At 38.3% G+C, this 219311-nt stretch overlaps 18 protein-coding genes and 3 non-coding genes across 27 annotated transcripts; 9 read left to right on the top strand and 12 right to left on the bottom strand.

The window, feature by feature from the left end:
- The first annotated feature begins 3292 nt into the window (after positions 1–3292).
- LOC144633495 (uncharacterized) lies at positions 3293–17695 on the top strand. Its single transcript, XM_078492349.1, has 7 exons — positions 3293–3442; positions 7398–8038; positions 9905–10033; positions 11730–11879; positions 13455–13525; positions 17187–17254; positions 17609–17695. The coding sequence occupies exons 1-7, from the start codon at positions 3293–3295 to the stop codon at positions 17693–17695; spliced, it is 1296 nt and encodes a 431-aa protein (XP_078348475.1).
- LOC144633697 (eukaryotic translation initiation factor 2-alpha kinase 3-like) lies at positions 17642–39852 on the top strand. The gene is made up of 8 exons (XM_078492558.1): positions 17642–17684; positions 18144–18286; positions 27286–27342; positions 28094–28196; positions 33391–33446; positions 35307–35408; positions 35485–35547; positions 37745–39852. Exons 2-8 carry the CDS (start codon positions 18197–18199, stop codon positions 37871–37873), a joined length of 600 nt encoding a protein of 199 aa, XP_078348684.1. The 5' UTR covers positions 17642–17684; positions 18144–18196; the 3' UTR covers positions 37874–39852.
- Positions 39853–43399: 3547 nt separating this feature from the next.
- On the bottom strand, positions 43400–44344 carry LOC144633698 (uncharacterized). The gene is made up of 2 exons (XM_078492559.1): positions 44114–44344; positions 43400–43935 (listed from the first exon to the last, which is right to left on the bottom strand). Exons 1-2 carry the CDS (start codon positions 44249–44251, stop codon positions 43501–43503), a joined length of 573 nt encoding a protein of 190 aa, XP_078348685.1. The 5' UTR covers positions 44252–44344; the 3' UTR covers positions 43400–43500.
- A 2703-nt stretch (positions 44345–47047) lies between these two features.
- Positions 47048–48118, bottom strand: LOC144633493 (uncharacterized). The gene has a single exon (XM_078492348.1). The coding sequence runs from the start codon at positions 48116–48118 to the stop codon at positions 47048–47050; it is 1071 nt and encodes a 356-aa protein (XP_078348474.1).
- A 2359-nt stretch (positions 48119–50477) lies between these two features.
- LOC144633492 (uncharacterized) lies at positions 50478–52332 on the bottom strand. The gene is made up of 3 exons (XM_078492347.1): positions 52134–52332; positions 50673–51529; positions 50478–50598 (listed from the first exon to the last, which is right to left on the bottom strand). Exons 1-3 carry the CDS (start codon positions 52308–52310, stop codon positions 50478–50480), a joined length of 1155 nt encoding a protein of 384 aa, XP_078348473.1. The 5' UTR covers positions 52311–52332.
- Positions 52333–59822: 7490 nt separating this feature from the next.
- Positions 59823–74000, bottom strand: LOC144633491 (uncharacterized). The gene is made up of 7 exons (XM_078492346.1): positions 73766–74000; positions 72697–72873; positions 72192–72368; positions 71582–71863; positions 61754–62002; positions 61251–61427; positions 59823–60356 (listed from the first exon to the last, which is right to left on the bottom strand). The coding sequence occupies exons 1-7, from the start codon at positions 73949–73951 to the stop codon at positions 59943–59945; spliced, it is 1662 nt and encodes a 553-aa protein (XP_078348472.1). The 5' UTR covers positions 73952–74000; the 3' UTR covers positions 59823–59942.
- Positions 74001–79193: 5193 nt separating this feature from the next.
- On the top strand, positions 79194–82978 carry LOC144631977 (uncharacterized). 2 transcript variants are annotated; one of them, XM_078490567.1, is made up of 7 exons: positions 79195–79412; positions 79703–79840; positions 80155–80298; positions 80592–80729; positions 81010–81198; positions 81519–81671; positions 82640–82978. In XM_078490567.1, the coding sequence occupies exons 1-7, from the start codon at positions 79242–79244 to the stop codon at positions 82853–82855; spliced, it is 1149 nt and encodes a 382-aa protein (XP_078346693.1). In that variant the 5' UTR covers positions 79195–79241; the 3' UTR covers positions 82856–82978. The 2 variants fall into 2 exon arrangements, with proteins under 2 accessions (XP_078346694.1, XP_078346693.1); XM_078490568.1 differs by lacking the exon at positions 80592–80729 and having other exon boundaries at positions 79194–79412.
- A 1877-nt stretch (positions 82979–84855) lies between these two features.
- Positions 84856–90559, top strand: LOC144633673 (uncharacterized). Its single transcript, XM_078492524.1, has 8 exons — positions 84856–85064; positions 85988–86229; positions 86479–86794; positions 87089–87151; positions 87772–87869; positions 88513–88710; positions 89297–89699; positions 90237–90559. Exons 1-8 carry the CDS (start codon positions 85016–85018, stop codon positions 90380–90382), a joined length of 1515 nt encoding a protein of 504 aa, XP_078348650.1. The 5' UTR covers positions 84856–85015; the 3' UTR covers positions 90383–90559.
- LOC144633688 (methyltransferase-like protein 22) lies at positions 88412–112229 on the bottom strand. 2 transcript variants are annotated; one of them, XM_078492547.1, is made up of 12 exons: positions 112151–112229; positions 110927–111076; positions 110072–110112; positions 109555–109607; positions 109348–109439; positions 108806–108874; positions 98145–98201; positions 96456–96530; positions 94544–94643; positions 91292–91451; positions 90892–90989; positions 88412–89897 (listed from the first exon to the last, which is right to left on the bottom strand). In XM_078492547.1, the coding sequence occupies exons 1-11, from the start codon at positions 112227–112229 to the stop codon at positions 90963–90965; spliced, it is 903 nt and encodes a 300-aa protein (XP_078348673.1). In that variant the 3' UTR covers positions 88412–89897; positions 90892–90962. The 2 variants fall into 2 exon arrangements, with proteins under 2 accessions (XP_078348673.1, XP_078348674.1); XM_078492548.1 differs by lacking the exons at positions 88412–89897; positions 98145–98201.
- On the top strand, positions 110957–123147 carry LOC144633678 (WD repeat-containing protein 13-like). Its single transcript, XM_078492534.1, has 15 exons — positions 110957–112412; positions 112531–112586; positions 114409–114500; positions 115246–115288; positions 115825–115994; positions 116619–116701; positions 117039–117179; positions 117746–117912; positions 118757–118816; positions 119071–119154; positions 119948–120006; positions 120165–120284; positions 120691–120809; positions 121812–121960; positions 122722–123147. The coding sequence occupies exons 1-15, from the start codon at positions 112337–112339 to the stop codon at positions 122770–122772; spliced, it is 1470 nt and encodes a 489-aa protein (XP_078348660.1). The 5' UTR covers positions 110957–112336; the 3' UTR covers positions 122773–123147.
- A 4450-nt stretch (positions 123148–127597) lies between these two features.
- Positions 127598–146937, top strand: LOC144633676 (acid-sensing ion channel 2-like). 3 transcript variants are annotated; one of them, XR_013567084.1, is made up of 8 exons: positions 127598–128713; positions 129427–129574; positions 130176–130235; positions 130862–131012; positions 131591–131682; positions 132494–133344; positions 134370–134417; positions 134701–136490. XR_013567084.1 is itself a non-coding variant. In XM_078492529.1 (7 exons), exons 2-7 carry the CDS (start codon positions 136489–136491, stop codon positions 146275–146277), a joined length of 1449 nt encoding a protein of 482 aa, XP_078348655.1. In that variant the 5' UTR covers positions 132664–133344; positions 134370–136488; the 3' UTR covers positions 146278–146937. The 3 variants fall into 3 exon arrangements, 1 of the variants encoding a protein (XP_078348655.1); XR_013567083.1 differs by having other exon boundaries at positions 134370–136490; XM_078492529.1 differs by lacking the exons at positions 127598–128713; positions 129427–129574; positions 130176–130235; positions 130862–131012; positions 131591–131682 and adding exons at positions 142899–143046; positions 143145–143204; positions 143785–143935; positions 145453–145544; positions 146129–146937 and having other exon boundaries at positions 132664–133344; positions 134370–137337.
- Positions 146938–149037: 2100 nt separating this feature from the next.
- Positions 149038–157496, bottom strand: LOC144633672 (acid-sensing ion channel 1A-like). 2 transcript variants are annotated; one of them, XM_078492521.1, is made up of 7 exons: positions 157379–157496; positions 155438–156394; positions 155029–155176; positions 152598–152657; positions 151915–152065; positions 150826–150917; positions 149038–150321 (listed from the first exon to the last, which is right to left on the bottom strand). In XM_078492521.1, the coding sequence occupies exons 2-7, from the start codon at positions 156359–156361 to the stop codon at positions 150179–150181; spliced, it is 1518 nt and encodes a 505-aa protein (XP_078348647.1). In that variant the 5' UTR covers positions 156362–156394; positions 157379–157496; the 3' UTR covers positions 149038–150178. The 2 variants fall into 2 exon arrangements, with proteins under 2 accessions (XP_078348647.1, XP_078348649.1); XM_078492523.1 differs by lacking the exons at positions 149038–150321; positions 150826–150917; positions 151915–152065 and having other exon boundaries at positions 152408–152657.
- Positions 157497–158891: 1395 nt separating this feature from the next.
- Positions 158892–166043, bottom strand: LOC144632380 (acid-sensing ion channel 1-like). 2 transcript variants are annotated; one of them, XM_078491010.1, is made up of 7 exons: positions 165895–166043; positions 164140–165094; positions 163614–163761; positions 163237–163296; positions 161265–161415; positions 160229–160320; positions 158892–159622 (listed from the first exon to the last, which is right to left on the bottom strand). In XM_078491010.1, the coding sequence occupies exons 2-7, from the start codon at positions 165061–165063 to the stop codon at positions 159480–159482; spliced, it is 1518 nt and encodes a 505-aa protein (XP_078347136.1). In that variant the 5' UTR covers positions 165064–165094; positions 165895–166043; the 3' UTR covers positions 158892–159479. The 2 variants fall into 2 exon arrangements, with proteins under 2 accessions (XP_078347136.1, XP_078347135.1); XM_078491009.1 differs by lacking the exon at positions 165895–166043 and having other exon boundaries at positions 164140–165719.
- A 3793-nt stretch (positions 166044–169836) lies between these two features.
- On the bottom strand, positions 169837–177849 carry LOC144633490 (acid-sensing ion channel 1A-like). Its single transcript, XM_078492345.1, has 6 exons — positions 176923–177849; positions 176024–176171; positions 174210–174269; positions 172947–173097; positions 172447–172538; positions 169837–171554 (listed from the first exon to the last, which is right to left on the bottom strand). The coding sequence occupies exons 1-6, from the start codon at positions 177847–177849 to the stop codon at positions 171415–171417; spliced, it is 1518 nt and encodes a 505-aa protein (XP_078348471.1). The 3' UTR covers positions 169837–171414.
- Positions 177850–187325: 9476 nt separating this feature from the next.
- LOC144633062 (uncharacterized) lies at positions 187326–192445 on the top strand. Its single transcript, XM_078491835.1, has 5 exons — positions 187326–187510; positions 190706–191056; positions 191132–191281; positions 191864–191992; positions 192189–192445. Exons 1-5 carry the CDS (start codon positions 187417–187419, stop codon positions 192440–192442), a joined length of 978 nt encoding a protein of 325 aa, XP_078347961.1. The 5' UTR covers positions 187326–187416; the 3' UTR covers positions 192443–192445.
- Positions 192446–192717: 272 nt separating this feature from the next.
- LOC144633061 (contactin-associated protein 1-like) lies at positions 192718–193754 on the top strand. The gene has a single exon (XM_078491834.1). It carries the CDS (start codon positions 192718–192720, stop codon positions 193324–193326), a length of 609 nt encoding a protein of 202 aa, XP_078347960.1. The 3' UTR covers positions 193327–193754.
- A 1818-nt stretch (positions 193755–195572) lies between these two features.
- Positions 195573–207343, bottom strand: LOC144633669 (acid-sensing ion channel 2-like). Its single transcript, XM_078492518.1, has 7 exons — positions 207193–207343; positions 204330–205277; positions 201908–202061; positions 201039–201098; positions 200096–200246; positions 199402–199493; positions 195573–196684 (listed from the first exon to the last, which is right to left on the bottom strand). The coding sequence occupies exons 2-7, from the start codon at positions 205248–205250 to the stop codon at positions 196536–196538; spliced, it is 1527 nt and encodes a 508-aa protein (XP_078348644.1). The 5' UTR covers positions 205251–205277; positions 207193–207343; the 3' UTR covers positions 195573–196535.
- Positions 197222–197295, bottom strand: Trnar-ucu (transfer RNA arginine (anticodon UCU)). The gene has a single exon. It is a non-coding gene; the product is annotated as a tRNA-Arg (tRNA).
- On the bottom strand, positions 197526–197599 carry Trnar-ucu (transfer RNA arginine (anticodon UCU)). Its single transcript has one exon. It is a non-coding gene; the product is annotated as a tRNA-Arg (tRNA).
- On the top strand, positions 198521–198594 carry Trnar-ucu (transfer RNA arginine (anticodon UCU)). Its single transcript has one exon. It is a non-coding gene; the product is annotated as a tRNA-Arg (tRNA).
- A 1103-nt stretch (positions 207344–208446) lies between the features above and the next one.
- Positions 208447–214525, bottom strand: LOC144633671 (acid-sensing ion channel 1A-like). The gene is made up of 7 exons (XM_078492520.1): positions 214398–214525; positions 212664–213620; positions 211814–211961; positions 211461–211520; positions 210877–211027; positions 210100–210191; positions 208447–209683 (listed from the first exon to the last, which is right to left on the bottom strand). The coding sequence occupies exons 2-7, from the start codon at positions 213585–213587 to the stop codon at positions 209538–209540; spliced, it is 1521 nt and encodes a 506-aa protein (XP_078348646.1). The 5' UTR covers positions 213588–213620; positions 214398–214525; the 3' UTR covers positions 208447–209537.
- Positions 214526–219311: the final 4786 nt, after the last annotated feature.

Here is a 219311-nt window from a genome sequence, read left to right as displayed (position 1 = left end):
TGTACTTATAATGACCTGCACACTTGTAACCAGCTAATCATTCAGGATTATTGCCTTGAAAAGTTCTCTGATATTATTAAAAATTGCAACCCACGAATTTACTCTATATTGTGAAAGATACGAGAAGTAAATTTCAATGACTTGTTAGGTTATGCACCAATTGTTACTCAATTACTGGCTTACAAGATAATTACGTTTGATGAAAGTGATCCACAAAAAATTGGTACTTGTGACTCACAAATAAATGGCTCTCATTAACTAAAATGAGATGCATGATTGCTAACACAAGAACGAACAGACGAACCGGTGAAGATCGATCGCAACGATCATATAAACTGAACAATGGCTTAGGATATTCATGATACTTACCTTTAGATGATTTGTAGCAAATTTACCGACAAGAACTAGAAGAAAAATTTGTCCGGGAATAGGAATAGGCAATGGAACTCACAATATCGAGAGTCAACGGGATTTGATCGATCTTAACGCGCCACTGATTTGTAGTTTCGCGCGATACAATAATCTCACTCGACCACCCCTCCCCTAGTACACTATTTCTTTTGGGTTTTATAAAATAATTAAGATACTACGCGCGTTCTCATTGGTCGATAGGTGTGTTTAGATGAGAGTATGTAAACACGGTTGTGACGTCACGGTTTCTGTGTTTCCCGGCACAATTTAAAAACATAAAACTGCCAAAAAGACTTGTAAAGTAATGTCAAGTATAAATATTAAAGAAATGGAAAACAATACCAAATTTTGATATGTGTTCCGGCTTTCTCTGCCTACGTTAGCCCGAGGAAAAAAAGCAAAAGAAAGAAGAACCACAGCGCTTTGCCTGCTTCGATGATCGTGAGCGCTAGACGAGCTCAAGCGAACGACAACATATGCAACAAAATACGCAGTAAACATTTTTCAAATACATATTTGCATTTAAGTACTACAATAAAATTCCCTATAAGACATTCTTTAGTAGAGAAAAATTATAGGTCAAAGCAAACGAAGCTATATGCCACAAATTAATCTTAAATTCAAACTTTGCGCGGCCGATCGGTTGCCGTCTTTTTGCCGTCAAATCTGCTTAAAATGCGATTAAAATGACGGTTAAAATGTATTTTCTCTGAGTCTTTCTCAGCGTAAAAATTCTACTGTTACATTGGCAATAATAGTCGTGAACTTCTTTCATTCAAAATGGGCTTGGGGAAGAGGAAAGAATGGAGATATTTGTCAGAAAACCCAAAGCAGAATTTGTTGTCAATTTGAGGTTTATTCTACGCTTGAAAAACATTACAAAGACGGAGGAAACGACAGTAGAAGAAACCGGACTCGTTTAGATCGCTATCTTAACAATTTACCGTACAGTATGTTGCCCTATTACCGGACACTTTTTGCACTTACCGTAATATCTTACTTCAAAACAGCACATACGAGCTGAAACTTACCCACAATGTAGCTTTCACTGCTGGTAAGTAGGTCGTGGAGTGTTATCTTCTAAATCTCTTTGGCTTCTTTGTAATCATGGAAAGAGTTGGTCAAATTCGGTGCCCTAATTCCGGACGAGTTTCCCTAATTCCGGACGATCGTTACGAGGAAAATACTCCCTTTCTCTCGGAAATATTATTCCCGATCATGGCAAAATATAAGTCATTTGGGCTGAATAAAGGATTATTTTTTTGAAAAATTGTCTTTCAGGCTAAATTTAAAGCATTTTTCTTTCAATTTTAGGGAGGAAATCATCAGGCCATTGACATAAACAATGTTCAGTGAATGTTTCGGCCACTTGAAACGAAGTTCGCCAAGGAAGATTAATCAATACGTACCAAAACAGGTATTGAAGCTTAAATACAGCACAGACAGTTACAAAAATGCTTATTTTTCAAAACCTACATTCCATAAAATTGTTTTCAAATAGGTAAACAAGTTTGCTGTAGGTATGTGTCCGGAATTAGGCACACCTCATCAAAAATTCAACTTAATTCTTAGGTGACGGTGCTCGGAAATTAAGAGCGAAAACCGGAAATTTATTATATGCTGATAAACCTAGTCCTTTTACCTTTACTTTAATATATAAATAAATATAATATATCGCGCACTTTGCGAGAGCAGAGCGCTTTATTGAAACGATGTAGTTTGACGCGCTGTAAAAATCGGATTTACGAAGAAAAATTTTTTTACCTACCTCCACGAAAACTTGAATTTTCCCCTCTAAACGGAGCGCAGCTCGGCCGAAAAAAAGAGCAAACGAAAGCAGACTAATCGCTAAGTCTTCTGAACTTTTTGTTTAACTTAATTTTACTTTTACGACGATATACGAAATTTGAAAGTCGAAGTGTCCGGAAATAGGGGTGTCTACATACTGTACAATAAGTGCATACCATTGCTACCGGCCTCGCTAGATCCGCTGCTTGTGTTATGATTCCTAATTATCCTGCAAAACTTCACAAGGCATGGCGAGACTTTTCAACCGTGTTATCGGGCTGCCAAATCATTCAGGCAAGTTCACTTCACTTTCAAGAGCGATCAAGCACAGTGACATTCATTTCCAGCTTAAATAAACCCCTCATCTCGAAGTTCTTTCCTTACAGAGCCGTATTTTTTAGCATTTCTTTTAGTTTTTGTCAAACTTTCCGTATTTTTCTGCAAGATTTACATGGAATCGCTTTCGTCGACACGGCGCTACTCAACCTCGTTCCCAGGGTCTCTCTCTCACCGCCCCCAAGAGGGGGGCGGTGAGAGAGAGACCCTGGGAACGAGGTTGGGCGCTACTTGCCACAAATTTTAGTGAACTCTTATAACACAAATTTTGATTGGTTCATGTGTTGTCAAATGCGCGTTTTGAGAAAATCTATTTCAATCAAGATGTAAATAAACCAAAATCCCCTTCATTTGTCGAATTATTTTTGAAAAAATATTTTATAAAAGCAATAGAGGACTTTTTTCCGTGTTTACATAGCCTCATCTAAACACTCGGGTGGTTGGGAGAATTCTCGAAAGTTATGCAAACCCGAGACGCAGTCGAGGGTTTGCATAACTGTCTCGAATTCTCCCAACCCCCCTCGTGTTTAGATGAGGCTATGTAAACACGGAAAAAGTGCATTAATTTACTGGTTACAACGTCATAACTATTCCAGTAGTTACTGGGTTACAACGTGAGGAACGGGTGACCAAAAGGATCGCGGCCCTTGAGCAACCTGTCTCATCTGTCTCGTCTAGAAGTTTCAGTCGGTCTGTTTGGACGTGTGCGTTCACTGCGTTGTGCTGTCAGTTCTTTTAGCTGAAGGTTACTTTCACGATGGAAGAAAAGCCTGATCGAGAGACCACTGCAAGGAAGGAGCTCGAACAATGCGAACTCCTTATAAAGAAGAATATGTCGATTGGCCAAAGAGAGCACGTGCACGCGAACATTCAAGTCGACTGGCACATCATAAACTGCTACGACAAGGTACATTTGTTTTAGTGGGGTGGGAAGTATCGCCTTATTACAAGTCTCGTTTGCAGTGTACTGCATGCGTGTACATCGATCAGATATTTAACAAATTGACGTCAGGTTTTTTGTCCTCAAACAAAACCTTGTGACGAAGGAAAAGCCGGAAAACCGACTTTCTTTTAATTAAAACGATCCCGTAATCACGGCAATTGTAGATTTCCAATCACTATAATCACTCTTACATGTAACTACAGATCCTGTATTTTGTGGCAAGCGATTTGGAAAAAATTCCGCACAGCCCCATACATTAATTATGTATGCAACTATTTCATACCATCACAATACACAAACAGCAATCATGAAAAGAACGAATCAGTCACAAAATTGCATGCATAATTAATGTATGGGGCTGTGCGGAAATCTTGCCAGCGATTTGAGTGTTCTGTGAAATATTATTATTTTGGGGAGCACCAATCTCGGTAAGATTTCCGCACAGCCCCATACATTAATTATCTATGCAACCATTTCATACTAACACTTTACACAAACAGCAATCATGAAAAGAATGAGTCAGTCAGAAAATTGTATGCTTTATAAATGTTAGCCTGCGTCGCAGCCAGACGTGTCACAAAACCTTGGTATATTCCATCTGCAAAACACAGCCAAAAAGCTTGTTCTGATATCCCACAGGTTTGCAAGGATCTGTGTATTCATTTCTGATTGGCTAGTTTCACATTACTGTCATTACTCTCTAATGCGCTTTTGTTTTGCGGTCACGGTGACAGTCTTTCTTTGTTTTTCCTGTACAAACAGAATGTTGGCGCGAGATTTCCGAAAATAATTTGCAAAGAGCATTCAGAGTATCTTGCGTAACAGACAATTTCTCTCCAAGCGCACGAAGCAAGCGAAGGAAACTGCTAGCGAAGGAGTGCTAGGAAGACTGCTGGGAAGACTTCAGTCAAAGCTGTAAAAGAAGCGGTTGAAATTAATCATCTTCGAAATAAACAGGAAGGTCACTGCGGGAATTGTTTGGAGGTCACAATGCATTCTTGAATTGCCAACAGGCTGCGGCAAATCTTTGATTTTCCACTACCTGCGATTGGTAATTACAATTATCCTGGAAAATAAAATCTGTCTACATTAGAAAAAAGCTGTCCATCTCAGATTCTTGATTTAGGCCAGTACGTCAAACTGTTTTCATCCCTTCCGTTTTGCAATAAACTTATTTTTAGCTTAGTAAGTGTTGCATGACCAGTTTTGATTTTGATTTTGTCCAATGACAAAGCGTGTTTGAAACTAGACTGTCTAGTTTGAAACTAGCCAATCAGAAATGAATACACAGATCCTTGCAAACCTGCGGGATATCAGAACAAGCTTTTTGGCTGACCTGTGTTTCACAGACGGACCATACCAGGGTTTAGTTCGTCTGCAACGCAGGCGATTTAAGTGTACGAAGCTGTGCCAAAGAATCCTTCACAGAGCCTGCATTCCCCATGCCAGCGGTTGGGAAACTCAACCGCTTTGGGCTAATCCAAAACCAGAACCAGGAAATCCTGGCTCAGGTTTGATTGTGCACAGGCGCCAGAGATTGTGGTGAAACAAACTAGTTTTTAACAGCCAATCAGATTTGGTTGCTTTTGTGGCAGGCTTTCAGATTAGCCCATAGGTCCCGATCCTGGTGCAGACCAGAAGGATCATGGCTTCTGGGGATGAGATTGGGGGGCACCTTTATCATTGCGCATTCGTAACTAGTGCCAGTCCTAAACGGCACGTTAGAATCTCAAATCCCTAAAACTAAAGGTAAAGTTCTGATATTTTTTACAAATTGGAGATAACATAGCCTTCTTTATAATCTGATGTATGCCATTACCATTTACAAACACCAAAAAGAAAAAAAGAAATGCAAATTAAGACAGTCTTGAAATACAAGTGTTTATTTTTAACTAGTCTTTTTTAACAGTGCTTGACCTTAGCGGGAGTCGGCTAGCCCAGGGCAGGGTTGTTCAGAACCACTAGTCACTGGGTAACTAAGTCACATTAGAAGATAATTTGCAAACAAATTAAGATAAATAAAGAAATTTTATTGCCAAATTAGAGAAAGAAAAATAAGAAGGATTTTAGAAAAAAAAACATACCGAACTAGTCACGGGTATAGTCGCCAGGCAAATTCTCATTTCAGTTTTAACTTGGTGATGAAAACAATCACCAAATAAATTAATTTTCTTTTTCTCTTTCTTGTGTTGGATTGAAAGTTTATAAGGCAAAATAGCTTAATTCAGAGAGCTTTAATCCATTTGTGAAGTCAGAAGATTGTTGTGTCTTTGATCGTGTTCAGTGTGTGCTGTTTATTATGTGCCTGCATTAATTAATACAGACAGCAGTTTCCTCTTATACTTCATGTACAGTACATGTAGTGTCAATAAAAAGGCTTCCCGTTACTTAAGCTTCATTTAGTATGCACAAAAAGAAATGAAATAAATGCAAATCAGAGGAAAATAGGTACCCGTTTCATGCAGCATACTGTAAAAGTGATTTTCCTTTGCTGAAACGTGGAAAAACAAAGTTAAAGAATCTCAGAAAAATTTGCCCTGAATATAATGCATACTTTTCCATTTCTTTCCTATCAGTATCTCTGCAGTGCAGAAGAGGATAGACTTGTTTTTTTGAGAAAGTTTCAACAAAAATATTTGAATAAATTCAACATACATGTACATTGTACACTGTACATGTCATGCAAGAAGCACCACACCAATTAGCATTAAGATAATTCAGGCCTTCGTTTCGATTTGCCTGCAACTCAAGCTCTGCTAATGGCAGTGTGATTGAAAGCTCCAGTCCAGGCTTGGCTACCAATTGATGCCTGTTGGCTAGTAAATTTATTTATTATATAAACATCAGTGAAATACCGGGAAATCTTTCGCACGAAAAAATCATATCTTCACATGTGAAAATAACATGTTATTTTCACATGTGAAGATATCGATTTCGGAACATTTTCTGGCAAGTTTGCCCAATTTCAATGCTTAATGAGCCAAAGAAAATCGTTATTAAGTCGAAATATCCTCGGATCTTCCTCGGCAATCTTCGGCAATCTTCGGATATCTTCGGAAATTTTCGGAAAAGTTCGGAAAATGTTCGGAAACATTCGTACGACCTTCGGACAACATTTTGAAAATCTTCGGAAATCTTCGGAAAATGGTCGGAAATCTTCGGAAAATCGTCAAAAACATCGTAATTAGTAGGTTTATATAATAAACAGAATATTACATGGTTGCTTGGAGATATGAAATTTATCTTCTCGTGTTCAAATCAATATCCCACTCGTTCGCTGCGCTCACTCGTGAGATATCGATTTGAACACTCGAAGATAAATTTCATATCTCCGCGCAACCATGTAATATCCTCTATAACCTCACTAGCCCAATCCCTGTTTAATAATTTGAATTTCATAAAAACAATATACTTGTCACATTAAGCAATGGTCGTTCTTTATCTATTGACGCTGATTTTAATTTTCAAATCAACATGTATATGTTGTTTGAGTTTTAGGTTTTTTTTCTGTTCTTGTCATGTGGCTTGTCAAATATAGCTGCGATTTGAAACTCGATCTTGAAGGACTTTTCAGTGGAACAAACCCTTGCTGAAAAAAGTTTATCTCTATGAGGTCTGGTTTCCAAAATACGACAGTCAGAAACCTTCCTTGGCAACAAATTGGTAGTCAAGAGTCACCCCCCTTAATCCATGGTACACAAAAAGAAGGGGACTTGTACATTTACCCATAATTCTACAGTAAGTGCACAAAAAATCTCAAATGCTTACAGAAATGCAGATAAACGTTTTACTTTTAGGTACTGTGTTTTTGTCCAACTCCACTCATGAGTTCAAAAATTAATATTTAAATTTAGAAATATAACTGTTGATGTTAGATTTGTTTGTTAATGCTGCTAAGGTTTTTTTATTCTACATGTAGATAGACGAAGCTGTGAAGAATGAGTTTCAAAGTAAACAGTTCCTGCACTTGATGGTATTAGAAAAAGGGTGCTCTGGAAGCAAGTCTAATGACAGAAGGTTTTGGGACAAAATCTTCACCCAGAACATAGAAGAGCTGAAGACACTAGGCATAAAATCAGAAAACATTGAATGGGCTGATTTGCTGTGCAAAAAAATTTGGGAACATTTCCAAATAAAACTTTTTGCTAGTCATTTTCCATTGTATGGATACATGTACAGCAAAAGTGAAGAATCGTCTGAAGTTTTTCAGTGGCAGGTAGTTGCTGGTGCAGTAGGCTGGTACCAGGATGGGCAAGGAATGGAAAGATATGTCATTGTGGAAAAGATTAAGGTTCTGGATAGCCCTGAATTCTGGGCTGAGCACCCAGATGCATATGGAAAGTGCTTACATCAGTGCTTGGTTCATGCAAGGCTCCTACAACTCCACCTGAAGCTTGAATACCTACCACACATCCTGATTATACCCATCTCAGGAAAAACTGGACAAGACATCTACCCTGGGCTTTTCTTTGATTATCCTGAGAAGTGCAAAGAGGTAATAGAAAGTTTTGAGTGGACTGCCGGACTTCCAAAGTCTCCATCCAACTCTTTTTTCTCAAGGTTAGTGATAATAGAGTATGTACATTGTACACATACTCTTTTTTGAATTTTAATACTTTATTTCTCACAACACATAACATTTAATTACTTACATTAACACTACTTACAGGTATGAACTGTCACATGCCAAAACAAACATTGACCATTGGTTGTGTATCTTAATTTTATTAAGGGAACTTAAATTTTGAAATAAAAAAGGGGGTTTCCATATTATTTTGTTTAGGAGCAGGAGGACCTTGTACATTGTACTGTATATACAGTGTACTGTACCTCATAATTCCTTAAAATTAATCATCAACTTCCAGTAATGTTTATATTTGAGCCATTCACTTAATGGTTTATGAATTCAATGCAAAAAATAGGGAGAAAGCAAAGCATGAAATACATGTTCAGTAGGTGTACTGTATGCATTACATTAATTTCAGGAAACAATTTACGTGTATATAAAAAAACATTTACATATACATGTATTTTAATGTATGATTCATGATAAAGATTGTATGCATTTTGAATCGAGAGTGATTCAATGTATTCCAAGCAAATTTTTTTTACATATACATGCAAAAATGCAAAAAAATTACATATACATGTATTTTAATGTATGATTCATGATAAAGACTGTATGCATTTTGAATTAAGAGTGATTCAATGTATTCCAAGCACCCAGCATTCGTGAGGCCATAGTAATCTTTTTAAAAGTACTGTCCAGATGAGTTTATTGACAAATTACTCGTGAAATGTTATCTTGAAAATATTTATTAATTAGAACCAATACAGAAAGAGACTACATGTATGTACATAGCTCCTTCTCAAAACCTCCAAAATATTAAAACTGGAAACTTTAACCTCGGAAAATATTTATTTAATACCGACTAGTAGCACAACCTGATAATATTCCAATTATAGACTGACTTAATTGCATTGTATATTTCAAAAGACTTACTATGTTCTAAAATGAATCAACGAGACAGTAAAGACAATGTAATACATGTATAACAGGCGTGGATCCAGACCGGTTTCCACCGTTTTAAGGAAATCAGTCAAATTTTTTATTACACATACATATTTTTAGTGTTTATTATGTTAAAGAAAATTTCCAAAACTAAATGTCCAAAAAACAACTAATTTGTTATCATCCTGTCCGAAAATACCCGGGAATGACACTTTTATATTTTTTTGTCGGGGGAGCATGTTCCCGGACCTGTGGAGGCTAACTTTTTCGGCGCTTCTGTTATCGGGAAGCAGTCATCGTTTTTCCTGGATCCGTGCCTGTATAATGTACGTGTAGTGTAAGTAAACTGTAAGTATTTTAGCACAATCAGTAAAGAGATATTGTAACGTATTGAAAGCTACAATGTATGTTCTGAATAAATTTAAAAATAATCTAAAAAAATCACTCAAAATAAGAAAAAAAAAACTGATAGGTCACCATTCTTTTTTACGAGAAAAAGGGATCTCTCACAGGCAAAGCTGTATAGAAGAAAGCTGCCATTTTGTTTATGTATGCGTACTTTGTATAAAATTTCTGTGCAGTTGGGATGCACATTGTAATACTAAGGCCTGGTTCACACAAGTGACGTAACGACATAAAGAAAAGATCAGTTCTTTCCTTATGTCGTTATGCTTAAAATATGTCATTATGTTTCAACTATGTTGTTATGTTGTGTTGTTTACACTGGTGACATAAAACATCAACATGAGGTGTTTCTTGCATTTGCGTGACCTTGCCGTTATGTCGCTCGACATAAGACTTACATGTAGTGTGAACCAGGCCTAAGGAATCGCCTTATAATTTAGGATGTAAACTTACTGTAGAAGACTTACACGTACATGTAAGTTGTTATTTTGATCCTTTCTATGTAGCAGATTTTTAACGGAGTTTCAACACGATTTGCTCCTGGGTAAAGGAGGCTTTGGTGTAGTGGTTCAAGTAAGGCACAGAGTGGATGACTGTACTTATGCCATCAAAAGGATTGGACCCTTTCAAAAAAACTGGTAAGTCTTAAAGAGTTAGCATTGTTGATACGACTTTGGAAAACAGAATCCTTGAGGCCTTGAGTTCTAGAATGGAAATTAACTGGCTTTGTCAAAGGTGTGACCATTCAGTAGATCTGCACAATGTTTTCTTTTTATACCCATAGAGCACTCATTATGTTGTTTTATTTCACTTGGAACTTGCCATGCTTGCAGCTTTACTTCTTTGTATTGCTTTTGGTGGAATTCAAAGAATGCAATAAGTCCATTATTTGATCCCCATTTTTTCAAACCGTTGACAACTCAAAACTCCAACAAACTCATTAAACTCAGGTTGACAGGCTGCAGGCAACAACGTCCACTTCAAATTTTGGCTACATGTAAATTGAACATTGTAAAACAACTCCAAATTTCACATGCAGGTTTGTTAATGTGTGCTAAACATTGTGAGTCCTGTATAATTCATTTCGCTGGTCTTTTAAAAGCAGTATTAATTTTAAGTCTTGTTTTTTATTTCGCTGGTCTTTTAAGCATTTATCTGACGGCATCTTTTTACTTTTAGGAATTTTCTTCCACAAAAATAAACAAAAGAAACATTTTGTTTCTCAGAACAATGAAACCAGCAAAGGTTTTAGGATTAGGGTTGTTGTTTTGAGTTTAGGTTTACATGTAAGGTTAGGGTTTTTGGTTAGGGTTAGGGGTTAGGATTAAAACAATAACTCTAACCCCAAGCATGCAGATACCGGTAGCCTTGAGTGCAGTTTTCTTGTGGGAAGCTGTTGTAAGTTGTTTGGGGCAACACAATATCTTAATAAGTTTGCCCAATAAGTAGCCAATACCAGGGCTGTCATAAGGTTTTCAAGCAGCCGTCACATTAAAGTTTTCACCCGTAGCATTTTGCTCTGTATGCAAGTGTAACATAATACCAAACGACATTTTCATCCAATAACCCATAAGATTGAGTCAACTCAGCCGTAACAGGTGTTACGGGTTACGGCCCTTAATGACAGCCCTGATTACTGTCCAATACTCTTCTTCTGTGACAGGTGCACTGTTGATCCGATTTAACGGTGAAGGTCACCCTAGAAAGCAGCATTTATTTTTTCTTGCCACCATTAAAAATCACATATAAAAATTAGATACATATCACTAAAATTTCAAGCATAGACCAGCGAAATAAAAGGTAATGTTAGGCACCTGCATGTATACAAATCTGCATGCGAGATTTGCATGCGAGATTCTGACAATGTTCAATTTAGCCAGAATTCAAAGTGGACATTGTTGTCCACGGCTTTTCAATTAGTTTGAGTTTGTAGGAGTTTTGAGTTGTCAACGGTTTGAGAAATTGGGGATCAAATACATGTAACAGCTTTTGAGTGCCAAGGGAATCCGAGGGAAACAACGTTTGGTTTGAGTAATCAGGAAACAAGTGTTCGAGTGCTTCTATTGATATGAATTATTTTACCTACAGTACTACTGTTAGTAGTTTAATTGTTTTCTTCAGTAGTGCTTATACCAACTTGTCATTGAACCAGCCTTTTTTTAAAGTGGATTAATTGTTTTAACAGTTTTATTTTCTTTCTGTTATATTGTTTGAAGTATGTTTAAGACAAAGATTGCAAAATTATGAGATAAGAATTAGAAGAATAAGAATTCATACTTAGTGCAGTGTAGCTTTGATGTGGTAATAATTAAAAGTATTAATTTTTCCCTTTAGTGATAAGGGCTTAGAAGATTTCATGAGTCGTGAAGTAAAGGCATTAGCCAAGCTTGAACATCCCAGTATAGTACGGTATTTCACATCATGGATTGAAACTCCACCTGTTGGGTGGAAGTATGAAACTGATGTTCCAATTTTGCAAAATGGGTAGGAATAAAATAATTTCTTTTTATATTTTGATTACAATTTATTCTATTTCTAGCTCTGAGTCAATAACACATTCTTTAAGATCCCTGCCTGGGCAGATACATATATTTGGAATGGATAGTGCAAATGAAACTTACAATGGCCGTCTTGTACCTGAGTGTTATAGTAAACCTTTGCTTGGGCCAGCTTTACCTGTTGTAACCTTGCCTCACCGTAATCATGTGCCCCTGGAAAATTGACCACATATACCCTAAAAGCTTTACATGTATTGGGTGATCTTTGCTGACATCATTGTTAACATTTTGCTTCATTAGCATACGATTTTGCGCAGAGAAGGCATCCTGCTATATCCAAAATAACTCCCGAGAAGTTTAAAGAGCTTATGAAACTTAATAATCGGCGAAATTTTCAGCTCTTTACTTGTAATATTGAAGGAGATAATAGCTATCAAAAAGTTTCTGGGTGGCAAAAGCGTTAATGTGCCCATACATGCTATGTAAAATGTTGAGTTTTCAAACCCACATCAAAGAAAAAGTATTTAATACATCAGGCTCAAGTTTATAGTGAAAGTAAATCGTGTGATGCTCTTTCAATATCCATAACTGATATTTTGTAGCTTGATCAGAAGCTGAAGGGCTTATGGCTTATCAGTGACGCAAATATTGTAAACAAAGATTCCCCTATTAAGCCCCCCCCCCCTGCTCTTTTAAGCCCCATTTTCTAATAATTAGTCCCCTTATCTGGAAGTTCGGATTTTTAATAAGCCCCCCCCCCCCCCCCTCCTCATCTCTATTAAGCCTCTCTTCTTTCCTGGTTGGTTTATCATGGCAAGGAAACAAGGCAACCTTGCACTTTAAAAGTTATTGATTAAGTTTTACTTAATTATTACTGCTGCTATTTTGTGAAAATGTGTTATTAAGCAGCAGTTTAAAACAGTTAAAAGACCTTCTTTTTCTTAAATGTGTAGCCTAACTGACACATGTTTAAAATAAGGCCCCAGGGGCGTACAGTGTAATAGGGCTTTTAGGGTTCATGTTTAAAGTGATGTTTTTAATCCTTGCGATGCTTGACCTTTGACGAATAAAGTCTATTTTCTGCTTTTAACTAAACACACGTTTTCTCAATGTAAAATACATAACAATCAATCCCATAATGATTTTACACAAGAGTGGAGTGTCTGGTCATTATAGACAGTCTTACATTAGAAAGAAAAAAATTGTGTAAAAATATAAAAGACAACAAAACATACATATGGTTTACCAGTATTCCTCTGTGTTAGAAGTATTCCATTTTGTTAGAAGCTTTATGCATGCAGATAGTAATGTTTTGTCAAACGGGGCAGTCAAATTGAAGAAGTAAGCTGTTGCAAACAGGAACGTTACAACAATAATACAAACATACAGTACATGTAAGAGAGAGAGATAAGAGATTGTAAGTTTGTAACATGACTGACTTTCATGTTGGTACTGAGTTGGTTATAAAAGGGATTGTACAGGGTAGTTGGCATGTAGCTTTAAGACAGTTTTTAAAGTTTTATAAATTTGTCGTTTGTATTTATTTGTATTTTTTTTAAAGGACGTCAAGCTTTGAATCATCAACTGATTCGAGGAAGATAATGAATGTACCGCTTGGTGGTGAAAAAAGTGGTGAGAAATAACTTTAGTAAGGACTTAATTAACAAAGAATTTTGTTTGTAAGGTAAATGCAGTGCAAACAGGTAATTATAGTAAGAACGGAAAATTTATGTACATGTACATGACTTGTATAGTTGTGTTATTATAGTCAAGCAAAAGCAGATAAATGTCTGCTTGTTTTGAAGACAGGGATGGTTGAATTTTGTTCTTTTGAGCCTTCATTAACTTTGCATCAGACTGCTGGCTGATACATAATGCTGTCGGTGGAATTATTTCTTTTTGATTGATTGATTTTGTTTGTTTTTCTCATTTGTTGCTGTTGTTCATGGTAATACATGCATAATACAAAATATATACATAATAAAATAGTAAAAAAAATTCTTAGTCTGAAATAGAAATAAAAATAAAAAACCGAGAGCTCTGCTTAATTAAGGCTTGGCTAAATCTATTTAAAACGTTATTTAATCTACAACTGTTAAAAATCTTGACAATTTTCTCTACTGCTATTATGTGCATTCTGAAAGATTTAAACACAATTTGATTCTTTTTTGTTTTATTTAGTCACTCTTAAGAAAGAAGGTGTTAACATACTCAGTCATAAAATTGCCGTGTTGGGGTTCAGGGCTTGACATGTGCCTTATATCATATTTTTGTTCTGACATTGATGATTGAAATCACTTACAATTATACGTACCTGGCACTTGCTTATCTCACGGAAATAACAACAATATCTTGGTATAAACACTGCAATGTCGTTCAGTGCAGCATTTGGTAAAGAAATATAAACAACAACAAAGAATTCTCATTTAGTCTGGAATTTTTTTCCTTTGTTTATTCCCCTCGATATTATGCAATTTTTGTACGTAGACTACAAACATGACTATGTGCAAATGCATGAATCAGATTTAGCATACATCAAACAATAAAACACTGTTTTCTATCTTTTGTACTCTAATAAACATAACTTTTTAACTAGTCAGAGAATTAATAAAGTATAAAATACAATCTGTAAGTAATTTTGGAATGCCTCTAGCTTTCAAAGTTTAAGTTTAGGGACGTTAAATTTCCTTTTTTGAGGGGTTCAAATTGTCTGTGGATGCTGAGGAATCGTTTTGTTATAAATTTTGGACTTACTTTCGGAAAATTAATGCACTGTTAGATGTTCAAGCAACCTGATAGTAAGGGCTGCTTTCAAAGCTTTCAGTGAACCTAGCTTTACCTTCTGAGAAGTACTAAGCCTATTCCTTTTTTCCATTTCTCGTTTGATATTAAATATAATACACCACCTAGCTGGCGTTTTCAAATTTATCCACTTTAGTGAGCGTTTTTGAAAAGTACCGTTTTGGTGACCGAAAACGCTGTTTACCCGGGCCAGTGTGGACAGGGTCTAAAACTCTCTTCGCGCTTACTTTTTATTTTGCATATTAATATACGTTCATCTCGCACGTGCGCAAAGAAATGTCACACCTTCTGATTAGTTGTTCGTTTGTAAACTTATAAAGAATAACTCATGAACCCTACTTTGGTATAACTTTAGTTAGTCTGTATTGTTTTAGATCACCGAGGCATAAATTTCTAAGTAGTAGATAAAATATGAGCAGGAGATCTGTATGGGCGTTTACAATGGCGAGCCGATAAACGCCCATACAGATCTCCCGCTCATATTTTATCTACTACTTGTGAAATGAAAACAAAAAATTGAATGCAAAGTATTGTTATGTGAATCAGTACAGATCTGTATCAAAAGTTAATGAATACTAATTAGCTGAGCAGGAGTTTGTATCAAAAGTTAATTCTATTGTTTGATTTGTATTGGGGTTTACAGTTGTGTACATGTGATCTGAATATGGTACTGGGATTGGTTTGCACCCGCATGAATATTTAATGAATTTTACAACTACAGTTAGAGTGAACAGAGAAGCGGTCACATTACTGAAATAGCTAACTAAAGTTTTCCCGTCTTAACTGTAGATAGTAGCCTAGATGTGACCACAGCTTATATTTCTACTTATTTTCGCCTTCCAAAGTTAGACCAAAAAACTCTTTATCGATTTTCCACATGATACCTTTGATTCTTGTTTTTGACTGAAATATATTCTTGGTTTTCACGTGACGTCATCAAAATTCAAAAACCCAAAATCGCAAGACCCCTGAGTTTTTCTCCTTCATTGCCTAATAGACGTCCTTAATATATATCTTGTTGAGGGTTTTTAGCTCGATAGTATTCGCCATCTTTAAGAAAGAGCATTTTGAATTTCGGAGTTTCATGCCACACGAGATCAAAGATGGCCCCCAGAAGGCTGTCACGTTTTGTTAAGAAAAATGCCTTATCCTGCAATTTGTAACAATCTGAACAGTTGAGGTTTAGCGAGAAGTGTTTATGTGAATGTTAACTTGTTCATGAGGGTGATCCGACCGCTTTTTGTAGCAGTATTTAATGCCAGATGCTTTCATTGATTTCCGGCCGCCATGTTGGAGCCCAACTGCTTGGGCTCCAACATGGCGGTTCCATACTGTGCTCTCTTAATTTGCGAGAAACAATTTGACGGATAACTCGAGTACGGAATAACGAACAGACCTGAAACTTGAACAAGTAGTTTATATAATAGTTTTCTACAACATGTATTATTCTTGATTTTTTTGACTCAATAGTTTTGGATTTATTTTTTCGCGGCGTGACAGTGAAAACCACCTATTGTTAAGGGGTGGACCATTATATTTTTTGGAGGGGGGGGGGGATGAAAAATATTGAAAAAAATTGTTTGCAGGGCCTGGAAAGACAAAATAAATTGTTTGCAAAAACGATATGTATAACAAAAAATAGTAAGAAATTCGAAAAAAATTGTTTGCAGAGGTGCATAAACTAAAGAAAAGTTTGCAGAGGAATTAAGTCCGGTGGCTTAGCTCGAAATTTTAGTTGAATTGTGCACTTTTTGATACAAGCATGAAACTTGGCACAGTGGAAGTGGTCACCAACAGAAGTTTTTTCAGATATAGTGCCAAGTCCGTAAAACACAGACAAATACTATTATGTCAGGTAATGATACAAAGTCGCACGTACAAAATTTAGAATGAAATGCTGTAATTTAGACTGTTCACAGCCCTATTTTTTCCTATTTTTCTTCTGTTAGCGAACGGTTCACCGATCGCGAGAGACCTGGACGCTATCGCAAAACGAAAGACGCAAGGGAGCAGAGGGTGGGGAAAGAAAAATCATTTCCCATGCAATAATTTCCTAGTAAATTATTGGTATCAAACAGATGGTAAAAAAATAACAATTGTAAGCTTAATTTAAAGCATTCATATCTGTATTTATGAATAAAAATCTACAATAAAAGGTTTATAAAAGTACTAGAAGAAGTACTTCGTGGGGGAGGCGCGTCATGGCTGAAACTTTCATTACTGTTTACTAGCTGAAAATACGAAATTGGCGTTGGCACTATATCAAGAATTGATTAGTATGCGAATGCTTGTAATCCCGCAAAGTTTGGTGCTTGTATTAAAAATCACACAATTAGGGAGCTAAGCCGCCGGACTATGTTATGTTGCATCTGAAGAAACAATAGTGTTAATCAGCCATGTTCTAATCAAAAGGGATCAGCCAACTAGCCTGAAAATGGTATCTTTCCATAGAATAGAATATAACGTGCTAATTTTTACCCCATTTGTGCAGGTGACATTTTGGACGACAGTGCATTTAGCTCCAGTATCTCCTTTGCTTCTGACGTTACAGGAAGTAAGGTTGGTGGGAAAGTGTTGACTTTTTATTAAATGATATCCTGGCCGGGGATTAAGTGGTCCTAATTGTCATCGAGTTGGCAGGACTGAACTGTAATGACAAGGCAGTGATATTATCAAGTTCATGAAATTATTGCAAGTTTGAGCATACATTCACTTTATTGTTTTTCACTGAATGCTTAGATTTACGTAATTTTTGAGTACGAACTAGGTCTGTGAGTTGCCTTCTTGTTTAAGTCTTAGCAGTAATCTTTATGCACGCTTCAAGAACCTGTCTTAACAAATAACTGGCCAGTAGTTTTAACAGCATGGGAACTGACAAAGTATAAATTTTAATGTTGTGTCCTTTGTTACTAGGATTCTGGTGTTAGCACACCTGAGAAATTGGAGGAATTGGGTTTTACAAGTTCTTCACATTACTCATTACCTTCAGGTACGTTATGACAACTCGTTCAACTTGGCAAATCACACAACGCTACGGCTATATTTCATTTTGAACGGCTTCGAGGCAAAGTTATTTAGAACAATAAAGATGACAATGTATTGGTAAATTATTTGTGAGAAGCTTTCAACCCCCCCCCCCCTCCCCCACTCGAACTAAAGTTATTAAAGTAAGATTTTGCAATCATAAGTCCTGATTTATTATAAGCTGCCACGTACTAAGAGAAATTAAAGAAGGTTAGATTTGCAGTATTTAACGGCTTCTGATGAACGGACAAATTTGTGTACACTGCATGTAAGTACAAGATTGCAGGTTTCAGTGTATTGACCAAACATTTCTGTCGAACCATTTAAAATCGTTATAATGGTGTTCCATGTCATAATCAAATCTGCGAACAATCTGCTATATCTTAAATTACTTTTTAAAGAGCATTTTTCTTTTTTGTTTCAGGAGACAAACACGCAGTTGGACTCAGTTCAGCCCCTCTGTACCTGTTTATTCAGATGCAGGTGTGCCGGAAAGAGACCTTAAAACACTGGCTTAGAGCTCATCAAGAAAGGGATCATGTATGCTGCCTAACAATGTTTGAACAGGTTACTTAATATACCTTTTTTTCTTGTAGTGAAACCAAAGTTACTCTACTAGTTACCTTTGGTGAAAATAAACCCGTACAATATCATTGAAGACAATTGGCCTTTGTTTGATTGTGATCAACTACTTAAAGTGCACCTAACCCCCGAAACAATACTTTCAAAATTGATTGTACATGAGTTAGAGAGTTGAATGGTTAAATATTTCTTCATCTCAATGTTGCGTTTTTAAAGTGCTACTACGATCAAATTTTCGATTTCCATTTTTTTACATTTTCGTGTACAAGAAGACTTTATTACTTACCTTGCCAATTTTCAATCCATTACGAACATCAGAAGTCGTTTTATTTTAATGTTTCCGATAATTTACGGCCGCCATTAATCAACCTTGTTCCAAGGCTTGGTTGCGAATAGGGAGAAAATGACGTCAAAGGCTCCAAATACCTCACGGGTTGAAATTATAATAACAATATGTAGTGAAAATCACGCGAAAAGCAACAAAAACTTTGGGCTTATTTTTCGTGCAATGTTCTATGCTGATTGTTATTATAATTTCAACCCGTGAGGTATTTAGAGTCTTTGACGTCATTTTCTCCCTATTCGCAACCAAGCCTTGGAACAAGGTTTTTTAATGGCGGCCGTAAATTATCGGAAATAAACGTTAAAATAAAACGACTTCTGATGTTCGTAATGGATTGAAAATTGGCAAAGTAAGTAAGAAAGTCAAATTGTACACGAAAATGTAAAAAAATGGAAATCCAAAATTTGATCGTAGTGGCACTTTAAGTTATGAAGGTTTATTTTTCCAATATGTTAATGAGTATGACGTCTACCCCTGAGGCTTTTAAGCATACTTGTTTTGCTTATATCATTATTTACTCGCCATTACCAGACACCAAATTTACAATAAAAATTGTGGAAATTGCGAGTATTATGATAATGCTTTTTAAATACTTCTTGTGTGAACCAGTCAAAATCTGTATATTGAATGAAGATTGGGTAGACGTCATACTCATTAACATATTAGAAAAATAAACCTTCATAACTTAAAAACGCAACATTGAGATGAAGAAATATTTAACCATTCAACTCTCTAACTCATGTACAATCAATTTTGAAAGTATTGTTTCGGGGGTTAGGTGCACTTTAATAATTAAATTTTCATATTAGTGCTAGTTAGACCAAGTGGAGTAACTAAAACCAGGGCGGGAGCCTTCTCGCCCTCTGCTAAAACCTATGACTAGACGTGCTGCCGTTAACATTTCATATATTAGCTTATTTTAACACTTGTAGTACGGGCTCTCCGGTAAAGCTCAGAAGGGTTATACTGTATATAGATATTTTCTGGTGAAAAGATAAACAAAAGTTGCATATGAATTATACTGGTAAGAAACAAAATGATGACTACGACGGAGAACATCTTGCAAACTTGAAATATAAATACAATGTACAGTTGACTTCCGATAACTCGAACCCTCGCTAACTCGAAGCTCGCGCTAATTCGAACCAAAATCGATTTCCCCTGGATTTCTGTCATACATTTACTGTACTTTTACCCTCGGTTACTCGAACCGCCCACTAACTCGAAGCAATTTTCATTTCTCTTCAGGTCATTTTCAATATAACTTTACTCTCGATAACTCGAACCATGTCTGTCATTACGTGACAAGTCAAAACAAACAGTGTATTGTAGTCCACAACATTGAATTTATTTTGAAGCGGCCATGTAATCTTTGTCCTTTTTCAGTGCAGAATGCACTTTTGTGTTGGTTTGGGGGGCTGTCCGTCGCAAAAGCGCTATGGTGTAAACTTAAAAAGTCGATTTATTAATAATATCAATTAATATTACTTAATTTGTTATTTCTGTGAAGGAGATAGGGGGTGGGGAGCACCTGACCGAAGACCCTATATATGTAAAACGTGGAGTATTTTGCGTTTATTTCATGTGGAGATCACAAAGGTGTATATTTGTTTCCAAAAACGCTATGCTTTCCTTGTGGTACTATTCTTTCTAGAACAAAGTACTTTGCATGCGTTTTATACTGGAACTCTCACGAACACCGCGTGTTTGCGGTAGGATTCCTGTAGACTCCGTGGCGCTAAGTTAAAACTGAAAACTAACTAAATTAGACTTCAAGACTTTCAAAGCGCTTTCGTACTTTAATATGCAAAAACTTGTACCAAATATTCAAGTTATGCTGCGCTGTGAAAACCTTTCGGAAAGAGATGTTTTCAGATTTGATCCGTCCATTACTTTTCGAGAAACGACTTTTGTGATAGTTTAATTGAAACATCCTTCATCGTACAGGAAAATATTAAAAGTGACAGGCCAAACACGACTCCCGCCGGTCGCTAAAAGTTAGCCTTCAGTCTGCTAATGGAGGATTTCACTCGCTCTCTGGAGCCGTTACAGAATTTGATATTTATGCCATTGTGTCTGCTAGCTAGCTCTCTGGCATATTTGGTTAGATTTATCGGCTCTTGTTTGTTGAAAGATTCTTAATTGCCTTCAAAAGAATGTTGTAGTCTGTAATGTTTATCAGATCAGTGGGTCTCTAACCGTCATCTTGTTTGAAGTGGCGGTTAACTTGCAGAATAACGTTTCGTTATTCCACGGTTGCGAGGGTCTAAGATCCAAGTATTTTTATGGCTACTACAGTCTCTAGGCATTGAGAGCGATGGTTTCTTTGAGTTAATGTTTAGCTCCCCTTAGTTTGAGTGGTTGTGATTTGAGTTCTTGTATGGGACTAAACTTTACCTCCATTATTTTTAACTGTCTTGTTGCGTTACTTGCATCCAACAAATAAATTCTATGGCAGATTGATTACTGCATTTGAAGTTTCTAGGATGCTGCAACGATGTCCCCTGGCAAATGTTTTATCTTAAGCAAGACTCGAGTTTCGGTCCTTCAGTGGACCTCATCAGTTGCTCCTATGTTAAAGTCTCATCGAATGATTTGGAATCATTCTATTTGCCGTTTTTGTACTTGACTGCAGGATCGAAAATTCTGCTTTCTAATTGGCTCGTTTAACTGGACCAATTGTGTTAATGTTGTTCGATCCGTGCTTAAGTTGTGTTTGTTGAGAAGGCGATTTATCGCGTTTTAGACCGTTAAAGGTCAGTTCTGATGCTAAATGGTGGTTCTTTCTTAGCCGTGCGTAAGTGGTGTCCCACATTATGAAGAAGGGCTTCATTTCGAATTTATTGCACAGCATGCGTTAGTCTTTAGCATAGATTTTTTCTTGCGATCAAAGATAATCTCGTGCAACGCAGCGGAACGGGGCTCTGTCAAAAAAAAGGTCACAAGTGAAAATATTAAAAGTGACAGGCCAAACACGACTCCCGCCGGTCGCTAAAAGTTAGCCTTCAGTCTGCTAATGGAGGATTTCACTCGCTCTCTGGAGCCGTTACAGAATTTGATATTTATGCCATTGTGTCTGCTAGCTAGCTCTCTGGCATATTTGGTTAGATTTATCGGCTCTTGTTTGTTGAAAGATTCTTAATTGCCTTCAAAAGAATGTTGTAGTCTGTAATGTTTATCAGATCAGTGGGTCTCTAACCGTCATCTTGTTTGAAGTGGCGGTTAACTTGCAGAATAACGTTTCGTTATTCCACGGTTGCGAGGGTCTAAGATCCAAGTATTTTTATGGCTACTACAGTCTCTAGGCATTGAGAGCGATGGTTTCTTTGAGTTAATGTTTAGCTCCCCTTAGTTTGAGTGGTTGTGATTTGAGTTCTTGTATGGGACTAAACTTTACCTCCATTATTTTTAACTGTCTTGTTGCGTTACTTGCATCCAACAAATAAATTCTATGGCAGATTGATTACTGCATTTGAAGTTTCTAGGATGCTGCAACGATGTCTCCTGGCAAATGTTTTATCTTAAGCAAGACTCGAGTTTCGGTCCTTCAGTGGACCTCATCAGTTGCTCCTATGTTAAAGTCTCATCGAATGATTTGGAATCATTCTATTTGCCGTTTTTGTACTTGACTGCAGGATCGAAAATTCTGCTTTCTAATTGGCTCGTTTAACTGGACCAATTGTGTTAATGTTGTTCGATCCGTGCTTAAGTTGTGTTTGTTGAGAAGGCGATTTATCGCATTTTAGACCGTTAAAGGTCAGTTTTGATGCTAAATGGTGGTTCTTTCTTAGCCGTGCGTAAGTGGTGTCCCACATTATGAAGAAGGGCTTCATCCAGAGAGCGAGTGAAATCCTCCATTAGCAGACTGAAGGCTAACTTTTAGCGACCGGCGGGAGTCGTGTTTGGCCTGTCACTTTTAATATTTTCACTTGTGACCTTTTTTTGACAGAGCCCCGTTCCGCTGCGTTGCACGAGATTATCTTTGATCGCAAGAAAAAATCTATGCTAAAGACTAACGCATGCTGTGCAATAAATTCGAAATGAAGCCCTTCTTCATAATGTGGGACACCACTTACGCACGGCTAAGAAAGAACCACCATTTAGCATCAGAACTGACCTTTAACGGTCTAAAATGCGATAAATCGCCTTCTCAACAAACACAACTTAAGCACGGATCGAACAACATTAACACAATTGGTCCAGTTAAACGAGCCAATTAGAAAGCAGAATTTTCGATCCTGCAGTCAAGTACAAAAACGGCAAATAGAATGATTCCAAATCATTCGATGAGACTTTAACATAGGAGCAACTGATGAGGTCCACTGAAGGACCGAAACTCGAGTCTTGCTTAAGATAAAACATTTGCCAGGGGACATCGTTGCAGCATCCTAGAAACTTCAAATGCAGTAATCAATCTGCCATAGAATTTATTTGTTGGATGCAAGTAACGCAACAAGACAGTTAAAAATAATGGAGGTAAAGTTTAGTCCCATACAAGAACTCAAATCACAACCACTCAAACTAAGGGGAGCTAAACATTAACTCAAAGAAACCATCGCTCTCAATGCCTAGAGACTGTAGTAGCCATAAAAATACTTGGATCTTAGACCCTCGCAACCGTGGAATAACGAAACGTTATTCTGCAAGTTAACCGCCACTTCAAACAAGATGACGGTTAGAGACCCACTGATCTGATAAACATTACAGACTACAACATTCTTTTGAAGGCAATTAAGAATCTTTCAACAAACAAGAGCCGATAAATCTAACCAAATATGCCAGAGAGCTAGCTAGCAGACACAATGGCATAAATATCAAATTCTGTAACGGCTCCAGAGAGCGAGTGAAATCCTCCATTAGCAGACTGAAGGCTAACTTTTAGCGACCGGCGGGAGTCGTGTTTGGCCTGTCACTTTTAATATTTTCATTTTAACTCGACACGTCTACGGGTCTATATTTTAATTCTTAACTAGAGCTACGCTTCTATAACTCTACGTTTACATTCTATTATTCCTTTAGCCTGCGTAGCAGGCGTCGAAAGGGGAGGGATGGGGAGTTTTACGCCTGCCACGCAGGCTATTATTCCTTGTGTAATACAAATGAAAATTAATTTTGCCCGTTCTCAAACCTTGTGTTCATTGCCAAATAACTTCGTTTTATCGTCAATATAAAATTAAGTGCTGCAAAAGCGTGCAGTTTAGAATGAAAACATAGACTTGTAGAAGTGTACAATTAAGAATGAAAACGTAGACCAGCAGAAGCGTACAGTTTAGAATAAGAACGTAGTCTCGTGGAAGCGTACAGTTTAGAATAAAAACGACTTGAACCGGAGATTGAAGCGTACCGTTTACAATAAAAAAGTAGACTCGTAGAAGCATATACTTAAGATTAAAAACGTAGAGCCTTAGAAGCGTACAATTAAAAAGTAAAACGTAGGACCGTAGAGGCCGGCGTACAGTTTAGAATGAGAACGTAGAGCTGTATAACGTTGTATAATAATAAGCGTACCGTTTAGAAAACGTATAGCCGTAGAAGCGTATAGTTTAAAATAAACACGCAGGTTTGTGAAAGTGTCTTTTACGCTGTGTACTTTATACTCTACGCTTCTACAGCTCTATGCTTTCAAGAGTCGTAGAAGCGTAGAGTTTAGAATGAACACTGACGTACAGAAGTAGGCTTGTAGAAGCGTACTATACGCTATGTACTTAACTCTACCCTTCTACGGCTCTACGTTTTTAGTTCATTCTAAACTCTACGGTTCTACGGCTCTACGTTTTCATTCTAAACTCTACGGTTCTACGGCTCTACGTTTTCATTCTAAACTCTACGCTTCTACAGCTCTACATTTTCATTTTAAAATCTACGCTTCTACGGCTCTACGTTTCATTTTTAACTCTTATTTTAAACTCGCATGATTTCCAGAGCTACCCACTTATGGATTAGGAATCATGTAATGTGTAGAAACGTACAGCTCTACAGAAATTTCTACGCCTATTTGGACCTCATAAAACGGGCGCCACTTGGCTTCCAAATGCTAAAGAGCTGTCCTTCGCTTCTGAAGACCTCAGTGTCCTTTTTTTGGTAGTAGAGTGTTCTTTCGTTTTTTTTTTCCATTTTGAACTCAAAACGGGAAAGACAATTGAAATATCACCTTGAAAAGTGCAAGATGCCATCATACTTTCCTTCAAGGTTTCATAAAAGCAAGCAGCTGATTGGATAACATGTACAGTATGGGGCCCAGTTCTCGGCCGGGTCCAGTTCTCGGCCACTTTGTGTTCAACGCGTTTTTTCACGCCTCAGTTGAATTAAAACAAAAAGTTATTTACATCCAGCGTCAGAATGATTCTTGTGCTCTAAGTATCTTCAGTTTGATCCTTCAACTCGCTATAGAAAGCTCACACGTCGAGTTTACGCGAAGGTAGGTTAATTTGTTTTCCGGAAATCTTGTTTGTTTACGGCTCCTTAAAATTCTTGGATGCAGTTAAATTCGTATTTTATCCGAAAGCCCCAACCAAAAAGAGCTAATTTTTTGCATGTGAAACGTACAATAATTCAGCTTTCTGCTAAGTTAACTTTTCGTTGATTCTTTGTATTTTTTTGGTCTTAGTTTACTTCGGAATCTTTCCGTGCGACTTTTGCGTATTTGCCAGTTCTCGGCCACCCTGTTCGCTATCACAGCTTAGCGCTTTGGCTTTTAATATAATTTCATCTACTGCAGCCAGAATAAAAGAAAGAAATGTTTTCAAAATAAAGTTCAATTAAATCTCTAAGTTTTGAGCTGACTCTTGCCTTACTCTTTCAAGACCTTTCCACTGCAAAGTAAACCATCTAAATGCATTGGTCACACAACACAATTCTGCGGTTTTGCAAGAACCTGCAAATAGGCAAGCAACTAGGCGCGTTAAAAACCTTCCTTTCTAAAGTAAAACAAAGCCTCATAAAAATAATTTGGGATCGATATAACATAAATAAGTTTACAGAGTGATTTTATGACTGTGAAAATTAATTGAGCCTTTTTATATGGAAATTACGCATAAGCTTTTTGGTGGCCGATAACTGGGCCCGTGTGGCCGAGAACTGGGCCCACAAAAGGAGATTTTATTTTTATTATTGTTCGGTATAATTAATTATTAACCGGTCGATAGCTTAACACCAAAAAGCTGAATAATTTAGAAAGCTCTGGGAGAAAGAAATACTAGTTTACGTTTGAGGAAAGAAATACTAGTTTACGTCTAAAGTGGCCGAGAACTGGGCCCCATACTGTAGCTCCTAGTAGAAAACGGCCAATGATTGGCTGCTTTTTGCCCCCGCAGGGTTTTGGCCCAGAGGCCAAAACCCGAGGAGGCACCCTAGGAGTCCCCGAGTGTATACATACAAGGACAAAGAATATTTGTTGAAAAAGTAAGAAATGTGTTTGTAATGGGCGAAGCGTTCTCGATTTGACAAAACTAGGCGCGCACGGTCGTCTCGGGTAATATTTTAGCAAGCGCGCACGGTGGTGTCGGGTACTTGCAACCACGAGGTCGCGTTTCGTCACCTTCGAGCTTCGCCATCTTCTAGCAGCATTTCGTTTTCCGGTTTCGGTTTACGTGTGTTCACAGATTTGTTCGAGCGGTTTCTCTGCTTTAAGTGATATTTGAAGCAGTTGTTAGTAATACGTCGAAAGATTTCGAGCAATTGGTTTCGTGTTCTTGGCTACGTGTGTTCCAAGAGCTGGTTCGAGCGTCAACGTTTGCTTTCGGGGTTTGTATCGTATATTGTATCGTTTGTTACTCGCGGAATTTTTAGGCTTCTCGGCCTGGAAATTATTGTTAGTATTAAAGTTAATTTTGAATGTTATAAGCCAGGAAATAAGCTTGCGTGTTGTCACCACGAATAATGTGTTATGTGTATTTCCGCTAGGTTAATATTTCCGCGCGCTAGGTAATATATTCGACTTGAACTTGTGAATTAATATTTTTAGGATGCAACGGTGTCACACAACAAGAAATTCCGCAGCAAACAATGTCATGACGTACATTGCACAGTAAAAAAGAAGTCTAATTATGCAGTCCATCGGCATCAATAATTAAAAGCGACAAAAGACTCCACTAATCTTAGATTATTGCTGTAAAACAAATTATAAAAAGGCGGGGGCAGCTTTAAAGTGAGAACTATTACTAGTTAAATAAGTTCCCTAATATCCGTATGTGCTGCCTATGCGAATGCTCCGGCAGCAATAAGTGAACCACTAGTTACAAATAAACTTCATTGTTTCGAAAGCTGAAAGAAAATGGGCAAGCCAACGGCTAGCAACAGAAACATCATTCAAAATCCTTTATGCAACATGTAGAAGACCTCTTAACTTTTACAAATCAGTTATGCTATTAATTGGAATGGAACTGTTTGTATATGAAGAAAACAAAACATTTTTGTACTAACTTAACTTAAATAAAATAAAATATATTGCTATATTTAGAGAGGAAGCCACATCAGCTCTAACTGGTTTTAACTTTGTGTACTTATACCTACATTGTAAAAGTGTCTCAGGATTAATTTCAATCATTTTTATTTATATTTGTACATAACCTATTCGACCTAATTTGTTACGAAAGGTGTCTAAAACGATATTTAACTTGATTGAATATCTGTTCCTGAACAGATCCTTGAGGCGGTTGATTATATTCATAGCAAAGGGCTGATGCATAGAGATCTAAAGGTTTGTAATCTTTGTATATTTATTATATTTTGAATAAATAATGTATGTTCCTGAGCCATAGAAATCTAGAAATCCAGTGTTTCTCCAGACATGCAATATGCTCAACCTTTCAAATATGCAAAAAATGAGATGTAAAATTTGAAAGTACGCATGGTGGTACATAAATCCTTAGATACCAGACTTGCCTACCGTCATTATGTGTAGGATTGTAAATATATTGTGTCATTTATCCTTCAAACTACTTTAAGGAAATATACCATGAGGGCTGCATGGCAAATTCAGTAGCAAACCGTCGTCATGTGACGCCGAAACATGAACTTATTGGGTATTAAACGTGGCATGATTGGTCGTCAAACATTTGAAGTTTGGCAGAACTTTAACGCGAACTTAAGCACTCAAAATGTTCACCACAAACAAGTGCGGGCGAATTGTTAAACCTGGAGTGCCACTTTCTCGAAAGGTGTATGCATTTGACACAGATCAGGTTCAATTTCTTTGAAAAAGTCTCCTATATCCAATCTTTCCGTCATTTCGAAACCGGCATGTGTTGAATTTTTTTTGGGAAAGTTACCGTTACGGTCTGCCAAACTTCAAAAATTTGCAAACCGATCATGCCACGTTTAATACCCAATTAGATCATGCTTCGGTGTCACATGGTCACGCTTAGATGCAAGCGACGGTATTTGTGTATTCATTATTATAAAGTATTGATTTTTTGACTAACCCCTATTTTTACTCTTTTGTGAGACAGCCATCCAATATTTTCTTTTCTTCGGATGGATCTGTGAAGGTTGGCGATTTTGGATTGGTTACAGCTTACACATCAGAAAATGACATAAACCTACTCATAAAAGGTATGTCACTCATCATACTTCAAGTGTTATTAGCTAGAACAAAACAAACTTAGAAGTACGAAAGATAGTGATTCATGATCACCATATACAATCCGACTTAAAAAGGAAATATTACAAGCACGTATTTAAACACAGGAACCCAGGCTCGCGATATCACCACTCTGTCATGTTAGCCGCAAAATTATTAAGATTTGTATATGAAACTGTATAGCTACATTTAATAGACTAGTCAAGGAACATCGTATAGACAATATATGGTGTGAAATTTCGACTGAATATTTAATGTTTTCTATCATTTTGGTTCAATATCAATATAAGCAATAAAGTTCCGTACAAATCCTTTATAATTTTGCCGCTGACACGACCGGGTAAGCCTGGGCGCCCTGCAATTTGATATACAGTCGACTCCCGATAACTCGAACCTCGCGCAAACTCGAACCAAAATCGATTTCCCCTGGATTTCCGTTATAGATTTACTGTAATTTTACCCTCGGTAACTCGAACCCTCGATAAATCAAATCTCCTGCTAAGTCGAACCAACTGTCGTTTCCCTTCAGGTCATTTTCCAGGCGGTGTGCGCACTGGGATCGCTATGCATCATGGTCGAAATTAAAATTCTGGTCATTTGTGTCAAGTTGTGGATAAGTGCACATCTTGTGACAGGCGACGAAGGCGAGCTGTATTCGTTAAATACGCTGCGAAAATCAGCGAATTTGCTATGTTTTCTTTAAAAGAACGTTAACGAACAAACAAGTTCGAGTTTGGTTGCGAAAACAGTCTTCGCTTCTTGATACATACCGTTTGTTTATACGTACATTCGCATGTTGGTTCATGTGAGCGAAGGATAAATTATCTGCCCTGCCGGTGCATCGATAGCGGTCGATAGTCTACCATCTACTGCAAGACGACTCAATACCTGGGCCCAATATCACTTTCTTCGATCATTCACGATCAGTCAGCACTTTTTTGACTCTCCTTAAAGTCAGTGATCCCAAAACAATCGTGAGCAAACTCAAGGTAAGATGGCCTGTTCGAATGTTTTGACTTCTCTGTCCGTTCAGTCACTTCAGTGCCACCTTGAGTGTTGAAATCGATTTGATCATTTCGAGCTTTCAACTGTAGAAATATTGCGTTAAAAAGGCTTGATTTAATAGCTGCCTTGTGTTATATAAGCTACCGAGTCTGCATGATAAGAATTGTACTGATGTATTCTTGTGTTTATGTTTATACAAACTGATCAAAAGTTGGTACAAAATGTTATGAACAAGATCCTTTATAATTTAAGCTTTTCCAGGCTTTTTGCTGCTTGTTGCAGTTCTTTTTTGTTATTTACGGTTGAGGTTTGACTTCCTCCTGCATATACATTTTTTAAAAATTATTGAGCAACATTTCCCATTGGCTTGTTCTTTTTAAACTAGAACACTTCAGTAATACTTGTAACAGGTGGTTTAGAAAGTTTTAAATCAAATAAAAGAAAAACTGCATTTTACTGTATGTTTATTTGTCATTGCCAGTTTTTTGGTACAATTCTTATGAAAAGTAGTTTAACTGTTTTGTTATAGCCATGAAACAGCAAATGGCATTTGTGCTTATACAGCCTGATGGAGTCACCAGGAGAGTTTGGGAGAATTTCATTATATTAGGCTATCAAAACATGTCCCAAAAAGCCTACAAGTCATTCCCATGTTTACATACCTCCTGAAACAGGTTCGCACATAAATGAGCATGCAATTGCTTGCTTGAATTGTAAAACAGTGAATAGCATACTCATGAACCTTTCAGCTTAAGATCAGTCTACATTAGCAGGTGTAATAAATAGCAACCAGATCAGAAATTATGATGCAAGTCTTCTTTCATGCCTCCTAACTCTCCTTCCCTCTCCCATTTAATGAATTAAAAAATGGTGTCAGCACCTGGATCTTGGAATGTAGTGATCTAAGGCAAAGTTTTGCAAGTCATTTCTCTCATCTGAATGTATTCTCTCATCATTGACATATTAGCACTGATCTCAATGACTGCACTTGCTCTGATGCCAGTTATTTATAGCAATAGCTGTTTTCCCTGCCCTTGGTTCACCTGGTGACCATTTTAGCACTCAGTATACATTCTGCCTACCAAAATAAGCAAATCCCTGAGTATCTCTGTTGTCATCTAAGGATCTTTATCATGTCGTCACCTTTAAATTTCACAAATTGGTGTATTTTTCTTTTTTAACAATTACCTGTCTTCAATGGGCACATTTTATACAAGTAAACAACGAACACAAGTCAAGCATACAGACTTTCATTCAATTTATTCAATCTTTATTTTAGACAACTGGAAGCTAAGAAAATGATCTGGGAATTTGTGTTCAACATCAAAATACCCTTGAATGAACTTCCCCACAGAGTTTGATTCAGCTTTTAAACACATCTTTGACTTATAATAACGATAAATCGTTCCCTTTGACTAAAATAAACTCAGATAACTTCATTAAATTGCCAGTTTCACAAGAAGCCAATACATTATTTTTTATTTAGTTTGGGCCATGCACCGATGTAAAACATTTTAAGCACCGCTGGTAATCTAAACAATGTTGGAGGAAATGGTTCGTCGCTATCTCCTGATTAAACGAGTCACACCATGCGATCACTTCTTGTATCTGTCACCTCTTCGAAGCCATATTTGCCACCAAAACATGTCTGTATTAATTCGGAAAATCTACAATACAACGAGGGGAGCGTTTGGGAGCGTTTATACCTTGGCTTAGAACAAGCATTGTAGAAACAGTTTATATCAATTTCTTCGTTCAATGTGCAATGTACGAAAAATTATAGCTCAAGACAAGACGGATTCAAATTACATGCTCATACGGGACGAATTTTCGTTGTCCGCGTTTTTGCTGAAAATAATATACATTGCTTATTTTGTTGACAGAAATACAATCTTAGTGAGTATAAGTTTTTGTAACTGTAGAAAAGGAGCTCAGAAAAGAAATAATTCTATCGATAAACGAAGGTTGTAACTTACTAAATTTTCCCAGCTTCGCCGCCATCTTGAAAATTTTACATCCACAATGCATAGCGATCCCAGTGCGCACACCGCCTGGTCATTTTCTATATAATTTTACCCTCGATAACTCCAACTATATATGTCAATGCATGACAAGTCAAAACAAATAGCGTGCTGTAGTCCAAAACAATGAAATAATTATGAAATAAATACGTACTACTACACGAGTTAGAGCGTCCCTCAAAACACGAACTGTGCCCCGCCATTGACGTGCTACAGACGTTCATTTCGTTTGTGGAGGCCCGGGTGTGGAGGTTAATACCGATTCTTTCAAATCCAACCTTAGAAAACTTTAAAGGATTATCGCCAGGGCTAATTGCCAACGAGACAGCCGATCCAAGAGGCGAGGCTGTCGAGGCGGCAGAATCATAGAGCCGTGTGCGTATGAGTGTATAGGCAGAGAAAGACTTAAGTTCTGCGTAAGGGACTTTTTTTTACCATATTTGGGTTGTATTGTTTTTCCCTAGAGAGCAAATGACCAAAATGGCGTCCACGCGGCTCGCTGTTAAAATCAGTTTCAATGTGGTCATTCATCCCTTTAGGGAATTATTAAACGAAAGAGAATACCCTACAGAATATTCGACAGCCGAAAAAATGAACATCAAGGTCTTCAAAGCGACCGATGATTTATTCCAAATCAAATACCGTTTATATTTTATTTGGCACGCATTTTCGCTACGCGTAGGAATAACATCAATACAAAGCGACGCTCACTAAACTTACTGCATGTCATACACACAAGAAAGTCAAAAGTTTTTTGCTTCTAACGGCAAATGTAATGTTAACTTGAATAAAAATTTTGTCTCCAAATAATCCTTGACCGTTCCAAGTTTTGTTTTCTGTTCAATATTTTCAAGTTTTGTGTAACTAAACATGACACTTCGCATGCGAGGCTGAAATCTGACCCGTGCATTACTGTCTCTGACAACTGAAAATTATTTTAAAAAAGCATCTTAGCAGTTTTGATTTTGGGATTTGATTTATAAGAATTTCTTGAAATGCAACTATCTCTTTTGTGGACGGAAACATTTTAACCATCGCGTGTTGTATTCAAAAAAAAAAACAGTGATTAAACCTTATTTATTGCCTACATTTTGACATTTTAACGTTGAAAAGCATTTAAAGATTTGTCAAGAGTTATCGATCTGTCAAACCCGTAGCCTGCGTAGCAGACATCTGTGTACGTTTTTTAGTGTGTTTAAAAGAGTGCGCGATCGCGAGAATACGCGCGTTGGAAACTACGGCGCCTGCTACGCAGGCTATCAAGCCTGTGTCATTTATGAACACCAGAGAAATAGCACTTTTTTCGCATATTACCTAAAATACAATTTACCATATTTTGGTCATTTCAAATATAGTTCTATCAAAAACCATTCAATATCTGTTCTTATGAACAAACATGAGTATTTCGCTCGTTGGCACTTACCGATAGGTACAACTAGTTAACTGACTATTTCTCTGTAGCAGTAGCCTATAGCATTAGCGTTGTTCTCTTTGAAACCTGCAAAGTTCGCAGCTATTAAGTTTGCTTTGTTTTACGTTACGTTTTTATGTATACCTGACAGTGATTTAGAAATATGTTGTTCCTTTCCCTTTCGGCTTATCTATACTCTAATTAAATTTGTTTATTTAAAATGTACACTGGTCTACACTGTTCTATGAATAGAAAATCAGTAAACACCCTTTTTCCTCATTTCCGGTAATTTGTTTTCAACTCCCGATAACTCGAACCATTTTCAATTTCCCTTGAAGGTTCGAGTTATCGGGAGTCAACTGTAGTCATTTTCATGAACTAGTTCTCACTTATAGTTCTCAACCTATAGTGCTGGTTCGGTATTAAGTTTCCTAGTTTCCTGACTTTTGGGAGAAGGAAACGTGTTACCATTTTTATTACTTTCGTAAGGTAAGTTTGCAAATCTATCGTTAATCTTGTACCCAGATCTTCTCAAACCTCGGAGAAAACAAAGTGAGTAAACATCTGGGTACGAGATTAATCAGGCTTTTTTAGATTGTGTCATTTCGGTATTGTGTTTGATAAGTACATATTAGATAACATTAAGTTAGAGATCAATAGTATTCACAAAACTGTAACCAATATGTGATATTGTTCTGTTCTGTTATTCTGGGAACAATGTTCTTGTAGATGATAAAACCCATACTCATCACGTTGGAACAGAATTATACATGAGTCCAGAACAGGTAATTGTATCGTATGTAATTTTTTTTAATCGTAATAACTAAAAAAATTGAAACATGTCCTTTGATCATTTGGACATAATTATTAAAGCTTGGCATCTGTAATAACATGCAGAAATCAAGCATATATATTAAATTGTACATCAGTATGCCTTATCTTGTCAAAGAATGCTTTCCTGAGACAGCGGGAGAGTATAGTTCATGCACTGCTTAAAAAGTCAATTTTAACGTTGTGTCACTCTTTTAGTGTAATCCAAACAAATGGTAGGCACATTCTTGTTTCACAATTATTATAGCCTATTGTGCTGAGTCTTATTACGGTTTCCCGTGAAGCCCATTTAGCCATTTTGTAAACTGCAAAGTGTAAAAAGTACAATGCCTTTTAAAGAGCTTCATCACGATTTATTAAATCTGTTTTTGTGATGTCCAAACTTTCTTTCAAATTAAGGAAACCACAAAACCATATTTTACTTAGATAGGAAAGTAACAAAGAGTTAACAATGAACCAGGATCGGACAAAGGATAAACCATTTAGGATGTTTCCAAGCGGATGCGTCATGCGCTTACCATCGGACGTCAAATGAAAAGGCGACTAAGGGCCGATTATTTAAACGAAGCCTAAGTTAGACGTTGTTTGAGGCTAAATCGAGGTTTAGACGATGACTCCATAAACCATGGCTAACCGGAGTCTAAATCAAATTATTTGAACGCCAATGAGCCGGAGTTCAGGAAGACTACGTTTAGACGACGACTAACAAGTGAAACTATTGTTTTGACATCATGCATGCGTGGTACTCCCAAAGGAACACTATTGTCTTGCTGTTGTTTTCTTTTTATAAAAGGGCTGCATATACAATGTAGTATAAAGCTGTGCGGAAATATTTTCAAGAAATTGTACTTGTGTTTTTAAACGAAATGAAAAAATGGAATTAAAAATATCTTCAAACCAGCATGGAGGTCCAGGAAACGCATAAAATACAAATCAAGAAACAAGTTGACTGCAACGTGCTAGTATCAGTGAAAATAAACGGTTAAACGACGTTTAAACCTACTCAGGAGCAGGTCTAACTTGTTATTGTTTGTAAGTCAACGGTTAAAGTTCGTCTAAACGCGGCTTATGATAAACGTTGTTTAAATAATTGGAATCGCAGGCTAAATACCGATTTAGATCACGACCTTCTTAGCCGCAGTCTAAACTTCGTTTAAATAATCGGCCCTAAGAGTTTTAATATAGCAAAGTTAAACCCCTAGGATAACCCCTCCTATGTTCGTACAAAATTTTAGGATTCATCGAGGCCTGGATGAAGTTTGTCGCATGGGCCACTTTTTTGTTCTTGGTCACATTTTGACGTCATCTTTACGTCTATAACTAAACAGACAATCCATTTGTTAAAAACTGTCAAGGCAGCAGAAGCCACACGGTTATAATAGTCCAGTTTCGAGTTAACCAAGACCACTAAAAAGAAGATGCATCTGTCCAGAGTTAGTCTCAATCTAAAGTAAAATATTCACAAGTATCAGCGAGAACATGAGCAAGTATCAGCGAGAACATGAACTATTTACAACTCTGTTTATTGTTTTATTTTATGCTTCAGTACTTTCCTGCTGGTATTTGTAAATATATATTTTTTCAGATTGCGACCAACCCTGTACAGATGCGACTTTTTCTTTTTATACAGCTGTCTTAGTAAACTTCAAATTGGCCTATTGACTAAGCCCCAGTCGTCATCTTCTCCCGCAGCGTACAGTTTTCCCATAAAAGACAAATGAGCACAAGTGACTGTCCACATCGTGGTACCACTTTAAGTGTTGTGTTTATGTAACTATATAATTTAATTATTTCCTTTGTTAAAAAAATTCCAGGTGGAGGGAAAAGCATACTCGTACAAAGTGGACATCTTTGCACTTGGACTCATATTCTTTGAACTGTTCTATTCGTTTGGTACAGAAATGGAGAGGATGAAGGTAGGAAAAGAAATAAGTTCAGGGATATTGGTTTCCTGTACTGATCATTATGGCGGTTTTTTTGTTTCCCTTCAAGGTCATCAGTGATGTCAAAGGGTGTGTGCTTCCAAGTGACTTTGAAACAAAGATGCCATTACAGGTTCCTTTTCCTTTTTTGTGTTTGCTTGTTTGTATGTATTTTAAGGTGGCCCAAACCTATTTATTTACGTGATGGTTGCATTTTTGAATCGCGCTTTTTGGCAGGAAGGATTTCACCGATTTCTTCGAATTTTTTTGCGTCCTGAATGAACAATGTTCGAATTTACAGAATATGGCATTCGTTTTTCAGTCAGAATAAAATCTTTTGAGATTTGAACATTGTTCAAAACCTAGTTTTTACCAAAAATGTCCATAATTTTAAAACCTGACGACAGTTTCCTCCCAAACTTTAGCATATATGCCTCAGCTCTCTAGTTTTGTATCAGGAAGTTTCATGACAATCCTGACCATGCAACTCGCTGCGCAAAATGCTTAAAAATTTTATCTAAAAATGCTTTGCCAATACATTATGTCAACTGACGAACAAACAGCGGGACAGTGCAGCCTGACTATCTGTCATCTGCAAGGATTATGATCCCCAAAACCTTATCAAAAAGAAAGCGAGGAATCAGAAACCTACAGCAAACACAAGCAGCGCAACAAGAAGCACAATTTTATGACCCATACAAGGTAAAATAAAATATTTTACATTTATCTTACCTATCACGTATTCGTTCGTTTATTTTCGGAAAAAATCTCAGCATGGCAAAAAAGAACATCTACGAAAATCCCTTACCAGTTTTCATCACAGTGATAAAGCCGCCAAGTTCAGTACCTCCAACTATCCGCTTTTCGACTGCATCGAGAAGCCTTGTGCTCAGTAATATATTCAAGATAGCTGACTTTGTTTTCGAATTCCTCACGGGCAGTTAGCCACTTGGGTATAGCGAGTGTTCAAATATGAAAATTGGTTTTCTTATTAAAATGATGTTTTAATGTTTCCCAAGACTTGTTATCCCCAAGTGGCAAACTGGCCGTAAGGAATGCGAATACAAAGTCAGTTATCTTGCATATATTATCAGGCACAGGGTTTTCATTGCAGTCGAAAAGCGGATGGTGGGAAGTACTCAACTTGGCGGTTTTATTTCTCCTCAGAATGGGAATCTACTGTGACAAGAACTGGTAAGGGTGTTTCTTAAATGTTCATTTTTGCTATCCTAAGATTTGTTTCGAAAATAAGTGAACGAATACGTGATTGGTGAGATAAATATAAAATATTTAATTTTACCTTGCACAAGTCATAAAATTGTCCTTCTTGTTGCGCTGTCAGAATTTGCTGTAGGTTTCTGATTACTCACTTTCTTTTTGATAAGGTTTTGGGTAGCATAATACCTTCAGATGACCGATAGTTTGGCTACACTGTTCCGCTATTTGTGCGTCAGTTGACATGAATGCATAAGCGAAGCATTTTTAAATACAATTTGACAAGCATTTTGTGCAGCGAACTGCATGGTCAGGATTGTCATGAAATTTCCTGATTCAAAACTAGAGAGCTCTGAGGCTTATTTGCTAAAGTTTGGGAGAAATCTGTCGTCGGGTTTTAAAATTATGGACATTTTTGGTAAAAACTACATTTTGAAAATGTGTTCAAATCTCAAAAGACTTTATTTCGACTGAAAAACGAATGCCATATTCTGTAAATTCGAACATTTTTCATTCAGGACGCAAAAATTCGAAGAAATCGGCGAAATCTTTCCTGCCAAAAAGCGCGATTCAAAAATGCAAACATCACGTAAATAAATAGGATCGAGCCACCTTAATTTCTTATATGATTTTTTTCTCATTTTTCGTATTTGAATTATAAATGCCTTCCAGCGTAATTCAAACCGTCGTCATTAAATTGACATGAACATAAACTTTTATAACTGCCAGCAGCAGCAGCTTGAAGTTTACGTAAGATACAAATTTGCAAGAGACTAAACTTCACATGCTATTGTAACTTATATTCAAGTCACACTCACAAGTGGCCAGGCTCACAGAAGCCCTTGGATTTCTTGTAAATAAAAAAAGAAGAGAATCTTTTACCGTTTTATGTTACAAGCTTCTTCCTGCTCTGTGTACACAGCACCCTACACAATTATTTGGAATACGCTTTGATTTCTCTATTAAAATTGCTTTTAGACGCAAGTAGTTTTAAACCTATTCCGTAGTTTTAAACCTATTCCGTGCAAAATAGCGTATAGAAAAAAAAAATTGTATCACCTAAAAACAAGACGCTACGCAATTTTTATTAATTTTATCAAATAATTCATCTACAGACAAAACTTGTACAATGGCTTTTGTCCGCCAATCCTGAGAAAAGACCAAATGCAAACGAAGTGACAAACAGTGACATTCTGCGAGAAGTCCGTCAAGAGGTTCAACGACATGATGCAGGAAAAGAATAAGCTTCAAAACCTTCACAAAAGATGAAGGTGTACATGTAGAAAAATAGAATGCATTAGAACAGGAAAGTCGATGTGCAGTAAAATGGTTCTCAAGAAGTTTTACCATAGATTGGTGGTTTGACGTTTTTAAAAACGGCTACCCAGTCGTCTAGTTTAGTCAAAAGAAGCCATTGAAGAGATATATGTTAGGTATCTTTTGAGTCAGGGTTGGCATCTAAATGCTTGGCTTAAGTGAAACGGTGAGACTGAATGGTTATAAAAGGTCAAAATCTCTTTTTTGTTTCAAATTTTTAATACCTTACACTTCAGTAAAAGCGTAAATAATGTTTCTGTTCCGCCAATATGCGTTGTTTCGTTCAGGGATATTTGATGAGCCGAATGGTTGGTACGGAATAGCGTCGAGGTTCTCCTACTCATTATTTTTTTTGCAAGAATATCTGGCGTTAATAATGAAAAAATGTTTTTCTATTTTGGCTTATAATTATTCCGTCGTGTGAGGCTCACTTAAACGTTGTTGACAGACATTTTGCAGGACTGGAAACGATCTTTAACTTCCTTGATGTAGTTTCATTTATATCTAAAATGATGTAGACTCAAAGACTTTAGGTTGGTTTTCGGCAAATTAATTATTGGCAGTAATAGCTAGTTACTATAAAATTCAACAATTTGCACCATTTATCGTACACAATAAATATACAGTCGATGCTCTCGTAAGCGGACACCCTCGGGACGCGAGAAAAGTGTCGAAGCGCGAAGTGCGAGTTTTTATTTTTCGGGTCGCGTGGGGACGAGCGCGAAGCACATGGCTGAAGATGTCTGCGGTTCGTCTCACAGTACAACAGTGTGACAAACTCAACACCAAAATTATGGGTGTGTCATCTGACACTTCTTTATAAACGGTACGCAATTGAAATTCATCACACGCAGCTACGTAAAGACGCTTTTCTCAAAAACTGTGCACGCTACATTTTTTATTTTTCCCTCGCGCTCCGCGCTCGTGGGGTCGCGCTTCGCGTGACCTCGCAATAACCCCGCAAAAAATAAACCGCCTGTTCTGCAGGCTAGAAGATCAATAGAGCCTGCTCGCAGGCTATTTAAAAGCAGGTTACATTGATAGATGTTAAAGATAATGCAAAAATTAATGGGATAAAATAGTTGTAAAAATTGAAGTAAAGTAAGGAAATACTCATAAAATTGTTATTAGAATATAGTCGAAAACCAAATTTTGCAGCCTATTTGTTATTCTTTTGTGTTCATGCAAATTGCTCTCCAAGCCTGGCCAGCATGTACAAAGAACAAAAAGAACTTGAACCTGCAGCGAGGCTTGAAGGGCAATGTACATGAACACAAAACAATAACAAATGGACTGCAAAAGGTCTATTAGTATCCCTCAATTAATCCTCATGTGACATTTTTCTGCATTGTAAATTTCAATACTTTTTTCTGTTTTGTAGACTTTATTGAATACCTTATATATATACAAGTCTTGTATTTTTAGCATTACCGTAATGATTCGATTTAGCGCCCGGGGCGCTTATTTACTTTTGGCACCTTAAGGGAGGGCGCTTATTCGAGACAGGGCGCTTGCTTAATGTTTTGCACGTGAACAACCAAATATTCAATACAAAACTTTAATGACCTTTAATATATATTAAAATAACAAACAATAACATAAACTGTAACAGTAACAAATTGTTGAAAGTTCAGTTACTTTTGCAAGAATTGTCCATTTTAGCAGTTAATAATACATGTACGGTACGGTGAATGTTCATAAGTTTATCTTTTCGAAGTCGACGACTTCAGTAGGGACAGTTAGCCACCGCGATAGGAGCGCTTTAAGAAAAGGGGCGCGTATAAGAATGGAGGCGCTTATTAGAATGGGGGCGCTTATTGGAAGGAAGGCGCTAAATCAATTCATTAAGGTAAGCCATTTGTTATTGTTATCTTCTTAAAAGCTGCATTAAATTTCCATCATTAGACCCTCTTGGTTGTGTTTTTATTGTTCCCCCGGCAGTGAAACCGTACAAACGGAAACTAGCCGTCAATTTACACCGAATAACACTGGATTCAGTGTGCGTTCTGATTGGCTAAAAAGCTTCCATTTATCAGAAGACCGTGTTATAAGCTTAGTTTTCACTAGCGACGCAAGTACAAGCGCAAGCACAAGCCCAAGTATAAGTAGATTGTGCCAAGTGAAAACGAACGTCGATATTAGCACAAGCATAAGAACACGAATTTGGCGGCAGAAATTTCTCAGGCGTCGAGTGTTGTTGTCTCTTCTACTCTTGTGGCAATGAAAGCGACTTCAAAAAAAGGAAAACGAAACATTTCGGGTATCTTTCAAGAAGGAACAAGTAATCCCCATTTCTTTCGCTACTTGAGACCACGTTTGTTCCTTTTTGTTTTTGTCTTTAAACTCCCTACAATCTTCCGAACATCCTTTGAAAACTTTAATCAAATTAAATCAACCGTGGCCTTTGCCATTGTTCAAATGCTCAGACGCGGGGGAATCTGAAACGAGAGCTTTAATTGGCTAGACACGGACATAAGCAGTAACATTTCCTGTGCTTATGCGGGGTTTCGTTTTCACAACAACACCGTTATTGATCCTTGCGCATACAAAGAAGCCAAAGCCAGATCATAATTGTACATAATTATACTGTTATAAAATTAAACACTGATTAGAGATGAAGCAAACACTTGCGTGCGGCCTGTATTTAACGTTTCTAAATTTATCTGGTGTTCTCAAATTCCCGTCGAGTTTTTGAGAGTTTGATAATATAATTTTTTCTTTCATGAGGGGAAAGTCAAGACTCCTTTCTCGCGAACCACCGCAAGCCCCTAACGCTTCACAAACTGTTAACATTGGAATTGGAAGCAGGTTTTCTTAAAACCGCGCAGTGTCTACAGTCTATACCCTGCACAGAAATCGGCTGTGAAATATATATAACCGTGTGAAAACAAAGGGGGGAGGGGGGTGGAACCCGAGGTTTTTTTCGTAGTATTGAATATTCCAATTTTTGTTTTGAGTTTATTTTGGGAATTAAAACAAAAATTGCAAGATCAACAAGAATATGTCAAGGCACGGGATACACGTCATCGCACCAGGGAAATTACCTGCTGAATTACGCAGTCAGATATGCTCTATTTTTACTTGCAAAAGCTCGTCGGACTAGGCTAAACGGAGAAATACAACGCGATGGACTTAATCTACTCTTCATTTTGGCGTGAAATGGACTTCTTTTTAATGCCATTCATGAACTGGTTTGGGTTTATTTTATTGAACATTCGGAACAAAATAAATATTTGCTTGCGTAAGCAGGAATTTTCAAGAAAGAGATGACGCGGTGAAGGAAATTCATGTCACGCACACTCCGTGACTCACGCAAGCACGAATGAATGCTTTTCTAAAGATTTTTGAGTTATTTTTTCAAAATAGCTCTTAGTCCCCAGGATGTCCCGTGAATCAGTCAGTGGGTCGATCAGTGGGTGAAGTATGTTTGTTTGTCACACCAATCAGATTTCAGGTACTATCAGAACCAATCAAATTGCAGTTTATAAAGGCGAAGTTATCTGACGAAATTATGTGTCGCAGCGTGTCGCAGTTCGTTTTCGATGAAAGATTAATTGGCAAGCCGTGAATTATCATGGATTTGAAACGTATTCGTAGTTTGCGAATCAAATTGTGAGCTTCGATACAAAGTTCCCAACTTCGGCCCGAATTTATTAAATCCTTCTGTAAGTTATGTTATCAAAAAGGGCTTTGCTACGCTAAACTGTTGGAAACAAATGACAGTTTCATCCGGTTTACAAACGCAGAAGACTTGAAATTGAAGACAGTGAAGATTATGCCTCACAGAAATCGTTAAATATGTGTTTTCATACAAAAAAGTTAAAATTTGACCAAATTTCTACATGCAGGATATTTATTTATCGGCAAATCACTTGCGTGATCGCTGATGCGAAACGTTGTCTTGCACTTCAAGCTACTTTCCTTGACAAGTTCTAAAATCTTCGAGTTCAGAAATCGCCATGACTTTCGAGCAACATGTCTTGTTTCTCCTCAACTACCTTGGAAAGTTCAGTCGGGCCGAAGTCGGGAAATTTGTATCGATGTTTGCAATTTGATTCGCAAACTCGCACCGTAATTGGCAACTTCATAACAAAGTTTCCAATTTCCCAACAAACTTCGCAAAGCGGGCGGCCAAAGTAAACTGAAATCAACTGTAAAACATTTTCGTTCAAACATTTAATGAATCGGTACAAGTAACTTTACTGTTAAAAGCAACTACGACCGATAGCAAAAACAGAATAAGAGCGTGCCATTTCGTGACAACTTGACAACTCAATTAGTTCTTGTTTGTTGAATAGAATTTACGTTGTGAATGAACGAAAATCTTTGTTGGACAGTTTTGACAGGGAACAAATACTCCAGGTGTACTGCGCTTTAAAGAACTTTTCCGAAGAGAGTAGTTTTTTTATTTGATTCGTTTATTACTTCGTTTATTTTAGTACTTTTCGTTCAATGTCTATATGGAGACGTGGCTTTTTCGAGAAAAACAAGGGTATCGTGTTACGTTCGTTTTAAAGAAAACAAAGGTATCATGTTACAAAAGTGAGAAAAACAACGGTATCATGTTACAATGTTTGGCAAAGAGCCAAAAGTATTCCGTAACAAACAAAATTAACCTGTTACAGTTGCTACAAAGCTAGCAACAAAATAACCGCTTTAAACAGAATAAGAACGTGCCATTTTGTGACATTTTGACAATTGAATTAGTTTTGTTTTTTAATTAAATGATAGAAATTTCCGTATTAAATAAAACAGTTCTGATGTATCAAAATGCATGTAAAAATTATTTTGTTTGCAAGCAAACTTTGTGCAAAAAAGTGACTCGGTGGTGCGCCATACACAAATAGCTCAACCCATGGCATAAACCATCCCAACAGGGCAATCACCCAGTTTCACCCCAAGCCACCCCATAAATTGAAAAAATAACTCCTGCACGCTTAGCGTGCCTATGTTTTACTGTGCGGCGCCGTGCCTTTCTTGCCAAAGAACTGAAAGAGGTGGTCAAACATAAACCGCACGGTCACAAACTGCTTGAAGTTTCTTGTTAAGTTTGACCTCAATCAAGGTGAAAACTGAAGCACCAACAATCAACAAAGCAGAATACTAAGTAAGACAATAAATGAATAGTTTACCCACACTAAGTGGTATAAATGTGCAGTCTAAATATATTCTCTGTTTGCTTTGTATGTCTTTGTATCGGCGTCAAAGCATAACGATGTTCTTTCGAAAGAGTTTGTTAGTGTGCCAACCTTAGCACCTTCGTGCACGCGCTACTTTAGTGCTTAGCTATATTGTGTCAATATCAAGCTTAATGCCTATTATGAGCTTTGGGTCTTGAGTAAAATTCTGCCTAGGATTCCTTGTATTACCTTAAAAAGGAATACAAGTAGTGAAACACAAGTTCAAATGATTTTTCAATGCTTTATTTTCCAATTAATCCAATCTTCTGCCTGTAACATTATACTTTTATCTACTTTTGATTAACCCATCGGTTTTGAGATCTCATCTGTTTGTTCGTACGTCCGGGCTGAAACTTAAGCTAATTAGACGGTTCTTATGATAGGCGGACGCTGGGTCTTTTCGATGGGAGGAAGCTAGGTCTTACCGATGGTCGGAAGCTGGGTCTTTCTGATGGACGGAGGCTGGGCCTTTTCGATGGACGGAGGCTGGGTCTTTTCGATGGACGGAGGCTGGGTTTCCCTGATGGATGGACGCTGGATCTTCGTGATAGAAGGAAGCTTAGTCTTCCTGCAGGACGGAAGCTGGGTATTTCCGAAGGACGGAAGCTGGGTCTTTCCGAAGGAGGATAGCTGGGTATTTCCGAAGGAGGGAAGCTGGGTATTTCCGAAGGACGGAAGCTGGGTCTCTCCGAAGGAGGATAGCTGGGTATTTCCGAAGGAGGGAAGCTTGGTATTCCCGAAGGAGGGAAGCTGGTACTTTCCGACGGATGGAGGCTGGGTCTAAAGCTGGGTCTGTCGCTGGGTTTTTCCTGTATGAAAACAGAGCATTGAATTGAACTGGCTTTATTCAAAAAATGTCAATTACGAAAAGATCACCGTTCACCGATTTCTATAATTATGTGCTGAATCAGAGGGTTTAGTTGTTAAGATGATGACGACAACAACACTGAAGATGTTAGAGTAAAGGCAATATTAAACACATCCTACCGAAACTGGCGGAAAGCTTGGAGGCTGAAATGGGCCACTTCCCTCGTCAGCTAACTCGCCCGGGACTTCGTCAGTACATGGCAACTCGTCTTGGGCGACTGAAGCTCCGAGAAACAGGAAAAGTAGTATAGGATTCATCTTGAGTACAGTTCTTTGCTAATCCTTTTGGCAATTTGACCAACACGGTTCCTTTTACGGGCTTTTGAGAGCCTTTAAGATTGAATTGCATCAGTAAACTGATCATGACAGTGCAGCTTTTTGTCGTGGGTAGGTATCGTGGGAGGTGGGTTGTGGGTGTGGGTAAAAACCGTGGGTCGTGGAAAAACTTTGTCTGTCGCCAAATTGTAATTGTAGAACAACTTTGGAAGGATCATTCAAAGATTTTCCGCTATTTCTCCACAATCGCAGAAAGAGGCGAGAAGAGGTTTTGCTCTGTATCTGTAATCTGAACCCAACTTGCATCTGCTAGGTACAAAACATTAATAAACAACAACAACAAGGAAGAGTTCCCAGATGTGCAAGTATGCGATTTTCATCCTCTTATTGTCGTCAGATCCCCCCAATTTGTCACAAAGGAACAGTTTATTCATCATCAACTGTTACTAAAATCAGTTAGCATTTTCGGAGTTTCTCCTATCTTGAGGAGGACTGTAAGAATGTCAAAGATGATTAATATAGTAATATTTAGAAGGACTTGCTGATGTTGGATTCGTGTTTTAGGAATAAGAAGAACTCTTGGTCAAATAATGAAATAACAGTTGGCCCATACACATGTGTGGGTTGAGCGACTCCAAAATTATTCTATACGCGCCTAATCTCGTTGACAAATAAAAGCAGAGCTTTGTTTGGAGACCTAAATAAGCAGTTAAATATAAAGATATCTTATCTTTACAAAACGGATTGTATTCTATGCAAACCCAGGTACAATATCTCAAGTGTGGGCGCAACGGTTTGTATTTTATACACACCTGTTTCAATAGTAAGATATCAGTTTACATGACCCTGTGTACAAGCGCCCACGCCCTTTGGGGAAAGTGGATAGATGAACACAGTCATTTTGTCTACTTGGCGAGAATAAAATTTGTAAGGTTGAACATAAAAACAAGAATTATCAAGGTTTATGTTGTCTACCGAAGGCGAAGGCTGTGGCTTTTGTTGCGGATGAAAGAAATACGAAATACTTTTATTATAGTGTCAAGGTATTTAGCTTTTAAAAAAACTAATTGGGGACACTATTTACATAAAAATATATCTAAGCTACATGAAGTTAAAAATATCTACACTTAAATTCTAAAAAAAAACCGTACAACATAGATGAATAGATAAATCAATGAATAAAAAAAATGAGACTAGAATATAAAATTTTAAAATAAAAGTAGGTGTAAGATAAAAATTGCAGTTAAGAATCAAAAATTAAAAATTTAACATTTAATAATTTATAGCGGCCTAGCTGCATATGTCACATTTACACTTAGTTTGTATAAGACGTGTGAGGTCTTTTCTCCCAATACTGTTTTTAAAACTCGTGACATTTGGTTTTTCTCTGTCACTGTAATCTACTAGTTTGTTCCATAGATAAGGCCCGAAATATCGTAGAGAATGTTTCCATAATGTACCGTGCGAAAACGTGGGATATTAAAATCGGCGTTCCTCAGATTATATCGTTTCGGGGCTGTATTAAATATTTCTGTTACATAAGTGGGCACAAGTCCGTGTTTTACTTTACACATGAGGATGGCGATGTTTTCTAGCCGTTGTTGGTACAAACTTGGTAGACTTGCCCTTTTTAGTAGCTCACTGTAGGTAGATTAACATGAGAAAACTGAATACAATATATCTTTTCCTGTCCTTTAAAATACTATTTCATTATCTTGGGCTAAATTTCATCAACAACGTTTTGAAGCTTTTTTTGTGATGGATTTCGGAATATTCTCTATATAGCCCATTTACACAAGTGGTATTTGGTAAAATTCGACTTTTCGCGCTCCATCCCAAACCGCGCGATTTCACTGCGATTTAGTCGTGATTTCAGCCTGATAGCTTGATCTCCGGAGGTTTCAAACAACATCAAAAACAACACCACACCCTTGTTTATAAGACGTTTGCATATGCCTTGTTACAAAGCCCCTGTTCATTTTATCACGTTTCATAGAATTTCTAGCGATATCGCGCACAAATCGCTCTGAAATAACTGCAGCTGGTTGTAACGCGAGCGCAACAGAAATTGCAGTGGAAATCAGTACAAAAACTGCGCTAAAATCGCCCCTGTAAAGCTTTTGGTAAGCCATTTGGGCATTTTCACAAGTGGTACTGTTAAGGTTCCGTATCAGGAAATATTAATAATGGTCTATAAAATGCAAAATAGGAACGAGGTCAATCTTTCCAATATCGACCAAGCAAGCTAGTTCAATATTGCTTTTTAGTTCTGAATCTTCTTTATCTCTTAGTGGAGCGAGAAAGCCATGGCGACGCATACAGGAAGGAAAAAATAATAAAAAACACGTGGAATAAATCTGATTGGTTCTTGTAAGACATGTGAATTTTTAATCGTATCAAATTTGGGTAAACAAAAGTTGACCTGTTTCGAAAGTCTTACATGGGTGGTGAGTTGAATTTGAAAATAAGTTTGTCAAGATATTCCGTCTCGTAAGAGCGAGTTCAAGTGTCTTCGAAACTTCCTTGGAAGTCTTCTGGAAAATAAGTCTAAATAAGTCTTACTTAAAAACCCAGTACCCGATGACAGTTTCAGGACATAAAGGACGAAGGATAACCCGAAAAAGTTCATTGTGTCCAACAATTCAGACAACAAATAAGGATCTTGATAAATAGATTGTTATATTTCGGTATAAGCTATACCATCATCAGACTAATAAAATTAACATACAAGCTAGATTTTAAATACTGTGAGTGAGGAGACGGAAACAATAAGTTTACTCAGGAGAATAGATAGAGTTCTCTGCTGGATTTTAGTCCATTGTTCAGGGAAGGTGCTGAGCGTTTGATATAATAAGCCTCTTTGTATAGAAGAAGATTCCAGTTGTGATCACAGTCTAATACCGCTGTATTATCACGGACAACATGGGTGAAATATTCTTTGTCATTACTGATAGAAGGTGGAGCAATTTCATTGTTTAAATTATCCGGTAGATTACACAAATCACGAATGAAAAGTAAATGGTTACACGTTCGTAGGTGTTTGTAAATTGCGCTCTCTTTGTCAGAGATTGCGTGTTCATGTGTTCGGACGAAAAGAGTTCTGTCCGTTTTGCCGACGTACGTATACGCTGATTGGCAGCCAGGGCATTTAAATTTGTAAACAACATGTGATTTATTCAGAAGTGGATCTCGATCTTTATTGTTCGTATAGAAACATAGTTTCGTTGTTTTCTCGCGTACTTTTATCTCGATGTTAGAGTTTGTAAGACATCTGCGAAGCTTTCTTTTGAAGGATCTTAAGAGTTGGGATGTTTTGTCTCCGATGTACGGGACAGAAAGCCAGATGGTTATGGAGTCTTCCTTGTCTTTGTTCGCTGCTGAACGGATCTTATTCAGGACATCGTAAGAGAACCGTCGAATTAGCGCGTTTGCAATGCGCGAGGGGAAATTGTTCCAAGATACGATCGTTTTGAGCCGTGTTAGTTCAGATTTAAGCATATTAGGTGAACAGATACTGTGGATGCGGTTGACTAGGGCTTTAATCCAAGAACTTTTCTGGCGCCATGGAACGAAACTATCAAAGTTCGTGTATTGGCCTGTAAAGGTGTCCTTACGGTAGATTCCGATGCCGTTGGTTAAAATTTTGATATCCAGAAAGTGCGGAGTGGTATTTTCAAAGAGATCATAAGTAAAGCGGATGTTCTTGTCAAACTTGTGGAAAAGTTCTAGAATGATGTCGATTGTGTCAGGTTTTATCAAGAGTAGTGTGTCGTCAACGTATCTACAATAGAAGGTGATAAGTCCTCGATCAGGGGTGGTCAAAGACTCGCGGATTTTTCGTGTTACCATCATCGCCGAAAATTTGACGTCACATCCGGTCAAAAATGGGCAAAAATGTCGAGCACGTCGATTGGCAAATAATGATGGTGTACTTTTGTGTCATTGGCGGAAACACTCCTGCACAGGGCCAACTTGCTACCGTCACACCCTGAACTGAGGACCAATGAACAAGATCGAGTCCTGCATGATCTGAGAGCAAATGGGTACCCTGACGTCCTGTTTTAAGAAATGCATCCGGGACAGAACAAAGGAGAGGCCAACGCAAGAAAGACCATTAGGACTTGCAGTCCTGCCGTACGTAAGGGGTGCATCGGATCGAGTGGGCCGTGTACTCAAGAAAGTCTGCGTTCGGACGGTATTCAAGCCGGTAAGAACATTAGGCCACGTATTCAGAAAGCCGAAGGATAGACCAGCGGCTAACCGAATGGCAGGAATTGTTTACAAAGTGAAGTGCCACGACTGCTCTTTTACATACATCGGGGAAAGCAAGCGCTCGTGGTCCTCGCGCGGAGCTGAACATGATCCAGGCCGCGCGAGCAATAGCGAATCAGCAATAAACAGCATGCGGAGTCAACGGAACATGACATCCATCCGAAGGACGCCCAGATCCTCGAGCGTGGTGTAATCAATTACGGCAAGAGGCTTTTCTTGGAGTCGTGGCACTCCACTTTGGACAGCAATGCTATCAACGAACGCAAAGCTTTTCCTCGCGCTTATGTGCCGTTAATTCAAAATTAAAATGTCGCACTAACGCACAGATTGGTAGCGCGAGCACCAACAAACTTTCACTAACTCTGTTGAAGGTGAACAGATGTCACCGAAAATTTAGAAAAGAAAAACAGATCGGCTTAAAATATCTTCTTTAAAAGATATAATACATATAAGCGGAAAATAGGGAGGATAAATTTAAAAAACGGGATTTTAGCTGAGGACCCACCTGGTGTTTCAGTTGGAAAGGAGTTCCCAAACGTTATTTTACAAACTAATAAAAAGTACGGACAACACATGAATCAATACCCAGTGCAACACTTAGAAAATATTGGACCAGCAATGGATCAATCTGATTGGTTGTTTTTATTTATTGTGACCCTCTGACTATCTTAGTCGTGCAATAGTTATCGTTTTATCAGGGTTTTAGTTTAAAATGGTCGCTAACGAAACGTTGTTGCTTAGATAAAGTTCTTGCTAAAAAGATTTGGATGGAAATAGTGCTGGTACTTTGAAAAAGCCGGAACGTCTTACATTAGGTGGTTAATTATACAGGACAAGTTCAAACGTTTTTACGTAGTAACCAGTGATACAGCTTTACGCATTCGAGGAGAGTGAAGGTTGAACTTAAAAGGGAAGGGGGAGCTTATAACAACGGGAAGGGGGCGTATAGAAGAAATAAAACGGCGCACATCTAAAAAAACAGTTAAGATACTTTTTCAATGCTTTATTTCCCGGGCAATCCTCTTTAACATTTTACATTTCATTTGTTTTGACATATCGTTCATCAGAGATCAAACTTTATTGTTTTAACGTTCCTCAAGAACGAGTTGGTCTCCATGATGGACGCCAATTGGTCTTCCACGATCTGGATCATTCCGATAAAAGAAACTTGGGTCTACCAGAAGGAAGATAACTGGGTCTTCTCGACGGACGGTGACTAGGTCTTCCTGACGGACGGTGGTTGGGGCTTCCCGACGGACGGTGGTTGTGTCTTCCCGACGGACGGTGGCTGGGCTTCCACAGTCTAGATTCTTCCGAAAGGAGGAACTTGGGTCTTCCAGAAGGAAGGAAACTGGGTCTTCCTGACGGACGGTGGCTGGGCTTCCACAGTCTGGATTCTTCTGAAAGAAGGAACTTGGGTCTTCCAGAAGGACGGTGGTTAGGTCTTGCCGACGGACGGTGGCTGGGCTTCCACAGTCTGGATTCTTCTAAAAGAAGGAACTTGGGTCTTCCAGAAGGAAGGAAACTGGGTCTTCCTGACGGACGGTGGTTGGGTCTTCCCGATGGACGGTGGCTGGGCTTCCACAGTCTGGATTCTTCTAAAAGAAGGAACTTGGGTCTTCCAGAAGGACGGTGGTTGGGTCTTCCCGACGGATGGTGGCTGGGCTTCCACAGTCTAGATTCTTCTGAAAGAAGGAACTTGGGTCTTCCAGAAGGACGGTGGTTAGGTCTTCCCGACGGACGGTGGCTGGGCTTCCACAGTCTAGATTCTTCCGAAAGAAGGAACTTGGGTCTTCCAGAAGGACGGTGGCTGGGTCTTCCCGACGGACGGTGGCTGGGCTTCCTCAGTCTAGATTCTTCCGAAAGAAGGAACTTGGGTCTTCCAGAAGGACGGTGGTTAGGTCTTGCCGACGGACGGTGGCTGGGCTTCCACAGTCTAGATTCTTCCGAAAGAAGGAACTTGGGTCTTCCAGAAGGAAGGAAACTGGGTCTTCCTGACGGACGGTGGTTGGGTCTTCCCGATGGACGATGGCTGGTCTTCCACAGTCTGGATTCTTCTAAAAGAAGGAACTTGGGTCTTCCAGAAGGACAGTGGTTGGGTCTTCCCGACGGACGGTGGCTGGGCTTCCACAGTCTAGGATCTTCTGAAAGAAGGAACTTGGGTCTTCCAGAAGGACGGTGGCTGGGTCTTCCCGACGGACGGTGGCTGGGCTTCCACAGTCTAGATTCTTCCGAAAGAAGGAACTTGGGTATTCCAAAAGGACGGTGGCTGGGTCTTCCCGACGGACGGTGGCTGGGCTTCCACAGTCTAGATTCTTCCGAAAGAAGGAACTTGGGTCTTCCAGAAGGACGGTGGTTAGGTCTTCCCGACGGACGGTGGCTGGGCTTCCACAGTCTAGATTCTTCCGAAAGAAGGAACTTGGGTCTTCCAGAAGGACGGTGGTTAGGTCTTCCCGACGGACGGTGGCTGGGCTTCCTCAGTCTAGATTCTTCCGAAAGAAGGAACTTGGGTCTTCCAGAAGGACGGTGGTTAGGTCTTCCCGACGGACGGGGGCTGGGCTTCCACAGTCTAGATTCTTCCGAAAGAAGGAACTTGGGTCTTCCAGAAGGACGGTGGCTGGGTCTTCCCGACGGACGGTGGCTGGGCTTCCACAGTCTAGATTCTTCTGAAAGAAGGAACTTGGGTCTTCCAAAAGGACGGTGGCTGGGCTTCCACAGTCTAGATTCTTCCGAAAGAAGGAACTTGGGTCTTCCAGAAGGACGGTGGCTGGGTCTTCCCGACGGACGGTGGCTGGGCTTCCACAGTCTAGATTCTTCCGAAAGAAGGAACTTGGGTCTTCCAGAAGGACGGTGGTTAGGTCTTCCAGACGGACGGTGGCTGGGCCTAAACAGCCTGGATTCTTCCGAAAGAAGGAACTTGGGTTTTCCAGAAGGAAGGTCGCTGGGTCTTCCTGATGGACGCCAGTGGGGCTTAAAGTTGGGTCTTTCCTGTGCGAAATTAAAATAAAAGAGTTTGAATTAATCGTGTTAGAACGCTGGCTCTGAGGGTTCAGCTAGCAACGACAAAAAGAGGGAGACTTTGTTTCTTTTGAAGGTCAAACTAAGTTTATTTCATATAAGTCTTCCAAAGCGACAACTAATTCTACAACTCTAGCGAATTTTAACATCAAGCGAACTTTTTTCTAGTAATCATTTTAAGAACCGCCGTAACAAGGAAACCAGAAAATACATGAGGAAATAAGTATCGACTGAAACTGTTCATGTTGAAAATCACATAATGAAAGTAGCCGAGCTTAAAAACCCCCAACGTTGTCTATGGAATTAACTAGCTGTCCAGGACATAGATCAAAATCAGAATTTCTGGTTTTGATCTACAGTAAGACTAACTTTTAAAACAATATCAGACATCCGCAAATTTAAGTCATAAAAGAAAAGTTTAACTGCCTAAACGTTACTTAGTTTAAAACTAATTTAATCATTGTTAATAAAAAAAAACAGTTATTCGATTAGTATGAGTGCGTAATCAGAGGGTAGCTCTTACGATGACAACAATTAGTAGGGGTTAAGGTAAAGGCAATAAAACAGTTCTTACTGAAAAAGGCGGAAGGCTTGGACGCTTCAATGGGTCATTTTTTTCAACAGCTAACTCGCCCAGGATTTCTTCATGACTCTCTTCATTTAAGAATTCCACGAAGTCTGGATGGTCAAACGGCAAATCGGCCAAGGCGACTGAAAATCCCAGAAACAGGAACAGTAGTAGAGAATTCATCTTAAGAACAGTGCTTTGCTGATTCGCAAGGCAATGTGGCCAACATACTGTAGTTCATGCTCGCTTTTTATAAGTCTACGAGACTTATTTGCATCAAAATATTTAAAAGGCGAGAACAAAAAACTCTTTGTTTTAACGCTGTCTATCTGTTACGCCGTACTTAGAAGATAAACATTTTGCTCTGTCTACAAGGTTGCCTACTGCGCGCCCATTGTTATCTTTTTAAATTGGTGAGTTCCGCTCAAAACGTTTTTATTGGTTTTCATTAAGGTTAGCAATTTTTGAAAGCATTTTCAGTTTCTCCTCAGTCTTTTAAGTAAGACCACAAGGATATCAAAGATGATTAAAATAACTATAATTTAATAGGATGGGGTGATATCGGTTTTCTTGCTTCACGTACAAGGAAAACTCTTGGTCAGACAACAAAAGAACCGCTTTCCCACGCTTATGTAATCACTCCAAATTTACTTTGCACGCACTTTGTCTCAACGACAAAAGGAGAAAAACTTGTTTTAAGTCCTGGGTAAATAAGTTCTAAAATAAAGGTACCTTTACAAAACGATATGTTTGTCTGTGCAAACCCAGGCTCAAGTATTTAGCGTGGGAGCAAAAATGTGCTTTGTGCAGTGTTTGCACTTTATAAACGCCTGCAATTTCAACAGCATAAGTTAATACTGTTGAACAGGTAACCCTGTGTGAGCGCCCACTCTGTGGGTATAGATGTACACAGTTGAAATTTTGTCTCCTTAGTGAAAATGTATTATTATTATTATTATTATTATTATTATTATTGGACGAAGAGAATTATCAAGGCCGAGGTTTGTGTTTTCTGCCGAAAACTACGAATGCAGAAGCACTAAAATATAGGTATCTTCACAGAACGATTTGTTTGTCGGTGCAAACCCAGGCTCAAGTATTTAGTGTTCGAGAACAATTGTGCTCTGTGCAGTGTTTGCACTTTATAAACCCCTGTTTAAACAGTATAAATTAATAACATGCAGTGTGTGAGCGCCCACTCTGTGGGTATAGATGTACACAGTCCACTTAATTTGAACTTTTGTCTCCATAGTAAAAGTTTAATATTATTGGATGAAGTTGAGCATGATAACGAGAATTATCAAGGCCGAGGTTTGAGTTATCTGACGAAAACTACGAATGCAAAGTCCTGGGCAAATCTGCACTAAAATAAAGATATTAACGATTTCAGTGTAGGTCTGTGCAAACCCAGGCTCGAGTATTTAGTGCGGAAGCAAAAATATGCTCTGTGTTTGCACTTTATAAACAACGGTATAAATTAACAACAGGCGGTACCCTGTGTAAGCGCCCTCCCGTTTAGGTAAAAAAATCAAGGGAAGCGGGCATAGATGTACACAGTCTACTTCATTTAACATTTTATCTCCTTGGTGAAAATTAGCAAATATTGCATGAGGTTGAGCGTAATAACGATAATTATCAAAGTCAGCTGGCTTGAGTTTGTGTTTTCTGCCGAAAACTACGAATGCTGAGGCGAAAAACATTAATTGTGGCCTTGATAATCTGGCTCATCATGCATGCAAAAAAAATAATCCAATTATTGTTTTATTGTACACTTTAAACTACGTCCCCATCAGGGAGTCTGGTCGCTTTTCTTTGTCCCACGCTCGCCGTGACAACAGAAATTACATATTTCGTATTTTATTTACCGAAATTAAAATTTCTATCTTTTGTTCTCTATCTTTATACAGGACGCTATAGATATTGCCGATCCTAGCAGTATGCAGGAAGCGTGTCACATATGACTAGAATAAATGATAGTCTACTTACTCGCGACGAGTCTCCCTGTAGCTCAGATTTTTTTGTCCCACGATTTCGACAACAGAAAATTACACCTTTCCCTTAAAAATACTAAGTTCATTATATTTGGGCTTTTAAGAATTTCAGCGTTTGTATTTTTTTTAATATTATGTTTAGTATAAGCAATGTACCCAGACTGAAAGCTACGTACTGAACCTCTTGATGAGATTTTACTCTCGAGATGGCAGCTTTATACACGACATTTGTCGTGAGGTATTTCTTGAGAAAAAAATCAATCTTGTTCAACTGTGAATAATTTTCCTAACAAAACATATTTTGTTTTAATTTTGGAAAAAAATTAAAAAAAAAACCTTCATTTAGGCACGAATTGGTTTAAAGCTAGAAGCTTCAGGGCCGTAACCAGATCTTTTCCACAGACGAGGCAAGATCTTGCTAGTGGGTTCTGGGGCATGCCTTTCAGAAAACTTCGGAATCAAGAAGCCATGAATCTCACTTCAGAGAGGTATTTCTTGAGAAAAAAATCAATCTTGTTCAACTGTGGATAATTTTCCTAACAAAACATATTTTGTTTTTAATTTTGGGTAAAAATTAAGACGAGGCAAGTGCTTGTCTTGCCTCTTGCTACTTACGGCCCTAAGCTTGTGGAGCCGTGTATTCCCGAACATGAGTTTTTTAAACTGAGTTAATCCGGGCAAAACTTCTTCCACAGAACAAAAAATTAACTGCCTTGTTAAGATTCCTGATTGCTTTTCCAAAGTGCTTTAAACGTTACTGGTAAAACTGTCAAAATTTTCTCACGACTTACAACATTAGGATTTGTTTTGCCTTTAATTTGTAGCCAAATTCAGGTAAATTCAAGCCCCGATTTTTTTAAATCCTTTACTAATGCTCTGTCTATAATAATGCCAACATGCTCCAAACGCGAATTAAATATGCCTCAAATCAAACGCGAAACTTAAACTCCAAGCAGCACTCATTACAAATTACAGTTGAACCCCGGTAACTCGAACTCTGAAGGGAAACGAAAAACAGTTCGAGTTAGTGGGGTTTTCGAGTTAGCGGAGTTTTCGAGTTAGCGGAGTTTTCGAGTTAGCGGAGTTTTTGAGTTAACTGACAGAGTAAAAATGACTGAAAAGTGGGTCCAAGGGAAATGGGAGTTAGTTCGAGTTAGCGGGGTTGTTCGAGTTATCCGAGTTCGAGTTATCGGGGTTCTACTGTATTCATTAACTATAAAAATCATTATCTTTTTCTAAAAGTAGAGTTTGCCAAGAGTGGTTATTAAAAAGAAAGATTAAATAGGCGTAGGAGGCTAAGAAGAACTGGGATTTGCGCACAGCTTGTGATGAAATGGTTGTCGCCAAGGGATGAAGTTCGAAAGCTGATATTTATTTAAAATTAAAATTAATTGGTAATGTCCGGCTTCTTAATTATATCTCGCAGAATCGAATAAATGTAGGGTTTCGGTTATTTCTGAAAATCTAAAATTGGATTTTAAAATTCCAAAATAGAAGGAACCTTCGCTCCGAAATGGTAATGTTATTGGTTCTTATACCAAAGCTCAATGCGCTTCACAATTAAAATTATGGGATGAGACCGGACATCAGCATATCTGGCGCCTTTGGCAGCCGTTATCCATCCATGTGACGAATCTCACCCCACCACCCAACCCATAGATACATGTGAATAGAACAGACCACAACACCGGGAACATCGTGCCCTACTCCTTACGATTAGTGTGGGTTCTTTAACGCCCCCTGCTGACCATGACACTGAAGATGCAAGAGACGGGGCCTACGGTTTATCGTCTTTATCCAAGAAGACTAAAACGTCTAACCATTTGCAGATGTCATTACAAGGGCAGCACGTTCACCTCAGTTAAATAACAAAAAAAATCCGAAAATGCACGGTTATTTAGACGCCTTTGAAAGCGACAACTCAAGACACCAGAGGAAGACAAGTTTACTGTCGAATTTTATAAAACCTTCTTTGCAAGCTTCAATTCGGTAGATAAATTTTCCATCTCACCACGGCAAGGAGCTGTTTCTCCAGATCTTACACAATAGGAAGACGGTTGATCGCTATTATTGCAAGATAAGAGAACAATGACCTTACCGTAACGTTGATTGTAAAATAGACATTTTAGAAAATTAAACTAAATTGAGTCAATTTTCATACGATAAAGGTTTGTTTTGTTTTGTGCTGATCTGGAGTCTGTTAAAGAAGCCTGTAAAAAAGTCGATGAATTTGGAAGGCTGGCAAAATTCACTTTAACGAAGTTAGTAAAGTGTGGCTGGGAAAATGGAAAAAAAAATGAAATGGATGCACAGGCCTTTTCGAATATCGGGGTCTCGTATATGATTAAAAAGAAAACAGTGAATTCAATTTTCATCTTGAAAACAAATTAAAGAGAAGTACACTTTCACGAAAATGCCTCGACATAAACAACATTATGTCTAGACATAATGTTTGGCTTTATGATGGGCTACTTATTTACAAATAGTAGAGAAAACTGTCATTTAGGTATTTAAAACGACCTTTCAAACTATCTTGAACATATCCAACGAATGGGTCCATTCATTTTAAGGGGCTTATTCGCTTCTGTAGGTAAGTGGTACCCTTTACTTATCAGAATAATACGAAACAACCTTTTCTGTCGAACTGGTATATGAAAGGGTAAGGGCTTATATTAGTCTTTGTGAGAGTTTCTCCGTATATTTTTTTTGAGTAGTCAACGAAGAGGGTTGTAAGGTTCTTGCCTGACGAATATATATATTTTATTATACATTGTAGTCACTAGCTGTCTTCTCATTGGCTAAGAGCCTACAGCTAATTCTGGGAATCCGTGGAACCCCGCGCAACCTACAGATTAGTGAATAATCTGCTAGCATGATTATTCACTAATCTGTAGGTTGTGCGCGCAATGCATGATTTCCAAGAGCAATGTGTCAGGCATATGGCGGCGAATTGAAGGAAATTCATAATTCGTCGATTAATTCACTTCTTCAACCGAGAAATAGTTTGACCAAAGTTCAAAAATTGTTGAACAATAAAGTCTAGGAAAACAGAAAATGACTAACAAAAATCGGGAAGAAACTATTCCACGATTTAGATGGACGACCAGCCGGAATAAACACAAGTTTTAAAACAGGTTTAAATCGTTTGTCATTACTTCCTTTTCCTGAAAAACAATGTATAATAAAACAATAATTAGATTCGGTTTATGTGATATTCAGAATAATCAAGGTCTCTGTAAGTGTTATCAGTCTCAGCCTTCGGCTTCGGCTGGTAACACTTACCTCGACCTTGATTATTCCGGATATCATAAAAACCCCATCCAATAATTGTTTTAAATCATAACAAAGTCAATAACAACATAAATGGTGACAAAAAATGCCTTGATGTCGCAAAACTACACCCGAACCAATTAGGGATTGTACAATAATTATCAAGGAGGAGGGGGGAGTGAGAAACCAGAGGGGGGCATAAAGAAAAATCAAAGCAAGGATAGGAGGAGGCTCAAAGTAAAATAAGTCATTCAAGAGGAGGGGGAGGGGGCTTAGCACTTTATTCCGGACAAGTGTTTACAGTTGTCACTGAAAGGCTTGATGTAATAACCTTGTTACTGATTTACTGATATAGAATATACATGGCGCAAGCTTGTTATTGATAAAGCCCTAAAATCTGATGACAGGACCATAGAATGATTAATAAAGACTAAACTTTAATGTCAGAAATACACCGATAGACCAATCAGTGAACAAACAACAGCCAGACAGACAGAGAAACCGCAGGTGGTGTGAATAAAAAAACTGCTGGAAATATAAACTTGATGTAACACAAAGTTCTAAAAACTGGCACTCTTGAGAGAATTTAAAAAAAGCTCTCTTATCGATCCTTGAGTTGTAAAAATCCCAAAAAAGCTCTGCAGCTTCTCCCTAAAAACAATTTGACTGCAGCAGATCGCGCAGACAAGCTTTGTCCGTTTTTGATATAAACACAGATAAATTTTCTTCTTCAATGGAGTCCAGTCGTAATACACCAGAAATCTATATGGGTCATATTCATTTTCATGAGGTGTCCCTGTCAGGAACCTGAAAATGACGCAGGCCCTTGTTCTCTCCCTATCCGCAGTTTCGACTCTTCTCTTTTGTCCTTTTTTTCTCTGCTCCTTCTTCTTTCTGGCATGGAAAGACTGCTTCGAGGTTATGTTTGTTCCAGATGTGGATGTCCAACGAGTAAACATGTAGTATTGCTGTTTATCTGTGACTGGAACAAACAATACCTCGTAGCAATAACAGGTGGGCGTATTAAAAAAATGCTGGGTATTTGTATGTAATTGAAATGTGTGTGAAGGGGGGAGGAGTCATACAATATTTCTGATTGATCAGAGGGGGGCAATAACTAAATTTCCTCTATTAGAGGGAGTTTAGTTACTTATATTTTCCTACTTGAAGCCCATTTCCAATTCCCCCCCTCTGATAATTATATAATTATTGCACAGTCCCTTAAAACAAGCCGCCGACAAAAGAAAACCTACACCTATCTTTCAGGAAGAAAGTTTTCTGTCGAGCTTGATCTGAACGGTTGTACTTGAAGTCTTATTCGCTTTTTTCACGATCCCATAATACATCTTGTTTACCCCCCAAAATTTTTACATAAGCATTGTTTTCAATTTCTCCTGGGACGATTGTACGTCATTGTAAATCCCAAGAGAAATTGAAAACAATGCTTATGCAAAAATTTTGGGGGTAAACAAGATGTATTATGGGAACGGTGAAAACTGCGAATAGGCCATTTCCGAGTTACCCTTTGCCTCTGTTTCAAAACGAGTCTACGTGCGAAACAATTCAAATGAAAATGAGTTTGATTTGCATGAAAGTGGACCTGTAGGTGAAACTTATTTTCATATGAATGGTTTCGCACTTAGACACGTTTTGAAACAGAGGCAAAGGACAACTCGGAAATGGCCTATTCCAACAATTCATTATTATGTAATGTATATGAAATAATTCATATATGAACTGCGGATGTATATGAAAGTGGTAAATGATCGTCGCAGTGAGTTTCCAATTTAAGCAATTGGAATAAAGACTTCAACGGGATTCGAACCCGTGACCTCGACCGCGATACCGGTGCGATGCTCTACCAACTGAGCTATTGAAGCCACACATTGGGAGCGAGGTCAATTATGAGTTCATGTTTTCCCGCGAGAGGAGTGAAATGATGTAATGTATATGAAATAATTCATATATGAACTGCGGATGTATATGAAAGTGGTAAATGATCGTCGCAGTGAGTTTCCAATTTAAGCAATTGGAATAAAGAAGCCTGAAAAAATTCAGGGCTTCAACGGGATTCGAACCCGTGACCTCCGCGATACCGGTGCGATGCTCTACCAACTGAGCTATTGAAGCCACACATTGGGAGCGAGGTCAATTATGAGTTCATATTTTCCCGCGAGAGGAGTGACATGATGTAATGTATATGAAATAATTCATATATGAACTGCGGATGTATATAAAAGTAGTAAATGATCGTCGCAGTGAGTTTTCAATTTAAGCAACTGCGACGATCATTTATCACTTTTTTCAGGCTTCTTTATTCCAATTGCTTAAATTGGAAACTCACTGCGACGATCATTTACCACTTTCAATTCATTATTACTTTGGATGTATTGTAAGTAATCTTTGCAACACATTAAACACACAAGACCAGGAATACTTTTTCAATGCTTTATTACCCGATTTATCTAATCCTCTTTAACAACTACATGTTATCTTGTTTAATTATCCGGTCATCAGAAATGACATGTTTCAAAAATCCTCGCTGTAACTTTGCTTACTCGGCTGGGCGAGTTGGTCTTCCCGATGGTCTGGTAAATGGCCTTCGTGATGGTCTGGTAAATGGTCTTCCCGATGGTCTGGTAAATGGTCTTCCCGATGGTCTGGTAAATGGCCTTCCCGATGGCCTGGTAAATGGTCTTCCCGATGGTCTGGTAAATGGTCTTCCTGAGGGTCTGGTAAATGGTCTTCCTGAGGGTCTGGTAAATGGTCTTCCCGATGGCCTGGTAAATGGTCTTCGTGATGGTCTGGTAAATGGCATTCCTGAGGGTCTGGTAAATGGTCTTCCCGATGGCCTGGTAAATGGTCTTCCCGATGGCCTAGTAAAAGGTCTTCGTGATGGCCTGGTAAATGGTCGACGAGATGGACGGTTGTCTTTTATGCACTGGCGGAATTTTTCTACACACTGTTTCTGTGGAGTAAGACAAGGTACAAAATGATTATTTTAATTGATTTCACGAGTTGAGTATCCACCTTAAACCCAACATGCGTTTATTTGGTAAGGAATTAACACGGACTATAACCAAAAACAGAAAGGAATTTCCAATCTGCGCCTTTTTAACACCAATGAAGTGCCCGTCCTATTGTACGGGGCAGAGGCGTGAAAAACAACCACCGTAGACAAGAACAAACTGGATGTCTTTCACAGGAAATGTATGAAAAAGATACTCAAAGTATTCTGGCTAAACCAAATATCAAACGAGGAACTGTCTCATCAGACGAACACAGCCATTATCTGTAAAGATAAAGATACGAAGATGGAGGTGGATCGGGCACATCCTACGGAGAGGTGGCAATAACATCGCCAGAACTGCACTGGACTGGATACCAGAAGTCAAAAGAAGACGAGGCAGACCGCGAGTGACCAGGAGGAAAAGCGTGGAAAGAGAGCGGGAAGAGATGGGATGGAATTCGTGGGCGGGCGTAACAGTAGCTGCGAAAAAAACGAGAGGGGTGGAGAGCTCTATATTGAATGGCCTCAAACGTCACCCCGGGCGTGGAAAGGTTTATTAAAGGTTAAAGGTTAAAGTAAGTAAGTTAGTATAACGGAGAGAATAATAATAAAAAAAAAACAGCGAAATTTTTCAAGAGGTGGTTCCTTTGCGGCAAGGAGCCCAAAAGTGCAACCATTTTTAATGTGGATAAATTAAAAGTGGATTAAAATCCACATATTTAGTTACTAGCATCCAAACCTTCCTAGTTTGATTACGCTGTTAACATTAATATTAACATTACAGCAACAGGGGAGGAATTGGAAAAAAGGAGATAATGGAAAAGGGGATAATATGAAGCAAACTGAGCTTACCACGAAAGCCGGGGGAGTACGACTTGGACGGTGACGGCGTGGGTCATTTTTCTCGTCAGCTAAGTCACTCATGAAGTCTTCGACTGGGCGAGTTGGTCTTCCCGATGGTCTGGTAAATGGTCGACCAGATGGACGATGCTCTTCCGTGCACTGGCGGAATTTCACCACACACTCTTTCTATGAAGGAAAACAAAGTACATAATGATTGTCTTCATCGTTTTCACAAGGTGAGTGTCCATCTACTTAAAATTGCCTGATTACTGCATTGAGTTAATTTCGTGAGGAATTACACGGATTATAAGACATAGCGACATTTTCAACTTTCAGCGACATTTTCTAAGAGATAGTTCTTTTAACAGAAAATTAACAATCGACAAACTTAATTGCCAGCATCCAAATCTTCCTTGTTTGATTACGCTGATAATGAAAGGGTTTCTTAAAAATTACAGCAACAGGGGAGGAATTGGTAAACTAGGAGATCATATGAAGCCAAGTGAGCTTACCACGAAAGCCGGGGGAGTACCACTTGGACGGAGACGGTGGCGAGGGTCATTTTCCTCGTCAGCTAACTCGCCTAGGATTTCTTCTTGACCTTCTTCATGTAAGAACTCCACAAAGTCTGGATGCTCAAATGGCAACTCCGCCAAGGCGACTGAAGCTCCGAGAAACAGGAACAGTAGTAGAGAGTTCATCCTGAGAACAGTGCTTTGCTGATTTGCAAGGCAATTTGATCGACACAGATCATGCCCGGTCTTTTATAAGCCTGAAAGACAGGTGATTGCATCTAAATTGACAAAAGCGGGAATATTAAAAGCCTTTGTCCAAACTTAACCCTGTTTGTTTTTCTACACCGCGCGAACTTAGAAGGTAAACAGTTTCCACAGCTGATATTCACCGCTTTACGTTATTTAGTTACTGCACAGGCACTTTTTATTATTGATAAACTTTGGTCAACTCTTTTGATTTTTTTGTAGTATTGAAGTTGAAAATTAATATTAAAAGAAGGAGCAAAAGCACTAAAAATGAAAAAAAAAAAATGATTTTTCCTTATTAGATTTCGGTCACTTTGGTTACGCTTTTTAGAAACACGAGCTAGATCACACACATACATAGCCAAACTTTTACTCTGTTATGAAATTAAAGCAGCCGAAACTTTTTTTAATGCCCTTTTTGTCGCAGCGACTACACATCAAACTTGTTTTTTTTTAGTATCAGGCGAATAAAGAGCAGTTTTATTTTAAGAAACCGCCCCACAAAGCAAAGGTATTTTTACAAAATGGTATTTTTGTGCAGAAGCAAACCAAGACGCAGGTTATGTGAACAGCCCAACAGTAACCTGTGCACTGCACTTTTTGTCCCTGAGTCCAATTAAGATAAACAGTTTTCTCAGCTGATATCAACAGCAAAAGGTAGTTTTATTAATTATTGCACGAAGACATGCTGTTTTCTTAATCGGTGAACTTCGGTTGCCTAATATTTTAAAATAATATCTTTGTGGTATTGTAAAAAATGATAACATGTTCACGACAGGTTTTTTGTCTTAGGAAGGACTTAAGGATAAGGAAGATGATTAAAAAGGTGTTATCTGACCTTAGTCGAGCTTAATCACGTTAGTTGTGCGTGTTAGATATGAAGTGCTACAAGTACAAAAACGTGGGCAATGCAAACTTTCAATGAACAGTTTACTCGGTTATGTAAACCAAAACACAGGTAATGTGAACAGCCCCCTACCTGAGTCCACAAAAGTACGAAAAACTTGTTTAAAGTCATGAGCAAATAACGTTTTCTTTCCAAAAAGAACTAAAAAGGTCATGATCAGATCATGATCAGGAACAGAAGTAAAGAGTTCATCTTGAGAACAGTGCTTTGCTGATTCGCAAGGCAATGTGATCGACACAGAACATGACAGGCCTTTTTAAAGGGCCTGAAAGACCGGTGATTGCATCTAAATTGACAAAAGCGGGGATATCAGAAAAGCCTTTGTCCAAACTTAACCCTGTTTGTTGTTTTTCTACGCCGTGCGAAGGAGGTAAACAGTTTTCTCAGCTGATATTCACTGCTAAACGTTATTTAGTTTCTGCACTCGCACGTTTTGTTAATTGATAAACTTTGGTCAACTCTCCTGATTTTCTTGTAGTATTTGAAAATTAATAGTATTGCAAGGGTGCAAGAGAAAAAAAAGATGATAAAAATATTTTTAATAATAAGATTTCGGTCACTTTGCTTACGCCTTTTAGAAACATCGAGCTAGATCACACACATACATAGTCAAACTTTTACTCGGTTATGAAAGCAGCCGAAATTTATTTAATGCGCTTTTTGTCGCAGTGACTACACGTCAAACTTGTTTTTTTTAGAATCAGGCGAATAAAGAGCAGTTTTATTTAAGAAACCGTCCCACAAAGCAAAGGTATTTTTACAAAATGGTATTTTTTGTGCAGAAGCAAACCAAGACGCAGGTTATGTGAACAGCCCAACAGTAACCTGTGCACTGCACTTTTTGTCCCTGAGTCCAATTAAGATAAACAGTTTTCTCAGCTGATATCAACAGCAAAAGGTAGTTTTATTAATTATTGCACGAAGACATGCTGTTTTCTTAATCGGTGAACTTCGGTTGCCTAATATTTTAAAATAATATCTTTGTGGTATTGTAAAAAATGATAACATGTTCACGACAGGTTTTTTGTCTTAGGAAGGACTTAAGGATAAGGAAGATGATTAAAAAGGTGTTATCTGACCTTAGTCGAGCTTAATCACGTTAGTTGTGCGTGTTAGATATGAAGTGCTACAAGTACAAAAACGTGGGCAATGCAAACTTTCAATGAACAGTTTACTCGGTTATGTAAACCAAAACACAGGTAATGTGAACAGCCCCCTACCTGAGTCCACAAAAGTACGAAAAACTTGTTTAAAGTCATGAGCAAATAACGTTTTCTTTCCAAAAAGAACTAAAAAGGTCATGATCAGATCATGATCAGGAACAGAAGTAAAGAGTTCATCTTGAGAACAGTGTTTTGCTGATTCGCAAGGCAATGTGATCGACACAGAACATGACAGGCCTTTTTAAAGGGCCTGAAAGACCGGTGATTGCATCTAAATTGACAAAAGCGGGGATATCCAAAAAGCCTTTGTCCAAAATTAACCCTGTTTGTTGTTTTTCTACGCCGTGCGAAGGAGGTAAACAGTTTTCTCAGCTGATATTCACTGCTAAACGTTATTTAGTTTTTGCACTCGCACGTTTTGTTAATTGATAAACTTTGGTCAACTCTCCTGATTTTCTTGTAGTATTGGAAAATTAATAGTATTGCGAGGGTGCAAGAGAAAAAAAAGACGATAAAAAATATTTTTAATAATAAGATTTCGGTCACTTTGGTTACGCCTTTTAGAAACATCGAGCTAGATCACACACATACATAGTCAAACTTTTACTCGGTTATGAAAGCAGCCGAAATTTATTTAATGCGCTTTTTGTCGCAGTGACTACACAGCAAACTTGTTTTTTTTAGTATCAGGCGAATAAAGAGCAGTTTTATTTTAAGAAACCGCCCCACAAAGCAAAGGTATTTTTACAAAATGGTATTTTTTGTGCAGAAGCAAACCAAGACGCAGGTTATGTGAACAGCCCAACGGTAACCTGTGCACTGCACTTTTTGTCCCTGAGTCCAATTAAGATAAACAGTTTTCTCAGCTGATATCAACAGCAAAAGGTAGTTTTATTAATTATTGCACGAAGACATGCTGTTTTCTTAATCGGTGAACTTCGGTTGCCTAATATTTTAAAATAATATCTTTGTGGTATTGTAAAAAATGATAACATGTTCAGGTTTCTTGTCTTAGGAAGGACGTAAGGATAAGGAAGATGATTAAAAAGGTGTTATCTGACCTTAGTCGAGCTTAATCACGTTAGTTACGCGTTTTAGATATGAAGAGCTACAAGTACAAACACTGGGCAAACTTTCAATGAACAGTTTACTCGGCTATGTAAACCAAAACACAGGTAATGTGAAGAGTCCCCTGCCTGAGTCCACTAAACTACGAAAAACTTGTTTAAAGTCGTGAGCAAATAGGGTTTAGTTTCAAAAAGAACTAAAAAGGTCACGATCTTTGCAAAACAGTATTTGTGTTTGTACGGGGGCAAACCTAGGCGCTGGTTTACTCAGTTGTGTAAATATCCTCAAATTTATTTTTCTTTGAAGTCAGTAGCCTAGCTGTATTTTTTTCACGCTCGTGCACGTTTTTCGCTCTCCTCCAACTACCGAGAGCCTAGAACAGGCTATAAAGTCAGTGAAAAAATAGCATTTTAATTATTTAGGCCTTATTAATTGTTTAAAACGCTATAAGAAAAAAATATTTCCTTAATAATAACGGCCTGTTTTTGTTTCAGCAAGGAGGCAAACAAATTTCCTTCAATTCAAGCAAATATAAAAAGTAACAAGTGTATTTTGCTCATGCGGACACAAAGACCTCGTTGTAGTAAATGTTTGCAATTTGAAAAGCAAAAAAAAATCCACCTGCAATTGCATCAAAAAACCGTGAAAACTTTACGTAGTCTTATGTCAATAAAAGAGGATCAGACTTCATTCTATATTTTAGTAAAATAAGAAAAAGAACCACGAACGGCCATTTTGTAGAATAACTTAAATTCGAGCATTTTCCAAGGCGCAATGGCGTGGGAATTCTAAGTCTACTCTTGCTTGTGGCTAAACCTGCTATGAGAATGACAGACTACAAAACAGTCATATTTTTTTGAATGCACTCAGTTTTCGAACGAGAGGTCTGGGGCCAATTTCAAAACTGAGAGTAAGACTAGGGAGCTCAACGATCGGTGCTTCGCACCTTCAGAAAGCGATTGTTTAACGATTTTACAATAAACCCCGACTGTTTTGCAGTCTATGAGAAAGAAGTCTCAGACTTCGTCTTTAATAATCGAGCTGAGCTTTCTTCTAGATGTAGGCGTAGAAAGCAAAATCGTTTGCATATTTCTCCCACGTTACTTCACTTTCGAGAGCACTGGGAGCGAATATCATTGAACAGTTACATGCAGTTAAAATTGTTACAATCTGTAAAAAGTTTTCAAGATGTGTTGATTCACTGAAGCACCATTCATAAATATTTCATAACCCAAGATGGATTATTCTGGTTCATATCTTTCATGTTGAGTTACTATACAATTTCATGTTGGGTTACTTATAAACAAACAGTGCAGTTGTGATGTGCTTTCCCTAACGGATATAAAACGAGTAGAAACTCTAAAGAACTACAATTTTCAAAATATTAAGGTGGCTGTGAACCCCTCTGATAGAAATTTTTAACTTTACTAAGCGTTGTATCATGACATGGTGATAATAATTCAGCAATTAAAAATGGGGGTTATCGAGCTCATTTTCGAGTTATTAGCACTGAAAGCAAAATGTATGGTGTTTTTGACAGGTTATACCGTTACTCTGATAACCACTCATGCCATGCCAAGAAGATGATCACAACTTGTTGACCAATGATCGCCGGGCATTTGTTTCATACCACTACTGTAATAGCAATTAGTAAAGAGACAGTAGCACTGAACCATCAAAGTATAAGGACTGAAAAATGCTGAAAACTGTTATCAGCCAATCAGCGAATGGAAAACAATGGGAGAACCAATCAGATTCGTTGATTTCAAATAGAACACTGCCACGTTTCTACAAATACGCTATATAAGTGGTGATAAAAATGCTTTGGTGAATAAGGCCTTGTTGGAGAACATTGCACAAGCCCAAACTCATACCGTATTCCAGGTTGGAGGTCAATGCATTGGCACTTTCGAAACTCGCTGGAAAAATGTGCGCGTTTAGCAACCGAAACATAAACGTTGTTCGTTTGATTTTTAAACAGGAAAAGTTAACAAATACGTGCAAAACCGGTCTATCTATTTGTTTTGAAGGCCTGTTGCTATGCAGTACTCAAACCCTAACGAGTATGGTATCCAAGAAAATAGAAAGGCGCTTCTGTTTAAGGTATGCAGGAATAATTTATTGGTGTTTTTTCTACCAATGTGTACAATTTTAAATTTGAATTTTCTCTGTTGTTCTCATCTTTTAACTTACCTTAGGTATGAATTGTAACAAAAACCTTGAAAATCAGACAAAAAAGGAACTTTTGTTTAGCTGGAAGAACAAAAGCGATCTGAATGAGTCATGAACCAGTTTTAATCAAATAAAGTTTTACCAGAGCAAGTGCTAAATCCGTAAAAAAAGGTTATAACAACTGTAATTTCATGAATGAATCGAAGGATACGAATGTTATGGGAACGTAAAGTATTCTCGCTCTTTTAAACGAAATTAAACAAAATGATTTTAACTCACATTAAATTCATCTTAACGAAAATATTTCATAAGATCGTGTCGTTGAAAGCAGCCATAAAAATTAAATAGAAAAAGGAAAAAATTGGCCTTGCAAACATGCTTTTTTTTTTGTCTTGGCATTATTTCCGTACAAAACTACGCATTGTTCGTCGCCGCTTTTTTAAATTTGTCGCGAATTTGCTGACAACAAGCGCAAAGTAAGCTACACTGCTAAAAAACGCTCAAAGACGACAACGTTGAAAAAAAAGTTGAAAAAAGTTGTTATGTGAGGATAAAAAAATCAAAACGGGTGGCAAGAAAATGGATTTGCCCTTTTATTGCTGATTTCTCAACTGCTAACTGCTTCTCCCAAATTAAAGCAACGTGAGATTAAACAACGAATCACTGTGAGAAATGACGAAGCAGTGTTTCGGTAACAAAGTTATAGCGCATTTAATACGGTCGGCCCCTTTTATCGAATAACCCTTAACCCTTAATGAAGCTATTGCCAACTTGGTGTCAAAGCCAAACAGCGAAAGTTCGAATCAACCCTCTAAAATTCATCTTGCCGCAAGCTTACTAATGAAAAGCTGGATATAATACATGATACAATTGCTTAATTTGCTCAAACGCTTTGACTTAAAATTCATCAATGAAAATATTTTTTTTTATCTGTTAGAGAAATTCAACTCAATCGTAACTCGCCTTTACCTTTAAGATTTTCGACCGAAAAAGCTAAGTTCTTGTGTTACCCTTGGTAGATATGATGTCAACGGTTCTGGATAACAATCTCAGTGCCTCGCTTGTGAGACAAACTTATTTATACACAAATTTAATTTATGGTAATCATCAAAATATGGTTATAATAGTTGTTTGGTTACTTTCGGCTTGCTACAAGAATGTTATTGAAAAACGTGTATACATCACGACAAAAGAGGTGCAATCTCCTTTCCGGTCACAGTGCCGCTACAATGTCGTAAAACAAAAGGGCTAATAAACAGTACAACCACAAACACGTGCGGTACACATCTTTGTACGTGACGTTGTCGTCTTTGAGCGTTTTTTAGCAGTGTGCTACTATGCGCTTGTTGCAAGAATGCAAGTGAAAAGATACAATAAAGCAACACGAAAAAGTACAAAAAGTACAAATCTTTCAATAATGTTCAAAGTCGCTATAACGCCGTTAAACAAAATCATGAAGAGTATAAAGGCCTTACTTGTTACATTCTTTGTACATTTCTTTGTTATCTTCTGTGTGGTTTTTGAATGTTGCGTAGCTACTTTGGACTTGTTACAAGAATGATAGTAAAACAATATAAAGCACTGAAAAAAGAGGTGCAAACTCCTTTCAGTGGTATTCAATGTCTCTATAATGCCGCTGAACAATAGTTTTAATGAACAGTACAGTGGCTGTTCATGTGCGTAACACAAATTTCTTTGCCCTATTCAATACAGTTTTGATGGTTGTCTAGCAAGTTTAAGCATGTAAAAGAAATTTTAACAGCAGCCTTTAAAGAAACATAAAAGAGGTGAAATTTCCTTCTATTTGCGATTTTTACATTATTATTATGGTTTTTCTCGTGCGTAACACATAATTCGTTGCCCTATTCAATACGGTTTTGATGGTTGTCTAGCAAGTTTAAGCATGTAAAAGAATGTTAAAAGCAGCCTTTAAAGAAACACAAAAGACAAAGGAGGTGTAATTTTTTCCCACTGTCGCTATAATGGTCTTAGCAAATTTACGTGCAAAACCGGGTTTGCGCTTTTTACATCATTACCACTTGTCTGGGGTGGAGGGGGTAGGGGTGCGGGGGGGGGGGGGGTAGATCTATACCATGCTGGGTAAGAATTACGCCTTGAAATCTCGTTTTATAACCAAATTAAATGACTACCCATTTTACGGCCAGGACGGCCCAAGGTGCTAGTGCAGGAAATCCCATAATTTTAGCTTCCAAACTGAAATTATTAAAAGTAATACGTAATTTTTAACTGTCTGCAAAGACTGTTTGCAAGCTTCAAAGGCAATATTAATTATTTTCTATTGATATCGGCGATGTATAAATAATTTTACCATGAAACGTATGTGAGTCTGATGTACGTTTGATCATAACGGTAATAAAACGAAGCCAGGCACATTTTTTAATGCGGCAAAATACGTTAGTGCTTGTATAAATCTTCATTGTTATTGCGTATAATCAGTTCTGTTTTGAGAACGAGGATTTCTTTTAATTTCTTATTTTTTTCGATCTTATGTTCATTATATTCCCTCATTTTTCATTGTCTCTCCTTTTTTTTTTCTTCGGTGTTCTCAACTTTTGCGTCCACTCCGCTTTTTCTTCTACACGGACTCGACACAAAGGATGTCGGGCAATGACCGGGTACCAGGTTAGAAACATCCTCGCTCGGTTGTGCTTTGCCCCTGATGACTCACAACCATTAGGAGCCTTGGTGTCGATGCATCCTTCTACTGTTTGGCCGGCCGGCGATCTCCCTCTCCTCCCTTCCTATATACATTTCCTTTCTCTGAATTGCAGTACACCTTATTTCCTTGACCAGTTATGTGCACTTTCTTTCGTAAAATTACACCATTCTATCCCACTCCTATAAAAAGAAATAACATTTATTTAGTTTATATTATTTCTAATATACATAAGGTATGTTCATCTAGACACTACTAATGTGTAATGAACGCTTACAACTATTTCACCTTTTAAACGGAGACATCTTTTATTCCATCAGAACCTGGCCCCCACATTTTCAACAGCTATTCTGGAAAAAACCTACAGGAGACAGGGACACATTTTGCCTTATGCTCTTCTTTATTTGTAACGGCTGCCCACTAGAAGCAGTCAAAACGTGGATTTTGACTTCGCAGCATTGGGCACCAAAAGAGCCAGGCAGATTGATTTTGTGTTACAGAACCTTGCTATCAGACACGTGGTTATACTATGACATCTACCACAATGAATGGCTTTACCTGAACGGAAACAAAAGAGACTTAAATGAAAAATAAACATAAAATGCTTAATATATCTATACACTACCGTCCTTTAAAATGCAATATATCATAGTTACATTAAAATTTAATCACAGCATTATTTAAGCATGCTTATCCATTATTACAAGAAAGAACAGGAACTAACAAATCTTACATCCCAACAGAGTGGAAACCTTAATTCAACCTTAACCCCCCGCACCTCAGTTTTAACTCAGTTTGTCTGATACATCCTACTCTACTAATTTTCTGTTATTTTATTTTATTTATTTATTTATTTAATTTTGATTTTTGTTTTTGTTTGTGCTGCCCTGTGGCGGACGTAACTGCTTTGCAGTCTGTTGGTCCCTTATGCTTACAACACACCCCTTCCATCCCCTTTATATGTACCCACTGATCTCAGTGGTGGCTTGGGAACCCATTCATTTGTGGATCCCATACTATAACACTTTTAACGCCACAAAGGTTGCTAGTGAATCTACTGTTTTTATCATTTTTTTTACGCAACCATTCATTATTATTTTACAACACATTAAACACACAAGACCAGAAATACTTTTTCAATGCTTTATTATCCGATTTATTTAATTCTCTTTGAAAACTACATGTTATCTTGTTAAATTATCCGGTCATCAGAGATGACATGTTTCAAACATCCTTTCTGTAACTTTGCTCACTCGGCTGGGCGAGTTGGCCTTCCCGATGGTCTGGTAAATGGTCTTCTTGATGGCCTGGTAAATGGTCGACGAGATGGGCGGTGGTCTTTCACGCACTTACGCAATTGTCCTAAACACTCTTTCTGTGAAGGAAAACAAAGAACATAATGATTATCTTCAGTGTGTTCACGAGATGAGTATCCATCTAAAACCCACGTCAGGTGAATTTTGGCTGTTAACTGCATTTCGTTCATTTACTGAAAGATGTACACGGAGTATATCAGGAAGAACTTGAAAGACTCAGCAAAATCTTCCAAGAGGTAGTTCCTTTCACAGACAATTGACAATCGACAACCTTACTTGGCAGCATCCAAACCCTCCTTGTTCGATTATGGGTTTCCTTAACTTCACACCAACAGGGGAAAAATTGGAAAGGAAAGATGATATGAAGAAAACTGAGCTTACCACGAAAGGCGGAGGAGGACCACTTGGACGGTGACGATGCGGGTCATTTTCCTCGTCATCTAACTCACTCAGGTAGTCTTCGGCTGGGCGAGTTGGTCTTCCCGATGGTCTGGTAAATGGTCGACCAGATGGACGGTGCTCATCTATACACTTGCGAAATTTTTCTAAACACTCTTTCTGTGAAGGAAAACAAAGTACATCATGATTATCTTCGTTGGTTTCACGAGGTGAGAATCGTTCTTAAAGCCAACACGTGAAATTGTCTGATGACTACATTGAGTTTATTTGGTGAATTAACACGGATTAAAACCGAAAGAATTTGAAAACATTTTTAGGGAAATTTGCAAGAGGTAGCTTAAACAGACAATTTACAATCGATAAACTCAAATGCCAGCACCCAAACCGCCCCTGCTTGGTTATGCTGTTAATGATGGGTTTTATTTAACATTACAGTAATAATGGAGGATTTGGCAAAGGAAGATGATATGAAGTAAAATGAGCTTACCACGAAAGCCGGGGGAGTACCACTTGGACGGTGTCGGTGTGGGTCGTTTTCCTCGTCAGATGGGCGAGTTGGTCTTCCCGATGGTCTGGTAAATGGTCTTCTTGATGGCCTGGTAAATGGTCGACGAGATGGGCGGTGGTCTTTCACGCACTTGCGCAATTGTCCTAAACACTCTTTCTACGAAGGAAAACAAAGAACATAATGACTTTCTTCAGCTGTGTGCTCACGAGATGAGCATCCATCTAAAACTCACATCAGGTAAAAGTGGCTGATAACTACATTGCGTTTATTTACTGAGGGATAAACACGGAGTATATCAGGAAGAACTTGAAAAACTCAGCAAAATATTCCAAGAGGTAGTTCCTTTCACAGACAATTGATAACCGACAACCTTATTTGCCGGCATCCAAACCCTCCTTGTTTGATTATGAGTTTCCTTAACTTCACAACAACGTACAGGGGGAAAATTGGAAAGGAAAGATAATATGAAGAAAACTGAGCTTACCACGAAAGGCGGAGGAGGACCACTTGGACGGTGACGATGTGGGTCATTTTCCTCGTCATCTAACTCACTCAGGTAGTCTTCGGCTGGGCGAGTTGGTCTTCCCGATGGTCTGGTAAATGGTCGACCAGATGGACGGTGTTCATCTATACACTTGCGAAATTTTTCTAAACACACTTTCTGTGAAGGAAAACAAAGTACATCATGATTATCTTCGTTGGTTTCACGAGGCGAGAAATTCTGGAAATTGTCTAATGACTATATTGGGCCGATTATTTAAACGAAGCCTAAGTTAGACGTGGTTTAATGCTAAATCCAGGTTTACCGACGACTCCATAAACTATGGCTACCGGAGTCTATGCTATTGAACGCCGATGAGCCGAAGTTTACGAAGACCACGTTTAGACGACGTCTAACGAGTGTAGCTATGTTTTGACATCATGCATGCGTGCTACGCCCAAAGGAAAACTATTGTCTTGCTGTTGTTTTCTTTTTATGAAGGACTGCATACATAATGTAGTATAGAGCTGTGGGAAATATTTTCAGAATTGTACTTGTGTTTTTTAAAGGAAATGAAACAAATGGAATCAAATATCTCTTTAAACCGCTCGGAGGTTCGGAGCGCATACAAAATAAAATCAAGAAACAAGTGACTGCAACGGGCTAGTCGTGAAAATACAGTTGAATGACGTTTAAACCTACTCAGGAGCAGGTCTAACTTGCCATTGTTTGTTAGTCAACGGTCCTCTGCGCGGGTTATGATAAACGTTGTTTAAATAATTGGATTCGCAGGCTATCCCGATTTAGACGATGACTTTTTTAGCCGCGGTCTAAACTTCGTTTAAATAACCGGCCCAAATTGAGTTTATTTAATTAACACGGATTATAACCGAAAGAATTTGGAAAAGTTTAAGGAAAATTTGCAAGAAGTAGCTTAAATAATCAATAAACTCAAATGCAGGAACCAAACTTTCAATGTTTGGTTATGCTGTTAATGAGGGGTTTTATTTAACATTACAGTAATAGTGGAGGATTTGGCAAAGGAAGATGGTATGAAGCAAACTGAGCTTACCACGAAAGCCGGGGGAGTACCACTTGGACGGTGACGGTGAGGGTCGTTTTCTTCGTCAGCTAACTCACCCAGAATTCCTTCATGATCTTCTTCATTTAAGAATTCCACGAAGTCTGGATGCTCAAATGGCAACTCTGCCAAGGCGACTGAAGCTCCGAGAAACAGGAACAGTAGTAGAGAGTTCATCTTGAGAACAGTGCTTTGCCTATTCGCAAGGCAATGTGATCGACAAAGATCATGCTCGGCCTTTTATTAGCCTGAAAGACCGGTGATTGCATCTAAATTGATAAAAGCGAGGACAACTAAGTATTTGTTGAAGCCCTGTTTGCTTTTCTACGCCGTACAAAGACGATAAACAGTTTTTCCAGCTGATATCCACAGGGAAACGTAGTTTATTACATCACGCGCACATTTCTTAATATTCAATTGTTAACTTCTGGTCTACAAATTTCTTACAATGTTGGTTTTTTGAGAACACCGTAAGGTAACCGAAAATGCTAAAAGTAATGATTTTAACTCAACAGAACTCGGCCACGTTGTTACGCCTCTTAATAAAGATTTAGTGCACCCATGGTCAAACTTCCAAAGAAAAGATAATGTGAACAGCCCACGTTCATCATAAAGCGCTCTTTGTCCAAGGGGAAAAAATTAATACAAGTCTTGTTTTTTGTCGTGGACAAATAAGTCGCACTAAAAAACAAAGCTATCTTCATAAAACGGTCTTTTTGCTTGTATATGAAAACAAATGTAAGCGTAGGTTTACTCGAATATGTGAACAGCGCTATCCCCAGTTAATGTGCCGTCCTGGTGACCAGAAAGGGACGTAAAACTTGTTTAAAGACCTGAGCATACAATAAAGTTGTATTTGAAAAAAAAAAAAAAACACCAAAACAAAGCAATCTTTACAAATGGGCATTTTCGTTTCACTATACCGGCGCGCATACCCGGAAAACACTGTTTGTTTTGGCTGCCAAATTAAAAAAGCACGGCTTTCGTTACGTTAGTTATTCGTATTGAAATTGGAGACAGAGAAACAACATTGGCAAATATTTGCTATTAAATTATTCTCGTCTCTTAGTGACAACGACTAAACCATACCCGTTACTTGCTTCACTCCTTAGCGCTAATGTCTTGTAATTTCTTGCTTTTCTAATAAGCTCTTAATTCTACTTTGAGATCGAGAAATTTAAGTAAGGCCCACCTGACTCCTTCTCCAGCTATTTTACTAGCTATAGGCTACTAAAAGGGACAGTCTCGCGGATCTTTTCGGTGAAATATAAAAATAATTATAACCACTTAGTACAGTGAAGGAACATTTCAATAACACAGGAAATAGAAAAAAAGTACGAGTAGCCAAACGGGTTTTTTAAATACTTAGGCTGAAAAGTTTTCAAAGTTAATCACATTTGCTTGTAACTTTGAATTAAAACGCCTAGGACACACATTTGGTGATAACAAAGCTATGGTTTTGTCACTTCGATCCATAGAAGTAATTTCTTTCCAAGCATTAAGTTTCACAGTGCGTATTTGGCAAAACTTTATACAATAAACTTAACTCCGCCGTGGCACAGTCCCTTAAGTTTCCCGGGCTTGAGATATAACGAGCACGCCTGATCAAAAGTTACCAGGGCCAAAGGTGCAAAGCAAGCACAAAATAACTTTTTGGTTGAAGTCATTAAAGTATAAACTTGTCATTTACTTTAAAATAAATAACATTTTAATTTCACAAGTTTTTTTAAAAAGAAAGAAATCTTTACGAAATGGTTAATGGTAATTGTTTTGTGCTGGGAGGTAAACAGCAAATATTGAAGACACAAGTTTACTTTGCACACGTGGACATAAAAACGTCTTTACAGTAAATGTTTGCACTTTGAAAACGTACATTTCCCACCTGCTATAAGACTGAAGAACAGGCGTGCGAGGCAGGATGAACCGTCCCCTCTCTCGTTTTCTTATTTATCCTATAAGCTTAGGTATTATAAAATTAAAACGAAATGATCCAAAGATAGAAGGAATGAAAATATTAGAAACTAAAATTAAATGCTTTTTCCCTATTTTTTCTTGCAATCGCGAAAATTAATACTCGCGAAATGCGGCTCTCGAATTTTCGCGAAATTAGGTACGCGCGAAAATTAGTAAGAATAAGGAAGTGTTTTCAAGGCCTTTTTAACCGACTTCAGGTCAGCACAAAACAAACTTTTTATTATGTGCAGTGTTTTGTAAGGAACCACTGGAAATACAAACGTCTGGCTCAACGTAACTACATGGAGCCCGCAAACGAAAACTTAAGTGACTGCACTAAGGAGGTTTTGAACCAATTTACAAGGTCGAAACAAAAATTAGAGGAAGGGGGTACTAGTCAAAAACAAGACGGAAAGATAATTCTAAAAGAAAAAAGTTTCAGTTCCAAGCATTTAAATTTTTGTTGTTTTGATGTGCAATATGGTATTAATTTTCGCGTGTTTAAATTTCGCGCAATGACTTTTTCGCGCATACTAAATTTCGCTATTTTTTTAAAATCGCGAAAATCGCGAAAATTAGTAAGAATAAAGTAAGTAGACGAGTTTTACGCAATTCCAGTGCTCGCTTAGTTGCAGGTCAAGTGGACTTCTAAACACTTTTTATCAAAAATATTTCTATACTGTTAAGTCGCCGCTATGTTTAGTGCTACATAGATGCCTGACCGGCTTCATACTGTCTTAGTTATACTCTCACAGTGGATGGAAACCAAGGTAGAAAAATGATACATCAGTTGGCGAACTAAAATTACTTACGTTGGAGAGTTTACATGGTTTTTTGTTTTATTTGGTTGCAAATAGTTTTTCGAACTGGGGCTGACCCGATATTTAATGTTTTAAACGGTCGAGATAACAGCAACACTGCTGAAAAAAAAAATAAAATAAAAAAATAAAATAATTAAGTATAAATTAAAAATTAGCGAAAATAAGCCACGACGTTTCGAACTCATCTTGAGTTCATTATCAAGTAGATAAAATAAAATAACGGTCGAGTTTAAGTTTAAATAAAAATAGAGGTGATAGAGTATATTAGAATATTTTAAAGAAGTGTTTCGAGGTCATTAGCGTTCACAGTGTTAGTGCGTGCTGTATTTAATCCGGTAAATACTTTCGCACGTATTGAGTCCGCCTGCGTGTTTTGTGCTGGTTTTCTCTCGCAAATTAAAAGGATTTCGTTTACTAATCGTTTACTACTTGATAATAAACTCAAGATGAGTTCGAAACGTCGTGGCTTATTTTCGCTAATTTTTATATACTTAATTGTATGTCGAAATGTTCTCTCATTAAAATATAATAAAAAAAGAAAAATAAAGTTTTTTTCATCTGTCATCTTCATTTTAACGCTTACAAGAAGAAATGTTCAAATATGTAGTATGCGTGTTATATACAATGCATCCGTTACAGAACGTTACATAACACTTCGATACATTTAATTAAAAAATTTTAACGGAACTTCAGAATGGGCGTTCACCTTTTTAAAGGCACCATGACTGCCGTTTTTGTGAGGTGCACGCGCATTCTGTAGATCTCCACAAATCCTCGTCAAAGGTCTACATTTTTTTATAACATAACTAACAGAGCCGCGCAACCAAATTCAGTATACATAAGCGTGCAGCATAGTCCAATCAGAGTGCATGCTGATAGCATGAACAAATCGCCTTGCCAGAAATTATTTTTTTTGCGCGAGAATTTTTTCTGAATAATGTTAAAACACAATTAATTCATGCATTTAGCTGTGCACTATCGAGGTATGGTGCTCTTGGGAAATTTGGAGAGCCCTCATGAAGCTGAAGATGCTCTCGGTAATCGCCTCGAGCAACTCTTATTTTTTTCCCCCCCCTCCCCTTTTAAAAAGGAAAGGAAAAACCAAATTTAAAAAAAAAAAAGAAAGAGACGAACGGGACGAAATATGAGAACAGCTTTACTCTTCTTTCTTGCTCTTCAAATTAAACCTCCTGCGTGCACCATAACCCGATAGTCTTATTATCCTTACTAGCCTAAAGACGAAAATAATTCCAAGTTTAATTTCTGTCAGCATGGAATTAGCGAGGTATTATCAAATCAGCTAGTCTCTCATTAAGCTTCATGTAAGGGGGCGTTTAAAGAAAGAGTTTCCTCGTTTCCACACTGTAGACCTCTAGTATTGACATAAGCACACGTAAGCTGTTCTTTTATTTTACACAATGACAGGTGGATTTTTTCACGTCTTCAAAGTGCAAAGATTTACTGCAAAGAAGTTCTTGTTCTTGCATGCACAAAATAAACTTGTGTCCTTTATATTTGCTTGAAGGAACTGTGTTTGCCTACTTGCACAAACAAAACGCGTAGAGATTTTTTTTTCTTTTAGTGCTTTAAACAATAAACTAGGCCTGTGAAATTAAATTGTTATTGGTTTACTGACTTCAAAAGAAAAGAAATGTTGCGTTTGCTTGCACCCAGGGCACTGGTAAATATCTAGTTCCAGAGCCTGAATTCAGCGCTTATTAGAAAAGCGGGAATTAAAAGAGAAAAGGACTAAGCTGGAAGTTACGAGTATGGTTTAATTATTGCTTCTTACGTACAAAATTTGGGAGCAAATATTTGCCAACGTAGCTTTTTTTTGTTTATTTTAATATGGCTAACAGCAATTGATACAAAGGGGCAAAGCGCCAGATAAAAAGTACAGAAAATTTACTTGTGGGTCATACACAAAAAATACAGTTTTGAAAAGATACCTTGAGTTTGCCTTTGTGATTTTTACCCCCCCCCCTCCCCCCCCCCCCCCAAAAAAAAAAAAAAAAAAACACACACACACCCGTTATATTACGCGTGTTTGTGGTCGCCGGGGCAATAAACCGAGTTAACCTACGCCAAGGTTTGCCTCCTTGTACAAAACGAAACACCGCTTTGTAAAGATACCTTTGTAAATAAAATTGCCATTAATTTGCCCATAAAGTAAAACAAGCTTTGTATAGTTTTGTGTTCGTCGGAACAAAGCTTAAGAGCGCATTAAGCAAACATGGGTGTGCTGTTCACACAACCAAGTAAACTGTTCATTGAAAGTTTGACCATGTGGGTGTACAAGCTCTGTATTTTTAGAGCGCGTTACCAACGTGACCGAGTTCAACGTAGTCAAAATCATTTCTTTTTTTTTTAATCTTTTGTTCTCTTGTTCCCTCCCAATGCTTTTAATTTTACACCATTACAAGAAAACCACGAGAGTCGACCAAAGATTAGCCGTTTAATAACATAAAGTGTGCGTCTAGTATTTAAATAACGTTCAGCGGTGGATATCAGCTGAGAAAACTGTTTATCTTCTTCGCGCGGCGTAGGAAAACAAACGGGGTTGGAACAAAGACTTACATGTTCTCGCTTTTGCCAATTTAGATGCAATCACCGATATCACAGGCTTATAAAAGGCCAAGCATGATCTGTGTCGAACACATTGCCTTGCGAACCAGCAAAGCACTGTTCTCAAGATGAACTCTCTACTACTGTTCCTGTTTCTCGGAGCTTCAGTTGCCTTGGCAGAGTTGCCATTTGAGCATCCAGACTTCGTGGAATTCTTAAGTGAAGAAGATCATGAAGACATCTTTGGCGAGTTAGCTGACGAGGAAAATGACCCTCACCGTCCCCGTCCCCGTCCACCGGTGAGCTCAGTTTGCTTCATCTTAATTACTTTTTCTCCTCCCCTAACCCTCTCATTAACAGCATAATCAAAGAAGGACGGTCTGGATGCTGGTAGTTAAGTTTGTCGATTGTGAATTGTCTGTTTAAGGAACTCCCTCTTGGACCGAATTTCGCTAAAAATTTTTTTCAAATTCTTCCTGTTAAACTCAATGTAGTCATCAGACAATGCACGTGAGGATTAAGCTGGTTAGTCACCTCGTGAAAACGACGAATTGAAAATAATCATTGTGTACTTTGTTTTCCTTCACAGAAAGTGTGTTTAGAAAAATTGGTCCAGTGCATAAAAGAGCACCGTCCATCTGGAAGACCGTTTACCAGACCATCGGGAAGACCAACTCGCCCAGCTGACGAGGAAAATGACCCTCGCCGTCCCCGTCCCCGTCCACCGGTGAGCTCAGTTTGCTTCATCTTATTTCCTTTTTCCAACTCCTTCCCTAATCCTCTCTCATTAACAACATAATCAAACATGGAAGGTTTGGATTCTGGCAGTTAAGTTTCTCAATTGTTAATTTTCTGTTAAAGGAACTACCTCTTGGAAAATTTTGCTGAATTTTTCCTAATTCTTCCGGTTATAATCCGTGTTAATTTCTCACAAAATAAACTCAGTGTAGTCATCAGACAATTCCACGTGGGAAATAAGTTGGATACTCACCTCGTGAAAACAACGATGGTAATCATTATGTACTTTGTTTTCCTTCACAGAAAGAATGTGTAGAAAAATTGCTCCAGTGCATTAAAGAGCACCGTCCATCTGGTAGACCGTCGGGAAGACCAACTCGCCCAGCCGAAGATTACTTGAGTGAGTTAGATGACGAGGAAAATGACCCACGCCGTCCCCGTCCACCGGTGAGCTCAGTTCGCTTTAACTTATTTCCTTTTTCCAATTCGTCCCCTAAACCTCCCATTAACAGCATAATCAAAGAAGGACGGTTTGGATGCTGGTATTTAAGTCTGCCGATTGTTAATTGTCTGTTAAGGGAACTCCCTCTTGGAAAATTTCGCTGAATTCTTTTTCAAATTCTTACCGTTAAACTCACTGTAGGTCATCAGACAATTTCACGTGGGGATTAAGATGGTTACTCACCTCGTGAAAACAACGAATTGAAAATAATCATTGTGTACTTTGTTTTCCTTCACAGAAAGTGTGTTTAGAAAAATTGGTCCAGTGCATAAAAGAGCACCGTCCATCTGGAAGACCGTTTACCAGACCATCGGGAAGACCAACTCGCCCAGCTGACGAGGAAAATGACCCTCGCCGTCCCCGTCCCCGTCCACCGGTGAGCTCAGTTTGCTTCATCTTAATTACTTTTTCCAATTCCTTCCCTAACCCTCTCATTAACAACATAATCAAACATGGAAGGTTTGGATGCTGGCAGTTAAGTTTCTCAATTGTTAATTTTCTGTTAAAGGAACTACCTCTTGGAAAATTTCGCTGAAAGTTTTCAGTGACAGTTTTTAGCGAGTAGTCCTCAGACAATTTCACGTGGGAATTAAGTTGGATACTCACCTCGTGAAAACAACGAAGATACTCATTATGTACTTTGTTTTCCTTCACAGAAAGTGTGTTTAGAAAAATTGCGCCAGTGCATAAAAGAGCACCGTCCATCTGGCAGACCATCAGGAAGACCATTTACTAGACCATCGGGAAGACCAACTCGCCCAGCCGAAGACTACTTGAGTGAGTTAGATGACGAGGAAAATGACCCACGCCGTCCCCGTCCAAGTGGTACTCCTCCGGCTTTCGTGGTAAGCTCAGTTTGCTTCATTTTTAATTCCTCCACTGCTGCTGTAATGTTAGAGAAGCCCTTATTAACAGCATATTCAAACAAGGAAGGTTTGGATGCTGGCAGTTAAGTTTGTTGATTGTTAATTGTCTGTTAAAGAAATTACCTCTTGGAAAATTTCGCTAATTTTTTTTTCCAAACTCTTCCGGTCATGATCCGTGTTAATCCTTCACCCAATAAACTCAACGTAGTCATCAGACAATTTGACGTGGGTTTAAGATGGATACTCACCTCCGTGAAAACAACGATGATAATCATTATGTACTTTGTTTTCCTTCACAGAAAAAATGTAGAGAAGACTTGGGAAAATGCTTCCAAAACGCAAATGATGAGCCCTGCGCCCGACTGAAGTGCTTGGAGCAGTTTGGCAAGTGCATTAAAGAGAACCTTCCATCTCCACGGCCGACCTTGCCTTTCACGCTTCCTCCTAAAAAGGTACGTACACAGTTACGGAACGTACAGATGTACAAACATCAATGTAGACTGATATAATTAATTATATCAGCAAAAATTTTATGATGTGCGTGGTTAACACAGTGGTTGCTTCTCATTGAACAATGAGAGTGACAAATTGAGACCGCTGATACTATATTTCGTTATTTTCTTCAGTTCTGCGGACTCCCGCTTATTCTTTGGAAGCCACGTGACATTTAATGAACAGTGTATAGCCTTAAGTAACTGGGGTGTGGGGTATGGGGGTGGGGGGGGGGGGGAGGTGGGGGTGTGGGTATGGCCATATTTGCAAACTGGCTGAACACGGAATTGCACATGCACCCTGCTGTAATGAGTGCTGGGTAAAAAATCACAAGCTTTCTAGCTTTGAATTGATTCCACACAAAAGATTTGTTGGGATGTGACTACTTTACCTGTGATAGATGTATTTAGCTATAGATATAACTTAGCTATAGGGACGATCAAGCATAGAAAGTTCTGAAATAGCTGCCAACAATTCCCAGTTTTAAACCTTTCGTTTTCCAAGTTTTGTCAAATGTTCCCTTATCAACGGCCATGAATGACGTTTAGATACAGATGCTATAGCTCATACGGTAATGGATCATGACTAAATCTATTCTCGCCGGCCGGCTATGGCTGCTTGAAAAAATAACGTTTAGCGTTACTTGAAGTAATGTCGGTTCATTGTGACTGTATAAAATACTTAAATTTCGTAGCCGGTAGAAGACAAAAAAAAACCTAGAAGTTGCTGTGCTGCGAAGTGAACTTTGTTGCATATTGACCAAAAATAATGTCCAAATGTTTCACGGTCTAATTGCTTGGAAAGAAAATTTAAGTTACTTACAATAGTCTTACTGTTGAAAAAAAAAACAATATTTCGTAACCAGTAGAAGATATATAATTAAATAACATCAGCAAGAGTATTTCTTTTTTCCTTACCATTTATGTAGAAAGTATGCCTGGAGAAGAGCAAGATGTGCTTCGAAAATGCTGGTGACAGCTGCAAGCAGAAGATACGTTGTATAATCTGCGCGAAGGCCTGCCTTAAGAAAGGTCGACGTGTGCCTCGCTTTTGCCGCCCCAGGCCCAGCGGACGCCCCACCCGCGGCCGCCCGTCAAGACCATTTACCAGGCCATCGGGAAGACCAACACGCCCGGCTGAGTGAGGAAAATTGCAGCGATAATTTCGGAAACATGTTATCACTGATGACCGGATAATAAAACAAATGACATGTAGCTGTTATAGCGGATGAGATAAAAAAGAAATGGGAATAAAGCATTGAAAAATATCTGAATCTGTGTGTTAATGTTCAGTGTTCCATACGAATTCATGATTAAGTCAGTTTCCTCTTAGACGCCATTTTTCAGCTGTGTAAGTCCGCATATAATTGAAGTAATTAATATGGCCCGGATCAAAGTTTCATATTTTTAAGTTTAGGAAAGAAAATGTCATTTCAGAAGAGAAATTCGAAGAAAGTAATCTACTTTTGCGGGCGAATAGCGGTGTAATTAATGTAATGAAAGGATTGGAAATAAACTCACCCAAACAAAAAGCATTTTATCAAGGTTAACAAAAAGCTCAACATCTGTAAGATGGATCTAAAATAGGGTCTTCGTTTTGTAGTTATTATTTTAAATAGGTTCGGAGCATTTTTTCGACACCTTTGCATTAATACAACAGTTTTGGCGACAACACTATCGCAGACTGCAATAATTCTCGCGAAGGAAGGGTGCAGCGAGTTTCCAATTAGTTCGAGTTGGTATTTGTTAGTTCTCATTCTCGTCCCCATAGCCCTTTCGTTTCTCTTAGCCGGCTTGGCACGAGAAAACGAAGGGCTCTTGGGAAACTGGATTTTTGAATTAATTCGACTTTTTTTGATTGGCTGTTTGGAACAAAGAATTCCTAAACGGAAGTCGAAAACAACGACTCTCTCATACATTCCTTTGAAACGTCATGACTGCATACATGAAGGCCGGAAGTCCTAGAATCTAGGACAGGAAATTCTGTGTCCCCAGAGCCCTTCGTTTCCTCGTGCCAAGGTCCTGCCGGCTAAGAGAAACGAAAAGGGCTATGGGGACGAGAATGGTTGGTGTTCGTCAGTTCTTGGCGTTCAGAAATGTTGCCCAGTCCCTCTCTTTTGTATCAATACCCTTGAAATTTCTGAATGTTATTGCTGGTTACGATCACTGGTACAGACAAAGATTTCCCTCGCCAACTACGACATTTCAATAATGTTTAAACGGTTTTTTGTTTGGCTTACAGATTATTATTTTCGGGAAGAAGTTTTCGTTTAAATGTTTGTGTTTACATTTAGAAGGGATGTAGTTGCGTCTGAAATTTTGTAGGAACAAAGTACATGCAAGAATTGCCCATGGTAAATCTCTTAAATATAACAATATGAAGCACAAAGCAAGATCTATAGTCGTCAAATCAGATAAACATGGCAAGTCTCTCCAGGGTCTTGTAAGACATAAAATACAAAATACACAAGACAAGCTCTTCAATAGAGCGTTCTAGATATTTGCATAAAAAATGATTTTTTTTCCCAAAGGAAAACCATTTTTATTTATTATCGTTTCACTCCTCCAATATGGCCGCCATGAACACACTCTAAAGGAGTTCGGGGAGGGTGATCATTAAATTAAGGATTTTAAGTTCTGAAATTTGGGGGTTAATTATCAGGGGGCTATTTTTGGAATTTTACGGTATCTTGCATTCTCGCACCCAGGGCAGTTGGCAGGGCGACACGAAGTAAACCGAGCAGGAAAATCGGTGCGAACGGAAGTTGTTCCCGTTCTTGCAAACTTCCTTTATCTTGCGCATGCAGACTGCAATTGAAAACTTACATTCAACTGTAAGTTTTCAATATCCTGTCCACCATTTGCTTTCTCCTTTATTACACGTCTTGGCAAAATGAACTGTTTTTAGATCAATCAGATCAATTAAATGCATCGAGTGAAACACAAAGCGCCCAGCCTCTGTATACGAATTTCAATCATTTTTGGTCGTCATTTACCTCTGCGACTCGACTCCCACCAAAATTTGTGTCACGCAGGTGGCTGCGATTCCAAGAATTGACGATTCGTGTAAATTATCAATTAATCAGAGTCATGTGATACGCACGTGTTTGCAATTATTGACGGAACAAGTTTGGCTTTCGAAAACTTTTCGGTGAAAACTGCGACGAAGGAAAGGTCATAGCTAAGAATAGCTAAGTTTTCACTTTCGATTACAGTAATCTCAACAACAACGTATCGTTTCAGTCACTTTCGAATGTTTTCACCGGTCACACAATATTTTTTACAACCCAACAATTGTATGTAACATGGCGATCAGACAGCATCGTGTCGCTCGTAACATGAACAGCGCTGCTGGTAAGTGAAAAAGCTTTTTTTATGTACCGATGGCTTTATAAAGTTGTCTATATTTTCCCTCTGGATTTGGCAAATGCTTAGATGGTAACAGAAGTCACTTACGTTAAATGCAGTTGTATCAATTAATATTTTATATTTGCTACACGTTCGTTTTCTGAATTCTGTTCAACAGAAACTCCCAAATTTGGCACAGAGATTGCGTTGTTTATATAAAATCAAAACAGCTACTATAAAAGAAAGCGACAACGATGTCAGGCTCACCAATGTCGTCTTGATATTGTCGGTAAAGTTCAAACATTGAACGTATGCAAATTTCTTGAAGATCACTTAATTTACATAACTGTCAGACATCTTCGGTTTATGGTTCATGTTTTACAGCAAAAAACGAAGAGAAAAAAAGAAAAATTAGATTACTTTGCTAGCAAGAACACACAATTCTTACTTGTAAGATTGATCGAGTTAGCGGGTTTTATATGTATCAAAATGATGATGCCCAAATGACTGAAAGATCATTACAAATTTAAGCCATACCAGGTTAGATCATACTGGTTTGAATGAACATGTTCCATAACAAATCAGTAAAATAAAATAAGTCTAGTAAAAATAGTCAGTCTGCCTTTAGATGACCAATCTGATAACCTGATATAGCCCGATTTCGACCGATTGCTGAACCTCGGTTACGCACTTCATACTGTGAAAGAATACCGTTGTCTTGGTAGTGTATTGACGGTCAGCGGATTTTTCTTTCAAAAACTCTCTTATGGCACCAAAGCGTGCAGTATTCTACTTTGATTCAGTTTTCATGTGTTTTACAAACGTCACCTAACACGTCGAATGACACATTGTATTTGCGGAAATTGTGCATGCAGACCGTTAAATATTTTTCAAGGTAAATTCTTTCTTACTCAAGTTTGCTTTTCTAGGCAACAGACCGACAACAGAGAGGATATATGCTGGGGATGTTGCACTGAAGGTCATACAGCAAAGTCAGCATAAACCTCGCGGTGCAAGGCAAGTTAGAGCCACCCCATGGCAACAGTACAGGCCTGAGGACTTAGAACAGACAACAGCTACTTTTTGTCATGTTATCGCGCTTTATTCAAGACGCAGCAAGGAGATATGGATTTGTGATATGACTTCTCCAAGTCCAAATGAAGTTATTGTGGTAAATATAGATACTAGATACAATGTTTTTTTTTTTCATAACCCTTTCCCCACATCAACGACCACATCAACATTTGGCAGTCGATCTTGCGCAATAACAACACTTTTTAAATTCCTGTTCGATCTGGCATGCATAAGTCAAGTAACCTTAAGTAAAGGCGAAAAAGGATTAGACAAACGGGATAAGAAGACAAACTCCCTAACGTTGTCTCATTTTTATGAGCTCATTTTTAACTTCTGTTTATAACAGAATGACGGAGAATACAGGATTATCTTGCATGTATCTCCTCGTAGAGGAGTCGTCATTGGTAACTCTTCAGTAGACAGCAAAGGGAACCAGCTTCCATCGTATGCACGTACATTCACCCTCCTGTTACCTGTAGACGTCCCCATGATTTACAATGCGACATTACAGCTTATCAAGGAGATGGAGGATAACGCTATTGTGTGTGACGAGATTGCCTTCAGCATAAAAACGAACATCCCGGGAGTAGGCTTCTCTTCTTATTACCAAAGTGGGAACGTAATTGAAATCGAGTACCCTCTTCCTAAATTAAAACTTACAGGTAAGTGGTTTTAAGATAGACAAAAAAAAAAATTAAAGGGCAAACAAACAAACAAACACACAAACAGAAAAAAAACAAGGTTTTACAGTAGAGGAAGTAGTTGAAAAACTGTACTGATTATTGACCGTCTTATTTAATTCTGGTCTTATTTGGTTTCGTGTTGTCCCAACACACTAAAAAGGCATAAACCTCCGAAGGAAAGGTACTAGGTTTTTTTACCCCCTGCTTTAGCACATGACGCGAAATACAGAATACATCGTAACTTTTGTAATTGGATTTTTTACACATAAATAGGGGTGCTGAAGTATCCCTTTGCCTGGAGTGTCATTATGTATTTTGAGGATCTAGCAGACAATGGTGAGTTCAGCATACAATACACCACTTTCATAATGACGGCCAATTTATTTATTCTTTTATATGTATGTTAATTAGCCCTACTGGCCTCGTTTTAGAGTAAAAATTCTTTTGAATTTTTCACATGCTGACGAGGCCAGTAGGGCTAATTAACATACATATAAAAGAATAAATAAATTGGCCGCCATTATGAAAGTGGTGTATGAATGTAGCCTTTAAGACAACAAGTGAGCTTAAGACATAAATAACCCATACTGATTTCTATATGCATTTCTGTTGATATTACCATTGAGACTTTAGTGGTACATACATCAAGACAAGACATATCCCCCAGTGAATGCTTTGTTTAACCATCACACCCCTAGCTGCTTGCCATTGTAGAGGAAAATACTCTGGTATATCATGAATATAGGCCCATTTACACAGGAGATTTTGATGCGAGTTTAGCTAAGATGACGGTTTTAAGCGCGGTGTCATGCATGGAAGGGTTTCTTGTGCTTTCTTTTAAATAGGTTCTACGGTGCGTGGAGGGGAAGGGGCGGAAGGGAAGGTGGGGTGGTGGGATAATCGGAATTTAGGGAGAACTTGATTCATGACGTAATTTCGTTTTGTCACTCTTGCAGGGCAATTTCTACTTTATAGACGTCATAGAAAGATACTGGAAAAATGGGCCAAAACAAGGCCACAATATCAAGATCTAGTTGCCATGATACTGCTCGAGGTGAGCCAAAATGTCGGATAAACCTGCCTTAACTATAACTAAATGCGAAATATCTTTTTCTTCTTATTGTGGGAGGCGCTGTGACCTAATGGTTATCGCACTGGACTCTGAATTGAATAGTCTGGGTTTTAGCGCTGGTCGGGGTCATATATAGTGCAGTGTTCTTACTCTCACTGTGCCTCTCTATACCCAGGAATGTAAATGGGAATACGTAACAGCGAACTGTTGGGTAACCTGGAGTGCTTATACTATTTAGCCATGAAAACCGGAATTTTCGGTTAGAATGCAAATGGTAAGGTTGATTTTTCGGGAATTCTGGATGGAACTAATGGACAACCTTCAGAGGTCATCCCAACCGGTTTCTTCTGACTACTGGTAAGCATCCCTGAAACATGCTGGGAGTGGGAAAGGGGGCGGGGGGGGGGGGGGGGGGTTGGGTCAGCAAAGCTGGTATTAACTGCAGAATCATTTTTATCTTGTTTGTTGATCACTGCCTGTTTTTTTAAATCGTTTATTAGTGGTTTGCCCATTCCTTTGGTAAGGGTAAGTCTCAACTACTTCAATATCTCACTAAACGACCAGCAGACGGGTGACGAGAATAAAGATAATGTTAATTGACGTTCCTTTGTACGTCTTTTTGTAGAAAGGTGTCGCTTCTTTAATCCAACACCGGCTGGAAGAGGGAGTCAATCTTGCCAAAAGAGCCTGCCGCTTGTCTTCATACTACAGCTGTGTAAATGACCGTGCCATCCGGGGCTATGCCTCTGCTGTGTATGCTGCTGCTGACAGATTTGCTGGCAATCAAGATGGTGCCGGTGAGCACATTGTTGAGGCTTTGGAGGTGAGATTTTTGCATGGTTTTAAAGTTATTTCGAGACGACAAAACATACCGAGGTTCCGGCAATAATGTAATTTTTTTTTTTAACAAAACCGTTCTCGACAAATGTTAGAAAGTCAGTAGAAGACGAGGCTGACTAGCGATATAGCGAGGATGCAAATAAAATGTAAAATGTAAATGTAAAACGTGAAGCTAGTAAGGGGTATTGGTTTGTTTAGTTGGATTCCTTAGGAGTTTTGTAAAAGCTTTTGTGTCAATGCGTTAGTATGAAATTCACTAAAATGATTACTTTCTATACTAAATTTCATTAACAAAAGTTTTATTCTTGTTATTTAAAAACATTATCAGCAGACCCTCGAACCGGGATGAAAATGACTGCTTCATATTTAAGACTTGTATTGTGAGACAAACGAATAAACTTGACTCTGAAGATGACTTCCGCTCAGGTTGTCAAAAAGTCAGCCACCAACAACAGTTCTTCTCAGAACTACTCTCACCTGGACGATCATACTTTACGACCTACTGATACTCCTGGGTTCAAACCATTTACTATATAACTTAAACCATTTGCATGTTTAATCGTCCGTAGATATTTGAGCCAATGGAACCGTCTACGTATACCTCAATAACGCTCTACAACATTGGGGCAATAACCATGGAAAGGTCAGCCATTGCGGGGGTAAGCGATGTCGAAGAAAAGGAAGCAGAGAGTTTCCTCCAGAAGGCGGCAGAACACTGGATGCATCAACACCTAAACACAACAGCCCGCGTGCTTCCTCGAGTATACAACAGATTGATCTCCCTATACCTCAAGTGCTCCCCAAACGGGGCACCCGATCTTAATGTTGCTGTATCCCAAGACAGCTTGACACGCGCTGGTACCATCATCATAAGATTTAACAGCCTCTTTCCGCACTGTTCGAATTGGATGACTAGCACTTTCTGCCTTTGCAAGACTGACCATTGCATCAGGTCAAGAGATATCGACGGCGGTAAGGGTGACTCAATTACCTTTCTGTTACCTTCAAGTATCTGTATCACGGCCACGAACATGAATGCTTTAAACTTAACTATCATTTTCACCATTGAATCTTCCTGCTATTCGTCGAGTCTTGACACGGTGAAATAAAATCACGCAGATTTTCTTTAATTCTTCCATCTTACTTAATTTGCCGTAACAAGAAAATATCCTGTAGGAAAAGAAAACTAACAGTTAACAGTTTATTAAGTGTTTAATAACGCTATCTGATAGTGGACTGATTGTTTGATCGATCGATCGATCGATCGATCGATCGATCGATTGATTGAGTGAGTGAGTGATTCACGAATTGATTGATCAACTGAAAGACTGATTATTGACTGTTAATTGATTGGTTGGGTGGCTGATTGACTGATTGATTGATCGATCGATTAGTCGATCGATTTATTGTCTGTCTGTCTGTCTGTCTGATTGACTGAAGGACTGACAAAGGAACGGACGAACACTATATCAGTGGACATTAAGCATTAACCATAATATTCTCTTGCAGGTTTGATGGCTGCTCAACAAGCTCTAGATGTTTCCATGCAGTCCGGATTACAGAGAGAGATAACAGGAGCAATACAACGGATAAATCTATTAAGGGAACTTGACACCCTCAGACGACGACCACCAGAAGTGCCTGACAGACTGTAGATGTGTATTTAATAATAATAATATAGTCATATTTATGCAGGATTACCTGTTATTAAAATGCATAAAAATAATTACAAAAAATACTTAAAATTACTTATTGTATGGTATTCCTCTTGCCACAAATGACTGATTGACTAGCGAATTCAACTGCGTTAGCGGGATTTTCTTCCAGAACGGGAATAACAGGAGGGCTGATTGCCCTGCAGTACAGTATAAACAGTATTTCGGTCGATTATTCCAGTGGTTATGAAGCCAACAAAGTATATTTAAGACGTCCGTGCTAATTGTTTATACGCATCGTTACAGTGCACGTAATCCATGTCGCAATGTCACGCCACGTCGTGCACCAAGGTTGCGCGCTGATGAAGAAATCTAATTATGTAAATGACTGGTGGCCGTTGCGTTAAATTCACTTAGCGGTTTTACCTTAATTCGTACATCGTACACGCTGTTAAGACCATTTCGAAGCTTACATTGCAGTACAATGCAGAACGTCCTATATAACATACCTTAGAAGTAAACCTCTTGAAAGCCAACAATTTCAAAGTGCTGAGTGTCCACTGGCTTCTTGTTAACGTGGTTAAGGTGGTTTAATTTCCCACAATTCCTGAAGAAGAACGTAAATAAATGACCATGGAAACAAGAAACAGGGGAAGGTAGAGAGAAGACAGGGTATAGGAAGGGATAGAGGGAGGGGGTAGAGAAAGAGAGAGGGAGGAAAAGGAAGGAAAGGAGGGATGGAGAGAAGGAGAGAACGAGGGAGGGAGACAGAGGAAGGAATCAATCAAGGGAAGAGGCACAGAAACAAATTGCAAATTCCGTTTCTAGCAAATACCTATGGCTTAGTCCCTTCAGGGTGCCTGGCACTCAGACAAACAAACCATTGAAACTTAAAATCACATAATTTACCAATTCCTTGACTCGATCATATTGCAGGTACTGTGGAAACTCAGTGCCGAATTGTCTTGCCTTCAATCTTTTCTCCACTTTTTCTAGCTCTTCTATTTTACCAAGAAAATAGTTGTATGCTGGAGACGTTACCGCTAGCTCCTCGAGGGTGAAGTTCAATCTGAATGTAAAAGGAAAGTTTACATTGTAATTGTTTATACAAACATGGTCGACGTTTGCCTTTTTTATTAGCTTCTGTCATACAGACGTACCTGAAAAGAGTTTGTTCATAGACATAATTCAACTGAAAACTGATTGGAGGAGTTCCACGCGTGCAACAAGCGCGACTAATGACGTCAATTCGACATATTTCTTGTCAACAGTCTTAAGTCGTTTTGTTTCTCAGTTTGGTTTGCATTATTAACTGCGCTGCGCAGTTCTTGCTCTGCAAGCGGTTTTTTAACTGCGCTGCGCAGTTCTTGCTCTGCACGTCCTTTTTTTTTTTTTTTCTCAGTGACCAGACTGATGTCCCCGCTCGGCCAGGCTGGGGTCACGCAAGGTTTAAAAGCTAGAAAACACTTACTAATAGGAAATTTTCAAATGCTTTGGTCTTAATAAGCATGTTTAGCGTGAGATGTCCGATTTTGAAGCGGAAGGAAAAATATATTTCAGCGGGCCAGAATCTGTGAATAAATACCATTACGTTGGTGTTAAAGAATGTGCTGACATGACAAGTTTCACTTTCTATCGGCTAGACCTCGAGTCACGTAATTTTTCAAAGCTATTAATCAGCTACATTTCAAATCTTTGCGAATCCTTTGGTCTTTACTAAACACATTTATTGCAAAGTATTTCTCTTTTAAGCGTAATCTATTTTTAGGCTGTGTTATTGAAAGGATTTTAAAGATGTGAAGAAAAATTCCCTTCACAAACATGCCCTGACTTGTACCGCTTACGTCATTTGGTAGGCTAGGGGAATACCCTCTGTGCTAAAAACGGCTTTAGCGTCCACGCGTGGGAATTCGGCCAGAATTTGCATAATAATTAATCGCGGCTGGAACTAGTCAACCATGAAATGTCACACAAGGTGTCTTTTTTTATCATCATGTTTGTCACTCGCTACATTTTAACAACCGCCTATTGTAATACAGAAAGAGGAAGAAAGACGCCAGACGTAATGAAATCAATATTCGGGGTTTGTTTCGAAAGCCGGTGTTTTTTTTAGGGCGATCATAATTTATTTGAGGCGGGTTAGGGTAAGGGGGGGGGGGGGGGGGGTCAGCTTTTATGGCAAAGGCTTTTTTTCCACTGTCAGGATGTGGAATTTTTTATTTATTTATTTATTTTATTTTTTCCCCATTTCACTTCAAGTTGTTCAATATTTTTTAGTTATCTTTTTTTCATTCCCCCGCCATGGCTCCCTTAGGGTGGTCACGTGACCAGCGCAGTTTTAAGCTATAAGAGCTTCTTGTTTTTTTCTCAGTGACCAGACTGATGCCCCCGCTCGGCCGGGCTTGGGTCACGCAAGGTTTAAAAGCTAGAAAAAACTTACCAATGGGAAATTTTCAAATGCTTTGGTCTTAATAAGCATGTTTAGCGTGAGACGTCCGATTTTGAAGCGTTTTACTCAAAGAAATTTCTAAATTTTCACGCGTCGAAGGAAAAATATATTTCAGCGGGCCAGAATCTGTGAATAAATACCATTACGTTGGTGTAAAAGAATGTGCTGACATGACAAGTTTCACTTTCGATCGGCTAGACCTCGAGTCACGTAATTTTTCAAAGCTATTATCAGCTACCTTTCAAATCTTTGCGAAGCTATTAATCTTTCTTTACAAAATTCAGTGTGAAGTATTTTGAAGCGTTTAAATCGAAGAAAATACTAAAATTTCACGCTTTAAAAAAATACGCTTTAGCGGGCAAGAATTTACATTTATTTACATTACGTTTGTGTCCTGGAATGTGCTGGCGTTAGCAAATTTTTACTTTCACAAGGCACTGATCGGCAAGAATCACGCAATGCTCTGAAAGGTTTAAATCTGCCACAAACGGAAACTAAACAAATCCTCTGGTCTAAACTTAGCATGTTAAGTGTGAAATGTTCGACTTTTTAGCGTTATTTATTTTTGGAGCTGTGTCATCCATAGGATTTCTGAAATCTGATGGAAAATCACTGAGACAAACCCTGACTTGCAAGGGTTACGTCATTGCTAAATTAATTCCCCGGGGAATTCCCATTCAGCAAAACACAGGTCTAGTGTTTTTCTCAAATTTGATTTAATTATTTGCTCCAATATTCCATTTTCGGAGCTGGTTATTCAATCTTTAAACGGTAATTCAAGACAACACTGGATGCTGATTTAAAAGATTTTTTTGTTTCACGGATCAGGATCGTGAGAATTAAATTTGGCCAGCATTAGGCCATCCCAATAAAAAGTTTCGTTTCCCATCGCCTCGTCTCTTTTGATGGTGGGTCGGTCGGTCGGGCAAAAAAAAAAGAAAAAAAGAAAAAAGATGGAACGCTTGAAGGAAGAAAGCCTCGGGTTACGAATGTGAAAAGGTGGCTATTTCGTTCGTTACTTCCGTTATTCTTTCTTTAATCAAAATTAAAGGCAAGGACATCACATAATGTCAATTGTTGTTGAAAAAACAAGATCGTGTGCTTGTAAATTAAAGTACTTGCTTCTTTGACTAGTGAATCTGCATTTTTTTTTTTTACTTTTTGAAAAAAATGGGTCGGTCGGGCGATGGGAAACGAAACATTTTATTGGGATGGCCTAATAGCATATAAGGTAAGAAAAATATTTAATTTCGGATGGAACTAGTCAACCATGAAATGTCACGCAAGGTGTTTTCCTACCATCTTGTTTGTCAGTCGCAACATTGTTCGACGCAGGTAAAGGGGATAAGGGGGGGGGGGGGGCGCATTTTTTGTTCCCCCCACATGGCTCCCCTAAAGTGCTCACGAGACCAGCGCAGTTGTAAGCTCTAAGAGCTCTTGTTTGAAACTACTGTCAACACTTCTTTAACGTTATGAATAAACAAATGAATAATAATATTATTATAATATTGCATTACATTGGACCACTCTATGCTATTAACAAATTGACATATTTATTTCAAGTATCTAAATTTCAGGCGTGTACTGAAAATATTCATTGCTTATAAGGCCTTATTCTAGGGTAGAGTACGAAGGTTGAATACATCATACATGTACTTTATAATATAACTTTTTTTTTCGGTGTTTAACTGTGTCTTGTTTATTCAACTTACCGCTTTTCGATCGCCAGTAAAAGAACTACTTGTGTATTTGGTTCCAAGAAGCGCAAGACAGTTTCAATGAAGGCATCAGTCAACGAGTCATCGTAAATCACTACAATTAATAGTTCGAAAAAAAAAGTAAGAACCCTTACGTTAAGTCTTAACACAAGCCTGGTTTACCCTAACAAAGCAAGAGCAAGCACTGCTAGAATATGTAATGCAAGTGCAGGTACTGTACGTTTACATATGCACGTATAAAAAAGTGCAAGTACAGTTTACACTTATTAAGTAACTACAAAAATTCAGGTGTGTTAAGCAAGCGTACAGAACGTTAATACGCAGGTACATTTGATGTTCTTTTCCAAGATCTGCTGCATTTGTGCTTGCTTTATCAATGCTCAAACATACAAATTTGGCACTAAGTGCAACACAAGCCAAGAAAGTGGAATTAATAATACTAATAATACCCCTTCTGTGCGCTTGCATTTGCGGTTGTGCTTGCTTTACACAGGTTCACACGCTCTTGTTTTACACGCGTGAGCTCTAGCCAAGCTATAATGATCAATATGCAAATTCGCCATCTTGGCTTTTCAACATTTTGCATAGTAGCTCATTTCAGTAGATGGGATTATTTGATAATGGCCGCGGCCGCACTTGGTGAGTTAACCGGGTTATTTCCAATTAATCAATTAAAATTAACCGGGTTAAAAAAATGTCTAGTGTCGCCGCGTATTTGGAAAGTTAACTGACTCTTAACCAGGTTAGTGGTTCCCATGGAAATTAATCAAAGAACAATAGATTTTTTAACTGGGTTAGGTTAATTAGAAACTACCTTTCTGGGTCGTTCTAACCAGGTTAGTGGTTTCTTATCAGATTCAACTATTGTTTTCTTTGCCAAATGTGTCAATCATCTCCATGTAAGAGAAGGTATTCTTTTCCATTACACGCAAACATGGCGTTCGGACACAATTCGTGGCTTAATTCTATAATTTCCCTTGCAATTAGGAAACTCTAGAACCACCAGAGAAATGCGGATTATTTGGCTCAAACAGGGCTCTCATGGTTTCTGATGATCTCTTTTCTCTCTTCGCCGATTCCTTGAAAAAAGTGAACTTGAAGGTCTTGAAGGTGATTTCGATATGGGGGATAATATTTGAAACAACTGGGCTTGAAATTTGCAAAGAACGCATTCGGAAGAAATAGAAAAAACAGAAGAAGAAATGAGCAAGTTATAGAATTATCATGAAAACCGGCCGTTTTTGCTTGTTTTCAAATAGCTTAACCATGACATCACTTCAGTCTGGTCTGATCGTAATGCGGCCGCTAAAAATATTTAGTTGAGTTAGTTATGGTAACTATACTTTAACCGAGTTAAGTTTTGTGGAAATTTTTAACCGGGTTTCTAAAAAGTTAACCCAGTCAACTCTCTAAGTGCGGCCGCGGCCAATAAATTATAATGAACTGACAATTTCCCCCTTAGACTTTTCACAGCCTCTGTATGCTCGACGTCTGCCTTATTTTCAGAGGAAGTTAGATCTTGAACCAACCTTGTTCCCAGGGTCTCTCTCCAGACCTGGGAACGAGGTTGAACTTGAACATGCAAAGATCTGCATAAGTCACAGCACTACGAGTAACATGCTGACAAATTTCAAAAAACTTTCTGAAAAAAGTTTTTATCAGGAAAACGTCAGTTGGGGCACAGGTGTCTTTCCCGTTAAACTACCTAAAGAGTTTGCGTTTCACAATGTCCAATCAAGAACAACATGAGTAGTCAGAAAGTTGTGACGTCAGCTTGTCGTCAGCGTGATACTACGTCACGTTGCCTAGCAATATCCCTACTGAAGAACTGCGGAATAATAAAAATCCGTCTAAAAATGTGCATGTTCAAGTGTGTACAATAGCCGAGGTTTCTGTCAAAACTCACCATCTGCTGCCAGCACGATAGATACGTCTGTTAAGGCTTCTTGGTCTTCCTTTGTCCAACAAAATGGACCGTTACCTGGAGCAAGAAAAACAATATAATTAAAACTTCTGAAGTTGAAAAAGAAAGAACTGGGCCAGGATATGCAAATTGAATCTAACTTACCAGTTTCTTTGGATACTAATTATGTGCCAATCGACATTTTATAATTCAGAAAAAAGCTCATATTGATTATGGAGACACAGAATTGGCAGGCGCGGTGGCCTAACGGTTAGAGCGTTGCACTTCAGACAGGAGGTCTGTGTTCAAGCTCTTTGCTCTCTGCTAGTCCAATTGACAATCGACCATATTTTTCATCGTCTACACTCTTATAGACAATAAAAAAGATGGGCCGTAAGGCGAGTGGGTTTACTGCTAACTTTGGGACATTTTTTGGCGTCATTTCTATGGTCTATAAGAATTTATATAATAACCTGAATTCTACGCGCATTTTGATTGGTTCTTACTTATGATCTATCAGAGTACAGACACATAGTTGACGTCACGCGGTGGTGTGACTCGCGCGCGTGATCAGAGTTCATAGTCCAAATCAGAGTTGTCGGCAAAGTTTTTCAAACTTGCGGGGCCACAACAAAGCAAAAAAGTTCAGCTTAATTACAAATCTTCAGTGAGAAACAATACGCCAAGCATCGTTCACCTTTCGAAGCATTTAACTGGGCGAAACAAGCTTGAAGAAGACAGTGAATTATACGAGAAATTATCCGAAATCTGTATGAAAGTTTGACCGATGTTGTACAGTTGGACGACGCCACGGGAAATAAACGAATTGCGGTTGAACGCTTCGGTTAATGCTTACAGATTTGAACAACTTTCCAAATCGGAATAAAGGTTAGTTTTTTCATTGACCTTCAATTGACCATTTTTCTGTTTATTCAATCGGATTAACAATGCTTCGTGTTAACGAAAACTTAATAGTGAAATCAAACCAACTTAGCTCATCGGTACGGCAGCATTGCTCACACAGAAGTGTGCTGAAGTCTTGTGTTATTATATAAAACAAATAGATTTCATTTTGCCGTGCGTCTGTTCAGTAATAGATCACAGAAGACGTCAAAATGTGGTATGAACATCAGTGACCCACTCGGCTAGCGCCTCGTGGGCCACTTCTCTGTTCATACCACATTTTGACGTCATCTGTGATCTATTACTGAACAGACGCACGGCAAAATGAAATCTATTTGTTAAGTAGAACATGGAAAAATGTGATTCACTTGACATAACACCTCGTGTTATCGCAGTTTTTCCACTTGAAACCGTCGAATCTGCAGGGAATTTCACCCAGAAATGTGACGACAATTTCTCAAGATTTCCAAAGTTTGACTTATCTTACGTTACAGATTACGTCATTCTCATGGTCTATACTTCATCGACCACAGCTCTTGACCAATGAGCGCGCGAGAATTCTTTCAGTTATAGCATAACACAGGTCACCTCTTCATTTTATTTAACGATATCCATTTATACACCAGGGTGAAGAGACACCGTGAGAATAAAGTGTCTCCCAAGAACACAACGCAATGACCCCGGTCATGGAGGACTAGCCACTACACTACCGCACTTTCAAGGAGACAAACTAAAGAACTTCTGTCAAAAGGTTGTGGCAGTGTAACGCAAATAAGTTCATTTACTTACCAGTTGGTAGTACAGGATTCAACCAGTCAAATTTACGGACTGTAACAACATCACTACCTGAGAATATAAAACACTTGATTACACAAATAAGACAGCTGAGAGGGCTAATAACTGAAATCAACCAATCAGAATGCTTTACTGCCAGTCTAATATTTTTCTGTGTATTGAACTTGGTAAAGTTTGCTACACTGCTATTGTTTAACGATAAAAGAAGAAGAAATTTAAGTGCCAGTATTTTTCTTTACGAGATCATAAAAAATAGTTCTTAATTTATGTAAAACTTTTCTTTATTCTCTTCCTTTCAGACTAGCCTGCGTCGCTGACAATCTGAACCGCCGGTATAATCGAGGATTTCGTGACATACTCGGCTGCACGTAGGCTATCTAAGATCGGCGCATTCACATAATTATATATCGGCAAGCTGAAGGTAAGGTTGTGTTAATAAATCTCTTATTACTTAAATTATTTTGTAAACCAGGAAAAAAATCGGAACTAGTACTTTAACAAGATTTTTGCACAAATGATTTAATTTCACTTTAACTTATTTCTCTATATACAGTTGACATTTATTAACTCTGTACACACAACAACGGATATATTTCACATTGTGTTTTCATATTTATCAATATCGTTCTAAAAGCTATACATTGCTCTCGTTATCATGTGATCATAGTTGTGATGCGTAAAACGTGATTGCATTGCTATAAAAGTTTTCGTGTCACGTTTTGTACTTGCAACCATGAAGTGCAGAAAGAATGAAAAAAAAAAACTGTAAATAAACAAAGAAAAATCCTTGGAAGCTGCTAAAGAATAAATAAAAGACTACGTAAAGAATATAATTACGTATTTTATGTAATACGTAGTAGAACGTATTGCATAGTAGGTTAGTAAGTTAGTTAGCTAGTTTTTTTTTTTTTTGCATCTTTTTATAATTCTATTTTTTTGTAATGCGCCATTGAACCTTTGGGAAATGGCGCTATAAAAATTTCATTATCATCATTCTCATCATCATTATATCGTGAGGACTTGACTGCGAGCAATCTCTCTTTTAGTAAATAAAAAAAAAAACGTGGAACGAACGCAAAAATAACGAGCGAAATCGAGCGGCTTCGCCGCGAGTAGCGCGGACTTGCCACTCGGATCGCGCTCGATCTCACTCACTAATTTTGCGTTCGTTCCACGGATTTTTTAAGAAAAAAAAAAAGAGAGACTACTCGCAGTCTACGTTCAAAAAAACGTTCAAAAACGTTCAAAAAACGTTCAAAAAAACTTAAAGACTTAAGTTTTTAACAACAAAGTGCGCAGACTCGCTTCATCTTGTAACTAAAACTTAATGTAAGTTATGTATAATATCTTTGTAAAAACGTCACTCATGTTAGCTATAGCACAAATGTTAATGAATACAGGATTGGACATATTGGATAAAGAAGTCCATCATTTAAGATTCCGCGCTGCCATTGTGATCTTCCGCTGTACCAGCCACAGCAAGCTGTATTGGTTCACCCGCGCCGGTAGCCCTTAGCTGCGTCGGTAGCCTGACTGTATTATGTTTCAACATTTGACGATGAAGAATAGGGTTTGCCACATACATGAAATGAACCATCGCAGAGGTAACCAGTCTGGCAGTTCTCTCTTTTGCGTCTAGAAGATCCCCGCTCGTGATCAGATGGGAAATTATAACGGGAATTCGGAATAACAGAAAAACACCACAGATTTTGTAGGTCAACCAAGTGAGTTTTTTCTCTCTGCGTTGATGAGCAGAATTTGTGGCATTCACGGCAGAAGAACGAAAAGCTTTCAAGATGCGAAAGAAAGAAATGACTACTATCAAAATGGTAATCTTGTCGAATTGGCCCACTACCACTAGAACAGCTTCGAAAAGACCACCGTATTCAATTATACTGTTGCTGTAAGGGTAAAACGCAGTGCATACAGACGGTTCATTCCGTATCGAAATGCCGATCAAAACAGCAGTTGTAAAGGCGAAGATCCAAGTCACTCCGATGAGTATCTTCACATTTGTTGTTGTTAAACGGCGATTAAAGATTAAAGATCAAAAGCCATTAGCCACAAAGTTAGAGCGTTCACCACCATGCAAGCATACCCCAAGGTAAAGCCAACTTAACAAAATATCTCAGCGACGAACATGTCCCGAATCCGAAAATAGTTCACAATTGTCATAACTATCAACAAGGGCATGTAAAACAGCGACGAGAAAACTCCTATCACAGCAAGGTTTCCTAACAAATAGTGAGGAACTTTACGAAGGTCTCGCCTTCTACGAAGCATTAGGAAGACGCGAGCGTTTCCTAAAGCCCCCGCAAAAATGTTGATTGCCACGAACGCGATAACAGTGACCGCAACATCTCTAGGTACTCGTGTGAAAAAAGGACCGCTTGTTTTTGAGAAGTTTGCTCTGAAACCCGAGTTGCTAACCATGATAACTTTGAAGTTTTTCGTGTGTGTGAGAAAGAAACGCTCATGGTTTTCTTTCCTCGTTCAAATGTTTGAACGACGCGCGGTAAAGAAGGAAAAGCACTTACTAGATTGTTATCTCAGAAATATCTTGATGCTTAATGCTTATCGATGCTTAGATTCAATCCTTTAACTTTACGTGAATATCGTGCCTTTTCATAGTGAAGATTTTAACCTGGCTTTGATCAGAACGGTTGAGCAACGCAATTAGTCAGAAGTAGTACTTTAATCTGCGATCTCTACATCTTTTAATCGTCAAACGAGACCGAAATCAACATCTCATTCTTTGTTCTTTAACATTTGTGAAACGAAAACATTATGTAGCACTTATTTGCCGTTTATCTTAATGTTCCGCCGAGAATGCTTTGAGACGTTACAGCTGTTACTCCCCCTATTGGGAGCGCGACCCATTAAATGCTACTGTCTTTTAAATCCGACCACCTTAAATGATCGTTTCCTCATCAAGAAAACGCAATTTTATTGTCCAGAGCAAAATAAAATACTCATTTTAAGTGATAAAGGTGTATCGAAGTATTTTTTCCGCGTCATACCTAACATTTCTATTGTGCCTTTTAGCAGTCTTCCTTAATTGTCGCCGACTACCTTTCGGAACGAGTTACTTCACTAGTTCTTAAAACAGTAGATAAAAGGACATAACAATACCCCTGAACCAAGAAAACAATAGAAGTAGTATTAAAAACGGACGGTGACAGAGCGGAAGTGTCTCAATGCTTAATCCGATCGATATGAAAATTACACAAGTGTGCTCTTATAATGAAGTTTTGTATGATGTTTTTTAGAGAAATCGATATTACCACGACAACGATAAACAGAAAAACTCGAAATCAGCAAAAAAAAAATAATAATAATTTTTCGCGGTCCAGGTTTTATTATAACAAGCTTATACCAATATCTTTAACTGTAGGGTATTGCCAATAAAATAAAGAAGAATTTAAAAAAAGCCTGTATGTTTGTCTTTGAAAAAAAAAAAAACGCAAAAACATTTTCAACCTTTTTTGCATAATTGTACCAAGGGATGAACACTACTTTGATGAAATTCCCTTAAGCCAACGCAAGAGTGTGTTTTGAAGTTATGTTTTGGTGTCAGCAAGTTTTGTCGAATTTCTTCCTTGCGAATCCGAGGAGATTTTTTCTTAACAGCACTCCCCTTACAATTTTCGGGTAATATCAATCTTGAGTGCCATTTATAGAAAAAAAACATTAAAACGGCATGATAGAATACCTCCTTCACCACTCATGCTTGATAATGCCAAGAATTTTATTGCAAGGTTTTATTAACATTGATTTACTGGAACATTTTCAAATTTAACATTAAAGAAGTATCGTTCGAACAGACAACAAATTTGCCTTGCAACTGAGTTTAGGGTTTACAAATAATGCCTAAATATTCAAATCAGCGTGGATACAAAGTGCAGAAAACAATAACTGGGGAGATTAAAACGCAATTTGTAGCGGAACTTTTTCGTCAGTTTAACTGTCTACTTTGTTTGAGTGTCCCACTATTGGCCGTTTTCACACTAGAGACGGACAAATCGTCTAGACGGACAAGTCGTCTTAGTGTGAAAACGGGACGGAAACGATTTTGGACGTGCAAGTCGTCTGAATTTGTCCGCCGATTTGGCCGTCTAAGAAGACGATTTTTCGAGGACCACTTGGTCGTCTAGACGTTTAAGTCGTCAAAAAGCCGTCTTAAATTCACACTAGACAAGCAAATCGTCAGACGACTTGTCCGTCTTCTAGTGTGAAAACGACCATTTATTAACGTTAATAATATTCAAAAAAGTTTTGATAGAAAATTTACCAGTAGGTAACAGAGCTCTAGAACCATAAGTAATTAAGACGGATTCCGCTGAAAGTTCGAGCAATGAGTGCGATTAAGTACAAAAACTACTCATGCACGGCACATTTTTTATACTATTTAATAATCTCATCGAAGTTCATTTTCTTAGTGACCCCCATTAAATCTAAGTATTCTCGAGAAAATTAGAGTCAAACTCGAAAAAAAACGCGCGCCATTTTGTTTTGAACTGGCGCAAAATGTCCGTTTTAACTGAAATAATTACAACTTCAAATCCATTTTTCTCTCGCGGGGTCAGCTTGATTGCTAAATTTTTGGCAGGTTTTTGTTAGCTGTACTAAAACTGTTGCCTGCTAAGAGGTCTTTTTGGTAACTTTATTTTTGCCTGTATTGCTCGAAAATTGTGCGGAAACCATCTTAAAGTGTCAGTATTAACCGCTGTTCGTAGCAGTCTGCGGCTGAAAATAATCAGCAACCTCATCAGTTAATGGACCATGGCGGCAAATTGTAAATGCTCGGTAATACAAAAAACTATAAAAACAAAGGTCGGGAAATCGCTCTTTCTGTATACATGTATTTTTTCCATTAATATGCTTGGTTGACAGACCATCCGTCGAATTACAGTTTTAAATCTCTTTTGCTTTGTTTCTTTGCCGCTGAGATGTTTCAGCTGTTGCAATTTTAAAACAGAAACTGCATTCCGATTCATTCCACTATCTTTTTTTCCTGGGGTTCAGATGGTTATTTACATTTATCAAGGAAAATGGGAGGGGGGGGGGGGGGGATGGGGCGCGTTTTTTCCCCTTGCTCCTACTCCAAAGGGATGGCGTCAGAAATATCGAGTGAAAAATTTCCTGCCACGTCCTACAAAGCACTGTCGCGAGGGTGCATCCTTGAGATAGAGAGCACGAAACATATGTTGCCAGAGAACCTTTAACATCTTTCCCCAGTTTTCTTTTTAATCGGGCGGGGGCCTGGGCCCGATTCATAATCTGCACGGAATTTTTTTTTTTTTTGTCGGTAAATCGTTCCAAACCCACGCGGCCCAGCCGACGAGTCCTTGGTCACGGACACGCCAGTTTTGATGTTTACAAGCGGTCGTTTGTTTATATTTTTGTGTCATTTGAGCGTTTGACTCGGAGAGAGCACCGAGTTTTCACATTGCCAAAACGAAGTCCAAGCTAAATGACAACCATTACATCTCTAGCTCTAGAGTAATGTTTTCGCCGCAACCACAGCTGCTGCTCTCTGCTTTGGTGTGAAATAAAAATTTTGGTTTTTCTTCAAGCGTTTGACTTGGAGCGAGTGTACTTATTATAGCGACTTGTTTATTATTTTAAATTAATGACAAACTATGTTCAAATGATATTTCTAAGTTACAAGATACCAAAAAAAAGAAAGAAATGCGGTAATTGATACTATTACATTGCGATAATAATAATAAATACAGACATGCACGTCCGCACAAAGGGGAACAAAAACAAATTTGATAGGAACATCGGATTAAAATTTGAAGTTCAATCAAGGTTCAATTCTAAAATTAGGATTTTCCCTAGCACCGGCTGCATTCTGTACAAGTTCACGATCACCAGCTTGCCTTGTGGCAGATCCAAGCGGATTTGGTGGTCTGACCGTCAGCATTTTTCCATAGAGAATGGGGTTTGCCACGTACGTGAACTGCACCAAGGCGACAGTTACTAGTCTGGCAGTTTTAATCGCCGTATCTTCAAGATCCGGTCTGCCTCTAAACGCATTTGAAATTGTAGCAGGGACTCGGAACAAAAGAAAAATACCGCACAGTTGATAGGTCAACCATGTCAGTTTTCTCTCTCGGCGTTGGCGCAGTGAATTCAAGGGATTCACCGCGGACGAGCGAAATGCTCTCATGATGCGAAAAAAGTTATTACTACGATTACAAAAGTAATTTTATCGAATTGATAGATAACTGTGAAGACGATTGTGAAAACAATTCCATATGGATGGCGCGTTATTTTCCTGTTGAACGTGAAAAATTTAATGCATACGGATGGTTCATTTCGTGTCGAGATGGCGAAGAAGACAGCAGTTATTAAGGCTAAGATCCAAACCACTGCAATGACTTTCTTAACATTTCTTGTTGTTAAACGTCGACTGAACGGTCGAAGAACACAGTCGTGACGATCAAACGCCATTAGCCACAATGTTAGGGCATTCACCACCATGCACACATATCCCGATGGAAAGCCAATTTTACAAAATACCTCAGCGACTGACACGTCCTCAAGTTGAAAGTAATTCACAGCTGTCATCACCAACAGCATAGGCATGTTAAGCAGGGACGAGAAAACTCCGATCACAGCAAGATTGCCTAAAAAATAGTGAGCCACTTTACGAAGGTCTTGCCGCTTTAGAAGCAATATGCAGACGCGAGCGTTTCCAAAAGTCCCCGCCAAAATGTTGATTGCCACGAACGTGATAACAGTGATGGCAAGATATTCTGGGACTCGTGTGGTGGAAACGCTGCTTGGGGAAGAGGCAGTTTCGTCCAAACTCGTTGAGTTGTTCATGACGAATTGTACTTGAGAACCTTTCTGTTGCGAGGGAAACGCTACCCGGTTACTCGTCCTTGTGTAGAATGCGTCAATCTCGCCTTGATGGGTAACTTGAGCAAGCCTTTGATAGTATATATTTTACTTAGTCTTTTTTCCGCTTGTTGCCTGAAACGTTCGTCCAACAACCAACGTTTTAAACAAATGCTTAATACTGTGATTAAATCCCAACAGTTCAACCGTTGCACTTTTATCCCTGATGCCTTTTCTCAGTGAGGAATTGATAATTAAACTGCCTTTTAAGTGTTTTTCGGCGGTGGGACAATAAATCATTTTTTTCATAACGTTATCATTGTTCAAGTGTACGATTTTATAGTAAATGAATATAAATAATATCAAGTCGGGACCTGCACTTAGTAGTTAAGCCGCGATCTCAAGAACTGTTTTTCAGCAAACATTGTTTAAACCAACATCTTATGTTAAAATAAGAAATGTAAATATGCCTCTGTGAACCACTTAAGAAGTTCAGCTGTCGCAATATTAAACATAAAAGTACTAAACTTTTTGTTGTTTTTTAAATGTATCTTAAATCATATAAGTCCCATCGAGAAAGTATAATTAAACTAATTGATTAAACTAAGCTTCGAAAAATAAAACAAATTATCAGCACTGCAAAAAGTTCGTCAGAAAACAAAATCAGAAAGAAAATTCTGGCAGGACTCAAGTATAAGAAATATTGATTCAATTGTAAGGTAGTTAAAAAATCGGGCAGGTCTTAAGTATGAAAAATATTGATTGAGGTTCTTTTAATTTGAATGTAATGTACCGAACTGTTACTGTGGAAACGGCAGAATCTAATTAAGCAAAAAAAAAAAAAAAAAGACACCTTATATAAGATATATCGACAAAATATAAACTCACTCATCTAACTAACCGATAAACTAACGGAGTTTTAGCAAAGAAAACAAATTATCTTTGTATAAGCACGAAGCAAGTTTGTCAGAAAAAAAAGAAAATAACATTAATATTAAAAACTATGGCATGTCTTAAGGTTGAAAAATACTGAATCAATAGTAAAACATCTGGCCGGTCTCAAGACCTGTTTTTCACCCACCAAAACGTAAACCTTGTTTAAAACCAGCATCTTAAGTTTAAATAAGGAATGTAAATATTCGTCTGCGAACTACTTAAGAGGTTTTAGCTGTCACAATATTGAACAGAAAAGTACTCAACTTTTTTTTGTGTTTTATAAATGCATCTTAATCATATAAATCATATAAAAAAAAATAAATCATATTAAATCATATAAATCCCATCGAGAAAAAGTATAAACCCATTGATTAAACTGAGCTTTGAAAAATAAAACGAATTATCAGGATTGCAGAAAGTTCGTCAGAAAACAAAATCAAAAAAATCATGTCAGGTCTCAAGTATAAAAATATTGATTTAAATGTAAGGTTGTTAAAAAACGAGCAGGTCTTAGTGCGAAAAATATTGATTGAAGTTCTTCCAATTTGAATGTAACCGGACTGTTACCGTGGAAACGGCAGAATTAAATCCAGCAAAAAAAGGAATTAAATCCAGCAAGAAAATACACCTTATATAAGATATATCGAGCAAATATAAACTTTTGAGAAAAAAATTCTTTGTACAACCATGAAGTAACGGGTTTGTCAGAAAAAAAAAACTTCGCATAATGTCTGAAGGCTAAAAAATAATGAATCAATAGCAAAACATTGGCAGGTCTTAAATATGCAGAAGAAAAAAGTATTGATATAAAGTTTCGAATAAATCAACAAGCAAACAATAACTCGTTTTAAACACGCAAAAAATGACCATAAGTTTGATATAAGTCCCATCGAGAAAACATACACTGTAACAAATTTTTAAGCTGAGACGGTTTTGAAAATTATTACTCTCTCCAGTAAGAAAAAACAAAATCTGGCAGATCTTAAATACGAAAAATATTGATTGGATAGTAAGATAACTGTGAGGTCTTTAGCACGGAAGATATTGCCGGATTGTATGTGCGGTTTTTTTAATTCGAATATATCCGAGCACTTAACACGGCGGTAACTGATAGAATTGAATATAAGCAAAGGCAATGATCATTACAGTAAAAATAAAGTCGTTTGAAGTAAGTGCTTAGGGAAAAGCAATAATCATTAACACTGCTTTCTGCCTAATGACATAAAGTAAAGGGTTCTGGCAAGATTCTTTTCTCGTGATCGGTGGAAGTGAATCAAGTAATGCCGTCTAACACGCATTTTTAAAAGTACTGCAATAAACCGCACACTGAATATTGCGTCTTATAATGACGAAGTGCATATTAAAAGCCTTTTTAAGTGCCTAGCGACAGTGCTACACACAGCTTTTTAATGACACAAACGCGATTAGACGTCGGAAATTGTACCACTATACTTCAAATGATTAAGCAGCAGTTTCAGCATCGTTTCATCGCCACGCGTCCTTTCTTAAAGCTTGGGCTTTAAACCAGCATTCGCGAACTCATGAATTTTTAGTTTCTGCTTTAGTTCCAACGAATGTGTCACTGGAAAAGTTTTGAGAGGTTTCAGCTGTTACATTATTAAGTCGACAACACACAAAAAAATAGGGTGATATTTTGTAACGCTCAGTTCGTCCAAACGTCGCTACACTCATGTGCCAAACCTTACTGACGAAAAAGAGTACAGCAAAATAGCGCCATGTGAATCAGTTCGGTCAGTCCCACCAGTTTGTGTCGAAAAAGATGAGTCAATTTTGATGATTTAAGACGAATTTGAAGATTCTTATTTACTAATTGAATAAGCTTAGCCAGCCAAAGTGCAACTTTAAGTGTTTAAGCATCGGCACATGTGTGGAACAGCGTCTGAAAAACGAGTTTATATTAAATATTTCACGATATTTGCACTGTAGCAACACGGCTTACAGTGGTTAAAGGTTCTTAGTACTTCTGGCTGCACGCAACTCGAGGCACAGCTTAAAGTATGGTTTTATGGAAGGAAAAACCGGTTGAAGTCTCCTAAAAAAGTTAGCACTTGTCTGGTAGTATACATGTTGCTGTTCATTTTAACACAATATTTGCATTTTGACTCAATACACGGGGTTGCCAAAATACTTAAAGAAATTACACACTAAAACGTCTCATAACATTTTATTTCGGGCAGCCGGTATATTGCAATCCGTTGGGCGAGTCGAATACTGATGAGTAAAATATTTTAAAAGCGCCAAATTAAGGGGAAAAATTACATTTTTAATAATTATTACTATCACAGGGGGGCCATACAAGCGGCGTGTCTGTTTTTATGTTCGAAATAAAAAGAAATGTATGGAAATAACGAAAGGTCTTCTTATGGTAAACTTATTTCGAGTAATGTCTATGCTTAAGCTTAAAATAAATGCACACCTCAGGGCTCGAGACTAACAGTAGCCAACTAGCCAAAGACTTCTAAAAGTTAGGTTTTGGCTACCAGGTTTAGCATTCCTACTTTTCACTTTGGCTAGTGAAAAACGTGGAAATGTCGACAGTTCTTCATAGAAATCAATTTAACTGACTAGTGAAAAATTGCTTTTGGCCAGTAAAATCTGACAATTTAACTAGCCAATAAACCAGTAAGTTAAAAAGTTAGTCTCCAGCCCTGCACCTTTCCCACATGTTTTGTTTTGTTGTTTCTGCGGTTCAAAATAGCGAATTTAAGCGATTTGGAGCCAGGGTTTGAATTTTGAACCCCCATGGTACGCTTGTATCAAAAAGAGAAAAAATACACCGTAGATAGAGGCAAATTTACATATGGCAAAAACCAAAAATAAATCGCTCAGGCATTAAGCATTAGACATACCATACTTGAAAAGATGAGAGTTTGTGGCTATGTTGTCTTGGCAGTTTCTAAGAATGCTGTCCCCAACATCTGAAAATTACAAATTTAATATAAAAATTAAACCTTGGAAAAAATGTCAAATATACATGTCATGTAACTTATGAGCCGTGAGGGAGGCATCTTTTGAATTCAAAGATATTTTTCGTGTACATGTTCAGTAAAAACCTGATTAACAAAAGGGTTTATAACAAAGTTATTTTTTTCCTATTTACATGTAACTCTGGGTTGCAACATACTGATACACCAAGTTATGTAAAGGTGCCAATTGGCCAGTAGCTCTAGAAAATATACTTAAAACATCCCCCTTTCTATGAAAGGGTTTTTGTTCGTTTGATCCCCCCAGCCCTATAAAAATTCCAATTTACCTTCATTCATATTTTCCATCACAAATTTTGATATTTTAGACCTCCCACTCTCACCAGCAGAATTTGCAATGACCCGCTGTGGGGTGGGTATGAATATTCTCTGGAACCACACAATGACAGCTATACAATTTAAAGTACCTGTACAAAACACTTTCTTTGCCACTCTTCCCAATACAACGCTGCATAAACCAAGGCCTGCCCCAAGCTCCAAAGCGACGCACTTATCAAATCTGATGTACACAAAAAATTTTAATTAAAATTAACATTTGTATGTTCAGTTAAAAAAAAATGTTTCTATTGTCTAACAGTTACACGTTAGAGTTTATTTTTTTTAATCTGGCTTACCTTTCTTCATTGTGAACCAAGAAATCACACAATAACAGAGCCCCTCTCCAAACCTGGTATTGAAGAAAGAAAATTAATTATGAATGAAATATTTTATTTATATCGTTGACAAAACCAAATAAACAAACAGACAAGCAAAACATGAAACAAAATAAATGCAACAGTAATAATTATTGATGTACATGTATGTTAATACTTTAATTGTGACAGAACATATAATATTAGAATAATATTAAGTATTTATGTTATTTTACAATAAAATAAGTATCATAAGGTTTTCAAAAACCTTCAAAACCGTATGCTACTTAGTACTGCTATGAACATTTTGATAAAAATAGGTTTGTAACAAGCCATTTGGATATTTATTTAACAGTAAAGTGACATTTCATTTTGAGTCACTTAAATTAGGTATTGTACTTTCCAGTTCGGTAGTACGGCTGCTTGATATAAAAAATACTAAATAAAAATAAAGATATAATTTTGTAATAAGGGCATGCCATCAACATTAATTTTATACCTGTAGTCCCACATCTTCAATTGCAGTGGAAAGATGATGCTCTGGTGGGCAAAAAGCAAAGGGAAAAGAAACAAATAAATAAATATATAATTAACTTAAACAGCTCGCACAAGTTTTTACAAACTGCATGATGTTTGTACAACATAATGACTATAAGTACGCTTTTTATTTGTACCTAAGTGGTACGCCTTCATGCAGATTATCTTTTTCCCACTATTATGAGCACTTTCCATTAGACCAAAACTACCAGTTTGAAACTCTGGTTATTCTGTGTGACAAATTGAAGAGTATTTTCCGGTTGGTGCTCATGTTCCAAGTTTTGATCAAATGGAAATTAAAGTGCCCAGTTAGCTTGACTATGTGGATTTTTTTGTTCTGGCTAGAAAAAACTGGGTCCTAGCAGAACGGTGGAATGGAACAGTATTTTCTGGTTGTTCCGATTTTCCAGGATTTTATTTCAGGAAATGTCCAGTCCAATTTTTGCTTCCCAACCCACAATTTTCTGGAATTTTTGATTGAATGGAAAGCCCCTTATAAGTGGACTAGCTGTTCTGATAGGTGCAAACTCTGCTCATTCAACAGTTTTGTTTTCTACTGCCGTCAATCATCTCAGTGGACCTCAGTCTCAAGAAACAGAAGTGCACTTCAACTGTTTCAAACTTAGGTCATGTCCGTGAGTTGCTTAATATCTTTTCTTTTAGGATTTCTTGATTGTCATAGTAATTTATGATTGACTAGAGCAAATAGTGCTATCATTGTCAGAGTTTGCATGCTGTTAAAGGATGAAATGAACATTTCCAGGTATATAATTAATTATTAATTGCAGAATTATACCATCTGAACTGGCAGTTGTACCTATTGTAATGATATCAAAGTCATCTTTTGTGACACATTTCCTTGCAGGTGACAAATCTCCATCTTCATCAGTTTCTTGATGACCAGTGATCTTCTTTACTTCTTCAGAATGACAGTTAGGGGGTCTAAGGACTTTGAACCTAGTAAATGCTGTAAAAATTTAATTACTTAATTTAATTAAGACAACATTTTATTAGTTATTACTTTAAAAAATTATTATTGTAAAAAAAAAATGTATGTTTGCCTATTTTTTGCAGGGGAGGAAGAAGATGGAAATGGGGTTATAAACCGTTGCCTTGCCCAGGGCTGCAAATAACAGTCAGTCATCCGACATTGGCCGACCAAAATTTGCTCATGTCCAATGAAATACCAAGTGTGGTTGGACATGATGTCTGGAGAATTTTTGATCGTAAATCATTTTACGGCAACTAGTCTTACTTTTCAAAATCTGTCCGACCACAATTTTGTTTTGTCCGACCAAGATGGTGACTTAGTAGGACACATGTCCTTTAATTAAAGTGAAAACAATTATTTGCAGCCCAGCTGCTTGCCCCATCCCTTATCATCACATTAGTAGGGATCTAGAATAGTGAAGTGAGAATTTGTGAGATTAGAGATACATAGAAGAGTAAGAGAGAGTAAGAGAAAGTTCATTTAAGAGGGAAGGGGTAAGAAAGTATGAGAGTAAGAGGATACATGGAGACATGGAGGAGATAGTAAGACATGGAGGAGATGGTAAGAAAATAAGAGAGTGAGAGAGAAAGAGAGGAAGGGAGAGAGAGACTAACAAAGGAAGAAGAAAGTAAGAGAGGGATTTAAGAGAGTTCCCTAAGGTAAATTAAGGTAATGCAACATTATGTAACGTACGTAACGTAACGTGACGTACATATGTAACGTGACGTGACGTACGTAATGTAAAGACGGGTTCTCTTATGGCGGGAAAAGCCTGGAATGGCCTCGTGTAACCACAGCTAAACATTGGAGATAAAGCTATTACTCAACTAAAATTTTATATTAAGTGCTAATGCTTAAAACTTATATAAACTAACAGTAACTCTTGAACCTAATATAAAGATACAATGCATGCACATTGTACAACTGCAGTTGTAAATATGAGACTGTCAGTCTCATTAGAAAATTCCAGCATGGAATTGTTTAATAAAGTTGTGACAAAATTCAAAGGGGAAAATCACATCTCTAGTTGCATATGCACTCTAAACTTACCTACATTGTCTTTTCCTGTTCGCAAAAACGGTGTATAAACATGTACATCTGACACGAACGTATCCTCTGCAGCGGCCATGTTGTTAAGAAAGACCGCGAAAAACTGGGGCTAGTTTCTGTGCACTCTTACATGACGTGGTTTATGAAACGAAAGATGGCGGCCTCCGACTGCAAGAATAATTGAGAATGAACACGTCTCAACAAATTCTCGCGTTAGATGCTCGATATAACGCCTATCGGGTTCCAAATAATCCTCAGTATCGTAAGTATAGTATTAGAAAACCCGCTTTTTGTATGCAGCTTTGCATTGTGCAAATATATTGCGAGCAAATATTAAAGCTCAATCAGCTGATTAGAGAATTATGACTTTGTGGATTTAGGAACTTTGTATATTAGAAGAAGGAATCAGTTACTACGAGAGAATGCCAAGAAAGAGGTAACTTAATTTGGTCCCAGTAAACGTGACCACTGTCAGTGTAAACTGTCAATTTTTTGACAATTAGTACAGTAGGTTAAAATGCACATGCAGGGGCGGATCCAGGATTTTTCAAAGGGGGGTGACTGTTTACCAATATTTTTTTCGGGGGGGGGGGTCGGGCTTTTAGGCAGTTTTTTGAAAGTGGGAGTGTAAATGAGTTTGGATGTGAGGCCCATAGTTATTGGAGCTGAAGGCTCCATCCGCCTAGGGGGGTCTGGGGGCATGCCCCCTCAGAAAATTTTGAAAAATTGAAGCCTCTTAGACGTGATTTCCGCGATTCTGAGCAGCTTTATACAGCTGTCAATTAAGTTATTAAACCACTGTTTTTCCTTGATAATTTGGCAAAATATTCTTTCTTCAACTTACCTTGAGTTATATTTCGGAGAAAAAGTCTAGTTCTTATGAAATGAACAGTGATTGAAATTTAAAGTTGACAGGCCACGAACTTACAGGAAAGAACAGATATGCGTTTCTTGCTTACCCACATGCGTGAAAATTTTTAGCCCTTGGCAAAGTGGCCTGGAGACAATTTTGGCGACTTTGCTTGTTTGTGAAATCGCTTCAATGCGAAAAAACGGTACGAACACTCGCTAAAAAAGATGTAAATGGAGAAGAAAATCATTCCAGCAAGGCTAAAACAACTCTCGAAAGTTAAGAGGAATCTAATTTTTTCAAATTATACACACATGTTTTGTTACATTAAGCCAGAAGTTCGTAAAACAGGCTGTCGAAAATCTCCTATTTTGGAAAAATGGCCTTTCTTAACTTTGAACGGCCGCCTGACTATGAAAGGTGGATGTACATTGTCCTTATTTTCTATTTTAATATGTTTATTTTCATTTTTCTGGTGGATCAAGGGGGGTGGCTAGCCACCCAATCCACCCCCCCTGGATCCGCCCCTGACATGCCACACTCAGTACTCAGTCATACAATTGCAGATAAAACGCCATCTCAAAGCGATTGTAAATGTAAAAATGTAAATGTAATTTACTTACCCATGTAACACCGAAGAGCTTAGAGCTTGTTGAGACGTGTACGTGCATCGAAGATCGAATTGGAATTTGGAGCGTTGGTTTTTATGGAGGGAGGAAAACCAGAGAACCCAGAGAAAAACCCTCGGAGCAAGGACGAGAACCAACAACAAACTCAACCCACATATGACACTGGACCGGAATCGAACCCGGGCCACCTTGGTGGGAGACGAGCGCTCTCACCATTGCGCCAACCCTAGCTCCCCTCGATATCGTGAGACAAACGAATAAACGTTCATTCCTATCTTACACCAGGATGAACAATATTCACGTCTTTAATGACAAGTGGAATTCTTATGGATGTTTATAGAAACAGGGAAGTGTAAGGCCTGGTTTACACTAACAGCATGACAACATAGACACAATGAAATAAAGAAAAGTTATTTTTAGTAAGAATCCTTTCAATCTCCCATTGCAATGTAGATATTATGTACATTTTCAATGAAAGAAAGGAATGTTGCTTGCAGCAAAGATGGTGCAGTGGTGAGAACACTTATTAACCTCCCACCAATGTGGTCTGGGTTCAATTCCTGGACCCGGTGCCCATCATTGGGTTGAGTTTGTTTTTGGTGCTTGTGCTTGCTCTGAGGGTTTTTCTCCAGGTCCTCTGGTTTTCTTTCCTCCACAAAAGTCAACACTTCTTAATTCCAATTCGACCTGGAAACAGTGGTCAAACAGCCACTCTGTGGATCTACTGTAGAGTTGTTTTAATATGATTTATTGGCGGTGCTGGTTATTTCTGTTTTCAGAAACTGGATCATTCATGCCGTCGACAATATCTTTACTTGAGAAGACAGCTATTGTCAAAGCGATATGGACCTTCTGAGTCATCACTGTCAAGGTTGGTTACTTCTTTAAAATATAACCAAGTGTGAAGACAGTATTGGGAGAATAATCTTAACCGTATTATTTCAAGGTCTCTCTGGAAGATTTATATGCAAGAAAGATGGAGCACATGCTATTTTCTGCTGTTCTGTACAGTTGTGAAAGTTGATATGGCTCTCTTTGCCCCGCTGTTGCCCACTTTTCCAGCCTGCCAAACATTATTACAAGGAAATCTGCTCCAACTTTTCACCAATTACAATGCTTGTTATATCTCAACAACTAAGCACTAGCCATATTTAACAATAAATTATTATTCACTGAAGTGAAGGCAAATACATGTAGTGGTGGATATTAGCAGAGCCATGAAGCAGCAAGGTACATTGTACAATACCCACCACATTCACCGACACTGAGGTAAATAATTGTTTTAGTTTACCACACAAGATGAATAACTACTGTAGCAGGCCAAATCTTTACTTTTGGTAATCAAAGGGACACGGGAAGCCAATTTGTTTCTCTTCAGCTGCTCGGAGATGAATACCAGTAGAACTGTGCTAATCACTGCTGAGTTAACCAATCAGAACATGCAAAAAGCACCATTCACTTGTGTGGTATATATTAAAATGCATATTGTACATTACATGTACACTGCCAAGGTGTTTTAAAATTAGTTTTGAACTTGACTTTGTACATACAGTGTACAATGAACACAGTGAATAATATTTTACCACTGAAGATATCTTTTTGAATTAATTCTTTAGAAGTAGAAGTGCAAGCACATACAGTAAGCTGAGCTCCTTTGAGGTATTGAAACTTCATTATTAATAATCAGTTACTTAAACTGAAAGTATCTTTAGCACTTAGTTTTAACACTTTTTTCTTATAGGCAATTAAGACATTTGAGTTTTTTTTTTAAATTAACAGAAGCTCTTTATATTAACAGTTTAAAACCAGAATTAAACACTCAAATTCAATATTTTAACATCTACTTGTCTTAGTCTGAGTTTTTACTCTTGACAATAGCTACAATTTGTAACGGTATCAGTTAGTACCAGACACTTTGTTAATTGTAACGGTTTAGTCTATCTATTGTTCATCATATCATTATCACCTCAGCATGTAGTCTACATTTCTATTTTTGTCTCTGTATGCTACCTATATATATAAGGTTCTTTGCATTCATCTCAATAAACTGAAGATGACATAAGTCATGCCAAAACATGTCTTTAAAAAGTGTTATCATATTTTTTAAATTTGCAATTTTCTTATTGCTAACCAGAAGTTGTAAAAGAAGAGTTGCTAAACCCTTGTACTAATTTTAAACATATGCATTCTTCTAGACCAGTTTTGATTCCTTGCACATTGATTCTTCTGAAGGAGGACATTCCCCTGGCAAGCCTACACATCGCCGTTACCATAGCGCTGGTTCCTTCAAGTTCTTGCCTCAACCTGATCTGCCTGAGTCACCTCCAAGGGGTGTAGTACCCACCCGCAAGGCTGAGGCCAGCAGGTACACTGTCACCAGTTATTCCAAATTGTCTCTTTTGTTTGTAGTAGGCCGAGTACCGTATTTTCTCGATTAAATGTCAGGTACCAAATAAATGCCAGGTCTCTAAGGTGGAGTTGAAAATAGGCCCATCCCCTCGTGTATTTATTTGAGGTATAATAAGCTGTAGGTATATAAGCAAGGATAAATGTTTGACAAATGTCAAAAACAGTGAATAAAAAATGGCTTAATGGACATGGGGCTCCAAATAAACTGCTGGAATCAAATGAACGCTTACCGATAGTTATTCTTGCGCTGGGGATGTTAATAAGAAAAGTCAAATTACAGCTTCCTTTCAAACAACTAACCAGCTCCCAAAATTTTGCTTGCAGAGGGTATTTTCACGCTTGTTCTATAATTATGCAGTTTTCTTTTCTCTCTTTCTTTCTTTTTTTTTTTTTTAAATATTAGTATTATTCAACAAATGACTTGTCTGGGGCATTTGCCATTGGGCAAGTGAGCATTTTTTTCCTGGCAGTAAAGTCTTTTTGTCCTAGATGTCCTGACTCACCACATCATAACACATGCCATTTCTTAATAAAGTAAAATTGTTGTGATAATTACATATTTTTTATCTTGGGTGTAAAGACGGATGGCAGGCAATACAAGCTTGGGTGAAAATTACGCATTTGCAGGAATGTATCACATCTTTGATCAGCATGCAGAAAGTGGTAAGGATTGCATCACTTTCCTTTGCCATTTGTAGAGTAAGGTGCAGTGGCCTAAAGAAGTGTTGAGATAAAAAACAAAGTGGCTTACAGGGTTTGTGAAACAGTAACTCTGGTTTCATAAGCAGTAGATAACTAACTAAAGAGTATTTCTTATTCCCCCCCCCCCCCCTGGATAAATGAAATGCCAGTCCACACTCATGGTTTCCCCGTATTTATATCTGCCAATACACATTTTTGGTCACTTGTCTTGGTGGAGGGACACTTTACTTATGATTTTGGCGTGAAAAGCTGTTTTACTTTTTGTTCAATGTTTTTGTTTTTTTGTTTGTGTTTGTAGTCACTGCCATCAAATTTGCTCATGATGACAAGTACCGCTTGGCATGTAGTTCCACTGATGGGACACTGTCTGTCTGTGCACTTGTACCATCACCTCCATCTGTGACCTGTACACTTAGAGGACACACAGCAGCTGTTACGGGTAGGTACAAAGTAAAGGGCTGCCAGCATGATTTAAGTAGTTGACAACCAGCTATTATCCGTCAGCCAGTGTAGTTAAATGCCGAACGAATGAGTGAAAGACCTACTGACGACTGAATGAACGAACAAACGAACGCACGGCACGAATGCATGCACGGCCAACAAAAAAAAAAAAAAAAAAAAAAAAAAAAAAAAAAAAAAAAAAAAAAAAAAAAAAAAACTTCACCCCTCAGTTCTTTAGCGCTAACTGCCCCCTTCCCCCCCCCTTTTTCTCCGTCTTTGATTGCATGCAAGTAAATGAAAAATTGAAATTTTATAATTATACTGTGAACTATTGACTGTATGATTTCTAACTGTTATGACCTAGTCTTGACCTTTATGTGACACCATAAGGCAGTATTCCTTTTAAACGTAAATTTACATGCAGCTTTATGTTAATGTGGCCTTTTTACATGTATGCAAGGCTGTTTGAGTTTGTTGCGCATGCCTCCTCCACAAACAAACCCAACTGAAGAGTATCTACATGTACCCTAGGAGACTAATAATTTCATGTTGTTCTTTGAACAGATTTTGACTGGTCAATCACCAATGACTTCATATTGTCTGCATCCCTTGATTGTACTGCAAGGGTCTGGGACCCAGCATCAGGACAGTGCTTACGTGTTGTGAATGACAGCCATTCATGTGGTGTGACAGCATGCAGATTTCAGCCAGTTAACAACAACATGCTGCTTGTATCCTTTTGCATCAATTTCACGCGCCGGGTAATCTTTATACGCCGTGTAAATCAACGCGCAGCCTATTTTACCACCGCATAATTTTACACGCAATTAGCTTTGGGTGGAGTGTCAATTTCCCTCTGACTCGTCCCCAGTCGTACATGGCGCATGAATAAATGTGTCGTAGAGTGAGTACATTTTACGTAAATTTTACAGACTGAGAAACTGGTGGATTTCCGATAGCTTGTGTCTCCTAAAAAGATAATTGTAGTTGCCCTGGGTGCCAGAGGCTTTTCATGCGTGGCTTCTGGTTTTGCCAAAGCTAAATTATGATACCAGCCTTATTGTAATGGGCTGCCCTGGTGAAATAAATGTACTTTAATACTTACTTATTAAGTATTCTGCCCTGCACGAGAAAAATCCTCTGGTACCCAGGGTAAAGTGTAGCGCAACGTTTTCTGCAAACGCAAGCCTTAACCGTTAGTTCCGAAAGGGACCTCATTGCTTTCAGGTAACTAAAACTTGTACGTAAAAGACAACAGCGATGCTGCTTTCCTTTACGTAAAAGGTCGAAGCCATTTTTAGTTTTTTACGGTCAATGCCGCCATTGTTAACAAAGCCTTTCGTATTGATTGATTCAATTTCTGCTCTTTAGTGTACGCCTGGACTACAGTTTGTAGGTCAAAACTGTACATTGTTTATTTTATAAAATTACTGAGGCTTTCACTGTAGGTAAAGCGATCATAAAACTTAATGGGTGCACTAATTAAGTTAAGAATGTTCAATCAGTTTATTAGAGCTTAATTAATAAGACTAGGGGTACAAAATAATATAACAATTTCCTTAATGCAAGAAAAAGACTGGTAATCATAAGGGTCACCTACATGTCTTTAACATGTCCACTGGTAAAGGATTTAAGGTGCGTTTCTTTGTTCTATGAGGTACTTTGTGGTTTAAATTTTGTTATGAGAACTTTTATCAACCTATAAAACTATCGTATTGTTTTCAAAAATCAGTGGCCGGTGTGAGTGGGGCCATACCTTGGTCTCGTGTTTTCTTTCTTTCTTTTTCAACTAGTGTCGCGAAAAAGCCAGAATTTACAGTACATCTTTCTCAATCAGTGCACTGGTACTTAAATGGCAGCTTATAATGTGTATGTCACTTGCTGTGTAGGGTGGAAGTGGTAAAGTATCAGCTGGTGTCAAGTCCATGGAGTTTGACTCTTCAGGTGTTCTTGTCTGGGTTGGAGACGAAAAGGTACTGTTACTAATAACTGTGCACTATCGAATAATGGCACAGGTGGAATTGCTATGAGAGCATGAAAGAAGCATAAGTGTTGCTCGAGGAGATAGCCGAGAGCAACCGTCTAGCTTCTTGAGAAACTGCAGAGGCAGTCCTTCTCTAGACTGTCCACAGCCCTCTATTTTTTGGTGTTTTTTCGATCGAGGAGCGCGCGGTGAGAACGGCGAGAAAACTGGACGCCAGCACAAAACGGAAGAAGCAAGGGGGTGGGGCGCTCGCTTCCCGCCCCCTCCCCCTGCGCGCTCGCTTCGTTTGCTTTTTTGCGTTGAAAAATCGAGAGGCTGTGGACCGTCTAGACCTTCTCCAGTCCTCTTAAAATGGCTTTGTCACGCAATTTTAGATAATTTCGTCACTGACCTACTGGTCACAGAATAGACTGAAATATCACAATAAAGGCTTGAAACTGTAGAAGAACTCAAAAGGAACCAAGAAAGGCCAAAAAGGGCATGGGTGGTCAAAATTCGAGAAGATTAAAACGGATTGCGTTCGGGTACACTTCAAGAACACGGCCCGACTTTTTTCAAGTTTATCTCGATTTCTAGAAAGTGTCATTTACAATGCTCGATAATTATCCATGTTTGTTATGTGGCTGTGATTATGCCAATAAAAGAATTTTGCTCTGCAAATTTGTAGTTTTCAGTTCTAATTAACGCAAATAAATAGAATTACCTAAAATTCCGTTACCTACAACTGTAGCCCCTTTAAATTAAGAATGATTCTTTTCAAATGAGTTTTGTTTGAATTCCAGGGAAGCATACATTCATTTTGTTTTGATGTGGCATCTGGGAGGCTTCACAAAGCCAAACGGTATGTTAATTGTACCTTTATCATTAGAAATGTTTCAGTATTACTCATGAGAGCAATTCCTATTCGTATTTTTCCAGCACTTGGCCAGGTGCTGAACACTTCAGCTCCTCCATTGTATGCGATTTTTTTTTTTCATAAGGATTTACTTTTGTCCACAGGATGTCCATAGCAGAAGGTAGTCCTGTGACATCCATCTCTTATCGCAGCTGGATGAATCGTGAGGCTAGGGATCCTGTGGTGCTTGTCAATGTCGCCATTAACTTACTTTGCTTATACGGGTAAGGAACACGTTACCGTTTGATGGAGGCTTTTTTTTTTATATCGGAAGCCCTCCTCTCTAATAATAACCCCCGACTGGAAGCTCAAATTTTCATTAAGTCCCCCGTTTGTATTAAGCTCCCCCGCCCCCCCCGCCCCCCTAGATTCTCTAAAGTTTGGGAACTGAATTTTCCACATACAGTAGTATTAAAGGAGGTCGAGAGATTTGTATTTAGTGGCTTTTGGAAGCTCGCTTGATTTCTAATCCAGCTTGTTTTCAATTAGGGTGATTCTTAGACGGTTCCCCCGGGAGTGAGAGCGAGCGACCTCTGACCGCCTGACAATCAGGCTAGCAGTCAATACCAAGAAGAAAAAACAAAGATTAAAACTCTCAAATATAACTTTGTTAATATCGTATCATTTCAGAGTTGTTGACGATATGGGAAGTTTGAAGTTGAAAAAGTCATTTTCAGTCGAGCACAAGTCACGTCATGTTAGAAGCTCGTTTTGTCCACTTATGTCGTTTAGACAAGGCGCTTGTGTCGGTACGTAAAACTACATGTACACGTAATTTTAACCAATCAGCTGTGAACAATGGTTCCCATTCACAGTTCCGTGTGCATAAGTTAACTGGAAATAACTCACTGGCGCCCTTGAAAACGGTGCTAAATAATTATTATAATAGCACATTAAATTTCCCCCAGAGGTATCAATAAATGATATATTAAATTAAACAGACCTGGCGAGAAAGTAAAACACTTTCGTATTGAACAGACTGACCGGGTATTCTGAGCGCTTAGCGAACGCAACATTAATTAGAAATCGAAAACCGCTTACGCGTGATCCTGAAAATTATTGGCTGCCGTCACATCTACACTGCTAACTATAGTTAAGACGGCGTTAACTATAGTTAGCTATTTCGGTAAGGTGACCACTTCTCTGTTCGCCCTAATTATAGTTAGAAAATTTACGCCTCGCTGATCCAAAACCGACAATACAGACTAACTATAGTTATACCCAAGCAGGGTTCATGGGTTAGTCTTAAGTTTACAAACGAAAATCAATCAGAATGCGACAATTCTTTTCGCACGTGCGAGATAAACATAAATATGTAAAACAAAGCGTGAAGGGAAGGAAACCCAGAAAAAAAACCTGCCAAGAAATTACATATCACCAATGTAAGCAAAAATTAAAGCTTGAATTCTTCTGCTTCTAGCATCCTTACTTCATTTTATTTTCTTCAACGCCGAGATGCCGTGCAAAAATAGAAAAAAATAAAGGAACAACTAGACACAGATCAACAACAAGGGCTGTCGTGAACTAATTTAAATTCGAAATTATTCAAAAGCTTATTACAACTAACTATTGTTAACTGCATTTGTGTGACCGCAAAGACGACCGAAAGCACTAACTATAGTTAGGTATGACGTCACGTAACTTGAGACTAACTATAGTTAAACTTAAGTTACGTCATAGATGTTACCGCAGCCATTGTCTTATTTGTTAATACCGTCCGAGCCCCTTTTAATTTTGTTTCCTTTCCGCAGTGAGCGCAAGTGAAGACATGACGGTATATTTCTTTGACGTCGAGCGCGCCGAGAAGCCGTGTGTGAACAAGCTTCTTGGACACTCGGCACCAGTACTCGACGTTTGCTGGAACTATGATGAGAGTTTACTTGCATCTTGTGATACTGAGGTAGAAAAAATGACCATTTTTTTTGGCAATATTTTTATGTCCAAAGAGGAAATATTACACCTTCTCTGCAAGCTCGGTCTAACGAACTCGGTGATAATCCCAAAACCTTGTGATTTCGGTCATTTTTGAACGTGTAAGCCCCACGTTGTCAAGTAAAAAAAAAAGAATTATGACGCACCCCTGCTCTTAACTAGGGGAAGGTATGGGATGGAAGGGGAGAGGAGGGAAATGGCGGAAGTGGAGTCGAGAAAAAGCACTGAAGAGGAACTGTGTCACGGATTTAACTTTAAGCCAAATTTTGACATAGTTAATGGCCACCAAAAATTTAAAAATAACCATTTGTATAACACAGCAAATTCAAAAGTAGGTATGTATGGCCGGACAGAAATTGAAGAAGATTAAAACGGATTGCGATTTGGTTTTTGAAAAAACTGAGAGGCTGAACAGTTTTCAATGTCATCTCAGTAAAGAAACATTTCAGTAACTCAGCAAATACAAAAAAAAAATTTGGGTATTTGAAAAACTGTTTCGCTAAACAGCTTTCAGCGTTGATCTCGTTTGTTTGTAACGCCCGGGAGTCATATTTGTTTGTAAGAAAGCCGTCGTACATACATACATTTCGATCCGTAAAAATGATTCCTTCGTAGTGAGTCGTCTGCGAAAAGCCGTGACGCAGTCCCTTTAATTTGATAAATAGACATCTTTCAGTTATGTAATTCCTTATCTTGCTGGTACTTACTTTGTATTTGTCTTTTTTTAAGGGAACTGTCATCGTGTGGAAGCGAGAGCAGCGGGAAAAGCACGTCCCTTGATGGGCTTATGAATATTTTTTAGACAAATAACGTCAAAACTATTGCAAATGTATGACTATTGTAAAATAATATCTTAACTAGAAACAGAAATAATGAAAGAGAAAAGGTCTTTCCTTTGAAATTAATTTCAACTTGAAATACACATTCAAAATGTGACCATGTAGTCGATTATTTATTCTTGACCGTTCAACACTTCTTTTAAAAAGTTACTTAAAAGTAACTTTTTTTGATATATTATCCTTCGTGCTCACTATCTTTATTCTTATTCGCTGAAAGCAAACAGCTAAATTTCAATGTTAATCATGTAATGCGCACGGTCGCACTAAAAAAAGCTTGTCTTTTTCCACTCGCCGTTCTTCGCGCTGCCACCTAACTAACCAAACGACTCAGAGAAAGGCAGCGCGATTCTGTGCGGGCAACTACAACCCTTATGCAAGCGTGACAGATATGCTTCAGGAACTTAATTGGGAAACCCTAGCCACCAGACGGAAAATCGCTAGACTATCTTTTATGTATAAACTCTCCCACAACCTGACCGATTTCTCAGTAGCTGCCCATCTTAAACCAAATTATGAAAGAAGAACCCGTAGTTCCTAGGTCAAAGAAAGATGTTTTTAAATTTTCTTTTTTCCCACCAACAATCTGTGAATGGAACTCCCTTCCAGATGATATTGTAAATATAACGTCTGTAAATAGTTTTAAATCTAAGTTAGTAAATAGTTTTTAATATTTTATTGTATTAGTTTTATTTAGTTTTTAACATTTTTAACATTCATTTTAGTTTTTAACGGTTGGTGTGATATCTTAAGATTTTTACCGACCTAATTATATGTAGATGTAGATGTAGATGTAGACTGGAACAGGTTATAGATTTGGAAGACAAAGCAAAACACAACACGCAAAATTCCTAAATCCCCTTACCCAACAAACGTGTTCCCAGGCTGCCGTAACTTTGACCCTAATTTGATTCCTGGGTGCCTCGCATACGCATGCGTTGTGTAATGACGTTGCTGGAATTTTCGAAAAATTCGAACTCGAAAGGGAAGTGTAGAAATTCTGAGTTCTTTTTTTTTTAACGTGCTCTTTGTATCGGCCCTGTTTTTTCTTGGTGCAATGTCTCAAGTCTCGAATGCACAGCGTTAAAGTTATTGATGACTAAAGATAATAAATGGTTTTCGCTCTTTATCTATCAATCACCTTTAATGCTCAGTAAATCAACCAGAATTTTAATCATTTATGTGGAAGGTTTGTTGATACCGTACCATTCCGGTTTATATGCCCCCTCCCGACGAAATAGATGAAATCTCTTCGTCTACTATATAGCGTTAATTTGGATGCTTTTTAAACGTGAGCAGCGGACTTGAAGTCCTCCAAATATCTGAAATATATTATTTCTGGCAATGAAGAACTATGCAATATCTAATTTCTGACTTTGTTTTTCACACAAGCATTATGCATTATGCACAAGGACCACGAGTTTCCCACAGAGCAGACTTCTCAAAGGTTTATAAAATAAAGAATTGTTCTGGTCTTCCTATAACTCGTTACCACTTGAAACAGTACTCACTGCTAGCGAAAATCTTAATTAGTTTAAACCTGAATTTTAACGGTTTTTACTCAGTGGTCGAAAGCGACCGAGAAGGCGGTCGAAATTAAGACAAAATTATATTTAGTTACATTTAAAAATGGTTAATTTAATTCTCCCTTAAAAACTTTAAATTTCCTTTTATATCATTATTAATTTTTCTGGCCCTCCCTGATTTGTATATACCAAGCCAGCAAGCTAGCATCAACCGTAGAAAACGTGATTCCGGCGGTTGTATATAATTATAAATGTTTCCAATATCGTTGTTGGTCACGGAAAACAAACCTAGGTAATTTTATGCAGTCTAAAAAAAATAAATGGATCAGTTATTAGTTAAGAAAAACCAAGAAAGATTTATTGCTGCTCGACGGTCGGGGTCGTGACTCCATTATCAAGAGACTTGTTTAATAGTATGCAAATTAGGAAAAGCTACAAAAAATAAGCATAAAGAACAATGAACGGCCTAAACAAACAGCTTAGCGCGGATTGAATCAGTTTGCGAATGCAGATGTATAGCTATTGTAAAATAATATGATAGCTACTAACAGCAATGATGTTTCAAATTAATTGCGACTTGGATTTGACACGTACGTTCAAAATGTGACCATACAGTCGATTATTAATTCTTAACCGTTGGAAACGACTGAAATAACTTTTTTTTAATATTATATTTTTACTTCGTGCTCTTATCTTTATTGTTATTTTGTTGAAAACAAACAGCTAAATTTTAATTTTAAAAATACCTCGGCTTTTTTGTTTGTTCGTTCGTTCGTTTGCTTGTTTGTTTGTTTTTTCACTCGCCTTTCCTCGCCCCGCTTCCCAACTAACCGAACGACTGGCACATGCTCATTCTCGACCCCAAAGCACTTCTCTTTTGCGTATGACTGACAGCGACGTCAGTCTGGGATCGAGAATGGCGCAGGCTATAAATTTTAATGACATGACAAGACGCATGCAGTATTCTTGGTTTTCACGCGACGTTATCAAAATTCTAAATCCAGAATCGCGAGCCCCCTGACTTTTTATTCTTCGTTGGCTATTAGACGCCCTATTAGACGCCCTTAAGAAACAACATTTTGAATTTCGGAGTTTTGCGCCACACAGCATCAGAATGGCCGCCTGGAGGCTGTCACGTATGCTTAAAAAAGTTTCCTCATCCTGTTAATTTTAGCGATCTGAACAATTGAGGTTTTACAAGAAGTGTTTATATGAATGTTTACGTGTTCACGAAGGTGAACTGACCGCGTTTTATAGCAGAAGTGAATGCCAGATGTTTTCAGTGATTTCCGTTGGCCATCTTGGTGCCCCTCCACATGGACCCCAACGTGGAGTTTCTATACTGTGTGCTCTCTAAATTTGTGTTGAACATTTTAACGGATAACTCGAGTACGGAATATCGTTCAGACCTGAGACTTGAACACGTAGACTTGCTTGTAATTTTCTACAACCTGTAGTATTCTTGATTTGTTTGACTCAATAGCTTTGGATTTATTTTTTTGCAGCGCGTGACAGTATTGTTACTTGCGTGAGAGTGAAAAACAGCAATTTCTTATCCTCCTCTTTCCCCCATCGGGGGAACCCTTTCCACAACAAACAGCCTGTTCCAAGGCCACCGCATTTTTGACCCTGATTCGTTTCTTGAGTACCTCAAATGCGATGTTATGACCTTGATGGGGCCCAAAGGGTAGTGCAGGCCAAATATATCATTTACCAGCCGGAAGAACATAGAATCCAAAATCCACTGCCCCGTGTTTATTCTATTATTTTGCTTATTTATTGGAAACTCTTTTTAACACGGTAAAAACACCAGGAATATATTACTATTTAAAATACAAAATCCAAATACTATCTTATTTCATGATTGACACATTTTCTTTTGTAATTCAACAACCTTTATTTAATTTACAACCCTGTTGAATATTAACTTACTGAAAGTCCGGGTCCGAGGGCTTAATAATGTAGCAGGGAAGAGCGAGCCTCCCACGCAGTCTTCGGGGCGTCGCTCCTCCTCCCCCGAACGTGGGGGGGTGTACCGATCGCCCCTAGCGATTGCGTGGGAGGCTAGGAAGAGCGGGGCTGATGAATTGAACTTATGATTATTAATGAGGGATTTATCTGTATAAATCCCTCCTTTCAGGGATTTATCTGTATAAATCACTTGTTTCGGGGATTTATATAAATTAATATCTAAACGAGGCTACGACTTATCTTTTCCTGACCAAATCAAACCCCTTGTCTGGACAAATTAAACTCTATATTTCCAACAATAAAGTTTTTAAAGCAACCTCGGTATTTATCTCTTACTTATTACTAATTAACCTACAGTCCTGGTTTCCATGAACGCCGTGTCTCTAAAAGCTACATTTAAATAATTTCTGAAATTGATTTAGGGATTTTTGGGATTTTGGTGTCTCCATTAATCGGCTCTACGATATTTAATGTTGGACTTTGTTTCTTCACGCAAGCAGAAAATAAAACGAACCTGTATAAAACCCACTGCATTATGCACGAGTTACCTACAGAGCAGTCTTCTCAATGTTTTTTTTATGTGGCCTCATGCCAGGGGAATGTCTGGTAGATGAAAATCTTAATTACTTTTTAGTGTTTAAAAAACGGAAAAGCTGAGGTCATCAGAATTGTTTTGGCTTTCCTACAACCCGTTGCAGCTTGAAACAATACTCAATGCTAGCAAAAATCTAATTAATTTAAGCTTGAATTTTAACGATCGCCCATGGTCGTAAGCGACCGAGAAGACAGTTGAAATTCAGGATTAATTATTAGTTACATTTAAAAATGGTTAATTTAATACTTCCTTAGCGACTTTACTTGTCCCTGGTTCGTGTACCAAGCCAGCAAGCTAGCCTAAACCGCAGAAAACTGAATTAATCGGCAGTTGTATTTAATTATAAATGTTTTGTGATATCGTTGTTTAATCATAAATGCTTTTTGATATCGTTGTTAGCCACTGAAAACAAAATTTAAGTATTTTTATGCAATCTGGGTCAGGTATTAGTTGCCTGTAATTGTCAATTCATTATTTTGATAAAACACTTTTATTCTACCGTTACTGTTAATATTCAAATCCAATGTCTAGAGTGTGCCAAGTACCAGTCCTTTCGTTCTTCACAACTTGAAAATAAAAAAATGAAAGGGCATTCTCCCGTAAAAAAGGAAAAAATAAATCGGTTTTCACCCAAAGCTCTATTGAATTTTCTAAATTATGATTTATGATCTCCGACACGCGGTCTTTATTAAAACTGGTACGTGGCAAAATATCAATCTTTTTACTTAAAAAATGACGTTTTGTCTATTTAAGTTTTGTCCGGTTTAAGCTTGTTATTGACGGCTCGAAGGTCAGCAATTACATCATACAAGGGCTTGAAAGCATATGTAGTTTGGCTTGGCTTGGCTTCACAGTTGAAGAACTAAGCTTACAGAGTTTGCTGTAGTTATAATTTCGGAATTATAATTACAGTTTTCTCCATGAACAACAATATGGTTGCGAAGTCAGCGAAGTGGCGAGAGTTTGCTGCCAATACAACTGTTCACGGCCTTCGCTATGTATACGAGAGCCCTTCAAGGATTGTTCGCATTTTGTGGTTATTTCTGTTGTTAGCATCTGTGGCATGTTATATATACTTTGCTCAGCAGAGTTTTGCTAAGTACTTTTCCAACCCAGTAAACACGGAATTTGCGGAAATCATTCCTGAGCTCGGGAAGCTAACCTTTCCTGCTGTAACCATTTGCAACTTGAACCGATTTGTCAAACGGAAAATCAACATGGCGGACACTGAGGAGGACTTTCAAAAACTGGGTTTAAATCTCTCTGCGTGTGAAGCGATAAAGAAGGTCAACAAAGACATGACTTGTGGACAAGGTCTGCTGTGCGCGTTTGAAATGTTTGGCTCAGTTATTGCAGAAAATTGCAACGAAACCACAAGGCAGCAAATTATCAGCGTTCTAAACAGCACAAAGGAGCCAATTTTCAACCCAGAAGAATTTTTTGAAGCGTATGGACACGAGTTCGACGAAATGTTTCTGTATTACTGTCGCTTCGGAGCAGTTAACGTTGAAAATTGTACACCCGCCGATTTCTACCCGTTGATTTCCCAGAATGGCCGTTGCTTCACTTTCAATTCAGGGAAAAACGGAACAAAAATTCGTAGCGCAAGAAGAGCGGGATCTGTGGGCGGTTTTAGTATTATTATGGATGTGCAAGCGAACGAAAATACAATAAGCGAATTTTCTCGGGGGCTAAGAGTAATAGTACATGATCAGGGAACATTTATTAACATGTTGAATGGATTTAACGTTTTTCCTGGATCGCACACTTTGGTTCAAATAACTGCAACAAAAGTAAGTTATTGGTTGTTTCTACAAAACTAACTTTAGTAAATCTTCTTTGGCCCTTATGTACGACATCTTGGTGTTTTGCCTCTGGTCTCGCCATTATATTCTTGAAAATTATAAATTGCCCCTTTTTTACAACAGTTTAGTTCAACTGAGCATAACGTTTTTGTATTTTTTTCTTAGTTTGAGTGCAAAAAGGAATAGGCCAGGGATGCGCGCGAAGTCTAAAAATAGAATGCAAATGAATATAACCACCGTGAGGCCCTGAAAACATCAGCGTGTTCTGAGAGAAATAAAAGGAATATAGGCGAAGTTTTCGTTTTATGAAAGTGATTTAGGAACACTGGCTGTTTTAGAACGTGTTTTAGGAAAATCGTCCGCCATTTCGGTTTGTTTGTCTCGGTCTTGTCTGAGTCGTGACGTCACTCACGCGCTTCGCTATTACAGTACATGCAGATAATGAAAATGATTGCACGTTTATGAGGATATATTACTTTACGTTTCGTATAAGGAGACAATTTAATTTAATAATTTGATTTAATAACCCCCTTCAGAAAGTAAGATTGTTTCTATCCCGCTTTTTTTCGTGGAAATTGCTCTGACGTGAGGAGAAACAAGTCTGCTTAGGTCAACTTAGAGTGAAATTGGGAGACGACAGACTTAAAACATTTGTAGCTATTACTGAGTCCTTTTTTTTTTTCTCCTTTGTCTATCGGCAGCGTCAACGCCTTTCTTCTCCATACAAGTCTAACTGTACACAGCAGGTACTTCCTCGAATCCCACGTTACACTAGAGACGGCTGCTTTACGCAATGCCAAGCAAACATCACCTTAGCAATGTGTGGATGTAAAATGATTGGCGTACCAGGTTAGTTTAACTGAGGAATAATGGTAATAATTGAGCCATCTGTCGACTATTTCGTGCTTGAGCTGATTCTCGCAGCTGACCTAAAACCGAGTTAAAATTGGCATTCTCTTCCCCAAAGCCAGTTTTCGTTTTTCTTAGCCAGCCTTGGCGCGCGAAACGAAGGGCTCTGGGGACAAAGGACTCTCGAATTAATTCGATTTTTTTTATTGGCCGTTTGAGAAAAAAAAAAATCATGAACGAAATTAATAAAACGCCATAAGTCTCTCACACAGTACACAGAAACATCACGACTGCTTACATGAAAGCCGGAAGTCCAAGAATCTAAGACTGGAAATCCTTTGTACCCATAGCTCTTTTTGTCGTGCCAAGACCCCGCCGGCTAAGAAAAGAAAAAAGGGCAATGGGGACGAGAATGGGTTAGGGCTCCTTTCACTGATCAGTTAGAGAACTACTAAAGAAATTCCTTTTACACTAGCAACGTCTGTTGCGGTAGGCGAGCACAGGCTTTCTACCTTTTATATTGTCCATTGTATTTAACATATGATAGGTAATGCCGTCTTGTAACTCTGTTCTTCATAATTCCTTTACTCGTGTTCTACAGTATCATCCAACATGCCAGTGTGTACATTTCAACACAGGTCCTGCGAGGAACAGATGGCTGGTATGTGTTGAGAAAAGCTTTTTTGTTACTGCACCGCAATGGAAGATTTAGCTTACAATATTCCTTTCAATTTTTTACTATTATTTTTCGCCCAGGAGCTCACGACCAGGAGCCTCCATACGTACTGTACCTTTGAGTCAATCCTTCCCCGTATATTTTTATTATTAGAAACACATTTCCCGCGAAAACATTGCTCCTGTGGTCAGACCGCATGCGGTGCAGCTAGGGCAACGATGTAAAAAGAAATGGCGGCCAATGTCGTACACACATTTCTTGTCTGTTTTCGTTTTTTTTATTTTTCCTTTTTTCCTGATTTTACAGCCGAGAGAGCCTGATTATTGTTATTATGATTATTATATTATTATTTTTTATATACGTACCTGACCCAATTGCAATGCATGATTTCAAAACAACAGTCCCACTTACTCTAATGGCCCCTCTTACTGAGCTCCCCCCGGGCCCCTTCTTCCTAAAGGTATTATCATAAAGGTATTAAAAGGAGTTTAGAGACCCGTGCTTTTTTTTTTTCCTTCCCCCCCGGGGGGGGATAGGGCCAGAGACCCGTGCTTTTACAGTATATATATTAGTGTGGTGGACGTCTTGTACTGTGCCCTATTCTGTTTCAGCGTCTTTCAATCCTAACGATTGTTCGTGTGCGTTGCCATGCGTGGAGATGGACTACACGACCCAGGTGTCGTACTCTCAATTCCCGGATGATGGCGCGGGCAAGATCTTAAATTACGTGCATAATTATCATAACAGCATACAGTATCAGAGGTAAACATGCTTAATTTAGTCACTGTTATCTATATCATATGCGCCGAATACAGAGAAACCCGATTTTATAAGAAAGTGCCAAGAGGTTGGAAAATGTTTTCATCATAACAGGGGTTTGTTATTGCGCTGTTCTGTTTCAATACATTATTATGGACTCTTGGTAATACTACTTTGCCCGGACTGAAGAATATCGTTCGTTAGCACGCGCTCTCATTGGCTCGGCTTTAAGGTCACATAACATCCAACAACAAAACTGTTTCCCGCAAAAAGTGTCTAAGCGGGCAACATTCCAAAATCTTTGACGTCAGAGGGTAACAGTGCAATATTACCCGCTAATGTTGACAAACGACCGCCGTTCTTCTAACTAAGTGCTATATAACAAATCACTATATGACTGGTCCCCTTCCCTTCCATAAACAGTAACCAAGCGGTTTACACTTGCGCCACGTAATCAAAAAATCGGAATTTCTGGCGATAATTTTATCAACCCATTTCTTTATCCGACTTAATTAAAATTCAAATTATACTAGAATAAGAGGAGGATATGTTAAATGTATTGATTCAACTCTGACTTACAGGGAAAATTTGGTATTCCTTCAAGTTGGCTTTCGGTTCCAGGGATTCACACTTATAACAGAAACACCTAGTTACAAGATGGACAGCTTGTTAGGTTGGGAAAAATTTTAACACGTTTGTTTTATTTAAAGCGCATTCTACTATAATTGCTTACTACAAATACAGATAAATAGAATTCTTGATCGCAGACCGAGTCCGCTTTAATAATGGTTTTCAGCTGCTAACGGTCACAGCCTTGAAAGAACTAGTCAAATTTTTTAATAATGGCTATTATAAGCTGGTTTTTAGGGCTGTATAACTTTAGATAGTCCCCAGGGGGGTACTCCGGCTTGGGTTTGAAATTCGTTCCGGGATTTTTTTGGGTTGGTTTGGCAGTATTTTTTTGGGTGACTTGATTTAGATGCGGATTTGTTTGGGTATTAAAATTGGCACGGCCTTGGCGTATTAATGGTATCACGAATAAACAAAACGAGCGTCTTTGTGTTATGTTTTGCCCCTCCTGGCTTTAGGGGTAATTTGACAGGGATTTTTGGGGGGGTTATTTTTGGTCCAGGGATTTTTTTGGGTATGTCGGAAGACTTAGGATTTTTTGGGTTCTGGTTTTTCCTCCATTCGATCATCCCCGTCATTTACAGCCGGAGTACCCCCCCCCCCCCCCCTGGGAGATAGTCTGCCTCGCAGTTCACGGTCGCCAGTTACTATCAGAGGAAATTAAGGCTTCAAATTCTATAGAGACGAAAGCAAAGGATGGTAAACATGTGCAGGTGGTAAACTTACGGAAAGGAGAAAGACTTTAGAGGGAGTATGTCACGGATTTTACCATTTTTTTGAAGAGCCAAAATTTATATTTATGTCACAGGAAACCAAAAAATAATAGTCTAATAATAGTCATTTTTCTGTTGCAGGTGACATTGGCGGCAACATGGGTCTGTTTTTGGGTTGCAGTCTGTTGACTTTATTCGAGTTTCTAAATTTGTTATGGAACGTCCTAAAATCCCAAGAATACAACGTTGCCAACGAGATTGGCGTGCAAGAACAGAGAAACGAGCAACAGACTCAGGCAGGAATCGTTTAACTAAGGCACTTAAGAACGTTCGCGCGAAAATTTTCTACTCGATAGATTTCTTTAATTTTTTTGCTGCGGTCAAATGATGAGTTACTTGTGTCAGAAATGCAAAAAAAAGTTGGGGTCACCGAATTCGTTTCAGAGAAAAAGCGTGTGGAAAACTACCCTGATTTCGAAAAATTGGTGCACGTAATTCAGCATGGTTTACAGGGTTTATAGTTAAAAAAAATATCGAAGATGAGTGAACGGAGGATAACGATATTAGTCACATTTTGTAGAAATGTGTCTGTTGCGTAAATAATTCCTAGTTATCCCATCTTTTTTGTAAAACTTAACCCTGGTAAAACACATTTGAAAATGTCGTACGGCAAAAAGGAAAGCTCAAAAAGTGGAATTCAAACCGTCAGTGTGACAAAAAAAATCAAACTTCCACTCGATAGATTTTTTTTCATTTTCTCGCAAAACGGAGATATTAATTAGCAAAAGTGATCCGTTAAGAAAAAAGTAGGGGTCACCGACCATTTAAGAGAGCAAATTACAAGCGAAGGTAGCGGAACCACAACTCACCCTATATGTTCTTAGAAATTTTACTCAGCGCGCGCGCTCAATGTATGGCGTGGCATGACGTTGCGACATGAATTACGTGCGCAGTAGGGATGCGCATAAACAATTAGTACGAACGTCCTTAAGGTGGCTCCATAGGGTTTCTTGACCGCGCGAAGAATGGGTACGAAAGGGCGAGCTTGAAATGCCGGCAAATCAAAACAAACATGGCGGCTTCACGCGAGCGTGAAATTTTCGGCGAGAAAACGCGAGACTTGCTTCCTGCCAATGAAACAACACCCGTGCTTTCCTGTGTTGAGCACATAAAAGAGTTTACAACACCCTAAAAAGGTGTTTACAACGTCCGCGGTGCTTCTGGCCGCTTTTGTGAAGTTCGTACGATCGAAAGCAAAAGAGAAAATAAAGAATAGTCTTCGCGATTGTGAGATACTTCCAGCAGAATTTCGGAGATTCTGCTATATAAAGGATTAAGGTATGTCTCTAACTAACCTTGGGGTTAACAGATATTCGCACAAAAACCGACAACAACGGGTAACGCTCGTCTTTACACATCAACTGGTATGGTTCAAAAGTTCGCGCATGCTCAAATAGCGATCTTGGACAATTTCTATTCTGATGACGTAACTGTTATTCGGGCGAAAATAGAAATTTTCCCCTTGTATTTACTAGAGTTTCCTTCGGTGAAATTCCTTAAAATTTGGCATAGATGTTATACCTTTTCAACTGCCCTTTTAGCCGTTTTTTTAAAAAAATTTATAAGCCAATTTTTTTGCTTAGTCAAAAAAACACAAAATAACCAAAAACGCAAAAACGACCTGGACAACCCCTACTTTTTTTGTTTTTAAAAGTTATTTCTCATCAGATTCAATCCGTTGGGGGAATTTCAAAAATTTTCACCGAAGAAAATTAAAGAAATTTAAGATCAAAGCCATAAAAACACCAAAAAATAGGTCTTTTTGAGTAGATGTAGCTCAAAAACAAAGGCCGTTATTTTAAAAAAAGAATAATGCACAACATATTTTAGTCCTTGTTTTTAATATTTCGGCAGCTTTTATTTAACTAGTTAAAAAAATAACGCGAAAATGATCTCTTGATGGGTATCACTTGTGCGCGCGCCGTAATATCTCAAAACCCTATGGAGCCACCTTAAGCCCGGGACTAAAGTAACTTTACTATAACGGCTATACTCGAATAGAGCAGTTTTCAATTGAGTGTCGTAAAACCAAAACCAAAGTAATTACTCTGGCCAATCACAAAGGACACAGACAATCCAGTGAACCAATCAAAACTCGAAGCAAATACATGTAGCTGGCACGAAGCGCGGGAAAACGTGCGCGAACGAGTCACGATTGTTTTTGGTTTTAGTTCTGATTGGCTGAGAAAGTGGCGCGAGATTTTTCAGCCAATTACTAAGCGTAGTAATGCAAACCCAAAGCAAACGCAATTTACTTTCGACACTCAAGTGAAAACCGCTCTAGTAAGAGGTCACATGATAAATGCTCTTTTCCGCAAGGAAACTGGGAAGAAGAAACGTGGAGAGACTTTCTAGCGGCTGCGTTGCTCGGAAATAGAGGCTTCGTCCGAAAAGCAGTACAATTAAATTTGAACTCTTTTGATCCAATAAATTCCACCAAAATAAGCCGCCTTTGTATATCTACTTAGCATATTTGCGAAAATTAATTTTCCAACTGATTTTGTTTCTTTTTTGCAAAGATTTGTAAATTATTCGTTAGCATGCTACGTTTTATTCTGCTTTCCATGGATGAGCAAAAAATGTCAGTTTAGATCTTGCCAGCATCGAGCTTGAAACAATTTCATGATATGAAAAGTTGCTTGTGCGTAATCGTAGTAATGTCTTGACCCGCGCTGTTATAGAAACTGGAATAGAGCGTTTTCACCAATATCAAGATCGTTTTATTTGCTTGCATCAAACACTTAGATTACCGTCTGCGACGCAGGCTAAAAACACATCAACAAACTCAGAGTTTGTGGAGTAGGTGGAACGGAATACATTCCACAAGTTTTAATTTGGCAGTGCTCATTGCAGCCAAGTTGTTGGGGAAACAAAATTCAGAAAATTGCAAAGCGTTGTATGAGTCCGCCATATTTTCTTTAACATTTGAGATCACGTTGAGTTAGGCCGTCTTAAATTTCAATTCACTTTATTTCCAAAAGAAAGCACTCTTCTGGCACAAAGATGCCCCCAGCAATTAGTGACACTGATGTCTAGAACATACCAAAAGAACAGCTTTTCAGGTTTAATAGTTTTGAATTTAGACTTTTGATGACGTCACGTGAAAATGATCTATACATTTTAAAACTGATGGGTGGGAAAAAGGCAACGCCTTTATTTAATTGGTTAGAGCAGTTTGCAGAAGTTTAATTAATCAATTTCTGTGCTTGGCGAAAGGCAAAGCCAAAGCAAACAAGATTATACAGCTGTCAAGTTATTGGAAATTCTCCCTGATATTCAAATAAAAATAAAACCTTCAGGGCATAGTTTAAATTGATTGTAACAGGATGCTTTAAATTATAACATTTATTATCACTGGCAAAGGTAGTTGAAATTAAATATTTAGTTTAAGAACCTACTTAAAAAAGTCTCCGATAACGAATGTGTTCTTAGATCAATTAGTGCCGTAACAGTTTGTTTGAAGTCGGTGTACTGCATGCTACAAACGAAACTAGGCATGCATCTCATCTGTCGGTAATTGTCGCAATTTGCTTTATTGAATTTTGCTGGGATTAAAAGAAGTAATCATTCCAATTTTAATTGTCAATTCATTATTTTGATTAAAGCTGTAACCCGCCACTTTTACATTGCAATTGTTTTTCACAAACACCTGAAAATTTGCGTGCGGGAGAAACGGTGTTGCGTCTGAGCACTTTAAAGATCAGGGGCAGTCGACAGGAAGGAAATTAAAGAAGAAACAACTTTGTTTTTACGCTCACCAGGTAAAAGCAATGAAAAGGGATTGTTTGGGGTTCGATTTCATTGTTTTCTGAATTATTCATGATTTCCGCTGTGCTTTTTATCATTAGTATTTTTAAAAATTGAAAACGCATTATATATCCAGAAACATCAAATTTCCTATAACTGCACGAAAATTGGTGTCTTCAATGCTTTGCCAGGTTCATGGAAAACCTTGAAAAAGCTACATTTTTTGCCTTGATCGATGACTCTTAAAACATGGAGAACTATAATTGAAAACCTGTAAACACCGAAACACTCCCGTTTGGTGTCGAAACTCTGGCTACAGTCCTAACAGCATGGCTACCTCGAATTGGCAAACATTTGTGGCTAATACCACCGTTCACGGCCTTCGCTATGTTTTTGAAAGTCCTTCAAGGTTCCGTCGAATGATCTGGTTATTGTTGCTGTTGGGCGCAACGGCGATTTACGCTTATTTGGTGGAACAAAGTATCTCTAAATTCTATTCAAAACCAGTAAGCACCGAGTTCACAGAAATTATCCCTGAACATGGACAACTGACGTTCCCCGCGGTTACAATTTGTAACTTGAACCGATTCGTCAAAACGAAAATCAACATGTTTGAAAACGATAAAAATTTTCAAAAACTGGGTTTAAATCTCTCCGCTTGTGAAGCGATAAAAACAGTCAACAAAGACATGACCTGTGGACAAGGCTTATTGTGCGCCTTTGAACGATTTGGTTCGGCAATTGCAGAAAATTGCAACGACACTACAAGACAGCGCATTATCAGCGTTCTGAACCGCACAAAGGAGCCAATTTTCAACCCAGAAGAATTTTTAGAAACTTACGGACATCATTTCGACGAAATGTTTCTGTATTACTGTCGCTTCGGAGCGGTTGATAATTGCACGCCAGCCGATTTCTACCCGTCGCTTACAGAAAATGGCCGTTGTTTCACGTTTAATTCCGGGAAAAATGGAACAAAAATCCGCGGCACAAGAAGAGCGGGGTCTTCTGGTGGGCTGAGTATTATTATGGATGTACAAGCGAATGAAAATACAATCAGCGAGTTTTCTCGGGGTCTAAGGGTGATAGTACATGATCAGGGAACATTCATAAACTTAGAAAAAGGATTCAACGTTTTTCCAGGATCGCACACTTTGGCGAGAATAACCTCGGCAAAGGTAAGTTTGATTTTATTTTTCTCTGCAAAACTATCATTTTATTATTAAGTAGCACCTTTTCTTCCTTCGAGTCCTCGGTTAGTTCGGTTGAAAATTATCTGCATGGCAGCTTAAAGTAAACTTGGGCACTTCCATAGGAGCCTTATTTATTCAAAGCTAGACGGTTTCGTGCTCTAACCACTTAGATTAACACCTTCGTACTAACCAGTGGTCCTACATTAAATGTGTTTTTTTTTTTAATTTAAAAGCCTGCAAACCTTATGGTAAAAATTTTCAAATTGTATTTGCTCCTTAATTACAGACTCATTTTTATAAGGTGGATATTTGCTAGGTGTCAGATGAATACAAATTTCTTTCCATTCCTTAGCCATTAGTACTCATTAGGGGAGCTCTGTTTCATCCGATATCTTCTCATAACCGTTATAAACTTCAAACATTTGCACATATGTGTTATTTTTTTTTAAATTCATTACATATTGAAGCGTTTTTTTTTTTTTTTTGGCGCTTTTTTTTTTCCACCAACACCGCAGGTTGTTTGGAAGGTTGGCAAAATAATAATATCATCAGAAAAAATAAGTTTTGGTTTATTTCAAGAAAACTGACATTAATACAATATTTCGGCTGGTAGTTAAGCATGCATGTACCGTATTTATTCGGCTATAAGCCGAGACCCTAGACTTTTAGTTTTTGGAACCAGTTAGTCTCTGACAAAAAATAAACCCAAATCACTCGGCTATAAGCCGAGACCCAATTTTTCCTTCAAACTATAAAACAATCCACGTACAGCGAATCAACATATTCGTTAAATCACAACTATGCAATTGAAAAACAACAAATCACTGATAAAGAATGAATTCATTAATAGAACCGTACACAATTAACCCTCGGACGTACAAGCCAACTCACACCCCCACCATCGTACAAGGGGGGGGGGGGGGGTGGATGGAACCCCTCCCCGGAGTTTTCGTTATATTAAGGCGTAGCGAAATTATTTTGAGCTGAGAAGAAAGCCCTCAGCGTACTCTACAAGATGACATACTTTTAATTGGCTGTGACGTCATATGACGTCACGTGACGTCATTAGAGCCGCCATCTTGGATCCGCCATCTTGGATTTCAACATTTTCTTAGAAAGTCAGAAAATAACGGAAATTGATGCAAAATCAAGCCAGAATGCTTACGGAATGTAAAAATAAACACATCTTGCACTTCTGTTTTAAAAAACTGGAAAAATTAAGAAAAATGGTAAAAAAGACGATATTTGGCAAGACCTGCTTGTATTTGTGACGTTGCCATGGCAACGTCACACACCACGGATACAGGGTTGACATATCAAAATTTCCGCAAAGGATGAATGAACAGCTACTGAAAGTTTCAGCACTCTAGAGTAAATCGTTTTTTCAAAATTTGGAAAAAACCTTATGGGGGGGGGGGTTGCATCCCCAACCGCCCCCCCCCCCCCTAACCGTAACCCTAGGGTTAAGCGTGACAAAACATTTACCTGAGTTCAGAATCCCATCTCAAACAAACACGCATTCTTCTGAAGAATTAAGCAGTTATCGATCATCATGCCAAAAGCTACTGGTTTTCAAACAACTAAACCTTCAAATTGAAAGTTGTTGACGAGGTAGAGACAGTTCAGAACAACTGCAAAATCGCCAGAGAATACGGGATGATTGCTGATGATTCAGTGAATCTTCAGTCCGTCGTAATTCGCCAGGTTGCTAGCGAAAAGATCAAGCAGATCAAGCGGGTGAACTTTAATTAAATGTCATCAAAACGAAACATGTGCTGTTACCAGTATTTGTCGAGTATCCTCAATCCAATCAAACTCTTCTGAAGTGCTTTCTTTTAGCAGAGAAGTCGTGGTATTTTAAGTTTTAGCTTTTGAACAAAAATATTGCATGCAACCGATTTCTGTCAGATTGTGTTACAATGTTTACAAGCGCGTGGGAAAGACCGCTTCTGATTGGCCAGTTTCTGGTGTCGCGACAACAAGTCAAATAGATCGATTCCTTCTTGACCCTTTAAAACTAAACTTAAAGGAAGGAAAAGAAGGAAAGGAACAGAAACAGTCTCAGGCAGAAATAATTATTGTAGAAGAGATTGCGGGGAAATTGTTTAAGACATGCGGGATTTCGAATGCCCTCATCAGTTCAAAAGAAGATCACGTACGCCGACAAAACAATAATATTCCAGAGCGAGCCGATGGAGGGCGAGTTCCGGCCTAAATAGCGATGAAAAGACGAATAAAAACTTAATTCCTAACGTTGCGTCATTAAACCAAATGGCTTTTTAGGAGCCGCCGCTAAAATAAAAGGTAATGACCAAAAATAAATACAAACGTCATGGGCTCCTGCAAACGTTTGTTAATTTTCGTTTGTTGATGACCGCTCGGCTTATAAATGAATATTTCATTCAAATTGAACTTTTTTCTAGTACCATCTATTTTTTTTCGGAAATACTCGGCGATAAATCGAACCACAAGTTTTGTTGAATTTTAACCAGTTCTCAGTAAGATTTGGTGAAAATATATAGTCTTTGTGTACTTCATATATGCGCATGCGTTCAGCACGAAATTCCGTGTGCTTGGGTCTACGCCTGGAAGAATGCATACCACAAGGAGAACATTGGGTTTTCAGAAACAAATATATAGCCTTTGTGTACTTCATATAAAGTAACAAAGTAAAGCTCGCGTTTTAGCCAACCCTCTACCCGCTTCACAAGATTAATTGATTAATTCAATTTGGTATTAATTAATTAATTCAATTAAAATGTTTAAAAGGAAACGAGTGAAGGAGTGAAATCGGCCCTCTCACCAAAACTCGGAATTTTCCGAGTTAAAAACTGACGTGAAAACAAATACCGACAAAATAAAAAAAAAATAAAAAAAAATCCCGAGAAAATATGAACAAAATTGAGTTGCAGATAAGGAATAAAGATTCGTAAGACTTTAATTTGGGAAAAAGTAATCTTATGTGATAGATTTCTTTCAAACAACGATTTCTATAACAACAACAGCAACAAACAAGCAATCAGAACAAGCAATCAAACCAAAACCAAATGTACCAAATGAAAGCAGGAGGGCATTTTGCGGGCGCATGCGTGCAACCGCTGTACAAAGACCGCGTGATCTTGGGAATAAAAATGGCGCGGAAGATTCAAACTTTGTTTTTTGTACTGTTTATCGTCACATAATTTAATATAGACGTAAATTTCGCTAAGAAAAAGTGTTTTGTGTGTGGCAAGGCTCTTATGAAGCAGATTTTCTGGCAAGCTTCGGGATCGTTGTTGCAAATAATAGGAAAATATGTGGGACAGTTAGGAAAGCCTTCACCGACAAAAATCAAACAGGCCGTAAAAAGAGGAAAACATTTATTCGTGTGCTGGAGTGTGATATATTAGGATCAAAACTTCACATCAAATCAATTGCTGTAATACAGGCAGAGTGCAAGCAATATTATAGCTTGTCGGGAGATTTTTTGCCTAAAGGGACGACCACCAAAGAAAAGGGTTTTCCCTGAGGGGAAAGACATGTTTGGGTGTTCTGCACATGATAATGCAGCTCACTGATGACTCTAAAGCAAAGCCAACTTGCCCGCGACTGGCAAACAGGGTTTCCTGGAACAAGAACTGCAGTTCTTTAAATCACATTTAGGCGACACAGAAGTAAAACAGTTGTTATAACAGAACGAACATCAATCTTAAAGAAACAAACGTTGAATGAAAATTTGAAAATAACATTGTTTATAGTTAAAAATTATTTCTTAAGACATTTTATGCAGCAGTTATTAGAACGTTTCTGAAAAATATATATATCGCTTGTTCGTTTCATGCTATTTTTTGACTGGTGATCAAGGCTAGATTTTGATAAAGAAGCCAAAAATGTACTAATTAACATAGTAAAATGTAAACAAATAGTCTACCAGCAAAGAATTACCATAACACTTTAAAATTAAGACCGATCTCAGTAATTCTTTTCTTGTTCAACGGAATAATTGTGGTACATCGAAATGTGAAGTTATTTTGACCAATGCTTAAGTTTAAGGAAATAATCACAAACGATAGTTTCTCTGTTAGAATAAACCAGCGAGAACGTACGTTAAAGAAAGCTAAAAATTACCACAATAGACCATTTTTTAACGCTACCTTCGCAGCATTAGACGATAGTTTAAGTACTTCAGGCTCCATATATCATCGGTAGACGCTGGAGATCAAGGTTAGATTTTGAGATTTTTGCATCGTGAGAACGATGAAATTGCAGTTTTATGAAAAATCTGAACAAAATCATGACCACTCGCTCAAACCCGAGATACTTGATTATAACATCGTATAGATAAAACTGCTGTTTTATATTTTAGTACTAAGTAGCCGTAGCGCTTTGTCCGTTTAGATCTCCCAGCTATTAAAAACATGGGCAAGGTATTTAGGCTCTCGACATTCGGTCGCCATTTTGTCCACGCGCAATGTTTAATACACATAGCCAAAGTCGATCAGATAAACGGCACGCCGACACCAAAGTATGCTTGTTGTTGTCAGAAGATAAAGCAAGGACTCTTAGGATCGTATACAGCATATAAAACTTAAAACACTTTTTATTTTGAGCTGAAAATTAGGCCATAAATTGTGAAAAATATGTAAACAATCGATAGCAGAACTTCTCTGTCGTGCGCACTAACCCATATCGACGCATGCGCACGCAAAATGCCCTCCTGCTCCAAATGAATATCAAGGAGATTTCATCATTTGTCTAAACAAAGCTATTTATTATGCAGATCAAAAAGGTTTTAAGGTAGACTCTTCAAACGAAAAGGTCCTGATCTGAGTGAGTGTCAAATCGGAGCCGTGAGACTTGGAAAATTTGAACGAAGTAAGGTAGTGACATTCTCGTCCCCATAACCCTTTTCGCTTCTTTTAGCCCGCGAGGCCTCGGCGCTAGAGGCGAAGGGCCCTTTGTTTCTTATGCCAAGGCCTCACCCGCTAAGAAAAGCGAAAAGGGCTATGGGGAAGAGAATGAGGCAGTAAAAGCTCATGCATGGAACGGGAACTGGGCGCAATAATACAAATTATCCGACTTTTTCTGAATTGTCACAGTTACTTCCATGCATAGTATAGAATGTGTATACAGAATTTCACGGCGGTCAAACGTCTCAGGCAGCTTTTCGTTCCATTTCGGCGTTTTTTGTTCATATTGAAGTGTTAGTATGAGCAAGGATAGATAAAAATAGTTGCTGAGTGTAAGCATAATCCCATTTCCTCCGATAAACGAGTGTTTTTACTTCTAAAATGTTCCGCATCCCAACCAAAGTGCTTTGACAAATGGCGCCGACAAGTCCGCATATTGCTTTTTTCAAACACGTAGAACTTTTTTAGTAGAGCTTGAAAAAACTTAGTAAACCCTTAGGATACTGGTAATGTATCGAACTTTGAACTGTGAAAATTAAAACCTTATCTTTGCAGTACTTTTCCTATTTTTTGCATATTTCTGTCGTTTGACCGCGGTCAAATACATAATCAGTAAGGTTACTAACTGACACGATCATTTTATTTTCTGTATTATAGTATAAACGCCTTCAATATCCATACCATTCAAACTGTACACAAAGGGTACTCCCTGGAATGCCACGTTACAGTAGAGACGGCTGTTTTGCCCAGTGCCAAGCAAACGCGACGTTAGCAAAGTGTGGATGCAGAATGACCGGAGTGCCATGTAAGTGAATCGTTTCACAGAATACTACGATAAGTATAATACATGGTATTTTGCTAATAATTCAATTATACATCAATTACTTTATCTGTGCTTTGCAGTGCCTTCTAACATGCCTGTGTGTACATTTCAACACCAGTACTGCGAGGAACAGAGTGAAAGTAAGCAAACATCATTCGATCGTTCTATAGTCTTTGTTTCCTAAATGTCTATAATAATAATAACACGTTTTCCTTACATGCTCTTCACTCAGTCGAATACCGCAACTTTAGCCCGATTTCCCAAACCAATTTTCTCCTCCCTTGGAGGTCTGCAAACTGTGATTCCATTTACTGCATTAATTCTTGGCTTTTTCCCTTGCTACTTGTTAGTTAAGGTAGAAGGAAGCTGTTATGAATAAATTACTTCTTGGCATATTCCTGAATTCCAGAAGCGCTGTCGAATAGGTCAATTCGAGCTTTCGCAAACTCGTGAGAATTGTGTGTCAGTTCAGGTTTTTTTCTCCGAGGGCAAACAGTGGGATGAAGTCGACCAACTGGTGTCGACAGAAATGACCACAATTTTAAAGAACTTAACGCTAATCCTTCGAGGCCGGTCCTCCCAGTGGTGGCCATTCCATTAAAGACCATGTGCTGCATTGCGTGAAAACACTTTTACTCTTAAGCTCAAAAATTAATTCGTTACCAAGAGAGGTAACGCAAAGCACATTTTGAACTAGTATGATTAATTTCCTTTTCACAGAGTCACAAAATCCTTTTGAATGTTGGTGCGGAATTCCTTGCGAAGAGATCGAGTACACGACTCAGGTGTCTTACTCGGAGTTTCCGGATGTCGGTGCAGCCAAGATCTTAAAGCATGTGCACGATTATAACAAGAGCATGGAATACCAGAGGTAAACAGTTCAAAACGCAATCCAGTGTTCAGCTACAGGTTGTTCTTGCCTAACTAAAATCTTCCAACCAATTGCCAGAATATACACATGTATGTATAAGCGTGCAGCGCATAGCACGGAAAATAATCCATGATCTATCGTCACGATCTAGACCCCAGTAGACTATAATAGGTATGTCATCGCTAAAAATATATAAAAAAGTTGGTACAATAATTAAAGATAGAAACTTCACGGACAGTTACTCAGAGTTTCACGCACGAAGCGATCATCAGACTGTGCCGTTAGATGCGGTGAAATACAATTTAAACTACGTTCATGGAGGACGGTTGGAACGATCCTGTCTGGCCGCGTAGTACTTGTTTTCGTGCCTGCACTTGGTAACAAGCTCAGATCTTTTGTTCAAGAGGGTGGATCTGTCAGCTGATAGTATGCAGAGCTTCTCCGTCAGACACAAATTGCAGCGTGACGGGTTTCCCCTGTAAGCGCTTGCTCTCGTGACAATGGACCACTTGATCGAAAATTCGGTGTTGTTGTCTTTCAGGTCCCAAATGTACTTTGATAGTACAGTGTCGTGTGAATGCTTGCGATGTTTGAAGGAAAGTTTATGGTTATTGAACCTAGTTTTGAAACTATGCTCAGTCATGCCGATGTAAACCTTCGTTTCGCCGGGTATAAAAAAGTTGGTATATTATACGTTGTTGTAGTTGCTGCGCGTCGTGAGTTCTTGCGGTTTATTTTTAAGTGCAGGTTATTCCTTTTTGTTCCCCTAAGGCCTATTGACCAGAGTCGAATATAGGTTAGAATTCCATATTATGTATTAAATATTCGATTGACTGACTGATTCACTGACTGTCTGCATGAATGAACGAACGAACGAACGAACGAACGAATGAATAAATGAATGAATGAATGAATGAATGAATGAATGAATGAATGAATGAATGAATGAATGAATGAATGAATGAATGAATGAATGAATGAATGAATATGTGGCTGTTCAAATTACGACTGACTAATTGTCTGGTTCTCTGTCTGTCTGACTGACTGACTGACTGACTGACTGACTGGCTGTCTGTCTGTCTGTCTGTCTGTCTGTCTGTCTGTCTGTCGGACTGACTGACTGTTCAAATGATGGCCTGTGTGTCCATCCGTTTATCCGACAGACTGACTGACCAACAGTTAATTGTCTGCCTGACTTACTATCTTATTAACAGACTGAACGAACCAACAGAACTGATGCGAATAATCCCGAGAATAACGAATGTTAAATTCATAAAACCAGTTATAGTGTCTTAATTCAATTGATAAACTGAAATACATATCAAAAGTGACTTTTGTAATATTGCCGCACCATAATCACCATAATATATCTTTTGCAAGTCTAGCTATTTCCGGTAGTTAGATTAAAAAGATCAAAATTAAATTAATTTCGACACAAGTAACCGTTAGAAACTCGACAAGTATTTTCCAAGCAAAGTATACTCTTGTTTAACATTTGTTTAATTTCTAACCTTCAGGGCAAACTTAGTATTTCTTCAAGTTGGCTTTCAACACCACGGGTACGCTCTCGTGACAGAAACACCAAGCTACAAGATGGGAAGCTTGTTAGGTAGCCACATGACTGAATTTATATTACTCAACCTTAACCTGTCAGGATGAGCTTAGAACCTCCTTATCTTTCAGGGACCCAAAAGGAGTAGGGAGCAGGCTGGATCCCTGGAGCTCTAATATTTCCGCCATGGAGCTTGGGTCCCCATAGTTGTTCTGCCTGGACCTCTAATAGCGACTTTTAGATCGCAGTACGAGTATGGGATTGAGCTCGAGTACAACTTTTCAAACCTAGTATTTATGCTTTTAATTATCACATTTCACATCATTCTCGTACTGATAATCTCCTATTGAACTGGTCAGCATCGGGGAGGAATGAGGGCTCTGGGAACGCAAGTGGATTGAAATTCAAACGTTGTACTCGTACTCTTACTCGCACTGCGATTCGCCACAGAACACAGAGCCCCGTCTTTGGAGGGCCGGCCCGTAGCCCTGCAGCCTGGCTTTTTTAAGCCAGTAGCCCTGGAGCCCTTAATCCTTTGGGACCCTCCTTCTTATTAGTTATTTAGCTTACTGTTTGCTATACAAGTTGCAGCCTGATTTAAATTGCTGATTTGACAAAAGATATATTTGTCTCCCTTTCAGGTGATATTGGCGGGAATATGGGTCTCTTCTTGGGCTGTAGTCTGTTAACACTGTTCGAGTTCGTCGATTTGGTCTGGAACGCCCTTGACTCCCGATCAAACAAAGCAAAAAGTGTCCCAGAGGACCAGAAGGAAGACGGATCAGTCTAAAGCAAGAATCTTATAAGAAAATGACCAACACCCTCCTCTTTTAAATTTGAAAGTGAAAATCCGAAAATTACGGTTCCAAATGGATAACTGAGATTCCCCGCCTTTGCAAACTCTGGAAGAAGAAGCGGACTGTCTCGGTCTTCAGTAATACGCATCTGAGCTTTGTGAAGGAGGAAAGTAAAATTACCGCCGTGCGAGGAAAAGTTCGACACAGAGACTTGTTTGTTTGCTGTTGTTGATCACTTAAAGAAGCCCAGCAGATGTTTTTTCAGATAGTTTCCACGACAAGGCTTAAGAAAGAGTTCTAAATATACAAGCTTTTTTCAAGGGCATACAAAGGTTTAATTTGGAGACGATGCATTCCTTAGTTCTGGTTTTTTATTTCTATCACTTTACGTTTGCCATTCCTGTCTCTTTTATCAAGCTAAGCGTGTATTAAAGCCATCATGCTCAGTGGACATCGTAAATATAAAGCCTATTTTCTAATATAAAATAATAAAGGGTGTAATTAAGACTTTTTACATACAATTTTATCATTTTGCATGCCAGACGTGTGACCAAAACAGTTAATTTATTGTTACTGAGAATACGTGTATCATGCATAACAATTAAAAGTATAAATTAATGTAAAATGTGTCCTAATTAAGGAATATACATGTATTAAAATCAATGAAAGGTAAAGCTTATTTGTGTTCTCAGCTTATCTTTATCTTCTCAGCTAGCTTTTTGAAAGGTAAAATTTGAAAAGCTTAGTGCTTTTTTTCGGATTCTTCGCACGTGAGCACGTATACGACACAAGTATATTACACATATATAAACACCGTCGCCTTTGATTGACGTGTGACGTAAACAAAAAAAATATGAGTTACATTTCTTGTCTTCATTTTGGGTTGGCTGCTTAAAGTGACAAAAAGAAAAATAAATAGAACAGCATTTGCTAATTGTTATATTCTATAACATAACGATCCCTTAATACTACAGCAGCAGCAGCAAAAGTCCCAGACTTTTGCTATGAGATAGCTAGAATAAATACTGCGCATGCCACTAGTAAAACACTGCTGATCACAGCCATGGAACCCGAAGTCTCGTTACAGATGCCTCCGCTGCAGCATGTTATCTCACATGTGACACTATCATACTCCTTTTCCCTTTCTTGGCAAATTGGTCTCGTATCCTTAGAGCATTCCGAGGGAAGGGTGCATCCCTTAGTATATGTCTTGACCCTCTTTCCCTGCGAGTCACTGTAGTCGATGTGCTGGTAGAAGCATCGGTAATTCCCGCCCGGACATTCCTGTTTTTTCTGCGTCTTTGTACACTCTTCAAATGATTCGTCACTGCTACAAACGTAGCAGTACAAAGCCCTTACTGCAATTTAAAAAAATTGAAAGCAGTTGCAAATTTCTCACTAAATTTGATCATAATTTTGGCTCGTAGCCAGTCTCAACCAGTGCATAGAATGAACAGCGTGCCGTGAGACGCCGGAATCGGAACATCCTCGGTGAAAAAACCTGTCAAACTCACTATTGGCCGTTTTTGCACACTAGATTACGGCCAAATCGTCTAGACGAACAAGTCGTCTGACGATTTGTTCGTCTAGTGTGAATTAAAGACAGCTTTGTGACGACTTGTCCGTCTAGACGACCAAGTCGTCTTTGAAAAATCGTCTTCCCAGACGGCCAAATCGACGGACAAATTCAGACGACTTGTACGTCAAAATCGTGTCCGTCCCGTTTTCACACTAAGACAACTTGTCCGTCTAAGACGATTTTTCCGTCTAGACGATTGTCCGTCTTTAGTGTGAAAACGGCAAAGACGTAAAAAAGGTAAACAGAAACTACTAAAACCTAAAACAATATAGGACAGGAAAGCAATAGTTCCAAAACAAAGAAAACTGACTTCACAGGTTTTTTTGTACACTGAGGTGTTAAACTCTGAAATGCTCAGGTCTAGTTTTTTCCCGAAATCCTAGGTTTGCGGGAACGAAATTTACCATGAGGTGTTGAATGTTCAATAAATCTGATATTTTAGCACATTTTTTACTCGTCCTTGGTATACGGCTGCGTTGAGCTCGCCAAAACACAACAAGACTCGTAAAAATATGCAGCAATATTACATACTTAAATGCCTGATAAGATATGCTATGACAAGAAAAAAAAGCACAGAGTTTTAGAATTTGGACGAAGAAGTTCAAACGTAGATTTTCAACTCGGTTATCAGAGCGTGACAGTATCAAGCAACGAAATGAAAAACACTAGCATTCGGAACGCTTGAATTCACTTCGAACAATCGATAAAACAAGTGATGATTTCACAGTACTTACCGGCTGGGTAGTTGGCAAGAGAAGCAAGAGAAATATCGATAATTTCATCTTGATCTGGACAAGATCTTTACTTCTGTCTCGGTAGTGTGGTTTACAAAAAATACAATAATAACTAAACATGCACGTATTTTATATGAGTTACGTCATTATATTTGAATATTTAATCTTACAAATAAATGGGTTTAAGCACGTCCAATGTGACGCATCACGCAACATCCTTTAATAAAAACACTTGGTAAAACATATTAATTTTTGGTGAAGACAACCTTAGCATTGCCGGACAACCTTCGACTGTCTCTTTATTGTGCCATTTTTATTGAGTAAAAAAGCGATCGCAATCATAAATCGATCTATAAAATAATGCAAGGATAAAAATTTACATATCTCTTCCCTTGTCACTTATGAGTAACACAGTTCTTTGTTTGCAGTTGTAGTAAATGTTTGCATGATATATTTAGCCCTTTCGCCCTATATTACAGTATTCCTTGAGAGTTGAGCTGAGCTAGCCTGTTACTAGGCTACACTTACTTCACATGTGAAAATATGTGCTATAAATATAGTCAACGTTCTGCACGTTTTCTTTTTAAAGACCCCCGATATATGTTTTTAAACATGATAATTGGCATGTCTACATGTGTGACATGGGATCCCTGCATCACTTTAGTAAGAGTTTGAAGTTACCTGATATATTATCGCTATAATATGTTAATGTTTTCTTTTTCCTTTTTCGTGAAAGACCATCCGAGTTATACAACTTAAGTAGATGAAAAAGAAAGCCGGAGATAAAAATTCAGGCTTGAACGGGATTCGACTCCATGACCCCTGCGATACCGTTGCATGATGACATGCACTGGAAACTGGGATGATCTTTCATTTACAAATCTTTCACCTGATAATTAAATTATATGATATATTGTATATCACATCTATTTTATATGAAAACGTTGCAAAAAATTACAAGAAAGAAGTAGAGTGCATACACTTATATTTCTAGTAAGGGACACAACATAATTTTCTGGGGGGGGGGGGGTAAAACATTTTCCTCTGAAACTTTTTTTTTTAGTTTATGCAGTTCTTCAAACAGTTTATTTTTTTAAAATTCAAGCTACTTTTATTATACATACCCTGTTTGCAAACTATTTATTTTGTCTTTCTAGGCCCTGCATACAATTTTGTTTTCAATAGTTTTTCCTTCCCCCCTCCTTTAAAAAAAAAAAATAGTATGTCCCTAAGATCAAATATACATACATGATATCGTTCAAGTTATACAATTAAAAACTGTAGTTTCTTAACTATTTTTCAATGCACTGGACTGTTTAGTTCAAGTTAAATACCTAACTACAAGAACAAAAGTTTTGCTAGTTTGATGTTTGACATTACTTTTACTAAATGCCGGAGACACTCTCATTTATGCGACATTTTTTTTCATAAAAAGTAATCAAACAATGTCACGAAAATACTTTTTTCAGTGGACTCTTAAAAAATTTAACAATTTTTGAGTTTCAAATTTAACCTCTTTTGATAGTAACCCGGCTTTGTGATTAACATAAAGAAATTTCCTTGATCCCAGATGCTTTTTGTCTATTCTTTGCTGAGTTCGGCGTTTACATTCGTGGAGCGCTTCTTAATCTTGCTCATTAGCGTGTCCCACAGAAATTGGATGAACTCACAGACCGTCAGTATACTGCATCCGAGAAACAAGCCCACGTTGCCACCAAATTCACCTAAAACAAAAAAACATGAAGATGTTTTCCGTGATCATAAGTGGAATGCGACATGTGTACAATACTTTTCTGTCAATCTTTACCTACAAGCAGGCTCCACGGTGGGCGTGAGAAGCGAGGCTGTGCGAAAACCAGGGTGGTGGAGGTGGAGTTTCCCCATCTATTCTTCCCCTCACGCTTTTCCCCTTTTCAATCTATCCTCGACCTAAGAGACCGTTCACAGGCTATGCCACTCTTCTCTTCAACCGCAATTTTATTTCATCAGGAACTTAACTCAAATACGACAGTCTGTACCAAGCAATCGACGCTTTTGTGGTGTATTTGCGATGTAGATAATAAACTCCGTTGTTTTTTTTCAGCTAGATTTCTTTCTTGATTTGGCTACATTCTTGATTCGGGTAATTAAGTTTAGAGAATTCGTCAAAACCGTTGGTAGAGGAAAGGGAAATCAAGTGAACACAGGGAAACAAACCTTTCACCATACCCTCTATAAATCCCACTTACCGAATAGGCTTTCCGTTCCATAACTAGGGACATCTTCACGGTTTTCGTAGGCCAAATGCTTGAAACCGACTTGAAGAAAAACATAGTTTTCTCTGTACAGGCGTTTGCAGGCGAAGTTCATTAACAGGAAATTATAAAAACAAAACAGAAAGTATTAACAAAGTAAGCTAACATACAGCTCCTGTAGGTGAACACTTTCCGTAAGCGGGCCCTTCATCATAGCCGGGCCTAGTGAAATGGAAACACTCGCTTGTTGTTTTTTTTTTGTTATTTTTTTTTTGTTATAAGCAGACATCGTCCTTAAGGTCATTGCCCTGTATTACATTGCGCATCCTTACTGCGCAGAATTTTACGCGTAATAAGCGCGCGCGAGCGCGCGCACATAAACAAAATGGCAGCTTTTTTCTATGTGGTTTAGTCCGCGAGAGAAGTAAATTGTCGCTTTCTCGTAAACGAGTCTGGTGACCTATCAATTTTTTGTGTGTAGCGATCAAGTTCTTTCTGTAAAATGAAAACAGATCAATTCTTGTGTTTAAAAAATAAATTATCGCTAAAAACGTGTACTTAATTGCTAGTACTCGCAGAGGAATTTTAAAGGAATTATATGGAAGATACAAGGTCTTCCTGCTCCTAAACGAATCTGGTGACCCCCCTTTTTTATTTCAAAGTTTAAGTTCCCTTTAAGTAATAAACCAATAGGCGAAGTTTGGTTAAAAAATTGTGTTCAGTTCTATTTAGGGCAATGACCTTAAGGTTATTCCACTGAAATAGAGCCTGCACTGAGATTTTTGTAAAACTTTGCTCGTTTAGGAGCAATAGCACCTTGTCTATACCCAAAAAAATATCCTTATAATATCACCATGAATATAGTTACGATTGCTTGCTAAACTCACGTTTCCGAAAAATTTTTTCTTATTCTACACTGTGAGTTGGTCCATATTTATTCTATAGAAAGAAAGTTACTACTCGATTCAAAACAGCAGAAAAATGATTGGTCACCGTAATCGTGTTCGAAAAAATGACGATTTACCTCTCTGCCGTAATTTCTTCCAGCCATATGGAAGCATGACACAGGTTAGTTCAACTTACCTCATGTAACTGGAAGTCTCCGTTTTCCCAAAAAATTTATGCAAAATTTGAACAATCGAGTTATCCGGGAATTTGGAGTAAGAAACAGCCGCTTCGTACTCCAGTTCTGAGCATGCGCTGTTGCAGGGACACTCTGTGATGTTCAATTGTTCTAAAAAAATATATAAAACAAACCAGTTTTGGAAAGATCGAGACTTTATAGGATTAATTTCAATTGAATGCCCCTAAGGGATTGATGAAATGCAGGCGAATCTTCCGCAGTTTGAAAACCCTTATTAAGAAACTTTAAACTAAACCCCTTAAGGGATACCAATCTGGGCGTTTCTAAAGCCTTTTTGGTCTCTATCGCATTTATTACAAGCTGGGTGGACTAAAAGAAGCAATTGTTGGTTTAATTTTAGGAGGGAGGAAAACCCGAGCAAAGTCCTCGGAGCAAGAACGAGAACCAACAACTAAAACACAAATGATGCCTGGTCTGGGAATCGAAGTCACATTGGTGGGAAGCGGGCGCTGTAACTACATCGCCAACCCTGCTCCCAAAAAACTATTCACCAACACTGAATGATAAATACGAAATTTCATGCGAGAGTAGGACAAATTAAAGAAAAATGAAACCCAAGGTCTTATCGTCTGCTTGGCTGGTTTCAAATGGAAGACCTTCTTTGATAAGTGCATGTTCTTACTTCGAGAATTGAAAACACAACTCGAGTCTTGCATGGAGCAGAGGGGTGCCTCCTTCGGTTCTAAGAAAAAAACAATTACGCGATAATTAGTTACGTAAGGAACCTTGAGGACGATAAGTAGACAAACAAAATAAACCCCGTTATTTGCGAAGAAGAGAATGAAAGGATGTTTGTTACTAGCAGTATGCAAGATAGGCTCTTACCGATAGTGCTCGTAAAAAAGCATTAAATGCTTAAAGTAGTGCTTGTTTTTCAAAATAATGCTAATTTTTTTAAAAAGTGCTCGTGTTTTACATTAAAATGCCTTCCGATTTCTTTAAACATAGAATATTACATTTTTTCAGATTTTCAGTAACATTTTTCATGTGTTGCCTTGGCTTGCTGTCTTCCTTTGTTCGTCGATGACAACGTGGATGAGGCCCTGTTAGGGGGGTTTCAGTTATCCCTTATCCCTTTAATTCAGAGCACAGTTATCCCTTATCCCTAAAAGTATCAACAGTGTTATCCCTAAAAGTATCTATGGTGGAGTTTTCACCGTACAGAAAAGTGAAATCTTGCATAAATGTCTCATTATAAACAATAAATATCTTATTTATGTTTACCTTTAAGAATAACTATTATAACTGTGATAAAATTAAGTTGACAGGCCTGCACGACTCTTGCGCACGTGTATTAGCCATTTTCGTAGTTTTGATCTTACGAGTATATCTTTCCCTTTTGTATGATATTAGGGGAGGTGCTTTGAATATTTTCTTGAGCAAAGACAACAAGAAAAAGCCTGAAACTCTAAGTCTTCAAGACTGTCTTAAAGCCTCCATACTTTGAACAGCTGTCTAATAAGGGGTATTTCGGTATTTCACTTCGGTATGAGCTTCTTATACTCTTGAACACGGCTGCAACAATTTACGAAACATTTTCAGGTTTGTTTTAAGGTACTTGACTGTAAGGTCCTTGGTTCTAGGGCCTGCTTTCGAATTCTGCTTTCAAAATAAATTTCCACGAGAGTTCTTTGGACTAGACTCTCTGGGTAACCTCTCTCGATAAGATGTAATTGGAAGTGCTTGTCTTTTTCCCCAAATGTTGTTTGAGAGGAATTTGTTCTCAGCAGTCTCATGGTCTCCCCTTTGATGAAACCTTTCAGGCTTTACTCCTGGTGCGTGACACGACACAAGGAGTAATAAGATTACCAAAATGTCAAGTTTAGTGGGCTTGTAATGGGTGCGTGTGTCAAGCACTGATTCGTATATGAATCTTTTGCCTTTGTAAGCGCTGGTGTCCAGGAAAGTAGATTCTGTATCGGAAATTTCAGCCGTGAACTTGGTTGCAGGATGATGATTATTTGCTTGTTCAATGAACTGAGTTAAGACCTCTCTGTTGGTGTCCATAGCCAGAGGGAGCAAATAATCGTCGATATATCCTTTCCAAACGAGAGGTTTGATTGCGCTTTGGCTCAAAGAATGTCTGTTTCGACTCAGCCCATAAATATATTGGCAAAAGCGACCGCTATTTTTTTGCCCATGGAAGTTCCGTGTGTTTGTACGTAGGTAATTTTTTTACCAAAAAACTGGAATGAGGTTTTCCGTAATATAAGCCTGAGAATTGGAATTGGAATTGGAGGCGGGTTGGTGTTTTATGAAGCCATTCTTCACCTTGTTTGTAAATGCATGCTGTAACTTCATGATGGCATGATGATGAGAATGAAAAGCGTACATGGGACCAGACACACTGCATGTGATCACTCACCCTAGGCCATCCGGGAAAAAAACGGTGCGTTGCTTGAACTGACTAATTACGACCGATAACCGATCAAGGTTTTAAAAAAAATGCCAGCAAAAAAGTAAAAAGCACAAGTCGAGTGTGATAAAAACAGAGCCCGGACGTCACAGAGCTCGTTTTCAATTATCCCTTAAACTAATCCTGTTATCCCTTATCCCTAGACTATTTTTCCCGTTATCCCTTATCCCTAAAATTATTTTTCCAGTTATCCCTTATCCCAAAAACCCCTAACAGGGCCTCGTGGATGACGCCATCTTTAAACGGGTCTGATGGACTCGGTTTCTAGAAGAAAACCGCTGACCTATCAAACCTATTCCCCAGGCCTTCTCGGCTCCTTTGACTAAAATGAGGGCAAAATGCATCTGGGAGGCTTTGGGCGCCATAAATAAAGTCAGTTTGTGCTTTTTAACACAAAATTATACAAATAATCATTCGAAAATCCAAAATAATGCTAGCAGTGCTTTTTGAGATAAAATGTAGAAAAAATGCTCGCGAAGCCAAATAATGCCAAAAAGAGCTAGCACTATCGGCACGAGCCTATGCAAGAATATTATTGTTTTGATATTTTGTTTGATTAATTATGCCCGCCGAATCGCTAAATGAAGGTAACACATCGTAGCCCGGTGTATATTTGACTGCAAAACCTAAATGTTACCTGGCAATCCAAGGCGACGGCAACCACATTGAGTTATTGTTGTATTAACGATACATTGGTAAAGGCAGCCGTCCTTCGTGTATGAACCAATTCCTGGCAATTTCGTCTGCTGACAGTTTGTTCGAAATGGTGCTGGAAGTCTGATGTGCTAGAAAGGATTAAATAAAATGAAAAAGTTTGTTTTGGTCCTTCGGTAGATGCAGATCAGTCAGTGGCAGATCCAGGCCTTCAGGTTAGTGGGGGCCCGCGCGTTCATCCAGACTCCAAGAATACTATAAGAGGTGGGCCCGCTCTCGAAAATATTTTTTAAGCCATACAGGCCATGGTTTGGCCTGAAAATAAGGTGGGGGCGCAGGTCCCCCGGGGCCCTCCCTTAGATCCGCCATTGTCAGTAAGATACACTACTAACCTTCCTTAACTTGACCGCAACCGACGCATGGGTCCCAGGAAGGATGTTAAACCCATTATGACGGTTTACAAACGTTTTTTGGTCGTGCACAATCACTTTCAATCCGTTCGAAAACTCACTGAGAGTGCTTTCATTCGTTTGAACGTTTAGTATAATATTTAGTCCTAAATCGGGGCCTTCGAAAAGTGAATAAAGCACGGTATCATTGTGTCCAGAGTTAAAGGTGAAGCATAAGCCGTTTTGTGTAACGGTTGGAACAAAATCTTTGTCAGAACATTTTGTGTTTCTCATGAATCGGCAGTAAACAACAAACATGCTAGCCATGTCATGACCATATTTGGTGAGAAATTCTTCCTCGTTAAACAGGCGCTCCGATGAGCGGTTTAAAACATCGACTATGTTTTGGCGCTTCGTCTCATTGCAGCCGTTAACCAATACTGTCCCATACCACACATGAGCACACAGCAGCGCTTGTCCACAAGTAAGATTGCCTCGAACTGTTCGTATTTTACTGCATCCACTTATGTTTAGTCCCATCTTTTCAAAGTTTTCATCCTCGTCAGCCACATCTATCTTGGATTTCATAAACTTGTTTAAATTGCAGATTGTCACAGCAGGAAATTTCAAGCCTTTGATTGGCGTTTCTTGTGAAATTATTGTTTTTATTGGCTTCGAGAAGAATTTCGCTGTGCTTTTAGAGTTAAGATACAAACAGACGGCAGTAGCGCTACACAGAAGAATAAGCCAAATAAGCCGTTTAGCAAAAGAATATCCCCTTTCGAAAACGTGTCTCAGTCCGTGAAGAGTTGTACTGTGGGCGTACGCTTCCCATCTGGAATAACTTTGCGTTGTTTGGCCCAGTTCCACTTTTTCCTTCCAGAAATCAGTAGAAAAAACGCGCATCGGTTCCACTTGCGTATTCATTGTGACTAAAACGGTACAAAACAATAAGTTTTCCTGCAAGTAAAGGGATATTTACACTCTTAAATTAAAGCTTTACCTTACTGTAATAAACTGCGTTTCAACGGTCAGAGTTAAAATCAAGAAAAGAGAGGAAATTTCTAAATTTGTTCAATGTCAATGAGAGTTGAAAAAATTTCAAAGAGGAGCCCGAGCCAAGATTTGCAAATGCGAGTCTCAGTTTTCAATTTTCTCTATATTTTTATGCAATTTTTAACCTTGCTGTCCTTACCTATCTTTACGTCCTAATGGTTCGTTCCATTGGTCGAATGCTGTGCTACATTTTGTCAGATTTCCTATGATAAAGTTTCGTTTTTAGATTGTTTAGGTTAACAAAAACATGCATGCCAACAAATTATCCGTTAATTTTTTTGTATCGTTGTAATATTTTTTTGACCGAACACAGCAGGAAATTAAAACGATTGTATACAATGGAAAGTAGCATGATTTTCCAAAGCCCTTCGTGCTCGAGCGTTTCAATGCAAAATGTAGCAAAGAAATAGAAACTGGATAAAATTATCAGGATGAGCCTCTCGTGAAAGTTTTTTTTCAAAATCATTCAGTTTTCTGAAACGTAAACTGGCTTTAAATACTAAAAGCGAAAAGGAAAGGAGAACAGATTACCATTTAATGCTTGACTGATTTTTCTACCGATCGTCAAAAAGAATCGCGTAGTTTCTAAAATCTTAATTCACCAAAAATTGCAGCGGGGCCGTTAGGAATCAACAGGCGAACCGAAGCACTTGTTTTGGTAAAAATGTTGTATTTAATATTTTTTTTATGTTCCCTTAAGAGGCTATGCATTACTTGTAAGTAAGTAAATATCAAAATGTGCTTTTTACTTCTGATATTGCCTAAAAATGGGATTTCTGGGCTTCTAGATTTCGAAATTTTACCCCCTAGCGGCTCGTGCCATCGGCGCTTCGCAATTACTGCTCGGTTAAGAGAAAACTGTGAATACTGGCCTGTGCATATACCCACCTTGTATGTTGTAGACTGTTCAAATAACTAAAGACAACTTCTGGCTCAATTGAGAAAGAAGTGATAAGATTAAAGAGTACTAAATTTTCGCGAGCTCGCTGGAAATGCGAAAAGCAATAAATGCCGTATATCAATTTGGCATCGAATGAGATTTGGCCAGTCTGTGTTCCAATCAACGATAATTTATTTATATCACTATACTTGGATACTTTTTTGTTGCTCAGCATGAAGCTTGAATAGTACCGTACTCTGCTGTTGCTCAGCATGAAGCTTGAATAGTACCGTACTCTGCCGCTAGGAAAAAATATCAAATTCTAATTTATTTCGGAAAACGACAACCAAGGCAAGCTTTGTTCCTTAATTTTCCATAATTGAGATCATAAAACCTCTTTTCACCAATGCAAATTAACCAAACCATTAACTCTCCAAAAATAATAGAATACAATTCTATTTTCCGGCCAGTTGCATCTGTGCACCCCGTTATCCTTGTTATGTTAAACGCGACTTTTAATTAGACTTCTGTGGTTTTAAACATTTTAATAATGACTGCAATAACAAACTCATTGCTGAATCTAATTGGTTTGGTTCAGCTGTAATTCTGTTAATAATTCCATTTGGCTAATTTTCTAAATCACTAAAATTGTACTCAATTTTATTACCATTAATTATTTATATAATAATTATTTCTCTTACACAACCCTGCGTGTAGTTGTCTGCACATATGCAACACTTGAACCTGCTGGATTTCAGATTATAAACAAGCAACGAGAAGTACATTTATTTAGATTATCTAACGCCTAGAAACTGATAGAAAAAGGAGGAATCAAAGTTTATTTTAAAACGAGCCAAATAAATTGGGTCGCACACTACCTCTCGGAACGAGTTAATTTATTGGTTCTTAAAACAATAGATAGCAGGTGACAACAATGCCCCTAGCCCTGAATAACAATAAAGGTAGTGTTTACAGTGGGCGAATGAAAATAGAGGTTCCAGAGAGGAAGTGTCTTACTGAATAAATTTGCTGTCATCTTGGCAAGGTTTAAAACTGAAATCAGTGTGAGCGAACATAGAGACTGGAATCACCGGGGTATAACAATTTACCAAAAATAAATACCCCCAAACCAAAATTCTATAAATTATTCAAATTCAAATTAACTTTTCTGGTTTATAAAAAGACTGAAGCTAGATGAGCAGGCAAGCTCGGAATGTAATGGTAAGCCAAATGAGGAGGAAGAGTAAAGCTCAAAATCCAGCATAGATGTTGGGAGTTATTCGGCAAGATAAGTCCAGGTCCCGCCACATAATTGTCGTGTGTAACTGTCTTAATCTTATGCCGAAAAATATGTTATTTTAGCCCTTCAGTCTAGCATCCACAAATTTCTGTACACTGTGCATTGTTTTTCCAAACTTTTTATGTTAGCAATTATATGCGAAATGATACTAATGGCGGTCTGCAAGAACGACAGAGCAACACATCAAAAAATGCACAAGAGTTTATTAATTTGTAGCCAAGTCCACAGGGAGCCGACAACAGTCAACAACAGGCATGCACAGCTTGCTACGCACTTGGGCTCCCTGTGATATTTCAGGCCCGCACACGTGCTTTTCATTATGATTGCAAACATTAAAGCCCCTCTAAATTTGGCTAAAAAGAAGGAAACATGGGATTTTAGTAGCGTCTTATCAATAAGATATATTTCTCGGAAGAAACTATTTTTTATGGTTTTCTTAGGATGTGCGATTAAATCAGTGCAGGAATTTCAAGCCTGTAACAAATATTTACGGAGAGCGAAGCAGTTTCTGGGTAGGGACAGGTCTGAAAAAGGCCAAAAGTCTCTAAATTTGTGATCAGGTCTAAAATAGGCTAAGGAATAACGCATATTTTAGTCCTAATTAAATAGGTAAGTGTTTTAGGAAGTATGCTGCATACTCCCGCACAATTTTTAAAGAGTACTCCCCCGGGGAAGTTAACCATGCTAACTGTCGCATTCAGGTCTCGTTAACGTTCGTGCGTGATTATGGTTACTGATTTATAGCTAGACGGCACCACAGCCACCGTGGAGAATTTAAGGAGATTTGCATTTTACATCATGTCTAGTGCTTATGCGTTGCTGAGTTCGGCGTTTACATTCGCGGAGCGCTTTCTTATCCTGCTCATTAGTGTATCCCACAGAAACTGGTAGAACTCGCAGATCGTCAGTATACTGCATCCGAGAAACAAGCCCATGTTGCCGCCAATTTCACCTAAAAAAAAAAAAAAAAAAAAAAAAACATGAATATGTTTTGCTATTATAAATGGAAAACGGCATTTTTCGACACTTTTGTGCTACTTTTTGCCTATCAGCAGGCTCCACGGGAGCTCGCGACTGAAACGAGCCAAGCGACTAGACTTTCCATCACCCCTTCCCCTCGCCTCGCTCGCTGGCTTTTCTTTTTTCTTCTTCAGTCTATTGTCAACCTGATAGCCCGTTCACAGGCTATATCACTCTTCGCTTCAACCACAATTTTAAACAAAATTGATGCTGCTCATAAATTAAATCAGTTTATACCAGTTAATCGACAAATTGTTCATTTATTTGCAGTGTAAATAATAAAATACATTAACATTAGATGCTAACGTGATTTGGCGTGCTAGTGTTACAAGCTCTAGAAAGAAAAAAGACTCGAAAATTCTGCGGGTATAATTCCCTTAGGTCTACAGGATTTCTCAATCTGTTCGAAGAGGAAAGGTGGCGAAATCTGCTGGATCCAGTGCAAGCTTAAGGTAATTAATTCACAATTTTCCTAGATCATTCCCGCCTGTTTCATATGGCTCTTCTTTCCCGCACACCGGATATAAATTCCACTTACCGAATAGACTTTCCGTTCCATAACTGGGGATATCTTCGCGGTTTTCGTAGGCCAAATGCTTGAAACCGATTTGAAGAAAAACATAGTTTTCTCTGTACAGGCGTTTTCAGGCGAAGTTCATAAAAAGGAAAAATAAAAACAAAACAAAATGTAATGCAAATGCAATTTTTTGTAATGTTAAATGTTATTTGTATTACCCACGTTACACAGAAGAGCTCAGGAGCTCGTTAAGACGCGACGTATACGTGCAACCAATAGCGAATTGGAATTTGGAAAACCCCCCCCCCCCCGGGCCGAAGATCCACGGATAAAAACCTTCGGAGCAACGATGAGATCTAGAACCAACAACAAATTATTTAAAAAAAAAAACAACAACAACAAACTAAACCCACTTTGGTGGGAGACGACTGCTCTCTCTACTGCGCCAGTGCTCACCCGAAAATCAGGATTAATAAGAATTAATAACAAACAATAGTTATCGACTGTGTGCTAACATGTACAGATACCTCTCATTGGTGGAAAACTTGCATAAGAGGACTTTCCATCGTAGCCCGATGACATGCAAACGCTTCTTTTTTTATAAAGCGAATTACATTTCTTCCAAACGCGTGAAATAAACTAAAAGTGTAAAGTGATTTTAACCTGATATCAATCATTTCTCAAATGAGGGAGACAGTTGCTTCTGCGATTTAACAAAAAAACCCATAAAATTGATACTAGCAAGAATGATTATTTTTAACCAATCCCATACACAGGCATGAAGGGGGCTCCCTACAGTGGAATATACATGGCATGGCTCCGGCCGAAAAGGCGAGGTATTTCACAAGTTGAGATATAGAAATGGTAAAAAATATTGCCATTAAGGTATTTAAAAGCCCTATGAAGATACCTCATGAAGATACCTCAAAGAAACGCAATAACGCCTGGGTAATCCAAGTATTTCAAGGGTTTACCCAATGCAAGGGTTTCTTGAATTTACTCAACACTATGAGAGCACAAAACAGGTTAGCTTAAATGATTTCCAAAAGTAACTTACCTCATGTAACTGGTACTCTCCCTTTTCCCAAAGACGTCATGCAAAATTTGAACAATTGAGTTATCTGGAAATTTGGAGTAAGAAACAGCTGCTTCGAATTCCAGTTCTGAGCATGCGTTGTTGCAAGAACACTCTGTGATGTTCGTTTGTCCTGAAAGGTTATAAGGCGCAGTAGTTATGGAATGAAAGAGATATTGTCCAGTGATTATCACAATTATCAGCACTGCATGCTCCTAATAAGTGATTGCTCAACTGTTGTCAAATCTTCTGTAGTTGAGGATACAGATTTTGTCTTATTAATCGGGCGGGGGCCTGGGCCCGATTCATAATCTGCACGGAATTTTTTTGTTGTTTTTTTGTCGGTAAATCGATCCAGACCTACGCGGCCCAGCCGGCTCTTCTGTCACGGTCACGCAAGATTTAATATTTAATAGCGATCAGCCGATCACTCGCGTTTAACATGAACACTCTGCTCTCTGAAATGTATAATTTTGTTTCATTCCATATTTTACAAGAAGAGAGGTCTGAATATAATCACATAGCGAAAACAAAGACCGCTTGGACATGTCCAAGCTATTTAAAACTACCACTACGTCAGACCCATGTCACGCGATCTCTCGCTTGTAGCTATAAATAATCATTCACCTATTTTCTGTTTGAATACTCTGCGCTCTGTTTGTGTGAAATATTTATTGTTGTGTTACTCAAGCGTTTGGCTCGGAGCGAGTACAAGTCGTACAATTTACCCGGAACGTGTTAAATATTGCAAAACGACGACTTATTTTCTGGATATCCCAATTTTTGTTTTGAGTTTACGGTATTTTGAGAATCGAAACGTTATCGAAACGTAAGTTGCAAGCTCAGCAAGAATGTGTCAAAGCACGGGATACACGTCATCGCGCCAGGGGAATTACCAAAAGCTTGTCGGAAGACGCTAAACGGAGAAACACAATGGGATGGCCTTAGTCTACTCTTTATTTTGGCGTGATTTGGCTTTCTTTTAAATAAACTGGTTTGGGTTTATTTTATTGAACATTCGGAACAAAATAAATATTTGCATGCGTAAGCAGGCATTTTTCCGGCTAGGCAAGTGGTTTTAAAAAGCAAAAGATGACGTGGTAAAGGAAATTCATGTCACGTTCACTCCGTGACTAACGCAAACACGACTTGTGTGTTTCTCAAGTGACTGCTTTTCTAAAGATTTTACTGTGCGGCGCCGTGCCTATTAACTATGCTTTAAGCCAAAGCACTGAAAGAGGTCAGGTGGTCAAACATTACCCGCACGATTATAAACTGCTTGCAGTTCTTGTTGCAAGGTGCAGTCACTTGTTAGAGCATCCTGGGGAATGGCGACGACGGGTTGTGGTGGTGAAAAGGAAGGGTTTGCTTTTCGGAAAATTTAAAATGAACCAATATGGACGTGACTCAAGCTTTTTTGACCCTTAACCCTCGGACGTACAAGCAAATTCATACAGAGCGGAGGGGGGTTGATGGAACCTCCAAGGTTTTTGTTCTTTTGATGACCAAAGAAATTATTTTGCATTGCGTAGAAAGCCCTAAGCTCACTCTACAAAATGTCAAAATCTTTTTCGGCTGTGACGTCATATGACGTCATAAGAGCCGCCATCTTGGATTTCATCACTTTTTTAGATTGTCAGAAAATAACGGAAATTTACACAGAATACTACTGGTGCGTAAAAATAGACATATATCATATTAATAAATTGAAGAATTATATCAAAAATTGTGATTTTTGGCATACCTGCTTGTCATGATCAAAAGACATGGACACATGGTTAACCCACAAGGAATGAATAAACAGCTACGAGTCCATGTTTCCTATAAATCTGGCGTTCTAAATTGTGCATAGAAAATTTTTGGGTGAAACAAATGGAGTGAGTGTTATCAACGTTTGGTTGGCTTCAGAATGAATTGATAATTATTTTGATAGCGTTTAAGTGCATGCTCTTACTTCGAGAATCAGTAAGACAATTTGAGTCTTGGAGTGAGCACAGAGCTACTTCCTTCGGTTCTAAAAAAAGAAAAGAAAATAGAACTTTGTTACATGAGGAACCTTGAGTACAAATAATAAAAAACAAACAAACTTTTGTGATTTGCAAAGAAGATAAATAAATGAACAATGTATAAACTTTGAAGTTAGTGTCAGTATGTAATGTACAGCAATGTACTATAGTTATGATGTTTTGATCGGATTAGCATTGAATTAATAGTTTAAAAAAGATAACACGGCATAGCCCGGTTAATACGTGACTACCTAAATTATAACCCAAATGAAAACGGTGATTAGATGATAATAAAACAAACAAACGCATATTTAAATAAAATTACCTGGAAATCCAAGACGACGGCACCCACATTTGGCCAGGGTTATGTTTGCGACACATTGGTAAACGCAGCCGTCCTTTGTGTAGGAACCAATTCCAGGTAACTTCTTCTGTTGGCAGTTTGTTCGATAAGGTGCTGGAAGTCTGATGTGCTATAAAAAAAAATAACCAGAAGATAAAAAAGTCAGTTTTGGAAACAGGTGCTATCCTTTGTACCCTCCACTCAAGTCCGCGACATCGAGTTGTTGGCTCCCACCCACCCGCCTTGCGAGGAAGCCGGTTTGAAGCCTCCGCCATCTACCTTGTGATTTACTGAGCCCGGTTTGGATTGTCCCAGGCTAGAGCGATTCCCCATACCTTTTCTATATGTCACGAATAACAATACACAGGAAAGAATATTGCACGATGCCTGTTCAGGAACAGTAAGGCCCTTTGAGTTTCAACCTTGCTTTCAAAATTAAGCATCGGTGATATTAAACAACACCTTAAGCACGCGTACAAGCATAACTGTGGCAGGGTACATTACTAACCTTTCTTAACTTGACTGCAACCGACGCATGGGTCCCAGGAAGGATGTTAAATCCATCATGTTGGTTGACAAACGTTTTTTGGTCGTGCAGAATCACTTTAAATCCGTTCGAAAAGTCACTGAGAGTGCTTTCGTTCGTTTGAACGTCTAGTAGAATATTTAGGCCTAAATCGGTGCCTTCGATAAATGAGTAAAGCACAGGATCATTGTCACCAGAGTTAAAGGTGAAACATAGGCCTTCAGTTGTAAGGGTTGGAACAAAGTTGTTGTCAGAACATTCTATAATATGCATGAATCGGCAGTAAAGAACAAACATGCCAGCCATGTCATGACCATACCTTGTGAGAAATTCTTCCTCGTTAAACAGGCGCTCCGATGAACGGTTTAAAGCATCGACTATGTTCTGGCGCGTCGTCTCATTGCAGCCTTTAATAAGTGCTGTCCCATACAACGCATAAGCACACAACAGTGCTTGTCCACAAGTGAGATTTCCACGAACTGCTCGTATTTCACTGCATCCAGTTATGTTCAAACCCATCTTTCCAAACTGTTCATCGTCGTCGGCGATGTCTATCTTGGATTTCATAAACATGTTTAAATTACAGATCGTTACAGCAGGAAATTTCAAGCCGTCTGATGGCGTTTCTTGCGAAATTACTGTTTTTATTGGCTTTGAGATAAATTTTGCTACGCTTAAAGTGTTAAGATACAAACAAACGGCAGTAGCGCTACAGAGAAGAATGAGCCAAACAAACCGTTTAGCAAAGGAATAACCCCTTTCGAAAACGTGTCTTAGTCCGTGAAGAGTTGTACTGAGGGCATACGCTTCCCATCTGGAATAACATGGTGCTGTTTGGCCCAGTCCCACTTTTTCCTTCCAGAAATCAGTAGAAAAAACGCGCATCGGTCTCACTTGCGTATTCATTGTAAATGACAGCACACAACACCGAGTAGCCCTGCAAATAAGGAGATGTTTACATTCTTTAAATTGAAACTTTGCTAAACCCACGTTATAAACAGCGTCAAGCCGCCAAAAAGGAGGAAATTTCGAACATTTATTCAGTGTCGATGAGAATATATAGTTAAGAAATTTCAAGGGAATTCAAGCCAAAACGTGTAAATGCGAGTCGGTTTCCAATTTTGTCCATCTTGTTACCCAGCTTTCATCCCCGCATCTGTACTTCCAAATGGATCGTCCGGTTGCATTTATTGAGTTCTGTGCTAACAAATGAAATCTCCATTGTTAGGTTGGCTTGGACAAAGTCAGTTTGTTTCTAGATTATTTTAGGCTCTCCAAAAGCATGTCAACAAACTAGCTGTTAAATTTTCTGTATCGACAACGGACCAAGCGTGAAATAAAAACGATTTTAAACAATAAAATGTGGCATTACTGTTCAAAGCCGGCCTTGCAGGTGCTCGGATATCGTCGGTTTGTTTGTTTGTTTTTTAGGTAGAATCTTGACAGAACTTTATCATTTATCTCACTATTCCAATAAGAGAGGATGAACCTCTCTTGTTTTCAATTAATAGTTTCTTCAAAATCCGACAGTTTTCTGCAATAGGAACTTATCAGGACTTAAAATTATCACAAGTCAAACGGTGAAACGTAACGTTTATCGTTACTAGTCACATGGCGAAAAGGCTATCGTCCGATGCTTTTTTCCTCTGTCCGACGCGTCGACATATAAAATTGGGTAGTTTGTAAAGTCTTAATTTACAAAAAATGCGGCTACATTTTACTTTTGTATATACCAACCTTGTAGCTTGTTCAGATCACTGGAGACAACCTCACGCTTGATCGAGAAGGAAGAAATCAGATTTAAAGTAATTTTCACGAGCTCGCTAGCAATAAGAAAAGCATCGCATACCGTATATCAACTTGGCATCGAATGAGATCTGGCCGGTCTGTGTTCTAAACAACGATAATATATTTGTGTTACTATAGTTTGCTATTCTTTTGTTGCTCAGCATGTAACTGGAACAGTTAATGTTTTTTTGCAACACGACAGCCTTTTGGCGGCCTTTGTTGGCGGCCTAATTTTCTTAATTAAACTAAAATTTGTTGTGCACTACCACTATTAATATCATAATTACTCTTTCTAAACCAAACCAAATCTTCACCTCTTCCAATAATAACAAAGCTTTTTTTTTTCAATTTCAACTTGTCAGATAACTTTTACACTGTGATATATTTTTTTTAGTTGAGTGTATGCACTCTCCTATCAGCTTTTTATTTTAAATGCAATTTTTAATTAGAGTTCTGTGGTTTTTTAAAATTTTAATAACGACTTCAATAACAAAATTATTGCTGGATCTAATTGTTTTGGCTCAGGCCTAATTCTGTAAATAATTACATCTTGGCTCATTTCTAAATTCAAAACTGTGCTCAGTTTTATTACCATTAATTATTTATATATATGACAAATATTTCACTCATACAACCCTGCATGCAGACGTCTGCACATGTGCAACCTTTTAGCATGCAGAATATCAGATGATAAACAAACAACGAGAAACATTTATTAAGATTAATCTTACGCCTAGAAACTGATTCAAAAAGAAGGGGTCAAAGTTTATTTTTGAACGCGCCAAAATAAATTTGCTGTACATCTTGGCAAGGTTAAATGAAATCAGTGTGAGCGAACATAAAGACTGGAACCACCGGGGAATAACAATTGTCTGAAAAATAAATACTGTATATTCAAATTCAAATTAATTTTTCTGGTTTAATAATAAGACTGAAGCTGGAGGACCAGGCAAGCTCGGAAAGTAATGGAAAACTAAATGAGGAGGAAGAGAAAAGGACAACAACCAGCATTGAAGTTGAAAGTTATTCGGCAATAAAGATACGTCCTGGTTCCGCCACGTGATTGTCGCGTATAACTTTCTTAACGTAGTCCGAAAACCATGTTATTTTAGTGCATCAGTCTAGAAACCATAAAAAGATAAAATGAATTTCTGTCCACTGTGCAATGATTTTCCAAACTATTTTATGCAATTAAAGTCTGTGTCCGAGCCAAGTGGCCCATACAGCCGGAGCTTATCCCGGTTTCCGTAGCATTAAGCGACTAGGAGTATTGCTACTCCCCCCTGGATAGGATGCTAGTCCATCGCAGGGTTACCCCCAGCAGTAAATTCGCCGGTACCCATTTATACACCTGGGTGGAGAGAGGCACTTTGAGAGTAAAGTGTCTTGCCAAGAACACAGCGCAGCGCCCCGGCCAGGCCTCGAACCCGGGCCGTTCGACTCGGAGTCGAGCGCGCTGCAGGAAATCGAGTAATATTAGTTTAAGGTCGTGGGGGATACCTCCAGCATGAATAAATTCATGAAGGGAAATTTTGCTTGACCTGCATCTTTTAAAACGCTTATTTCTCACCTGTTATGGGTGCGATTAAGGTCAAATTTTACAGAGACATAAAGAAATGATGCAAGATTGTGAATGTCATCTTTTATTTGGTAGATTGCATTTAACGGCGATGTTATAGCCTCGTTAGTGCCAAATTGGGAAAAACATTATTTTGTGGCAGAGTTTGCAGAACGAGTAGGAGACAGTACACTGTGATCTTGTAAAAAACTAATCAGCCAATACCTCTAGAGTGTCATAACAGAAGCGGATTTCTAAATTTAAAGTTTGCCAGCAAGTTATGGCGGTTTAAGTGTGCAAATTTGAATTTAATGTCTTCTATCTCTTTGTAAAAGCACACTTTTAAAATTCGGAATCCGCTTCTGTTATGACACACTACAGTATTCATAGTTTACCTATCTGCAGTGGCAAGTCATGAATTTCTCTATCCGTGCTGTATTCTCTGCCACAAAATTGTCGGAAAAGTCCAAACTTTGAGATTTCCGAAGGTGTCCCGACCTAAATACGATCATTTTGCCAATAAGAGATGTAATTATGGTAATTATATTCCACGCTTTTATGGTGAGAACAATGCGTTTTTAAAAAGGACACGATTGTTTATTTGCCGAATATTTTTGTGATTACTTTGAGTTGCAGAAATATTCAAATTTAAATGAAAATAAGCTCAAAGACTTCCTACAATCTGTATGAACGTATATCGTCAAGTGTTGTTTTAAATTGGTTAAAATATCAAAGAAACCGGGATTTTTTACAAATCACGCGCACGCGCCCATATTTTTTTCCAGTCATAAATATCTCGTAAAGTTTTCGATGTCAGTCGTTGTACTTCGTGCATACGCTTTAAATAAATGCATAATGATGAGCATAAGGTGTCCCCCGCGACCTTAAGTTGGACAAAAATCAAGTACCAGGATAATTGAAATCCTATTGCGTAATTTTCTACTCTTAATGAAATGTAAAGATGTAAGTAGTTATCCGTGACAACACCAACACCAATTTTTTTATAAGGGTCCGAGAAAATGAATTTCATAGTTCACAAGCTATAGGCGAAATCTCACGTGTAGGTATTTTGTAAAAAATGCCTTAGAAGCGATTAAGTGGAATACAGTGGAATATCGAAACAATAACACAAAAATTTGCAATAAGATGTGAATAATTTTAGTACATAATTTTGTCCAATAAATACTCGAAGTCCTGGCGGATTTCGTCTTAATTTCCTTCGAAAGTATGCTAGGTGGAAAATCGCGAAACAAAAAAAAAAATTAAAGCAATTTATGGCAGTCTGCAAGAATGACACAGTAAACTACATCAGTCAATGCTCCCAACCCATGAATTCAATACAAGACAACAAGTTAAATGGGAGAAAAGGGGTAAGGGATGAAGTGCTCGAGTTGCCAATATAATAGCAATCATGCAGGGTATCACAGGTCAGTTGGTTGGCAACGAGAGGTTGTAATCCGCTTTGTCTTTTCAGGAGGCCCTACAACATAATCAACCAGGTTCCCAAGCAACTGGGGTCCTAATCTCCAGGACCCTTGGGAACAAACACAACCACATGCCCTGGTTCCCAAGCACCTGGGGTCCTAATCTCTAGGACCCTTGGGAACGTTCCCAAGAACTTGGGGTCCTAATCTCTAGGACCCTTGGGAACAGACACAAGCACCAACAACAGTAACACTTGGGTCCCACTCTACCGGGAAAGCTGACCCTGTGAGGTTATGGGGCAAAAGGGCGAATTGTACGGAGCACTTCATCCCTTCCCATGATTTATTTACTTTTAGAAAATAAACATTTACATGTAGGCATAATTGTCTTAGAAAACATCAGTAAAGAAGGAAATAATGCTTCAGTTAACCTATGCCAGGTTGACGCTAAGAATAACAATGTTATTATAACAATGTGTCATAAATCTAAAAGCTCTTTGCCTGATTTAGCTTACAAAATGTTAACAAGTACTAAATGTCTCAATAAGCAGGCATTCTGCTTAAGTCCAACAGCTCTAAGCTTGTTTCTAAGTAGAAAAATAGTAACAAATAGTAACAACTATGTGCTTGAGTGCACATAGAAAAGGTATTAATTGTAACAATGTCTCAATAAGCAGGCATTCTGCTTATATTAAGTCCAACAGCTCTAAGCTTGAGTTTAAGTACAAAAATAGTAACAAATAGTAACAACTTTGTGCTTGAGTGCACATAGAAAAGGTATTAATTGTAACAAAGTCTCAATAAGCAGGTATGCTGGTTAAGGTCAACAGCTCTAAACTTGAGTTAAAGTGCAAAATAGTAACAATGGTAACAATGTCTATATAAGCAGAAATGTTGCTTAGAGTCTAAAGAGAGAACAACCCTCCACATAGCAGTACTATTGTGTGGAGAATTGATATTTCGGTTACAGTATTTCAAAATGTCAAAAAGTAGTATGCTAAAAGGGAACTAAAAAGGGGTGGGTGGGTGGGAATTGTTTGTGACAACCCTTTAGGGAGATCAGAGAATTTTGGGTAGACTACTGATGTGCAGATGAAACCGCATGGTCTTGATTGACACAATGGAAAAGGGGAAGTGTGATTGGCCAGTAGAGAATAGCATGTCATACAGGTAAAAGGGGGGCTTGACCTTAGAATGTAACGCAAGTGTTAAACTTGGGGCATATTGTGTGACAGATATATATACCCGATACTCCTCTGATCTCCCTTCATGGCTGTCGCATTAACTTGAATTTATTAAATATAAATTTGCTAAAATGAACAGGAGTTTATTAATTTGTTGTCGAGTCCAAAGGGAACCGACAGCGGTTAAAGAGAGACATGCACCAACTAAGTTTAACAACCGCTCGTACTTTTCATGATTAATATCTGGAATAATTAAAGACGCTCAAAATTAAGCAATCGTTGATGATTACAATAACCAAATGTTAAAAAAGGAAACATAGGATTAAAGTAGCGCCTTGTATTAATGTCACCATACGTTCGGTACCGCTTAGAGTCGGATGTGATACCTGGTTGCGCCATGTGATTGTCAACTAGAAAACTTTTGATTAATTGCCAACTAGAAACTTTTTTAAAACAAAAACACACCTTACCAGTTTTATTTTGCTCAATACTAACTAGTTCAAACCTCTACCTCTCCTATGTTAAATTTACTTTTTATCCTAAACGATTATTGTAATTAAATCAAGGGCCTCAAATAAGCTTACTATATTTTTGCCCTTTTCCATTTCTCTTTTTCTAGTTGTTTTCTTTTGTATTTTTTATCATCGTAAATTTTGTAATGGAATAAATAAATAAAATAAAAATGAAATGAAAAATGTGGTACCGTCGATCACAGGCTGCGTGTTATATTAATTGTTAGTCTGTGATTGTTGTGCCACGCAGTGATTTATAACGGGCGAATATTAAAACGAAATAAATGGGTTCTAAGCAGTTTTAGGGCCCCTACTCTCGGTCTAAATACATAGGTCACCAGAAGTCCAAGACTAAGATTTGCGCTCTAAGGATCCACGCATTCATTTGCCTCTCAGGATAAATAAAGAATGGATATTTTTATCATGGTTTCAGTGAAAGAAAGACGTTATTCTGGATCCAGGGCTAGTTTTATTTTCTTATTTAGGGCTCCAGGACATCAACCCATTAGGAAACCTAGTTGTTAGAGGCAAGAAAAAAATAACGTGTCTTCTCAGTTTGGCTAAAATGCATTGGGTGTTAATTTCTACGGCCTGCTTAAAAGTCATCAGTGTCTGATTTCTTTTTGCATTTTCACCACACAGGAGTGTACAGTAGGTCTGAAGAGTAAAAAATCCACGGGATCACAAACCCACGGGATCACAAACGAGCGGTGGACCTCTCTGAGCATTAATACATTTCCCCAACTAGAACTACAAGATAAAAGAAATAGAAATTGTAGAGTGGAAAGGACTTATGTACATGGTTCGGCGTTGACATTCGTGGAGCGTTTTTTTATCTTGGACATTACAGCTTCCCACAGAAATTCGATGAACTCACAGAGCGTCAGTATACTGCATCCAAGAAGCAAGCCCATGTTGCCACCAAGTTCACCTAAAATCAAATCGTAAAGAGAAGGCTTTTTGATCTTTATTCCTGGACAGTTATTGTATTGTATTACAAATGTTTGAATCTCTTACGGAGTCACTGCTGTTGTGTTCTTGGGCAAGACACTTTACTCTCACAGCGCCTGTCTTCGCCCACGCGTATAAATGGTACCAGGGACTCCCTGATTAAATGCTTGGACCAGCATCCCATCCAGAGAGGATTAGAAATACTCCAAGTGCTTAAAGATACGGAAACCGGGATAACCTCTGCCCTGATGGGTCACTAGGCCCAAACGCAGACATTACCTTAAACTTAAATATGCAAGGTTCAAGTGAAACCTGTCTCTTAATTTCTAACATAATCCAGTCTTTATGTAATATGAAGATGACTTTGGTAGGAGAGGGGTACCATATTGGATAAATTGTTACAAGAGGTATTTCATTAGTAGGATCTCACTTCTGATACTATGTCGAGTTAATGAACTAGCAGTTGATACGGGAATAATAACAAACAGCATGTAATGATGACTCGAAGAACATAGATAACACACATCAAAATGCATACAAAAATATCACATACTTTTCCGCGTAACTGATCATTCCACTTGTTATATGTGACCGGAAGTGGCCGTACAATACATAACCGGAAGTGATCATGACACTACCTTTTTAAAATGCTTACAGAAAACATGTTCTATTTTATTATGCCTTGTCTAGTCCCAATGGACATGCAGCATTTATTCCACCTTCGATTTATTTGCTTTTCATCTCAGAAACAGATTGTCGCTTGCGCCGACATCATGATTGTTACCATGCAACAAGCATAAAGAATCATTTGCAGGGTAAAGAATATAAATGTCGTCCTGGCGATCTGCATGTTCTCTATATATTTGACTTACCTAAGAGGCTCCCTGTTCCATAACTTGAAACATCCTCGTGCTTTTCGTAAGCTAAGTGTTGAAACCCCACTTGAAGAAGAACATAGTTTTCCCTATATACAAAAAAAGTAAGTTAGTGAGTCAGTCAGTCAGTCAGTCAGCCAGCCAGCCAGCCAGCCAGCCATCTAGCCAGTCAGTTAGTCAGTCAGTCAGCCAGCCAGCCAGCCAGCCCGTCAGCCAGCCAGCCAGTCAGTCAGTCAGTCAGTCAGTCAGTCAGTCAGCCAGCCAGCCAGTCAGTCAGTCAGTCAGTCAGTCAGTCAGTCAGCCAGCCAGCCAGCCAGCCAGCCAGCCAGTCAGTCAGTCAGTCAGTCAGTCAGTCAGTCAGTCAGTCAGTCAGTCAGTCAGTCAGTCAGTCAGTCAGTCAGTCAGTAAGTAAGTAAGTAAGTAAATTTAGCTAATAGTGTTTCTAGCAGTGTGAAGAAGATACACTAAGACCTCCTTTTTCTTTAAAAAAAACTTACTTCATGTAACTGGCACTCTTCTTCATCCCATACAGATGATGCAATATTTTAATTATCGAGTTATCCGGGAATTTGGAATAAGAAACACGTGACTCATACTCCAATTCTGAGCATGCGTTGCTGCAAGAGCACGTTGTTAAGTTGAGTTGCCCTGGAAAGTTAAAACAAAATGACTAAACTTTCCACCGACATTATTTGTTACATGGGTGATCTCATTATGTAAGGAATGATTTCATTTTTCAATTCATTAAAGACCATTAAAGCGCATGTTAAGATATAAAACTATAAAACAGAGATGTATACGCTTGTCTCTTAGTGTGAACTATCAAAGCTTCGTCTGGCTGCATAAATGTTACTTTTGAAACATCTTTTTACTATTTCATTGATATTTAATTGACCCTCGGACGTTGAAATATTGGCCAATAAATTTCGCCCTACTGCCGTTGTACCAGCCTTGCAGTCAATCTGGTTTTATGTACAAGCAATTCATAGCCCCACCATGGTACAACGGGGGCGGAATAGAACCCCCTAAGGTTTTCGTTCTGTTGATGCACAGCAAAAGTACTTTGCACTGGGAAGAAAGCCTTGAGCTTACTCTACAAGATGACATAATTTTTGTAGGCTGTGAGGTCAGATGACGTCATATTTCGTAATTAAGGACGCCATCTTTAATCCGCCATCTTGGATTTTACCATTTTCTTAGGAAGTCAGAAAATAACGGAAATTGTTACAAAATCAGGCCATAATGCTTATGCGATTTTTGGACAGACCTGCTTATAATTCGAACAATGCTATGACAACATCAGAAATCATGAATACATGGTTGACATATCAAGATTTCTGCGAGGAAAGAATAAACAAGTATTGGAAGTTTCAGCCTTGTAGAATAAATACTCTGTTCAAAATTACGAAAAAACGCAAGAGGGGGCTGGCATCCACCCCCTCCCCCCCCCCCCCTCCCCTGTATGACCAAGGGTTTATTTGGAAAGAGCTGCGACTTGTTAATGCAAAATTGTAGCATCCAGGAATGTAGAATAAATTGAGTTCTGGCTTTCATTGTAAATGGTCAATCATTAAATGGCAACAAACGTTCTGTTTGTAAGCGGAAGAGGTGTTATAAAAGGTCGTGGTATCTGACTTTGGGATAACCATTTCGGTAGCTCATTCCGACCCAGTCTAAATTTTTTGAGAACAAGTAGGGAAGTAAACTACAATTTTTATTCGCTGTTTTCCCAGTGCTTAGTATCATTTATATTTTCTTACTTTCCAAATTCTCAACACATCCGTCGTCCTGCAAAGAGCACAGGGGTGCTCCCTTTGGATCTAAACAAAACAAAACAAGAAAGTAAATGAAACGGAACAAGCAAATCTTGACACCATTGAGATTTCTAAAGCCAAAATATTAAAAACTCTTTGCAATAAAGTTGCCTTAAGGATTAATTATAAATTCAAAATTAACCATAACGAGGAAAACAAATAATGAATTGTAATTATTGCGAGAGGAAGGCTTAATAGGGTGTTGGCATTCACCGTCCACTTGTCCTTTTTAATACAGCCAAACCCCTATTAAGCGGCCACCCCTGGGGAAATGGTAAATGGCCGCTTAAGGTGGCTCGTACCAGTTTTCAGGTTTTTGACTGGGTGATCTTTGGAAGAAAATGGCCAAAAAATCAATTAAAGATAGTAACAAAATTTTTGTATGATTAAATTACCCATTGTGTTGTTGTTCCAAAATACCAATAATTACGTCATCAGTGGTTACCATGGCAACGATAGCCAATGATTTTTAGAACCCTTTTTCAGCTTCCAGTGCTTATATCTTGAAAACTAACTCAATGACCCCCATTTTTTTTCTCCTGATAACTTTTGGTATCTGAAAAAGAAACTGTATAATTATTTTAAAAAATTTCTACGAAGCGGATTTTTTGCAGATACAAAAAAGGGCAATTTGTAAGTAATTAAAAATTCCTTTCGTATAATTTTTTTAGATTTTTTCTGTCGTTTCCATTTCATAAAAGGAAAATATTAGGGCAATAAAAAATAGGGGTCATCGGGCTAGTTTTCTTTCTAAAGCCTTCGCGAACTCAATAATTCCCACGCGCGTTTCCGCGAACTTTAAAATTTCGATTTTAAAAGTTTGGCTTTTACTCATGCTCAGTTCCGACTACCGCTGATCTTTGCGGGCACATATGCGCGCAACACGCGTGGACTTCCCCTCGCTTTGTCTGCGAAACCTTTCGGCTAAGGATTTCATGGGATTTAGCCAGTTTCAGTTGGCGCCAATTGTGCCTCTTAGGTCTTATTTTTAAGTATTTCTTTGTCTGAATAATCATGTGTTTGACAGCGAACTCAAATAAGCTGAAACGAAAAAAGTGGAATTGACTCACGATCTCCAACAAGATCGATCGTAGCACATGCGAATTTGCTTTTGTAACTCGAGCAGTGAGATCCGAAAACATTTTGACTGACGAACATTTAGTTCACTTAAAATGTTCTTGTTGAAACAACTTCAGTTGAACGCGGTATTTTTTCTTAAATTGAAGAAAAGCAACCTCGCACTCGGCCGCCATGTTGTTTTCCTTTTCAAATCTCGCGCGTGACTCGTGGCTATGAAGCGTGACGCGCGCGCTAGTCACCAGACTTCCCACGCAAGAAAAACTGGTACGAGCCACCTTAATATGGAGGTTGGTCGCTTAATAGGGGCTCGTCAGAAATGAGCATAAAGCGTGATAGAAATATCACTTCGTTGCCAGGAAATCAAAAGGTCATCACTTAGCTCAGTGACAACGGAAAGCGTGTGATTGAATGTTTTATCAATCGTCACTTCAAATTTCGGACCCTTATTTGTCATTAGGTTGTTGAAAAGAAGGCCAAACTACGTGTATTAAATTCTTAGTGGCCTCTTCAATAATAGACGGATATACAAGGTAACGGCCGAAAGGTGGCCCCGGCCGCTTAATAGAGGTGACCGCTATATGAGGGTTTTATTTAAACTATTATACTGGCAATACTTTGGGGACTTTGATAACTGGCCGCTTGATAGGGGCTTGATTTTAATGCAAGAAGATAAATTGAACCTGCAAATCCAAAGCGACGGCAGCCACATTGAGCTAGGGTCATATTTGCGATGCACTGGTAAATGCAGCCGTCCTTCGTGTAGGTACCAATCCCTACCAGCTTGTCCTGTCGGCAGTTTGTATGAAATGGCGCTGGAAGTCTTACGTGCTAGAAAAGATAAACGAATAATGTTGAATTATCGCACGGCATTTACTACTAATTAATTATTACGATGTGATGCCTTAAAGCATAATTAATTTGCGGTTTTAAGTTTGCGCCACGGAGCTTAAAGGCTAATGAAATCCTACCGCAGGGAGAAGCACGCGACGTTTGTGAGAGTTCCAGTATGTAACATAACTTATCTCCTGCGCATGCGTTAAGTTCAAAGCGCTGTGTTCTAAAAGGAATACCTTATTATAGGGAATTGAGAATTCATATAATTAACTCAAATTTCAAAAAATCGCGTTAGTTTTATAACGCGTAGATTTTGTTCGCTTTGTTTTATGCTTCGTTATTTTCTTATAATAAGGTAGTATAACAGGGAGAACTGAATGACAGGGTTATGTGAAACAATTATGTACCTTTGTTATCTTTCTACACGTTTTATCTAGTGCACGAAGTCAGGTGCTCCTCACAACTCTTTTTCCAATCAATCAATCAATCAATCAATCAATCAATCATCAATCAATCAATCAATCAATCATCCATCAATCAATTAATCAATCAAGTAATCAATCAATCAGTCAGTAACTTAACTAAGCTTGCACCACAACGGTTTTGCAATAGTGGAAGACAGCCCACAAACAAACCTCCAAAACGATGCTTTCCGAACTGAAATGGGCTAGCATTTTGCGATGCTTGTATACATGTAACATTTAAACCGCATAATTAATAGTATTTGAAGACTACAACATCTTACCTTTCTAAGCTTGATTGCAACCGACGCATGGGTACCAGGAAAGATGTGAAATCCAGAATGACGTTGCACAAAAGTGTTCTGATCGTGCACAATCACTTTAAATCCAGTTGAATATTGACTGAGAGTATTCTCGTTTGTTTGAACATTGAGGAGAATGCTAAGTCCTTCGTCTGGGCCTTCATGTATTGTACATCGAACGGAGCCATTATAACCAGAGTTGTAGGTGTAGCAGATGCCATCTTGTGTAAGTTTTGGAACAAAGTCTTCATTAGAACATTCTATGCTGTACATGTAAAAGCAAAATAGAAAAGAAATGCTCATGCCAGTCATGTCATGCCCATATTTAGTAAGAAATTCTTCCTCGTTGAACAGTCGTTTTGATGAGGATTTTAAAACGTTGATTATGTTCTGCTGTGTTGTTTTGTTACATCCTTTTACCAGTGCTGTCCCATACCACCTATAAGCACACAGCAGTGCTTGACCACAAGTGAGATTTCCACGAACTGCACGTGTCTCATTGCATCCACTTATGTTCAATCCCAGTTTTTCAAAGTTCTCATCTTCGTCAGCCACATCTATTTTAGACTTCATAAACTTGTTTAAATTACAGATTGTCACAGCTGGAAATCTCAAGCCATTCGTCGGCGTTTCTTGTGAAATTACTGATTTTATTGGCCTGGAGAAATATTTATGTAAGCTAGTGGATACAAGGTACACATATAAGGCAGCGGCAGTGCCAAGAAAAATCAACCAGGCTGCCCGTTTGAAAGTGGAATGGCTGTTTTCGGCGACGTGTCGCAGTCCGTGAAGAGTCGTGTTGGTAGCAAAAGCTCTCCATTTAGAAGAATAAGGCGGTATGCCCGGCTCTTCTTTACCCTTCCAGTTTCCAGTAGAATTATAGCCGATCGGCTTCTGCTCCGTTGCCATGGTAACTAAAAACACCGTCAAGCACTAATTTATCCTCTGCAAGTTAAAATAACAGATTTATGTACGATTTTCGTTACGGTCCCTTATAGCAGAAGAATTGTACGTCACCTCGAATTTCTCGTTAGCATTGTCCTCTAAACTGTAATAAGTGTAGCAAACGTTACTTGTTCATGACTTGAATTATGAGTTGAATAGAAAACTAACCTCAGGAAAAAAGAAAACCAGTCTTGTTATTTACAACACTGTGGAAAATTCAAAACTATTATAAAGCCTTGCTCTTTGAAATGCTTTTAGCCTTTATCTACTTCAGCCTTTTATTGCTGGCCGAGGTTAGTTAAAGTTTCTTTTGATCTGGGTTTTATGTTTTGCTTCTTGTGACTGTGAATGAAAAAACACCAAAATTGGGCTCAAACTTAAGGTCGCATTGTCCACTATATCGACTGCTATTAGTGCATAGAAAAACGACTACTGGGCAACAACAACAACAACAAAATAGAAGTCTTATTTTGCATTGTCAACGATGGGGTGGCTGCGAATGTCTCAAGAAAATTGAAAAGCTTGTTGAAAACTTTACTAGCATTCCTTTGTCTTACTATCATGATCACACAAGTGACAGCAATTATATCAGTCACATCAGTGTTCCAGTTTCAATCAGCTGAACTCCCACAAATTGTAATTCAACGTGGAATCCAATTTTTTTAATCTCCAAGCTAGAGAAAGGAAATTAAAATTGGTTCGAGAAATCGGGATCACATTACAGCTAGTGTTTGACTGAGGAATGGGAAACGACGTTGGTTCGAGTTATCGGGGGTTCGAAAAATCGAGGGTTCAAAAATTCGGAATTCCACTGTACTCCAAACAGTAAACTTCAAAAACAATTTGAACTCACCTTCTTAATCGACGAATTTCAATTATATTCTAAGGGAACAGTTTTCTGGAGCTAATCGAACCACTGATCAGGACAGAAACAATCGTCTTTCTTAAAATGTGTCGCTGGCGAAGTTGTACGTTAATAAGATTCTTTTTTGACGGTGCGCACTAGTCTCACTGTAACTTCTAAGAACACCAGGCAAAGAGAAGCATTTTTCAATTTTAATATTTAAAGCTATTTGGCATCCAAAGGACATTTAATTATCTGCTTTGTCATCCACTTTAAACCGGCAACCATTGTTTGGCACACACCGGATGCTGAGCTTGTTGTAAAGCAATTTTGCGACTGGAGTAGTTTTAATCAGATCAGGTACCAAATGAGACGCGTATCAATTCAAAAACGCAAAGCTTTATTATTGTTTCTTAACCTCGTCTTTGTTAGCCAGCAGGTATTGATTTTGTAAGTTTGTTTAGAAACTGTGGTCAAAGCTCTTCTATATTTTCTAACTATTTTCAAGTACTGCATTTTCGTTGTCGCCCAGCGTGTGGCTGGAGCAAATTTAATCAGCAAGGAATGCAAGCCAAAAAAAAAAAACAAGCAAACAAACTTAGTAACTCTCAAACATAGCCTTACTACTGCACTAATCAGGAATTCTTCTTCAAGAGAGTATATATCAATAAGCAGCATTGTATCATAATTTCTATTTTGTGTGTTTTGATAAATATATCTTTCCTAATTATTTAAGGTAATTACTACATGGTCATCTTTTTTGGGCACAAATAATGTACTTAATCATTTCTATGCTGATATTTTTTTCCTCACAATAGTCTTCAATTGAAAACTATAAACGATATTTTTACCATTCGTGAAATACATGTAGCTCAGGTAAGCGCTCAAGTACTGCTTTTAAAACTGTATCGGGTAAACGTATTCTGTCGTCTATTGTTATTTTAATTGGAATAGTTATTGTTGAAGCTCAGTGCCTGCGAAGGGACATTGAAAGAAAACAGCGGGTAATACACGGCAAAGCTGGTCTCACGGCCACAAAGGCTCTATTAAATTCTTCTTCAAGAGGGTATAGCTACAACGACATGCATCATTGTTGCAGAATTCTATTTTGTGTGTTTTGATAAATATAATCTAAAATTTACAGATTAATTTTGTTTTTGGTTTTTGTAATTACTTCATGGTCGTCTTTTTTGGGAACAAATAAAGAACTTAATCATATCTACACTGACGTTTCTTCCTTTATTGGCTTGTGTTCCAAACAACAACAACAACAAGAATAACTTTTTTTGCCCCTTAATATTTTACAAAAAAAAAGAAAAAATAATAATTGTTCTTCACTACACATGTTGCTACGTGTCTTTACTTCCCAGCGTGTAGATGGAACAGGTTTAATCAGTCACCAACCAAGAAACCTGTCAATTCAGAAACAAAAATATTAAGGTATATATAGAAGCTTATAGATGCACTTTGCACCATGATTATAAACCAGACACACATTAGACCCATTTTAATTATTTTTAATAACAAGCCTGATATTTTTGTCAAAGTTTCGTTGCCAGTAAAGTTAGGTTACGTAAACATTGCTTGCTACTCTGATGAAATATAATGGAGTATAACAGTTCCAAAGTTCTTACTTAAAAAAAAAAATAAAAAAATTACAGTATCTTCGAAATGTACTGGATTTTACCTTCATAATCTAATACAGCTTATGCGTAATCATGTATGGATAACACGACATTTTAATCATAATTTTGCCTTTTTAACGTTGCTTCCCTGTTCCAGGCCTTTGGTTAGGGAATAGAGTGAAGAACGCTGGCTGAGTGTAAAAATAAGACGAGAAATTTGCCTCGTTTGTTTGTTTATTTGTTTTTTTGTTTGTCTCAATCACCGTTCTTCGTAATACAATACAGCTTCCCACGTACCATTACTAGTTGATAACTCATCGCTTATATAGTTCCGGTTAACGAGTAGTGTAAAAATTGACGCAATCGCACATTGATCGTTCGTGAAATTAAGAAAAGATATGTACTGGAAAATATCGCACCGAATTTAATGACTATATAACCTAGTGATAACTCATAATCTCTTTTGTGTTCTAACGAAAACGAAATGTTTCAAAAACTTCTAGAAGTTATTGGCATCTTTTTTCATAATTTAATGTTCCCAACCCATGAAGTCAAAACAAGACAACAAGTTCAGTGGGAGAAAAGGGGTAAGGGATGAAGTGCTCGAGTTGCCAATCAGAATCATCAATAGAAATCATGCAGGGTACATGTATCACAGGTTAGTTGGTTGGCAACGAGAGACTGGAATCCTCTCCTTCCTTTCAGGAAGCCCTAGTTCCCAAGAAACTGGGGTCCTAATCTCTAGGACCCTTGGGAACAAACACAACCACATGCCCTGGTTCCCAAGAAACTGGGGTCCTAATCTCTAGGACCCTTGGGAACGTTCCCAAGAAACTGGGGTCCTAATCTCTAGGACCCTTGGGAACAAACACAACCACATGCCCTGGTTCCCAAGAAACTGGGGTCCTAATCTCTAGGACCCTTGGGAACAAACACAACCACATGCCCTGGTTCCCAAGAAACTGGGGTCCTAATCTCTAGGACCCTTGGGAACAATCACAACAACCAACAACAGCAACACTGCGGGGCCCCACTATAAGGGGAAAGCTGACCCTGTGAGGCTATGGGGCAAAAGGGCGAATGGTACAGAGCACTTCATCCCCTCCCGTGGTTTATTAACTATAAGAAAAGACAATGCTTAGTTAAGATGGTCTAAAGCTATTGAAGAAGTTCAGAAGAGACAGTAATCGAATAACAGAATGGTCGAGTTGATACATGCCAGCTCGACACTAAAGCTAACGGTTACATGTATATCAATATCTCAAAAGCAGACACATTGCTCAAGTCCAACAGCTCTAAGCCTGAGCTAGCATACAAAATGATAACAATATAAAAAAACAATGTTTCTGTAAGCAGGCATGCTGCTTAAGTCCATCAGCTCTAAACGTAAGTAAGCATACAAAATGGAAATAATAATTATTAGAATAATGTCTATAAATGTGGGCTTGCTTCTTTAGTCCATCAGTTATGGCTAACGTTTAAAAATAATAATAGTAATATAATAAACACCCTTAACATAGCCGGATATGTGCGTAGAACTATAACATTGCCTACATTTATACAAATACTAAGCTAAAAGAGAACCAAAGAGGGTTGGGTGGGTGGGAATTATTGTGAAAACTCTTTTAGGGAGCTCAGAGAATTTGAAGTAAAACTACTCGAGTCTAGATAAAACCGCATGGCCTTGATTGACATAATAGAAAAGGGGCGATGTGATTGGCCAGCCCGAATAGCGCATCACACTCAGAAGTGAGTTTGACCTTTGAATGTAACGCAAGAGTGATAGTCTTGCAGCATATTGCGTGACAGATCTGCGTATTTAAATAGAGTGATCTTATGACTTCTCTGAACTCCTTTCATGGTTGTCACATTAACTTTAATTTATATTACATATAAATTGGCATTTATATTACATATAAATTTGCTTTAATGTTCCCAACCCATGAAGTCAAAACAAGACAACAAGTTCAGTGGGAGAAAAGGGGTAAGGGATGAAGTGCTCGAGTTGCCAATCAGAATCATCAATAGAAATCATGCAGGGTACATGTATCACAGGTTAGTTGGTTGGCAACGAGAGACTGGAATCCTCTCCTTCCTTTCAGGAAGCCCTAGTTCCCAAGAAACTGGGGTCCTAATCTCTAGGACCCTTGGGAACAAACACAACCACATGCCCTGGTTCCCAAGAAACTGGGGTCCTAATCTCTAGGACCCTTGGGAACGTTCCCAAGAAACTGGGGTCCTAATCTCTAGGACCCTTGGGAACAAACACAACCACATGCCCTGGTTCCCAAGAAACTGGGGTCCTAATCTCTAGGACCCTTGGGAACAAACACAACCACATGCCCTGGTTCCCAAGAAACTGGGGTCCTAATCTCTAGGACCCTTGGGAACAATCACAACAACCAACAACAGCAACACTGCGGGGCCCCACTATAAGGGGAAAGCTGACCCTGTGAGGCTATGGGGCAAAAGGGCGAATGGTACAGAGCACTTCATCCCCACAAATACACGAAGTGTATTCCCCATAGACGAATAGCACGAAAATATAAAATAGGTTTAAGTTAACATGTAAATAAGTAGTAGTAGCCCTTCACTCGACTCCTTTTCAGGAGTATAGACTATCAACAGTCTCTCGTCATAGCATCCTGTCCTGTGCATCCTTCTCTAGCTGGTACCAACTCTTGCCCATGGACTCGATCTCTGCTTTTAGCGAACGTCTCCAGGTGTTTAATAGTCGACCTCTCTTTTGACTCCCTTGAGGATTTCAGGTCAAAGCTTGCCTTTTGATGGTACAGGAAGGCATCCGTAAGGTGTGACCTAGCCATTTCATACACGTAAAGGAGTAGATATATAAATTCAAGACTGTTAATACTAAAATGCCCTATTCATGGTTTCCCTTTGAATGATACAGCACAAATTCAATGAGTGCTGGGAAAAACGGGAATAAAAGACCTTATACAGAGCAAAAGTTTGTTATTCGCCACTGGAATTATACATTGCTGACCTAAGAAACATGGCAGGAAGGCAAAACTCACACAAGAATCAATCAGGGTAGAAGGTGCGAAAAATAAGGCGTATTTGAACAATTAAGACACTTGCTACACAGACATGCATTCATTGTAGATAGAGTAGCTCCTGTTGGATTTATCCTTGTGCCACTAAACTTGGCAGGCTTGAAATGGTTCAATGCTTCTGCATGAACAAAGTAATGTATTCACTACAAAGCAAAATTTTATGTTTTGATCCTAGAATCCTCACTTTTGTATTTCCTGTGACATACTCCCGTAGAAAGTCCTGTTATTGTATTTTATGTCAGGGTCGTTCCGAGGCAATTTTAGTGGTAGTAAAGGCAGGTACGCCCCTGTATGTCTTGGATCAAATTCTTGCTACAATAATATTATTGTTCAATTTCCCCTTGAGTTATAACCTATTTTTTGTTAAAATGGCAGTGACAATGGCACCTTTAAATACCTCAAATTTCTTGCATTAAATGTAAAAACTGTTAATATTTTTAGAATCTTCATAAAGTATTCTATAAGCTGAGAACTTTCGTTGCTTTGAGTTGTTATTTGTCCTATTTTTACTTTAGTGACAAGGGACGAGAATTCACCACCCTAGCCTCCAGCAAAGCTAGGTTTATGTCGCTCTTTCTCAACTTTGAGCAGCCAAATTATAAAGGGTCTCGTCTACTCAGATATTAAGACATGACTTCGAACATAACAGAAGATAACAATAGCGAATTCCACCGGTATCTTGTAATTTCCAGCCCTTTAGGCTTTTCGACGGCTGGTGGAAATGACAGCCTGCAAATTGCTCTAAGTTTCGTTTGTTTTCATATTGAAATCTCATTTAACGCCGGTCTAATATAACGCAAAATAGAATCAGCTTATACATATTTATACTTAGCTTTTAGCAAGCTCCACTTGGCCAAGATGCACCCTAGGGAAATCCGGATTGCTTGTCCAATTTTTTACTGACCACTTTCGGCGGGAGAGAAGGAGGCGCGCTAGACGAGGCTTGAAAGACATTCGCGACGGCCTTGACCATTGTTGACTGTTCTCCGGCTTGACAAGAGAATAGTATATTCTAGTTGAAGAAATGGTCTTGTTCTTTATAAGTCGTTCATTCACATTAAGCTTACATAATCTCGGGCAAACGAAGGCATGTTGTCTCCACCATGCAAATAATGTTTTTGTGAGGTTCATGCTTTTTGCTGTAGTGTCGGGTTTCGCGGTTTGGAGACTACAGGACCTTGAAGCCGAGTCGGTAGAGTGGCCATATTCCGGTAGAGGTAATCTGTTCTGTGTGTGCATATCAAGTTCCTCAGTTGCTGGACCGAATACCTGTTCAGTAGTGCGAGGCCTTCGACAGATCGTCCGCACATTTATCTTCGAACGACAGAATAAAATGTGTAAAACCGGAACGTAGTTCGTGGGCAGATACCAGGATAACTCATAAAGTACTGATGGAGCGATGTTGAAGCGAAAAACAATCGAAGGATATCACAGCAATAATAATTATTGTGAAAACTCTTTTAGGGAGCTCAGAGAATTTGAAGTAAAACTACTCGAGTCTAGATAAAACCGCATGGCCTTGATTGACATAATAGAAAAGGGGCGATGTGATTGGCCAGCCCGAATAGCGCATCACACTCAGAAGTGAGTTTGACCTTTGAATGTAACGCAAGAGTGATAGTCTTGCAGCATATTGCGTGACAGATCTGCGTATTTAAATAGAGTGATCTTATGACTTCTCTGAACTCCTTTCATGGTTGTCACATTAACTTTAATTTATATTACATATAAATTGGCATTTATATTACATATAAATTTGCTACAACCGGCGTACACCAAGTTTATGTCTCTCGCGAATCAACTCCTGAAATCCTATATCAGGGGAGAAAACTTGATTACAAAATTGCAGGTTTTGAGGCCTCCGAAGACCTTCCGAGTCAATGTTTACACCAACACGTGATGTATTCACAGCTGTGAATCTAGTTACTATAATTCGCTACGTTCCAGCGCACGGGACACAAAGATGAGAACAATATAACGCGTAATTACTTATACAAAAACTTAAAGAAACATATTCTCATGAATATTTCGTTTGTTTCCGGCTTCAGTCGTGGCAATTCGTACATACTCTACAAATACATACATAATGATTTCAAGGGTCATGCGCATTCTTAAAGTATAAAACTCACATAGATATTTTCCATTCGATACTTTTACTGATAACATGTGAAAGTTACTGCCAAATTTCTGTTATCTATTTACTAATATCATCTACTGTGGTAATCGATATATGCCAAGTATAAACTTTTACACTTATTAAAACACTTACAATATACCTTACCAGCAAATATTTTGCAGAGAGCCTTGTCCTCCCGGTCTCTCACCCCCACCAAGTCCTAACAAGTGAAGGCCCACTTAGTCGAAGGAAAATCTTTGTTGGAACATTAACGTACAGTGCAGTTAATTTTGCCGGTTGGCGATTTTATGTGTTTGTAAGTTCTAATTCAACAGAAAACGCAGTTGTAAAACACGTGAATAATCATCAGTAAAATATTTTACTAAATGTCTTGAGTCTGCAGCGTTTGTTTATTTGCATGCCGATTAATGCAGAAATTATTCAGTATTGGCTTTTAAGAGCGGTAAAAATCGCCTTAAAATTTGCCATGTTGATTGCATCGATTTCGCAAAATGGCAGCCAACTCGCGTGTAATGGCGTTTTGATGATAGGATTCGTGTTTGTAGTTTTGGAATTGCTCGCCTGATTACCAGCTGAATACGTTATCTTTCTTTTTTAGTCTAAGAAAAAAAAACGAATTTCTCTTCTCTTCAAAATTTGAATATCGACAAAAGAGTTCGCTCTGCAAAGATTCCATTTTTCTCGGATAAAGAAACTCTCGGATAAAGAAACTCAGAACTACAAAAAGTAGTCTTCTAGACTACTCAACCCGCGTAGTGAAATTTGCATTCGGAGAAGAACTTCCATGAACAAACAAATTTTCGCTCATTAAAGAAATCAACAAACTATCAGCTCTTTAAATACTGCACCTCAGCCTTTCATGTTTGGCATAAAACTTTGTTAATACGCAAAAACAAAATATAATAATGTATATTGTGTTTTGGGAAAATGTCCGTTTAAGAATGATACAGATTCATGTACAGGAAGCTTGCGTCTGCAGTTACCACACACTAAGTTGTTTGTCTTTATTTTATTTACACACTGGTAATGTGTTTTCGTGTTGCTAGCAACACTTTTGTTTTATTTGTATTTGACTTTACCCGTGACAAATACGCTCACATTATTTTTTTTTTCTAAAAAAAAATCGTCTAGAAAAAGTTCGCTTTTTATTTCCGACGAGTTGATGAAAAGTTGAAATTACAGGTTTCTCCCAAATTTGTTGTTAAAGAAAGAATTAATAATTATTTAATTTAATACTTAACTATAAATACACTGTTTTTTAGTTACAGGTGCTTTCATTTGTCTTTTAGGAACTTGTTTAATTGGGTAAATATGACGAACATCTCTCTATCACCCACAGATGAACCGACGAGTAAAAAAAAAAGCTGTAGAAAAGGCCAATTAAGGAAAAGCGGTCGATAGAACTGTCACCTAACTTGACATGAACTTCCGTAGTTTAAGCCATATCTCAACTATAGTGCAAGACATGTAAATATAATGTGTAAACAAACTCTAAATAACTTTGGATTAGAAACACCTTCCATCGAATTTGTTGTTTTTCTAAGCATCCAGTCTTCTTTCTATCACTACGTCATAATATTTTTTTTTATTCTTGAAGAAAGTATGCTTAAATGTGCCACCTCTGTTTCTAATGTGTTTTTGTGTTGTTAGCAACACTTTCGTTATATTTGTATTTGACTTTACCTGTGAGAAACACGCCCACTTTCTTTCAAGATAACCTGTCTAAGTCAGTACAGGTGCGTTGCTACTCAGACCCTTGATGAGGTGCATGTAACACAGCTAAGCGCCGTACGAAGAGCTCTTCATTGAAAATTAGCGATTTTGCTGTCCAGAAAAACTTCAAGAGAAAGAATGATGGACCGTTCGTTCTCTGTACTTCCTTTGCTGTTGGTAACAGTTCTTTGGGGAGGCTGGTTTTACTGCCCCACGGATGCCGACCACCAAGGTATGTAAATTGCCATTTCTTTACCTAACCCAAGCTATAAAGTTTAAGGCTTTACTTAGAATAGCTTTAATTTCAAACTAGCTGATATAAGTAACATCGAAATTCTTTGGGTTAAATCGTTTACCGAATAGCAGAAGAGCAAACGTTTGCTAAATTTGTTCGCTCAGGGCGGAAACTGATACTAAGAGAAAAATATCATGATATAATTTGGCTCTTTTGTGCCTATTCAAAATTCAACTTGTTAAATGATAAAGTGGTATCAGTGTCCATTTATATCTACTGAAAATGCGCCTTGCAACTGTTTTTAATCGAATCGTGAGCTTAAACTTCGTCGCGGCTCGGGTTATCATTCGCCGTGTCAAATTCCAACTCCAAAAGGTCTCACTCTTCTTTCAGTAACTATCACACTGCACAGGGACCGTGCGAAGAGGTTCTTTTAAATTTTATTCGTTGCTTGGAGAAAAGCCGTTTTAAATTCCTTTCCTTGAACTTTCTAAAGTGAATATATGCCAAACGTTTCGTGATATGCAAGGCAAATATTGAAGTAGAACACCGTTTAACAACTTGAAAAATTCCGACTGTAGGGTACGAAAAGCATTTGCCACAACGTTACGGTTCATTCGACTACTGTGCGAACTAAACTAAAATTATCGGTAATCAAACTCCTTGCACAGGTCTTTCGGTACGTTTTAACGGCAACTAGTTTCGAATTTACAGAAGAGCCGCAGCAACAGAGAATAAATGCCTAACTACTGATTTAAAGGAAAGGAATTGCAAGGCTTATAAAGTACATTTAGTAATTTATACTTCAGCACATTCCTTATTTGAGTTTAAAACTCAAACGTATTTATGTATGAAAAGTTTTTACAAACTAAAACATTGCCGTGTATTGTATAAAATGAAAACCAAGAAAATAGATCCATAAGGGGGAAGGAAGACAGAGAGTCATGCGAATCTGAGTATTCACAGTCAGCTTGTCATCTTGAAATATTGGATATATCCGGCATTGAAAATACCATACAGTTTTGGTCGAAAAAGGCAAATGAAGAAAACCAACTTAAAGATCTGTCTAGCAATATGTTCGGACCAAACAAACGAAGTTAAAATAGTTCTTTTTGTTGCTGAAATCGCCAGTGGCGATTTGGTTTGGTTTCCGATTCAGGAATCGCATCATTTTGCAACACCCATGAAGATTACAGAAAAGTCTGCATTGGGCCGAAGTGTCCTGTTCTGTAGGAACGTATCCAAGTTACCGTTGTACAAATCGCCTTAAATAATTTTTTTCTATCCCCTGGATGGAACGCATGGAGGCTATAACCTGGCATGCCATGCGTTTCTCAAAAGTCCCGAAAACTTCTAGGGACTTATTTACCCCGAAAACTTTTCGCGACACAGATTGCGTCTGCAAAAAACGTTTAAAAAATGAATTTAAAATAAGGCGAACTCTCTATCTAAAGAGGACGGCATTACATGGTGCTAGAGAAAAAGACGTATGGCATGGGCAGAATTCAGTGGTTTAATTGAGCAATTTCAAAACAAACTCGAGAACGCCAAGAACTCTCGCTTCCCGAAAAGAACTCAGCGCGGTTTAATAAGGTACTTGATAGTAGATTTTTCTGCTTGAATTTTTTTAAGGAAAAATTAAACTAACAAAATTCATTCGTTATATGTACAACAAGTTCGCCAAGGCACTGCGTGACAATCATAACTAGAGAAGAATTCAACCAAAATTTACTTTTTTTACCAAACTTCAAGGCTCAAATCAAGATTGCAATAGGTTTGTCAGCGCGTGCTTCGATATTACAAGCCGGGAGTAAATACAGTTAAACACAAAAACTCTTTGAACACTTATATCAACTGTCTTTACACTAAGTAGCCCATAGAGGTAAACAGTGTTAAAAAATAAACGTTTCTTGAACTGGGTAAATCGCTAATTTGCAGACGATTTATCGAAAAAAAAATAATTTGTTGCGTACATGACAAACCCAATTCAATGCAACAGTGTCAATTGCAATTTTGAACCAATTACGGGCCGAAAAAGTTAAGCTCGTGCAGCTGCTTGGGTCGCAAATTTCGAAAAGATTCCTGAAAATATCGGGAAAAAATGGGCGCTTTGAGAAACGCTTTGTGGAACCCGAAAAGAATGCGCGGAAAAAAGCCTCGAAGAGATTTCGGACGAGAGGAGTTTTTGGGACTTTTGCGAAACGCACGCCTGTTTTGTTTTGGTAAAAATTGAAGTAAATTATTTTCAAAATTTTTTCATGCCAAATGGAAATTCCTGACAACAAGGGGATTACGCATGTTATATGCGGCTTTAACATGAAATGATCATTTTAACATTTTGAAATTTTGTATTCGGTTATTTAGAATATTTTTGTTTGGAGAACCAGGTTAAAGAAGGATTCATCCTTCTCCACGGAATAATTTTGCATAGTGCTAAAATATTAATGGTGACAAGAACAAACATAAGCTCAAGTAAAGTAAAAGCTGTCGAAACCATGCAGGTTAATGGGTAAATATGTACCTGTATTTTTAATTTAAAATAAACATAATGAGTAAAATGCTTTTATGATGGGAAACATTGGAGACCTAGCACAATACTTTGGTTCTCAAGTAAGGCTTGAAATAAGAATTGAAGTTCAGATAACCAATCGTGTCTTTCCGTAAAAGAGGTTTCAACACGACTGAATATTTGCAGCTATTTAAAGCAAATTGTGCTGCTCCATGATTTTTATTTATTTATTTAGATATATGATTTCTATATGGACATAAATCATTAAAACACGATTTGTTACCGAAATTTACGAAATTGAGGTTAACTTGCGATACCGTTTTGGCGGATGAAGTATTCTAGAACAGTCCAGAAAGACTGTTTATATACTTAAAACTAATTGCACTGAACATCTATTTTTAATTTGGCTAAAACAGTATTCGTGTTGAATTCGATCGAACTCAAGGTGTTGATGGAAATAGTATCAAAATATTACGTTACGCATACGTTAACAGCTCTTATCAAAACAGGAAGTAAAGAGTTCAATAAAAAAAAGAAAAAATTGCATTTTAAATTTTTTTTTGGAATTTTGATGCCTTGCCTTGCCTTGCCTTGCCCACATAAAAATACCGACATATATTCAAAGTTGAGTTGCATGCCATAATTTCAATCCGATCGCGACCTTCTTGATACTTTATTTTCAGACGTTCAGCTACTGTTGAGTGGAACCAAAATGGTCACTAAGCAACTCAGTCATATCCCAGTTCTACTTGTCCTTGGTCAAGTGTTCTATGGAGCGGCTACTCAGCAGTGCACGGAAGCTGAATACTCCAAATATGGCATGATGTTACGAGGACACATCTTCAAGAAGATCACGGGGGTATCACTTAGTGGTTTGTGCTTGCTGGATTGCTACCAAGACGTCAGATGCCAAAGTTTTAACTACGTCATTTCCAAGCACATGTGTGAATTGAACAACCGAACCAAGGAAGCCAGACCTGAAGATTACGTTCCTGACCCTGATAGACTGTATTTTCGACGCGACATGAATAGAGGCGAGTTTACATAACAAATGCAGAGTAATTCAGCAAAACAAAGTTAACAAATGATAATGTCTTGTTACTTTTCAGTACCCCTCGGTTCCATTCCTGAACTGCCAGCTGAAACGTGTAAAGAAATCAAGGCCAGTGAAGGAGGACAAGCGGTCAGCGCCAAATACTGGTTTGATTCTATTATACCTGGGGAGACCGTGTTTGCTCACTGTGACATGAAGACAGAAGGTATCTTAAATAATATATGAATGACTATTTCAACTGGGCATGGGAGCTTCAAGATAAATGAAGAAACCCAAGAAGCAACGAGTCACTATGTTAGAGTTTAGTTTTTAGGTAGATTAGGTAGATTTTAGTTTTTACCCATTTGATGCCGTTGCCCAGTAACACCAATGGATCGTACATCTGCCAGTACAAATATGGATTTGTAAAGAATGGCTCTGATTGGGAAGGTGAAATATATTTTTGATCAATACGTAGATATTCTATATTGTTTTAATTATCTTTAATCAGTCCATAAATAGTGGCAATCCATCTTATGACTTGTTGATATACCTCACGTGGTACACCTCCTGCGACTAAAACGAAAAAAATAATAATAAAAAAAATAAATAAATAAATAAATAAATAAATAAATAAATAAATAAAGAAACAAAGAAAAATATATGGGTCATATAAAGGGCGCTCTGATTGGGTGACAAGATGTTTTTAAGCCGTGTTCCCAGAGCGCCTTTTAGCAGAAAGTACCCGGGTTGCCGGAGGTGAATATAACAGTGCTGAATAACCGCCTTATCTCATTCTGCCTCTCAGATATCGACGAGTGTGCTGCTCCGGTCGACCCATGTGATGCCGTTCCCAACTCTTCATGCAATAACACAATTGGATCGTACATCTGCAAGTGCAAAGATGGATTCGTAAAGAATGGCTCTCTTTGTGGAGGTGAAATATACTTTTATCAATAACGTAGATATTTTATTTTGTTAAAGTCATTTTATTACCTATTACAATTTAGTTTGTCCGGTCAACATGTAGCTATGAAGAGAGTCCCCAGTCTGTCAAGTACCCTCAATTGCTTCTTTCTTTTAGTTCAATGATTATCTTTTTGTCACCTTTGTTTCTCGTTTCTTTAATCTAGTTAGCGCCGTGATCACTCAGAAGCCATCATCTGTTGTCTTTGAGGAAGGATATAACTTGAGCCTGGTCTGCCAAGCTACTGGTTATCCTAAACCAACAGTCACGTGGCGAAGAGCGTACAGTCATTTGCCAAAAGGGAAGACAATAGTTTCTGAAGGAACGCTGACTATACGCAATATAACAAAGCAGATGGTGGGGCTTACGCATGCAGGGCAAAGAATCTCCTTGGAGAGGATTCTGCTGTTGCACAAGTGACAGTGATTGAACTCAAATTTACCTTAACTCCCCCAGTGAAAACTGTTGTATCCCTTTACAGTAACGTATTACTGCATTGTACAGCTCAGGGTTCATTGAATATCAGTTGGAAAAGAGACGGCCAAAATCTTCCTCAGAATTATGTTATTTACCCAAACGGAACTTTACTTCTTCGAAGCGTTTCCACAAGTGATGCCGGGACTTATTCATGCGAGGCAAAAAATTCTCAGCGTTCTATCAAGGCAGCATCTGTTCTTGAAGTGTACAATCGACCCATGTCCTGCAGCAGTATAAAATCGGGCCGTGGTGGAAGCTCTTCAGGTAATTACATGATTGACCCTGATGGCAAAGGAGGCATAACTCCCTTCAGTGTCTACTGTGACATGAGTGACAAGAACAGTGTCGGCGTGACGTTCATAAGTCACGACAGTGAGAGCAGAACCCATGTTGGTCCTTCTTTATGTAGTGGTGCAGGATGTTACAGTAAAGATGTGCGATACTTTGGAGTCAGCACCGCTCAGCTTGCAGCACTCACTCGAGTCTCACAGAACTGTGAACAGTTTATCAAGTTTGAGTGCAATAATGACATCTCATTTATTGAGGATGGTGGTGCTTGGTGGGTGTCACGTGATGGAACACAGATGTACTACTGGGGAGGAGCTACAGGCCATTATAAGATGTGCGCATGCGGAGTAACAAACTCTTGTTCTGGTGGTACAAAGTGTAACTGTGATAACAGTGGCACTGGTTGGTTCGCGGACAGCGGTCTACTGACAGACAAGTCTGCTCTGCCCGTGACACAAATCAGACTGGGGGACATGGATGAGTCAGACGAAGAAGGATATCATACATTAGGAAAACTCAAGTGTTATGGTCTGGCGTAAGGTTAATAGCTTGGCATCACAGCTGCTTTACAACGCCACCAAATCTCAGCAAGATAAAAGAACTCAATTGACTGAATTTAGATCGTTTATACCTCAGTTAATAATTAACCTAGTGAGCGTCAAGGAAAAGTCGCAATATTAAAAGTAACGAATGAAACGTCTCAGTGTAAAAAAGGCTTTATACTTTTTAACTGCGACAAAAAAAATCATTTAATGAACTTGCTGGTTTTAATAACATTTGAGTACAAAACTCCTTAAAATTTATAATAGATTAAATAGAATTAATCATACTTAGAGATGCTTTCAGCGAAATGTAGATAAATCAGTCATGAGTCTTGTTAGGAGATAAATTCCATATTTCAGTAATTTCTGAGTTTATCTTATTTAGCATTAAAAAAAAAAAAACTTAAAAGGCCAACAGCATCTAATTAGCCAAAGTAACTAATCTGTTAACTTATTATTTTGTTCATGTTATATCCGAAATTACGAAAAGGCTTAAGTTAAAATAATTAAAAGATTGTTCCTTTTTACTTCCGATGTTTTTGTGTTATAAAGTTCTGGTAATAACAAATGTTTGGTTAATTACCGTAGCTTTTAAATTATTAAGAGGTTCCCCGCTTGCCGCTTTGCTAAAAAGTGTGACATTTTGTCAGTATTTGATGTAGTTTTTGGATTTTTTTACTAAATAAGTCTCGTGGCGATCTCGCCTCTGCTGTTCACTTGAATAGGATTAATTAACAACCTGTTGGTTGCTGACTCTTCGTATTTTAACCGTGAATACATTTGCTGACACATCCAGTTCCTTTGATTATAACGTTTGGTTACTTAATTTATTAGAGGTGCGATCGGCCGGCAAGAAACCGCTTGTTAGCACTTCAAAATTTATGAGCTATTAACTAGTTTTAATTTCGTTCGGTAGTTTTATTTTAGTGTTTTTTTTTTTGTAGTTGGAACCTTCTCCGCCAAGCGACAATAAACTCTGGAGTTAAGTTTGAATTTTTATTAGGTTGCGCTATCCTTAAATGACCTTGTGTTCTGTTGTAATTACCTTACATATCTTATTGTTAGCACACTTATTATACTCGGTTAACAATACACGCATGTACAAATCTTATATAAACAAGCGCACTTGTTATGCTTTTTGGACTACATCGAGGGTTACAACCTAAGTTAGAATAAACTGCTGTTGGAACCAAGCTCAGTTGTTGCTTTTGCCGTCCGTCCAGTTGATGGGTATATCCCGGTACCCAAGAGTGTAACGGCTCTTCTTTGCAAGCGAGTGCCCGATTTGAGTCTAATTTCCCCCACAAGTGTCGTCACATTTATCTCGTTATATGATCTCAAGTTCAGAGTTCGCCCATTTTCCCTTCGCTCAGATAGGAATTAAACACCGCCGTTGCAGTTTACAGAGAACTGGCTAAAATTTTTTTCTGCAATACAAAAACATTGGATCACTTTCCTGGAAAGAGGATTTGATTGTCCGAGAATTGCGAGAGTCTTTTCATTGATTTTGAAGCTATACGAGAATTAACATGTTCCGTACACAGTTCAAAGTTAATATTTGCAGCCTATAAGTTCCAATGCAACCCGTTAATTGACTCATTAATGTGTCTATTAAGTCTTCTTATGGTCAGCTATTAACAAAGTGATAATTCGTACCGTAAAGTTAAAATTTTTGCTTTGAAGGCAAGATTTACTTTGAAGACTTTTTGTTGTAGTTGTTGTTAATTATACGAGGCGATGTTTATACCTTTTGCAAAGTAAAAATCCTTGCAAAAATAAACACTAACAAACTAAAACTGCAGGCCAGACTTTTTAACAGTACGTTACAAATTCGATTTAGCGTCCAGGCGCTTATGAAATGTTTCAGCTTAAGGGCAGAGTGCTTTGAATGTGGGAGGTTATTTTAAAAACAAATACATGCATAACGATTTCAAGGGTAATGCGCGGTCTTAAAGTATAAAACTCACACAAATATTTTCCATTTGATACTTTTATTAATTACATGTGAAACTTTCTGCCAAATTTCGAAGGCCCAGGCCAAACGTCGAACTTCACATGAGTCGAACCTAATGCAAATGACCAAAAACAATACCTTTGGGTCATTTGCATTAGGTTCGACTCATGTGAAGTTCGATGTTTGGCCTGAACCTAACATGCATTCACTAATATCATCTACTGTGATAATCGAAATGTTCCAAGTATAAACTTCTATACTTACTTACTTTTCATGAGCTACCGTCATATTACGTACGCAAAGTGTTTTATTCAACTCTTGGACACGGAACACAGGATACAAGATTAATTCCAACCGAGCATATTAGGGCAGAAAAGCTACTGGACTCTCTCTCATCCTTGACTCCACTTTCTGTTTTTTTCTTTTGTTTGTTTACTTGCTTGTTTCTTTGTTGTAGCGTATACCCCCTTGGTAGTTATCTTACTTGCTGGTGCCAACATTCCTGTAACACAGTAGGTTCTACAGCTGTTAAAATTAATTAAAGCTGCACAATCACCCTGCGGCGGGCATTAAAGCAATGTTAATGCACTTCACTAATAAAGTGATTTCCTTGAGCTTGCACATGTTAGTCATATCATGATAAAACTTGCTTTCACAGAATCGTTAAGGAAACACGCACATCTCCAAAAAGCAAAGCACTTATCTTCTTACAGCTAAATTATTAAAAAAAGAGAGCTATACATGCCACGAAATTATAGTTAAGGTCACACCATCTTGTCTTTTGTTCTGCATCATACACATCATCGCCTTATTCTTGACCTTTTTATACATTTTCGCTTAATTGACAAAACTTTAATTCTTACCACATTTTTAAGTTTCTGTTGTTAAGTTATTCAGCGCTTTCTTATTTTGTCTTCAATTTAAAGGAGCTACGTCACCGATAATGCATCTTGGAAAAAGGCCATTTGTTTCAAGTTTGTCGTTCATGATCTGTCTAACTCTTAGCCAGTCGTGACCAGCCTTACTTTTGAATTTGTAATACTCCGTTGGTGTTTTAATACTTTAGAAAACCATTATTTTGAAGTTTCCTTTAACCTAATACACAGCTCCTTTAAGCGCTAAATAAATTTAACAAGCGCCATCATGTAAAGTATGCCCCTTCTGTGACAAAATCTCCTTAAACACTCTGTTAACTGATACGATAAGACATAATTGCACGTAGCGATGAGATGTCTCTTGACATCAGAGTTGGTTACTGATAGCCGTTATTAGGTTCGGTGTTTATATTCGTGGAACGCTTCTTTATCTTGGACGTAACAACTTCCCATAGAAAGTCGATGAATTCCCAGATCGTCAGCAAACTGCATCCAAGAAACAAGCCCATGTTACCACCAAGCTCACCTGAAAGAAATAATAGAAACATTTTTGTTTTAGAGATATATGGGCTAAACACTAATTTCAGTGGCGAGATAAAGTTGGTGCATTCGCAACGTTAAACATTTCTCCTAGTCTACCAGTGGTTAGATGGATCTTTACTTTTTGATCCCTTGGGAAAGGCAGCAAAGTAGCCGTTTAACATCTAGCATCCGAGTTTGTATGTCAGTGACTCACAGAAAGAGACCATTGGACGTACAGAGGGGACGTACAGAGGGGATGGGAGGAGGCGATGGATGCCATAATAATATTAAATGAGATATAACATTTCGAATTTTAGAAAATTTTCGGGCAAAAACGAGTAACCCCCGGGATTAACGTATTGCAAGTGATAGGGATATAGATAGGACCGCGTGGCACCCGTGTAAATAGGATATTAAATAATTATTTTAAATGTGTTGGAGTGCCGGTAGTAGGCAATACTGCCGATACACCAAATCCCCTCGGATATACACCCTGTTAAAGGAAATTTGGGAGGGTTCCCGCGGGGCAAAGAAAAATCTCTGACCCCGGCGGGATTTGAACCCACGACCTCCGGATTAGATCTACGGACGCTCTACCGACTGAGCTACGAGGCCAGTACGGGAGCAGGTCGGGGTAATTTAGGTAGTGAGTCGCGGTAAGTATACAAGTGATAGGGATATAGATAGGACCGCGTGGCACCCGTGTAAATGAGGATATTAAATAATTATTTTAAATGTGTTGGAGTGCCGGTAGTAGGCAATACTGCCGATACACCAAATCCCCTCGGATATACACCCTGTTAAAGGAAATTTGGGAGGGTTCCCGCGGGGCAAAGAAAAATCTCTGACCCCGGCGGGATTTGAACCCACGACCTCCGGATTAGATCTACGGACGCTCTACCGACTGAGCTACGAGGCCAGTACGGGAGCAGGTCGGGGTAATTTAGGTAGTGAGTCGCGGTAAGTATACAAGTGATAGGGATATAGATAGGACCGCGTAGCACCCGTGTAAATGAGGATATTAAATAATTATTTTAAATGTGTTGGAGTGCCGGTAGTAGGCAATACTGCCGATACACCAAATCCCCTCGGATATACACCCTGTTAAAGGAAATTTGGGAGGGTTCCCGCGGGGCAAAGAAAAATCTCTGACCCCGACGGGATTTGAACCCACGACCTCCGGATTAGATCTACGGACGCTCTACCGACTGAGCTACGAGGCCAGTACGGGAGCAGGTCGGGGTAATTTAGGTAGTGAGTCGCGGTAAGTATACAAGTGATAGGGATATAGATAGGACCGCGTGGCACCCGTGTAAATAGGATATTAAATAATTAATATTAATTAATATTAATTATTTAATATCCTATTTACACGGGTGCCACGCGGTCCTATCTATATCCCTATCACTTGTATTAATTAATATTAATTATTTAATATCCTATTTACACGGGTGCCACGCGGTCCTATCTATATCCCTATCACTTGTATACTTACCGCGACTCACTACCTAAATTACCCCGACCTGCTCCCGTACTGGCCTCGTAGCTCAGTCGGTAGAGCGTCCGTAGATCTAATCCGGAGGTCGTGGGTTCAAATCCCGTCGGGGTCAGAGATTTTTCTTTGCCCCGCGGGAACCCTCCCAAATTTCCTTTAACAGGGTGTATATCCGAGGGGATTTGGTGTATCGGCAGTATTGCCTACTACTGGCCCTCCAACACATTTAAAATAATTATTTAATATCCTCATTTACACGGGTGCCACGCGGTCCTATCTATATCCCTATCACTTGTATACTTACCGCGACTCACTACCTAAATTACCCCGACCTGCTCCCGTACTGGCCTCGTAGCTCAGTCGGTAGAGCGTCCGTAGATCTAATCCGGAGGTCGTGGGTTCAAATCCCGCCGGGGTCAGAGATTTTTCTTTGCCCCGCGGGAACCCTCCCAAATTTCCTTTAACAGTGTGTATATCCGAGGGGATTTGGTGTATCGGCAGTATTGCCTACTACCGGCACTCCAACACATTTAAAATAATTATTTAATATCCTATTAACGTATTGCAATTGAATTACAGTTTCCGTGTTAGCAATTCCACATATTTTGAGAACTAATTTCCTTACACATATTTTGGGACATCACGAAAAGTGACGTCATCAGTTTTTCAATCGATAAAATAACCGTTTTAAAGGCGAGAACTAAAAATTTAAAATTCAACGGGTATTAGAGTCATTAAGTTCTTTATTTTACCAAATTAAAACAAAAATCAACTAAGGGGGCTGTTTATAGACAAACAATATAATGTTCTGGGGAAGAACACTGAATTTTCTTTAAATTGTTATACTAACTCAAGTAATATTTTGAATAGCGAGGAAGGGTTTTCAGTATAATAGTTCCCTAGGCATGTCCTTTCAAATGTGATATTTGGTGACATGAAATTATAAACTTTGTATGACATTTTTTGAAGTCATCAGGTGTGATTATTTGACATTGTGACAGATGTTTGCAATTGGAATGATTATGGCAACATTCCAAGGTGATGTGCAAAGTTTGGTAAACGAGCAAAAATATAAGTTAAAGAAGTTAATGCGACGCGACCACGAGAGGCACGTTCTTATAAATGGTGGTAGTATCGGTGTATCGTATGCATTTTTCCTTTTAATCGTTTCATGCAGCACAATTTTATGCCAATCGTTAGCTAAAAGTTGTGGGTATTTCACTCACCAAAAAGGCTCTCTGGTCCATAGCTAGGAAATTCTTGGTGCTTTTCGTATTCCATATGCTCAAAACCCACTTGGAGAAATACGAAGTTTTCTCTGCGTAGTGTGTACAGGGAATGGTGTTAATAGAAAAAAAATTAAATTAAGTTCATGTTTTAAATGTAAGTCGTAAGCGGAGAAACATTGTTCAAACAACCTATCAACACTTGATATGAATGATTTAAACACAGGACAAAGGCGGATAGATGCAACGACAGAAACAAAAGCTAAAAACAACAACCCTCCTCCCCGCCTTTCACAGTCCAATCCCTAAAGTAAGGAAAACTATAAAATGATTTCCAACGCTTAAGGATATTGTCATCAAATTAGTAAGACACTTCCATAAAATTGTACATGTGTTTGAACAGCTACAAATAATGTAGTAGAGTTTGGTTTGCCATTGAATTTTCACATATAGAATGACGATGTGTATTTCTCTAAAGAGTTACTCTTAATGAAGAAATTAAAGTACTGTGTCCGTGTTAGCAATTCCACATATTTATGTTGAGAACTAATTTCCCTACATAAGTAAAACAGGAATAAAAAAAAGTCCGAATCAAAGTTATTCCAACCCTTGTAAGAATTATATTTGGTGGTGTCACGAAAAGTGACGTCATTAGTTTTTCAATTGATAAAATAACCGTTTTAAAGACACTTACTGCATGTAGCTGGAACTGACGTCTTTTTCAAAGACGTTACGCAATATTTTGATTATCGTAATATCCGGGAATTTGGAATACGAAACACGTGATTCATACTCCAATTCTGAGCACGCGTTGTTGCATGGACACTCTGTCAGGTTGACGGTTTCTGAAAGTTTTAAACAAAATAACTCGCTGAAGTAGTTATTATACAGCGACATGTAACACCACTTATAATTAACCTTAGTTAGACTATTAATTTTATTTATTCGGGAGGGTGGCGGGTGGGGGGCTTTTGGGGCGCTCTTTTGAGGCGCTCCTTAACTTGTATGATGTGTAATTACAGAACTATTCAAACAAGTTTCACCCAACTTGGTTAGCTCTTCCAAAACTGAACTGAAGTAAATTTGTAGTGTGTTCACCAATTTTGACGTTTTTTCACGCAACCGGTTTCTGACAACGGTATCTGTAATCAAATTTAAAGGTTTGTCTTCGATCAATTTTAGTTCTAAGTCAATTGGTTGCATTGTTTTTTTTTTTTTTCTACTTAATTTAGCCGCAACACTTTAACAAATTGGGCATACTCATTACAGTAATTATAGAGGCTAATTTAAGGACAATTTGAAAGTCTGTATTTTTAACTATCTATAACTTAAACTGAATTTCTGTATTTAAAATCATTTTGAACTTATGTCGTTCTCTTCTTTTTGATCATGTGAGCGCATCGAGAATTTTAAATGCGCAAATAATAATCTTATTATTAATATTATCATTATTTATTATTTTTGAAATTCAAGATTGCGAACATAAGAGAAATGCGAGAAGAAACGTTCCTCGTTGTTCTATGACTCACCAATGAATTGAGGTGGGTTTCAAAATTGCCGCACTCAGAGCAATAAGATTATTTCAACAATACACACACATCGTAAAATTGATAATAGAAAAATATCTTTTTTCTTACTTCTAGCCCGCTCCATGCATCCATAGTCTTGAAAAGAACACACAGGCAACTGCTTCACATCTACAAATACACGATTGCGGGAAATAAACCATAATATAAACTACAAATACATATTTCTATCTTAATCTTTAATTTTCATTAATTCTGTTAAGACATTCCGATCCGTCGGAGTGGGAGACACTTAGTAGAGCGGGCGGGGGATGGGCGTGCAAACGTTGTCAGCAAACCAGGTGCTGACAAACTCCCAGTGACCCTCTCCATCTAAATGTTCACGTCTCTTTCGACTGATATAAGCAGTTTTTTGGGGGGGTGGCGAAGTTCTTTTTTTTATAATTTTATTGTCCTCGCAAAAAAAAGACAACTAACAAAAACAGCTTCTTACAATGCAAATAACAACAGGCTGGCTAAATGAAGAAACGGGAGGAAGGGGGGAGGAGAGAGCGGCCAAGTGGTCTAATATCTCAGACGGGGGCTTATAATATACCAATACCAGTTGCTAATAAGCTGCAAAGACATCTTTTCGCGGTCTCTAAATTCTAAGTAACGAAACTCTCATGATGCTAAGATGTCACTATACCCCATATTCCGGGGGGGGGGGATTGGGGGTGGGGGGGGGGCGTGGTGGTCTAATATATTTAAGGGAGGTAGTATTAACCATGATTTGTACAGTTTTTTAGCTTAGTTAATAGTTGTAATTAGGTTTTTTTGTTTAATATTTTGCAATTTATATATATTAATTACGTTTTTAGTTAGGCAGGTTAGGTGTCCACAATTAGTAAAGAGGACTTTTCCACTCAGCTACTACAGTTTGACACGATAATAAAGTTAATAAAGAAAAACAAAAATTACTTATTATCTAAACTACTCACTTGGAAAACTTGCCCCGGAATGGCATCCACAAAAATTCGAGACCACATTTGCGTAACATTGATACACACAAGCGTCCTTCGTATATTTACCAAATTCTGGCAATTGGTCCTGACTGCTGCAGTTTGTTTTAAAGGGTGCTTGAAGTCTTGTGTGCTAAAGGCGATTTGAAAAAAAAAAAAAAGAGTTAGTTGTGAACACCTTATGTCAGGGAAATCCATTATGTAAAATGATTAATTAACGCTGAGACTGTACATAATCTACTCATAAATAAAAGATATATCACATCGGGATGATCATTTCTCCAAAAAAGTACTTGAGCTAATACCTGACATAAAAGGCCAAGTGTTCGACGGGCCATATGGCAGATACCCCCAAAGCTACCGCCACTTATAATTACCAACATCTTCTACCCCTTGCATTGCCTTGCTGCACTGGGGAGGCTTATATAATAGTTTCCTTGAACACCACTTGAAGGGAAAGCATTAATCACTGCTTTGGTTGCCGCCTTTGCTGTAACCAATGCAACCATAGTTGTAAGCCATTTTTAATCGCAAAGACCTCAAATTGGTCCAAAAACGCCTGGAAGTCCGTGGTCCTTGTTGTTGCCACTATTCGAAAAATTTCCGGGCCTCATTAAATTCATTCTCGTCGGCGTCGCCGACCTTCCCTTAAAACGTCCTTTCTGCTTTCTGTCTCCGATACCGTCTCCAACGCTCTCTTCGCGCGCCGATTCCCTCGCTTCGTCCCTCACTGATTAGCTCGGACTCCTTTTTTCCAGTTTGCCGATCTTGTGGACGACTCGTTTGCGTTCGTTTTCTAGGCACTAAAAGTTCTCCTGTTCTCCTGTGCTTGTCGAAATTAATTATTCGCTAGTCGATTCAATGTTGCCTTCGCCATCTTTAACTGCAAGGTAAGCCGTTGTGTTAAATGCATCTTCCAGAACTTCCCTAGAGGCCATTTTGTTGATTGTACCGCCGCCATTAGTGTAACGGCTTGTAAACGACGTTACAAAAATGGCGGACCTCTTCACGCAACGACAACACGTCTTCATCACCCCCACGTCCTGGTGCGAGGCTATTCTAACAACGTTGCAATTATACAATGACCGCTTAAGGCGATTTTAATCAACCATGCTTGTCTAGAATGGTCACATGGCCTAGACTCAATGGCTGTTAAAGCAATTAAAACTTTAGAAATACATCATCTAATGTCAAAATACTCAATTTTCTCGACGTTTCTATTGAACAAAACCATACCTCGTGTTAAAGTGGTTGGCAACGGTTTCCAGTACTTTCCAGCTCCATTAGTTTGATGGGTCAGTACGTCCACTTTTGATCAGTTGATGCTACAATAACGGTTTCAAACGAACGCCTAATCATTGTTAATTAAAATTGTTCATGTTTTCCTGCCATTATTCGTTACCACAGCAACAATGTAATCTGTCAAAACAGCCTTATTTTTGGCCTTATGGGGCTAATAACTCGAAAACGAACTCTGTAACCTCTACGTTTTATTTTTGGGTAATGATAACCTTGAGGCAACCTAGTTTTAAAATGCCCATTTCATGTACCCCCACTTTTCATTATCGACTTTTGATCAGTATGTTAGGATTTACCGTTGACAACAAATTCAACGAATCGATGTCAGAGCTACCTTTAAAACTTTTGAAAATTAATGGTGTTTTTACAGGTTCTTCTGTTGTTATGGCAGACTTAGTTAACATCACAAACTTTACTACAACTTATCTTCCAATGATTGGGCATTTATTTGATACCATTATTATAACATCAACTGATGCTATATACAATAGCCCACTTGCAAAAAGAGTGGTGGCCTGGGGCAAGGGTAGACGCGCGCTGAGTTGTGGGATCGTTTATTGCGTACGCACGAAATTGTAAACAAAAGAAATATGCCCGATCACGAAAGGTTTGAAAGATGCCAAAAGGCGTGGGTTGTTGTGTGCCCTTGTGCACAAACAAGTCAAACAATTCTTCTGACGTGACGTTTTACAGAGTTCCAAGAGAAAAAAAAAGCAGTCGACAACAATATCATCGCTTGCTGTGCAAGGATAGTTTTTTTCCGAAAACGCGCGGGTCTGTTCTGAACATTTTGAAAATGGCGTTAAGCTGAGCAGGAATCATCTTCCATCGATTTTATTCCTGGAGGAAAGAAAAATGTGGGGGCATTAAAAATACTGGGATTCCTTTAACAGTTATTATAAATATCGATAGCAATAGGAGGAAAGTTGTCTCGAACACCGAAACAGACGAAGCGAGCGTTGAAGATCCCACAACTCAGCGCGCGTCTACCCTCGCCCCAGGCTCCCACTCTTTTTGCAAGTGGGCTACAGTGGTAGGATTCGCCCGTCAACGTAAAAGTGGTGGAAAGTGCTGGGAACCGTTACCAGACGAAGAATCTAACCTGTATTAACTTGACCGCAACCGACGCATGAGTACCAGGAAGGATGCTAAATCCAGAATTTCGGTTGACAAAAGTCTTTTGATCGTGCACAACCACTCGAAATCCGTTTGAATACCGACCATAAGTGCTCTCATTTGTTTGAACATCGAGAAAAATATTGAGGCCAAAATCGGCACCTTCAAATTCCGAGTAGAACAATCTGGAGTTATTACTGCCAGAGTTAAATGTGTAACAAATGCCTTTTGTTGTAAGGGTGGGAACAAAGTCATTTTCAGAGCATTCTTGCTCTAAAGAGAAACTACACAAAATAAAAGTCATGCCAGCCAGGTCATGACCATATTTGGCAAGAAACTGTTCTTCTTTAAACACACGTTCCGATGTGCGGTTAAGGACGTTTACTATGTTCTGTCGAGTTGTAGTATTACAGTTATCTACCAGAGCAGAACCAAACATGCTATAGGCACACAATAATGCTTGACCACAAGTAAGATTTCCACGAACTGCACGTGTCTCACTGCATCCACTTATATTCAGTCCCATCATTTCAAAGTTTTCATCATCGTCAGCCATGTCTATCTCGGTTTTCATAAACATGTTTAAATTGCAGATTGTCACAGCGGGAAACTTTAATCCTCCGGTTGGCGTCTCTTGTGTAATTACTGTTTTTATTGGTCGCGACATGAATTTTTCTAAGCTCGTGGTTGAATAATAAAAATAGGCACTGGCAGAAGCGCAAAGTAATATCAACCATGTAACTCGCCTAGGAATGGAAAGCCCGCTCTGGACGACGTATCTTATTCCATGGAGAGTGGTGTCTGACGCAAAACCTTTCCATTTGGAAAAAAATGATGATTTTTCAGACCCTACTATTTCGTTCGAAGGATCAGTAGAAGAGTTGATCGGTTGTACTTGTGTCAACATGGTAGTACTACTTTCAAGCAGCTCTCTCTGAAAGAATACAAAAAAAATCTTTCAAACTTTGAAGTATCGCTTTCTAAGTGATAAGACAGCGAAAGCGACAGTGTTAGGGAAACAAGTGCTTTCGGAAAAATCACAAAAAAGGCTGAGTTTGTTTGTCCTGACTGTTCTTGTCAAAATTGTCTACAGACCCCAACCATTGTTTTTATTGTTCACATAACTCAAAATATTTTAAAAGTAAATTTTATTAACTACAAGAATGACTTAACTGACTGGCGGAATTTCGTTCAAATTTGTTCATATTTACCCTATATTTTTACTTTTTGAGAGTGAAATACTCGATCAAAACATGGACCTGAGGCTGGTCTAATAAGGTGCGGTAAACATGGCAACGATACATCTGTAAATAAAAATATGGTTGTTTTTGTTCATCCCCCATAGATAACAAGCCTCGACGAAAATAATGAGGAGGAGTCAAAATTTTTTTACTTTCAACTTTGCTTTTCTTTTTTCAAAGAATTGCTTTTATTATAAAAACGATCTCGTAAAACGAATTCCTTGCTTGAATAGAGTCGAGACTTGAGAAACGCTTTTAGCTTTAGTTTGCTTCAATCAATTATCGTTGGCCGGAGTTGCAGTTTCTTCTGATCTGGGTTATATTTTTTGCTTCTTGTGATTATGTATTGAAAAACAACCATAATTGGGCGCAAAATGAACGTCGTATTGTCTGCTAAAAACGACTGCCATTTTTGCATAGAAAAATGACTATTGGGTACAAAATAAAAGCCCTTTTTTGCGCTGTCAAAGACGGGGTGGCTGTGAATCAGGGCACAAAACTAACGGTAGCCAGCTAGCCACAGGCTAGTAGAAATGCAGTTTTGGCAAGTAGGTTCTGGGCTTTCACTAGGCAAAATGGATAGTTAAAATTTCAGGAATTTGTTTGGAAGAAAACCAAACATCGAAATCGACCCCACAGAGAACGAAACTCACATGTACATGTACGTATAAAATTATCAAAGACTGTGGACAAGCTGAAATCACCAAAAAGTAACCTAAAATTAACCCTAAAGATACTAATAACAGAGCCAGTGAAAACGGCAAAGTACGGGTACCTCTGACCAAACCTAAGTTAACTTAAAAATTCTGGCTAGAAGGAAATTGGTTTTGGCTAGTGAAATCAAAGTTGTCACTAGCCAATAGGCTAGCCAGCAAAAATGTTAGTCTCGAGCCTTGTGAATGTCTCAAGAAAATTTTTACTGGTGTTCCTTTGCCTTAATTTAGTGACCTTACAAAACCACGACGGCGACGGCAACGAGAACGTCGCCAAACAAACGGTATAATGAGAAGTACAATAGCTCTGCACGTCCGTTGTCCATCTTGGTACATTTTTAGTCCTCCTCTGCGAAACAACAACGTGAAATGACCAAATTCTGTGTAGTCTGGAGAACGTGAACTACGACGGCGAATTTTTCTTGTTTCTAGTTTGAATTTTATACTGCACTTATAATTTAGCTAGTTATTTGTTCGGAAACCGATAAACGCACCAAATAAATTAGGATAGTTGCGAAAATCTTGAGTAAAATATAAATTCACTTTTTTAGTCGACGTTGTCTTCAGTGTCGCCGTCGTGGTTTCGGAAGGTCCCTAAAATCATGGTCATTGTCGGACACATTAGTCTTCCAGTTACAGTTCAATCTTTCTTTCAGTCTACTGAACTTGCAAAAATTATAATACATGTACAGTGGATTCCCGATTCTCGAAATTTCCAAGGGAAACGAAATTTAAACGGGGAGTTAGAGAAATCACAGGTAAAATTGCAGTGTTCGACTTAGGAAAGAGAAACGACTTTCAGTCGTTCAAGTTACCGGTAGGTACCGGGGTTCAAATTCGGTAATCTACTATAATCCAAGCTGTGAATTAAACTTCAAAAACAAGTTTTACCCACCTTCTTAATCGACGAATTTAACTTACAGTATTTTAAGGGAACATTGTCTGGAGGTATTCGAATCACCAAAGGATGGAAACAGTTGTCTTTCTCAAAGTGCGTCGCTGACGAAATTGTGTGTTAATACAAGATTCGTTTTCGTACGCACTTGTCTCACGGCAACTTCTAAGCACACTAGGCAAAGAGAGGTATTTTTCAATTTTAATATTTAAAGCCATTTGGCTTTCAAGGAACGTTAAATCCATTTTGTCATCCAACCAACCATTGTTTGGCACTTAACACCGGGTGCTACATTTCTTTTGTTACAAGGCATACGACTGAGGTAGTTTTAATTAGGTACCAAATAAGACGCCTATCAATTTAAAAATGGAAAGCACTTTATTGTACCCTTACCTCATATTTGTTAACAAGCGGCCACTTATTTTGTAAGTTCGTTTTGAAATGTGCCCAAAGTTCCTACAATTTTTCCAAGTATTTTCAAGCTCTACGTTTCCTTTGTCGCCCAGCGTGTGACTGGAGCAAATTTAATCAACAAGGAATGCAAGCCAAAAAAAAAAAAACAAGCCAACAAACAACGACCTTATTAGCTCTCAAACGAAAATCTTAATAAAGGTAGACTTTTAGATAGAAAAGTGTACAAAACATAGCCCTACTACTGCACTGATCAGGAATTCTTCTCCAGAGTATAAATTGTATCATTGAGCAACATTAATTGTATCATAATTTCTATTTTGCGTGTTTTGTTAAATATAGATTTCTTAATTATTTAAAGTGACTACTTCACGGTCATCTTTTTGGTTACAAATAATGTAATTAGATATTTCTATGCTCTCAAACGAAGCCCTTAGGTAGACTTTTAGATAGAAAAGGATACGAAACATACCTTAGTACTGAATAGATCAGGAATTCTTCTCCAGGAGAGTATAAATTATACGTCATCGAGCGACATTGTATAATTTCTATTTTGCGTGTTTTGAAAAATAACAGATCTCTTAAGTATTTAAAGTAATTACTTCACAGTCATCTTTTTGGGTACAAATAGTGTACTTAAATATTTCCATGCTGGTATTTTTTTTTTTTTTTCATGTAAATGGTCTACAACTGAAAACTGTAAACGATATTTGTGCCAACAAATAGCCTACGTGAGCGCTGGAGTCGTTTCAAAACAGTAACAGTAATCTTAATCAATGGCGCTATCGTTTCTTTAATTGGAATAGTGGAAACTCAGTGCACGCAAAGGGGCATTGACAGAAAACGGCGGGTAATAACCGGTGATGCTGCATGAAAATGGCGGGTGGTCGAAACTCATTCCACCCACATCAGTGTCCCCAGTAAAACAAAAAGGTCGATCGAGAGCTCACGTGTACAACTATTTTGTACTTCTTTCAGACACTTTTATTGCATTTCGGTATCCATTGAGTTATAATGTGGCCTTGCTGGATTTAAATTATAATGGATTTGAAAGTACTTTGCCGCAAGCACGAAAAAACGTCCCGTGTCCACGGTAACTAATTAAAAGTGAGTGCGATTTAATACTCAACCATTCGGAGCTGTTTTTAATTGAGTGTCGTTAAGCCAAAGTAATCACTCTGGCCATTCACAAAGGACGCAAATAATCCGGTGAACCAATCAAAACTCGAAGGAAATGCGTGCAGGCGGCAGGAATCAAGGAAAAACTTGCGCAAGCAAGTCTTGATTGGTTTTGGTTGTACTTCTGATTGGCTGAGAAAGTGGCGGGAGTTTTTAAACCAATCGCTAAGTGTAGTAGTTCAAAGCGAATTACTTTCGACACTCGAGTGAAAACTGCTCTGCCATACGACATCTTCTGATGTTCAAGAACGCAAGATAATTTTTTCACTAACTAACATTTCTGACTCTCGGATTGGTCTCTATCATGTCTCTGCCGCATTCAGTTTTCTACGCAGTTCGCTCAGCCTTGCAGTTTCACGTTTCGTGTTAACAGATCAGCGAAAAGATAGTCATTTTGAATTAATTAACTCTTTTTGCATAAATAACAACATTCTTTTACACCAATACACTTTCATTAGAATGTAAGAAAAACATACTTTAGTGCGACAGTGCAATCAATAATGAGAGTTCTCGGTCTCTTTAGCAACAAAAGAAGATTTCATTTCGATTGCTTCCCGGTTTAAGCAAATGAGGTATACAGTGTTGAAGATTTATATTGGACCGTGACCATTACTTTGTAGTTTTTCATATTTCTTCGGCCACCTCTAAAAAAATGCCTGGTGATAGTCTGCTTGAGGAATGCCTTGTTTTCTTGCTTCGTTGTAAGAGAAATTGGCCTCGATAGCAGCATTGCATGCTAACATCAGAATGAATGTTTAAGTGTTGCTGTTGGGAGTCTGTGTTATTTCCACGGAGCGTTTCCTTATTCTGGACATTAAAACTTCCCACAGAAATTCGATGAACTCACAGATCGTCAGTAAACTGCACCCAAGAAACAAGCCCATGTTGCCACCAAACTCCCCTGAAACGAAAAAAAAGAGAAACAAATGAGCTTTGACCAGTGGATAATAGTTATCTCCGGGATCTCCTTTGAAAAAATGACAGGTGTGCTGGTCAGAAAGTGTGAAAAATGTCTTTGAAATGTATTAAAATCTCGTCTGGTGGGTGTGGCTCCAATTCTTTTTCGTCCTTAATTAAGAGGTACCAATTCTAAAACATTTTACGGCATTTTAACACTTTTTATGGGAAAAGGGAATAGTTGAGCAATACAATTTAAATATGAAGTTTCCAAGTTCAAAATAAAGGACCTTCGAGATTCAGGTATGACGTGGTCAATCTCGTACTCGTATTTCGATCTGAAGGTCGCAGCTCTGTTAAAATCAGTACGGCATAGTATACACAGGTCACCTCATCTTCCCATCTGCCTAACTGACTTACCAAAGAGGCTCTCTGTGCCATAACTAGAAACATCTTCGCGCTTTTCGTAGGCCAAATGTTGAAATCCAATTTGAAGAAAGACGTAGTTATCCCTACAAAAAATTATTTATTACCATAGGTGGGCGAAAATCATGCACTACGATATATGTTACCCAAGCACGAAAATTAAATATGCTATCTAAGCAAGAAAAGTAAGCAATATACAATTATAAATGGCAAAAAGGTAACTCAAACCGTAACAATGACGGCATACGGCTAGTATGGATTTCACTACAAGGACTGATTTCTTTGCTTTGTTCATATTGATTGGGATTAAATTAAGTAATTTGATTTATATTTACCTTTTCCCGGACATTGGAGTCAATTGTGCAGTTATTTAAATTTGCTAACCTTCAACAGACAATAAATCTTTTTTTTTTTTTGGTTCGTGGTCGACTTTTTTTTTTATTAACAGCATTTATTTACATCAATTTACAATACATTACACAAATATTTACAGGAAAAAAGGGAAAAGGAAAACATCAGTCAATAAATCTTTGATTAGCATTGAATGATGAGTATTCATACTCGCGACAAGAGCAGAAACAGGCGGCATGATTGAGAAGGTGTTGCCTTAATCTTTTTCCATCCCTTAACATGTGTTTGTGAGAATAACGTACTGTAATTGGTCTGAGATCGACACGTTAAAAATTAATAGGAGACGTCACAGTGCAAGAGTATTACTACAAAAACTTCCAAGAATTAACCTGAGCTACTCTGTGTGCTTTCACAACATACCTCATATACTTGTCACTTTCTCTTTTCCCATAGTAGTGATGCAAAATTTCAATTATCGAGTTATCCGGGAATTTGGAATACGAAACACGTGATTCATACTCCAGTTCTGAGCATGCGTTGCTGCAGGAGCACGCTGTCAAGTTAACTTCTCCTAAAAAGTAAAAACATGACACAATGTTACGTCATTGGCGAGTTGCCCAACACACAGCAGCGCAGAAATGCGATACAAGATTTTTTGATTTCTTTTGTGATACAACATTTATTCAATAAGCAACAACTGCGTGCATTGTAACTGGTTGCTGAATGTGATCTATTTGAGAACGTTCCTGCTAGGTGTGATGACTCGTGCGCGTGCGTAGCTACTACTACTGCTACTGCTACTGCTTCTGCTTCTGCTACTGCTACTGCTACTGCTACTGCTACTGCTACTGCTACTGCTACTGCTACTGCTACTGCTACTGCTACTGCTACTGCTACTGCTACTGCTACTGCTACTGCTACTGCTACTGCTACTGCTACTACTTATTAATCTTCTTATTCTATTTCATTGTCATTGTTGTTTTGTTACCAAAATGAATTCTTACTTCGAGAATTTTCGACACATCCTATTTCTTGTAAAGAGCACAGAGGTAAACTCTTTGGATCTATGAGTGGAAAAAAAATATAAGAGTTACAGCATGTAAATTACGCGCACACGTTTTTTTTTAAGAGTCGGTTGGTTTTTGTCAGAAAACGAGTAAGTCAGCTTTCTCATATACCGCAACGTAACGAGTGATTAAACGACTTGGAAGCCAGAAAGTTATTCAAGGTTAGCATAGATAAATGTTTATTCATCTGAACAATCGGAATAAATCAATACTCATGATAACATGTACAAATTTCGAAGACATTTTAGCGTTATAAATCTGCACACTGACAAGAGATAGAACAATGTTACCTGGCAATCCAATAGGACGGCAGCCGCATTGAGCTATGGTCTTATTCGCGATACATTGGTAAATGCAGCCGTCTTTCGTGTAGGTACCAATCCCTGGCAACTTCTCTTGTCGGCATTTTGTCTTGAATGGTGCTGGAAGTCTGATGTGCTAGAGTTTGATAGGGAAAAAGGAACAATGTTCGTGTTAGTCAGTTTTAACTTGGAGCAGCTGAGCTGTTGCTATCTCTTTACAGTCTCTTTTCTATATTGAATATTTGTTTCCAGTGTAACTGTTTTGAATGGTGCTGAAAGGTTAATGTCCCAGGGCTTTACAGGAATGAAGGAAGCATTGTCCGAGTAATTACACGGCACGAAAAGTTGGCCTTGCTCACTTTTGACTCGCGTCAAAGGTGAGAAAATATGGATGACTATGTTTGACACAGATGTCAAAGGAAAGCAAGTCCTTTGATATGCCTTTGACAGAGAATTGAAGCGCGTCAAAGTTAGCAATAGATTTTGACGCGAGACAAAGGTATCTTTGACCCAAGTCAAATCACATTTCACTGTTCCTTTGTCAAAGCTTTGATTGGCGTTAAAAGCGTAATACCTTTGACCAAGACGGCCTTTGTCACAATCAAAGGTATCTCAAAGGTTTGGCAAAGACGGCCTTTACCACCTTTACCGTAGTTCAAAGGAATGGGCTTCTTCCACATCAAGATTCATTTGTCTCGATTTTCTTGGTCTTGTTTTGCCTTGTCTCAGTTTGAAAGAATAATAAGTTATTAATGTTAAACTTCTTCATATTCTGTGTTCAGGTATATCTGACAATCGCTACTTTACTGCAGCAATCTTTACCTTGTCAACAACCTACCTTTCTTAACTTAACCGCTACTGACGCATGAGTACCAGGAAGAATGTTAAATCCAGAATGCCGGTTAACAAACGTCTCCTGATCGTGCACAATTACTTTAAATCCAGTTGAAAATTGACCGTAAATGCTTTCGTTTGTTTGGGCATTGAGAAGAACGTTAAGCCCGAGATCGGGCCCTTCAAATATTGTACGAAGCAACTTGCTTTTACGACCAGAGTTGAAAGTGAAACAGATGCCATTTTGCGTAAGGTGTGGTACAAAGTCTTCAGCAGAACAAACAATGTCTATATTGAAACGGCAGTAAAGAACAAACATGCCAGCCATATCATGCCCATATTGTGTGAGAAATTCTTCCTCATTAAACAGACGACCTGACGTGCGGTTTAAAACATCAAGTATGTTTTGCTGTATTGTTTCATTACAGCCTTTTACTACTGCTTCTCCAAACCACGCATAAGCACATAACAATGCTTGGCCACAAGTGAGATTTCCACGAACTGCACGTGTCTCACTGCATCCACTTATGTTTAGTCTCATCTTTTCAAACTCTTCGTCCTCGTCAGCGATATCTAGCTTGGATTTCATCAACATGTTTAAATTGCAGATTGTCACGGCGGGAAATATCAAACCATCCGTCGGCGTTTCCTGCCATATTAGTGTTTTTATTGGCCTCGAGATGTATTTGTTTAGGCTTACAGACAAAAGATACACAAAAGCACCTGTAGCGGCGCAAAGAAATATTAACCAGATAAGCCTTTTAGAAAGAGAACGGCCGCTTTCAGCGACGTATCTCAGGCCATGAAGAGTTGTACTGGTAGCAAAGTTTTTCCATTTAGAAGAATTAGGCGACTTGCCAGGATCCTTCTCTTTTTCCTTCCAGGTCTTAACAAAAGCATCGTCAATCGATTTCACTTCCGTAGTCATGGATACTTAGACAGTGCAAGCAGTAATGTGCCCCTGCAAAGTAAAGCAGATCAGTCATAAGAGTTTTGCTTAGAAATAAAGAGGAAAGGATTCGGTTGTTCCGGCTTGATTTGTAATTAAAAACATGAAAGAAAGCCACTTAGCAAAGAAAGGAATTTTTTACAAACGTTTTCAAATGAATACCGACCACGACTCGCAAGCTACACAAGCTACACTGTGGAATCCCGATTTTCTCGAGCCATCAAGGGAAAGGAAATTCGTTCCAAAATAGTAGTGTGTCAAATTGCAGTGCTCGACTGAGTGAAGGGACCGAGTGAAACCCAAGGGGAAGGACGTTTGTTTCGAGTTATCGGGAGGTTCGAGAAATCGAAGGTTCGAGAAGAAATCGGGATCCACTGGCGGTGTACATTTTTTTTTTTTGGCGGTGTACAGTTGTAATCCAGTCATTTTCGTCCTTAACTACAGCTGTACCAAGTGCTTCAATAACTACAGTAACTTAACCCACTCATCATTGGGCCTTCTTTTTCTTTCCTTTTATTTCAGTATACAGGTTAAAATTATTCCGTGCATGAATAGCCGAATAAAACGGACTATAAAACGAAAAATAACTGAACGCGAAGTCATTAGTATGGGCATATCTAAAGAAAATGTAGAAGTGTACAAAAAGGACATTTATATAGCTTTATATCCAATTTTTACGATGATGCATATGCCAATTACCGATAGTATCTTAAAAATTCACAACGTAATAAGAATGGATTTTTATCGCATCGATTTTGTGTTTTTTTAACGACATTTAAGAATACCCACCTTACAAACTGTCGGATTTGTTTAGAGAGCAGCTACAAACTCAAGTTTTTAAGAAATCAATGAAGGCAATGTTCAGTGAGTCGTCAGCGAAATTACGAAAACGTTTTTTTTGAGACACATATTTGTTACTTCAAACCTCAAACGAAGAAAGACAAAAGAAAGTTTATTTCAATTTTTAATATGATTTAAATACATTTGCATCCCAAGGAAATTTCATTAGTTTCTGTTCCAAACAACTATTGTTTTTCATTACACATGTTGCTACATATATTTTTCTGCTCAGCGTGTAGCTGGAACAATTTTAATCAGACACCAGCCAAGAAACCTGTCAATTGCAATTCAAAAACAAAAACATTTCAGCAATAGTCACACTTTAAATCCTTTTTAATTATTTGCACTGACAGACCTCATATTTTTAGCAAAAAAGGTTTAGTTGCCGACCAAGTTGGGTTAAGTAAACAATGCTCACCAAACTGATTAAATGGAATATGCTGCAATTTTAGTTTATGTTGCTGAAAACAACAAAATGTACTGGATTTTATCTACGTAATCCAATACAGCTTAAACCTAATCATGTATGGATAACGTCATATATTCTTATCATATATAATCTTGTCTTTTTAACATTGTTAGCCGTTTGGTTAGGGAGAATTTCGAAGCGCATCAAAAACGGCAAGCGTAAAAACAAGACAGGGACTTTGACTCGTTTTTTCCCCTTTTTTTACTCCCCTAAAAACGACTGCGTGAGAGGCTACTCTTCGACCTGGGTACTCCCGCTCTAACAGCTTTAAACCGAACGCATAGAACAGGCATGGAAGTAACCATTGTTTACAAAACGGATAAACTAGATTATAACAATTCTTATTTCCTTTAAACAGTCAATGCCTTACAAATGTCACGGTATGAAATTTTTCAACCAGTTTGATTTCTATTTCCCTTTGTTTCTGATTATGATAACGAATAATAAACAATGAACAACACAAATCAAAATGATTTGAAAATTTTTAAATTAAAGATAAATTTAAACCACTATATAATGAATCCGGTATTTGCATGATCCAATACAGCTTTTTACGCACGGTAACTAGCTTATATCTCATCTTCAAACGAGTAGTTTAAAACTAAAACGGTATAGAAAATAGACAGTAGTCTGATTTCAGCCTCGTCCCCAGTCGTCCCCGGCGAATTTGGACGTGACGTCACCCGCCAAGCTTGTCGGGAAAGTTCGCCTAGGACGCCTGGCAATAAACGGCAAATCCAATATGGCGGAGCCTGTCCAACGATTGAACTTCAGTCAACTTCTTGAAGAACTTAAAAACGCGTCAGAATTAGGCTGGGATTCCTTCATCCATGTCTGCCAGCAAACTCGTGAAGTAATTGGAGATTTTTTATTTAAGGTAGAAAAATTTAATATCGATTTTTTGCGCAGCAAATTGTACCATCTAAAGAGCTTGAAGATATGTTCCACTAACTGTAACTGGCGATGGGAGCTGTTTCTATCGATCGACTTCTCTGTTGGTGAACGGAGATAGAATAGTGGTCGTTCGTGGAAAGTTCCCGAAAGTTGTATGATGAGTATTTTTGCTTCTCGCTAACACAACAACAGCGGTGAAAAGATAAAAGGCTCAAAGCTGATAATCCATCAGTACTTTCAACTGTGCTTTCGTGTGTGCTTTCTTTGTTCCTTTGCCTTCGCTTATTTCGAATATTTTTCGCAGTTTTATCCAAGGTAAGTGAGGTTGTAACTATTTATTCGAAGTATCAGTAGCAAAATATATGACTAAAGCTACTTATCAGAAAATTAGAAATCTGTGTAGTGGTTTGTTTTCTGGGAAACAGACGCTGCAATTCGCCTAGGTGACGATACCAAGTTGTGATATGTCAACTCAGCTGCTTAACAGATTCAATTTCTCTCCTGTGAACTTCAGACTTGTGAGACTCTATAACATACCGAATTCCCTTCGGCCACTAAGCATTGACAAGATTATGATTGTAAGGAAACAAAAAACTTTTCCTAATGGACTGGTATCAAAATGTTTAGAATGGCTACATTTCAGTTTAAAAGTCGTTTGTTACTGTTAGTTAATGTTATATTTATATTGTTACTATACAAACATTATCCAGAGTATCTTCTAGATATACGATGTACTCTATTTGGATTCATAAAAGACCTTTAGCCACTTCGCTTGGCACAATCAATCAAAAGGCTTTATTCTTCTCTTATGCTTTAGAAAGATGGGTTGGTACAAACAGATCAGGTTTCATCAGCTTGAGCAATGTCATACATTTTCTATGGACAGACCTCAAATATCAAGAGAATATGAAAACATAAGATAATACTATCCACTCCTTGCCTCCAGCTTTCCCTGCCTCCTCCCTCCCCCCCCCCCCCCCCCCCAAATCACCCCACCCTACCAAATGCAATCCCCTAATTTCCAATTACTACTAGTTTTAGTATATATTGCAAGAGTTGAACACATGTAAATACTTTTTTATACTGTACTGTGTGTGTGTCCCAGGGGGGTACTCCGACTTGTAAATGACGGGGATGATCGAATGAAGGCAAAACTCAGGACCCAAAAAAATCCCTAAGTCTTCCGACATTACCCAAAAAAATCCTTAGACCAAAAATAACAACCCCCAAAAATCCCTTGTCAAATTATCCCTAACTTGCCAGGAGGGGCAATAACGCTCGAGTTTGATTATTCATCATACCATAAATACGCCAAGGCCGCATCAAGGCACTTTATTTTGTTTTTAATACCCCAAAAAATCCCCTATTTGAATCAAGCCACCCAAAAAAATACTTGCCAAATCTTCCAACCCAAAAAAATCCCGGAATCGAAAATTTCAAACCCCAAAAAATCCTTCGATCATCCTCGTCATTTACAAGCCGGAGTACCCCCCCTGGGATGTGTGTGTCAGTCAAGCTCAGTTTAATATCTCTGTAAGTAGGAGTTAAAAAGGTGGTAGTTTAAGGAATGGGAAAAATAGCCAATATACCCATGCGAGGAAAAATAGCAGAAGAATCATACTTTGTTAAACGAGCTGTGTCTACAATGATGCAGTATGTACCTTGTCTAAAGAGGAAAGCAGTGCGCTCTGTTTCTTTTTGGACATCTCAGCAGGTGAATTTGTCAAAACTAGACAAAAATTGGCAGCAAAATATATAAACTTCAGCTGAAATGCTAACTCTGCAACTGAGGGAAATTGCAATAAATTTCCAAAACTTTTTGGGCTGACAAGAACTGTTGGCTATTTAGTGGTTCTACACAATGGAAATGTTATCAATTAACACTCGGAATCTGCAATAAGTCATGACCAGCTGTAATTTTTATTTAATAAGCTCATTGCATTGACGAAAATGATTGAAGCATACTTGTTATATATTACCTGAACATGGCCCAGGATTTGGATTAACATCTCCCGCTAATGAAATGAGCCAGAGTATACAAGAAAAATACAGGCTACAACAAGATCAAATAAAGTTTCGGTTTACGAGAGTTAGATCATTTTTTTTTCTCTAAAAAGCGAAATAAAAATTTACAGATAATCAATGACAAGCTTACATGCATCAGGGGATAAGCCCTCTTCTCTCAAGTAAGCTGACTTGTTTCTTTGTTTTCGCACATAAATTTGTAAACAACAAAGGTCGAACATCCCGACCCTAGCTCTATAAACATTGAGATCGACGCCTTTCAGGTTTAAATAAAACTAGCACAGTTACTAGTACCTGGCGAACGTAATTTGCTTATCACAAAGAACGTCTAGATACATGTAGACCCATGTATCACTACGAGTAGTGAACGAAAAAAATGATAAACAGAATAATTTTCTTAACTCTAATACGACCAATACCATTCTGCAAGGCAGGAAAAAACGGCATTACAGTCGTCTTCGCCATCTAAGATGGTCCACAAATGTTCAAAAGGGATGCAGTTTTCTCATGAACCAGAAATATTTCCTTTTCCTGGCAAAAAAACGTATATTTTCGTCGAGCTATATCTGGGACTTTTTCTCGCTAAACTGGGACTTTTTGCCATTTTGTGCCAGGCCTCGCGCTATCGCGCTCGGTTCCAGTCCTCCTCCGCTCACTCGCATAGCGCGGTATGGCCTGGGGACGAGGCTGGTCTGATTTATAACACAGTTTGAACAAGAAGCTTGAGAAGCTTGAGAAGCTTAAAATCGGGCGCTTAATAATTAGCTATCTGTTTTGACTTGCAAGGCAGGGTACAGTACAGTAAAAATCACTGGAAAAACAGTCACTTAAACCTATTCAGGCCGGGGGGGGGGGGGGGGCTTTTGAGGCCCTCGCTGACTTTTGACGCTTATAACTTTTTCAAGATTCAACCAAACGCTGCCAAACTTTGCGCGTTTATCGAAAATTTATCTCGCAATAATTTGGTAGGATTAGTTATTGTGCCAGTAACTTGAAATCACCATGGCAACGTCATTTTGACAGGCTTGTTTTCCCAAATTTGAATTTTTCGTGTTTCTATTTAATAATGAAAATCTGGAATGTTTTCAAGATTGCATTATTACTTAATGACATAAATGGTCTCAATTTATAAAAATATATTTCGCACAATACAAATAAACGATTGAACTAGACGTCTAGAAAATATAAATTTGTAACACTTAGCAAAGTGCAGCCTTTTAATAAAGGCGGGGTTTTACCTGAAGACCAAGTTTTCCAACGCTTTAGGTGGCTGACGCATTTCAGTATTTTCCAGTCCTTACACTTTAATGGAACAGTATACAACTCCTAATAAGGTACTATTGTCAAGAAAATGATCACAACTTATTGACCAATGATTAGGTATTTGTTTCATACCATTACTGTAATAGAAACTGGCGAAGAATAGCAGTACTGACCCAAAGTATAAGGGCTGGAAAACACTGAAAACCATTTCA

This window comes from Oculina patagonica, chromosome 12, assembly GCF_052425735.1.
Source record: "Oculina patagonica isolate OP01 chromosome 12, crgOcupat, whole genome shotgun sequence".
NCBI classification, from domain to species: Eukaryota; Metazoa; Cnidaria; class Anthozoa; order Scleractinia; family Oculinidae; genus Oculina; species Oculina patagonica.
The sequence above is the reverse complement of the archived record's forward strand: the minus strand, read 5'-3'. Positions and strand labels throughout refer to the sequence as shown.

What these genes read in the sequence shown, in the direction of transcription:
- LOC144633678 (XM_078492534.1), top strand. Translation starts at nt 112,337, where the DNA reads ATGAACACGTCTCAACAAATTCTCGCGTTAGATGCTCGATATAACGCC. An exon ending in TCTGGGTTGGAGACGAAAAG is followed by an intron (nt 119,155 to 119,947) that starts GTACTGTTACTA and finishes TTTGAATTCCAG; the next exon opens with GGAAGCATACATTCATTTTG. An exon ending in AACTTACTTTGCTTATACGG is followed by an intron (nt 120,285 to 120,690) that starts GTAAGGAACACG and finishes GTATCATTTCAG; the next exon opens with AGTTGTTGACGATATGGGAA.
- LOC144633669 (XM_078492518.1), bottom strand. Translation starts at nt 205,250, where the DNA reads ATGTTGACACAAGTACAACCGATCAACTCTTCTACTGATCCTTCGAAC. An exon ending in ATGCATGGAGCGGGCTAGAA is followed by an intron (nt 200,247 to 201,038) that starts GTAAGAAAAAAG and finishes TAAAACTTTCAG; the next exon opens with AAACCGTCAACCTGACAGAG. An exon ending in TGGACCAGAGAGCCTTTTTG is followed by an intron (nt 196,685 to 199,401) that starts GTGAGTGAAATA and finishes TATTTCTTTCAG; the next exon opens with GTGAGCTTGGTGGTAACATG.
- LOC144633493 (XM_078492348.1), bottom strand. Translation starts at nt 48,118, where the DNA reads ATGGTAACACGAAAAATCCGCGAGTCTTTGACCACCCCTGATCGAGGA.
- LOC144633688 (XM_078492547.1), bottom strand. Translation starts at nt 112,229, where the DNA reads ATGGCCGCTGCAGAGGATACGTTCGTGTCAGATGTACATGTTTATACA. An exon ending in TTGAAGATGTGGGACTACAG is followed by an intron (nt 109,608 to 110,071) that starts GTATAAAATTAA and finishes CTTCAATACCAG; the next exon opens with GTTTGGAGAGGGGCTCTGTT. An exon ending in GAATCCTGTACTACCAACTG is followed by an intron (nt 96,531 to 98,144) that starts GTAAGTAAATGA and finishes TTCTTGCTCCAG; the next exon opens with GTAACGGTCCATTTTGTTGG.
- LOC144633061 (XM_078491834.1), top strand. Translation starts at nt 192,718, where the DNA reads ATGTCCTGCAGCAGTATAAAATCGGGCCGTGGTGGAAGCTCTTCAGGT.
- LOC144633676 (XM_078492529.1), top strand. Translation starts at nt 136,489, where the DNA reads ATGGCTACCTCGAATTGGCAAACATTTGTGGCTAATACCACCGTTCAC. An exon ending in CAGAATGACCGGAGTGCCAT is followed by an intron (nt 143,047 to 143,144) that starts GTAAGTGAATCG and finishes TGTGCTTTGCAG; the next exon opens with TGCCTTCTAACATGCCTGTG. An exon ending in AAGAGCATGGAATACCAGAG is followed by an intron (nt 143,936 to 145,452) that starts GTAAACAGTTCA and finishes TCTAACCTTCAG; the next exon opens with GGCAAACTTAGTATTTCTTC.
- LOC144632380 (XM_078491010.1), bottom strand. Translation starts at nt 165,063, where the DNA reads ATGAATACGCAAGTGAGACCGATGCGCGTTTTTTCTACTGATTTCTGG. An exon ending in TTGCAGTCAAGTTAAGAAAG is followed by an intron (nt 163,762 to 164,139) that starts GTTAGTAATGTA and finishes TTTTTTTTATAG; the next exon opens with CACATCAGACTTCCAGCACC. An exon ending in TTGTCTTACTGATTCTCGAA is followed by an intron (nt 161,416 to 163,236) that starts GTAAGAGCATGC and finishes ATAACCTTTCAG; the next exon opens with GACAAACGAACATCACAGAG.
- LOC144633698 (XM_078492559.1), bottom strand. Translation starts at nt 44,251, where the DNA reads ATGAATCCTATACTACTTTTCCTGTTTCTCGGAGCTTCAGTCGCCCAA. An exon ending in CAAGCTTTCCGCCAGTTTCG is followed by an intron (nt 43,936 to 44,113) that starts GTAGGATGTGTT and finishes GTTTTCATACAG; the next exon opens with GAAAAACCCAGCGACAGACC.
- LOC144633495 (XM_078492349.1), top strand. Translation starts at nt 3,293, where the DNA reads ATGGAAGAAAAGCCTGATCGAGAGACCACTGCAAGGAAGGAGCTCGAA. An exon ending in TCATAAACTGCTACGACAAG is followed by an intron (nt 3,443 to 7,397) that starts GTACATTTGTTT and finishes TTCTACATGTAG; the next exon opens with ATAGACGAAGCTGTGAAGAA. An exon ending in GCTTGGTGGTGAAAAAAGTG is followed by an intron (nt 13,526 to 17,186) that starts GTGAGAAATAAC and finishes CCATTTGTGCAG; the next exon opens with GTGACATTTTGGACGACAGT.
- LOC144633062 (XM_078491835.1), top strand. Translation starts at nt 187,417, where the DNA reads ATGATGGACCGTTCGTTCTCTGTACTTCCTTTGCTGTTGGTAACAGTT. An exon ending in TCGACGCGACATGAATAGAG is followed by an intron (nt 191,057 to 191,131) that starts GCGAGTTTACAT and finishes GTTACTTTTCAG; the next exon opens with TACCCCTCGGTTCCATTCCT. An exon ending in CTGTGACATGAAGACAGAAG is followed by an intron (nt 191,282 to 191,863) that starts GTATCTTAAATA and finishes TCTGCCTCTCAG; the next exon opens with ATATCGACGAGTGTGCTGCT.
- LOC144633490 (XM_078492345.1), bottom strand. Translation starts at nt 177,849, where the DNA reads ATGGCAACGGAGCAGAAGCCGATCGGCTATAATTCTACTGGAAACTGG. An exon ending in ATGTGTTGAGAATTTGGAAA is followed by an intron (nt 173,098 to 174,209) that starts GTAAGAAAATAT and finishes TTAACTTTCCAG; the next exon opens with GGCAACTCAACTTAACAACG. An exon ending in AAGAGTGCCAGTTACATGAA is followed by an intron (nt 172,539 to 172,946) that starts GTAAGTTTTTTT and finishes TTTTGTATATAG; the next exon opens with GGAAAACTATGTTCTTCTTC.
- LOC144633491 (XM_078492346.1), bottom strand. Translation starts at nt 73,951, where the DNA reads ATGAACTCTCTACTACTGTTCCTGTTTCTCGGAGCTTCAGTCGCCTTG. An exon ending in GTCCTCCTCCGCCTTTCGTG is followed by an intron (nt 72,369 to 72,696) that starts GTAAGCTCAGTT and finishes TTTCCTTCGTAG; the next exon opens with AAAGAGTGTTTAGGACAATT. An exon ending in GTACTCCCCCGGCTTTCGTG is followed by an intron (nt 60,357 to 61,250) that starts GTAAGCTCAGTT and finishes CTTACTCCACAG; the next exon opens with AAACAGTGTGTAGAAAAATT.
- LOC144633672 (XM_078492521.1), bottom strand. Translation starts at nt 156,361, where the DNA reads ATGAATACGCAAGTGGAACCGATGCGCGTTTTTTCTACTGATTTCTGG. An exon ending in CCGTCGCCTTGGATTGCCAG is followed by an intron (nt 152,658 to 155,028) that starts GTAACATTTAGG and finishes TTTTTTTCTTAG; the next exon opens with AACCGAAGGAGGCACCCCTC. An exon ending in TTGTGTTTTCAATTCTCGAA is followed by an intron (nt 152,066 to 152,597) that starts GTAAGAACATGC and finishes ATATTTTTTTAG; the next exon opens with AACAATTGAACATCACAGAG.
- LOC144631977 (XM_078490567.1), top strand. Translation starts at nt 79,242, where the DNA reads ATGAACTCTCTACTACTGTTCCTGTTTCTCGGAGCTTCAGTTGCCTTG. An exon ending in GTCCCCGTCCCCGTCCACCG is followed by an intron (nt 79,841 to 80,154) that starts GTGAGCTCAGTT and finishes TTTCCTTCACAG; the next exon opens with AAAGAATGTGTAGAAAAATT. An exon ending in TCACGCTTCCTCCTAAAAAG is followed by an intron (nt 81,672 to 82,639) that starts GTACGTACACAG and finishes CCATTTATGTAG; the next exon opens with AAAGTATGCCTGGAGAAGAG.
- LOC144633673 (XM_078492524.1), top strand. Translation starts at nt 85,016, where the DNA reads ATGGCGATCAGACAGCATCGTGTCGCTCGTAACATGAACAGCGCTGCT. An exon ending in TCCTAAATTAAAACTTACAG is followed by an intron (nt 86,795 to 87,088) that starts GTAAGTGGTTTT and finishes ACACATAAATAG; the next exon opens with GGGTGCTGAAGTATCCCTTT. An exon ending in TGAGGATCTAGCAGACAATG is followed by an intron (nt 87,152 to 87,771) that starts GTGAGTTCAGCA and finishes TCACTCTTGCAG; the next exon opens with GGCAATTTCTACTTTATAGA.
- LOC144633697 (XM_078492558.1), top strand. Translation starts at nt 18,197, where the DNA reads ATGCAGGTGTGCCGGAAAGAGACCTTAAAACACTGGCTTAGAGCTCAT. An exon ending in GCCTAACAATGTTTGAACAG is followed by an intron (nt 18,287 to 27,285) that starts GTTACTTAATAT and finishes GTTCCTGAACAG; the next exon opens with ATCCTTGAGGCGGTTGATTA. An exon ending in TGATGCATAGAGATCTAAAG is followed by an intron (nt 27,343 to 28,093) that starts GTTTGTAATCTT and finishes TTTGTGAGACAG; the next exon opens with CCATCCAATATTTTCTTTTC.
- LOC144633671 (XM_078492520.1), bottom strand. Translation starts at nt 213,587, where the DNA reads ATGACTACGGAAGTGAAATCGATTGACGATGCTTTTGTTAAGACCTGG. An exon ending in TAGCGGTTAAGTTAAGAAAG is followed by an intron (nt 211,962 to 212,663) that starts GTAGGTTGTTGA and finishes ATCAAACTCTAG; the next exon opens with CACATCAGACTTCCAGCACC. An exon ending in ATGTGTCGAAAATTCTCGAA is followed by an intron (nt 211,028 to 211,460) that starts GTAAGAATTCAT and finishes TTTACTTTTTAG; the next exon opens with GAGAAGTTAACTTGACAGCG.
- LOC144633492 (XM_078492347.1), bottom strand. Translation starts at nt 52,310, where the DNA reads ATGAATTCTCTACTACTGTTCCTGTTTCTGGGATTTTCAGTCGCCTTG. An exon ending in CAAGCCTTCCGCCTTTTTCA is followed by an intron (nt 51,530 to 52,133) that starts GTAAGAACTGTT and finishes AATTTCGCACAG; the next exon opens with GAAAGACCCAACTTTAAGCC. An exon ending in CTTTCAGAAGATCCTAGACT is followed by an intron (nt 50,599 to 50,672) that starts GTGGAAGCCCAG and finishes TCCTTCTTTTAG; the next exon opens with AAGAATCCAGACTGTGGAAG.